Raw genomic sequence first — 230729 nt, 5'->3', positions numbered from 1 at the left:
CACCCCCACCCTCACCTCACCTCACCCCACCTCACCTCACCCCCACCCTCACCTCACCTCACCCCACCTCACCCCACCCCCACCCTCACCTCACCTCACCCCACCTCACCCCACCCCCACCCTCACCTCACCTCACCCCACCTCACCTCACCCCGCCTCACACCTTACCTCACCTCACCTCACCTCACCTCACCTCACCCCCACCCTCACCTCACCTCACCCCACCTCGCCTCACACCTTACCTCACCTCACCTCACCTCACCTCACCCCACCTCACCTCACCCCACCTCACCCCACCCCCACCCTCACCTCACCTCACCCCACCTCACCCCACCTCACCCCCACCTCACCCCCACCCTCACCCCACCTCACCTCACCCCGCCTCACACCTTACCTCACCTCACCTTACCTCACCTCACCTCACCTCACCCCACCTCACCCCACCTCACCTCACCTCACCTCACCTTACCTCACCTCACCCCACCTCACCTCACCTCACCCCGCCTCACCTCACCCCGCCTCACCTCACCTCACCTCACCCCGCCTCACCTCACCCCGCCTCACCCCACCTCACCTCACCCCACCTCACCCCACCTCACCTCACCCCACCTCACCCCTCCTCACCTCATCTCACCTCACCTCACCCCACCTCACCTCACCCCACCTCACCCCACCTCACCTCACCTCACCCCACCTCACCTCACCTCACCTCACCCCACCTCACCTCACCACACCTCACCTCACCCCACCTCACCCCACTTCACCCCACCTCACCCCACCACGCCTCACCCCAACTCGCCTCACCTCACCTCACTCCACCTCACCCCACCTCACCCCACCACGCCTCACCCCAACTCGCCTCACCTCACCTCAGCTCACCCCACCTCACCTCACTCCACCTCACCCCACCTCACCCCACCTCACCCCACCTCACCTCACCTCACCCCACCACACCTCACCCCACCTCACCTCACCTCACCTCACTCCACCTCACCCCACCTCACCTCACCCCACCTCACCCCACCTCACCCCACCTCACCTCACCTCACCCCACCACACCCCACCACACCTCACCTCACCCCACCTCACTCCACCTCACCACACCTCACCCCACCCCACCTCACTCCACCTCACCCCACCTCACCTCACCCCTCACCTCACTCCACCTCACCACACCTCACCTCACCTCACTCCACCTCACCCTCCCCGTACTATCTTCTCAAAGAAGCAGTTTGCATTTTTATAAGAACCTCTCGCCATCTCAGGACATCCCAAAGTGGCTTGGTGTCCACTGGAGCATTTTCTTGAGAGCGAGAGAGAGATAGTGGCGAGAGCTTAAAGAAACGTGACAGGAGAGAGAGAGAGTGGCAATAGGTTAAAGGGACTCGAGAGGAGAGAGAGTGAGAGAGAGGGAGCGAGAGAGCGAGAGCTTAAAGAGACACGAGAGGAGAAGGAGAGAGAGTGTGGCCAGAGGAGAGTGAGAGAGAGCGGCAAAAGCTTAAAGAGACACCAGAGGAGAGATAGAGATCAAGAGCGTGAGATCTTAAGAGCTGCGAGAGGAGAGAGAGAGAGAGCGAGAGCTTAAGGAGACGTGAGAGAGAGTGATAGAGAGTGAGAGAGAGAGAGAGCAGCAAGAGCTTAAAGGGACACAAAAGGAGAGAATGGGAGAGGGAGTGAGAGAGACAGTGTGAGAGAGAGAGAGTTGTGAGAGGTAAAGAGTCGTGAGGGAGAGAGAGAGAGAGAGCGGCAAGAGCTTAAAGAGGCACGAGAGGAGAGAGAGAGAGTGTGTGAGAGAGAGCGAGAGCTTAAAGAGATGTGAGAGGAGAGAGAGCGAGAGCAAGGGATAGAGAGAGAGGCGAAAGCTTTAAGAGACGTGGGAGGAGAGAAAGAGCGAAGGAATGAGAGAGAGAGAGTGGTGAGAGCTTAAAGGGACACGAGAGGGTGAGACAGAAAGAGAGAGTTTGGTGAATCTTAAAGAGAGGAGAGAGTGTGACAAAGAGTGAGAGAGAGCAACGAGAGAATAAAGAGACGCGAGAGGAGAGAGACTGAGAAAGAGAGTGAGAAAGAGAGAGAGTTGCGTGATCTTAAAGAGATACGAGAGATAGAGAGAGAGAGCGGCGAGAGCTAAAAGAGATGTGTGAGGAGAGGGAGGGAGAGAGTCTGTTGAGAGCTTCAAGAGATGTGAGAGAGAGCGAGAGGATGAGAGGTTAAAGAGACACGAGTGGAGAGAGAGAGAGAGAGAGAGATATGCAGCAGCAAGTTCCCCAAAACCACAATGTGATAATCATCAGATCATCTGTTTTACATTCGTGATATTGGTTGAGGAATAAATATTGGCCTCTGGACACCGGGGAGATCTCCCTCTGATCAAGTTCCAAATAGTGGCCTCTGTGACTCTTCACAGTCCATGTGTTATCAGCCCATTGTACACAACCCCAATAGACCCAAACCCCTTCTCCATTCCCTCCCACTGTACACAATCCCAATAGACCCAAACCCCTTCTCCATTCCCTCCCATTGTACACAACCCCAATAGACCCAAACCCCTTCTCCATTCACTCCCATCGTACACAATCCCAATAGACCCAAACCCCTTCCCATTCACTCCCACTGTACACAACCCCAATAGACCCAAACCCCTTCCCCATTCACTCCCATTGTACACAACCCCAATAGACCCAAACCCCTTCCCATTCACTCCCACTGTACACAACCCCAATAGACCCAAACCCCTTCCCGTTCACTCCCATTGTACACAATCCCAATGGGCCCAAACCCCTTCCCGTTCACTCCCATTGTACACAATCCCAATGGACCCAAACTCCTTCCCGTTCACTCCCATTATACACAATCCCAATGGACCCAAACTCCTTCCCATTCACTCCCACTGTACACAACCCCAATAGACCCAATCTCCTTCCCATTCACTCCCATTGTACACAACCCCAATAGACCCAAACCCCTTCCCATTCACTCCCACTGTACACAATCCCAATAGACCCAAACCCCTCTTCATTCATTCCCATTGTACACAACCCCAATAGACCCAAACCCTTCCCCATTCACTCCCACGGTACACAACCCCAATAGACCCAAACTCCTTCCCATTCACTCCCATTGTACACAATCCCAATGGACCCAAACCCCTTCCCGTTCACTCCCATTGTACACAATCCAAATGGACCCAAACCCCTTCCCATTCACTTCCATTGTACACAACCCCAATAGACCCAAACCCTTCCCCATTCACTCCCACTGTACACAACCCCAATAGACCCAAACTCCTTCCCCATTCACTCCCACTATACACAACCCCAAATAGACCCAAACCCCTTCCCATTCACTCCCATTGTACACAATCCCAATAGACCCAAACCCCTTCCCATTCACTCCCACTGTACACAATTCCAATAGACCCAAATCCATCTCCATTCATTCCCATTGTACACAACCCCAATAGACCCAAACCCCTCTCCATTCACTCCCATTGTACACAATTCCAATAGACCCAAACCCTTCCCCATTCACTCCCATTGTACACAATCCCAATAGAACCAAACCCATTCACTCCCACTGTACACAATCCCAATGGACCCAAACCCCTTCCCATTCACTCCCATTGTACACAATCCCAATGGACCCAAACCCCTTCCCCATTCACTCCCATTGACACAATCCCAATGGACCCAAACCCCTTCCCCATTCACTCCCATTGTACACAATCCCAATGGACCCAAACCCCCTCCCATTCTCTCCCATTGTACACAATTCCAATAGACCCAAACCCCTTCCCATTCACTTCCATTGTACACAATCCCAATGGACCCAAACCCCTTCCCATTCCCTCCCACTGTACACAATCCCAATGGACCCAAACCCCTTCCCATTCACTCCCATTGTACACAATCCCAATGGACCCAAACCCCTTCCCATTCACTCCCATTGTACACAATCCCAATGGACCCAAACCCCTTCCCATTCACTCCCATTGTACACAATCCCAATGGACCCAAACCCCTTCCCATTCACACCCATTGTACACAATCCCAATGGACAGAATTCCAATCCAGATTAAATGATTTCCCGATAATGTGATGTTTGGTGCACTGCTCCCTTGTTCTGTTTAACTGGAGGTTAGACCTGTGCAGCAGGCCCAGGAGTTATTTGGAAGTTGAACACATTGTGTGCTTGTTGCTCAGTATTTGATTTGGTGCCTGTTTGTTTGTGGTTGCTGAGTGAGTAACGAAATGGAGTTGAAGGATGATGCTTGAACAATGAATAATTCTTGCCTCTCATTGATCACTGATGACCTGATGCACTCGGCAGGTTGGTAGAATGAGCTGTGTATGTTTGGGAAAAGCTGTTCACTGAAGTATATTTTCAAGATAAGAGGTGTCACCATTTATTGAATGCTCTGTCAGGATGTGTGCCAGGATCAAGTGTCCAGACAATGAGTCACTCGAGGAGAGGGACAGGGAATATCACAAATTACTCATTTCATTCCATCTGAGGCTTTCCCCTTCTTCCAATCTCCACACCTCCCCCACCACTACCTCAGCCCTCACCCACATCCACTGTCCCCGCTCTACCCTCCACCCTCACTACCCCACCTCTCTGACTCCAACAAAAAGCACCCTCTTACCAAAGGGGAGAATTCTCCTTCTCGGGAAGAATAAAGTCAAAAGCTGGAAACATTTAATGTCCATCCGGTGTTTTGGAGTATAATCCACCAATTCTTTTACACAGAGACTTCGTGTGGTCGGGCACTGCTACCTGAAAAGGAGCAGGTTCGGTTGAGTTTTCTATCTGGTATATGCTTGGAAAGGCAACACTTGCAGGGCCATTGGGAGCAGAAAGAGAAGTGGGAGTAATTGGTAAAGGGCTGGCACAGCTAGGGTGGACTGAATGGCCTCCTTCTGTGCTGTATGATTCTATGACTTCCTCAAGTACCTCAAGCTCTCAACTAATTGCTTCAGTCTCGGTTGCTGTCTTGTACGATGAGTCTCTCTCTCTCTCTCCCTCTCTCTCCCTTCTACCTCTTGCCCTGTTTCTCTCTTTTATCTCTGTTCCCATCTATCTCTTCTTTTTCTGTCCCTTTCATCTCTACTTTTTTTCTCTCACACTATATGCAACTATTACCTTTCCTTGTCTCACTGCCCCTCTCTCTCATTCTATGTCTCTCTTCCTCCCTCCTCTCCCTCTCGTTATCTTTCCTTGTCTCCCTGTTTTTCTCTCTCAATATAAAATTATTATATCACAGAAGGAGGCAATTCGGCCCCTCGTGTCTATGCTGGCTCTCTGCAATATTCATCTAGTCCCATTCCCCACCTTTCCATCGTTGCCCTGCAAATTTTTCCTCTTCAGGTCATTATCCTATTCTCCTTTGAAAGACTCGATTGACCCTGTCTCCCCCACACTCTCAGACAGTGCATTCCAGATCCTAACCACTCGATTGGCCCTGTCTCCACCACACTCTCAGACAGTGCATTCCAGATCCTAACCACTTGATTGACCCTGTCTCCACCACACTCTCAGACAGTGCATCCCAGATCCTAACCACTCAATTGACCCTGTCTCCATCACACTCTCAGACAGTGCATTCCAGATCCTAACCACTCGATTGACCCTGTCTCCACCACACTCTCAGACAGTGCATTCCAGATCCTGACCACTCGATTGACCCTGTCTCCACCACACTCTCAGACAGTGCATTCCAGATCCTAACCACTCGATTGACCCTGTCTCCCCCACACTCTCAGACAGTGCATTCCAGATCCTAACCACTCGATTGACCCTGTCTCCCCCACACTCTCAGACAGTGCATTCCAGATCCTAACCACTCGATTGACCCTGTCTCCACCACACTCTCAGACAGTGCATTCCAGATCCTAACCACTAGATTGAGCCTGTCTCCACCACACTCTCATGCAGTGCATTCCAGATCCTAACCACTTGATTGGCCCTGTCTCCACCACACTCTCAGACAGTGCATTCCAGATCCTAACCACTCGATTGACCCTGTCTCCACCACACTCTCAGACAGTGCATCCCAGATCCTAACCACTCAATTGACCCTGTTTCCATCACACTCTCAGACAGTGCATTCCAGATCCTAACCACTCGATTGACCCTGTCTCCACCACACTCTCAGACAGTGCATTCCAGATCCTGACCACTCGATTGACCCTGTCTCCACCACACTCTCAGACAGTGCATTCCAGATCCTAACCACTTGATTGACCCTGTCTCCACCACACTCTCAGACAGTGCATTCCAGGTCCTAACCACTCGATTGACATTATCTCCACCACACTCTCAGACAGTGCATTCCAGATCCTAACCACTCACTGTGTGAAGAAAGTTTCTCCTCATATTACTTTTGCTTCTTTTACTAATTACTATAGATCTGTGCCATCTCGTTCTCAATCCTTTCATGAGCGGGAACAGTTTCTCCCTATGTACTCTGTCCACGCCCCTCATGATTTTGAGCACCACAATCACCTCTCCTCTCAGCCTTCTCTTCCCCAAGGAAAAGAGTCCTAATCTCTCTAACCGATCTTCATAACTGAAGTTCCTCATACCTGGAACCATGCTCCTGAATCGTTTCTGCACTCTCTCCATGGCTTCACATCCTTCCTAAAGTGCGGCTCCCAGAACTGGACATAATACTCCAGCTGAGGCTGAACCTGTGTTTTATACAAGTTCAACATAATCTCCTTGCTCTTGTACTCTATGCCCCTATTAATAAAGCCCAGGATACTGTATGTTTTATTAACTGCGCTCTCAGTCTGTCCTGCCCCCTTCAATGACTTATGCATGTATACACCCATCTCTCTGCTCCTACACCCCCTTTAGAATTGAACCCTTTATCTTATATTATCTCTCCATGTTCTTCCTACCAAAATGAATCACTTCACATTTGTCTGCACTGAACTTCATCTGCCACCTGTCTGCCCACTCCACTAACTTGTCTGTTGTCCTCTGAAGTTCTATACTGTCCCCCCACCCCAACAGTTTACAATGCTTCCAAGTTTTCTATCGCCCGCAAACTTTGAAATTGTTCCCTGTTCACCAAGGCCCAGGTCATTATTGTACATCAGGAATAGCAAGAATCCCAACATTGGACCCCCGGGGTGAGTTAAACCATTTCTTGCTGTTATGGGGATCATGTGACTGTACAGACGAATCAGCCCTAAGCTAGGGGAATCTTAGGGGTGGAGCTTTTTAGCCTTGGTCTTGGAACAAGCAGGTAGTCTCACCAGGAGTCCGTAAATAAAGTTTACTGTTTCTCACAAGAAACCAGCCCTGCACTTCTAGTTTATTGCAATTGGCAAGGAGGGTCAATAGCACCGAGGCAGCGCCTCACCTCGTGACTGTGAATATTCCGATATTTTAAGGGAAGGAAGTAAAGAAGTGTACTCACCAGCAATGTCTCTTTTGGCAGAATTGACCCGTACGACTCATCTGTTGAGGGCTGGAGTCAGTACATTGGACAATTAGGTTTCTATTTTATAGCTAATGGAATAATGGTGGAGGAGAAACAGAAGGCAATTCTCTTAAGTGTCTGTGGGAGCAAAACCTATAAACCTAATCCATAACTCAACAGCTCCGAACCCACCAAATTCCACATCCCTCACCGAGCTATTAGACCTTGTGAAGGGACATTTTCAGCCTAAACCCTCAGTGATGGTGCAAAGATTCAAGTTTAACTCTCGAGTAAGGGCCACGGGTGAGTCGATCACAACGTACACCGTGAAGTTAAATCAGTTAATGGAACGCTGGGATTTCGGTGATGCTTTAAACAACATGTTGCACAATTGTTTGGTTTGCAGCCATTCGGCGCTGTCTGCTTGCGTAGGTTAATATAGACCTGAAGCGCCCCATGGAGATAGCGTTAGCAATGGAGAGCGCTGAGAGGGACTCGCAGGTTCTGCAGAGTGTGCAACACGGCGCCATTCTGCAGCTAGGGGGGAACCTGCCACAGGGCGTGGCACCAAGATCAGGGGGGCCAGCGCCAAGCGGGACACGGTCCCCACCACGAGATAAACAAAGAGAAACGCTGGAAGCAGCTCACCAGTAACCCAGAAGTGAAAGTGTTTACTGTCGTGGGGGAAATCATATCCCCGAAATCTAGATTTAAAGAGGCAGAATGGCACTCCTGCCACAAAACAGGGCACATTGTTAAACAGGACGGAACTCGATCAAGGCAGCCATCCAGACAGCAGGTCACATTAAATGAAGTGCACAATATGGATGAGCCAGGAGTTACTGAGGCTGACGTTTATTCCCTACACAATCCAGGAAAACTTGAACCAATCACTGTTACACTCCAAGTAAATGGAAAACCTCTAATCATGGAGGTTGACACAGGAGCATCGACCACAGTGGTGGGAGAACACAGCTTTAAATACCTCACAGAAGGTACCCAGCCATTGAGTTTGGAGAAAACCGCTGCTCAGTTGAAAACGTATTCAGGAGAAGCGATACAGGCGAAAGGCATCACCCCTGTGCCTGTATCATACAGACAGCCCAGCTGTCAGTAGTTGTAACAGGAGAAGGACCTAGCCTTCTGGGCTGTGATAGGTTGAAGGAAATCGAACTAAACGGGTCTGAAATTTTCAGGTCAGGACAGGAAGAAATCCTGGGTTGACGAGGGAACATGATGGTGTCTTTTGGAATGAGATGAAAGATCCGAAGAAGTTTCACAGGAAGCACAGGTCCCTCAGGTCAGAGTTGGCTCCACGGGAAGATCGTGAAAAGAGGCTAAATGAATGCAGTACCACTCTCTGAACCAACTGAAGAAACAGTTGGAAGGAAAAACCCAACAATGTTCAATGTTCCAAGAGGAAACGGAAAGATACAAACAAGAGACAGAAAGAGCTGAAGAATCAGTTGATGGAGACAGAAGAGGCATTAAAAGGAAAAGCCATTTCCAAGATGCAAATGGGCAGCTCAGCACCCCCCCGAACTGAACCGAGGTAAGATTACATCAGACAGAAATGTGTCCTACTGTGAAATCAAAGTGAAGGATGAGACAAAACCCTGTGGCAAAGAGAAAACAGAAACCAAAGCTGAAAGACCGATAGGTTAGGTATCCAGGACTCCCCTCTACAGCCGAGAGAGGTTACTCACAAACTGAAAAGGGGGCTTACCTAATGTGTTTGGGGTAAAGAAGTTGCATCAATATTTACACGGTTGACCCTTCACCATGGCGTCAGATCACAAACCGCTGTTCAGATTGTTCAGTGAAGATAAGGCAATCCCACCGATAGCCTCTGCTCGAATTCAAAGGTGGGATTGAATTTTGTCGGAACACGAGTACACTTTTATCCACCATCCAGGTGGGTATATAGCAAATGCAGATACCCTCAGTCATCTCCCTTTGCCCGATAGTATTACACACATACCAGTACCTCAAGGGGTAGTACTTGTGTTGAGTTTCTTGGAATCCTCACCAGCACGAGACAGATAAAGAATTGGACAAATCGGGATCTGATTTTAGCAAGAGTCCGTGAACAAGTATTACAAAGGCGGTCATATACACGGGTCTCTGAAGAATTAAAACCATTCCTTGTACATAGATCCAAACTGAGTTGTCAAGATGGTATCTTGTTATGGGGAGCAAGAGTCATTATCCCTGTGCGGGGAAGAGAGCCATTATTGGAAGAACTTCATAGGCGCAACCTGGTATTTCGGAAAAGGAGATGTTCGCAAGTTACATCTGGTGCCCAGGTATAGACAGTGATACAGAAAAAATGGTGAAACACTGTCTCCTGTGTCAGTAACAGCAGAAGTTGCCCATTTCAGCTCCACTGCATCTGTTGGAGTGGCCTGGTCGACTCTGGGTTAGAACACATGTAGACTATGTAGGCCCATTTCTAGGTAGCGTGTTTCTGGTGATTATCAACGCACATTCCAAATGGATGGACCTGTTTGAAGTGAGATCACCCACTTGAGCACTGAAGTCCAAAGATACGAGAGCCTAAATGGGATTAAACACATCAGAACAGCACCGTATCACCCCTCGCCCAATGGGTTAGCAGGAAGAGCAGTTCAAACCTTTAAAACAGGCGTGAAGGAACTAACAGGGGGAACATTAGAAACACCAACTTCAAGATTCCTGTTCAGCTATCGCACAACTCCTCATGCGGCCGCTGGTTTAACACCTTTAGAATTGTTAATGAAGCACTGGCTTTGTACAAGGTTGAGTTTAATATTCCCTAATTTAGAGGGGAAGGTGGAGAGAAACCAGGGGAGTCAGAAAGTGAATCATGGTGTTCACAGTAAAGATCGAGAGTTTGCTGTGGGACAGACAGTTTGTGTACAAACCTTTGCAACTGGTCTTTCCCTTTCGAGGTAATATAGCATGACCATGCCCGAAACATCTCTCCTCTGAAGGTAGCCCACTGCTCAGCTATCGTTTTCCCTGCCAACCTTTGACTCCAATTTATCCGGCCCGGATTCCTGCAGGGCTATGGGCCGGGTGCAGGAAGGCGGGATTAGAAAGGGCACCTGAGTGGTCCTCGGGCTGGCATGGACAAGATGGGCCGAATGGCCTCCTTCCGCGCTGTAACTTTTCTGTGGTTCTATGGATTTGTTCTTACCTCGTTGAAATTGGCTTTCTCCCTCTGTCCCACCTCCCCACCACCCCCCCTTCCCAGTTAATTTTTCTGATTCTGGGCTGCTGACCCAACCAAAAAAATCCCCATCCCTGAAGGATGTTCGTGAACCTAATGAGTCTTTACGACACCTGATGATTTTTTTCATGCTGACCGTTGCTGAAATGAGCTTTACGTTCCAGATTTTATTATATTGAATTTAAATTCCACCCGCTGTTGGGGTGGATTTGAACTCTGGCCTCCAGAGCATTAGCCTGGGATTGCTAGTCCTTTATCACTACACCACCATCACCCCAGACACTAGGGAGCAAGGCGGGTAGGAGGGTAGGATGTCACGTTACGGACTCAAGTCCCACCACACCAGAGGCTTTGACCGCAATATCCAGGCTGACCGCTGCCAGCGCCAGCACTGAGGGAGTACCGCACTGCCGGAGGAGCTGCCTTTTTAAACCAAGTCTGTGTCCTTGGACAGGCATCAAAGGTCCCTGGTTCAGGGTTGGGGGGGTGGGGTTGGGGTTGGGGGGGGCGGGACAAAGTTGCCCCCGATGCCCTGGGACCAATATTTGCCCCTCAATCGACATCATTAAAAATAAACGCGTGGCCGCCCGGCCATGATCGCGCCGCTGTTTGTGGGATCTTGCTGTGCGCAAAATGGCTGCCACGTCTTCCCCGTTAACCACAGGGACCACACTTCAAGAGTTGGATCTTTTCCTTTGCTGTCATCCTTCCCGTTCACCGAGTAAGCGTTTTTTTTCAGGACCGGGGACAGCGACGTTAGATCCGGGGAGATGGCGATGTCCTGGTGACATCACTGGGCGTGTAATCCAGAGGCCCGGGCTAATGCTCTGGGGGGCACGGGTTCAAATCCCAGTTCCAGTCTGGCGGAAATTACATTCGGTTCACACATTGAAAGCAAGACTCTCAGTAACGGTGACCAAGGCAACCATCATCGACTGTTGTAAAAACCCCCACCTGGTTCACTAATGTCCCTTTAGGGAGGGAACTCTGCCCTCCATACCCAGTCTGGCCTACATGTGACTCCAGACCCACAGCCACGCGGTTGACTCTTAATTACCCTCTGAAATGGCCGAGCGAGACACTCAGTTCAAGGGCAGTTAAGGATAGGAAACAAGTGCTGGCCTGACCCATATCACACAAAAGAATAAAAATAAACATGGCCACCTAATGCAAGAAGAGCCAACACACAAATTCTATTCCTTTCCTTTAATACTCAGTTTGGTGAGTCTTCCAATGCCTAAGATTTTTCCCAATTTCAAATGTATCAACTCCTCATGTGCCGTATTTGGTAGCCCTGGAGTTCATATAGCACCGAAGTTGGCTATTCAGCCCATTGTGCCTGGACTAGCTCCTTGAGGCAGCTATCCAGTTGATCACACATCACTCCACCTTCCTCGTTGATCCTTCATAGTCCAGCAAACGTGTTTAATCCCACTCCCCTTACTGTTGAATCCACGTCCAGTTGATTTCGGCATGAAGATGGTTTATGCAGATTAGAAAATTGTTTGCGATGGATTTTGCTGAATGGACCTCACCTCCAGACTTGAATAAAACACCCATCTCGCTGGTACCGGGTCCTGCCCGTTGGCTAGCTCAATGTCGACCTTCCATACCTGGCCCTCAATTCCCATGGCTTTCAGTTGAAACTAGAAGTCTTTCATGAGGAACTTTGTCCAAAGCCTTCTCCTGGCTTGGCTGGTTCTTTCTGCTTGTTGGATCCACAGGCAACCAAACGGGGCTTTTCCCAGCTGCCTGGAAAGAGAGAAGGAGCTTGCATTTTATATGAAGCCTTTCACAGTCTCAGAAGTGCTTTGAAGACAGTTAAGACGCTTTTGAGGTGTGGGCAGTGTTGTAGTTTGGGCTGAAGTTACTGTTTTGTTCAAGACTGAGATTGACGAGTTTGTCGACGCTCCGGGAATCAGGGAGTACGAGGACAGCGAGTCAAGGAGGAGTTGAGGTAGAACATCAGCCCTGATCATATTGAATGGAGGAAGAGTCTTGAAGGGCTGAATGGCCCTCCTCCTGTTTCTGATAGAGAAACAGAAAATGCCGGAAAAAGCTCAGCCGGTCAGGCAGCATCTGTGGAGAGAGAAACAGAGTTGACGTTTCGAGTCCGGTATAGCTCTTCTTCGTCACGACTTCATGTTCTTCTCAGAGGATTGCAGTCGGGGGAGGGGGAGATGTTATTGGCTTGACTTATGACCCCAGGATTGAATTTCTGGCCACTGCTGGTCACCAGGATGTTGGCTCGGTCAAGATGCCCGCTGGGCTCTAACAGATTCCAGCTACTCTAAACGTACACCTGAAAAACAACAAAAAAACAACCCTGCATTTTCGTAGCAGCCTTTTCAGCAAGTCCCGCAGCTGATGAAATGCAGTCACAGCAGGAAACATGGCAGCCAATTTAGCACAGTAAGATCCCATAGATGGCACCTCAGATCACCTTTCGAGTGATGTTGGACGAGGGTATAATATTGGCCCATAGAAAGCGGGGAGAATTACCCCTGCCCTGCTTCCGGTAGAGGCTGTGAGACCTGAGAGGGCAGACGGGGCCTTGATCCAAAGACGCCTGATCCAAAGGACGGCACCACTGACAATGCAACACCCGCCCGGTCCGGGCGTTTAGGAAGTGTCGGCATGGATTACGTGCTCAAGTCTCTGGAGCGGGACTCGAACCTGCAACTTTGCGACTCAGAGGCGTGGGTGTTAGTCACGGGGCCACAGTGAAACAGTGTGCTCCATTGGGTGCACTTCCTGAGATAAATGCGACACACAGACCCACAGGACAGATCTCAGCTTGAAATATTACTCCAATTACCTGCAATCGCTGAGCTCAGCATTTTCTCAGCCCAGCCTGTCACTCAGAGCTCCCAAAACCGACACCTTGGAAAAGATGTTGATTTCTCGTTTCCAGTGAGGGAGTTCAGGATTCACTTCAGCTCAAGGGATTTATTGAGAGTCAAAGATCAGAGATTGACACCATCGCATCAAGAGATAGCAGTTTACTCTCTCCCCATAGCCCAGTATCAATCCCAAACTAATCCCACTGTCCCACTCTCTCTCCCTATAGCCCTGTATCAATCCCAAACTAATCCCACTGCCCCACTCTCTCCCCATAGCCCTGTATCAATCCCCAAACTAATCCCACTGCCCTGCTCTCTCCCCATAGCCCAGTATCAATCCCAAACTAATCCCACTGCCCCGCTCACTCCCCATAGCCCTGTATCAAACCCAAACTAATCCCACTGCCCCACTCTCTCCCCATAGCCCTGTATCAAACCCAAACTAATCCCACTGCCCCACTCTCTCCCCATAGCCCTGTATCAATCCCAAACTAATCCCACTGCCTCGCTCTCTCCCCATCGTCCTGTATCAATCCCAAACTAATCCCACTGTCCCACTCTCTCTCCCCATAGCCCTGTATCAATCCCAAACTAATCCCACTGCCCCTCTCTCTCCCCATAGCCCTGTATCAATCCCAAACTAATCCCACTGCCTCGCTCTCTCCCCATCGTCCTGTATCAATCCCAAACTAATCCCACTGTCCCACTCTTTCTCCCCATAGCCCTGTATCAATCCCAAACTAATCCCACTGCCCTGCTCTCTCCCCATAGCCCTGTATCAATCCCAAACTAATCCCACTGCCCCACTCTCTCCCCATAGCCCTGTATCAATCCCCAAACTAATCCCACTGCCCCCACTCTCTCCCCATAGCCCTGTATCAATCACCAAACTAATCCCACTGCCCCACTCTCTCCCCATAGCCCTGTATCAATCACCAAACTAATCCCACTGCCCCACTCTCTCCCCATAGCCCTGTATCAATCACCAAACTAATCCCACTGCCCCGCTTTCTCCCCATAGCCCTGTATCAATCACCAAACTAATCCCACTGCCCCACTCTCTATCCATAGCCCTGTATCAATCACCAAACTAATCCCACTGCCCTGCTCTCTCCCCATAGCCCTGTATCAATCCCAAACTAATCCCACTGCCCCGCTCTCTCCCCATAGCCCTGTATCAATTCCAAACTAATCCCACTGCCCCGTTCTCTCCCCATAGCCCTGTATCAATCCCAAACTAATCCCACTGCCCCGCTCTCTCCCCATAGCCCTGTAACAATCCCCAAACTAATCCCACTGCCTTGCTCTCTCCCCATAGCCCTGTAACAATCGCAAACTAATCCCAATGCCCCGCTCTCACCCCATAGCCCTGTAACAATCCCAAACTAATCCCACTGCCCCGCTCTCTCTCCCCATAGCCCTATATCAATCCCAAACTAATTCCATTGCCCCGTTCTCTCCCATAAGACCATAAGACATAGGAGCAGAAATTAGGCCATTCGGCCCATCGAGTCTGCTCCGCCATTCAATCATGGCTGATAAGTTTCTCAACCCCATTCTCCCGCCTTCTCCCCGTAACCTTTGATCCCCTTACCAATCAAGAACCTATCTATCTCAGTTTTAAATACACTCAATGATCTGGCCTCCACAGCCTTCCGTGGCAATGAATTCCATAGATTCACCACTCTCTGGCTAAAGAAGTTTCTCCTCATCCCTGTTCTAAAAGGTCTTCCCTTTACTCTGAGGCTGTGCCCTCGGGTCCTAGTCTCTCCAACTAATGGAAACATCATCCCCACATCCACTTTCTCCAGGCCTTTCAGTATTCTGTAAATTTCAATTAGATCCCCCCTCATCCTTCTAAACTCCATCGAGTATAGACCCAGAGTCCTCAAATGTTCCTCATATGTTAAGCCTTTCATTCCTGGGATCATTCTTGTGAACCTCCTCTGGACCCTCTCCAGGGCCAGCACATCCTTCCTGAGATACGGGGCCCAAAATTTCTCAGAATATTCTAAATGTGGTCTGACCAGAGCCTTATAAAGCCTCAGCAGCACATCCCTGCTTTTATATTCTAGTCCTCTCGAAATAAATGCCAACATTGCATTTGTCTTCCTAACTACCGACTCAATCTGCAAGTTAACCTTAAGAGAATCCTGGACTAGGACTCCCAAGTCCCTTTGCACTCCAGATTTCTGAATTCTCTCCCCATTTAGAAAATAGTCCATGCCTCTATTCTTCCTACCAAAGTGCATGACCTCACACTTCGCCACGTTGTATTCCATCTGCCACTTCTTTGCCCATTCTCCTAACCTGTCCAAATCCTTCTGCAGCCTCCCTGCCTCCTCAATACTACCTGTCCCTCCACCTATCTTTGTATGATCTGCAAAATTAGCCAGGATGCCCTCAGTTCCTTCATCTAGATCATTAATGTATAAAGTGAAAAGTTGTGGTCCCAACACTGACCCCTGCAGAACTTCACTAGTCACCGGCCGCCATCCTGAGAAGGACCCCCTTATCCCCACTCTCTGCCTCCTGCCAGACAGCCAATCTTCTATCCATGCTAGTACCTTGCCTCTAACACCATGGGCTCTTATCTTACTGAGCAGCCTCCTGTGCGGCACATTGTCAAAGGCCTTCTGGAAGTCCAAGTAGATAACATCCATTGGCTCTCCTTTGTCTAACCTACTTGTTACCTCCTCAAAGAATTCTAACAGATTTGTCAGGCATGACCTCCCCTTGATGAAACCATGCTGACTTTGCCCGATTTTACCATGCACTTCCAAGTATTCTGAAACCTCATCCTAATAATGGACTCTAAAATCTTACCAACGACCGAGGTCAGGCTAATCGGCCTGTAATTTCCCATCTTTTGCCTCACTCCCTTCTTAAACAGGGGGGTTACATTAGCGATTTTCCAGTCCTCTGGGACCCTCCCTGACTCCAGTGATTCCTGAAAGATCACCACTAACGCCTCCACTATCTCTTCAGCTATCTCCTTCAGAACTCTGGGGTGTAATCCATCTGGTCCAGGTGATTTATCCACCTTCAGACCTTTCAGTTTTCCTAGCACGTTCTCCTTGGTAATGGCCACCATACTCACCTCTGCCCCCCGACTCTCTTGAATTTTGGGGATGTTTCTTGTGACTTCCACTGTGAAGACTGACGCAAAGTACCTATTCAGTTCCTCCGCCATTTCTTCATTCCCCACTACTACTTCTCCAGCGTCATTTTCCAGCGGCCCAATGTCCACTTTTGCCTCTCTCTTACCCTTTATATATCTAAAAAAACTCTTGCAATCTTCTTTTATATTACTGGCTAGTTTACCCTCATATTTAATCTTCTCCCTCCTTATTTCTTTTTTAGTTGTCCTCTGTTGGTCTTTGTAGGCTTCCCAATCCCCTGGTTTCCCACTGCTCTTCGCCGCATTGTATGCTTTCTCTTTAGCTTTTATGCTGTCCCTGACTTCCCTTGTCAGCCATGGTTGCCTCGTCCTCCCTTTAGTATGCTTCTTCTTCCTAGGGATGAATTTTTGCTGTGTCTCCCAAATTACTCCCAGAAACTCCTGCCATTGCTGTTCCACTGTCTTTCCTGCTAGGCTCATCTCCCAGTCAATTCTGGCCAGCTCCTCCCTCATGCCTCTGTAGTTGCCTTTATTCAACTGTAATACCGTTACACCTGATTCCAGCTTTTTCCTCTCAAATTGCAGGGTAAATTCTATCATATTATGATCACTTCCTCCTAAGGGTTCCTTCAACTTATGCTCCCTTATCAAATCTGCCTCATTACACATCACTAAATCTAGAATTGCTTGTTCCCTAGTGGGCTCCAACACAAGCTGCTCCAAAAAGCCATCTCGTAGACATTCCACAAATTCCTTTTCTTGGGATCCACTACCAACCTGATTTTCCCAGTCTACCTGCATGTTGAAATCCCCCATGGTCACTGTAACCTTGCCTTTCTTACATGCCTTTTCTATCTCCTGGTGTACCTTGTGCCCCACATCCTGCCTACTGTTCGGAGGCCTGTACATAAATCCCATTATAACTCCGCATAGCCCTATATCAATCCCAAACTAATCCCACTGCCCTGCTCTCTACCCATAGCCCTGTATCAATCCCAAACTAATCCCACTGCCCCGCTCTCTCTCCCCATAGCCCTGTATCAATCCCAAACTAATCCCATTGCCCCACTCTCTCTCCCCATAGCCCTGTATCAATCCCCAAACTAATCTCACTGCCCCGCTCTGTCTCCATAGCCCTGTATGAATCCCAAACTAATCCCACTGCCCCGCTCTCTCCCCATAGCCCTGTATCAATCCCCAAATTAATCCCACTGCCCCGCTCTCTACCCATAGCCCTGTATCAATCCCAAACTAATCCCACTGCCCCGCTCTCTCTCCCCATAGCCCTGTATCAATCCCAAACTAATCCCATTGCCCCACTCTCTCCCCATAGCCCTGTATCAATCCCAAACTAATACCACTGCCCCGCTCTCTCTCCCCATAGCCCTGTATCAATCCCAAACTAATCCCACTGCCCCGCTCTCTCTCCCCATACCCCTGTATCAATCCCCAAACTAATCCCACTGCCCCACTCTCTCCCCATAGCCCTGTATCAACCCAAACTAATCCCATTGCCCTGCTCTCTCCCCATAGCCCTGTATCAACCCAAACTAATCCCATTGCCCTGCTCTCTCCCCATAGCCCTGTATCAATCCCAAACTAATCCCACTGCCCTGCTCTCTCCCCATAGCCCTGTATCAATCCCAAACTAATCCCACTGCCCAGCTCTCTCCCCATAGCCCTGTATCAATCCCAAACTAATCTCACTGCCCCGCTCTCTCCCCATAGCCCAGTATCAATCCCAAACTAATCCCACTGCCCCGCGCTCTCCCCATAGCCCTGTATCAATCCCAAACTAATCCCACTGCCCTGCTCTCTATCCATAGCCCTGTATCAATCCCAAACTAATCCCAATGCCCCGCTCTCTCCCCATAGCCTTGTATCAATCCCAAACTAATCCCACTGCCCCGCTCTCTACCCATAGCCCTGTATCAATCCCAAACTAATCCCACTGCCCCGCTCTCTCTCCCCATAGCCCTGTATCAATCCCAAACTAATCCCATTGCCCCACTCTCTCTCCCCATAGCCCTGTATCAATCCCCAAACTAATCTCACTGCCCCGCTCTGTCTCCATAGCCCTGTATGAATCCCAAACTAATCCCACTGCCCCGCTCTCTCCCCATAGCCCTGTATCAATCCCCAAATTAATCCCACTGCCCCGCTCTCTACCCATAGCCCTGTATCAATCCCAAACTAATCCCATTGCCCCACTCTCTCTCCCCATAGCCTTGTATCAATCCCAAACTAATCCCACTGCCCCGCTCTCTACCCATAGCCCTGTATCAATCCCAAACTAATCCCACTGCCCCGCTCTCTCTCCCCATAGCCCTGTATCAATCCCAAACTAATCCCATTGCCCCACTCTCTCTCCCCATAGCCCTGTATCAATCCCCAAACTAATCTCACTGCCCCGCTCTGTCTCCATAGCCCTGTATGAATCCCAAACTAATCCCACTGCCCCGCTCTCTCCCCATAGCCCTGTATCAATCCCCAAATTAATCCCACTGCCCCGCTCTCTACCCATAGCCCTGTATCAATCCCAAACTAATCCCACTGCCCCGCTCTCTCTCCCCATAGCCCTGTATCAATCCCAAACTAATCCCATTGCCCCACTCTCTCCCCATAGCCCAGTATCAATCCCAAACTAATCCCACTGCCCCGCTCTTTCCCCATAGCCCTGTATCAATCCCAAACTAATCCCACTGCCCCGCTCTCTCCCCATAGCTCTGTATCAATCCCAAACTAATCCCACTGCCCCGCTCTCCCCCATAGCCCAGTATCAATCCCAAACTAATCCCACTGCCCCGCTCTCTCCCCATAGCCCTGTATCAATCCCCAACTAATTTCACTGGGCCACTGTCTTCTCCTGACCCCATGAAGGATGTCTTCCTTTACTCCCTTAGGGGCAATTTGAAACTGGTGCTCCCACAGGACTGACCCCCCAAATAACAGAAACAATCACAAAAGTGAAGGAGTGTGCCGTGTGTGGATAAAGTGACAGAACATGTCGCTATGCCACAGGTCCGGCCGGCTGAATGCTCTCCCCTCTCTGTGCGGTAATAACTCTGTAACTTAACGACTCCGGGTCTCCCAAAGCGCTTTGCGGCCCACAAAATGCTTTTCGGAGCCTGGTCACTGTTAACGACGGAGGAATGCGCACAGAGGTCAATGCGCATAGCAAGATCCCAGACTCGCTGGCCGACTGACTCCAAGAAGCACGCGCTCTCACTGGGCCACGGATGAAGACAAACAAAATAAACGCTCCCCCGTTCTCTCGATCGGTGTAATTATTTTATGAACTCGATTGAATCTTCATTTAGTTTCCCTGCCCCAGCGCAAACCTCCCCTCCCCTCCTCCAACCCACTGCCCCCACCCTCCCTCGCCGTATTGCAAATCTCCCCTCGCTGCTCATTCAGAGTCGTTCACCGAGAGTGTGGTGAAGATCCTCAAACCCTAATGGATTTGTCGTCTATCCAATTAATGCAGCACGGATTCACCGGAGTGATACTGGGGCTCCAAGGGTTAAAAGACGAGGATGGGTTGCACAGGCTAGGCTCATATTCCCTCGAGTTTATAAAATTAAGAGAAATATTAAGACGTTTCAGATGATTAGAGGATTTGAAAGCCAGAGAGAGACTAGTTGGGGGTGGGGTGGGCGGTGGGGTTGGTGTTGAGGGTCCCCGAATGAGGGGGCAGAACCTTAAAGTTCGAGCCAAGGCCGTTCAGGGGTGATGTCAGGAAGCAATTCCTCACACATTTAGGGGAGGGGAAGTCCGGAACCCTCTCCCACCGCCCACCCCCAACTCCCTAACACCGAAAAGCTGTTGAGGCTGGTGATCGATTGAAAATGTCAAAATGGCGAATGGATAGATTGTTTCTGGGGGAGGGGATTAAGGGTTACAGAACCAAGGCGGGTGGATAGAGCTAAGAGACAGACCGGGCCGTGGGCCGTGACCTCATTGAATGGTGGTACAGGCTCCAGGGTGCTGAATGGCCTCCTCCCGATCTGAGGGAAGCTGTCACCTTCCAGGACCCGCCTGTCGAGAGGGCCTTGCTGCATGAGGGAGGCTCAGGTAGACCACCACTCCTCCCTGTGGAGGGGTGGTGTGGGAGCATCGGGAGTGAGCCCCGATCCTCTGCGCACACGACTTCCATGGGGGCACTGGACAGCGACCGGGGCAGCGGGCAGCAAGGGAGAGGACCCCTCGCTGGCTTTACCCTCCGTCAGCCAGGAGCACGCCGGCTGTTTGCGATCACCCCAGGAGGGGGAGAAAGCAGTTCGGGCCAATACTCCGATTTCCCGGTTTTTGACTGTCTCCCCACCCCCCCCCCAACACCTCCCCACAGCCGCTCCTTCGATTGGTCAACTCAGCCTGGGAGCGGGGAGTGGAAATTTGGGATGGCGCTGGCCTAGTTGACGGTGGCGTAGTGGTAATGTCAGTGGACGAGTAACCCCGAGGCCCGGGCTAATGCTCTGGGGACACGGGTTTCAAATCCCGCCCCGGCGACAGGTGATATTGAAATTGAATTAATAAAACCTGGAATTGAAAGCTAGTCTCAGTTACGGTGACCATAAAACCGCCATCGATTGTTGTAAAAAACCCGGCTGGTTCACCGATGCCCTTTGGGAAATCTGCCGCCCTTACCCGGTCTGGCCTACATGTGACTTCCAGGCCTGACATGGCCAAGCCAGACACTCAGTTCAAGGGCAGTTAGGGATGGGCACTGCCAGCGACGCCCACATCCCGTGAAAGAATTAAAAAATAAACCCGGGCAGAGAGCAAACACCCAGTTAAAAATAAATTCCAAAACGAATCCTTCCTCGGGAGAATGCAGGTGTGGAACTCGCTCCCACAGGGAGTGGTCGAGGCGAATAGTATCGACACATTAAAGAGGGAAGCTGCGATGATTGCACGATGTTCAGCACCTTTCGCGACTCCTCAGATACTGAAGCAGCCCATGTCCAAATGCAGCAAGACCTGGACAATATCCAGGCTTGGGCTGACAAGCGACAAGTAACATTCGCGCCACACAAGTGCCAGGCAATGACCATCTCCAACCAGAGAGAATCCAACCATCACCCCTTGATGTTCAATGGCATTACCATCGCTGAATCCCCCACTATCAACACCCTGGGGGTTATCATTGACTAGAAACTGGACTGGACTAGTCATATAAATACTGTTGCTACAAGAGCAGGTCAGGGGCTGGGAATCCTGCGATGAGTAACTCACCTCCTGACTCCCCAAAGCCTGTCCACCATTGACAAGGCACAAGTCAGGAGTGTGATGGAATACTCTCCACTTGCCTGGATGAGTGCAGCTCCCACAACTTGCCCCCATCCAGGACAAAGCAGCCCCACTTGATTGGCACCCCATCCACAAACATTCACTCCCTCCACCACCGACGCACAGTAGCAGCAGTGTGTGTACCATCTACAAGATGCACTGCAGGAACTCACCAAGGCTCCTTAGACAGCACCTTCCAAACCCACGACCACTACCATTTAGAAGGACAAGGGCAGCAGATAGATGGGAACACCACCAACTGGAAGTTCCCCTCCAAGACACTCACCATCCTGACTTGGAAATATATCGGCCGTTCCTTCACTGTCGCTGGGTCAAAATCCTGGAACTCCCTCCCTAACAGCACTATGGGTGTACCTACACCACATGGACTGCAGCGGTTCAAGAAGGCAGCTCACCACCACCTTCTCAAGGGGGCAATTAGGGATGGGCAATAAATGCTGGGCCCAGCCAGCGAAGCCCACATCCCGTGAATGAAAAAAAAATGATCCTATTCCCCTTTCGAAAGTTCCTATTGCATCTGCTTCCACCGCCCTTTCAGGCAGCGCCTTCCAGATCACAACAACTCCCTGAGGAATAACAATTCTCCCGTCTCCCCCTCTGGTGGTTGTTTTCCTGATTATTTTTGGGCTGTGCCCTTGGGAAAGTGTTTCTATCTTTAAATCTGGAATCAAAATGAGAGACTCTTTAACATCATCATCGTGCTGGAGATCTCCAACAGAAATTGTCATTCTTTTATTATTCATTCACAGGGTGTGGGCATCAGTGACCAGGCCAACACTTATTCCCAATCCCGAGATGTCATTGACAAGGTGGCAATGGCCTTTCCTACATTGTATTTACAGCACTGGAGTCCCCAACATGTTCAATCCAGTTGGTCCGTGCTGGTATTTCTTCCCCACATGAGCCTCCTCCCACCCTCCCCTTCATCTCCCCATAGAACCATAGAACAGTTACAGCACAGAAGGAGGCCATTCGGCCCATCTTGTCCATGCCAGCCCGAGGACACCCCTTTCAGGTGCCCTTTCTAATCCCACCTTCCTGCACCCCGGCCCATAGCCCTGCAGCTTACAGCACTTTAGCTGCAGATCCAGGTACTTTTTTAAAAGAGTTTAGAGTTTCTGCCTCTACCACCAACTTGGCCAGCGACTTCCAGACACTCAATACCCTCTGCGTTAAAAAGTTCTTCCTCATGTCCCCCCTACACCTTCTGCCACTTATCTTGAATCTATGTCCCCCTATCAGCCTATCCTTCTATTCCTTTCTCCCTCATGTGTTTATCCAGCTTCCCCCTTAAATGTATCGATACTATTCACCTCGACCACCCCCTGTGGGAGTGAGTTCCACATTCTCCCCGCTCTCTGGGTAAAGGAGTTTCTCCTGAATTCCCCATTGGGTTTATTAGTGACTCTCTTATACTGATGGCCCCGAGTTCTGGTCTCCCCCCCACAACAAGTGGAAACATCTTCTCTACGTCGACCCCATCGAAACCCCTTCAGAATTTTAAAGACCTCGATCAGGTCACCTCTTGGACCTCTCGCATCGAGAGAAAAGAGGCTCTCACAGCCTGTTCAGCCTTTCCCGAGAGTTATAACCTCTCAGTTCCGACACCGTTATTACGATTTGGTTTTTTTGAACTTGCTCAACTGCCAGTATCGGAGATTAGGATGGTGCGCGGTAAACTCTAAGTGTGGGTTTCGCCAAAGGTGCACCCGATACAGGTTTGACGTACTGAGCTGGATTTCCATCCTCGGGATGGGGAGCAGGAATCGGGAAGTTTCCCAGCTCAGCCCGCCCGCCTGGGGAGACAGAGACAGTGCCCGCGAAGGTGGGATTCTTATCTCGGAGGGGTGGGTGGCGTGCTGGAGTCAGGGCCTAGCACTCCTGGGAAGAGCTCAGAGGCAAGTCACCCCTTGCTGCCGAGGTGGGCTGTTTTTGAACGTTGCGCCTCGGTGCTCTGGGACTTCACCCCAGTTATCATAAAATAAATAAAACAGGCCGTCTCAGCTTCATCCCTCACACCCCCTCACCCCCCACACTCTCCCCATGGCCTCTCTACGCCAACTCCAGTCCCCTTCATACCACCCATGCCAGCCTATGGCACTTTTAATGCCCATCCACCTGGTAAACACTGTATAGAACCAATGAATCTTCTCATGACAATGTCATTTGTGAAAAGGCTTTAATAAACAGACATTCGTTGATGTATAACCTTCTTTAAAAAAAAACTGCTTTTGCTACAGCCCTATAAAAGTGTCAGTCAACCAGAACTTTAAAGTATCAGCGGCAGGAACTGCAAGCACTTGACACCTCTTTATCTTGTGTAAATAAACATTGATCAATTGAGAACATGGACCTAAGAGGAAAAGCTGTCAATCGAACAGGGTTTTCCCCTGGGTGCAGCTGTTTCAACATTCTAATGGATGGCTGGGCTCTCACCCAAGCCTCATTCTGCACGCTTGACTGAGCAGCATGGGGGTGGTGGGCAGAGAGGCATGGCTTGGCATGCGTGGGGCATGGGTAAGACCTTTTGAACTTACCTCTCCAAAAGGCTCCCTCATCCAGACTGTGGTTCACGACACCCTCTGAGGGGCCGCCCTTGAAAAGCTGGTCCGACTGCCACGAAAATTGCGCCGGGGTGAAGGGACGCCTAGGCCCACAATAGAGCCGGCCAGGCCGGGATTGCAGGGCGCGGGCTCGAGACCCGAAGCACCCCCCGGCACCCTGGGTGAAAATTAGCGGTGCCGGGAATGGGGCCGGGAATCCCGGCTGCCATTTTGGAAGTTCCATGGAGTCTCTACGTGCCTGTGAAAATCTAGCCCCATGTCAGCTTTTTCAATTCTCTTCAGAAATGAACTTTGTTTGGTTCTTTTTTATGACTTTATTAAGCTACGTTGCAACTTTAGTGATTTGTTTATCTGTACGATCTGGGACATGTTTGTGAATTTTCATTAAAAGTTTCTGTTGAATTAATAAAACCTTCTTCACCGCCCGTGGATGAGGTTCCATGAACAATACGAAGGCCGCCTGGGCTCTTCGCCCGCCCGACAACCCTAACCATGGACGGGCAGCTCTGACAAGCACTTTAATTCGTTGATTGATGGCCTGAACGGGCCTTTGACAGTTCGGCGGGCGCGCGGCCGACTCCGGTGAAGATCAGAATGACGCGTAGTGACGTTGGGACGCTCGCCCTACATCACCGCGTGTCCATTTTACACGTCAGCGAGCCAAAGGGGAGATTCAGGCCCATGAGTTTAAATGGCACCCTAATAATTTTCCAAAGAGTTAAGCGTCATCCATATTCTTGCTACCAAAATACTGTACCTCATAATTATCTAAATTGCAGCTTGTTTGCCAATGACATGGCCATTCTGCGAGGTTATTATCTTCTTGAACCGCTGCAGTCCATGTGGTGTAGGTACACCCACAGTGCTGTTAGGGTGGGAGTTCCAGGATTTTGACCCAGCGACAGTGAAGGAACGGCCGATATATTTCCAGGTCAGGATGGTGAGTGACTTGGAGGGGAACTTCCAGGTGGTGGTGTTCCCATGTGTCTGCTGCCCTTGACCTTCTAGATGGTAGTGGTCATGAGTTTGGAAGGTGCTGCCGAAGGAGCCTTGGTGAATTCCTGCAGTGCATCTTGTAGATGGTACACACACTGCTGCCATACTCATGGTCTTATATTTATATGGGTCCAAGTTCATCAAACCGCCACATTTAAAAAAATTCATTCTTAAGATATGAGCATCGCTTGGCTGGGCCCAGCATTTATTGCCTATCCCTAATTGCCCCTTGAGAAGGTGGTGGTGAGCTGCCTTCTTGAACCGCTGCAGCCCGTGGTGTAGGTACACCCACAGTGCTGCTTTCTACAGGAGTGTGCTGCGAGAGGGGAGCCTGCCAGGTCATCTCAGTGTCACCCGGAGTCGCATGGAGGCCATAGGCACAGGGTGGCAGATGTCCCTTCCTGGAGGGTGTACGTTAGCCAGATGGGCTTTTACCCAGCTCTTGACCATAATTAATGCTTTTATTCCAAATGGGTTAACTAACTGACTTTAACTCCCCCCCTAGTGGAACTTGAACCCATGCCCTCAGGACATCTATCCAAGCCCTGGGATTACGAGTCCAGTAACAGTTGCCTCATGCTACAATTCCACACGGTGGGGGTAGGGATGGTGGAGCTGCTGTGGTGGGGGGAATGTCAAGATGTCCAAATTAGCTGCGAGTCCTACCACTGGGGACTATGATGTGGAAGGAAGGCACTGGTAAACCATGAGAATGAAGATTGTTACAGTTCATAGACCTTGACTCCCTCGTCAATCAAAAATCTGCCCAACCCAGCCTTGAATATACTCAATGACCCATCCTCTCCTTCTCCCTGTGGAAGAGAATTCCAAAGGTTAACGACCCTTTGGGAGAAGAAATTCCTCCTCATCTGCGTCTGGGAGAGCCCTTATTTTTAAACAGAGCCCCCTGGTTCTACATTTCCCCACAAGGGGAAACATCCTCTCAGCATCCACCCTGTCAAGCCCCCCCCCCCTCAGAATCTCATGTTTCAATAAGGTCACCTCTCATTCCTCTAAATTCCAATGGGTACAGGCCCAACCTTACTCAGCCTTTCCTCACAAGACAAACACACTTCATCTCAGGAATCAGCCTAGTGACCTTTCCCTGAATGGCTTCCAATGCAAGTACGTCCCTCCTTAAGTAAGGAGACCAGAACTGTGAGCAGTACTCCAGGTGTGGCCTCGCCAACGCCCTGTATAGTTGTAACAAGACTTCCCAACTTTTATACTCCGTGTCCTTTGCCAATGAAGGCCAACACTACACTTGTTGTCCTAATTACCTGCTGTACCTGAACGCTGACCTTTTGTGATTCATGCACCAGGACACCCAGACCCCTCCATACCCCAGCATTCTCTCCATTTAAAATAATATTGTGTCTGGTTGGGTGAGAAATGGCCTTGACAACGACTCCCACACCCCCTGAATCAACAGGTGAAGAAAACATTAAGCTCAAGCCATGTTTTATGCATTGAACATTCTTCCTTTTTTCCCTTTTCCCTTTCAGGCTTCTTAAGCACAGGAGATATGGCCGCCAAGGGTAATTATGGCCTGCTCGATCAGATCCAGGCCTTAAGGTGGCTGAGCGAGAACATTGGCTTCTTTGGCGGTGACCCCATGAGAATCACTGTTTTTGGATCGGGTGCGGGTGCTTCCTGTGTCAACCTCCTGATTCTTTCTCACCATTCTGAAGGTAACCGTTGGAGCAATTCAACAAAAGGTATTCAGCCGGCACAAACCATTTGACAATTTTGGTGTCTGCATGCTGCCGTCGTAGCCTCTAAAGGGAAAACTGAACCCTGGTTAAAAACAAAAACAAAATGGCGGCCGAGGTGAGAGTTCACTTACTGCGATGGTCAAGCCTTTGGTGTTCTCTGCGATGCGTTCCTCCACTCACCCCGCCCCGCCCCGCCCACCACCTCGGCCTACATGGCCCAAGAGGCCTACTCCTGTTTGCTCTTCCTGCATATGATATTTACAGTACCAAAGCCAGCTATTCAGCTCCCTGGACAGGGCTGTGAAGAATTGTCTTGAAAGCATCAGAGCTTCACCTTCCCGGGTCAATCTATGGGCAATTGGTGCGGCCACTTTAGTTAGGCTCTGTTGTCGAAGCCCGCGAAGCCCTCACACTCGAACACCAATGTCCTGTTGCCTGGGCGTAGGTGTTTCGAGAGCCTCCATAGGTGTTTTGGTTCTCAATAATTGGAATTGTGAAAATTCCAAACTATCCAATTCAGTGAGCTTCAAGGTCTTTCCACAAGGACCTGGTTTAAAGGCAAGTTCCCATTATCCCCTGAAAGCTTCATCAAATATGTCCCAGCCTCAGTCAGTGAGAGGCTAAACTTCATTGGAATTTGAGACCCTTCTGATCTCAGGAGCCAGTTCAAATATGAAGATGTCATGACATCACGGGTTTAGTGACTGGAATTGTGATGTCATCAGTGTAGCAACAGGAGTTGTCATGTTGTGATGTCATCAGCATAGCAACAGGAATTGCCGCTGTGATGTCATCAATGTAGCAACAGGAGTTGTCCTGCTGTGATGTCATCAGCATAGCAACAAGAATCGTTCTGTTGTGATATCATCAGTGTAGCAACAGGAATCGGTCTATTGTGATGTCATCAGCGTAGCAACAGGAATCGTTCTGTTGTGATGTCATCAGCGTAGCAACAGGAATCATTCTGTTGTGATGTCATCAGCGTAGCAACAGGAATCGTTCTGTTGTGATGTCATCAGCGTAGCAACAGGAATCGTTCTGTTGTGATGTCATCAGCGTAGCAACAGGAATCGTTCTGGTGTGATGTCATCAGTGTAGCAACAGAAGTTGTCATGTTGTGATGTCATCAGCATAGCAACAGGAGTTGTCATGTTGTGATGTCATCAGCGTAGCAACAGGAATTGTCGCTGTGATGTCATCAACGTAGCAACAGGAGTTGTCCTGTTGTGATGTCAAGAGCGTAGCAACAGCAGTGAGGACATCATCAGCTGAGCAGCCATACGCGGGTCCTCTCTGTGTCTGGCTGATATTATCGCCCTCTCCCCCGCCCCCACCCCCACCCCCTGCTCTCCCACTCTTTCAGAGGTTGGCACTCCAAAGGAGCTGGCCCTGTGGTCCTGGGACCTCGCTGTGGAGGCAAAATGCCGCTGTTGCCAAATCCACGGGAGCTGCCATCTTGTCCTGGCTTGACAGCGGGGTTTTGGGGGAACACGGGCGGTACTTGAGTACAGGGCTCAGCGCCAACACCAGGCCTCACCAGGCAACCTGCTCGACCTGCTCCTGACAAGAAAGATGGAGCAGTTTGGCGTGCGGGGCGCTTTGGGAATGAGGGAGTTCTCTGCAGGTCAATAAACAAACCCCATGGAAAAGTTGGGCAGAGAGAGGCCTAGATTCCCTCATAACCTCGGGCCCACCATCCCAGAGGCACATTGGCCATAGCAACAAGTGAACTTTGACCTCGCCCATGACTGTAACTAAGGTTGAGTCACCCTTTAGTTTGACAAGTCATACACATTGGACCACGCGACATATTTTGAGGGAACAACTGATCTTTTTTTTTTGACTACGATCAGACGGCTTAACTTAAAAACAAAAAAAGAAGCTTTTCACCAGCTGTCAGACGATGAGTTGGCTGCTCATTGGATGGACGTTTCTCCCCTTTGGCTTGTGAGAAACGAAAGGTTTTTTTTTCCCTCTTGTGTAAGGTCGGTGGGTGGGGGGATGGGGGGGTCGGGTGGGAGGGTACGAAAAAAAATTGAGGGGGTAGGAGGAGGAAGAAGAGAAAAGGAGAAAGAGAAACCCTCGGACACACCAAAGCCTTCTTGCACTTGTGGTGATGTTTATCAAAGAAATGGGGTGTGGGCAAGCCGGTGACTTTAACTTACCCCCCCCCACAAAACTCAAAACAAAAAAACAAAAAAATCAAGCCAAAAATAATAGAAACCAGCTGCTTTGGGCCATTATGCTGGTGTCTGTGACCCACAAACACGTGTAGTCAGGACTAAATTGCCGTTGGGATTTTAAAAATTGTGTTGATCGGGCAAAATTTTTTAAAAAAAAACCCTCTGGGAATAAAAATATTGCCTGACTATATTCCCTGTCTCGGTCTGTGGATCCAGAGGGTTGGGCAAGGAATCAGGCAATGCTTTTGGGACCTAGAGAGCCGCAGTGAAGGTCTTGCGCGCGATCGCAGAGAGGCCTAAGTTGCAAGCTCGAGGCCTACCCGCTGAGGCCTGAACTTGGACGGGTCGGTGAGCCGAGGTGGGGGGAGGGGATGGAAGTGGGGTCAGAAGTAAGGCAACAATATTCGCCCCACGGTCCAGTCCCTGTAGGGTGACCGACGCCTCCTGGCGGGACATTTTCGTGAGGGGTGGGGGGAGGGGGGGGATGGAGCCTGCAAATAGCCGTCCCCATTCCCAAGTCAAGCCCAGTGCTACCCGCCTGCCCAGGGCGAATGAATCGGCAAAGGGGTTGCGGGGGGGAAACAGAGACCTTCCCTCGCCTCTGGACGGGCGGACTTCCGTGGCCTGAACTCCTCAATCGGCCGGAGTGCGGAGGGGGCTGGGGGCCCGAGAAGCCGGCGGGTGAGGTGACGCGGGAAGGGCCCTCGGGCGAGGAGTCCCGACGTCGCGGCGCTGACCGGCCACGTTTCGTTCCGGCCGGACGGCCGGGCGCACGCCGATAGGCCCATCGAGGGGTCGCGAACGAATTCATTGACGTGATGGTTACGACGATACCCACCCAAACCTCACGGTGGGCGGGCGGGTGGGCGAAATGGCCAAGCGGCCTTGACGTTTTTTTTAACGAAGCCTCATCCACGAGCGGGCCCTTGGGTAAAATGGCGGCGCAGAGCCAATGGCGGGCGGCGGTCAGCTCCGCGACCGGTCCTGTCCTGTCCGCTCTCGCCGAGCCCGCCCGCCGGTAGGAAAATTCAGGGCCAGGCCTCAGACAGACAAACATCTTTCCGCCCATCTCCGTGTAAATTATAACCAGATCAAACATGGTTCACAGGCACTTCCGAGTGAATAAAACGCTGTATCGCCCGGTTCTCTCCTCTCAGAGCGAGAGCCCCCAGCGGGGTCCTGACATCAACATATCGCTCTGTTCGACTCCAGGGTATCTCGGCGGAGTGGGCAAACAAAGACACGGGGAGTGTGTCCGTATTTACAGGGGGGTCCCCGGGGAGTGTGTCAGTATTTACAGGGGGGTCCCCGGGGAGTGTGTCAGTATTTACAGGGGGTCCCCGGGGAGTGTGTCAGTATTTACAGGGGGTCCCCGGGGAGTGTGTCAGTATTTACAGGGGGGTCCCAGGGGAGTGTGTCAGTATTTACAGGGGGATCCCCGGGGAGTGTGTCAGTATTTACAGGGGGATCCCCGGGGAGTGTGTCAGTATTTACAAGGGGTCCCCAGGGAGCATGTCAGTGTTTACAGGGGGTCCCTAAGAATGTGTCTGTAATTACAGGCGGTCCATGGGGATTGGATGTGTATGTACAGTAAGTTCCAGGAGAGCGTTTCAGCATTTACAGGGGGTCCCCAAGGAGTGTGTCAGTATTTACAGGGGGTCCCCGGGGAGTGTGTCAGTATTTACAGGGGGTCCCCGGGGAGTGTGTCAGTATTTACAGGGGGTACACGGGGAGTGTGTCAGTATTTACAGGGGGTCCCTGGGGAGTGTGTCAGTATTTACAGGGGGTCCCCGGGGAGTGTGTCAGTATTTACAGGGGGTCCCCGGGGAGTGTGTCAGTATTTACAGGGGGTTCCCGGGGAGTGTGTCAGTATTTACAGGGGGGTCCCGGGGGGTGTGTCAGTATTTACAGGGGGTCCCCGGGGAGTGTGTCAGTATTTACAGGGGGTCCCCGGGGAGTGTGTCAGTATTTACAGAGGGTCCCCGGGGAGTGTATCAGTATTTACAGGGGGTCTCCGGGGAGTGTGTCAGTATTTACAGGGGGTCCCCGGGGAATGTGTCAGTATTTACAGGGGGTCCCGGGGAGTGTGTCAGTATTTACAGAGGGTCCCAGGGGAGTGTGTCAGTATTTACAGGGGTCCCCGGGGAGTGTGTCAGTATTTACAGAGGGTCCCAGGGGAGTGTGTCAGTATTTACAGGGGGACACGGGGAGTGTGTCAATATTTACAGGGGGACACGGGGAGTGCGTCAGTATTTACAGGGGGACACGGGGAGTGTGTCAGTATTTACAGGGGGTCCCCGGGGAGTGTGTCAGTATTTACAGAGGGTCCCAGGGGAGTGTGTCAGTATTTACAGGGGGACACGGGGAGTGTGTCAGTATTTACCGGGGTTCCCCGGGGAGTGTGTCAGTATTTACAGGGGGCCCCCGGGGAGTGTGTCAGTATTTACAGAGGGTCCCGAGGGAGTGTGTCAATATTTACAGGGGGTCCCCGGGGAGTGTGTCAGTATTTACAGGGGGTTCCCGGGGAGATTGTCTGTAAATACAGGGGGTCCCCGGGGAGAGTGTCAGTATTTACAGGGGTTCACCGGGGAGTGTGTCAGTATTTACTGGGAGTCCCTGGGGAGTGTGTCAGTATTTACAGGGGTTCACCGGGGAGTGTGTCAGTATTTACTGGGAGTCCCTGGGGAGTGTGTCAGTATTTGCAAGGGGTCGGGGGAGTGTGTCAGTATTAACATGTGGTCCTCGGTGTGTGTGTCGGTATTTACAGGGGGTCCCCGGGGAGTGTGTCGGTATTTACAGGGGGTCCCCGGGGAGTGTATCAGTATTTACAGGGCGTCCCTAGGGAGTTTGTCAGTATTTCCGGGGGATTCCCGGGGAGTATGTCAGTATTTACAGGCACCCCAGGGAGTGTGTCAGTATTTACAGTGGTCCCCGGGGAGTGTGTCAGTATTTACAGGGGGTCCCCGGGGAGAGTGTCAGTATTTACAGGGGTTCACCGGGGAGTGTGTCAGTATTTGCAAGGGGTCGGGGGAGTGTGTCAGTATTAACATGTGGTCCTCGGTGTGTGTGTCGGTATTTACAGGGGGTCCCCGGGGAGTGTATCAGTATTAACAGGGCGTCCCTAGGGAGTTTGTCAGTATTTCCGTGGGATTCCCGGGGAGTATGTCAGTATTTACAGGGGGTCCCCGGGGAGTGCGTCAAGTTTTACAGGGTGTTCCCAGGGAGTGTGTCAGTATTTACAAGGGAACCCGGGGTATGTCAGGATTTACAGTGAGTCCCTGGGGAGTTTGTCAGTATTTCCAGAGGATAACGGGGCGTGTGACTGTAATTACAGGCGGTCCCTGTATGTACAGTAAGTACCAGGAGAGTGTGTCAGCCTTTACAGGGGATCCTGGGGAGTGTGTCAGTATTTACAGGGGGTCCCCGGGGAGTGTGTCAGTATTTAGAAGGGGACCCGGGGTGTGTCAGTATTTACAGTGAGTTCCTGGGGTGTTGGTCAGTATTTCCAGGGGATTCCCGGGGAGTGTGTCAGTATTTACATGGGGTTTCCTTTGGGTGGCTGTCAGTATTTAAAGGGGTGTCCCCGAGTGTGTGTCTGTATTTACAGGGGTCCATAGGGAGTGCGTCAGTGTTTACAGGGGTTCCCCGGGGTGTGTGTCAGTATTTACAGGGGGTCACCGGGGAGTGTGTCAGTATTTATAGGGGGTCCCCAGGGAGTATGTCGGTACTTTCAGGGGGTCCCCGGGGGGTGTGTCAGTATTTACAGGGGGTCCCGGGGAGTGTGTCAGTATTTACAGGGGGACACGGGGAGTGTGTCAGTATTTACAGGGTGTCCCGGGGGGTGTGTCAGTATTTACAGGGGGACACGGGGAGTGTGTCAGTATTTACAGGGCGTCCCTAGGGAGTTTGTCAGTATTTCCGGGGGATTCCCGGGGAGTATGTCAGTATTTACAGGGACCCCAGGGAGTGTGTCAGTATTTACAGGGGGTCCCCGGGGAGTGCGTCAAGTTTTACAGGGTGTTCCCAGGGAGTGTGTCGGTATTTACAGGAGGTCCCGGGGAGTGTATCAGTATTTACAAGGGAACCCGGGGTATGTCAGGATTTACAGTGAGTCCCTGGGGAGTTTGTCAGTATTTCCAGAGGATAACGGGGCGTGTGACTGTAATTACAGGCGGTCCCTGTATGTACAGTAAGTACCAGGAGAGTGTGTCAGCCTTTACAGGGGATCCTGGGGAGTGTGTCAGTATTTACAGGGGATCCCCGGGGAGTGTGTCAGTATTTAGAAGGGGACCCGGGGTGTGTCAGTATTTACAGTGAGTTCCTGGGGTGTTGGTCAGTATTTCCAGGGGATTTCCGGGGAGTGTGTCAGTATTTACATGGGGTTTCCTTTGGGTGGCTGTCAGTATTTAAAGGGGTGTCCCCGAGTGTGTGTCTGTATTTACAGGGGTCCATAGGGAGTGCGTCAGTGTTTACAGGGGTTCCCCGGGGTGTGTGTCAGTATTTACAGGGGTTCCCCGGGGAGTCTGTCAGAATTTAAAGGGGGGTGCCCGAGAGTGTTTCTGTATTTACAGGTGACCACGGTCAGTGTGTCAGTGTTTACAAGGGGTCTCCGAGATTGTGTCTGCATTTACAGGGTTTCGCTGGGGACTGTTTCAGTATTTACAGGGGGTACCCGAGAATATACCTGCATTCACAGGGGCCCCGGGGAGTGTGTCAGTATTTACAGGAGGTCGCCGAGAATGTGCCTGTATTTACAGGGTACCCGGAGAGTGTGTTAGTATTTACATGGAGTCCCCGGGGAGTGTGTCGATATTTACAGGGGCATTTGGGGAGAGTGTCAGTATTTATTGGGTGATATTGGAAGTGTGTTTGTATTTACAGGTGGTCCCTGTGTGTACGTCAGTACTTACATGGGGTCCCCGGGGAGTGTGTCAGTACTTACATGGGGTCCCCGGGGAGTGTGTCAGTTTTTACAGGGGGGCCCCCGGGGAGCGTGTCAGTATTTAAAGGGGATACTAGGGCATGTGACTGTAATTACAAGCGGTTCCTGGGGACTCTATCTTTATGTATTCAGTGAATACCAGGAGACAGTGTCAGTATTTACAGTGGGTCCCGGGGGAGTGTGTCAGTATTTACAGGGTGTCCCCGGGGAGTGTGTCAGTATTTACAGGGGGTCCCCGGGGAATGTGTCAGTATTTACAGGGGGTCCCCGGGGAATGTGTCAGTATTTACAGGGGCTCCCCGGGGAATGTGTCAGTATTTACAGGGGGTCCCCGGGGGGTGTGTCAGTATTTACAGGGGGTCCCGGGGATTGTCTCAGTATTTACAGGGTGTCCCCGGGGAGTGTGTCAGTATTTACAGGGTGTCCCCGGGGAGTGTGTCAGTATTTACAGGGGGTCCCCGGGGAGTGTGTCAGTATTTACAGGGGGTCCCCGGGGAGTGTGTCAGTATTTACAGGGGGTCCCCGGGGAATGTGTCCGTATTTACAGGGGGTCCCCGGGGAATGTGTCAGTATTTACAGGGGGACCCCGGGGAATGTGTCCGTATTTACAGGGGGTCCCCGGGGAATGAGTCAGTATTTACAGGGGGACCCCGGGGAGTGTGTCAGTATTTACAGGGGGTCCCCGGGGGGTGTGTCAGTATTTACAGGGGGTCCCCAGGGAGTGTGTCAGTATTTACACGGGGGTCCCCGGGGAGTGTGTCAGTATTTACAGGGGGTCCCCGGGGAGTGTGTCTGTATTTACAGGGGGTCCCCGGGGAGTGTGTCAGTATTTACAGGGGGTCCCCGGGGAGTGTGTCACTATTTACAGGGGGTCCCCGGGGAGTGTGTCAGTATTTACTGGGGGTCCCCGGGGAGTATGTCAGTATTTACAGGGCGGACCCCAGGGAGTGTGTCAGTATTTACAGGGGGTCTCCGGGGAGTGTGTCAGTATTTACAAGGGGTCCCCGCGGAGCGTATCCGTATTTACATCGGGTTTCCTTTGGGAGTCTGTCAGTATTTAAAGGGGGGTCCCCGAGTCTGTGTCTGTATTTCCAGGGGTCCCTGGTGAGTGTGTCAGTATTTCCAGGGAATACCGGAGCGTGTGACTGTAATTACAGGCGGTCCCTGGGGCCTGTATGTGTATGTACAGTGAGTACCAGGAGAGCGTGTCAGCATTTACAGCGGGTCCCCGGGATTGTGTCTGTATTTAGAGGGTGTAACGGAGAGTGTGTCTGTATTTACAGGAGAGTCCCGGGAGAGTGTGTCTGTATTTACTGGGGTGTCCCCGGGGAGTGTGTCGGTATTTACAGGGTGTCCCCGGGGAGTGTGTCAGTATTTACACGGGGTCCTGGGGAGTGTGTTAGTATTTACAGGGGGGTCCCCGGGGAGTGTGTCAGTATTTACAGGGGGTCCCCGGGGATTGTGTAAGTATTTACAGGGGGTCCCCGCGAGTGTGTCAGTATTTACAGGGGGTCCCCAGGGAGTGTGTCAGTATTTACAGGGGTTCCCCGGGAGTGTGTCAGTATTTACAGGGGTGTCCCTATGGAGTTTGTCGGTGTTTACAGGGGTGTCCCCGGGGAGGGTGTCAGTATTTACAATGGGTCCCGTGGAGTGGGTCATTATTTGCAGGGGTTCCCCAGGGAGTGTGTCAGTATTTACAGGGAGTCCCCGGGGAGTGTGTCATAATTTACAGGGGTTCCCCGGGGAGTGTGTCAGTATTTACAGGGGTTCCCCGGGGAGTGTGTCAGTATTTACAGGGAGTCCCCGGTGAGTGTGTCATTATTTACAGGGGTTCCCCGGGGAATGTGTCAGTATTTACAGGGGGTCCCCAGGGAGTGTGTCAGTATTTGCAGGGGTCCCCGGGGAATGTGTCAGTATTTACAGGAGCGCCGGGAGTTTGTCAGTATTTACAGGGGCCCCGGGGAGTGTGTCAGTATTTACAGGGGCCCCGGGGAGTGTGTCAGTATTTACAGGGGGTCCCCGGGGAGTGTGTCAGTATTTACAGTAGGTCCCGGGGAGAGTGTCAGTATTTACAGGGGGTCCCCGGGATGTGAGTTAGTATTTACAGGGGGTCCCCGGAGAGTGTGTCAGTATTTACAGGGGGGTCCCCGGGGAGTGTGTCAGTATTTACAGGGGGGTCCCCGGGGAGTGTGTCAGTATTTACAGGGGGTCCCCGGGGAGTGTGTCAGTATTTACAGGGGGGTCCCCGGGGAGTTTGTCAGTATTTACAGGGGGTCCCCGGGGAGTGTGTCAGTATTTACAGGGGGTTCCCGGGGTATGTGTCAGTATTTTCACGGTATCCCCGGCGAGTGTGTCAGTATTTACAGGGGGTCCGCGGAGAGTGTATCAGTATTTCCAGGGGATCCCCGGGGAGTGTGTCAGTATTTACAGGGGGTCCGCGGAGAGTGTGTCAGTATTTCCAGGGGGTCCCCGGCGAGTGTGTCAGTATTTACAGGGGGTCCGCGGAGAGTGTGTCAGTATTTCCAGGGGGTCCCCGGGGAGTGTGTCCGTATTTACAGGGGTGTCCCCGGGGAGTGTGTCAGTATTTACAGGGGATCCCCGGGGAGTGTGTCAGTATTTACAGGGGGTCCCCGGGGAGTGTGTCCGTATTTACATGGGGTCCCCGGGGAGTGTGTCAGTATTTACAGGGTGTCCTCGGGGAGTGTGTCAGTATTTACAGGGGGTCCCCGGGGATTGTGTCAGTATTTACAGGGGATCCCCGGAGCGTGTGTCAGTATTTACAGGGGGTTCCAGGGGAGTGTGTCAGTATTTATATGGGGTCACCTGGGAGTGTGTCCGTATTTACATGGGGTCCCCGGGGAGTGTGTAACTATTTACATGGGGTCCCCGGGGAGTGTGTCAGTATTTTCACCGTCTCCCCGGGGAGTGCGTCTGTATTTACAGGGGGTCCCCGGGGAGTGTGTCCGTATTTTCATGGGGTCCCCGGGGAGTGTGTCCGTCTTTACAGGGGGTCCCCAGGGAGTGTGTCAGTATTTACAGGGGGTCCCCGGGAGTGTGTCAGTATTTACAGGGGTGTCCCTATGGAGTTTGTCGGTGTTTACAGGGGTGTCCCCGGGGAGGGTGTCAGTATTTACAGGGGGTCCCCAGGGAGTGTGTCATTATTTACAGGGGTTCCCCGGGGAGTGTGTCAGTATTTACAGGGGGTCCCCGGGGAGTGTGTCAGTATTTACAGGGGTTCCCCGGGGAGTGTGTCAGTATTTACAGGGGTTCCCCGGGGAGTGTGTCAGTATTTACAGGGAGTCCCCAGGGAGTGTGTCAGTATTTACAGGGGGATCCCTGGGAGTGTGTCAGTATTTACAGGGGTTCCCCGGGGAGTGTGTCAGTATTTACAGGGGGTCCCCGGGGAGTGTCTCAGTAATTACCAGGGGTCCCAGGGGAGCCTGTCGTTAATTACAGGGGGTCCCCGGGATGTGAGTCAGAATTTACAGGGGGGTGCCGGGGAGTGTGTCAGTATTTACAGGGGGTCGCTGGGGAGTGTGTCAGTATTTACAGGGGGTCCCCGGGGAGTGTGTCAGTATTTACAGGGGGGTCCCCGGGCAGTGTGTCAGTATTTACAGGGGGTCCCCGGGGAGTGTGTCAGTATTTACAGGGGGGTCCCCGGGCAGTGTGTCAGTATTTACAGGGGGTACCCGGGGAGTGTGTCAGTATTTACAGGGGGTCCCCGGGGAATGAGTCAGTATTTACATGCAGTCCCCGGGGAGTGTGTCAGTATTTACAGGGGGTCCCCGGGGAGTGTGTCAGTATTTACAGGGGGTCCCCGGGGAGTGTGTCAGTATTTACAGGGAGTCCCCGGGGAGTGTGTCAGTATTTACAGGGGGTCCCCGGGGAGTGTGTCAGTATTTACAGGGGGTTCCCCGGGCAGTGTGTCAGTATTTACAGGGGGTCCCGGGGAGTGTGTCAGTATTTACAGGGGGGTCCCCGGGCAGTGTGTCAGTATTTACAGGGGGTTCCCCGGGGAGTGTGTCTATATTTACAGTAGGTCCCGGGGAGTGTGTCAGTATTTACAGGGGGTCCCCGGGGATTGTGTCAGTATTTACAGGGGATCCCCGGGGCGTGTGTCAGTATTTACAGGGGATCCCCGGGGAGTGTGTAAGTATTTACAGGGGGGTCCCCGATATTGTGTCACTATTTACATGGGGTCCCCGGGGAGTGTGTCAGTATTTACAAGGGGTCCCCGATATTGTGTCAGTATTTTCACCGTCTCCCCGGGGAGTGCGTCTGTATTTACAGGGGGTCCCCGGTGAGTGTGTCCGTATTTTCATGGGGCCCCCGGGGAGTGTGTCCGTCTTTACAGGGGGTCCACTGGGAGTGTGTCCGTGTTTACAGGGGATCCCCAGGGAGTGTGTCAGTATTTACAGGGGATCCCCGGGGATTGTAACAGTATTTACAGGGGGTCCCCGGGGTATGTGTCAGTATTTTCACGGTCTCCCCGGGGAGTGTGTCAGTATTTACAGGGGGACACGGGGAGTGTGTCAGTATTTACAGGGGGACACGGGGAGTGTGTCAGTATTAACATGTGGTCCTCGGTGTGTGTGTCGGTATTTACAGGGGGTCCCCGGGGAGTGTGTCAGTATTTACAGGGACCCCAGGGAGTGTGTCAGTATTTACAGGGGGTCCCCGTGGAGTGCGTCAAGTTTTACAGGGTGTTCCCAGGGAGTGTGTCGGTATTTACAGGAGGTCCCGGGGAGTGTATCAGTATTTACAAGGGAACCCGGGGTATGTCAGGATTTACAGTGAGTCCCTGGGGAGTTTGTCAGTATTTCCAGAGGATAACGGGGCGTGTGACTGTAATTACAGGCGGTCCCTGTATGTACAGTAAGTACCAGGAGAGTGTGTCAGCCTTTACAGGGGATCCTGGGGAGTGTGTCAGTATTTACAGGGGATCCCCGGGGAGTGTGTCAGTATTTAGAAGGGGACCCGGGGTGTGTCAGTATTTACCGTGAGTTCCTGGGGTGTTGGTCAGTATTTCCAGGGGATTCCCGGGGAGTGTGTCAGTATTTACATGGGGTTTCCTTTGGGTGGCTGTCAGTATTTAAAGGGGTGTCCCCGAGTGTGTGTCTGTATTTACAGGGGTCCATAGGGAGTGCGTCAGTGTTTACAGGGGTTCCCCGGGGTGTGTGTCAGTATTTACAGGGGGTCACCGGGGAGTGTGTCAGTATTTATAGGGGGTCCCCAGGGAGTATGTTGGTACTTTCAGGGGGTCCCCGGGGAGTGTGTCAGTATTTACAGGGGGTCCCCGGGGGGTGTGTCAGTATTTACAGGGTGTCCCGGGGAGTGTGTCAGTATTTACAGGGGGACACGGGGAGTGTGTCAGTATTTACAGGGTGTCCCGGGGGGTGTGTCAGTATTTACAGGGGGACACGGGGAGTGTGTCAGTATTTACAGGGTTTCACCGGGCAGTGTCGGTATTTACAGGGGCATTTGGGGAGTTTGTCAGTATTTACAGTGGATACCCGGGCGTGTGACTGTAATTACAGGCAGTCCCTGGGGAATGTACCTGTATGTACAGTGAGTACCAGGACAGCATGTCAACATTTACAGTGGGTCCCCGGGATTGTGCCTGTAATTAGTGGGGATACCGGGGAACGTGTCAGTATTTGCAGGGGGGTTCCTGGGGAGTGTGTCAGTTTTTACAAGGGGTCGTGGGGAGTGTGTCAGTATTTACAGGGGGACACGGTTAGTGTGTTAGTACTTACAGGGGGACAAAGTGAGTGTGTCAGTATTTACAGAGATTCGCCGGGAGTGTATGAGTTTTTACAGGGGGGCCCCCTGGGAGTCTGTCAGTATTTAAAGGGGGGTCCCCGACAGTGTGTCAGTATTTACAGGGGTCCCCGGGGAGTGTGTCAATGTTTACAGTGGGTCCCTAAGAATGTGTCTGTATTTACAGGGGTCTCCGGGGAGTGTGTCAGTATTTACAGGGGTCCCCGGGGAGCGTGTCAATGTAATTTCAGGGAGTCCCTGGGGCGTGTATCTGTATGTACAGTGAGTACCAGGAGAGCTTGTCAGCATTTACACCGTGTCCCTGGAATTGTGTCTGTATTTAGAGGGGGTATCGGGGAATGTGTCAGTATTTACAGGGGAGTCGCTGGGGAGGTTGTCAGTATTTAGAGGGAGTCCCCGAGAATGTGCCTGTATTTACAGGGTACCCGGGGAGTGTATCAGTATTTACAGGGGGTCCCAGGGGAATGTGTCTGTATTTACACGGAGACATGGGGAGTGTGTCAGTATTTATAGGGGGTCCCCGGGGAGTGTGTCTGTGTTAACAGGGGGACACGGGGAGTGTGTCCGTATTTACAGGGGGTCCTTGGGAGTGTCTCTGTATTTAAGGGGGGACACGGGGAGTGTTTCAGTATTTACATAGGGTCTCTGGGGACTGTGTCCGTATTTACAGGGGCGATCCCAGGAGCGTGTGTCAGTATCTACAGGGGGTCCCCGGGGAGTGTGTCACTATTTACAAGGGGTCGTGGGGAGTGTGTCAGTATTTACAGGGGGTCCCCAGGGAGTGTGTCAGTATTTACAGGGAGTCTCCGGGGAGTGTGTCAGTATTTACATGGGGTCCCCGGGGAGTCTGTCAGAATTTAAAGGGGGGTGCCCGAGAGTGTTTCTGTATTTACAGGTGACCACGGTCAGTGTGTCAGTGTTTACAAGGGGTCTCCGAGATTGTGTCTGCATTTACAGGGTTTCGCTGGGGACTGTTTCAGTATTTACAGGGGGTACCCGAGAATATACCTGCATTCACAGGGGCCCCGGGGAGTGTGTCAGTATTTACAGGAGGTCGCCGAGAATGTGCCTGTATTTACAGGGTACCCGGAGAGTGTGTTAGTATTTACATGGAGTCCCCGGGGAGTGTGTCGATATTTACAGGGGCATTTGGGGAGAATGTCAGTATTTATTGGGTGATAATGGAAGTGTGTTTGTATTTACAGGTGGTCCCTGTGTGTACGTCAGTACTTACATGGGGCCCCCGGGGAGCGTGTCAGTATTTAAAGGGGATACTAGGGCGTGTGACTGTAATTACAAGCGGTTCCTGGGGACTCTATCTTTATGTATTCAGTGAATACCAGGAGACAGTGTCAGTATTTACAGTGGGTCCCGGGGGAGTGTGTCAGTATTTACAGGGGGTCCACGGGGTGTGTGTCAGTATTTACAGTGGGTCCCGGGGGAGTGTGTCAGTATTTACAGGGGGTCCCCGGGGAATGTGTCAGTATTTACAGGGGGTCCCCGGGGAATGTGTCAGTATTTACAGGGGGTCCCCGGGGAGTGTGTCAGTATTTACAGGGGGTCCCCGGGGGGTGTGTCAGTATTTACAGGGGGTCCCCGGGGAGTGTGTCAGTATTTACAGGGGGTCCCCGGGGAGTGTGTCAGTATTTACAGGGGGTCCCTGGGGAGTGTGTCAGTATTTACAGGGGCTCCCCGGGGAGTGTGTCAGTATTTACAGGGGGTCCCCGGGGAGTGTGTCAGTATTTACAGGGGGTCCCCGGGGAGTGTGTCAGTATTTAGTGGGGGTCTCCGGGGAGTGCGTCAGTATTTACAGGGGGTCCCCGGGGAGTATGTCAGTATTTACAGGGCGGACCCCAGGGAGTGTGTCAGTATTTACAGGGGGTCTCCGGGGAGTGTGTCAGTATTTACAAGGGGTCCCCGCGGAGCGTATCCGTATTTACATCGGGTTTCCTTTGGGAGTCTGTCAGTATTTAAAGGGGGGTCCCCGAGTCTGTGTCTGTATTTCCAGGGGTCCCTGGTGAGTGTGTCAGTATTTCCAGGGAATACCGGAGCGTGTGACTGTAATTACAGGCGGTCCCTGGGGCCTGTATGTGTATGTACAGTGAGTACCAGGAGAGCGTGTCAGCATTTACAGCGGGTCCCCGGGATTGTGTCTGTATTTAGAGGGTGTAACGGAGAGTGTGTCTGTATTTACAGGAGAGTCCCGGGAGAGTGTGTCGGTATTTACAGGGTGTCCCCAGGGAGTGTGTCAGTATTTACAGGGGGTCCTGGGGAGTGTGTCAGTATTTACAGGGGGGTCCCCGAGCAGTGTGTCAGTATTTACAGGGAGTCCCCGGGGAGTGTGTCAGTATTTACGGGGGTCCTGGGGAGTGTGTCAGTATTTACAGGGGGTCCCCGGGGATTGTGTAAGTATTTACAGGGGGTCCCCGCGAGTGTGTCAGTATTTACAGGGGGTCCCCGGGGATTGTGTCAGTATTTACAGGGGGTCCCCAGGAAGTGTGTCAGTATTTACAGGGGTTCCCCGGGAGTGTGTCAGTATTTACAGGGGTGTCCCTATGGAGTTTGTCGGTGTTTACAGGGGTGTCCCCGGGGAGGGTGTCAGTATTTACAGGGGGTCCCCGGGGAGTGTGTCAGTATTTACAGGGGTTCCCCGGGGAGTGTGTCAGTATTTACAGGGGTTCCCCGGGGAGTGTGTCAGTATTTACAGGGGTTCCCCGGGGAGTGTGTCAGTATTTACAGGGGTTCCCCGGGGAGTGTGTCAGTATTTACAGGGGGTCCTGGGGAGTGTGTCAGTATTTACAGGGGGTCCCCGGGGATTGTGTAAGTATTTACAGGGGGTCCCCGCGTGTGTGTCAGTATTTACAGGGGGTCCCCGGGGATTGTGTCAGTATTTACAGGGGTTCCCGGGGAGTGTGTAAGTATTTACAGGGCGTCCCCGGGGATTGTGTCAGTATTTACAGGGGGTCCCCAGGGAGTGTGTCAGTATTTACAGGGGTTCCCCGGGAGTGTGTCAGTATTTACAGGGGTGTCCCTATGGAGTTTGTCGGTGTTTACAGGGGTGTCCCCGGGGAGTGTGTCAGTATTTACAAGGGTGTCCCTATGGAGTTTGTCGGTGTTTACAGGGGTGTCCCCGGGGAGGGTGTCAGTATTTACAGGGGGTCCCCGGGGAGTGTGTCAGTATTTACAGGGGGTCCCCGGGGAGTGTGTAAGTATTTACAGGGCGTCCCCGGGGATTGTGTCAGTATTTACAGGGGGTCCCCAGGGAGTGTGTCAGTATTTACAGGGGTTCCCCGGGAGTGTGTCAGTATTTACAGGGGTGTCCCTATGGAGTTTGTCGGTGTTTACAGGGGTGTCCCCGGGGAGGGTGTCAGTATTTACAAGGGTCCCGGGGAGTGTGTGTCATTTTTTACAATGGGTCCCGTGGAGTGGGTCATTATTTACAGGGGTTCCCCAGGGAGTGTGTCAGTATTTACAGGGGGGTCCCGGGGAGTGTGTCAGTATTTACAGGGAGTCCCCGGGGAGTGTGTCAGTATTTACAGGGGGTCCCGGGGAGTGTGTCAGTATTTACAGGGAGTCCCCGGGGAGTGTGTCAGTATTTACAGGGGTTCCCCGGGGAGTGTGTCAGTATTTACAGGATGTCCCCGGGGAGTGTGTCAGTATTTACAGGGGGGTCCCCGGGGAGTGTGTCAGTATTTACAGGGGGTCCCCGGGGAGTGTGTCAGTATTTACAGGGGGTCCCCGGGGAGTGTGTCAGTATTTACAGGGGGTCCCCGGGGAGTGTGTCAGTATTTACAGGGGGTCCCCGGGGAGTGTGTCAGTATTTACAGGGGGTCCCCGGGGAGTGTGTCAGTATTTACAGGGTTTCCCCGGGGAGTGTGTCAGTATTTACAGGGGTTCCCCAGGGAGTGTGTCATTATTTACAGGGGTTCCCCGGGGAGTGTGTCAGTATTTACAGGGGTTCCCCGGGGAGTGTGTCAGTATTTACAGGGAGTCCCCGGGGAGTGTGTCAGTATTTACAGGGAGTCCCCGGGGAGTGTGTCATTATTTACAGGGGGTCCCCGGGGAGTGTGAAGTATTTACAGGGGTTCCCCGGGGAGTGTGTCAGTATTTACAGGGAGTCCCCAGGGAGTGTGTCATTTTTTACAGGGAGTCCCCGGGGAGTGTGTCAGTATTTACAGGGGGTACACGGGGTGTGTGTCAGTATTTACAGGGGTTCCCCGGGGAGTGTGTCAGTATTTACAGGGGTTCCCCGGGGAGTGTGTCATTATTTACAGGGAGTCCCCGGGGAGTGTGTCATTATTTACAGGGGGGTCCCCGGGGAGTGTGTCAGTATGTACAGGGGGTCCCCAGGGAGTGTGTCAGTATTTACAGGGGGGTCCCCGGGGAGTGTGTCAGTATTTACAGGGAGTCCCCGGGGTGTGTGTCAGTATTTACAGGGGGGTCCCCGGGGAGTGTGTCAGTATTTACAGGGGAGTCCCCGGGGAGTGTGTCAGTATTTACAGGGGGTCCCCGGGGAGTGTGTCAATATTTACAGGGGTTTACCGGGGGGTGTGTCAGTACTTACAGGGGAGTCCCCAGAATATGAGTCAGTATTTACAGGGGGTCACCCGGGGGTGTGTCAGTATTTACAGTGTGTCCCCAGGATATGAGTCAGTTTTTACAGGGGGGCCCCCGGGGAGCGTGTCAGTATTTAAAGGGGATACTAGGGCGTGTGACTGTAATTACAAGCGGTTCCTGGGGACTCTATCTTTATGTATTCAGTGAATACCAGGAGACAGTGTCAGTATTTACAGTGGGTCCCGGGGGAGTGTGTCAGTATTTACAGGGTGTCCCCGGGGAGTGTGTCAGTATTTACAGGGGGTCCCCGGGGAATGTGTCAGTATTTACAGGGGGTCCCCGGGGAATGTGTCAGTATTTACAGGGTGTCCCCGGGGAATGTGTCAGTATTTACAGGGGCTCCCCGGGGAATGTGTCAGTATTTACAGGGGCTCCCCGGGGAGTGTGTCAGTATTTACAGGGGGTCCCCGGGGAGTGTGTCCGTATTTACAGGGGGACCCCGGGGAATGAGTCAGTATTTACATGCAGTCCCCGGGGAGTGTGTCAGTATTTACAGGGGGTCCCCGGGGAGTGTGTCAGTATTTACAGGGGGTCACCGGGGGGTGTGTCACTATTTACAGGGGGTCCCCGGGGAGTGTGTCAGTATTTAGTGGGGGTCTCCGGGGAGTGCGTCAGTATTTACAGGGGGTCCCCGGGGAGTATGTCAGTATTTACAGGGCCGACCCCAGGGAGTGTGTCAGTATTTACAGGGGGTCTCCGGGGAGTATGTCAGTATTTACAGGGCGGACCCCAGGGAGTGTGTCAGTATTTACAGGGGGTCTCCGGGGAGTGTGTCAGTATTTACAAGGGGTCCCCGCGGAGCGTATCTGTATTTACATCGGTTTTCCTTTGGGAGTCTGTCAGTATTTAAAGGGGGGTCCCCGAGTCTGTGTCTGTATTTACAGGGGTCCCTGATGAGTGTGTCAGTATTTCCAGGGAATACCGGAGCGTGTGACTGTAATTACAAGCGGTCCCTGGGGCCTGTATGTGTATGTACAGTGAGTACCAGGAGAGCGTGTCAGCATTTACAGCGGGTCCCCGGGATTGTGTCTGTATTTAGAGGGTGTAACGGAGAGTGTGTCTGTATTTACAGGAGAGTCCCGGGAGAGTGTGTCTGTATTTACTGGGGTGTCCCCGGGGAGTGTGTCGGTATTTACAGGGTGTCCCCAGGGAGTGTGTCAGTATTTACAGGGGGTCCTGGGGAGTGTGTCAGTATTTACAGGGGAGTCCCCGAGGAGTGTGTCAGTATTTACAGGGAGTCCCCGGGGAGTGTGTCAGTATTTACAGGGGGTCCTGGGGAGTGTGTCAGTATTTACTGGGGATCCCCAGGATTGTGTCACTACTTACAGGGGTTCCCCAGGATATGAGTCAGTATTTACAGGGGGTCCCCAGGATATGAGTCAGTATTTACAGGGGGTCACCCGGGGGTGTGTCAGTATTTACAGGGGGTCCCCAGAATATGAGTCAGTATTTACAGGGGGTCACCCGGGGGTGTGTCAGTATTTACAGTGTGTCCCCAGGATATGAGTCAGTTTTTACAGGGGGGCCCCCGGGGAGTGTGTCAGTATTTAAAGGGGATACTAGGGCGTGTGACTGTAATTACAAGCGGTTCCTGGGGACTCTATCTTTATGTATTCAGTGAATACCAGGAGACAGTGTCAGTATTTACAGTGGGTCCCGGGGGAGTGTGTCAGTATTTACAGGGTGTCCCCGGGGAGTGTGTCAGTATTTACAGGGGGTCCCCGGGGAGTGTGTCAGTATTTAGAGGGGGTCCCCGGGGAATGTGTCAGTATTTACAGGGGGTACACGGGGAGTGTGTCAGTATTTACAGGGGCTCCCCGGGGAATGTGTCAGTATTTACAGGGGCTCCCCGGGGAGTGTGTCAGTATTTACAGGGGGTCCCCGGGGAATGTGTCAGTATTTACAGGGGCTCCCCGGGGAATGTGTCAGTATTTACAGGGGCTCCCCGGGGAGTGTGTCAGTATTTACAGGGGGTCCCCAGGGAATGTGTCCGTATTTACAGGGGGACCCCGGGGAATGAGTCAGTATTTACAGGGGGTCCCCGGGGAGTGTGTCAGTATTTACAGGGGGTCCCCGGGGGGTGTCTCACTATTTACAGGGGGTCCCCGGGGAGTGTGTCAGTATTTACAGGGGGTCCCCGGGGAGTGTGTCTGTATTTACAGGGGGTCCCCGGGGAGTGTGTCAGTATTTACAGGGGGTCCCCGGGGAGTGTGTCAGTATTTACAGGGGCTCCCCGGGGAGTGTGTCAGTATTTACAGGGGGTCCCCGGGGAGTGTGTCAGTATTTACAGGGGGTCCCCGGGGAGTGTGTCAGTATTTAGTGGGGGTCTCCGGGGAGTGCGTCAGTATTTACAGGGGGTCCCCGGGGAGTATGTCAGTATTTACAGGGCGGACCCCAGGGAGTGTGTCAGTATTTACAGGGGGTCTCCGGGGAGTGTGTCAGTATTTACAAGGGGTCCCCGCGGAGCGTATCCGTATTTACATCGGGTTTCCTTTGGGAGTCTGTCAGTATTTAAAGGGGGGTCCCCGAGTCTGTGTCTGTATTTCCAGGGGTCCCTGGTGAGTGTGTCAGTATTTCCAGGGAATACCGGAGCGTGTGACTGTAATTACAGGCGGTCCCTGGGGCCTGTATGTGTATGTACAGTGAGTACCAGGAGAGCGTGTCAGCATTTACAGCGGATCCCCGGGATTGTGTCTGTATTTAGAGGGTGTAACGGAGAGTGTGTCTGTATTTACAGGAGAGTCCCGGGAGAGTGTGTCTGTACTTACTGGGGTGTCCCCAGGGAGTGTGTCAGTATTTACAGGGGGTCCTGGGGAGTGTGTCAGTATTTACAGGGGGGTCCCCGAGCAGTGTGTCAGTATTTACAGGGAGTCCCCGGGGAGTGTGTCAGTATTTACGGGGGTCCTGGGGAGTGTGTCAGTATTTACAGGGGGTCCCCGGGGATTGTGTAAGTATTTACAGGGGGTCCCCGCGAGTGTGTCAGTATTTACAGGGGGTCCCCGGGGATTGTGTCAGTATTTACAGGGGGTCCCCAGGAAGTGTGTCAGTATTTACAGGGGTTCCCCGGGAGTGTGTCAGTATTTACAGGGGTGTCCCTATGGAGTTTGTCGGTGTTTACAGGGGTGTCCCCGGGGAGGGTGTCAGTATTTACAGGGGGTCCCCGGGGAGTGTGTCAGTATTTACAGGGGTTCCCCGGGGAGTGTGTCAGTATTTACAGGGAGTCCCCAGGGAGTGTGTCATTATTTACAGGGAGTCCCCGGGGAGTGTGTCAGTATTTACAGGGGTTCCCCGGGGAGTGTGTCAGTATTTACAGGGGTTCCCCGGGGAGTGTGTCAGTATTTACAGGGAGTCCCCAGGGAGTGTGTCATTATTTACAGGGAGTCCCCGGGGAGTGTGTCAGTATTTACAGGGGTTCCCCGGGGAGTGTGTCAGTATTTACAGGGGTTCCCCGGGAGTGTGTCAGTATTTACAGGGGTTCCCCGGGAGTGTGTCAGTATTTACAGGGGTGTCCCTATGGAGTTTGTCGGTGTTTACAGGGGTGTCCCCGGGGAGGGTGTCAGTATTTACAAGGGTCCCGGGGAGTGTGTGTCATTTTTTACAATGGGTCCCGTGGAGTGGGTCATTATTTACAGGGGTTCCCCAGGGAGTGTGTCAGTATTTACAGGGAGTCCCCGGGGAGTGTGTCAGTATTTACAGGGGTTCCCCGGGGAGTGTGTCAGTATTTACAGGATGTCCCCAGGGATTGTGTCAGTATTTACAGAGGGGTCCCCGGGGAGTGTGTCAGTATTTACAGGGGGTCCCCGGGGAGTGTGTCAGTATTTACAGGGGGTCCCCGGGGAGTGTGTCAGTATTTACAGGGGGTCCCCGGGGAGTGTGTCAGTATTTACAGGGGGTCCCCGGGGAGTGTGTCAGTATTTACAGGGGGTCCCCGGGGAGTGTGTCAGTATTTACAGGGTTTCCCCGGGGAGTGTGTCAGTATTTACAGGGGTTCCCCAGGGAGTGTGTCATTATTTACAGGGGTTCCCCGGGGAGTGTGTCAGTATTTACAGGGGTTCCCCGGGGAGTGTGTCAGTATTTACAGGGAGTCCCCGGGGAGTGTGTCAGTATTTACAGGGAGTCCCCGGTGAGTGTGTCATTATTTACAGGGGGTCCCCGGGGAGTGTGAAGTATTTACAGGGGTTCCCCGGGGAGTGTGTCAGTATTTACAGGGAGTCCCCAGGGAGTGTGTCATTTTTTACAGGGAGTCCCCGGGGAGTGTGTCAGTATTTACAGGGGGTACACGGGGTGTGTGTCAGTATTTACAGGGGTTCCCCGGGGAGTGTGTCAGTATTTACAGGGGTTCCCCGGGGAGTGTGTCATTATTTACAGGGAGTCCCCGGGGAGTGTGTCATTATTTACAGGGGGGTCCCCGGGGAGTGTGTCAGTATTTACAGGGGGTCCCCAGGGAGTGTGTCAGTATTTACAGGGGGGTCCCCGGGGAGTGTGTCAGTATTTACAGGGAGTCCCCGGGGTGTGTGTCAGTATTTACAGGGGGGTCCCCGGGGAGTGTGTCAGTATTTACAGGGGAGTCCCCGGGGAGTGTGTCAGTATTTACAGGGGGTCCCCGGGGAGTGTGTCAATATTTACACGGGTTTACCGGGGGGTGTGTCAGTATTTACAGTGTGTCCCCAGGATATGAGTCAGTTTTTACAGGGGGGCCCCCGGGGAGCGTGTCAGTATTTAAAGGGGATACTAGGGCGTGTGACTGTAATTACAAGCGGTTCCTGGGGACTCTATCTTTATGTATTCAGTGAATACCAGGAGACAGTGTCAGTATTTACAGTGGGTCCCGGGGGAGTGTGTCAGTATTTACAGGGTGTCCCCGGGGAGTGTGTCAGTATTTACAGGGGGTCCCCGGGGAATGTGTCAGTATTTACAGGGGGTCCCCGGGGAATGTGTCAGTATTTACAGGGTGTCCCCGGGGAATGTGTCAGTATTTACAGGGGCTCCCCGGGGAATGTGTCAGTATTTACAGGGGCTCCCCGGGGAGTGTGTCAGTATTTACAGGGGGTCCCCGGGGAGTGTGTCCGTATTTACAGGGGGACCCCGGGGAATGAGTCAGTATTTACATGCAGTCCCCGGGGAGTGTGTCAGTATTTACAGGGGGTCCCCGGGGAGTGTGTCAGTATTTACAGGGGGTCACCGGGGGGTGTGTCACTATTTACAGGGGGTCCCCGGGGAGTATGTCAGTATTTACAGGGCGGACCCCAGGGAGTGTGTCAGTATTTACAGGGGGTCTCCGGGGAGTATGTCAGTATTTACAGGGCGGACCCCAGGGAGTGTGTCAGTATTTACAGGGGGTCTCCGGGGAGTGTGTCAGTATTTACAAGGGGTCCCCGCGGAGCGTATCTGTATTTACATCGGTTTTCCTTTGGGAGTCTGTCAGTATTTAAAGGGGGGTCCCCGAGTCTGTGTCTGTATTTACAGGGGTCCCTGATGGAGTGTGTCAGTATTTCCAGGGAATACCGGAGCGTGTGACTGTAATTACAAGCGGTCCCTGGGGCCTGTATGTGTATGTACAGTGAGTACCAGGAGAGCGTGTCAGCATTTACAGCGGGTCCCCGGGATTGTGTCTGTATTTAGAGGGTGTAACGGAGAGTGTGTCTGTATTTACAGGAGAGTCCCGGGAGAGTGTGTCTGTATTTACTGGGGTGTCCCCGGGGAGTGTGTCGGTATTTACAGGGTGTCCCCAGGGAGTGTGTCAGTATTTACAGGGGTCCTGGGGAGTGTGTCAGTATTTACAGGGGGGTCCCCGAGGAGTGTGTCAGTATTTACAGGGAGTCCCCGGGGAGTGTGTCAGTATTTACAGGGGGTCCTGGGGAGTGTGTCAGTATTTACTGGGGATCCCCAGGATTGTGTCACTACTTACAGGGGTTCCCCAGGATATGAGTCAGTATTTACAGGGGGTCCCCAGGATATGAGTCAGTATTTACAGGGGGTCACCCGGGGATGTGTCAGTATTTACAGGGGGTCCCCAGAATATGAGTCAGTATTTACAGGGGGTCACCCAGGGGTGTGTCAGTATTTACAGTGTGTCCCCAGGATATGAGTCAGTTTTTACAGGGGGGCCCCCGGGGAGTGTGTCAGTATTTAAAGGGGATACTAGGGCGTGTGACTGTAATTACAAGCGGTTCCTGGGGACTCTATCTTTATGTATTCAGTGAATACCAGGAGACAGTGTCAGTATTTACAGTGGGTCCCGGGGGAGTGTGTCAGTATTTACAGGGTGTCCCCGGGGAGTGTGTCAGTATTTACAGGGGGTCCCCGGGGAGTGTGTCAGTATTTACAGGGGGTCCCCGGGGAATGTGTCAGTATTTACAGGGGGTACACGGGGAGTGTGTCAGTATTTACAGGGGCTCCCCGGGGAATGTGTCAGTATTTACAGGGGCTCCCCGGGGAGTGTGTCAGTATTTACAGGGGGTCCCCGGGGAATGTGTCAGTATTTACAGGGGCTCCCCGGGGAATGTGTCAGTATTTACAGGGGCTCCCCGGGGAGTGTGTCAGTATTTACAGGGGGTCCCCAGGGAATGTGTCCGTATTTACAGGGGGACCCCGGGGAATGAGTCAGTATTTACAGGGGGTCCCCGGGAGTGTGTCAGTATTTACAGGGGGTCCCCGGGGAATGTGTCAGTATTTACAGGGGGTACACGGGGAGTGTGTCAGTATTTACAGGGCTCCCCGGGGAATGTGTCAGTATTTACAGGGGCTCCCCGGGGAGTGTGTCAGTATTTACAGGGGGTCCCCGGGGAATGTGTCAGTATTTACAGGGGCTCCCCGGGAGTGTGTCAGTATTTACAGGGGGTCCCCGGGAGTGTGTCAGTATTTACAGGGGGTCCCCGGGGAGTGTGTCAGTATTTAGTGGGGGTCTCCGGGGAGTGCGTCAGTATTTACAGGGGGGTCCCCGGGGAGTATGTCAGTATTTACAGGGCGGACCCCAGGGAGTGTGTCAGTATTTACAGGGGGTCTCCGGGGAGTGTGTCAGTATTTACAAGGGGTCCCCGCGGAGCGTATCCGTATTTACATCGGGTTTCCTTTGGGAGTCTGTCAGTATTTAAAGGGGGGTCCCCGAGTCTGTGTCTGTATTTCCAGGGGTCCCTGGTGAGTGTGTCAGTATTTCCAGGGAATACCGGAGCGTGTGACTGTAATTACAGGCGGTCCCTGGGGCCTGTATGTGTATGTACAGTGAGTACCAGGAGAGCGTGTCAGCATTTACAGCGGGTCCCCGGGATTGTGTCTGTATTTAGAGGGTGTAACGGAGAGTGTGTCTGTATTTACAGGAGAGTCCCGGGAGAGTGTGTCTGTACTTACTGGGGTGTCCCCGGGGAGTGTGTCGGTATTTACAGGGTGTCCCCAGGGAGTGTGTCAGTATTTACAGGGGGTCCTGGGGAGTGTGTCAGTATTTACAGGGGGTCCCCGGGGATTGTGTAAGTATTTACAGGGGGTCCCCGCGAGTGTGTCAGTATTTACAGGGGGTCCCCGGGGATTGTGTCAGTATTTACAGGGGGTCCCCAGGGAGTGTGTCAGTATTTACAGGGGTTCCGCGGGAGTGTGTCAGTATTTACAGGGGTGTCCCTATGGAGTTTGTCGGTGTTTACAGGGGTGTCCCCGGGGAGGGTGTCAGTATTTACAGGGGTTCCCCGGGGAGTGTGTCAGTATTTACAGGGAGTCGCCGGGGAGTGTGTCAGTATTTACAGGGGTTCCCCGGGGAGTGTGTCAGTATTTACAGGGAGTCCCCGGGGAGTGTGTCATTATTTACAGGGGTTCCCCGGGGAGTGTGTCAGTATTTACAGGGGGTCCCCCGGGGTGTGTGTCAGTATTTGCAGGGGTCCCCGGGGAATGTGTCAGTATTTACAGGAGCGCCGGGAGTTTGTCAGTATTTAAAGGGGCCCCGGGGAGTGTGTCAGTATTTACAGGGGGGTCCCCGGAGAGTTTGTCCGTATTTACAAGGGGGTCCCCGGGGAGTGTGTCAGTATTTACAGGGGGTCCCCGGGGAGTGTGTCAGTATTTACAGGGGTCCCCGGGGAGTGTGTCAGCATTTACAGGGGGTCCCCGGGGAGTGTGTCCGTATTTTCATGGGGTCACCGGGGATTGTGTCAGTATTTACAGGGGGTCCCCGGGGAGTGTGTCAGTATTTACAGGGGGTTCCCGGGGTATGTGTCAGTATTTTCACGGTATCCCCGGCGAGTGTGTCTGTATTTTCAGGGGGTCCGCCGGGGAGTGTGTCAGTATTTACAGGGGGTCCTCGGGGAGTGTGTCAGTATTTACAGGGGGATCCCCGGGGAGTGTGTCAGTATTTACAGGGGGTCCCCGGCGAGTGTGTCAGTATTTACTGGGTGTCCTCGGGGAGTGTGTCAGTATTTACAGGGGGTCCCCGGGGATTGTGTCAGTATTTACAGGGGATCCCCGGGGCGTGTGTCAGTATTTACAGGGGGTTCCAGGGGTGTGAGTCAGTATTTACAGGGGGTCCCCGGGGAGTGTGTTCGTATTTACAGGGGGTCCCCGGGGAGTGTGTCAGTATTTACAAGGGGTCCCCGATATTGTGTAACTATTTACATGGGGTCCCCAGGGAGTGTGTCAGTATTTTCACCGTCTCCTCGGGGAGTGCGTCTGTATTTACAGGGGGTCCCCGGGGAGTGTGTCCGTCTTTACAGGGGGTCCCCGTAGAGTGTGTCCGTATTTTCATGGGGTCCCCGGGGAGTGTGTCAGTATTTACAGGGGGTCTTCGGGCAGTGTGTAAGTATTTACAGGGGGTCCCCGCGAGTGTGTCAGTATTTACAGGGGGTCCCCGGGGAGTGTGTCAGTATTTACAGGGGGTCCCCGGGGAGTGTGTCAGTATTTACAGGGGGTCCCCAGGGAGTGTGTCAGTATTTACAGGGGTTCCCCGGGAGTGTGTCAGTATTTACAGGGGTGTCCTATGGAGTTTGTCGGTGTTTACAGGGGAGTCCCCGGGGAGTGTGTCAGTATTTACAGGGGGGTCCCCGGGGAGTGTGTCAGTATTTACAGGGGGGTCCCCGGGGAGTGTGTCAGTATTTACAGGGGTTTCCCCGGGGAGGGTGTCAGTATTTACAGGGGTCCCGGGGAGTGTGTGTCATTTTTTACAATGGGTCCCGTGGAGTGGGTCATTATTTACAGGGGTTCCCCAGGGAGTGTGTCAGTATTTACAGGGGGGTCCCCGGGGAGTGTGTCAGTATTTACAGGGAGTCCCCAGGGAGTGTGTCATTATTTACAGGGAGTCCCCGGGGAGTGAGTCAGTATTTACAGGGGTTCCCCGGGGAGTGTGTCAGTATCTACAGGGGTTCCCCGGGGAGTGTGTCAGTATTTACAGGGAGTCCCCGGGGAGTGTGTCAGTATTTACAGGGGGGTCCCCGGGGAGTGTGTCAGTATTTACAGGGAGTCCCCGGGGGAGTGTGTCAGTATTTACAGTGGGTCCCCGGGGAGTGTGTCAGTATTTACAGGGTTTCCCCGGGGAGTGTGTCAGTATTTACAGGGGTTCCCCAAGGAGTGTGTCATTATTTACAGGGGTTCCCCGGGGAGTGTGTCAGTATTTACAGGGGGTCCCCGGGGAGTGTGTCAGTATTTACAGGGTTTCCCCGGGGAGTGTGTCAGTATTTACAGGGGTTACCGGGGAGTGTGTCAGTATTTACAGTGGTTCCCCGTGGAGTGTGTCAGTATTTACAGGGAGTCCCCGGGCAGTGTGTCAGTATTTACAGGGAGTCCCCGGGGAGTGTGTCATTATTTACAGGGGTTCCCCGGGGAGTGTGTCAGTATTTACAGGGGGTCCCCGGGGAGTGTGAAGTATTTACAGGGGTTCCCCGGGGAGTGTGTCAGTATATACAGGGGATCCCCCGGGGAGTGTGTCAGTATTTACAGGGGGTCCCCGGGGAGTGTGTCAGTATTTGCAGGGGTCCCCGGGGAGTGTGTCAGTATTTACAGGGAGTCCCCGGGGAGTGTGTCAGTATTTACAGGGGGTCCCCGGGGAATGTGTCAGTATTTACAGGGGGTCCCCGGCGAGTGTGTCAGTATTTACAGGGGTTTACCGGGGGGTGTGTCAGTATTTACAGGGGGATCCCCGGGGAGTGTTTCAGTATTTACAGGGGGTCCCCGGGGAGTGTGTCAGTATTTGCAGGGGTCCCCGGGGAGTGTGTCAGTATTTACAGGGGGTCCCCGGGGAGTGTCTCAATTATTTACAAGGGGTCCCCGGGGAGTGTGTCAGTATTTACAGGGGGTCCCTGGGGAGTGTCTCAGTATTTACAGGGGGTCCCCGCGAGTGTGTCAGTATTTACAGGGGGTCCCCGCGAGTGTGTCAGTATTTACAGGGGGTCCCCGGGGAGTGTGTCAATATTTACAGTGGGGTCCCCGGAGGAGTGTGTCAGTATTTACAGGGGGTCCCCGCGAGTGTGTCAGTATTTACAGGGGGTCCCCGGGGAGTGTGTCAATATTTACAGGGGGGTCCCCGGGGGAGTGTGTCAGTATTTACAGGGGGTCCCCGGGGAGTGTGTCAGTATTTACAGGGGGTCCCCGGGGTGTGTGTCAGTATTTACAGGGGGTCCCCGGGGAGTGTGTCAGTATTTACAGGGGGTCCCCGGGGAGTGTGTCAGTATTTACAGGGGGGTCACCGGGGAGTGTGTCAGTATTTACAGGGGGGTCCCCGGGGAGTGTGTCAGTATTTACAGGGGGTCCCCGGGGAGTGTGTCAGTATTTACAGGGGGGTCCCCGGGGGAGTGTGTCAGTATTTACAGAGGGTCCCCGGGGAGTGTGTTAGTATTTACAGAGGGTCCCCGGGGAGTGTGTCAGTATTTACAGGGGATCCCCTGGATATGAGTCAGTATTTACAGGGTGTCCCCGGGGAGTGTGTCAGTATTTACAGGGGGTCCCCGGGGAGTGTGTCAGTATTTACAGGGGGTCCCCGGGGAGTGTGTCAGTATTTACAGGGGGTCCCTGGGGAGTGTGTCAGTATTTACAGGGGGTCCCGGGGAGTGTGTCAGTATTTACAGGGGGTCCCCGGGGAGTGTGTCAGTATTTACAGGGGGTCCCCGGGTAGTGTGTCAGTATTTACAGGATGTCCCCGGGGAGTGTGTCAGTATTTACAGTATGTCCCCGGGGAGTGTGTCAGTATTTACAGGATGTCCCCGGGGAGTGTGTCAGTATTTACAGGGTGTCCCTGGGGGGTGTGTCAGTATTTACTGGGGTTCCCCAGGATTGTGTCACTATTTACAGTGGTTCCCCGGGGTGTGTGTCAGTATTTACAGGGGGTTCCCGAAGAGTGTTTCAGTATTTACAGGGGCTCCCCACGATATGAGTCAGTATTTACAGGGGGTCACCCGGGGGTGTGTCAGTATTTACAGGGGTTCCCCGGGGAGTGTGTCAGTATTTACAGGGGGGTCCCCGGAGAGTGTGTCAATATTTACAGGGGGGTCCCCGGGGAGTGTGTCAGTATTTACAGGGGGTCCCCGGGGAGTGTGTCAGTATTTACAGGGGGTCCCCGGGGAGTCTGTCAGTATTTACAGGGGGTGACCCGGGGAGTGTGTCAGTATTTACAGGGGGTGTCCCCGGGGAGTGTGTCAGTATTTACAGGGGGTCCCCAGGGAGTGTGTCTGTATTTACATGGGGTCACCTGGGAGTGTGTCAGTATTTACTGGTGTCCTCGGGGAGTGTGTCAGTATTTACAGGGGATCCCCAGGGAGTGTTTCAGTATTTACTGGTGTCCTCGGGGAGTGTGTCAGTATTTACAGGGGATCCCCGGGGAGTGTGTCAGTATTTACAGGGGGTTCCAGGGGAGTGTGTCAGTATTTACAGGGGGTCCCGGGGAGTGTGTCAGTATTTACAGGGGGTCCCGGGGAGTGTGTCAGTATTTACAGGGGGTCCCCGGGGAGTGTGTCAGTATTTACAGGGGTGTCCCCATGGAGTGTGTCAGTATTTACAGTGGGTCCCCAGTGAGTGTGTCAGTATTTACAGGGTGTCCCCGGGGGGTGTGTCAGTATTTACTGGGGATCCCCAGGATTGTGTCACTATTTACAGGGGTTCCCCGGGGTGTGTGTCAGTATTTACATGGGGTTCCCGAAGAGTGTTTCAGTATTTACAGGGGCTCCCCAGGATATGAGTCAGTATTTACAGGGGGTCACCCGGGGGTGTGTCAGTATTTACAGGGGGTCCCCAGAATATGAGTCAGTATTTACAGGGGGTCACCCGGGGGTGTGTCAGTATTTACAGTTGGTCCCCCGGGGAGTGTGTCAGTATTTACAGGGGGTCCCCGGGGAGTGTGTCAGTATTTACAGCGGGTCCCCAGGATATGAGTCAGTATTTACAGGGGGTCACCGGGGAGTGTGTCAGTATTTACAGGGGGTCCCCAGGATATGAGTCAGTATTTACAGGGGGTCCCCAGGGAGTGTGTCAGTATTTACAGGGGGTCCCCAGGGAGTTTGTCAGTATTTACAGGCGGTCCCCAGGATATGAGTCAGTATTTACAGGGGTTCCCCGGGGAGTGTGTCAGTATTTACAGGGAGTCCCCGGGGAGTGTGTCAGTATTTACAGGGGGGTCCCCGGGGAGTGTGTCAGTATTTACAGGGAGTCCCCGGGGGAGTGTGTCAGTATTTACAGGGGGTCCCCGGGGAGTGTGTCAGTATTTACAGGGTTTCCCCGGGGAGTGTGTCAGTATTTACAGGGGTTCCCCAAGGAGTGTGTCATTATTTACAGGGGTTCCCCGGGGAGTGTGTCAGTATTTACAGGGGGTCCCCGGGGAGTGTGTCAGTATTTACAGGGTTTCCCCGGGGAGTGTGTCAGTATTTACAGGGGTTACCGGGGAGTGTGTCAGTATTTACAGTGGTTCCCCGTGGAGTGTGTCAGTATTTACAGGGAGTCCCCGGGCAGTGTGTCAGTATTTACAGGGAGTCCCCGGGGAGTGTGTCATTATTTACAGGGGTTCCCCGGGGAGTGTGTCAGTATTTACAGGGGGTCCCCGGGGAGTGTGAAGTATTTACAGGGGTTCCCCGGGGAGTGTGTCAGTATATACAGGGGGTCCCCCGGGGAGTGTGTCAGTATTTACAGGGGGTCCCCGGGGAGTGTGTCAGTATTTGCAGGGGTCCCCGGGGAGTGTGTCAGTATTTACAGGGAGTCCCCGGGGAGTGTGTCAGTATTTACAGGGGGTCCCCGGGGAATGTGTCAGTATTTACAGGGGGTCCCCGGCGAGTGTGTCAGTATTTACAGGGGTTTACCGGGGGGTGTGTCAGTATTTACAGGGGGATCCCCGGGGAGTGTTTCAGTATTTACAGGGGGTCCCCGGGGAGTGTGTCAGTATTTACAGGGGGTCCCCGGGGAGTGTGTCAGTTTTTACAGGGGGATCCCCGGGGAGTGTGTCAGTATTTACAGGGGGATCCCCGGGGAGTGTGTCAGTGTTTACAGGGGTTCCCCGGGGAGTGTGTCGGTATTTACAGGGGTTCCCCGGGAAGTGTGTCAGTATTTACAGTGGGTCCCCAGTGAGTGTGTTTGTATTTACAGGGGGTCCCCGGGGAGTGTGTCAGTATTTACAGGGGGTCCCCGGGGAGTGTATCAGTATTTACAGGGGGTCCCCAGGGAGTGTGTCAGTATTTACAGGATGTCCCCGCGGAGTGTGTCAGTATTTACAGGGCGTCCCCGGGGAGTGTGTCGTTATTTACAGGGGGTCCCCTGGAGTTTGTCAGTATTTACAGGGGGTCCCCGGGGAGTGTGTCAGTATTTACTGGGGATCCCCAGAATTGTGTCACTATTTACAGGGGTTCCCCGGGGTGTGTGTCAGTATTTACAGGGGGTTCCCGAAGAGTGTTTCAGTATTTACAGGGGCTCCCCAGGATATGAGTCAGTATTTACAGGGGTTCCCCAGGATATGAGTCAGTATTTACAGGGGGTCACCCGGGGGTGTGTCAGTATTTACAGGAGGTCCCCGGAGAGTGTGTCAGTAATTACAGGGGGTCCCCAGGGAGTGTGTCAGTATTTACAGGGGATCCCCGGGGAGTGTGTCAGTATTTACAGGGGGTCTTCGGGCAGTGTGTAAGTATTTACAGGGGGTCCCCGCGAGTGTGTCAGTATTTACAGGGGGTCCCCGGGGATTGTGTCACTATTTACAGGGGGTCCCCAGGGAGTGTGTCAGTATTTACAGGGGTTCCCCGGGAGTGTGTCAGTATTTACAAGGGGTCCTCAGGGAGTGTGTCAGTATTTACAGGGGTGTCCCTATGGAGTTTGTCGGTGTTTACAGGGGTGTCCCCGGGGAGGGTGTCAGTATTTACAGGGGTCCCGGGGAGTGTGTGTCATTTTTTACAATGGGTCCCGTGGAGTGGGTCATTATTTACAGGGGTTCCCCAGGGAGTGTGTCAGTATTTACAGGGAGTCCCCGGGGAGTGTGTCATTATTTACAGGGGTTCCCCGGGGAGTGTGTCAGTATTTACAGGGGTTCCCCGGGGAGTGTGTCAGTATTTACAGGGAGTCCCCGGGGAGTGTGTCAGTATTTACAGGGAGTCCCCGGGGAGTGTGTCAGTATTTACAGGGGGTCCCGGGGAGTGTGTCAGTATTTACAGAGGGTCCCCGGGGAGTGTGTCAGTATTTACAGGGGGTCCCGGGGAGTGTGTCAGTATTTACAGGGGGTCCCCGGGGAGTGTGTCATTATTTACAGGGGTTCCCCGGGGAGTGTGTCAGTATTTGCAGGGGTCCCCGGGGAGTGTGTCAGTATTTACAGGGGGTCCCCGGGGAGTGTCTCAATTATTTACAAGGGGTCCCTGGGGAGTGTGTCAGTATTTACAGGGGCTCCCTGGGGAGTGTCTCAGTATTTACAGGGGGTCCCCGCGAGTGTGTCAGTATTTACAGGGGGTCCCCGCGAGTGTGTCAGTATTTACAGGGGGTCCCCGGGGAGTGTGTCAATATTTACAGGGGGGTCCCCGGGGGAGTGTGTCAGTATTTACAGGGGGTCCCCGGGGAGTGTGTCAGTATTTACAGGGGGTCCCCGGGGTGTGTGTCTGTATTTACAGGGGGGTCCCCGGGGGAGTGTGTCAGTATTTACAGGGGGTCCCCGGGGAGTGTGTCAGTATTTTCAGGGGGTCCCCGGGGAGTGTGTCAGTATTTACAGGGGGTCCCCGGGGAGTGTGTCAGTATTTACAGGGGGGTCACCGGGGAGTGTGTCACTATTTACAGGGGGGTCCCCGGGGAGTGTGTCAGTATTTACAGGGGGTCCCCGGGGAGTGTGTCAGTATTTACAGGGGGGTCCCCGGGGGAGTGTGTCAGTATTTACAGAGGGTCCCCGGGGAGTGTGTCAGTATTTACAGAGGGTCCCCGGGGAGTGTGTCAGTATTTACAGGGGATCCCCTGGATATGAGTCAGTATTTACAGGGTGTCCCCAGGGAGTGTGTCAGTATTTACAGGGGGTCCCTGGGGAGTGTGTCAGTATTTACAGGGGGTCCCGGGGAGTGTGTCAGTATTTACAGGGGGTCCCCTGGGAGTGTGTCAGTATTTACAGGGGTTCCCGGGGAGTGTGTCAGTATTTACAGGATGTCCCCGGGGAGTGTGTCAGTATTTACAGTATTTCCCCGGGGAGTGTGTCAGTAATTACAGGATGTCCCCGGGGAGTGTGTCAGTATTTACAGGGTGTCCCTGGGGGGTGTGTCAGTATTTACTGGGGATCACCAGGAATGTGTCACTATTTACAGTGGTTCCCCGGGGTGTGTGTCAGTATTTACAGGGGGTTCCCGAAGAGTGTTTCAGTATTTACAGGGGCTCCCCACGATATGAGTCAGTATTTACAGGGGGTCACCCGGGGGTGTGTCAGTATTTACAGGGGTTCCCCGGGGAGTGTGTCAGTATTTACAGGGGGGTCCCCGGGGAGTGTGTCAATATTTACAGGGGGGTCCCCGGGGAGTGTGTCAGTATTTACAGGGGGTCCCCGGGGAGTGTGTCAGTATTTACAGGGGGTCCCCGGGGAGTGTGTCAGTATTTACAGGGGGTGACCCGGGGAGTGTGTCAGTATTTACAGGGGGTGTCCCCGGGGAGTGTGTCAGTATTTACAGGGGGTCCCCAGGGAGTGTGTCTGTATTTACATGGGGTCACCTGGGAGTGTGTCAGTATTTACTGGTGTCCTCGGGGAGTGTGTCAGTATTTACAGGGGATCCCCAGGGAGTGTGTCAGTATTTACTGGTGTCCTCGGGGAGTGTGTCAGTATTTACAGGGGATCCCCGGGGCGTGTGTCAGTATTTACAGGGGGTTCCAGGGGAGTGTGTCAGTATTTACAGGGGGTCCCCGGGGAGTGTGTCAGTATTTACAGGGGTGTCCCCATGGAGTGTGTCAGTATTTACAGTGGGTCCCCAGTGAGTGTGTCAGTATTTACAGGGTGTCCCCGGGGAGTGTGTCAGTATTTACTGGGGATCCCCGGGGTGTGTGTCAGTACTTACAGGGGGTTCCCGAAGAGTGTTTCAGTATTTACAGGGGCTCCCCAGGATATGAGTCAGTATTTACAGGGGGTCACCCGGGGGTGTGTCAGTATTTACAGGGGGTCCCCAGAATATGAGTCAGTATTTACAGGGGGTCACCCGGGGGTGTGTCAGTATTTACAGTTGGTCCCCCGGGGAGTGTGTCAGTATTTACAGGGGGTCCCCGGGGAGTGTGTCAGTATTTACAGCGGGTCCCCAGGATATGAGTCAGTATTTACAGGGGGTCACCGGGGAGTGTGTCAGTATTTACAGGGGGTCCCCAGGATATGAGTCAGTATTTACAGCGGGTCCCCAGGGAGTGTGTCAGTATTTACAGGGGGTCCCCAGGGAGTTTGTCAGTATTTACAGGGGGTCCCCAGGATATGAGTCAGTATTTACAGGGGGTCCCCAGGGAGTGTTTCAGTATTTACAGGGGCTCCCCAGGGAGTGTGTCAGTATTTACAGGGGGGTCCCGGGGAGTGTTTCTTTATTTATACGGGGTCCCCGGGGAGTGTGTCAGTATTTACAGGGGGTCCCCGGGGAGTGTGTCAGTATTTACAGGGGGTCCCCGGGGAGTGTGTCAGTATTTACAGGGGGTCCCCGGGGAGTGTGTCAGTATTTACAGGGGGGTCCCGGGGAATGTGTCAGTATTTACAGGGGGTCCCCGGGGAGTGTTTCTTTATTTACACGGGGTCCCCGGGGAGTGTGTCAGTATTTACAGGGGGTCCCCGGGGAGTGTGTCAGTATTTACAGGGGGGTCCCGGGGAGTGTTTCTTTATTTACACGGGGTCCCCGGGGAGTGTGTCAGTATTTACAGGGGGTCCCCGGGGAGTGTGTCAGTATTTACAGGGGGTCCCCGGGGAGTGTGTCAGTATTTACAGGGGGTCCCCGGGGAGTGTGTCAGTATTTACAGGGTGTTCCCGGGGAGTGTGTCAGTATTTACAGGGGGTCCCCGGGGAGTGTGTCAGTATTTACAGGGGGAATCCCCGGGGAGTGTGTCAGTATTTACAGGGGGTCCCCGGGGAGTGTGTCAGTATTTACAGGGGGTCCCCGGGGAGTGTGTCAGTATTTACAGGGGGAATCCCCGGGGAGTGTGTCAGTATTTACAGGGGGACCCCGGGGAGTGTGTCAGTATTTACAGGGGGGGTTCCCGGGGAGTGTGTCAGTATTTACAGGGGGTCCCCGGGGAGTGTGTCAGTATTTACAGGGGGTCCCGGGGGAGTGTGTCAGTATTTACAGATCGTCCCTGGGGAGTGTGTCAGTATTTACAGGGGGTCCCCGGGGAGTGTGTCCGTATTTACAGGGGGTCCCCGGGGAGTGTGTCAATATTTACAGGGGGTCCCCGGGGAGTGTGTCAGAATTTACAGGGGGTTCCCCCTGGAGTGTGTCAGTATTTACAGGGACCCCCGGGGGAATGTGTCAGTATTTACAGGGGGTCCCCGGGGAGTGTGTCAGTATTTACAAGTGGTGCCCAGGGAGTGTGTCAATATTTACAGGGGGTCCCCGTGGAGTGTGTCAGTATTTACAGGGGGTCCCCGGGGAGTGTGTCAGTATTTACAGGGGGGGTTCCCAGGGAGTGTGTCAGTATTTACAGGGGGTCCCCGGGGAGTGTGTCTGTATTTACAGGGGGGGTTCCCGGGGAGTGTGTCAGTATTTACTGGGGGTCCTCGGGGAGCGTGTCAGTATTTACAGGGGGTCCCCGGGGAGTGTGTCAGTATTTACAGGGGGTCCCCGGGGAGTGTGTCATTATTTACGGGGGGTCCTCGGGGAGTGTGTCAGTATTTACAGGGGGTCCCCGGGGAGTGTGTCAGTATTTGCAGGGGGTCCCCGGGGTGTGTGTCAGTATTTGCAGGGGGTCCAGGGGAGTGTGTCTGTATTTATAGGGGGGTCCTTGTAGTGTGTCAGCATTTACAGGGGGTCCCTAGGGAGTGTGTAAGTATTTACAGGTGGTCCCCAGTGAGTATGTCCGTATTTACAGGGTATCCCCGTGAGTTTCTCAATATTTACAGGGGGGTCCCCGGGGAGTGTGTCAGTATTTACAGAGGGTCCCCGGGATATGACTCAGTATTTACAGGGGGTCACCGGGGGGTGTGTCAGTATTTACAGGGGGGGTCCCCAGGATATGTGTCAGTATTTAAAGGGGGTGACCGGCGGGTGTGTCAGTATTTACAGGGGGTCCCCGGGGAGTGTGTCAGTATTTACAGGGGGGTCCCTGGGAATGTGTCAGTATTTACTGGGGATCCCCAGGATTGTGTCAGTATTTACAGGGGGTCCCCAAGATATGAGTCAGTATTTACAGGAGAGTCCCGGGGGAGTGTGATTGTATTTACTGGGGTTCAGCGGGGAGTGTGTCAGTATTTACTGGGGATCCCCGGGATTGTGTCAGTATTTACCGGGGGTCCCCGGGGAGTGTGTCAGTATTTACAGGACGTCCCCGGGGAGTGTGTCAGTATTTACAGGGGGTCCCCGGGGAGTGTGTCAGTATTTACAGGGGGTCCCCTGGGGGTGTGTCAGTAGTTACAGGGGGGTCCCCAGAGAGTGTTTCTTTATTTACAGGGTGTCCCCGGAGAGTGTGTCAGTATTTACAGTGGGGTCCCCAGGATTGGAGTCAATATTTACAGGGGGGTCACCGGGGAGTATGTCAGTATTTACAGTGGGTCCCCAGGATATGAGTCAGTATTTACAGGGGGGTCACCGGGGAGTGTGTCAGTATTTACAGGGGGTCACCGGGGTGTGTGTCAGTATTTACAGTGGGGTCCCCAGGATATGAGTCAGTATTTACAGGGGGGTCACCGGTGAGTGTGTCAGTATTTACAGGGTGTCCCCTGGGAGTGTGTCAGTATTTACAGTGGGGTCCCCAGGATATAAGTCAGTATTTACAGGGGGGTCACCGGGGAGTGTGTCAGTATTTACAGGGGGGTCACCGGGGGGTGTGTCAGTATTTACAGGTGGTCCTCGTTGAGTGTGTCAGTATTTACAGGGGGTCAGCGGGGGGTGTGTCAGTATTTACAGGGGATCCCCGGGGAGTGTGTTAGTATTTACAGGGGGTCACCGGGGAGTGTGTCAGTATTTACTGGGGATCCCCGGGATTGTGTCACTATTTACAGGGGGTCCCCAGTGAGTGTGTCAGTATTTAAAGGGGGTCCCTGGGGAGTGTGTCAGTATTTACAGGGGGTCCCCGGGGAGTGTGTCAATATTGACAGGGGTTCCCGGGGAGTGTGTCCGTATTTACAGGGGGGTCCGTGTGGAGTGTGTCGATGTTTACTGGAGGGACCCTGAGGAGTGTGTCAGCATTTACAGGGGGTCTCGGGGAGTGTGTCAGTATTTACAGGGGGTCCCCGGGTTGTGTGTCAGTATTTACAGTGGGTCTCCGGGGAGTGTGCCAGTATTTACAAGAGTTCTCCGGGGAGTGTGTGAGTATTTACATGGGGTCTCCGGGGAGTGTGTCAGTATTTGCAGGGGGTCTCCGGGGAGTGTGCCAGTATTTACAGGGTGTTCCCGGGGAGTGTGTCAGTATTTACAGGGGGTCCCCGGGGAGTGTGTCAGTATTTACAGGGGGTCCCCGGGGAGTGTGTCAGTATTTACAGGTGGTCCGCAGTGAGTATTTACAGGGTATCCCCGTGAGTTTCTCAATATTTACAGGGGGGTCCCCGGGGAGTGTGTCGTTATTTACAGTGGGTCGCAAGGGAGTGTGTCAGTATTTACAGGAGAGTCCCGGGGAGTGTGTCAGTATTTACAGGGGGTCCCCGGGGAGTGTGTCAGTATTTACAGGGGGTCCCCTGGGGGTGTGTCAGTAGTTACAGGGGGGTCCCCAGAGAGTGTTTCTTTATTTACAGGGTGTCCCCGGAGAGTGTGTCAGTATTTACAGTGGGGTCCCCAGGATTGGAGTCAATATTTACAGGGGGGTCACCGGGGAGTATGTCAGTATTTACAGTGGGTCCCCAGGATATGAGTCAGTATTTACAGGGGGGTCACCGGGGAGTGTGTCAGTATTTACAGGGGGTCACCGGGGTGTGTGTCAGTATTTACAGTGGGGTCCCCAGGATATGAGTCAGTATTTACAGGGGGGTCACCGGTGAGTGTGTCAGTATTTACAGGGTGTCCCCTGGGAGTGTGTCAGTATTTACAGTGGGGTCCCCAGGATATAAGTCAGTATTTACAGGGGGGTCACCGGGGAGTGTGTCAGTATTTACAGGGGGGTCACCGGGGGGTGTGTCAGTATTTACAGGTGGTCCTCGTTGAGTGTGTCAGTATTTACAGGGGGTCAGCGGGGGGTGTGTCAGTATTTACAGGGGATCCCCGGGGAGTGTGTTAGTATTTACAGGGGGTCACCGGGGAGTGTGTCAGTATTTACTGGGGATCCCCGGGATTGTGTCACTATTTACAGGGGGTCCCCAGTGAGTGTGTCAGTATTTAAAGGGGGTCCCTGGGGAGTGTGTCAGTATTTACAGGGGGTCCCCGGGGAGTGTGTCAATATTGACAGGGGTTCCCGGGGAGTGTGTCCGTATTTACAGGGGGGTCCGTGTGGAGTGTGTCGATGTTTACTGGAGGGACCCTGAGGAGTGTGTCAGCATTTACAGGGGGTCTCGGGGAGTGTGTCAGTATTTACAGGGGGTCCCCGGGTTGTGTGTCAGTATTTACAGTGGGTCTCCGGGGAGTGTGCCAGTATTTACAAGAGTTCTCCGGGGAGTGTGTGAGTATTTACATGGGGTCTCCGGGGAGTGTGTCAGTATTTGCAGGGGGTCTCCGGGGAGTGTGCCAGTATTTACAGGGTGTTCCCGGGGAGTGTGTCAGTATTTACAGGGGGTCCCCGGGGAGTGTGTCAGTATTTACAGGGGGTCCCCGGGGAGTGTGTCAGTATTTACAGGTGGTCCGCAGTGAGTATTTACAGGGTATCCCCGTGAGTTTCTCAATATTTACAGGGGGGTCCCCGGGGAGTGTGTCGTTATTTACAGTGGGTCGCAAGGGAGTGTGTCAGTATTTACAGGAGAGTCCCGGGGAGTGTGTCAGTATTTACAGGGGGTCCCCGGGGAGTGTGTTAGTATTTACAGGGGTTCACCGGGGAGTGTGTCTGTATTTACAGGGGGTCCCCGGGGAGTGTGTCTGTATTTACAGGGGGTCCCCGGGAAGTGTGTCAGTATTTACAGGGGGGGTCCTTGGAGTGTGTCATTATTTACAGGGGGTCCCCGGGGAGTGTGTCAGTATTTACAGGGGGGGTCCTTGGAGTGTGTCAGTATTTACAGGGGGTCCCCGGGGAGTGTGTCAGTATTTACAGGGGGGGTCCTTGGAGTGTGTCAGTATTTACAGGGGGTCCCCGGGGAGTGTGTCAGTATTTACAGGGGGTCCCGGGGAGTTTCTCAATATTTACAGGGGGGTCCCCGGGGAGTGTGTCAGTATTTACAGGGGGTCACCGGGGAGTGTGTCAGTATTTACAGGGGGTACACGGGGAGTGTGTCAGTATTTACAGGGGGTACACGGGGAGTGTGTCAGTATTTACAGGGGGTCCCCCGGGGAGTGTGTCAGTATTTACAGGGGGGTCCCTGGGAGTGTGTCAGTATTTACAGGTGGTCCCCAGTGAGTATTTACAGGGTATCCCCGTGAGTTTCTCAATATTTACAGGGGGGTCCCCGGGGAGTGTGTCAGTATTTACAGGGGGTCACCGGGGAGTGTGTCAGTATTTACAGGGGGTGCACGGGGAGTGTGTCAGTATTTACAGGGGGTACCCGGGGAGTGTGTCACTATATACAGGGGGTCCTGGGGAGTGTGTCCCTATTTACAGGGGGTCCTGGGGAGTGTGTCCGTATTTACAGGGGGTCCCTGGGGAGTGTGTCACTTTATACAGGGGGTCCCGGGGAGTGTGTCCATATTTACAGGGGGTCCCTGGGGAGTGTGTCAGAATTTACAGGGGGGTCCCCCTGGAGTGTGTCATTATTTACAGTGACCCCCGGGGGAGTGTGTCAGTATTTACAGGGGGTCCCGGGGAGTGTGTCAGTATTTACAGGGGGGGTTCCCGGGGAGTGTGTCAGTTTTTACAGGGGGTCCTCGGGGAGTGTGTCAGTTTTTACAGGGGGTCCCCGGGGAGGGTGTCAGTATTTACTGGGGGTCCCCGGGGAGTGTTTCTTTATTTACAGGGTGTCCCCGGAGAGTGTGTCAGTATTTACAGTGGGGTCCCCAGGATATGAGTCAGTAGTTACAGGGGGGTCACCGGGGTGTGTGTCAGTATTTACAGTGGGTCCCCAGGATATGAGTCAGTATTTACAGGGGGGTCACCGGGGAGTGTGTCAGTATTTACAGTGGGTCCCCAGGATATGAGTCACTATTTACAGGGGGGTCACCGGGGAGTGTGTCAGTATTTACAGGGGGGTCCCCGGGGAGTGTGTCAGTATTTACAGGGGGTCCCCGGGGAGTGTGTCAGTATTTACAGGGGGTCCCCGGGGAGTGTGTCAGTATTTACAGGGGTCCCTGGGGAGTGTGTCAGTATTTACAGGGGGGTCCCCGGAGAGTGTGTCAGTATTTACAGGGGCTCCCCATGGAGTGTGTCATTATCTACAGGGGGACCCCGGGGAGTGTGTCTGTATTTACAGGAGGTCCCCGGGGAGTGTGTCAGTATTTACAGCGGGTCCCCGGGGAATGTGTCAGTATTTACATGGGTTCCCGGGGAGTGTGTCAGTATTTACAGGGGTTCCCGGGGAGTGTGTCAGTATTTACAGGGGGGTCCCCGGAGAGTGTGTCAGTATTTACAGGGGGTCCCCGGGGGAGTGTGTCAGTATTTACAGGGGGTCCCCGGGGAGTGTGTCAGTATTTACAGGGGGTCCCCGGGGAGTGTGTCAGTATTTACATGGGGTCCCCGGGGAATGTGTCAGTATTTACATGGGTTCCCGGGGAGTGTGTCAGTATTTACAGGGGGGTTCCCGGGGAGTGTGTCAGTGTTTACAGGGGGTCCCCGGGGAGTGTGTCAGTATTTACAGGGGGTCCCCGGGGAGTGTGTCAGTATTTACATGGGGTCCCCGGGGAATGTGTCAGTATTTACAGGGGTTCCCGGGGAGTGTGTCAGTATTTACAGATCGTCCCTGGGGAGTGTGTCAGTATTTACAGGGGGTACACGGGGAGTGTGTCAGTGTTTACAGGGATTCCCCGGGGAGTGTGTCCCTATTTACAGGGGATCCCCGGGGAGTGTGTCACTATATACAGGGGGTCCTGGGGAGTGTGTCCGTATTTACAGGGCGTCCTGGGGAGTGTGTCTGTATTTACAGGGGGTCCTGGGGAGTGTGTCCGTATTTACAGGGGGTCCCCGGGGAGTGTGTCCGTATTTACAGGGTGGTCCCCAGGGAGTGTGTCCCTATTTACAGGGGATCCCCGGGGAGTGTGTCACTATATACAGGGGGTCCTGGGGAGTGTGTCCGTATTTACAGGGGGTCCCTGTGGAGTGTGTCACTTTATACAGGGGGTCCCGGGGAGTGTGTCCATATTTACAGGGGGTCCCTGGGGAGTGTGTCAGAATTTACAGGGGGGTCCCCCTGGAGTGTGTCATTATTTACAGTGACCCCCGGGGGAGTGTGTCAGTTTTTACAGGGGGTCCTCGGGGAGTGTGTCAGTTTTTACAGGGAGTCCCCGGGGAGGGTGTCAATATTTACAGGGGGGTCCCCGGAGAGTGTGTCATTATCTACAGGGGGACCCCGGGGAGTGTGTCAGTATTTACAGGGGGTCCCCGGGGAATGTGTCAGTATTTACATGGGTTCCCGGGGAGTGTGTCAGTATTTACAGGGGTTCCCGGGGAGTGTGTCAGTATTTACAGGGGGTCCCCGGGGAATGTGTCAGTATTTACAGGGGTTCCCGGGGAGTGTGTCAGTATTTACAGATCGTCCCTGGGGAGTGTGTCAGTATTTACAGGGGGTACACGGGGAGTGTGTCCCTATTTACAGGGGATCCCCGGGTAGTGTGTCACTATATACAGGGGGTCCTGGGGAGTGTGTCCTTATTTACAGGGGGTCCTGGGGAGTGTGTCCGTATTTACAGGTGGTCCCCGGGGAGTGTGTCCCTATTTACAGGGGATCCCCGGGGAGTGTGTCACTATATACAGGGGGTCCTGGGGAGTGTGTCCCTATTTACAGGGGGTCCTGGGGAGTGTGTCCGTATTTACAGGGGGTCCCTGGGGAGTGTGTCACTTTATACAGGGGGTCCCGGGGAGTGTGTCCGTATTTACAGGGGGTCCCTGGGGAGTGTGTCAGAATTTACAGGGGGGTCCCCCTGGAGTGTGTCATTATTTACAGTGACCCCCGGGGGAGTGTGTCAGTATTTACAGGGGGTCCCGGGGAGTGTGTCAGTATTTACAGGGGGTCCCCGGGGAGTGTGTCTGTATTTACAGGGGGGGTTCCCGGGGAGTGTGTCAGTTTTTACAGGGGGTCCTCGGGGAGTGTGTCAGTTTTTACAGGGGGTCCCCGGGGAGGGTGTCAGTATTTACTGGGGGTCCCCGGGGAGTGTTTCTTTATTTACAGGGTGTCCCCGGAGAGTGTGTCAGTATTTACAGTGGGGTCCCCAGGATATGAGTCAGTAGTTACAGGGGGGTCACCGGGGTGTGTGTCAGTATTTACAGTGGGTCCCCAGGATATGAGTCAGTATTTACAGGGGGGTCACCGGGGAGTGTGTCAGTATTTACAGTGGGTCCCCAGGATATGAGTCACTATTTACAGGGGGGTCACCGGGGAGTGTGTCAGTATTTACAGGGGTTCCCTGGGAGTGTTTCTGTATTTTCAGGGGGTCCCCGGGAGTTTGTCAGTATTTACAGTGTGTCCCCGGGGAGTGCGTCAATATTTACAGGGGGTCCCCGGGGAGTGTGTCAGTATTTACAGGGGGTCCCCAGGATATGAGTCAGTATTTACAGGGGGTCACCGGGGGGTGTGTCAGTATTTACAGGGGGTCCCCGGGGAGAGTGTCAGTATTTACAGGGGGTCCCCGGGGAGTGTGTCAGTATTTACAGGGGGTCCCCGGGGAGTGTGTCAGTATTTACACGTGGTCTCTGGGTAGTTTGTCAGTATTTATTGGGTGTCCCCGGGGAGTGTGTCAGTATTTACAGGGATTCCCCGGGGAGTGTGTCAGTATTTACAGAGGGTCCCCGGGATATGAGTCAGTATTTACAGGGGGTCTCCGGGGAGTGTGTCAGTATTTACACGGTGTCCCTGTGAAGTTTGTCAGTATTTACATGTGGGTCCGCACGGAGTATGTCATTATTTACAGGGGGGTCCCCGGGGAGTGTGTCGTTATTTACAGTGGGTCCCCAGGGAGTGTGTCAGTATTTATAGGGTGTCCCTGGGGATTGTGTCGGTATTTACAGAGGGTCCCCGGGATATGAGTCAGTATTTACAGGGGGTCACCAGGGAGTATCTCTTTATTTACAGGGGGTCCCCGGGAGTTTGTCAGTATTTACAGGGTGACCCCGGGGAGTGTGTCAGTATTTACAGGGGGTCCCCGGGAGTTTGTCACTATTTACAGGGAGTCCACGAGGAGTGTGTCCGTATTTACAGGGATGTCCCCGAGGAGTGTGTCAGTATTTACAGGGGGTCCCGGGGAGTGTGTCCGTATTTACACGGGGGTCCGCGTGGAGTGTGTCGATATTTACAGGAGGGTCCCCGAGGAGTGTGTCAGTAATTACAGGGGGACCCCGGGGAGTGTGTCAGTATTTACAGGGGGGTCCCCGGGGAGTGTGTCAGTATTTACAGGGGGTCCCAGGGGATTGTGTCAGTATTTACCGGGGGTCCCCGAGGATTGTGTCAGTATTTACAGGGTTTCCCCGGGGAGTGTGTCAGTATTTACAGGGCGTTCCCCGGGGAGTGTGTCAGTATTTACAGGGGGGGTCCTTGGAATGTGTCAGTATTTACAGGGGGTCCCCGGGGAGTGTGTCAGTATTTACAGGGGGTTCCCGGGGAGTGTGTCAGTATTTACAGGGGAGTCCCCGGGGAGTGTGTCAGTATTTACAGGGGGTCCCCGGGGAGTGTGTCAGTATTTACAGGGGGTTCCCGGGGAGTGTGTCAGTATTTACAGGGGGTCCCCGGGGAGTGTGTCAGTATTTACAGGGGGTCCCCGGGGAGTGTGTCAGTATTTACAGGGGGTTCCCGGGGAGTGTGTCAGTATTTACAGGGGGTCCCCGGGGAGTGTGTCAGTATTTACAGGGCGTTCCCCGGGGAGTGTGCCAGTATTTACAGGGCGTCCCCGGGGAGTGTGTCAGTATTTACAGGGGGTCCCCGGGGAGTGTGTCAGTATTTACAGGGGGTCCCCGGGGAGTGTGACAGTATTTACAGGGGGTCTCCGGGGAGTGTCAGTATTTCCAGGGGGTCCCCGGGGAGTGTGTCAGTATTTACCTGGTGTCCCCGGGGAGTGAGTCAGTTTTTACAGGGGGTCCCCGGGGAGTGTGTCAGTATTTACAGGGGGTCCCCGGGGAGTGTGTCAGTATTTACAGGGGGTCCCGGGGAGTGTGTCAGTATTTACAGTGGGTCCCCGGGGAGTGTGTCAGTATTTACAGGGGGTCCCCGGTGAGTGTGTCAGTATTTACCTGGTGTCCCCGGGGAGTGTGTCTGTATTTACAGGGGTCCCCGGGGAGTGTGTCTGTATTTACAGGGGTCCCCGGGGAGTGTGTCAGTATTTACAGGGGTTCCCGTGGAGTGTGTCTATATTTACAGGGGGTCCCCGGGGAGTGTGTCTGTATTTACAGGGGTCCCCGGGGAGTGTGTCTGTATTTACAGGGGTCCCCGGGGAGTGTGTCAGTATTTACAGGGGGTCCCCGGGGAGTGTGTCAGTATTTACAGGGGGTCCCCGGGGAGTGTGTCAGTATTTACAGGGAGTCCCCGGGAGTTTGACAGTATTTACAGGGTGTCCCCGGGAGTGTTTCTGTATTTCCAGGGGGTCCCCGGGAGTTTGTCAGTATTTACAGGTGGTCCCGGAGAGTGCGTCAGTATTTACAGGGGGTCCTCGGGGAGTCTGTCAGTATTTACAGGGGGTCCCCAGGGAATGTGCCAGTATTTACAGGGGGTACCCGGGAGTGTGTCCGTATTTACAGGGGGGTCCCCGGGGAGTGTGTCTGTATTTACAGGTGGTCCACAGGGAGTGTGTCAATATTTACAGGGGGTCCCCGGAGACTGTGTGTCAGTATTTACAGGTTGGCCACGGAGAGTGTGTCTGTATTTACAGGGGTCCCCCGGGGAGTGTGTCTGTATTTACAGGGGGTCCCCAGGGAGTGTGTCAGTATTTACAGGGGGTCCCCGGGGAGTGTGTCAGTATTTACAGGGAGTGCCCGGGAGTTTGTCAGTATTTACAGGGGGGTCCCCGGGGAGTGTGTCAGTATTTACAGGGGGGTCCCCGGGGAGTGTGTCAGTATTTACAGGGGGGTCCCCGGGGAGTGTGTCAGTATTTATAGGGGGGTCCCCGGGGAGTGTGTCAGTATTTATAGGGGGTTCCCCGGGGAGTGTGTCAGTATTTACAGGGGGTCCCCGGGGAGTGTGTCAGTATTTACAGGGGGGTCCCCGGGGAGTGTGTCAGTATTTACAGGTGGTCCCGGAGAGTGCTTCAGTATTTACAGGGGGTCCCGGAGAGTGCGTCAGTATTTAAAGGGGGTCCTCGGGGAGTCTGTCAGTATTTACAGGGGGTCCCCGGGGAGTATGTCAGTATTTAAAGGGGGTACTAGGGATGTGAGTCAGTATTTACAGGGTTCCCCGGGGATTGTGTCAGTATTTACAGCGGGTCCACGGGGTGTGTGTCAGTATTTACAGGGGTGTCCCCGGGGATTGTGTCAGTATTTACAGGGGGTCCACGGGGTGTGTGTCAGTATTTACAGGGGTGTCCCCGGGGATTGTGTCAGTATTTACAGGGGGTCCACGGGGTGTGTGTCAGTATTTACAGGGGGGTTCCCGGGGAATGTGTCAGTATTTACAGTGGGTCCCCAGGATATGTGTCAGTATTTACAGGGGGTCACCGGGGGGGTGTTTCAGTATTTACAGGGGGTCCCCGGGGAGTGTGTCAGTATTTACAGGGGGTCCCCGGGGAGTGTGTCAGTATTTACAGGGGTCCCCGGGGAGTGTGTCTGTATTTACAGGGGGTCCCCGGGGAGTGTGTCAGAATTTACAGGGGGATCCCCATGGAGTGTGTCAGTATTTACAGGGGGTGCCCAGAGATTGTGTCAGTATTTACAGGGGGGTCCCCGGGGAGTGTGTCGCTATTTACAGGGGTCCCCAGGGAGTGTGTCGCTATTTACAGGGGGTCCCCGGGGAGTGTGTCAGTATTTACTGGGGATCCCCGGGGAGTGTGTCAGTATTTACAGGGGTCCCTGGGGAGTGTGTCAGTATTTACAGGGGGTCCGCGGGGAGTGTGTCAGTATTTACAGGGGGGTCCGCGGGGAGTGTGTCAGTATTTACAGGGTGTCCCCGGGGAGTGTGTCAGTATTTACAGTGGGGTCCCCAGGATTGGAGTCAATATTTACAGGGGGGTCACCGGGGAGTGTGTCAGTATTTACAGGGTGTCTCTGGGGAGTGTGTCAGTATTTACAGGGTGTCCCCGGGGAGTGTGTCAGTATTTACAGTGGGGTCCCCAGGATATGAGTCAGTATTTACAGGGGGGTCACCGGGGAGTGTGTCAGTATTTACAGGGGGGTCACCGGGGGGTGTGTCAGTATTTACAGGTGGTCCTCGTTGAGTGTGTCAGTATTTACAGGGGGTCAGCGGGGGGTGTGTCAGTATTTACAGGGGATCCCCAGGGAGTGTGTTAGTATTTACAGGGGGTCACCGGGGAGTGTGTCAGTATTTACTGGGGATCCCCGGGATTGTGTCACTATTTACAGGGGGTCCCCGGGGAGTGTGTCAATATTGACAGGGGTTCCCGGCGAGTGTGTCCGTATTTACAGGGGGGTCCGTGTGGAGTGTGTCGATGTTTACTGGAGGGACCCTGAGGAGTGTGTCAGCATTTACAGGGGGTCCCGGGGAGTGTGTCAGTATTTACAGGGGGTCCTGGGGAGTGTGTCAGTGTTTGCAGGGGGTGCTGGGGAGTGTGTCCGTATTTACAGGGGGTCCCTGGGGAGTGTGTCACTATATACATGGGGTCCAGCGGAGTGTGTCCGTACTTACAGAGGGTCCCCGGGATATGAGTCTGTATTTACAGGGGGTCACCGGCGGGTAGGTCAGTATTTACAGTGGGTCCCCAGGATATGAGTCAGTATTTACAGGGGGGGTTCCCGGGGAGTGTGTCAGTATTTACAGGGGGTCCCCGGGGAGTGTGTCTGTATTTACAGGGGGGGTTCCCGGGGAGTGTGTCAGTATTTACTGGGGGTCCTCGGGGAGTGTGTCAGTATTTACGGGGGGTCCTCGGGGAGTGTGTCAGTATTTACAGGGGGTCTCCGGGGAGTGTGTCAGTATTTACAGGGGGTCCCCGGGGAGTGTGTCAGTATTTGCAGGGGGTCCCCGGGGTGTGTTTCAGTATTTGCAGGGGGTCCAGGGGAGTGTGTCTGTATTTATAGGGGGGGGTCCTTGTAGTGTGTCAGCATTTACAGGGGGTCCCCGGGGAGTGTGTCAGTATTTACAGGTGGTCCCCAGTGATTATGTCAGTATTTACAGTGTGTCCCCGGGGAGTGTGTCAGTATTTACAGAGGGTCCCCGGGATATGACTCAGTATTTACAGGGGGTCACCGGGGGGTGTGTCAGTATTTACAGGGGGGGTCCCCAGGATATGTGTCAGTATTTAAAGGGGGTGACCGGCGGGTGTGTCAGTATTTACAGTGACCCCCGGTGGAGTGTGTCAGTATTTACAGGGGGTCCCCGGGGAGTGTGTCAGTATTTACAGGGGGTCCCCGGGGAGTGTGTCAGTATTTACAAGAGTTCTCCGGGGAGTGTGTGAGTATTTACAGGGGGTCTCCGGGGAGTGTGTGAGTATTTACAGGGGGTCTCCGGGGAGTGTGCCAGTATTTACAGGGTGTTCCCGGGGAGTGTGTCAGTATTTACAGGGGGTCCCCGGGGAGTGTGCCAGTATTTACAGGGGGTCCCCGGGGAAAGTGTGCCAGTATTTACAGGGGGTCCCCGGGGAGTGTGTCAGTATTTACAGGGGGTCCCCGGGGAGTGTGCCAGTATTTACAGCGTATCCCCGGGGAGTGTGTCAGTATGTACAGGGGGTCCCCGGGGAGTGTGCCAGTATTTACAGGGTGTTCCCGGGGAGTGTGCCAGTATTTACAGGGGATCCCCGGGGAGTGTGTCAGTATTTACAGGTGGTCCGCAGTGAGTATTTACAGGGTATCCCCGTGAGTTTCTCAATATTTACAGGGGGGTCCCCGGGGAGTGTGTCGTTATTTACAGTGGGTCGCAAGGGAGTGTGTCAGTATTTACAGGAGAGTCCCGGGGAGTGTGTTAGTATTTACAGGGGTTCACCGGGGAGTGTGTCTGTATTTGCAAGCGGGTCCCGGGGAGTGTGTCAGTATTTACAGGGGGTCCCCGGGGAGTGTGTCAGTATTTACAGGGGGTCCCCGGGGAGTGTGTCAGTATTTACAGGTGGTCCCCAGTGAGTATTTACAGGGTATCCCCGTGAGTTTCTCAATATTTACAGGGGGGTCCCCGGGGAGTGTGTCAGTATTTACAGGGGGTCACCGGGGAGTGTGTCAGTATTTACAGGGGTTAACTGGGGAGTGTGTCAGTATTTGCAGGAGGTCCCCGGGGAGTGTGTCAGTATTTACAGGGGGGTCCTCGGGGAGTGTGTCAGTATTTACAAGAGTTCTCCGGGGAGTGTGTGAGTATTTACAGGGGGTCTCCGGGGAGTGTGTGAGTATTTACAGGGGGTCTCCGGGGAGTGTGCCAGTATTTACAGGGTGTTCCCGGGGAGTGTGTCAGTATTTACAGGGGGTCCCCGGGGAGTGTGCCAGTATTTACAGGGGGTCCCCGGGGAGAGTGTGCCAGTATTTACAGGGGGTCCCCGGGGAGTGTGTCAGTATTTACAGGGGGTCCCCGGGATATGAGTCAGTATTTACAGGGGGGTCCCCGGGGGTGTTTCTTTATTTACAGGGGATCCCCGGGGAGTGTGTCAGTATTTACAGGGCTTCCCCGGGGAGTGTGTCAGTATTTACAGGAGGTCCCCGGGGAGTGTGTCAGTATTTACAGGGGGGTCCTCGGGGAGTGTGTCAGTATTTACAAGAGTTCTCCGGGGAGTGTGTGAGTATTTACAGGGGGTCTCCGGGGAGTGTGTCAGTATTTACAGGGGGGTCCCCGGGGAGTGTGTCAGTATTTACAGGAGGTCCCCGGGGAGTGTGTCAGTATTTACAAGAGTTCTCCGGGGAGTGTGTCAGTATTTACAGGAGGTCCCCGGGGAGTGTGTCAGTATTTACAGGGGGGTCCTCGGGGAGTGTGTCAGTATTTACAAGAGTTCTCCGGGGAGTGTGTGAGTATTTACAGGGGGTCTCCGGGGAGTGTGTGAGTATTTACAGGGGGTCTCCGGGGAGTGTGCCAGTATTTACAGGGTGTTCCCGGGGAGTGTGTCAGTATTTACAGGGGGTCCCCGGGGAGTGTGCCAGTATTTACAGGGGGTCCCCGGGGAAAGTGTGCCAGTATTTACAGGGGGTCCCCGGGGAGTGTGTCAGTATTTACAGGGGGTCCCCGGGGAGTGTGCCAGTATTTACAGGGTATCCCCGGGGAGTGTGTCAGTATGTACAGGGGGTCCCCGGGGAGTGTGCCAGTATTTACAGGGTGTTCCCGGGGAGTGTGCCAGTATTTACAGGGGATCCCCGGGGAGTGTGTCAGTATTTACAGGTGGTCGGCAGTGAGTATTTACAGGGTATCCCCGTGAGTTTCTCAATATTTACAGGGGGGTCCCCGGGGAGTGTGTCGTTATTTACAGTGGGTCGCAAGGGAGTGTGTCAGTATTTACAGGAGAGTCCCGGGGAGTGTGTTAGTATTTACAGGGGTTCACCGGGGAGTGTGTCTGTATTTGCAAGCGGGTCCCGGGGAGTGTGTCAGTATTTACAGGGGGTCTCCGGGGAATGTGTCAGTATTTACAGGTGGTCCCCGGGGAGTGTGTCAGTATTTACAGGGGGTCCCCGGGGAGTGTGTCAGTATTTACAGGTGGTCCCCAGTGAGTATTTACAGGGTATCCCCGTGAGTTTCTCAATATTTACAGTGGGGTCCCCGGGGAGTGTGTCAGTATTTACAGGGGGTCACCGGGGAGTGTGTCAGTATTTACAGGGGTTAACTGGGGAGTGTGTCAGTATTTACAGGGGGTCCCCGGGGAGTGTGTCGGTATTTACAGGGGGGGTCCTTGGAGTGTGTCAGTATTTACAGGGGTCCCCGGGGAGTGTGTCGGTATTTACAGGGGGGGTCCTTGGAGTGTGTCAGTATTTACAGGGGGGTCCCCGGGGAGTGTGTCAGTATTTACAGGTGGTCCCCAGTGAGCATTTACAGGGGGTCCCCGGGGAGTGTGTCAGTATTCACAGGGGGGTCCCCGGGGAGTGTGTCAGTATTTACAGAGGGTCCCCGGGGAGGGTGTCAGTATTTACAGATCGTCCCTGGGGAGTGTGTCAGTATTTACAGGGGGTCCCCGGGGAGTGTGTCAGTATTTACAGGGGGTTCCCGTGGAGTGTGTCAGTAATTACAGGGGGGTCCCCGGGATTGTGTCAGTATTTACAGGGGGTCCCCAGGGAGTGTGTCAGTATTTACAGGGGGTCCCCGGGGAGTGTGTCAGTATTTACAGGGGGGGTTCCCGGGGAGTGTGTCAGTTTTTACAGGGGGTCCTCGGGGAGTGTGTCAGTTTTTACAGGGGGTCCCCGGGGAGGGTGTCAGTATTTACTGGGGGTCCCCGGGGAGTGTGTCAGTATTTACAGGGGCTCCCCGGGGAGTGTGTCAGTATTTACAGGGGCTCCCCGGGGAGTGTTTCAGTATTTACAGGGGGTCCCCGGAGAGTGTGTCAGTATTTACAGGGGCTCCCCGGGGAGTGTGTCAGTATTTACAGGGGCTCCCCGGGGAGTGTGTCTGTATTTACAGGGGCTCCCCGGGGAGTGTGTCTGTATTTACAGGAGGTCCCCGGGGAGTGTGTCAGTATTTACAGGGGGGTCCCCGGGGAGTGTGTCAGTATTTACAGGGGTTCCCGGGGAGTGTGTCAGTATTTACAGGGGGGGTCCCCGGGGAGTGTGTCAGTATTTACAGGGGCTCCTAGGGAGTCTGTCAGTATTTACAGGGGGGTCCCCGGGGAGTGTGTCAGTATTTACAGGGGGTACACGGGGAGTGTGTCAGTGTTTACAGGGGTTCCCCGGGGAGTGTGTCCCTATTTACAGGGGATCCCCGGGGAGTGTGTCCCTATTTACAGGGGGTCCTGGGGAGTGTGTCCGTATTTACAGGGGGTCCCTGGGGAGTGTGTCACTTTATACAGGGGGTCCTGGGGAGTGTGTCCGTATTTACAGGGTGTTCCCGGGGAGTGTGTCAGTTTTTACAGGGGGTCCTCGGGGAGTGTGTCAGTTTTTACAGGGGGTCCCCGGGGAGGGTGTCAGTATTTACGGGGGGTCTCCGGGGAGTGTGTCAGTATTTACAGGGGGTCCCCGAGGAGCGTGTGTCAGTATTTATAAGGGGGTCCCCGGTGAGTGTATCAGTATTTACAGGGGGTCCCCGGGGAGTGTGTCAGTATTTACAAGGGGTCCCCGGGGAGTGTGTCAGTATTTACAGGGGGTCCCCGGGGAGTGTGTCAGTATTTACAGGGGGTCCCCGGGGAGTGTGTCAGTATTTACAGGGGGTCCCCGGGGAGTGTGTCAGTATTTACAGGGGGGTCCCCGGGGAGTGTGTCAGTATTTACAGGGGGTCCCCGGGGAGTGTGTCAGTATTTACAAGGGGTCCCCGGGGAGTGTGTCAGTATTTACAGGGGGGTCCCCGGGGAGTGTGTCAGTATTTGCAGGGGGTCCAGGGGAGCGTGTCTGTATTTATAGGGGGGGGTCCTTGGAGTGTGTCAGCATTTACAGGGGGTCCCCGGGGAGTGTGTCTGTATTTACAGGTGGTCCCCAGTGAGTATGTCAGTATTTACAGGGTATCCCCGTGAGTTTCTCAATATTTACAGGGGGTCCCCGGGGAGTGTGTCAGTATTTACAGAGGGTCCCCGGGATATGACTCAGTATTTACAGGGGGTCACCGGGGGGTGTGTCAGTATTTACAGGGGGGGTCCCCAGGATATGTGTCAGTATTTAAAGGGGGTGACCGGGGGGTGTGTCAGTATTTACAGGGTGTCCCCGGGGAGTGTGTCAGTATTTACAGGGGGTCCCCAAGATATGAGTCAGTATTTACAGGAGAGTCCCGGGGAGTGTGATAGTATTTACAGGGGGTCCCCGGGGAGTGTGTCAGTATTTACAGGTGTTCAGCGGGGAGTGTGTCAGTATTTACAGGACGTCCCCGGGGAGTGTGTCAGTATTTACAGGGGGTCCCGGGGGAGTGTGATAGTATTTACAGGGGGTCCCCGGGGAGTGTGTCAGTATTTACAGGACGTCCCCGGGGAGTGTGTCAGCATTTACAGGGGGGTCCTCGGGGAGTGTGTCAGTAATTACAGGGGGTCCCCTGGGGAATGTGTCAGTATTTACAGAGGGTCCCCGGGAAATGAGTCAGTATTTACATGGGGTCACCGGGGAGTGTGTCAGTATTTACAGGGTGTCCCCGGAGAGTGTGTCAGTATTTACAGTGGGGTCCCCAGGATATGAGTCAGTAGTTACAGGGGGGTCACCGGGGTGTGTGTCAGTATTTACAGTGGGGTCCCCAGGATATGAGTCAATATTTACAGGGGGGTCACTGGGGAGTGTGTCAGTATTTACAGGGGGTCACCCGGGGGTGTGTCAGTATTTACAGGGGGTCCTCGGGGAGTGTGATAGTATTTACAGGGGGTCACCGGGGAGTGTGTCAGTATTTACTGGGGATCCCCGGGATTGTGTCACTATTTACAGGGGGTCCCCAGTGAGTGTGTCAGTATTTAAAGGTGGTCCCCGGGGAGTGTGTCAGTATTTAAAGGTGGTCCCCGGGGAGTGTGTCACTATTTACAGGGGGTCCCCAGTGAGTGTGTCAGTATTTAAAGGGGGTCCCCGGGGAGTGTGTCAGTATTTACAGGGGGTCCCCGGGGAGTGTGTCAATATTGACAGGGGTTCCCGGGGAGTGTGTCCGTATTTACAGGGGGGTCCGTGTGGAGTGTGTCGATGTTTACTGGAGGGACCCTGAGGAGTGTGTCAGCATTTACAGGGGGTCCCCGGGGAGTGTGTCAGTATTTACAGGGTGTTCCCGGGGAGTGTGTCACTATTTACTGCAGGTCCCCGGGGAGTGTGTGTCAGTATTTACAGGGGGTTCCGGGGTGTGTGTCTGTATTTACAAGGGGCCCCGGGGAGTGTGTCAGTATTTACAGGGTATCCCCGTGAGTTTCTCAATATTTACAGGGGTGTCCCCGGGGAGTGTGTCAGTATTTACAGGGGATCCCCGGGGAGTGTGTCAGTATTTACAGGGGATCCCCGGAGAGTGTGTCAGTATTTACAGGGGGTCCCAGGGGATTGTGTCAGTATTTACCGGGGGTCCCCGTGGATTGTGTCAGTATTTACAGGGTTTCCCCGGGGAGTTTGTCAGTATTTACAGGGCGTTCCCCGGGGAGTGTGTCAGTATTTACAGGGTGTCCCCAGGATATGAGTCAGTATTTACAGGGGGTCACCGGGTGGGGTGTGTCAGTATTTACAGGGGGTCCCCGGGAAGCGTGTAAGTATTTACAGGGGGTCCCCGGGGAGTGTGTTAGTATTTACAGGGGTTCACCGGGGAGTGTGTCAGTATTTCCTGGGGATCCCCGGGATTGTGTCACTATTTACAGGGGGTCCCCGGGGAGTGTTTCAGTATTTACAGGGGCTCCCCGGGGAGTGTGTCGGTATTTACAGGTGGTCCCCGGGTGTGTGTCAGTATTTACAGTTGGTCCACCGGGTAGTGTGTCAGTATTTACAGGGGGTCCCCGGGGAGTGTTTCAGTATTTACAGGGGCTCCCCGGGGAGTGTGTCGGTATTTACAGGTGGTCCCCGGGTAGTGTGTCAGTATTTACAGGGGGTCCCCGGGTAGTGTGTCAGTATTTTCAGGGGGTCCCCGGGGAGTGTGTCAGTATTTACAGTTTTTCCCCAGGGAGTGTTTCTGTATTTACAGGGGGGTCCCCGGGGAGTGTGTCAGTATTTACAGGGGGTCCCCGGGTAGTGTGTCAGTATTTTCAGGGGGTCCCCGGGGAGTGTGTCAGTATTTACAGTTTTTCCCCAGGGAGTGTTTCTTTATTTACAGGGGGTCCCCAGGGATTGAGTCAGTATTTACATGGGGGTCACCGGGGGTTTTGTCAGTATTTACAGTGGGTACCCAGGGAGTGTTTCTTTATTTACAGCGGGTCCCCGGGAGTGTGTCAGTATTTACAGGCGGACCCCGGGGAGTGTGTCTGTATTTACAGGGGGTCCCCGGGGAGTGTGTCAGTATTTACAGGGGGTCCCCGGGGAGTGTGTCAGTATTTGCAGGGGGTTTCGGGGTGTGTGTCTGTATTTACAAGGGGGTCCCGGGGATTGTGTCTGTATTTACAGGGGGGGTCCTTGGAGTGTGTCAGTATTTACAGGGGGTCTCCGGGGAGTGTGTCAATATTTACAGGGGGCCCCCGGGGAGAGTGTCAGTATTTACAGGGGGGTCCCTGGGGAGTGTGTCAGTATTTACAGGGGTTAACTGGGGAGTGTGTCAGTATTTACATGGGGTCCCCAGGATATGAGTCAGTATTTACAGGGGGTCACCGGGGAGTGTGTCAGTATTTACAGGGGGTCCCCGTGGAGTGTGTCAGTATTTACAGGGGGTCCCCGGGAGTGTTTCAGTATTTACAGGGGGGTCCCCGGGGAGTGTGTCAGTATTTACAGGGGGTCCCCGGGGAGTGTGTCAGTATTTACAGTTTTTCCCCAGGGAGTGTTTCTGTATTTACGGGGGTCCTCGGGGAGTCTGTCAGTATTTACAGTGGGTCCCCAGGGATTGTGTCAGTATTTACAGAGGGTCCTCGGGATATGAGTCAGTATTTACATGGGGTCACCGGGGGGTGTGTCAGTATTTACAGGGGCTCCCGGGGAGTGTGTCAGTATTTACAGGGGGTCTCCGGGGAGTGTGTCAGTTTTTACAGGGGCTCCCCGGGGAGTGTGTCAGTATTTACAGGGTGTCCCGGGGAGTGTGTCAGTATTTACAGGGGGTCCCCGGGGAGTGTGTCAGTATTTACAGGGGGTCCCCGGGGAGTGTGTCAGTATTTACAGGGGGTCCCCGGGGAGTGTGTCAGTATTTACAGGGGGTCCCCGGGGAGAGTGTCAGTATTTACAGGGTGTCCCCGGGGAGTGTGTCAGTATTTGCAGAGGGTCCCCGGGATATGAGTCAGTATTTACAGGGGGTCACCGGGGGGTGTGTCAGTATTTACAGGGTGTCCCCAGGATATGAGTCAGTATTTACAGGGGGTCACCGGGGAGTGTGTCAGTATTTACAGTGGGTCCCCGGGGAGTGTGTCAGTATTTACAGGGGGTCACCGGGGAGTGTGTCAGTATTTACAGGGGGTCCCGTGGAGTGTGTCTGTATTTACAGGATGTCCCGGGGAGTGTGTCATTATTTACAGGGGGTCCCCAAGGAGTGTGTCAGTATTTACAGGGGGTCCCGGGGTGTGTGTCACTATATACAGGGGGTCCCGGGGAGTGTCTCCGTTTTTACAGAGGGTCCCCGGGGAGTGTGTCAGTATTTACAGGGGGTCCCTGGGGAGTGTGTCAGTATTTACAGGGGGTCCCCGGGGAGTGTGTCAGTATTTAGAGGGGGTCCCCAGGGAGTGTGTCAGTATTTACAGGGGGTCCCCGGGGAGTGTGTCAGTATTTACAGGGGGTCCCCAGGGAGTGTGTCAGTATTTACAGGGGGTCCCCAGGGAGTGTGTCAGTATTTACAGGGGGTTCCCCGGGATATGAGTTAGTATTTACAGGGGGTCCCCGGGGAGTGTGTCAGTATTTACAGGGGGTCCCCGGGGAGTGTGTCTGTATTTTCAGGGTGTCCCTGGGAGTGTGTCAGTATTTACAGAGGGTCCCAGGGAGTGTGTCAGTATTTACAGGATGTCCCGGGGAGTGTGTCAGTATTTACAGGGGGTCCCCCGGGAGTGTGTCAGTATTTACAGGGGGTCCCCGGGGAGTGTGTCAGTATTTACAGGGGGTCCCCGCGGAGTGTGTCACTATTTACAGGGGGTCCCTGCGATTGTGCAGCATTTACATGGGGTCCCCGGGGAGTGTGTCAGTATTTACAGGGGGTCCCGGGGAGTGTGTCTGTATTTACAGGAGATTCCCGCGGAGTGTGTCAGTATTTACAGGTGGTCCCTCGGAATTGTGTCGGTATTTACAGGGGGTTCCCGGGGAGTGTGTCAGTATTTAAAGTGGGTCCTGCGGAGTGTGTCTGTATTTACAGGTGGACCCCGGGGAGTGTGCCAGTATTTACAGGGGGTCCCCGGGGTGTGTGTCAGCATTTACAGGGGGTCCCCGGGGATTGTGTCAGTATTTACAGGGGGTCCCCGGGGATTGTGTCAGCATTTACAGGGGGTCCCCGGGGAGTGTGTCAGTATTTACAGGGGGTCCCCGGGGAGTGTGTCAGTATTTAAAGGGGGTCCCGGGGAGTGTCTCTGTATTTACAGGGGGAGCCCCGGGGGGTGTGTCAGTATTTACAGGGGGTCCACGGGGAGTGTGTCAGTATTTACAGGGGGTCCCTGGGAGTGTGTCAGTATTTACATGGGGTCCCTGGGAGTGTGTCAGTATTTGCAGGGGGTCCCTGCGGAGTGTGTCAGTATTTACAGGTTGTCCACGGGGATTGTGTCAGTATTTACAGGGGGGTCCCCAGGGAGAGTTTCAGTATTTACAGCGACTCCTCGGTGAGTGTGTCAGTATTTACAGGGCATCCCCGGGGAGTGTGTCAGTATTTACAGGGGGTCCCCGGGGAGTGTCAGTAGTTACAGGGGGTCCCCGGGGAGTGTGTCAGTATTTACGGGGGGTCCCCGGGGAGTGTGTCAGTATTTACAGGGGGTCCCCGGGGAGTGTCAGTATTTACAGGGGGTCCCCGGGGAGTGTGTCAGTATTTACAGGGGGTCCACGGGGATTGTGTCAGTATTTACAGGGAGTCCCCGGGGAGTGTGTCAGTATTTACAGGGGGTCCCCGGGGAGTGTGTCAGTATTTACAGGGGGTCCCCTATCAGCCTATCCTTCTATTCCTTTCTCCCTCATGTGTTTATCCAGCTTCCCCACGATACTTTTCACCTCGACCACTCCCTGTGGGGGCGAGTTCCACATTCTCCCCACTCTCTGGATAAAGGAGTTTCTCCTGAATTCCCCGCTGGGAACAAGTGGAGATATATTTCTCCCTCCTCTGTAGTTTTTACCACCCCGGAGTGCGCCTTCTGCCTGCCCCCTCTTTTCTCCAGTGACGCGCCCCCAGCTTTGCGTTTGCCCGCGCCCTGGGAGTGAGACGGGGGGCGGTGGGGGAGGTGAGCGAGTGGAGTGGGGAGCAAAGGTGGAAAAGCATTGCCTGAGGTGCCCAGGAAACGACAGAGATCCGGCCGTCACCCGATTGGCGGTCGTGTTGGTCTAACCGACGGATGGGAATCTACCTCCGAGCGAGCCACTACCTCCCGATTGGACTGGTCTAACTGTTCTTGCATGCACAATCCAAAATTGTCAAAACAATAAAAAAAAAAAGACATAAAGAGAGAGAAAAGCACCAAGGTCCAAATCAGATGTTTCTGAATGTTGAGAGCCTCTTTGATCGTGTGGCTTCCAAGGTAAAACATGCAGCGCGCGTGGTTGGGAGCTGCTTCCACGGTCGCGTTGTCTAACCCTGTTTCTGTTGCAGCGTTGTAAATCTTCTTCTCTTGCTCCTTGCCCCCTGTGTCACTGACCTACGAGGCCAACACCAGGTCCTAACGCCGGTTCAGTACCCGGAGCTGTCAACCCCCCCCAGGAAAGACTTGGAGCCTCCAGGAAATGAAGGGTCCATGTCTCGGCGCTGAAGCGGCCGTTTCGAACGGGGCCAGGAGGAGGTGAAGCCATCGAGCCCTCCGGGAAACGCGCCCTGTCCGAGTTGGCAACCTTCGGGAGATTGAGGGTGGTCCCCCCGGGAGGGCGTTTCCCCCCCCACCCCCCCCCCCCACAAACCCCGATTGGGTTTGAAACCAGGCTCTCCGCGCATAACGCCGGGCGCCCTTCCCCCCCTGTGAAATGTGCGCCGGAGATTCGGGAGGAAAGGAGGAGTTGCGTTTCTGTAGCGCCTTTCACTGCCAATGTCTTACCGTTTTGATTGTTAAGGTTTGTTCATGTCAACGGCGTCGTTCATGTTAAGAGAAACAGGTGGCGGGTATCAATACGTATTTGAGCATGTATAAATGGGGGAGAGCTGGGACACTGGGTTGAGCGGGAGGAGGGCTGTGGGACTGAAAAAGTCAACAAACTCCCTCAATAAAGAAAAGCTCCGTGTCCTGGTTTCCGCAACAACGACTTTTCGCCACCTCTGGACATCGCTTCACGGCAGCTGACGTGCATTTGTTTTTTTCCTTTTGGAACATAGTTAGCTACGGCTGCCGTAATGCAGGAAATGCAGAAGCTAAACTTTTGCACAGCAAGATCCCACAAACGGCCATGTCAGACCGACCGGATCGTCAGTTGTTTCTTTTTTTTTCTCTTTCTGTGTGTGGACGGAAGTGGGCCAAGAGGAGGAGTTCTGATTCCAAAATGTGAGCAAACCTGCCCAAGCTGTTTCCCATGTGCCCAGTGGGTTAACTGGAAGAGGTGAATCAACCCCCATTGCTCAAAGGACGAGGGGAATGGTTGAGATAGGTTTATTTTTAAGTGAGGGTCTGTTGTGATCTCTGGAGCCCGCTGCCAGTGGCGGGCTCAACAGTAACTTCCAAAAGGGGGGGCGCGGATAAACGCCTGAAGGGGAAAGATTTGCAGAGCCATGGGGGAAAAGAGCAGGGAGGAGTGGGAATGGGATTAATTGGATAGTCTCTTTCATAGAGCCAGCACATGCACAATGGGCCAAATGGCCTCCTGCTGTGTTGTAAGATTGGAGGCCAGGACTTTTCGCACCTAACACGTGAAGTGTGGACTTCAGAGACTCAATAACAAGAACAACGAGAGCTGGAAAGATCCAGAATGACTATTAGAATGGGCGTGGAGCGAATAGTTGGCGGCCACATTCACAGCATTTAGGATAGCGATGAAACTGGGAAAAAAATCTACGTCATTGGCTATAATCGGAATTTATTTCATACTGCAGGCTGCACAAATGTGTTCCTCAATTACGATTTCTGTGTGAAAACTGAGCTGGGTGAGATTAGAGAGGTGAATGCATGGCTCAAAGACTGGGTGTGGGAGAAGTGGGTTCCAGTTCATGGGACACTGGCACCAGTACTGGGGAAAGTGGGGGCTATACCATTGGGACGGGTCTACACCTGAACCGTGCTGGGGCTGCGAGCTGCATAACTAGGGAGGTAGAGAGGGTTTTAAACTAAATAATGGGGGCAAGGGATCGAATTTGGGTAGATGTGGTAAACCAAAGAGCGGAGACAAGGCAAGAGAGACAGGTATTAATATGGGAAATGATAAACAGAAGTGACTGGAAGGGGCAGAGAATACAAACCATGAGTAAATCAGCAGATAAGACTAGAGATTACAAAAATATTTAAAAGGACAAAACTAAAGGCTCTGTATCTGAATGCTCGTAGCATTCAAAACTAAGCAGATGAACTGATAGTGCACATAGAAATAAATAAATATGATCTGATAGCCATTACAGAGACATGGCTACAGGATGAAATAGGCTGGGACCTGAATACTGAAGGGTACATGACATTTAAGGAGCACAGGAAGTTAGGAAAAGGTGGAGGGGTAGCTCTGCTAATGATGGTGTTATCACATTAGAGAGGGTGACCTACGTTCAGGAAACCAGGATGTAGAAGGTGGTTTGGGTAGAAATGAAATTCGTAAAGTGGTGTACAAGCCCCCTAACAGTAACCACAAGGTAGGATGGGCTGTCAAGGAAGGAATCATGGGAGCTTGTCAGAAAGATATAGTGATAATCATGGGGGATTTTAATCTACACGTAGACTGGAAAAATCAGATCGGCAAAGGTAGCCTAGATGAGGAGTTCATAGAATATTTTCGGGATCGTTTCTGAGAACAGCACATTCTAGAGCCAACCAGAGAGCAGGCTATACTGATATGGTATTGTGCAATGAAATGGGGTTAATTAATGATGTCATAGCGGAGGCACCCCTTGGTAGCAGCGATCATAACATAATCGAATTTTACATTCAGTTTGAGGGAGGGAATAATAGGGGAAATTATTAGGGCGTGAAAGCAGAGGTAGCTAAAGTGAACTGGCAAATTAGGTTAAGGGATGGAGATGCAGTGGCAACATTTAAGGGGATCTTTCAGATTACATAGAATAGATACATTCCAACAAGGAAGAAAAACCTCCTGGGGAGGACCCTCCGTCCATGGTTGATTAAAACGTTAAAGATAGTACAAAACTGAATGAAAAAGCGTGGGATTGCGCAAAGATGGGTCAGAAGATTGGACAGAATATAAAAAACCAAGGATGACTAAAAGATTGATAAGGAGGGAAAAATAGAGTATGAGAGAAAGCTAGTTAGTAACGTAAAGACTGATAGTAAGAGTTTCTATAGATATTTGAATGAGAAAAGAGTTAAAGTGAGCGTTGGTCCGATAGAAAGTGAGTTTGGGAATTAATAACAGAAAATAAAGGAGATGGCAGATGAATTGAACAGGTATTTTACATCGGTCTTCACTATGGGGGGACACAAGTAACATCCCAAGAATAGCTGTAAATCAGGAAATGGAAGGGAGGGAGGAACTCAGGAAAATGACAATCACCAGGGAAGTGGTACTGAGTAAATTGTTGGGGCTGTGGGCTGACAAGTCCCCGGGTCCGGACGGACTTCATCTTGGGGCCTTAAAAGACGTGACTAGTGAGATAGTTGATGAGTTGGTTTTAATTTTCCAAAATTCTCTAGATTCGGGGAAGGTTCCATTAGCTTAGAAAATAGCAAATGTAACTCCTTTATTCAAAAAGGGAGGGAGACAGAAAGCAGGAAACTATCAGCCAGTTAGTCTCACATCTGTCACAGGGAAAATGTTAGAAGCTCTTATTAAAGATATTAGAGCATCTAAGCTTAGAAAAATTCAAGGCAATCAGGCAGAGTCTACACGGTGTTTTTTAACCAATTTATTGGAGTTATTTGAAGAAGGGTGACGTGTGCTGTGGATAAAGGGGAACCAGTGGATGTACTGTACTTAGATTTCCAGAGGGCATTTGATAAGGTGCCAGATTAAAGGTTATTTTAGAAAATAAAAGCTCATGGTGTAGGGGGTAACATATTGGCATTAATAGATGATTGGTTGGCTAAAAGGAAGCAGAAAGTAGGCATAAATGGGCCTTTTTCTAGTTAGCAGGATGTGATGAGTGGTGTGCCACAGGGATCAGTACTGGGCCCTCAACTTTTTACAGTTTATATAAATGACTTGGATGAAGGGATTGAAGGAATGGTTGGCTAAATTTGCTGACGATACAAAGATAGGCAGGAAAGTAAATGGTGACGAGGATGTAAGGAGGCTACAAAGGGGCATAAATAGGTTAAGTGAGTGGGCAAAGATCTGGCAAATGGAGTATAATGTGGGCAACTGTGAAATTGTCCATTTTGACAGGAAGAATAAAAAAGAAGCTTATTATTGAAATGGTGAGAGATTGCAGAGCTCTGAGATTCAGAGGGATCTGGGTGTCCCAGTGACTTTTTATATTCTTTTACTGGATGTGATGTTCACTGGTAAGGTTAGACAGTCTCTGGTATACACAGCCTGAGGGGTTTTACGCAGTTCCCAGTCCTCCAGTATACTGCAGGGGCAGCGTCTTAGACAGAAAGGCTTTTCCCCCTTTGCACTTTCACAACGGCTGCCCCACGCTTTATGGAGAGAGATTGCAGAACTCTGAGGTACAGAGGGATCTGGGCGTCCTGGTACGTGAATCAGGAAAGGTTAGTATGCAGGTACAGCAGGTGATTAGGAAGGTAAGTGAAATGTTGTCGTTTGTTACGAGGGGAATGGAATATAAGAGTGGGAATGTTTTGCTATAGTTGTACAGGGCCTGGATGAGGCCATATCTAGAGCACTGAGGGCAGTTTTGGTCTCCTTATTTAAGAAAGGACATCGATGCATTAAAAGCAGTTCAGAGAAGGTTCACTTGACTGATAACAAGGGAGTCAAAGGTTATGGTGGGGGGGTAGGTGGCAATGCAGAGCTGAGGCCACAGTCAGGTCAGCCTTGACCTCAGAATGGCAGAGCAGGTTCGAGGGGGTGCAGGAGCAGAGGGACCTGGGGGTATATGTGCATAGGTCATTGAAGGTGGCAGGACAGGATGAGAGAGTGGTTAATAAAGCATACAATATCCTGGGATTTATTAACAAGGGACTAGAGTACAGAGGCAAAGAGGTTATGTTAAACCTGTATCAAACACAGGCTCAGTCTCAGCTGGAGTATTACTTCTACACTTCAGGAAGGATGTGAAGGAGTTGGAGAAAGTGCAGAAAAGATTCACAAGAATGGTTCAGGGGTGAGGAACCTCAGTGAGGTGGATAGATTGGAGAAGCTGGAACTGTTCTCCTTGGGGAAGAGAAGGCTGAGAGGAGATTTCACTGAGGTGTTCAAAATCATGAGGGGTCTGGACAGAGTAGAGAGGGAGAAACTGTTCCCATTGGTGGAAGGATCGAGAACCAGAGCACACAGATTTAAGATGATTGACAAAAGAAGCAATAGAGACATGAGGAGGAACTTTTACACACAGTGAGTGGTTTGGATCTGGAATGCGCTGCCTGAGAGAGTGGTGGAGACAGGGTCAATCTAGTGGTTAGGATCTGGAATGCACTGTCTGAGAGTGTGGTGGAGACAGGGTCAATCGAGTGGTTAGGATCTGGAATGCACTGTCTGGGAGTGTGGTGGAGACAGGGTCAATCTAGTGGTTAGGATCTGGAATGCACTGTCTGAGAGTGTGGTGGAGACAGGGTCAATCGAGTGGTTAGGATCTGGAATGCACTGTCTGGGAGTGTGGTGGAGACAGGGTCAATCGAGTGGTTAGGATCTGGAATGCACTGTCTGAGAGTGTGGTGGAGACAGGGTCAATCTAGTGGTTAGGATCTGGAATGCACTGTCTGGGAGTGTGGTGGAGACAGGGTCAATCGAGTGGTTAGGGTCTGGAATGCACTGTCTGAGAGTGTGGTGGAGACAGGATCAATCGAGTGGTTAGGATCTGGAATGCACTGTCTGAGAGTGTGGTGGAGACAGGGTCAATCGAGTGGTTAGGATCTGGAATGCACTGTCTGAGTGTGGTGGAGACAGGGTCAACTCAAAAGTGAATTGGATTATTATCTGAAAGGGAAAAATGTACAGAGCTATGGTGCTTGGCGCTAGGTGAACCGCTCCTTTGGAGAGCCAGCACAGACATGATGGGCCGAATGGCCTCCTGTGCTGTAACTATTCTGGGGTCTTTTTCCAAACCTGCTTTGCAAAGGCATATTCATGAAGGAGGGGTGGGTGATGGTCTCTTCCCCACTGCAGACGCCTCGAGGGCAGCGAGCGGAGGGGGCGAGACCCCTGGTGTGCAGGGGGTGATCTGACACAGAAGGCCCTTCTCACCAGCAGCCGAGCTGCGTCTTGGTGCTAGTTTGAGGGTTCTAGCAAGGAGGCGTTCTGCCAAGTGACTTTCACAGTCTGTCCGTGAGGGCCCACCGACAGGCCCCACCGACAGGTCTCACCGACAGGTCTCACCGACAGGGCCCACTGACAGGGCCCACAGACAGGTCTCACCGACAGGTCTCACCGACAGGGCCCACCGACAGGTCTCACCGCCAGGCCCCACCGCCAGGCCTCACCGACAGGTCTCACCGACAGGTCTCACCAACAGGGCCTCACCGACAGGTCTCACCGACAGGTCTCACCGACAGGGCCTCACCGACAGGTCTCACCGACAGGGCCCCACCGACAGGTCTCACCAACAGGCCTCACCGACAGGCCTCACTGACAGGTCTCACCGACAGGGCTCACCGACAGGTCTCACCGACAGGTCTCACCGACAGGGCCCACCGACAGGTCTCACCGACAGGTCTCACCGACAGGGCCCACCTACAGGTCTCACCGACAGGTCTCACTGACAGTTCTCACCGCCAGGGCCCACCGACAGGCCCCACCGACAGGGCTCACCAAAAGGTCTCACCGACAGGGCCCACCGACAGGTCTCACCGACAGGTCTCACCGACAGGGCCCACCGACAGGTCTCACCGACAGGTCTCACTGACAGTTCTCACCGCCAGGGCCCACCGACAGGCCCCACCGACAGGGCTCACCGAAAGGTCTCACCGACAGGACCCACCGACAGGCCCCACCGACAGGGCTCACCGAAAGGTCTCACCGACAGGTCTCACCGACAGGGCTCACCGACAGGTCTCACCGACAGGGCCCACCGACAGGTCTCACCGACAGGGCCCACCGCCAGGTCTCACCGACAGGCCTCACCGACAGGGCTCACCGACAGGGCCCACCGACAGGGCCCACCGACAGAGCCCACCGACAGGGCCCACGGACAGGTCTTACCGACAGGGCCCACCGACAGGTCTCACCGACAGGGCCCACCGACAGGTCTTACCGACAGGGCCCACCGACAGGTCTCACCGACAGGGCCCACGGACAGGGCCCACGGACAGGGCCCACGGACAGGTCTCACCGACAGGGCCCACCGACAGGTCTCACTGACAGGTTTCACCACCAGGGCCCACCGCCAGGTCCCACCGACAGGCCCCACCGCCTCTGTTTCCCACAGGGCCTCGAGGGCCTAGCGTGTGGACCGCTGTCTGATAGACTTGTGCTCAAAGCTGTTGTTCACCCTCCAATGTGGCTAGTCTCTGCGGACACTTCCAAATAATCCTTAATGAGTAAAGGGTGCTGAGGTCAACCCTTCAACTCGTGGGATCCTGGCTCCAGTTAAAAGAAGAATTGCCAGTTTTTTTTTGTAAAGAGGATGCCCCTTTAAGAGACAACATTTTGTCTATCGATACACTCACCCCCTTCCCCCAATCCCTGTACCCCGACTCCCCTCTCCGACAGGTTCAGAGACTTTCTGATAAACCACGGATATTAATAATTATTGAAATTCAGCACTCACCCTGCTCAGACAGAGCAAACACCACCAGCTAAACTCCAATTATTAACTCCAAGTGATCAACACCGATATTGTGCATTTAAATAGCAACTTTAACTGAGTATAGCATCCCAAGGGTGTTTCACAGGGCTGCCGGATAAGAAAATTAGACCCCGAGCCGCATGAGGAGATATGAGGGACAAAGCTCGGTCAAAGAGGTCGGTTTTAAGGAGCGTCTTAAAGGAGGAGGGAGAGGTGGATAGGTTTAGGGAGGGAATTCCAGAGCTCAGGGCCCCCAGGGCAGCTGAAGGCCCGGCCGCCAATGGTGGAGCGATGGGGAATCGGGGGGATGCTCAAGAGGCCGGAATTGGAGGAGCGCAGAGATCTCGGAGGGTTGTGGGGGGCTGGAGGTGGTTACAGAGAGAGGGAGGGTTGTGGGGGCTGGAGGTGGTTACAGAGATAGGGAGGGTTGTGGGGGCTGGAGGAGGTTACAGAGAGAGGGAGAGTTGTGGGGGCTGGAGGTGGTTACAGAGATAGGGAGGGTTGTGGGGGCTGGAGGAGGTTACAGAGAGAGGGAGGGTTGTGGGGGCTGGAGGTGGTTACAGAGATAGGGAGGGTTGTGGGGGCTGGAGGAGGTTACAGAGATAGGGAGGGTTCTGGGGGCTGGAGGTGGTTACAGAGATAGGGAGGGTTGTGGGGGCTGGAGGAGGTTACAGAGATAGGGAGGGTTGTAGGGGCTGGAGGAGGTTACAGAGATAGGGAGGGTTGTGGGGGCTGGAGGAGGTTACAGAGATAGGGAGGGTTGTAGGGGCTGGAGGAGGTTACAGAGATAGGGAGGGTTGTGGGGGCTGGAGGAGGTTACAGAGATAGGGAGGGTTGTGGGGGCTGGAGGACGTTACAGAGATAGGGAGGGGGCGAGGCCGTGGGAGGGATTTGAAAACAAGGATGAGAATTTTACAATTAAGCCGCTCCTTGACCGGGAGCCAGTGTGGGTCAGTGAGCACAGGATTAGGGGGAACGGGGCGGTGAGTGTCAGGGTACGGGCAGCAGGGTCACAGCGATGTGGCCTGGATGGGTGTGCGGCGAAGATTTGATGGTTGTGGGGGAAGAGGACTGAATTTAACACCAAACCGGATTAAAGAGCCAACGGGATAACAGCAAGACTGAAAAGTCATGGGTGAGAGGTCAAAGGGTCAAAGAATGAGTTTAAGGGAGAACTAAAGATCATGAGATGAAAAGGAACAAATAGAGTGATTCATGGTTGTAAATTCTCTCAGTTAAAGGTATGTGACACACCAGGAGTGCGTGGGTATTTACAGGGGGTACCCCAGAGAGGGTCAGTATTTACAGGGGGTCCCCGGGGAGTGTGTCAGTATTTACAGGGGGTCCCCGGGGAGTGTGTCAGTATTTACAGGGGGGTCCCCGGGGAGTGTGTCAGTATTTACAGGGGGTCCCCGGGGGGTGTGTCAGTATTTACAGGGGGTCCCCGGGAAGCGTGTCAGTATTTACAGGGGGTCCCCGGGAAGTGTGTCAGTATTTACAGGGGGTCCTCGGGGAGTGTGTCAGTATTTACAGGGTGTCCCCGGGGAGTGTGTCAGTATTTACAGGGGGGTCCCCGGGGAGTGTGTCAGTATTTACAGGGGGGTCCCCGGGGAGTGTGTCAGTATTTACAGGGGGTCCCCGGGGAGTGTGTCAGTATTTACAGGGGGTCCTCGGGGAGTGTGTCAGTATTTACAGGGGGTCCCCGGGGAGTGTGTCAGTATTTACAGGGGGTCCTCGGGGAATGTGTCAGTATTTACAGGGGGTCCTCGGGGAATGTGTCAGTATTTACAGGGGCTCCCCGGGGAGTGTGTCTGTATTTCTATGTTGTTCTTAGGGATTGTGTTGATATTCCACAGTATGAGAGGGGATAGGGGGGAATCCTGGGTGACTCACTGTTGGTCTTCAGGGTTAGAGACCAAAATGTGACAGTGGTGGCAGGCTTCTGATCAATACCAGGCCCGTTATTCCATCGAGAACCAAACTGAACACGGAATGTTCAGATAGAACATGAAAATGGGAATGAGAGGGACGCAGTGTTGGCCTGAGAATGGATTAACAGCAACATTGAAAGGAACTGAAGTCTTTTCCGATCACATTAATCACGGGAATGTACTGACAGGAGTCGGGCTGATTACGGCGCAGCGATCGAGGGCACCCACTGGGACAGTAAATGTGAAATGGCGTCTGTCTTCACGGGAGAAGAGGGTGCTGCCCACGTTCCCGCGTTGGCCACAAATTAGGATCAAAGCCGACCAAGAGGTTCCAGCGCACAGAATGGGAAAGTCCCCTGGTGGAGATGCATTCTGGGATGCTGATGGAACCGAGGCGGAACTAAAGGAGGCTCTGACACGCGTCGTGATGCGGGAGGGGTTCAGGGGGAATTTCTTTTCACCTGGGGGGTTGTTGTGGGCCTGAATGTCACTGCCTGACAGGGAGATAGAGGCAGGAACCCTCATCGTGGTTCCAAAAGCACTTGGGTATGAGGCGCAACCTTTGGGAGCAAGAGCTGGGCAGTGGGATTAGGCCGGATGGCTAATTGTCAGCCAGTACAGGCACAGTGGGCCGAATGGCATCCTTCCCTGCTGTAAATCCCTAGGATTAAAAAGGATTAGAAAGTGACAGGCAGCAGGAATTTGCTAATGGAAACTCTCTTTGATTAACGCCATTTGAGTCGGAGTAATGTGATGGATGTGGTTGATGTTGTGTATATGGACTTTCAAAAGGCATTGGCTAAAGTACCACACGATAGACTTGTTAGCAACGTAAAAGCCCATGGAATTACTGGGGAAGTGGCGGCTCGGATGTAAACGTACAGAGAGTCGTGCTGAACATTAATGGAGGATGGGGTGTATGCAGAGAGATAGGATACAGTGGGTTCCCCAGGGATCGCTCTTATTGATATATATTAATGACCTGGACCTGGGCTGACGGGACACAGTTTGGCAAATAGAATGTTGTTGTTTATTGAGAAGGGAATGGAATATAAAAGTAGGGATGCTTTGCTCCAGTTGTACAGTGTGTTGGTGAGACCACATCTAGGGTCCTGTGTAGAGTTTTGGTCTCTTTGTGTAAAAACGGATATCAATGCATCAGAAGCAGTTCAGAAAAAGTTCACTCACCCGGTACCTGGGGTGGGGGAGTGGGGGGTTGATCTGATGAGGAACGGTTGGACAGGCTGGGCCTGTATCCATTGGAATAATAACAGAAAGTGCTGGAAAAGCTCAGCAGGGATGGCAGTAACTGTGGAGAGAGGAGCAGAGTTAACATTTCAAGACCCGTATGACTCTTCTTCAGAGCTGAAGAGAAGCAGAAATGTGATGGATTTTATACTGTTTAAGAGAGGGTGAAGCAGGTGGAGCGCGATAGAAGGTCAGGGATAGGTAGAGGTTACAGAGAGATTGGCAAAGATGTCATGGACACAGGACAATGTGAGTGTTAATGGTAGTGTTAAAGACTAAAGAAGGTGTTGATAGTGACATAAAGCTAAGTAGAATATGTTAATCACAGAACAAGGTCAGCGCTCTATGAAAGCAAAACATCAGAACAAGTGACAGACGACCCTCTTTGTGGGGAAGGGTGGGCGTTGGGGAGAAAGATAAATACATTTTTTAAAATGAAAAAATAATTGGATTAAAAAAATGGGGTGAAGATGGAAGACAGAGTTCGTGGTCTGAAGTTGTTGAACTCGATATTCAGCCCGGAAGGCTGTAAAGTGCCTAGTCGGAAGATGAGGTGCTGTTCCTCCAGTTTGCGCTGAGCTTCACTGGAACATTGCAGCAGGCCAAGGACAGACATGTGGGCATGAGAGCAGGGTGGCGTGTTGAAATGGCAAGCGACAGGGAGGTCTGGGTCATGCTTGTGGACAGACCAAAGGTGTTCTTTCAGTCTGCATTTGGTCTCTCCAATGTAGAGGAAACTGCATTGGGAGAAACGAATGCAGTAGACTAAATTGAGGGAAGTGCAAGTGAAATGCTGCTTCACTTGAAAGGAGTGTTTGGGCCCTTGGACGGTGAGGAGAGAGGAAGTGAAGGGGCAGGTGTTGCATCTTCTGCGGTTGCATGGGGAGATGCCGTGGGAGGGGGTTGAGGAGTTGGGGGTGATGGAGGAGTGGACCAGGGTGTCCCAGAGGGAACGATCCCTACGGAATTCCGCCAGGGGGGGTGAAGGGAAGATGTGTTTGGTGGTGGCATCATGCTGGAGTTGGCGGGAATGGCGGAGGATGATCATTTGAATGTGGAGGCTGGTGGGGTGAAAAGTGAGGACAAGGGGGACCCTATCATGGTTCTGGGAGGGAGAGGAAGGTGTGAGGGCGGATGTGCAGGAGATGGGCCGGACACGGTTGAGGGCCCTGTCAACCTCTGTGGGCGAGAAACCTCGGTTGAGGAAGAAGGAAGACAGGTCAGAAGCACTGTTTTGAAAAGTGGCATCATCAGAACAGATGTGACGGAGGTGAAGGAACTGAGAGAATGGGATGGAGTCCTTACAGGAAGTGGGGTGTGAGGAGCTGTAGTCAAGGTAGCTGTGGGAGTCAGTGGGTTTGCAATGAATGTTTATGGACAGGCTATCACCAGAAATGGAGACAGAGAGGCCAAGGAAGGGAAGTGTCAGAGATGGACCATGTGAAAATGATGGAGGGGTGGAGATTGGAAGCAAAATTAATAAATTTTTCCAGGTCCCGACGAGAGCATGAAGCAGCACCGAAGTGATCATCGATGTACCGGAGAAACAGTTATGGGAGGGGGCCGGAGTAGGACTGGAACAAGGAATGTTCCACATACCCCATAAAGAGACAGGCATAGCTGGGGCCCATGCGGGTACCCATAGCCACACCTTTTATTTGGAGGAAGTGAGAGGAGTTTAAGGAAAAATTGTTCAGTGAGAGAACAGGTTCGGCCAGGTGGGAGAGAGTGGTGGTGGATGGGGATTGTTTGGGCCTCTGTTCGAGGAAGAAACAGAGAGCCCTTAGACCATCCTGGTGCGGGGTGGAGGTGCAGAGGGATTGGACGTCCATGGTGAAGAGGAGGGGGTTGGGGCTGCGAAATTGGAAATTTTTAAAATGACACAGAGCATCAGAGGAATCACAAATGTGAATCACGACTTTGTCAATCTTTCTTTAGCTCCCAGCTATCCCTGACCTTCTATCTTGCTGCACCTTCTCTTAAACAGTACAAAATCCATCACATTTCTACTTCTTGTTAGCTCTTGAGAGGGGTCATACAGACTCAAAACGTTAACTCTGTTTCTCTATCCTCTGATGCTGCCAAACTTGCTGAGTATTTCCAGCATTTTCTGTTTTTATTTGACATAGATGTCAAGATGGACACAAGACAAAGGGACTGTTAATGATAGTGTTAAAGACTAAGGCAGGTGTTAATAGTGGCATAACTGGAGTTGAATACTGTATTCTTTGGAGTTTAGAAGAGTGAGAGGTGATCTTATTGAAACATATACGATCCTGAGGGGAATTGCCAGGATGGATGCTGAGAGGATGTTTCCCTTTGTGGGAGAGACTAGACACAGTTTAAAAATAAGTGCTCTCCCATTTAAGATGGAGATGAGGAGACATTTTGACCTCTTAGAGGCTCATGACTCTGCGGGACTCTCTTCCCCAGAGAGCGGCGGAGGCAGGGTCACTGAATATTTTTAAGGCCGAGGTGGGTTCTTGACTAACGATCAGAGCAACCATGATATTGTTGAATGGGCGGAGCAGGCTTGAGGGGCCGAATGGCCTCCCCCTGCTCCTGATTCGAATGTCCGTCAGTAATTTCAAGTAATGGCACGAAACTGGGAAATGGAGGAAAATTGTTACAGGTTTCAGAAGGACGTGCAGACAGACTGGTGAAGTGGGCAGACACATGGCAAATACAGATTAATGCAGAGAAGTGAGGTGATGTATTTTGTTTGGAAGAATGAGGAGAGACGAGATGAACTGAAAAGTAAAATTCTAAAAGAACAGAGACTGGGGGTGGGAAGTTGGGGCTGTGTGTACACAAATGGTTGAAAATAGGAGGACAAGTAGCAGAGATTTTTAAGAAAACATATAGAATCCTGGGCTTTTACTGATCAATAAGATAATGCCCAAAGTTACATTAAACTTTTTTGTAACACTCAGTGTAAGAGCCTCAGGGTGAAAGTGAGATGTTTTACCTCACTTACACACTGGGAGTGGGGGCTGGGGGTGTCTGGGGAGGGTTTGTCCTGGCAGTGAGCGTGGGGGCTCTGGGAGACAGCGTGCCTGTTTCCCCAGCCCACAAGAAGTGCTGAAAAATGCGCTCAAATCATCGAGTGACCAGAGCACCAAGGAGGCTATTCAGCCCAACATGTCCATGCTAGCTCACCACAAGAGCAACTCAACTAGTGTCACTTTCCTGTGCTAACCCTGTGGGCCTGCACTTCTTGTTCTCCTGAGATCATTATCCAAATGTCTTTTGAAAGCCTTGATTGACCCTGTCTCCCCCACACTCTCAGACAGTGCATTCCAGACCCCAACCACTCGATTGACCCTGTCTCCACCACACTCTCAGACAGTGCATTCCAGATCCTAACCACTCGATTGACCCTGTCTCCCCCACACTCTCAGACAGTGCATTCCAGACCCCAACCACTCGATTGACCCTGTCTCCACCACACTCTCAGACAGTGCATTCCAGATCCTAACCACTCGATTGACCCTGTCTCCCCCACACTCTCAGACAGTGCATTCCAGATCCTAACCACTCGATTGACCCTGTCTCCACCACACTCTCAGACAGTGCATTCCAGATCCTAACCACTCGATTGACCCTGTCTCCCCCACACTCTCAGACAGTGCATTCCAGACCCTAACCACTCAATTGACCCTGTCTCCCCCACACTCTCAGACAGTGCATTCCAGATCCTAACCACTCGATTGACCCTGTCTCCACCACACTCTCAGTCAGTACATTCCAGATCCTAACCACTCGATTGACCCTGTCTCCACCAACTCTCAGACAGTGCATTCCAGACCCTAAACACTCGATTGACCCTGTCTCCACCACACTCTCAGACAGTGCATTCCAGACCCTAACCACTCGATTGACCCTGTCTCCACCACACTCTCAGACAGTGCATTCCAGACCCTAACCACTCGATTGACCCTGTCTCCACCACACTCTCAGACAGTGCATTGCAGACCCTAACCACTCGATTGACCCTGTCTCCACCACACTCTCAGTCAGTACATTCCAGATCCTAACCACTCGATTGACCCTGTCTCCACCAACTCTCAGACAGTGCATTCCAGACCCTAACCACTCGATTGACCCTGTCTCCACCGCACTCTCAGACAGTGCATTCCAGATCCTAACCACTCGATTGACTCTGTCTCCACCACACTCTCAGGCAGTGCATTCCAGATCCTAACCACTCGATTGACCCTGTCTCCACCACAGTCTCAGACAGTGCATTCCAGATCCTAACCACTCGATTGACCCTGTCTCCCCCACACTCTCAGACAGTGCATTCCAGATCCTAACCACTCGATTGACCCTGTCTCCACCACACTCTCAGACAGTGCATTCCAGATCCTAACCACTCGCTGTGTGAAAAAGTTTCTCCTCATGTCGTCTTGGTTTCTTTTGTCAAACCCCTTAAACCTGTGACCCTCTGGCTCTCAATCCTTCCACCAATGGGAACCGTTTCTCCCTATCTACATTGTCCAGACCCCTCATGATTTTGGACGCCTCTATCAAATCTCCTCTTAACCTTCTCTTCTCCAAGGAGAACAGTCCCAACTTCTCCAATCTATCCATATCATTGAAGTTCCTCATCCCTGGAACCATTCTCGTGAATCTTTTCTGCACTCTGTCTAAAGCATTCACATCCTTTCTAAAATGTGGCACCCAGAACTGGGCACAATACTCCAGTTGGGGTTGAACCAGTGTCTTGTTTTTGCACTCTGTACCTCTGTTCCTGGAGACTAGAATATGGAATGCTTTATAATCCGCCCTCTCAACCTGCCCTTCTACCTTCAATGATTCGTGCGCATATACCCCCAGGCGCCTCTGCTCCTGCACCCCCTTTAGAATCGTACCCCTTATTTTATATTGCCTGTCCCTGTTTTTACTACCAAAATGAATCACTTCACACTCCTCTGCATGAAATCTCATCTGCCATGTGTCTGCCCATTCCACCAACCTGTCTACGTCCTCTTGAAGTTTATCACTATCCTCGTCGCAGTTCGCAACACTTCCAAGTTTTGTGCTGTGTGCAAATTTTAAAAGTGTAAACCGAAGCCTCATTCGTGAACCTATATCAAACGATCTACATCTGGGGAGCCCTACTCTCCGAGAAACAACTGCTCACCACTGCTCTCTGTCATCAAGCCAAGTTTGTATCCCCGCAGCCACCGTCCCTTTTATTCCATGAGCTGTAACTTGGCTCAGAAGCCTGTTATGTGGCACTTTGTTGAAAGCCTTTTGGAAGCCAACGACTGCATGACTCCCACTCCCACCCCCATCAACTCTCTCTGTTGCCTCATGAATAAAACTCCAGCAGGTTGGTTAAACCGCACTAGCCATTAACGAATACATGCCGGCTTTCCTTAAACAATCCACACTTGTCCACGTGCCTGTTAATTTTGTCCCGGATTGTCATTTTGAAAGGCTTTCCCACCCCTGAGGCTAAACCGACTGGCCTGTCATTTCTGGGTTTATCCCGACACTCCTTGTTGAACGAGGATGCAACAGATGCAGTTCTCCACTCCTCTGGCCTATCTAAGGAGGATTAGATGATTACGGCCATTGTCTCTGCGATTTCCACCCTTGCTTCCCTCAGTATCTTCAGAAACATCCCACCCGGTCCTGGCGACTTACCAAGTTTAAGTGCAGACAGCCTCTCTAATACCTCCTCTTTATCGATGTTTAGCTTGCTGTCTCCCTGACCCTTCCCCCACGCCACACTGCGGCTACCAGTTTCCAGAGGCTTGGGAGACCCAGTCAGCAGCAGTTAACTCTACAAAGAAGGTTAACAACAGGGCCTTAAACCCCATTCATTTATTTAAAATGCCAACCTGCCTCCTGGGAAGAGGCTGACTGTTCACTTGTCTCCAAAAAAATCCCAGAATTTGTGGGTTGGTGCCTGATTCCGGAGGTTCATGGATTTTCTTCCCCCATTTAACAACCCACTCTCACTCACCCATGCCAAAATTCGTACCGCTTAACCCAATTCTGGGCCCCACACTTTAAGAAGGATGTCAAGGCTTCCGAAATGGGTGCTGTTAGGAAATAGAGGTAGTTTAAGCAAGTTCTATTGGCATTTGGGAATTAGGAATGAGCTTTAGCTTTAAAGTTTAAGTTTGATTTGTATTTCTGCGTCTGTGTGTTAAGAAAGGTCAAATTGAGTTTTAGTTTCACTCTAAAAAGGTGCCTGCATTTCTAATGAGGGCTTTCACAACTGTTGCAGCTAAGGGAAGCAAACAAGGGTGGAAGAATTGGGCTGTTGCCTAGCAACAGGGGTCCAGCGAAGGCAGGTCCCTCCCACAGACACACACAGGAAAAACTAAAGAAAGTGCAGTTTTAAGTTCAGTTTGAAGCCAAGATCCCAGAGAGACTGGACACTGGGAGAGGGAGCTGCAGATTTCCCAAAAGAACCAAAAGAGTCTCAAGACGAAAGGAGTGAGACAGCAATGGGGGAAAATCTCAAGTAGACCTTCTAGTCAAAGGAAGGACAGGAACCTGGAAAAGCCCCTGTTAAGTGAAGTTAAGAGTGAGGGGCAGAGAGAAAGGCTCCAAGCTTCAGATTTAAAGAGTCAAAAGCTGCAGAAAGTAGATTTAAAGTGAGAACAACTTGCAAGAGGCAAGAAGGTCCAATTAGCTGGCGGGAGGTCTGTAACTCGGCTGTGGGCATGTGACACAGTGGTGTACTGTTGACGACTGAGTCAGTGAGAGGGTGTGTAAGAGAGAGCTTGAATGCATGTAGTGATCCAGGGAAGAGGAAGGTAAACCCTTGCAAAAGGCGTCTGAGAGAAAGTTTCGGTTTGGGAGAAGATTCCAAGGCGAGGTCTTGGAGAGTTGAGATTGGAAACCCTCGTGTGAAAGACGGAGTTTAGTGAGGGTGATTGGCTTGTGGTGTGACAAGCGTCTGGGGGGAGTTGAGAGATCCATAGCATCTGCTTGAGGTGGCATCTGTCACTTGGTTTTGGAGTGCGGTATGACTGAACATAGGTTTACATGGACTGTGTACTTACTGTGAACATTAAAGCATAAGACAGCTTTTGTAACTTGTGTTATCTTTACAAATCTGTATATATCTGTAAAGGTATGGTCGTGGATGAAGGAATATTGTAATATAGTTCATCTTTTCTTGTTTAATAAGTGTTTTATTGTTTTGGTAACAATTCATTAGCTGACTCTGGTGACTCTGCTCAGTAGCCACTCTCCATGTATCTAGACAAACAAATTAAAAGTTAGAATCTATTATGCTGGGTTCCACCCTAGGATCAGGCTTGTCCAGATCATAACAAAGTGGGGGCTCGTCCGGGATTATCGTAACAAAGTGGGGGCTCTTGCGGGATTTGAAACGCAGACAGCGGGTACTTGGACGCGGAATAATAATTGATTCGGGATTATCGTTATAAGGTGGGATTGGAATTCCTCGAACATTGGTGGGACCTGTGAATCCTTTTAACAAGTATGTGGAGGTAAAGAGGTACTGAACATAGGAATCGGAGTTGTTGTGAGGTACATTATGCAAGTTGGAATTCAAAATGGCGTTGGAGGTTGCTAAGGCTTTTTTACAGATGGAAAATGTGACCCTGACTGGTTTACAGAAATTAACCGAGAATAAGATGATGGAATTGGCGGACAAGTTAAGTTAGAATTATCTGAAGGGCAGAGGAAAGCAGAGATAATTGAGATAATAGTGCATTTAAAACTGGAGGGGGTAACAGAGAGACCACGCACTCCAGGGGATGAGTCACAGGTGGAGGTAGTGAGACTTCAGTTACATATGAAGAATCTTGAACTCGAATAGGCAAAGGAACTGAAAAAAAATCGAACTCAAGGCAAAAGAAAAGGAAAAAGAAAGAGAGGGAGAGTTTCGAAGAGATATGGAAATGTGAAAACTCGACCTCCAGAGGGAAACTTTAGCAATGGAGGAAAGAGAGAAGGAATGACAAAGGGAATACCGGCTTCAAAGGCTGGACCTTAAAAAAAAGAGAGACCTCAGATGCTGAGGAAAGTTCTGATGATGAAAGAAAATCTTCAACCTAAAACCCACCAGAGAGATGTTTAAATTTGTGCAGGCTGTTCCAAAGGAAAGGGATGTAGAGGCATTCTTTATTTCATTTGAGAAGGTGGATAGGCAAATGAAGGGGCCAAAAGAAATATGGACATACTTTTGCAGAGTAGGTTGGCAGGTAGAGCAGGTAGGTTTATTGCTTCACCTTCAGAAGAGGTACTGGGTGGATTATGATGCAGTGAATAAGGCTACTTTAAATGCCTATGGGTTAGTCCCTGAGGCAAACAGGCAGACAGTTTGGAATGTAAGGTAACAGCCTGGGCAGACCTATACTGAGTTTGAGAGAGGGTAAAGCAAAGTAATTTTGGCCGTTGGATAAGAGCAATAAAGGTAGAGATGATGAATGAAGCTCTTAGTGAAATAACTCTCTTGGAAGAGTTTAAGGATTCACTTCCCCTTGTAGTTAGAACCCATGTTGAAGACCAGAAGGTTAAAACAGCTGGACAAGCGGCGGAGGTGGCTGACGGTTATGAACTGGTCCATAAATTTAAACCTTTGTTTTCCATCATTCCCATAAACCTGAGAAGGATAGAAGGTGGGAAGGTGAAAGGATGGCAAGTAGCCAGGGAAGAGAAGGGACAGTCTCAGGAAATACCTCCAGAAGGGACGGTGCTGAGGGTGACAGTGGCATTCGGAAGCCTAAATGTTTTCCATTGTAACAAGGTGGGACATGTTAGGGCAGATTGCTGGAGATTACATGGGAGACCTATTGCAGTGGTAGGGGCGCCTAAGGAACCCTCAGGAAAGGTGGCATCAGGAAATAGTTGTTAAAACTGTAGCGGTGGTACAGGTGACACATGTTCCCTCAGAATATACAGGAAACAGGGATGTGGTTCAGGATAGTCCAGAGAATTCTACTTTGATTACTGGTGAAGGAAGTCAGGCTAACAGAGGGTCTGGATGTTTTCTCTCCAAGGGAGAAATGCTCCATTACTCCTCCAACAAAATAGGTAAACAGGTTAAAGTTTTGAGAGATACAGGGGCAGGTGGCTGATGATTCCACTTGTGTTCCAGGTAGTTTTATGAAGGAAAAAGTACTAATAAGGGACATTATTGGAATTTCTGGACCTCTTTCTTTGAGTAAAGTTAATTTACAAAGTCACTTTGTAAATGGAATTGTTGTGGCGAGAATTATTCCTAAATCACCTATTGAAGAGGTAGTAATGATTTGGCTAATGGAGCCAGTAATGTGGCAACGATTATATTGCAGCAGGTGGTTGATCACGTTGACCTCAACCAACTTTAGAAAACTACGGTGGACAAAGAAGAAACACTTATTGTTGATAACAAGAGACTGCAGGGAACCCTGATTAATGTAGAAAATCAAATTCCACAGGCAAAAGAGGAGTTTGCAAATGAAAGAAGAGAATTGATGAGTACAGTTGAGAATCAACCACGGGAAGTAGGACACTTGACTGAGGGCTTGAAATATCTGAATGATAAAGCAAACTTAACAAAGGTCAATCTTCAGTTAAATCTCGATGAGCTCCTTTATGAAATGAAGATGCCTTGAACTGTTGGCAAATCAGAATAATTGGTTGAATGGGAATTAAAAACCAAACGTAATGAACTGTCAGAGCTCCCTCGTGGGAAGAGCAACGAGATCCTCGAACTTCAGTCTGATCTGGAGAAGACGAAGGAGGAGATGTGTGATTATGGGGTGCCTCAGTCCCAAAGTTGCTCCCGTGAATAAAAACTCCTTGCTGACTTGTGGTCCAGTTGAGCAGAGTAACATTACTGGTGTGTCAACCTCAGTCACGGGCAGTACAGGAGTGACTGAAGCGCTTGGCAGAATCGCAAGTCAAGGAGTGCCAATAGAAAGGACTGAAATCGCAAAGCGGCCTGGTTGACAAGCGCTTGCCGACACTAGTGTACAAAATACAGCAGTTGGAATCCAGGCAGGTGGACAGTTTGCAAAAGACCATCCAAAACCTGTAGAGGAGAGGAATGATATGGTTCGTGGTCTATGCAAAAGAATTGAAGGGTCGGAACGAACTGTGAAACTCCACAGGGAGCATATAATTGACGTTGCTCAGAAAGAAGTGGAAAAGACCCTGTTCGAAATAGGATTTGCGAGAAACAACAACATCACAAAAAGTTTAAAGATCAAAACAAGCAGGAGTATGAAACCCTTTTTTTATAAATTCGTTCACGGGACGTGGACATCACTGGTTAGGCCAGCATTTGTTGCCCATCCCTCACTGCCCTTGTTCAGAGGGCATTTAAGAGTCAACCACATGGCTGTGGGTCTGGAGTCACATGTAGGCCAGACCGGGGTAAGGATGGCAGATTTCCTTCCCTAAAGGGCATTAGTGACCCAGATCTTTTTTTCTGTTTGACAATCAGCAGTGGTTTTGTGGTCATCATCAGATTTTTAATTCCAGGTATTTATCGATTCAAATTTCACCATCTGCCGTGGTGGGATTTGAATACTAGTCCAGTGACAATGCCACTGTCTCCCCACGTGAACATAAAAAGCATCTCAATAACATCCTTGAAACGGCAAAAAGAGATTTTCACCAGAGAAGACATGAGATGTTAACTCACAAAAATGCCATTTTGACTTTGCTAAGTCAAAATGAGATATTACCACATGTAAACTTGGAAGCTAATGATTGGCCTCTAGACTTAAATGCAACATTCTTTGCTGAGTTAAAGACTGGGAATAAGAGGAAAATGAAACATAGGAGTTGTGTTATTACAATACTGTGATGTGCAAATTATACTAATCTTGTTAGATTTATTGACTTGGTTTAAGTACATTATTGTAATTGTACGATAATGGGTAATTGTGAAACGAGATGGCAAATATATTTGTATAGTGTGTAATAATCTATTGTTAGAAGTTTATGATGTTAAGTTTGTATGAGGCAGATGTAAGGCCATTGTGAAGAAACCTTCACTGCTGTGAAGCTTACTTTCCTCCAAAGGTTAAGGTGTTAGGAAATAGAGATAGTTTAAGTAAGTTATATTGGTATTTGGGGGTGAGGAATGAGTTTTAGCTTTAATGTTTAAGTTTAATTTGTGTTTCTGCATTTGTGTGTTAAGAAAGGTCAAATGGAGTTTTAGTTTCACTTTAAAAAGGTGCCTGCATTTCTAATGAGGGTTTTTACAACTGTTGCAGCTAAGGGAAGCAAACAAGGGTGGAAGAATTGGGCTGCTGCCTAGCAACAGGGGTCCAGAGAGGCAGCTCCCTCCCACAGACACACACAGGAAAAACTAAAGAAACTGCAGTTTTACGTTCAGTTTGAAGCCAAGACCCCAGAGAGACTGGACACTGGGAGAGGGAGCTGCAGATTTCCTAAAAGAACCAAAAAGCCTCAAGGCGAAAGGAGTGAGACAGAAACAGGGGAACGTCTCAAGCAGACCATCTAGTGTCAAAAGGAGGACAGGAACCTGGAAAAGCTCCTGTTAAGTGAAGTTAAGAGCGAGGGGCAGAGAGAAAGGCTTCAAGCTTCAGATTTAAAGAGACAAAAGCTGCAGAAAGCAGATTTAAAGCGAGAACAGCTCACAAGAGGCAAGAAGGTCCAATTAGTTGAAGGTCTGTAACTCTGCTATGGGCATGTGAAGCAGTGGTACTATTGATGGCTGAGTCGGTGGAAAACAGCTTGAATGCATGTGGTGACCCAGGGGAGAGGAACATTAGAAGGAAAATTCACAACCCTGGAGGAGAACCCTTGCAGAAGGCGTCTGAGAGAAAGTGTTGGTTTTGGAGAAGATTCCAAGGCGAGGTTTTGGAGAGTGGAGATTGGAAACCCTTGTGTGAAGGATGGAGTGTAGTGAGACCGATTGGCTCACAGTGTGATAAGCAGAGAAGGTTAAGAGGGAGATTTAATCGAGGTGTTCAAAATCATGAGGGGTTTGGACAGAGTGAATAAGGAGAAATTGTTTCCAGTGGCGGGAGGGTCGGTAACCAGAGGGACACAGATTGAAGAGAATCGGTAAAGGAACCAGAGGGGGAGACGAGGAGAATTTTATTTTCCACAGCGAGTTGTTGTGATCTGGAAGGCGCTGCCTGAAAGGGCGGTGGAAGCAGATTCAACAGGAACTTTCAAACAGGAATTGGACAAGCTGAGTGAGTGGGCAAATGCATGGCAGATGCAGTATAATGTGGATAAATGTGAGGTTATCCATTTTGGTAGCAAAAACAGGAAGGCAGATTATTATCTGAATGGCTATAAATTGAGAGAGGGGAATGTGCAACGAGACCTGGGTGACCTTGTACACCAGTCGCTGAAGGTAAGCATGCAGGTGCAGCAGGCGGTAAAGAAGGCAAATGGTATGTTGGCCTTCATAGCCAGAGGATTCGAGTACAGGGAACAGGGATATCTTGCTGCAATTGTACAGGGCCTTGGTGAGACCACACCTGGAATATTGTGCACAGTTTTGGTCTCCTTATCTGAGGAAGGATGTTATTGCTATAGAGGGAGTGCAGCGAAGATTTACCCGACTGATTCCTGGGATGGCGGGACTGACATATGAGGAGAGATTGAGTCGATGAGGATTATATTCGCTGGAGTTCAGAAGAATGAGGGGGGATCTCATAGAAACCTATAAAATTCTAACAGGACTAGTCAGGGTAGATGCAGGAAGGATGTTCCCGATGGTGGGGGAGTCCAGAACCAGGGGTCACAGTCTGAGGATATGGGGTAGACCATTTAGGGCTGAGTTGAGGAGAAATTTCTTCACCCAGAGAGTGGTGAGCCTGTGGAATTCGCTACCACAGAAAGTAGTTGAGACCAAAACATTGTATGTTTTCAAGAAGGAGTTAGATATAGCTCTTGGGGCGAAAGGGATCAAAGGATATGGGGAGAAAGCGGGAGCAGACTATTGAGTTGGATGATCAGCCATCATCATAATGAATGGGGGAGCAGGCTCGAAGGGCCGAATGGCCTCCTCCTGCTCCTAGTTTCTATGTAAATACTTGAAGGGGATAAAAGTGCAGAGGCTGTGGGGGAAGAGCAGGAGGGAGTGGGACAGTACAGTTGCTTTTTCAAAGAGCTGGCATAGGCAGGATGGACCGAATAGCCTGGTTTGGTGTTGTACAAGTGTAAATACAAGGAGACCTGGCTGATAACTGAGGCTGAATGTTGTGTGAGTAAATCTAAACAATTTAAAAATATACCCAAGAAGTACAGAAGAATATTGATTGTCTAAGACTGAAATAATCCATCACACTTAACGGTGAAAATTCTCCTCAGCCTCAGGGTACAGCAAAACCAGAGGAATAAAAAGAAAGAGGAGGGAGAGAGGGCAGCAGAGGAGGAGTGGAAATGGGGGAGTAGGGGGGGTGGATCAAAAAAAGAGAGAACTGAGATAGAGGGGAACAGAGAGAGAGAGGGAGAGTGCTATCCCTGTCCTGGGAGTGTTTGATGGGAACAGTGTAGAGGGAGCTTTACTCTGTATCTAACCCCGTGCTGTACCTGTCCTGGGAGTGTTTGATGGGGACAGTGTAGAGGGAGCTTTACTCTGTATCTAACCCCGTGCTGTACCTGCCCTGGGAGTGTTTGATGGGGACAGTGTAGAGGGAGCTTTACTCTGTATCTAACCCCGTGCTGTATCTGTCCTGGGAGTGTTTGATGGGGACAGTGTAGAGGGAGCTTTACTCTGTATCTAACCCCGTGCTGTATCTGTCCTGGGAGTGTTTGATGGGGACAGTGTAGAGGGAGCTTTACTCTGTATCTAACCCCGTGCTGTATCTGTCCTGGGAGTGTTTGATGGGGACAGTGTAGAGGGAGCTTTACTCTGTATCTAACCCCGTGCTGTATCTGTCCTGGGAGTGTTTGATGGGGACAGTGTAGAGGGAGCTTTACTCTGTATCTAACCCCGTGCTGTACCTGTGCTGGGAATTTTTTAAACATTCCTTCATGTGATATGGGCTTCGCTGGCTGGGCCCAGCATTTATTGCCCATCCCTAATTGCCCCTTGAGAAGGTGGTGGTGAGCTGCCTTCTTGAACCGCTGCAGTCCCTGTGGTGTAGGTACACCCACAGTGCTGTTAGGGAGGGAGTTCCAGGATTTTGACCCAGTGACAGTGAAGGAACGGCGATATATTTCCAAGTCAGGATGGTGAGTGACTTGGAGGGGAAATTGCATCTTGAATGTTGACCATATTTCCCATTCTCTGCCTCGCCATCCCCACCTCCATTATAACCTCTCCCAAGATGAAGTTTGAACTAGTCAGGTAGGACTGGCAATGTAACCAGGGTAGATTGTGAATTGCCAGCAATCGGACTCCCTGCAGGCCCAATGCTCAGCTTCCCATGCACAAACTCCTTCACTGAAGGACTGATGATCCCTTCCCTCATTCCTGATATAACCCTTCACATCTCCCTGGAGTTTGAGGACAGTATTGTCGAAATGTGAGTCGGAAGATTAGGAGCGTGAGTCGATAACTCCACTGACTACATTGGAAATCTGGGGTTGAAGACTGGTTCTCTGCACGCCTCATGTATCAGCACATTGAACACCGAACTATGATACACGTTGACGCTCAGAGGCATTGTCCAACATATTCTGTGCCCTGTCACCTCCAACCTCCCCTGACCCCGCGAACTCTCCTGCTATTGGTCACCTCCCCTCAGACACCCACATTCCCTTGGCCAAAAGGAAAGCTTACGAACCGATTGGAGGATTGTTGTCCGTCAGTCAAACAGCCATTCCCCCTCCCCCAGTCTCCAATTATTGAACAATAATAGACACCAAGGCATTGACGGGAACTTTCCTTTGAAAGACCCTGAGCTTTTCTCTTAGGCTTTTTGATCGTAGCTGCGTAGGTTATTCCTCACTTGGTGAAGACTCAAGGCCGAACCCTGGAGGGTTGTCAACCCCTAGGCTCAGGACCTGAAAGAGCTGAGTGAAGAGATAGCCTGGAAGAAGAGTGAGTGAGGGAGGGATTGAGAAAGGGAGTGAGAGAGGGAGTGAGGATGGGAGGGAGTGTGTGCGAGAGTGGGGGATGAGAGGGAGGGAGTGAGTTTGGGAATAGGTGAGGGAGGGGGTGAGAGAGGGAGGGAATGAGTGTGGGACGGGGTGAGTGAGAGGGATACTGAGGGAGTGAGTGAGAAAGGGAGGGAGTAAGTGTGGGAAGGGGTGAGAGAGGGAGGGAGTGAGGGAATGAGTAAGAGAGGGAGGGAGTGAGTGTGGGAAGAGGTGAGAGAGGGAGTGAGTGAGGGAGGGGGTGAGAGATGGAGTGAGAGAGAGGGAGGGAGTGCGAGAGAGAGGAGTGAGTGAGAGACAGAGTGTGAGAGCGTGTGAGTGAGGGAGTGAGTGAGGGAAGGAATGCGTGATTGAGGGAGAGAGTGTGAGTGAGGGAGGAAATGTGTGAGAGAATGTGAGAGAGAGGGAGAGAGAGAGTGAGGGAGGGAGTGTGTAAGTGAGGGAGGGGGTGTGTGAGAGAGGGGGCGTGTGAGAGAGGGAGGGAGTGTGTGAGAGAGTGTGAGAGAGAGAGAGTGAGAGAGAGACAGAGTGAGAGAGAGTGAGAGAGAGAGGGAGACAGAGAGACAGAACAGTAGAGAAAGACGGAGAGAGGGAGAGAGAGAGGCAGTGAGAGAGTGGGAGAGGGAGAGATGTTTAGCCTCTGCGCAAACCTGCCAGGGGTGGTGGACAGAAGCCAAGTTGCTCAGTGGGTAGATGGACTTCCCAGTGAAATATTGAGCCTTGAAAAGCAGGCCAAACCTAGCCAGGGACCAGTTAGGGTATCACAGATGCCTGTGAGGCTCCGAGGCTAGTGAGGAAGCGAGAGAGAGAGAGAGAGAGAGGTAAAACAAAATGAGCTACCTGGGCCAATGGCTGCTCCTAGTTTGAAGCAGTTGTACATCGCTTGTCACCCATGGGGACGGGACAGGGCTCTTGCTGAGATCCTGTCACAGTCAGTAGCCAGTGAGCAGAGAGAGAGAGGACAGTCTTAATGTCGTAGATGTAATTTACCTGGATTTTCAAGGGCCTTTCGCGAGATACTGGATAATAGGCTATTGAATAAGGTCAGAGAACGGGGAGTCGGGGTGACCGAATGGGCTGCTGGCTGGATTCCAGACAGAAAGCAGAGTTTTAGAGTAAAGAGTCATTATTCAGAGTGTCGGAAGGTGGGAAGTGAGTTCCACAGGGATCAGCGCTGGGACCACTGCTGTTCACAATTTATATTAACCACTTGGACTTTGGAATCAAAAACCCAATTTCTAAATTTGTGGATGGCATGAAATTGGGGAGATGGTCAATACTGAGGAGGACTGCAACAAACTACAGGAGGACTTGCCGAATGGGTCAATATTCGGCAAGTAAAGTTCAGCGCAGATAAATGTCAGGTCTGATCGAACGGGGGGTCATTTATGACTTGGAAGGTGTGAATCTCGCTGGGGAAGAGGTACAAAGGGGCCTCGGAGTATGAATCCACCAATCACTAAATGTTGCTCCACACGTTAGGAAGGCTGTAAAAAGAAAACAAGCCAAGCACTGGTCTTTATTTCTAGGGCGATAGAATTGAAAGGTAGGGATGTTGTACTGGGCCTTGTGTCAAGCCTTAGTTAGGCCGCACTGAGAGAAGGGTGCCCCATTCTGGTCTCCCTGTTATGAAACGGATATAGCGGCGCCGGGGAGCGGGTGCAGAGAGGATTTAACACGGATGATCCCAGGAATGTGTGGGTGCACAGATCAGGAAAGGATTGACAGGCTGGGTCTCGTTTCTCTTAAAAACAGAGGCTGAGGGGGGTGACCTAATCGAGGTCTTTACAATTCTGAAAGGTTTTGATCGAGTGGGTACAGAGAGAATGTTTCCTGTTGTGGTGGAGACCAGAACTCAGGGTCATCAATATCAGACCGGTCACTAACAAACCCAATGGGGAATTCAGGAGAAACTCCTTTACCCAGAGAGCGGGGAGAATGTGGAACTCGCTCCCACAGGGAGTGGTCGAGGTGAATAGTATTTAAGGGGGAAGCTGGATAAGCACAGGAGGGAGAAAGGAATAGAAGGATAGGCTGATAGGGGGAGATGGAGGGGGGGGGGTGGGGAGGAGGTTCATGTGGAGCAGGAACACCACAAAGTAGATGGGCCGAATGTTCTGGATATCCTGTGTAATCCAATGTAAATTGACCCACTGGTAAACGCTAGCTAAGCCTCGGTGCATGGAGGGCGGCTTCCCCTCATCTGATTGGGTCAGACTGGAGGCATGTTGCTAAGGAGTTGCTTGCCCTGGTAGCAGAGGGGACTGCAGTGCTCGCCCCACTGAGACAGAAGATGGCTGGTTTGAGTCCCACTCCATGGACTTGCATCCCACAGTCTAGGCTGACACTGCCAGCAGTCGGTACTCAGGGCATGCAGCACTGTCACAGGTGCCACCTTTTGGATGAGGCGTCCACATTTGCGGGCCTGCCGTCTCGGGTGGAGGTGAAAGACCCAACAGCCCGTCTTGGAGGAAGAGCAGTCGGAAGTTCTCCCTGGTCTCCTGGGGCCGATATTTATCCCTCAACCAAAATCAGTACAGCAGATGGCCTGGCGATTGAGGCGTTGCAGTTTGTGGGAGCTCGCTGGGCGCTAATTGGCGGCTAGGTTCCCGCCATTACAGCAGCGGCTGCCCTTCGGAAATACTCGGTAGGCCGCAAAGTGCTGAGGATGTGAAAGGCGTTACAGAAATGCAAAACTTTCCGTGGCCACCAAGTAGATGGACGGGGGTTTGACAGGAAGTTGGCCTTCAGAGCAAGCGAAATGCCAACTGAATCCCGCCTTGACGCTAAGCACCAAAAAGACGTTTTATAAATTGGGGAAATGAAATGGACGCTGAGCACAGGAGAGACGCCATTCGAAGATTTTGCCACGATAACCTTCCAAAGGACGATACCAAAACTGAGAGGTTACGATGATCAGGAGACAACCGAATTGGCTGGACGCTGTTCTCTGGAGAATAGAAGGCTGAGAAGCGATTGTGGTCTTTAAAGCCATGAAAGGGTTTGAAAGGGTAGATATTTCCAGTTCTGGGAGAGTCCAAAACTAGCGGGCCATAAACTCAAGATAATTACTGATAAATCTAGTCGGGGATTCAGGAGAAAATTCTTTACCTCATTCCTTAATGGGATGTGGGCGTTGTTGGCAAGACCACATTTTGTTGCCCATCCCTAATTGCCCTTGAACTGGGTGCCTTGCTCAGCCATTTCAGAGGGCAGTTAAGAGTCAGCCACATGGCTGTGGGTCTGGAGTCACATGGAGACCAGACCGGGTAAGGACAGCAGATTTCCTTCCCTAAGGGGCATTAGTGAACCAGATGGGTTTTTACAACAATCGATGATAGATTCATGGTCACCATTACTGAGACAAGCATTTCAATTCCAGATTTATTCATTAATTGAATTTAAATTCCACCAGCTGCTGTTGGGAGGGGATTCGAACTCCTGCCCCCAGAACGTTAACCTCTGGATTATCACTACACCACCTTCTTTCCTAGGGGGTAAGGAAGCCCCTGCTTAATGGGTAGATTCCTTGTCTCTGAGTTGGAAGGTCATGGGTTCTAGTCCCACTGTAGAGCACATTGTCGCAAGCTGACACTGTCAGTGCAGTACTGAGGGAGTGCTGCACTGTTGGAGGCGCTATCTTTCACATGAGACGTTAAGACAAGGGCCTATCTTCCTTCCATCTCAGGTGGGTCTGAAAGATCCCATGGCCATTGTTCTGAAGTATTGCAGGGGAGCTAATCCCTGGACTCCTGTCCAACATTTATCCCTTAACCATCATCACTAAAGCAGATGATCTTGTCATTATCACATTGGCCTTTGTGGAATCTTGCTGTGCATAAGTGGGCTTCTGTCTTTCCTACATGACAACAGCGATTGGCAAATATGAAGATTTATTGGATTCCTAGTGACACAGGGAAGCTGAACTTGCCATTACCTCGTCCCTGGGATGTCACAGAGCTTCAGGGAGCATTTTATTCATTCACGGAATTTGGGTATCGCTGGCTGGTCCGGCACTTATTGCCCATCCCTAATTGCCCCTTGTAAAGGTGGTGGTGAGCTGCCTTCTTGAACCGCTGCAGTCCATGTGGTGTAGGTACACCCACAGTGCTGTTAGGGAGGGAGTTCCACGATTGTGACCCTGCGACAGTGAAGGAACGGTGATATATTTCCAAGTCAGGATGGTGAGTGACTTGGAGGGGAACTTCCAGGTGGTGATGTTCCCATGTATCCGCTGCCCTTGTCCTTCTAGATTGTAGTGGTCGTGAGTTTGGAAGGTGCTGTCTAAAAAGCCTTGGTGAGTTGCTGCAGTGCATCTTGTAGATGGTACACACACTGCTGCTACTGTGCGTCGGTGGTGGAGGGAGTGAATGTTTGTGGATGTGGTGCCAATCAAGCGGGCTGCTTTGTCCTGGATGGTGTCGAGCTTCTTGAGTGTTGTGGGAGCTGCAGTCATCCAGGCAAGTGGGGAGTATTCCATCACACTCCTGACTTGTGCCTTGTAGATGGTGGACAGGCTTTGGGGAGTCAGGAGGTGAGTTACTCATTGCAGGATTCCCAGCCTCTGACCTGCTCTTGTAGCCACAGTATTTATATGGCTGGTCCAGATCACTTTCTGGTCAATGGTAACCCCCAGGATGTTAATAGTGGGGGTTTCAGTGATGGTAATGTCATTGAATGTCAAGGGGCGATGGTTAGATTCTCTCTTGTTGGAGATGGTCATTGCCTGGCACTTGTGTGGCACAAATGGCCTAGCCATGAATGAATTAAAAAAAAGCAAGGTTTACTAGCAGTAGTAATGGCTGTTGGGAGTAGTGGTGTTTTTTAATTATAGATTAATAAAGTAATTAACATAATGGATGGCAGGGCAGGTAATGTATTGTGGCTGCCGAATGTGGGAGTTCCTGGACGCCGGGGTGGTCCTGGGCACCACGGCTGCAGTAAGTGCCTGCGGCTTGAGGAACTTCAGCTCAGAGTCATTGAGCTGGAGGCCGAGCTGCAGACACTGCAGGGAGGGGGAACGTTTATTTCAGGAGGCAGTCACCTCCCTTAAGTTAGAGAGTCTTCTGATTTGGTCAGGGACAGGAGGGTGTGACCAGCAGTGAGGCAGGAATGGGGACCCAAATGGGAGAACTGGAGGAGTCTCAGCCCTTGCAATTGTCAAACAGGGTTTGAGGTCCTTGCAGCCTGTATGAATGAAAGTGGTGACTGCAAAGTAGATGAGCAGCCTGACCATGGTCCCATCATACAGGAAGCCATTCAAGCAGGGGGGGAGTTAGTAGGAACATGGTGGTGGTTGGGGACAGGATAATTGGGGGGGGGGATAGATGTAGTTCTCTGTGGCGAGACTGGGAGTCCAGACTGCTGTATTGCCTGCCCGGTGGCAGGTTTTGGGACATCTGCTCCGGGCTGCAGAGGAACTTGCAGCTGGAGGGGGAGGACCTAGTTGTCCTGGTCCATGTAGGTACCACCAACATAGGTAGGACTAGGAAAGAGCTGGGCAGCTCGGGGCTAAATTAAGAAAGCAGAACCTCAAAGCTAATAATCTCTGGATTATTACCTGAGCCGGGAGCAAATTGACGTAGGGAAATTCAGTTAAATGCGTGGCTGAAAGATTGGTGTGGGAGAAATGGGTTTTGATTCATGGGGAACCGGTACCAGTACTGGGGAAAGTGGGAGCTGTACCTTTGGGATGGTCTACACCTGAACTGTGCTAGGGCCAGTGCTCTGGTGAGTCTTACAACTAGGGTGGCAGGGAGGGCTTTAAACTAAATAGTGGGGTCAAGGGATCAAGTTTGGGAAGGTGCAGTAAATTAAATATTGGAGACAAGGCAAAAGAGCAAGGTAGGAATAAGGGAAATGGTGATCAGAGTATGGCAGGAAGGAGCAGAGTGTATCAACTTAAGAGTGCACCAGCAGATAAGGCTAGAGGTTACAAAAATGGTTAAAAGACAGAACTAAAGGCTCTGTATCTGAATGCACATAACATTCATAACAAAACAGATGAATTGGCAGCACAAATAGAAACAAATATGTACGATCTGATAGTCATTACAGAGACGTGGCTGCAGGATGACCAAGACTGGGACATGAACGTTCAAGGTAGGACAAGGGAGCTAGGAAAAGGTGGAGGGGTAGCTCTGTTAATTAAGAATGACATTGGTACATTTGAGAGAGATTACCTCAGTTCAGGAAATCAAGATGTAGAATCAGTTTGGGTCGAGATGAGAAATAGTGAAGCTGTGAAGTGATTTGTGGGATTGGTTTATCTGTCCTCTAACAATAACCACACTGTAGGATGGGATATACAGGAAGAAATAATGGGGCTTGTGAGAAAAGTATGGCAATCATCATGGGTGATTTTAATCTACATATAGATTAGATGAATCAGACTCGCAAAACAAGCCTGGAAGGTGAGTTCATAGAGCATTTTCGGGACAGTTTCTTAGAGCGGCATATTCCAGCACCAACTAGAGATCTGGCTATTCTAGATCTGGTAATGTGCAAGGAGACAGGATTAACTCATGACTTCATAGTGAAGGCACACATCAGTAGCAGTGATCATAATATGATTAAATTTCACATTCAGTTTGAGGGAGAGAGGAGTGGATCTAAGACTAGCGTTTTAGACTTAATAAGGGCAATTATGAAGACAGAGCTGGCTGAAGTGAACTGGGGTATTAGGTTAAGGGATAGGTCAGTGGAGATGCAGTAGCAGACATTTAAGGAGATGTTTCAGAATACTCAGAAAAGATACATTCCAGTGAGAAAGAAAGACTCTATGGGAAGGATACACCATCCATGGCTAGCTAAAGACGTTAAAGATAAATTGAAAAATATATATATAATTCCACAAAGATGAGTGGCAAGTCAGAAATTGGACAGAATATAAAGAACAGCAAAGAATGACTAATACGATCAGTAATTAGATTAATAAGATAGTAAGAGTTTCTACAGGTATTTAAAAAGGAAAAGAGTAAGTAAAGTAAGCATTGGCCCTCCAGAGAGTGAGAATGGAGAATTAATAATGGAAAATAAAAAAATGGCAGAATAATTGAACAGATAATTTGCGTCTATAGAGGATACAAATAACGCCCCAGAAATAATTGTGAATCAGGAGGTGAAAGGGAAGGGAGAACTTAAAACAATTACAATCACCAGGGAAAGGGCACTGAGCAAAATTATTAGAACTAAAAGCTGACAAGTCCCCGGGTCCTGATGGACTTCATCCTAAGGTCTTAAAAGAAGCGGTTGCTGAGATAGTAGATGCATTGGTTTTAATTTTCCAAAATTCCCTAGATTCTGGAACGGTCCGATCAGTTTGAAAAATGGTGAATGTGACTCGTCTATTCAAGAAATGAAGCAGAAAGCAGGAAATTACAGGCCCATTAGCTTAACATCGGTCATAGGGAAATTGTTGGAATATATTATTAAGAAGGTTGTCGCGGGGCACTTAGACAATCTCAATGCAATCAGGCAGAGTCAACATGGTTTTGTGAAAGGGAAATCATGTTTGACTAATTTATTGGAGTTCTTCGAGGAAGTAAGAAGCAATGCAAATGAAGGGGAACCTGTGGATGTGCTTCACTTCGGTTTCCAGAAGGCATTTGCCAAGGTGCCACATCAAAGGTTACTCCGCAAAATAAGAGATCATGGGGTAGGGAGTAACGTATTAGTATGGATGGAGGATTGGTTAGCTAAAAGAAAACAGAGAGTAGGCGTAAAGGGGTCTTTTTCCAGTTGACAGCATACGATGAGTGGAGTGCAACAGGGAACAGTGCTATTTGCAGTTTCTATCGATGACTTGGATGAAGGGACCAAAGATATGGTTGCTAAATTTGCAAGTGACACAAAGATAGGTAGGAAAGTAAGTTGTGAAGAGGACATAAGGAGTCTGCAAAGGGTTATAGACAGGTTAAGGGAGTGGACGGCTATTTGGCCGATGGAGAATAATGTGGAAAAATGTGAACTTGTCCAATTTGGTAGGAAGAATAGAAAAGCAGAGTGTTGTTTAAATGGAGAGAGAGATTGCAGAACTCTGTGGTGCAGAGGGATCTGGGGGTCCTGGTATATGAATCACAAAATGTTAGCCTGAGGGTACAGCAAGTGATGAGGAAGGCAAATGGAATGTTGATGTTTATTGCAAGGGGAATGGAATATATAAGTAGGGAAGTGTTACTGCAGCTGTTACAGGGCCTTTGCGTAACCACATCTGGAACACTGCATACAGGTTTGGTCCCCATAGTTGGAAAAGGATATTAATTGTGTTAGAAGCAACTCAGAGAAGCTTCACTTAACTCACTTCTGGGATGACGGGCTTATCCTATGAAGAAAGGTTGAGCAGGTTGGGCCTAAACCCACTGGAGTTTAGAAGAATGAGAGGTGATCTTATTGAAACATATAAGATCCTGAGGGGAGTTGATCAGGTGGATACAGGGAGGGTGTTTCCTCTTGTGGGGGAGACTAGAACTAGGGGACATAGTTTAAAAATAAGAAGTCGCCCTTTTAAGACAGAGATGAGGAGAAACCTTTTCACCCAAATGGATGTTGGGGTGTGGAATTCTCACCCCCAGAGAGCAGTGGAGGCTGGGTCATTGAATATATTCAAGGCTGAGTTAGACACTGTAACTCACTCTCAAGGATCCATTACAACCAATTCTAAGAGATATTATTCAGTGTAACCCACTCCCAGGGATCTATTATTCAATGTAACCCACTCCCAGGGATCTATTATTCAATGTAACCCACTCCCAGGGATCTATTATTCAGTGTAACTCACTCCCAGGGATCTATTATTCATTGTAACTCACTCCTGGAGATATATTATTCAATGTAACTCACTCCCAGTGATCTACAATTCAATGCAACTCACTCCCAGGGATCTATTATTCAGTGTAACTCGCTCCCAGGGATCTATTATTCAGTGTAACTCACTCCCAGGGATCTATTATTCAGTGTAACTCACTCCTGGAGATATATTATTCAATGTAACTCACTCCCAGTGATCTACAATTCAATGCAACTCACTCCCAGGGATCTATTATTCAGTGTAACTCGCTCCTGGGGACCTAGTATTTAATGTAGCTCCCTCCAGGATCTATTCTTCAATGTAACCACCACCCCCCCCCAACCACCCCCAGTCATCTGTTATTCAGTGTAACCCACTCCCAGTGATCTATTATTAAATGTACCTCACTTCCAGGGATCTATTGTTCAGTGTAACCCACTCCCGGGAATCTATTATCCAGTTTGACTCACTCAGAGGGATCTGTTTTTCAGTGTAACTCACTCCCTGTTGTGACACAGTTGGTAAAGCTGAGTTATTTAAAAATCCCAGAGGGAAACTTTAAACAACTGTCATAACCTATATTTTTATTTTTGTCTGTTTGAGATGTAGCTCTAAATTCAGGAATCAGACCACCAGTTCTCGAGAGGTTTTTATATCAAAATACATGAGTCATTTATTAATTTACACAAGTTAAACATATACACGTGGCTACAAACTACCACTATCATAACTTTTAACAAATTCCCAAACTCATCTCCATTAAGGCAACAGCAACCCATAGACTTAACCAGACACCAGGCAAAGCATTTTCACCGTACAAATTCAAAATGAGGTTCCTTTCACTTTGGTTTCTGTGGGGACAGTTGTAGGCTTACAGCTGCTTTGATCTTACATTTGCCTCTGTCCTGCACACACAAAACTACTATCGGTTATACCCAGCACAGCTCACTGAATGTAAATTCTCATTGTATCGCCAGCCCCTTTGAACTCCACCTCTCCTAACAATAAAACCCCTTTCATAGTACCAATTTTATTAGTAACATAAACATATTGCTTGGTCTCTGCTAGCTAGGTGCCAGATTTCACTCCTCTTCTTGAATGCTCTATTCAACAAAATGCAAATGTACCCCTACCTTTCTTACATCACAAAACTAGTACGCATCAAAGCACCCAGACTAGCCGGCTTTAATCCAATTAAGACACACCCACAGACTAAACCTCTATTTTAAAAGAAAAATAATTTCCAATAATATTATATACATGAACATCTTCATGACATCCCCCTCCCTATTGAAAAATGAACCGTCATAATCCTAAAAAAATGGCTTCATTTTTTTTAATAACCCACCTCACAGTATCTCCTATACTTATTACACTATTACATTACAAGATACACGCATGAACATAACAATATATATCACAAGTCCTTGGTATCAACAGAAATCACTCCAGTTCAGCGTCCAGGGTTTTTAAAAAAATGTCCAATTTTCCTTTAAGCTTCAAACTCTTGATAACGCACCTGTGAACAGATTTTCTCTTCCCGCAACATGTATAATCTGTAGATTAATTGGTTGTAATAATAGATTCCCTCTGAAAAGCCTTGTACTTTTGTCTCGAAATTTGTCCAAAAACTGCAAAGGATTGTGGTCTGTATAAACAATTGTTTCTGATGAATTGTTTACAGCATAAATTTCAAAACGCTGCAATGCTAACACCAAACCCAAAGTCTCTTTTCGATCATTGAATATCTTCTCTGTTGTACATTCAGCTTCTGTGAAAAAAACCCCATCAATTTCAGTGTCATTTTCGTGTAACTGTACAACACCAAGGCCCATACTGCTTGGCATAATTGGGTCTTGCCAAAACTGGTGTTGTAGTTAATACAGTTTTCAAACTATTGAATGACTTCTGACACTCCAATGTCAATTAAAACTTCTTGTTCTTTTTTAATAGTTCAGTCAATGGAGCAACCACTTGGCTAAAATTTGGTATAAATTTCTGGTAAAACCCAATCACGCTGAGAAATCTCAAAGCTTCTCGTTTTGTTGTAGGCCACAATAGCCTTGACTTTCGCATCTGTCTGAGCCACCTCACCATGTCCAATGGTCTGGCCGAGATACATCACTTACGCTTTTGCAAATTCGCTTTTAGCCAAGTTCACCACCAAATTAGCTTCTTGTAGTTGAGTAAAGAATTCTTCCAGATGCTGTAAATGCTCCCCCCACATCTGACTGAAAACGATTAGATCATCAACATAAACAGCACAATTGCTTAGACCCGTAATTACTTTGTTTGTCAGTCTTTGAAATGTTGCAGATGCATTCTTCATACCAAACAGCATTAAACTGATATAGTCCACTTGGCGTTATGAAAGCTGATATATCCTTTGCTCTCTCTCCAACAACGTTTCCTGCCAACATCCTTTTAGCAAGTCAATCTTTGTGATAAATTTCGATTGTCCCACTTTCTCAATGCAATCCTCCAACCGTGGTAAGGGATATGAATCCACTTTTGACACTGCATTCACCTTTCGATAGTCCACACACAGTCTTTGTGTTCCACCCGGTTTCGGTACCAGTACAATAGACGAACTCCAGTTACTGCAACTAAACTCAATGATATAATTTTGAAGCATAAAATCAATTTCTTTTTGTACTGGTGATAACTTAGCTGGATTTAATCTATAAGGATGTTGCCTTATTGAAGATGATATTTCTATACATACATCATGTATAGCTAAATATGGATTTCCCAACTTATTTCTACAAATAGGTTTGTGTGACTGCGATAGCTTTTCCAAATCACTTTGACACTTGCTTGGAAGGTAACTCAATATTTCATTTAAATTTTCAAGCACTCCCTCATTATCCAATTTGATTAGAGGAAAATCAATTTCAGGGTCCTACACTCCTACCTCTTTCTCATCATCCACCATCACTAACACCTCTTTTTGTTCCTCTTCCCTGTCAAAGTACTTTTGAAGCATATTTACATGATACACCCTCTGCTTCCTTCTTCTATCTGGAGTATTTATTAAATAATTTACTTCACTCAATTTCTTTTCAATCCTATAAGGTCCACTAAATCTTGCTAAATCCCACTAAATGAATCACCTAGTACTGGTAACAAAACTAGTACTTTCTGTCTAGAAACAAAACTGTGAGTTTTAGCTTTCTTATCTGCTTTCACTTTCATCACTTGCCGTAATATCTTTAAATTTCTCCTAGCCAACTCACATGCTCTGTACAATCTTTCGCTGAAATTTGATACATAATCCAGGAGAGTAGTTTCTGAATTTTGACCCACCAATTTCTCATGCATCAATTTCAGTGGTCCCCTTACCTCATGACCATAACCTAATTCAAAAGGACTAAAGCCAGTCAATGCATTAGGAGAGCCCCCAACAGCAAAGAACAAGAAGGGAATTCCTGTATCTCAATCCTGTGCATAATCCTGACTGTACGCTCTCGTCATAGCTTTTAAAAGTTTGATGCCATCTTTCCAAAGCTCCTTGTAACTCCAGATGATAAGCTTTTGACTTAAACTGTTTTATCCCCAAACTGTTCATTATCTCCTTAAACAGCTGTGACATGAAATTTGAATCCTGACCTGATTGTATTTCTTTAGGTAAAACCATACCTTGTACAAAATTTAATTAACTCCTCCACAATCTTCTTAGTGATAATATTTCTTAAAGGTGTCGCTTCAGGAAACCTGGTAGGCACATCCATTATTGTCAGTAAATACTGATTTCCACTTTCAGTCTTAGGGAGGGGTCCTACACAGTCAATCATGACCCTGGTAAAAGGTTTCAAATGCTGGTATTGGGATTAAAGGTGTCAGTTTAATCAATGCTTGTGGTTTTCCTGTTATTTGATGTGCATAACAGGTTGTACAAAATTTGACTACATCCCTATGGAATCCTGGCCAAAAAAACACCTCTGTATCTTCTCCTGGGTTTTCCTAATTCCTAAATGTTCCCCCTTCCCCACCCCGCCCATTGGAATTTCACAAGCAATCCCCAGAATCTCATTTCTATTCCCTAATGGGATAACGATCCGATGCACCTCACTCCAGCTTTCATTTTGCTGACACATGATCCGGCCACCACTTTCTCATTAAAATATCTCCTCGAAGACAATAACATCCTGGAATTCATTTTGCTTCTGTTTCTGAACGAGCTTTCTGATGTAACTGTTTTAATGGCAAATCATTTTTTATGTAACCCCGCTAACTTCTTTGAGTTAAACATACCAGCTGAATTTTCCTGCATCCCTCCCCCCTGAACAATGTTATCCAACACAGTGCCGGCTAATTGGGTTTCAACACCTTCCTCTTGCCTTTGAACTGCCTGTTTATCTTGTTTATCTTGTAACGAGATCAAAGGATCATAGGGAAGAACAACACAATAAGGAAAAAAATCCAGCATGTTCCTTCTGTAACACTCCGTTGAAATCATTTCTACAGGCTGCTCAACTACCTTAGGCATCACCCCCATTTGCAATCCAGCTATATCATTACCCAGAATAAGTTGAACCCCTGAAATGGGCAATTTTCCCACCACTCCAACCATAACTTCACCTGTCTTCCATTTGCTCTTTAAATTTACCTTCCACAATGGAATAGACTCTGCATCTCCATGAACCCCACTTATTACCTTCTCCTGCAATATTCGCTTTGAACAACAACTAGCACTATCCCACAACATTTAAGGATTGACTAGCCCCTGTGTCTCTTAAAATTTTAACACCTTTACCGACTTCACCCATGTACACATGGAAAAACTTTCCCTTCACACACAAAGTCTTTAAACATTTCTGCACCATGCTCCCCAGAATTCTCTTGAGTAAACTGTGAACACATTCCCACTTCTTTACCTATCATTGATTCTCCCTGTTTCACCTGTACACAAACCATTTGTTTCTCCTGTGCCTGAACCTCAAAACCCACCATACTTTTACTTCCAGTACCCCAACAATTCCAACAGATTTTTCCTGCAATCTCCAACACACTGACTTTGTCTGCCCCACTTTATTACAATGAAGACTCCCCAATTTTGGAATGTCACTTCTACCTTCTGCACCTTCCTTTTTATTCTGGGAAAAAAAACTTCCTGGGAACTTCCTGCTACTCCTTCTCTTCCCTGACTACCTGCCTGCCTTTCACCCTCCCACTTTTTATCCTCTTCCAATTTGAAAGGATGATGGAAAAAAGGTTTAGCTCTATGAACTGACTCATAATCATCAGCTTATCTCTGCTGCTTGTCTTACAGAATCAACCATCTGTTCCTCCACATGAGTTCTCACTACCGAAGGGATCGAATCTTTAAATTCTTCCAAAAGATTTACTTCCCTAAGAACTGCATAGGTTGTTTCTATTTTTAATGCCCGTATCCACCGGTCGAAATTACTTTGTTTTACTCTCTCAAACTCAATATAAGTTTGCCCAGGCTGTTTTCTTATATTCCTAACTTTCTGCCTGTATGCATCAGGGAACAAACTCATATACGCTCAAAATAGCCTTTTTCACCACATCATAATTCACCAACATTTCTTCTGATGGCGAAACATATACCTCATGTGCCTACCTAACAACTTAGACTGTAATAATAACGTCCGGTTTTCCTGTGGCCATTTCATCTGTTTAGCTAGCTTCTCAGATGAAATAAAGAATGCTTCAATATCTTTTTCCTCAAACTGTGGAAGAGCGTGTACAAATTTAAACATCTCCCCACTGGGTTCTACTCAGGAGATAAGTCCTCCCTCACCTACTGGCGTCTCTTTTTTAACTGCCAACATTTTCAGTTGGAATTCTCTCTCTCTTTTTCTCTTTGCTCCTCTATGTTCACAATTTCTCATTCCATTTTAAAAGCCGTTTCTCTGTCCTTTGCTTCTAGTTTGAGTTTTTTCAGTTCCTTTGCTTGTTCAAATTCAAGCGTCTCCATTTGTAACTGAAGTCTCACTCCCTCCAGCTGTGACTCACTAGTGTCAGGTTTCACTTTCAACTGTAGATGCTGTGCTACACTTTTAACTATATCTGATTTCCTAGCACACTCAGGTAACCCCAATTTTAACTTATCTGCCAACTCTGTTAACTTACTTTTAGTTATTTTTTCCAACCCAATCAGAGTTATCTCTTGTACTCCCGGACAAGTCTTAGCAATTGCCAAAGCTTTCTTGCAGTCTCACCACATCTAAACGACCTCACCAACTCTTGAATTCAAAGTGCTTCTCGTACTCGTAACCTTAAGATTCACCAATTGCTAACCAATCAAGGAATTAGAAATATTTTTATCCCGCTAGAGCCCCCAATTGTTATGACCAAGCAGTTGGCAAAGCTGAGTTATTTAAAAATCCCAGAGGGAAACTTTAAACAACTGTCACAACCTATATTTTCAAGTGGTATGTTTGAGATGCAGCTCTAAATTCAGGAATTAGACCACCGGTTCTCGAGAGGTTTCTAATATCAAACTACACAAGACATTTATTAATTTACACAAGTTAAATATATACCAATGGCTACAAATTAACACCATCATAACTATTAACAAATTCCCAAACTAATCTCCATTAAGGCAATAACAAACCCACTGACTTAACCAGACACCAGGCAAAGCATTTTCACCTTACAAATTCAGAATTAGGTTCCTTTCACTTCGGTTTCTGTGGGGACAGTTGTAGGCTTACAGCTGCTTTGATCTTACATTTGCCTCTGCCCTGCACACACAAAACTGCTATCGGTTATACCCAGCACATCTCATTGAATGTAAATTCTCATTGCATCACCAGCCCCTTTGAACTCCACCTCTCCTAACAATAAAACCCCTTTCATAGTACCAACTTTATTAGTGATATAAACATTGCTTGGTCTCTGCTAGATAGGTGCCAGATTTCACTCCCCTTCTTGAATGCTGTATTCAACAAAATGCAAATACACTCTCTTACATCGCAAAACTAGTACACATCAGAGCACCCAGACTAGCCGGCTTTAATCCAGTTAAGACATGCCCACAGACTAAACCTCTATTTTAAAAGAAAAATAATTTCCAATAATATTACATACATTAACAGCTCCATGACACTCCCAGGATCTATTATTCAATGTAACACATTCTCAGGAATCTATTATTGAAAGTAACTCACTCCGAAGGATTCCAGGAAACAAATAATGCTGAAGATTGATTGATTTTACGAGATGATGCTGAGGTTGCTGAGTGTCAGAACGATGGTGTTAATTTTGTCACTGCTTGTTTCCCGAGGCAGCTCTCTAATCAATCAGAGTGCAACTGGGAGAAGGATCCCAACACCGCGGCTCCCATTCTCCACCTCACATTCCTTGCGGCCGTCAGCTGAGCTTTCACATCCCCCTTTCCCGCGGCCCTCCCATTCCGAAGACACTGTACCCCAGAACCAAGGCCGGTTCATGTCAACGTTACAGCTCCCATGACAAAAAAATAATCTATTCCTCAACCAACATTACTAAAACCGACAATCTGGCTATTCAACTCATTGCTGGTTTGTGGGATCTTGCTGTGCGCACGTTGCCACGTTTCTCTCAGTGCCGGAGAGACGACACCTTAAAGGTACTTCATTCACTGTGAGACATCCCTAGATGATGAATGGTGCTATAGGAAAACACTTCCTTCCTTCCTACTTCATTGGCCGTAAACCTCCCAAAAGCAGATTTAAAAGGCGCTAGATTAATGCGTTTTTTTTCAAATGACCATCGCAAAATAAAACATTGACGGCTGCTAAACTGCTCCTTGGACCCCCCCCACGTTTAAAACTCGGCTTCTGGTTGGACACCCTGCTGCCTGGGTCTCCCAAATGGGGCACAAAGTCCCGTTCCCCCATCGCCTGTAGTGCTCGCTGACCCACACTGGCTCCCAGTCCCGCTGAGGTGAACAGGACTTAATGTTGCTCTGTCATTACACCCTCCCCGCCACTGGAGGCCCTGTAGGCAGAGACCAGCGTGTGGTTTTTATTTTTGTTTGACGCAGCGAGTTGTTGTTGTGGATCTGCAAGGCGCTGCCTGAAAAGGGCGGTGGAAGCAGATTCAATAGGAACTTTCTAAAAGGGGGGGGAATTGGAATGGGAGTTCTTGTAAAGGAAAGAAATCAGCTGGTCCGGCCTACACGTAACTCCGGGCCCACGGCAACATGGCCGACTCTTAACTGCCCCTCTGAAGCCGCCCAGCCAGCCGCTCAGTTCAAGGGCACTTAGGGATGGTCAACAAAATGCTGGTCTTGCCAGTGACACCCCTGTCCCCTGAAAGAGTGAAAAAAGGGCAATCACAGGGCAATGGGGAAAGAGCAGGGCTAACGATCCTTTTCAAAGAAGCAGTACCGGCAGGAGGGGCCGAATGGCCTTCTCCGCTGTCTGACTATAGCACGTCCCTTTGACACGAGTACAAAATTGCAGACTCTGGACATCAGAAACAGAAATAGAAGCTGCTGGGCATAGTCAGCAGGTCAGGCGTCATCGGGAGAGGGAAAGGGCATTGACGTTTCAGGTAGAGATGACCCTCAATCCGGAACGTTCACTCTTCTTCCTCTCTCCACAGACGCGGCCGGACCCGCGGAGTTGTTCCAGCGCTGTCTGTTTTTATTTCAGTTCTCCAGCCTCTGCATGTATTTTACTTTTATTCTCAAACACAAACTTGACCCAAAAGATATTAGGGACCAAAGCTCGGTCAAAGAGGTCGGTTTTAAGGAGGAGAGAGGGAGGCAGAGAGGGGTTTTAGGGAGGGAATCCCGGAGCTCAGGGCCCCACCAGGCAGCTGAAGGCACGGCCGCCCGATGGCGGAACGATGGGGAATCGGCGGGGGGATGCTCGAGAGGCCGGAATTGGAGGAGCGCAGAGATCTCGGAGGAGGTCACAGAGATAGGGAGGGGGGTGAGGCCACGATTTGGAAACAAGGGTGAGGATTTTAAAATCAAGACGTTGCTTGACCACTGGGAGCCAGTGTGGGTCAGCGGGCACAGGGGGTGATAGGGGAACGGGACTGGGTGTGAGTTAGGACACGGGGGCAGCAGAGTTTACAGAGGGTAGAACGTGGGAGAGCAGAGAGGAATAGTTGAGTTAAAGGTAACCAAGGGCTGAATGAGGATTGCTGAGGAACTCACTGCCTGGCTTTGTGGATAAAGGAGTGATTTATTCCTGCACCATCTTCAGAAAAAAACAGGCCGAGTGTGTTGTCCGGGCGGGGGGGTGGTGTTTGTTGGGGTTGGAAATTGGGACCAATATATACTCTCGAGATGTTGGCTCTGTCCTTGCTCTCACTGGGAATCAACCAGGTTGGCAACTCTGATTGGACGCATTCCTGGAGGTCACAACCCCTGACCTCCGGCCGACCCGCCCCCTCCCCTCCAGACGGCGATGCCATTGGCCATCCAGCATGGCCATCCCCTTTGGTGAACCAACCATCTGCTGAAGCCAAGTGGAAAGCGAATAGACCCTTCCCTGATTGGATGCTCCTTGACTTAGGGGTCAAATGGCCATTTTACTTTTCCCACCATCTCCAATAGAACAAAGAACAAAGAAAAGTCCAGCACAGGAACAGGCCCTTCGGCCCTCCAAGCCTGCGCCCATCATATTGCCCGTCAACTAAAACATTTTGCACTTCCGGGGTCCGTATCCCTCTATTCCCATCCTATTCATGTATTTGTCAAGCTGCCTCTTAAACACCACTATTGTACCTGCTTCTTCTGGCAGCGAATTCCAGACACTCACTACCCTCTGTGTAAAAAACTTGCCCTGCACATCTCCTCTAAAGTTTTCTCCTCTCACCTTAAATCTATGTCCCCTAGTAATTGACTCTTCCACCCTGGGAAAAAGCTTCTGACTATCCACTGTGTCCATGCCACTCATCATTTTGTAAACTTCTATCAAGTCGCCCCTCAATCTCCTCTAACCGCTCTAGTGAGAACAATCGGAGTTTCTCCAACCTCTCCTCATAGCTAGTAACCTCCAGACCAGGCAGCATCCTGGTAAACCTCCTCTGCACCCTCTCCAACGCCTCCATATCCTTCTGGTAATGCGGCGGCCAGAATTGCACGCAATATTCCAAGTTTTACTCTTACAGAGGGAGATACCAACAGGATAGCGATCAGGAGCAATTAACTTGTTGCAGAGATAAGAATAAGAGGTTGATTCAGATCAAGGTTCCAACCAAAGTTACAGACCAGCCATTCCTTTTGTTATTCTCACCCAGCAACGTTTTAACTGGTCTGTTGGCCATTTATTTCAGCCAAGAGCCTCCCCAGTGACGTTGTTATCTCCGAGTCTTCCCTCTCACCCCCACCCGCGACTCTCTGCTGGTTAACAATATAATTACATAGATTTCTCTGAAACACCTTCTCCCCCCACCAAAGTGACCCACAGGAATTTCATCGGGACACCTCCGTCTCACCGGCACAGGACCCACCTGACAACATCCATTTTTGTTTTAGAGGGAGCCACACGTGTGAAGGAGGGTGGGGGTTCTGTAAAGAAAGAGAGAACTTGCATTTCTATAGCGCCTGCCATGGCCCCAGGATGCCTCAAAGTGCTCTACGTCCGACGGAGTACTTTTTGACGAGCAGTCACCATTGTAATTCTAGGGAATGGGACAACCGTTTTGCGCACAGCATGATCCCGCAAATAGCAAGGTGATCATGACCAGCTAATCTGTTTTTGTTGATGTTGATTGAGGGGAACTGTCTGCACCAGGACACCGCAGGGGACATCTCTGGCTACTCTACGAAATAGAGGCCTGGGTGGGTTCCTTTACACCCACTTGCAGTGCAGCACTCCCTCAGTACTGACCCTCCGGCAGTGCAGCACTCCCTCAGTAATGACCCTCCGGCAGTGCAGCACTCCCTCAGCATTGACCTTCCGACAGTGCAGCACTCCCTCAGTACTGACCGTCCGACAGTGCAGCACTCCCTCAGTACTGACCCTCCGGCAGTGCAGCACTCCCTCAATACTGACCCTCCGGCAGTGCAGCACTCCCCCAGCATTGACCCTCCGACAGTGCAGCACTCCCTCAGTACTGACCCTCCGGCAGTGCAGCACTCCCTCAGTACTGACCCTCCGACAGTGCAGCACTCCCCCAGCATTGACCCTCCGACAGTGCAGCACTCCCTCAGTACTGACCCTCCGACAGTGCAGCACTCCCTCAGCACTAACCATCCAACAGTGCAGCAATCCCTCAGTACTGACCCTCCGACAGTGCAGCACTCCCTCAGTACTGACCCTCTGACAGTGCAGCACTCCCTCAGTACTGACCCTCCGACAGTGCAGCACTCCCTCAGTACTGACCCTCCGACAGTGCAGCACTCCCTCAGTACTGACCCTCTGACAGTGCAGTGCTAACTCAGTACTGACCCTCCGACAGTGCAGCACTCCCTCAGTACTGACCCTCTGACAGTGCAGCACTCCCTCAGTACTGACCCTCTGACAGTGCAGCACTCCCTCAGTACTGACCCTCTGACAGTGCAGCACTCCCTCAGTACTGACCCTCTGACAGTGCAGTGCTAACTCAGTACTGACCCTCTGACAGTGCAGCACTCCCTCAGTACTGACCCTCTGACAGTGCAGCGCTCCCTCAGTACTGACCCTCCGACAGTGCGGAGCTCCCTCTACTGACCCTCCCACAGTGCAGCACTCCCTTAGTACTGACCCTCCGACATTGCAGCACTCCCTCAGTACTGACCCTCTGACAGTGCAGCACTCCCTCAGTACTGACCCTCTGACAGTGCAGCACTCCCTCAGTACTGACCCTCCCACAGTGCATCACTCCCTCAGTACTGACCCTCCAACAGTGCAGCACTCCCTCAGTACTGACCCTCTGACTGTGCAGCGCTGACTCAGTACTGACCCTCCGACAGTGTGGCACTCCCTCAGTACTGACCCTTTGAGAGTGCGGCATTCCTTCAGTGCTGGTCCTCTGACAGTGCAGCACTCCCTCAGTACTGACCCTCGGACAGTGCAACACTCTCTCAGTACTGACCCTCGGACAGTGCAACACTCTCTCAGTACTGACCCTCGGACAGTGCCGTACTCCCTCAGTACTGACCCTCAGACAGTGCAACACTCTCTCAGTACTGACCCTCGGACAGTGCAGCACTCTCTCAGTACTGACCCTCTGACATGCAGCACTCCCTCAGTACTAACCCTCTGACAGTGCAGCACTCCCTCAGCACTAACCATCCAACAGTGCAGCACTCCCTCAGTACTGACCCTCTGACAGTGCAGTGCTAACTCAGTACTGACCCTCCGACAGTGCAGCACTCCCTCAGTACTGACCCTCTGACAGTGCAGCACTCCCTCAGTACTGACCCTCTGACAGTGCAGCACTCCCTCAGTACTGACCCTCCGACAGTGCAGCACTCCCTCAGTACTGACCCTCTGACAGTGCAGTGCTAACTCAGTACTGACCCTCTGACAGTGCAGCACTCCCTCAGTACTGACCCTCTGACAGTGCAGCGCTCCCTCAGTACTGACCCTCCGACAGTGCGGAGCTCCCTCTACTGACCCTCCCACAGTGCAGCACTCCCTTAGTACTGACCCTCCGACATTGCAGCACTCCCTCAGTACTGACCCTCTGACAGTGCAGCACTCCCTCAGTACTGACCCTCTGACAGTGCAGCACTCCCTCAGTACTGACCCTCCCACAGTGCATCACTCCCTCAGTACTGACCCTCCAACAGTGCAGCACTCCCTCAGTACTGACCCTCTGACTGTGCAGCGCTGACTCAGTACTGACCCTCCGACAGTGTGGCACTCCCTCAGTACTGACCCTTTGAGAGTGCGGCATTCCTTCAGTGCTGGTCCTCTGACAGTGCAGCACTCCCTCAGTACTGACCTTCGGACAGTGCAACACTCTCTCAGTACTGACCCTCGGACAGTGCAACACTCTCTCAGTACTGACCCTCGGACAGTACGGCACTCCCTCATTACTGACCCTCGGACCGTGCAACACTCTCTCAGTACTGACCCTCGGACAGTGCAGCACTCTCTCAGTACTGACCCTCTGACATGCAGCACTCCCTCAGTACTGACCCTCTGACAGTGCAGTGCTAACTCAGTACTGACCCTCCGACAGTGCAGCACTCCCTCAGTGCTGACCCTCCGACAGTGCAGCACTCCCTCAGTACTGACCCTCTGACAGTGCAGCACTCCCTCAGTACTGACCCTCCGACAGTGCAGCACTCCCTCAGTACTGACCCTCTGACAGTGCAGCGCTCCCTCAGTACTGACCCTCCGACAATGCCGCACTTGCACTGGGAGTGTCAGCCTGTATTTTTTGCTCAGGTTTCTAGAGTGGGACTTGAGCCCATGACCTCCCTGTCTCAGACACGAGACTTCTACCAACCGGGCTGTGTTCCAGAAACTTCTAAAACATAATGTCATGTGACTACAAGGCATGCCCACCCCTGTAGCAATCCTAGGTGGCAGGAGACCCCGGGCCTACAGCTGGGCAGCGTAGAGTCCATCTCCAGGGCTATCTGGGCAGGAGAGGCGGGTAGCTGGTAAGCGCAGCCCTCTACCCAGCCCTTGTCGACCTTGGGTAGATCACACGATCCACACCCTCCATTTCCACTTGCACCATTGGTAGCAGCTTTCTCTTCCCGAATGGACAGTGAGCCAACACTGCAGTACCTGATTGGGTGGTTTCCCAATCAACCTGCCTTGTCTCCAATGTCCAACACTGGTAAATGGAAGTGTCCACAGAGCAATGCTCCTCCAAGGTTTTTGTTTATTGCCGGTAGCAGGGTCCTGGGGATAACTCTTTAATCCCTGGAGACTCCAGCACAACCCTTGAAGAATGGTGATCCCCATGGCCAACCGTGGGGCAGACCCATGGGAGTGCCCTTTGACCTGCACCACCAACTCCCTTGCTCTGAACTTTGAGGGCCGACGATCAGGAATGCGGGACTGAAGCCAAGCCAGAAATTGGGGGGAGCAGCTCCTACCACTCCCCCTCTGATAACTCAATAGGGGCATTAGACACCCAAGGAGGTTTGGACTGCAAGAGCATCCCCACTGTCAGGAAGGAATTAATCGTCAGATTAGACCATCATTCCAATCTCCAAGGGGGAGATTTGTTCAAAACGATGAGGCGGTTTGGATAGAGTGGATAAGGAGAAACTGTTTCCAGTGTCGGGAGGGTCGGTAACCAGAGGGACACAGATTGAAAAGAATCGGTAAAGGAACCAGAGGGGGAGATGAGGAGAATTTGTTATTCCCACAGGGAGTTGTTGTGATCTGGAAGGCGCTGCCCGAAAGGGCGATGGAAGCAGATTCAACAGGAACTTTCAAAAGGGGGGGAATTGGAGAAATAGTTGAAGGGGAAAAATTTGCAGGGATATGGGGAAAGAACAGGGGGGGGGGGAGTGGGATAGTATCCAAAGAGCCAGCACAGGAGAGATGGGCTGAATGGCCTCCTTCTGCGCTGTAAGATTCTGAGTACGCATCGACGTGCATGATAAAGAGAAGGGGAGAGAGACCGGGAAATGGTCGACCAAATGAATTGGGTCTGGTTCTGGACAGTGTTTACAAAATGTGTGGTGTCGCATCTGACACAATTGTGCGTAATGGGAGTGAAATAGTGACAAAAGTAGCCCCCATGCCTGAGGTTTTCCTTCTCTCCTCTCTGCAGGACTTTTCCAGAGAGCCATTGCCCAGAGTGGCACTGCCATATCAAGCTGGTCTGTCAACTACCAACCTGCCAAGTACACCCGCATCCTGGCCAAGAAGGTGGGCTGCAACTTTGCCGAGACGGTGGATGTGGTGGACTGCCTGCGGAAGAAGTCCTACCGCGAGCTGGTCGACCAGGACATCCAGCCCACCCGCTACCACATCGCCTTCGGGCCGGTCGTCGACGGCGACGTCCTGCCCGACGACCCCGAGATCCTGATGGAGCAGGGCGAGTTCCTCAACTACGACATCCTGCTGGGGGTCAACCAAGGGGAGGGCTTCAAGTTCGTGGAGTCGCTGGTGGACAACGAGGACGGCATCTCGGCCAGCTACTTCGACTTCGCCGTGTCCAACTTCGTCGACAACCTCTACGGCTACCCGGAGGGCAAGGACATCCTGCGGGAGACTATCAAGTTCATGTACACCGATTGGGCCGACCGCGACAACGGCGAGATGCGCCGCAAGACCCTGCTGGCCCTCTTCACCGACCACCAGTGGGTGGCGCCCGCCATTGCCACCGCCCGCCTGCACGCTGAGTACCAGTCGCCCACCTACTTCTACACCTTCTACCATCACTGCCAGAGCGAGATGAAGGCCGTGTGGGCCGACGCCGCCCACGGCGACGAGATCCCCTACGTGTTCGGCATCCCCATGATCGGCGTCACCGAGCTCTTCCCCTGCAACTTCTCCAAGAACGACGTGATGCTCAGCGCTGTCGTCATGACCTACTGGACCAACTTCGCCAAGACAGGGTAAGTCGGCTATCATCCCCCCTCTCCTACATATCATTCAAAGGATATGTTTTTTTTAATGATATACATATCCGAGGCGAATTCATACACTTTTACATCGATTTCAAAGCTTAGAGATGTTGATGCCCAAAACCGCCCTGGCACAAGAAGGCACCAAGTTGGCACACAGGTGCTGCAATCAACGAGGTAGCCATGGTGCCCTTTGGCGCGAGGGGAGTGGAGTATAAGAATAAAGAAATTTCGCTCCAGTTGTGCAGGGCACTGGTGGGACCCCACATCTGGAATCCTGGGCCCAGCTTTGGCCCTCCACGTTTTAGGAAGGATATCCTTGTGTTGGTGGTGGTACAGCTCACTGGGTGGGTCCCTGGGCTGAGGGGGTTGCCCCTATGATGAGATGAGGGGGTTGCCCCTATGATGAGATGAGGGGGGTTGCCGCTATGATGAGATGAGGGGGTTGCCCCTATGCTGAGATGAGGGGGTTGCCCCTATGATGAGATGAGGGGGTTGCCCCTATGATAAGATGAGGGGGTTGTCCCTATGATGAGATGAGGGGGTTGTCCCTATGCTGAGATGAGGGTGTTGCCCCTATGATGAGATGAGGGGGTTGTCCCTATGATGAGATGAGGGGGTTGCCCCTATGATGAGATGAGGGGGTTGTCCCTATGATGAGATGAGGGGGTTGCCCCTATGATGAGATGAGGGGGTTGTCCCTATGATGAGATGAGGGGGTTGTCCCTATGATGAGATGAGGGGGTTGTCCCTATGATGAGATGAGGGGGTTGCCCCTATGATGAGATGAGGGGGTTGTCCCTATGATGAGATGAGGGGGTTGCCGCTATGATGAGATGAGGGGGTTGTCCCTATGATGAGATGAGGGGTTGTCCCTATGATGAGATGAGGGGGTTGCCCCTATGATGAGATGAGGGTGTTGCCCCTATGATGAGATGAGGGGGTTGCCCCTATGATGAGATGAGGGGGTTGCCCCTATGATGAGATGAGGGTGTTGCCCCTATGATGAGATGAGGGGGTTGTCCCTATGATGAGATGAGGGGGTTGCCCCTATGATGAGATGAGGGGGTTGTCCCTATGATGAGATGAGGGGGTTGTCCCTATGATGAGATGAGGGGGTTGCCCCTATGATGAGATGAGGGGGTTGTCCCTATGATGAGATGAGGGGGTTGTCCCTATGATGAGAGGCTGAGCAAATTGGGTTTATGTTCTCCGGAGGTTCGGTGAATGAGAGGTGATCGTTCAGGATTCTGAAGGGGTTTGACAGGGGGGACGCTGAGAGATTGTCCCCCACCCCCGGGCTGGGGAGTTTAGAACACGGGGAACAGTCTCAGGATAAGGGGCCGATCCTTTAGGGACTGAGATGGGGAGAAATTTCTTCACTCAAAGGGTTGTGAATCTCTGGAATTCTCTACCCCAGAGGGATTGTGGATGCTCCATCGCTGAATAGATTTAAGGCTGGGGTAGACAGATTTTTGGTCTCTCAAGGGGGGGGCGAGCGGGAAAGAGTTGAAGCCCAAGATCGGCCATGACCTTGTTGAATGGTGGAGCAGGCTCGATGGGCCGAATGGCCTACTCCTGCTTCTATTTCTAGTGTTTCTTGTGCACAGCACCTTTCAGTACCTCGGGATGTCAGACAAGAATTCACAGCCAGTGCAGTGCTTTCCTGAAGTGTAGCTGCTGAGTTAATGTGGGCAATTTGCGCACAGCAAGATCCCACAGCCGCCGATGAGATAACGACCCAGGTCATCTTTGTTTTAGTATTGGTTGGGGGCTGAATGTTGGGCCGGGCCTGCGGGGGAGAACTCCACCCTGCCCTCCTTCACAACAGTGGCCGCGGGATCTCGGACATCCATCGGAGAGGGCGTGGAGGGCCTCGGTTTAAGGCCTCATCTGAAAGGTGGGCGCCTCAGACAGTGCGGCACTCCTTCGACGCGGCGCTTTAAATGGCAGCCGGGCTGATGGGCTCGGGTTGCCGCAGTGGGGGTTGAACCCACGACCTGGGAATGTGCATCACTGGTTACCCCTGTTCAAAGCCGGGGGTCTTTGTCTACCTAGAGAGACTGAAGAGGTTGGAGATGTTCTCCCTGGATTAGACTGGGAAGACTGAAGCCATTCTCCTCGGTTCCCCCACTCCAACTCCCGTCCCATACCTACCGACTCCGTAACCCTCCCTGGCCGCTCTCAGAGGCTGGACCTTGGTCTCACCTTTGACCCCAAGATGGCCGTCCGAACACACATCTGCCCCATCACTGAGGCCGCCCATTTCCACCCCCTTAACATCGCCCGACTCCACCCCTGTCTCAGCTCATCCGCTGCGGAAACCCTCATTCCTGCCTCCGTCACCACCCCCCTCCACCCAGACTCAACTATTCCAACACACTCCCGGGCTGACCTCCCACACTCTACCCTCCGTAAACTCAAGGTCATCCAAATCTCTACTGCCCATGCCCTAACTCATGCCAAGTCGTACTCAACTAACACTCCCCACAACCGCTACCCCCAGGCGTCTGCACTCCGCCAATTCTAAGCTCCATCGGTCCACCATTGGCGGCCGTGCCTTCAGCTGCCTGGGGGTCCTAAGCTCTGGAATTCCCTCCCTAAACCTCTCCCGCCTCTCTGTCCTCCTTAAAGATGCCCCTTCAAACTGGCTTCTTTGACCGAGCGTTTGGTCCAGCCCCTGATATCTCGCTATGGGGCTCGGTGTCAAACGTTAGCACCTTGGGACTTTTAATGATGTTAAAGGTGCTATATAAATATAAGTATGAGAGAAGGTTAAGGGGGAGATTTAATCGAGGCGTTCAAAATCCTGAGGACTTTGGATAGAGTGGATAAGGAGAAACAGTTTCCAGTGGTGGGAGGGTCGGTAACCAGAGGGACACAGATTGAAGAGAAACGGGAAATGGACCAGAGGGGGAGATGGGGAGAATTATTTTCCCACAGGGAGTTGTTGTGATCTGGAAGGCGCTGCCGGAAAGGGCGGCGGGAGCAGATTCAACAGGAACTTTCAAAAGGGAACGGAATAAGTACTAGAACGGGAAAATTTGGAGGGGCTATGGGGAGAGAGCACATGTGAGAGTAATGGGATAGCTCTTTCAAAGGGCCGGCACTAGGCACGATGGACGGAATGGCCTCCTCCTGCGCTGCACGATGAGCGCGGGGAGAGTGGCATTGGCGCTGGCTGGGGAGCGGCACAGTGCCCGGAGTGGATGCCCCCCTCAGTGGAAGAGACGGCATTCGAGATGAAGCAGCAATGGGGCGGTGTGAAGAGTCAGAACAGAGGCAACCGTTAAACAGGGATTTGGTTAACCAAAGGGGGGGGGGTGGTTACCTTTGGAATTTGGAAGTAGGACGGACAGTCGGATGGAGTTTTCTTGACCCGGAAGGAAACGCATTCCCTGGATGTGGGCGTCGCTGGCTAGGCTGGCACTCATTGCCCCCCACCCTCCCCAAGACGTCAACACTGGGGCCTGCTGCTTGAATCGGTTTTGATTATAACCGAGTTTCTCACAAGAATCACCTCAGAGGCTCAGGAAAGACTCAACCAGGAAGGATGTTTCCCCCTGCCTCTGTTGGGAGGGGTTGGGGGGGGCGTCTAGAACCAGGGGACACAGCCTCAAGAACCAGGGGTCGGCCATTTTGGACTGAGATGAGGAGAAATGTCTTCACTCAGAGGCTGGCGAACCTTTGGAATTCTCTACTCCCAGGAGGCTGTGGAGGCTCAGTCATAACGTTCAAGACTGAGATGGAGAGATTTCTACACGTTAAAAACTTCGAGGGATGCGGGGAAAGTGCGGGGAAATAACATTGAGGTAGAAGATCGGCCGTGATCTGATTGAATGGCGGAGCAGGCTTGAGGGGCCGAATGGCCTTACCCCTGCTCCTACGTAGGATGTGGGATTGGAGCCACGCATAGGCCCAGACTGAGTAAGGAGGGCAAGATTTCCTTCCCTAAAGGGATATTAGTGAACCAGATGGGTTTTTACAGCAAATCGAATGTCTCGATGGCCAATTTGCTGATGCCAAGTGATCTCAGGTTCCCAAACTGCAATGGTGGGATTTGAATTCAGGTTCCTCTGGACTATTAGCCTGGGCGCCAAGCCACCGTATGGCCATCCTCTGTTGTATAGGGGGGGCAGAGTGGACAGTGCGTTGGGATGAAGAGACAATCGGATGTATTCCCGGAGAGTGAGACATGGAGGCTCTGGCGCTAAGAGGAAAGGGTTAGAGGCCTGTTCTTGCCAGAGAAGCCTCTCTCAATTTACTTCACTATCCACGACCCAAAGTCCAACAGCGGCAACCAACGTTTGGACCAGGCTCGGTGTCCAGCTTGGTTCCTGGACTAAGAACGGAAAATGCTGGGAACACTCGGTGGGCAGAACTTTTTGCCCCCACCCCACACCCCCCCCTCCACCGTTGGCGCTGGGCGTCATGGTGGGCGTGAGCGGACAATATGGCGGGAAGGCCAAAAATCGGCTCCACGCTGTGGTCGAAACGGTTGGTGGTCACCCGCTCCCCACGTCAGTCGTGGTGCCGCACGTTTCACACCCCCCCACCCACCACACGTTGGGGACGCCGCTGGTTATACATCTCATCGGCCGATCGTCTCGCCCGGAGCCACCCGCCCGGTCTGGGTCACCCAGGCACAGCTGTGAGGCGTGCACCTGGCCAGCTGCCCTTCGAGGGGGGACTCGGAGGTGAGATGGGCTGTAACACTGAGCAGCGCTTTGCCTGTCGGCCTCTCAGGCCGAGGTGCCCCCCGCCATTCAGGCCAGTGGCTTGTTCCTGGCTGGTTGTCGGTGCGGGTACCAGGGGCAGGGGCTGCCCTCCGGCTGGGGTGAGCTGGCGGGGGTGGCGGAGGGTGAAAGGGAGTGCGGTCCGATGGTCATGGACAAGCACGTTCGGGGTAGGGGAGAGGGAAGCAGCCTCGCGTTAGGGACACCCTGTATAAAGTGACCATTCCTCTGCAGCTGAGACAGTTCAGGCTCAGCCATTTGGAGTCGGGTCTCTAGCTTCTCTGCCCACTCAAGCAACGCAGAGGCCTGAAATTGCCACCAGACGCTCCTGAACCTTTCACCCCTCAGCACAGACTGCAAACCAATGAGCGTTTCAGTGGACTGCAGAACAGTTAGACGACTGGACAAGTCGTACAATCTCCTTGCTAACCCCATGGGGCAGTCACTGGTGGAGGTGCTCACAGCCCCTTTGCAATGTCAGCATCCCGGTTTGGACCCGTCTCCCCCATGGTTCAAGCTAACAGGGCAGCCTTGCAGTGCGGGTTAGGAGAATGCCTGTGCCTGAGCTGAGAGCACAGCCTGCAGTCCAATGGGCAAAGCTGCTGCCAATCGGTCAGGCGGAGTGGGGCAGAGGAGGGTGGGATTTCAGACAGCCATGCAGCACACTAAACTCTGAACATTCTCCGGGATGCATTAAGAGGCCTTCAGACTGGAACAGAAGAGGTTCTTAGTACATCCACGCTAACCCACGTGTCCCTCTCTTTCATCCTGCAGGAGGAGTACATCAGGATCATGGAGCCTGGTGACCGAGCTGTGTGCCTGATGGCTTACAGGGAGCGGAGACGATGGAGGAGAGAGTGACTGAGGCTCCTGGCTGCACAGAGGCGGGAGCAGTAACCTCAGGAAGAAGGGGTGACTGGGGCTCCCACACACACTGCCCAAGAGACACAGTGAGCCTTTGCAGGTTGGCACCTAGCGACACCCAGGGTCTATAGACACCGCCTGTCATTCCTGCAGGTGACCGAGAACCAGTGTTGCTGAATGTCCAGGGAACTGGCCGGTCACATCAGGCCAGCTGCTGCAGGGACATGGAGGGCATCCACTGCCAGTGGCTGTGAAAGTGACAGTGGTGCTCAATTCCTACCCCTGTGGCTCCTTTCAGGGCTCCACAGGCGATATCTGTGGGATATCACAAGCCTCCACCCACAAATGCACCCATGAGGTCACGGATGCCATCTTCACGAGGGCCACTTCACTTTGTGCATTTTGCCTGGGACCAGGAAAGCCAGGATCCCACAGCGCTGGGATTTGCCCAGGTCTCAGGTTTCCCACAGCGCTGGGATTTGCCCAGGTCTCAGGTTTCCCACAGGTGCAGGGTGCACTCCCGTGGTGCTCAGATCTCCATCACTGCACAGGGTCAACTATATCAACCACAAGGGATTCCACTCACTGAATGTGCAGCTGGTGTGCGACCACCACAAACACATCCTGCAGGTCTGCACACGGTTTCCAGGGAGTGTCCATCACTCCCACATTCTCAGTCGGTCACAGATCCCTGACGTCTTCCAGGGTCCACAGAGGCTGCAGGGTTGGCTCCTCGGGGACAAGGGCTACCCACAGAGGCCGTGGCTGATGCCACCCGTGCGACAGCCTCAGACTGCAGCAGAGCGACGCTATAATGAGGCTCAGGCTGCAACTCGCACCTTGGTGGAGCAGACCATCGGGTTGTTGGAGATGTGGTTCCGGTGCCTGGACCGGTCTGGTGGAGCCCTGCAATACAGTCCACAGAGGGTGTCACGTGTCATTGTCATCGTCTGCTGCGCCCTTTACAACCTGGCACTCCAACGGGGAGAGGAGCTGGCTGAGGAGGAGATGGAGGAGCTGGAGGTCTCCTCCGATGAGGAGGATGTCGATCGTGATGAGGGTGAGGGGGTCCTCGGAGGAGAGGATGATGGGATGAGGCCCTCGCACTGGCCAAACGAGGCAGGCGCTCGGGAGGCCCTCAGCAGTTTCTAGGTTCATGGAGGGTGGTGATGTCAACATGCAGTGAGGAGACACCATAGATCCTCACATCACATCTGTGAATGTTTGACTCCAGTCTGGCTGATGGCAGCGCACATACCCCCTGTGAGAATGCTTCTGTCGTGGAGACGCAGCGGGTGCCCATAGTCCCGACATTCCAGGAGGGTGATGGTGATGTGCAGTGGGGACACTCCATGGATCCCCATGTGGATTATGTGAATGTCTGACTCCTGTCTGGCCGAGGGTATCTCGCTTGTGCTCTGTGATCAGGGTCACATCATGGAGACGCAGTAGGGAAACTCTAACTTCTCCTGACCCTGTGGCATCCTTTGTGAGCTGAGCACTTCAGGACCCGCACTGTCACTGGACACAGACACTGATGAGATGGGAGGGCAGCCACACCTCAAGGTGCTGAGAGCACACAGAGAGAGAATAAGGGAACTCTGTGCCTCCGGCCCAGGACATTCTGTCGAGGTGCAGGAATGTCTGATGTGTCCAGTGACAGTGAAGCTGGGAAGGCTGCACAAAGCACATGGAGGTGGCCCTGGACTGAGGCACCTGCCTCTATCTTGTGAAGGAACCAAGGTTTCACTTCAGACAAAGAACAAAGAACAAAGAAAAGTCCAGCACAGGAACAGGCCCTTCGGCCCTCCAAGCCTGCGCCCATCATATTGCCCGTCAACTAAAACATTTTGCACTTCCGGGGTCCGTATCCCTCTATTCCCATCCTATTCATGTATTTGTCAAGCTGCCTCTTAAACACCACTATCGTACCTGCTTCCACCACCTCCTCTGGCAGCGAATTCCAGACACTCACTACCCTCTGCGTAAAAAACTTGCCCCGCACATCTCCTCTATAGTTTTCTCCTCTCACCTTAAATCTATGTCCCCTAGTAATTGACTCTTCCACCCTGGGAAAAATCTTCTGACTATCTACTCTGTCCATGTCACTCATAGTTTTGTAAACTTCTATCAAGTCGCCCCTCAATCTCCGTCGCTCTAGTGAGAACAATCCGAGTTTCTCCAACCTCTCCTCATAGCTAATAACCTCCCAGACCAGGCAGCATCCTGGTAAACCTCCTCTGCACCCTCTCCAACGCCTCCATATCCTTCTGGTAATGTGGTGACCAGAATTGCACGCAATATTCCAAGTGTGGCCTAACCAAGGTTCTATACACCTGCAGCATGACTTCCCAGCTTTTATACTCAATACCCAATATACTCAATACTGACACGAACACCGCTCACCTGAACAAGGAGCCATAGACGGGGAGACATTGTTGGGTGTTTATTAAAATAGTGAACATTATGTACAAGTGATTAACACTCATGCCCAGGCTGTACAATTACATCTTCTTAATAGAGGTGTCAGCTGTGGCTCAGTTCATAGCACCCTCGTGTTTGAATCAGAGGGTTGTGGGTTCATGTCCCACTCCCGGAAACCAAGAACTGTGAATGTACTCGAAAGAGTTACATGCGATCTGTTGATAACTCGAAAGAGTTACATCTTCTTAATTTTCCTAACCCTGCCGCTGTGTCTTGGTGCTCCCTGGACATCCACAGCAGAGGTGGAGACAGCCGGCTGACTGTGACTCCCTGTCCGTGATGACCTTGGCGGGCGCCCTCTGTAGGGCCGAGACTTGGAGGACCCCGGCCTGCTTTCGGGGTCCTGCTGTGTGGCAGTGACACCCTCCTTGGCCTGTGGAGCTGGAGCTGCTGGGGTCACAGGAAGAGGGGATTTGGATGGGCCGGTCACTCCCGGAGTCACCTGGATGGATGGACCCGGGGGGTGAACCTGCTGATCCTCCTCCCTATGGGTGCCCGAGGGCCCCAGGCTGACCCCTTGAGGAGAAGGGGAAGCTGGAGTGAGATCGAGCTGCCTGGCTCCCCTCTTGTGTTGACACAGTTGGAGACCAACTATGGCGGTCAGCGATGGAGTTAAGCCCGCACAGCATTGTGGGAAAGATGTCCTGGACCAAGGTCTCCATGGCGACCGCCATCCTGCCGGTGTTGCCCTCGGTGCGTTGGTATGTCGGCGCTATCACCTCAGACTGAAAGCAGACAGACTCCTCCATCATGCCTCGCAATCTGAGGAGTGCAGCGGACATCCCTTCCTGATGTGTCCGTGATTGTCTTTCCAGCTCCAGCAACTGATTGAGGACCGAGTCCAGAGGCTCCTCATCTGGCTCGGACTCAGCAGATCCCCCGCCTCCAGCAGCCCTCCGAGTGCCGCCGGCCTCGGGTGTCCCTGCCTCCGCGTGCGCTGTGCTGAGCGAGGCTGCTCCACCGAGGAGTGTGTGTCTGGGGGGAGGGTGTGAGGGGCCTTCAGTGGTGCTGCCCTCAGGAGGTGCTGCCCTCGCCTGAGGTGCTGTTGGCGCTGGGGCCGGAGTCGAGGCAGCCTGAGGGTGACGTGTCAGACGTGTCTGGGAGGGAATGTGGAGATCACTAGTGCACGGCCGCTGTGTACACAGAGCCGTGGACTCACAGCGGAGTTGCCAGAGGGATGATCTGGTGCAGGATCCTCAGTTGGATGCTTGGCACCGACCTGGCCATTGCTGCAGGAACTGCCCACACCCTCTCCGGCCAGCTCTAACGTGTGGCCTTCGAAGGGAGCGAGGAGCTTGATGTCCGGCACTCCACCCCTGGGTCTGGGATCTCTCCCGGTGGCTGTGCGCGATCTTGTCCTGCGTAAAGATAGATGGAGAGAGTGAGAGAAAGGTGCATGTCAGGCCAGATGAGAAGGATGGCAGGTGTGTGTGTGTGTGTGTGTGTGTGTGTGTGCGTGTGTGCGTGTATGTGTGTGCGTGTATGTGTGCGCGTGTGTGTGTGCATGCGTGTGCATGTGTGTGTGTGTGTTTGTGTGTGTGTGTGTGTGCGTGTATGTGTGTGTACGTGTGTGTGTGTGTGCGTGCGTGTGTGTGTGTGACAGTGTGTGTGTGTGTGACAGTGTGTGTGTGTGTGCGTGTGTGTGTGTGCGTGTGTGTGTACGTGTGCGTGTGTGTGTGCGTGTGTGCGTGCGTGTGTGTGTGTGCGTGTGTGCGCGTGTGTGTGTGCATGCGTGTGTGTGTGACTGTGTGTGTGTGCGTGTGCGTGTGTGTGCGTGTGTGTGTGCGTGCGTGTGTGTGTGTGTGTGTGTGTGCGTGTGTGTGTGCGTGTGTGTGTGTGTGACAGTGTGTGTGTGTGTGTGCGTGTGTGTGTGTGTGACAGTGTGTGTGTGTGTGTGCGCGTGTGTGTGTGTGCATGTGTGTGTGTGTGACAGTGTGTGTGCGTGTGTGCGTGTGTGTGTGTGTGTGACAGTGTGTGTGCGTGTGTGTGTGTGTGTGTGTGTGACAGTGTGTGTGTGTGTGTGTGTGTGTGTGTGCGTGTGCGTGTGCTGAGTGGAGCCATGGACTGGATGAGGAGGCAGCCTCCAGAGGAGATGAGGCCGGATGGAGATGTGAGGGTGTGTGTGTGAGAATGGGTGGTGATGTCCCTTGATCTGACAGTGAGTGAGATGCCAGTGGATGTGTGATGGGTTTGTGAGTGGGTGAGTTGAGAGTGATGAGATGGCTGCCTTACCCTGTCTGCACGGATAAGATCATCCATCCTCTATCTTCATTGGATGGCCATCCTCTTGTGGGCAGGGTTGGCACTGGCCAGCGCCTCCCAGACTAGCGAGGTTGCTGCTCATCCTGCTGGCAGAGAGGGGAGGTAGAGGACTTTGCGGTGAGGGCCTCCACGGCATTTAAAAGGCGCTCGAGGGACGTGTCACTGAATCGGGGAAGCGCTACAGTCTTTTTGCCTCTCGAAACCGTGTCTCCTGTGCAGCAGGAGTGGGCTGGAAGCGCTGAGAGGGGTCAGCGCGCGGCTGCACTTTAAATATGGTGGCCGGCGTGACGAGGCGGAGAGAATGAAGGGGGGTGAATGAGAACCCGCCTGCCATGGGAACGCCGTGTTTCCCGGGAACGCATGATTAACGAGGCGCGAACGGGGCGATACCGAGTGAGAATCCAACATGGCGGCCGGCGGGTAAAACCGTCCGCCAACGCGCCCAGTGAAAACCTGGGGCGATTCGGCCCAGCGGGTCTGTAGAGGCAGAGACAGAGCTAACGTTTCGAGCCCGTATGACTCTTCCTCAGGGCCCCTTGGTTTCCGGAACCTTCTCTGGTGGGAGCGTCCCGCGGTGTCCTCCATGACGATGAGGTGACTGCCCACCAAGTTGCTTCGGTTGGAGGGATCCTTGCCCTGGGCACCAGGAAAACCTAACCCACCACTCCCCCACCCAACCCACTAACCCCCCCCACACCCCCCACCCCCCCCCCCGCCCCCCCAAACCAACTTCCTCCTCCACCCGCCTCCTCCTCCCCCACCTCTCGCCTTTCGCGGGGCCTTGGGATCTGTTCCATCCACTGGGCAGGCCCTAGGTTCAACAACCGAAGGGCACGGCTCCTCTGACAGTGCGGCACGCCCTCAGTACTGGGCCACGAGCGTCGGCCTGGACTTTTCCAACCCCCCAGCCGGGCCTGCACTCTAGGCCTGTTGGGCGGGGAGAGGCGCCGAGCTCCAAGACTTGGGAATAAATCCGGACTCTTTCGGCTCTGGGATTCCCTCCCTCACCCTCTACGCCTCTCTCCTTCACCCTTAAAGAGACCCTCAAAGCCTCCCTTGTTGAGCTAACGTTTGGCCCCCCGGTCCTATTGCGCGGCTCAGCGTTAAACCTCGCTCGATAATCCTCCCGAGGTGTTTTTGTGCTAAAGGACGAGATCTAAAAGCCAATTGTTTGACTGATTTATTTTCTGATCCTCTTGCAGAGACCCCAACAAGCCAGTCCCCCAGGACACCAAATTCATCCACACCAAACCCAACCGCTTCGAGGAGGTGGCCTGGACCAAGTTCAACTCCAAGGAGAAGCCCTATCTCCACATCGGCCTAAAGCCAAGGATCAGGGAGCACTACCGAGCCAACAAGGTGGCCTTCTGGCTGGAGCTGGTGCCGCACCTGCACAACCTCCACGACATCTTGCAGTACACCTCCACCACCACCAAGATCCCGCCCGAGGACCCCTTCATGACCAAACGGGCCCACGGCAAAGGCTGGACTGTCACCACCAAGCGGCCCTTCATCACCGCGCCCCCCGAGCAGGAGCACACCGAGGAGCCGCCCAACTACGCCCGGCTACCCGAGGACTCGCGGGACTACTCGACCGAGCTCAGCGTCACAGTGGCCGTGGGGGCCTCCCTGCTCTTCCTCAACATCCTGGCCTTCGCCGCCCTCTACTACAAGCGCGACAAGCGCCACGAGCTCCACCGCCGGCTCAGCCCCCAGCGCAACACCACCAACGACCTGGCCCACGCCCAGGAGGAGGAGATCATGTCCCTGCAGATCAAGCACAGCGAGCACGAGGCCCACGACCTAGAGCCCCTCCGGCCCCACGAGATCCTCCGCCCGGCCTGCCCGCCGGACTACACCCTGGCCCTCAGGAGGGCGCCCGACGACGTCCCCCTCATGACCCCCAACACCATCACCATGATCCCCAGCACCATCAGCGGGATGCAGCCCCTGCACTCGTTCAACACCTACCAAACGGGGCACAACAACACGCTGCCCCACCCGCACTCGACCACCAGGGTATAGTCGGGGACCTCGACGGAGGCTCGGCGCCCCTCCCCACCCTCCTCCCCCCCCCCAAAACGCCATGCCGCGAAGGAAAGACATCGTGGTGGGGGGTGGGTGGGGAGGGCGCGTGGCCGCGCGCGCTGGATCGGAGCTCGAATGATTCGACAAAGCCTTTCCTTTTGGAAAAACGAACACGCCGACGAGCGGAAAATTTGCTGAATCTAATTCGATATTTTTCACAAAAATCTTACCCCCTCCCTCCCTCCACCTCCCTCCACCTCCCACCTTGTAATGTAAACTCTATTTCAAGGACACATTTTTGGGGGAAGATGATCTTCTTCCCTTCTCCCACCTTCCCCCCCACCACAACCCTCCCACACCCCCCTCCCTCCCCTCCCACACCCCTTGACCTCCATCTGTCTCTGAGGAATCTTCAAGTCAGTAAAACCAGTGCCAAGGAAATTTAGGCTTCGGCCTACCCGCAATCCAATAAATTATGATTTAAACCTAGGAACGAGTACCAAAAAAAACCAACAATGATTCATTTTTATAAAAAAACAAAGACGTGGTTGTTTGGAGGATTGCATGGTATTTAAGATAACTTGAACCTATGATCCTTTTTTGCGTTGAATTTTCCTGCGGACGATTGGTTCGACAATGTTAACTTAGCGTCAATGACTCAAAAGACTGAGCTATTTTGTACAGCACTTCGACTTTAATTTGTGTTTCGTTTGAAGGTGTGACCGGAGCGGAGCGTCAAGAGGGGGACGTAAGACCCGACCCGCCGACACAAAAATCGAGTGGTGGGGGTGGGGGGGAGGGAATCGTGTGAAACGTTTTTGAAGACGGTTGCCCTCGGAAACCTGGGGCGACACCTCAACGGGACCAAGCGGGGTTTATTCCCGCCCGAACTCCAGCCACTGAGAGCAGGCCTGAAAACGTGGCCAGAGATGACTTTTCACCGTGGAAAGCTTACGCTTTACGGAAGATCAATACCGCGACGTGTGTCTTGAGCCCACCGAGGCGTGGGAGAGACGCTTTCGGACAAGGCACGAAAGCAAGAACTTGGACCTCGTCGATCCGGCCTCTGGAGCTGGGCCGGGAGCCGGGGGTGGGGGGTCGGGGGGTGGGGGGGGGGGACACGAAACTAAAATGGCGTCAACTCGAGTTGACATCCTTGTTCGTAAAGTCACGCGGCCTGACTGAAGGAAAGGGAACACGTGTTCCTCCCCACCACCCACCCCCCTCCACACCCCACCTCGCCCCCATCCTGTAACCCTCACCCCCCCCCCACCGTTAACACCGCCAACATTTGCGGAACAGAAGGACCCACACAGAGAGAGAGAGAGACGCACGAGGGAAAAATAACGGACTTTTAGCTTCTTTTGTAACATATTCGCCTCGGGCGCCGAACCTCGACCAGAGGCCCACCCTATTCTTCCTCTCTCTCTCGGCGGGAGCGCGAAGGGGTGTGGGGGGTCGGGGGGGTGCGAATGGATTTGAGAGAGAGAGAGAGGAAGGGAGACGCGGTCGCCCAGAGCAGACGGGAGCGCCGATCGAGGAGAGGCCTCGGTCCGGGGGGGACTGGCCGCGATCCTGGTTGCTAGGAGGCCCGAAACGCGCCGTGGAGAGGTGGAACCACTTGTCTTAGGCCCGTGCCTGACTTTAGGCCTGGCGGGCGCTCCGAGTGACTCCCGCCGCGATCCCCTTTGTACATCACCCACAGGCCCGAACGCCGAGCGAACGTGGTTTAACTTTTGATACAAAACTTTAGAAAAAAAAATAATAACTGAGTGACCGACAAAAACTTCCCCAGAGGGTCAGCAGCGTTTTATCCGGGAGAGAGGGGGAAAAAAATAAAAGAAAGAGAGATGGACGAAATGTTTATTTGAACGGATGTGCCGTGGGTTTCGTTTTGACTCACTATTGGCTGATTAGTGGAGGCCATCGAGGGCACTTGGGAGAGGTCAAAGGTGACTCTTTTGTGACAATGCATAGCCTCTAACCATATAACTGTGTCTTGCATCACCGCCCAATCCTCTCGGCAAGGATCAAGGGAGGGAAACAAAACAAATAAAGAACATTGCTAGGTTTCGTGGACAATATTTTGTACATTACTTCCTCGTGGTCGCCATCTTGGACTCATGACCTGCCTTTCAGGCAATTTATTTCCCCACTTGGTCACGCGGAAGCTCACAGCGGGCGCCAACCGCTCCCCACCCCCACCCCCACTCCCACCCCCCACCCCCACCCAGACCCACCCCCAACCCCACTCCCACCCCCAACCTCAGCCCCACCCACCCCACCCCCAACCCCACCCCACCCCCAACCCCACCCCACCCCCAACCTCACCCCCACCCACCCCACCCCCACCCCCACCCCATCCCCACCCCCAGCCTCACCCCACACCCACCCCCAGCCTCACCCCACACCCACCCCCACCCCCAACCAGCTCCACTCCACCCCCACCCCCAATACCAACCCTACCACCCCCACCCCCACCCAGCCCTACCACCCCACCCCAGTCCCACACCCACCCTCACCACCACCCCCACCACCACCCCCAACCTAGCCCCACCACCACCCCACACCCACCCCCGAGACCCCAACGCACCCCCAGCCCCACCCAGCCCCACCCCCAGCCCCACCCCACCCCCATCCCCACCCCCAACCCCACTCCCACCCCCACCCCCACCACCACCACACACCCACCCCCACCCCCAACCCCACACCCAACCCCACCCCACCCCCAAGACCCCCACCCCCACCCCCCGATACCCCACCCCCACACCCACCCCACCCCCAACCCCACACCCAACCCCATCCCACCCACACCCCCCACCCCCACTCCCACTCCCACTCCCACCCCCACCCCCAACCCCAACCCCACCCTCAACCCCATCCCTAATCCCATCCCCACCCACATGCCACCCCCACCCCACCCCCAACCCCACCGCCAAACCCACCCCCCGAGACCCCACACCACCCCACTCTAGCCGCACCCCCACCCCCACCCCACCCCACCCCCAAACCCCCCCCCCCCCCCCACCCCCGAGACCCCACCCATCAAGGTCCAGCTGAGCAACCTCCGTGTTGGGAAAGTTGAAAATCGTGTCAGTTTTTTCTCTTTGTCGTTAGCGGGTGAGGTTTGTGACTGCCCCGTTTTCTAGAACGGGACAAGATGGTGTTTATCCCGGGTTTGCTGGTCAGGGACTCACTCACCCGTTTGTAAAAAATAGAAAACAAATAATAATAAAAATATAAAAATGGAAAGCGCTGGGCCCCGGTTTGGAGGCCGCGCCTGTTCGGGCTGAACACGGGATTGAGCTCACGTGGGATGGGTCACGTTTCTCCACCTCCCCCTGCCCCCTGCCCGCTACCCCGCCCCCCCCAATACCATCCCCACCCCCTCCCCCAATCCCACCCCCACCCCCTCCCCCAATACCACCCCCACCCCCTCCCCCAATCCCACCCCCAACCCCTCCACCAATACCACCCCTACCACCCCCACCCCGAATACCACCCACTCCCCCTCCCCCAATACCACCCCCACCCCCTCCCCCAATCCCACCCCCACCCCCTCCCCCAATCCCACCCCCACCCCCTCCCCCAATACCACACCCACCCCCTCCCCCAATCCCACCCCCACCCCCTCCCCCAATACCACCCCCACCCCCTCCCCCAATCCCACCCCCACCCCCCTCCCCCAATACCACACCCACCCCCTCCCCCAATACCACACCCACCCCCTCCCCCAATACCACCCCTACCACCCCCACCCCGAATCCCACCCCCACCCCCTCCCCCAATACCACCCCCAACCCCTCCACCAATACCATCCCCACCCCCTCCCCCAATACCACCCACTCCCCCTCCCCCAATACCACCCCCAACCCCTCCCCCTCTAACACCCCCACCCCCACCCCCAATCCTACCCCCACCCCCTCCCCCAACACCATCCCCACCCCCTCCCCCAATACCACCCACTCCCCCTCCCCCAATACCACCCCCAACCCCTCCCCCTCTAACACCCCCACCCCCACCCCCAATCCCACCCCCACCCCCTCCCCCAATACCACCCCCACCCCCTCCCCCAATACCATCCCCACCCCCTCCCCCAATACCACCCCCACCCCTCCCCCAATCCCACCCCCACCCCCTCCCCCAATACCACCCCTACCACCCCCACCCCCTCCCCAATACCATCCCCACCCCCTCCCCCAATACCACCCACTCCCCCTCCCCCAATACCACCCCCACCCCCTCCCCCTCTAACACCCCCACCCCCACCCCCAATACCACCCCTACCACCACCCCCAATACCATCCCCACCCCCTCCCCCAATACCACCCCCACCCCCTCCCCCAATACCATCCCCACCCCCTCCCCCAATACCACCCACTCCCCCTCCCCCAATACCACCCCCACCCCTTCCCCCAATACCACCCCTACCCTCACCCCCAATACCACCCCTACCACCACCCCTCCTCCAATACCACCCACCCCCACCCACACCTCCAATACCACCCCTACCAACCCCACCCCCAATACCACCCCTACCACCCCCACCACCCCCACCCCCAATACCACCCCTACCACCCCCCCCTCCCCCAATACCACCCCTACCACCCCCACCCTCAATACCACCCCTACCACCCCCTCCCCAATACCACCTCCACCCCCACCCCCTCCCCCAATACCTCCCCTACCACCCACAGCCCCTCCCCCAATACCACCCCTACCAGCCCCACCCCCACCTCCAATAACACCCCTACCACCCCCACCCCCTCCCCCAATACCACACCTACCAGCCCCACCCCCACCTCCAATACCACCCCTACCACCCCCTCCCCCAATACCACCCCTACCAGCCCCACCCCCTCCCCAAATACCACCCCCACCTCCAATACCACCCCTACCACCCCCACCTCCAATACCACCCCCGTCACCCCCACCCCCAAAACCACCCCCAACCCCACCTCCAATACCACCCCTACCACCCCCTCCCCCAATACCTCCCCTACCACCCACAGCCCCTCCCCCAATACCACCCCTACCAGCCCCACCCCCACCTCCAATAACACCCCTACCACCCCCACCCCCTCCCCCAATACCACCCCTACCAGCCCCACGCCCACCTCCAATACCACCCCTACCACCCCCTCCCCCAATACCACCCCTACCAGCCCCACCCCCTCCCCCAATACCATCCCCACTCCCACCTCCAATACCACCCCTACCACCCCCACCTCCAATACCACCCCTGCCACCCCCACCCCCAAAACCACCCCCACCCCACCCCCACCTCCAATACCACCCCTACCACCCCCACCTCCAATACCACCCCCGCCACCCCCACCCCCAAAACCACCCCCACCCCCTCCCCCAATACCACCCCCACCCCCACCCCCACCTCCAATACCACCCCTACCACCCCCACCTCCAATACCACCCCCGCCACCCCCACCTCCAATACCACCCCCACCCCCTCCGCTGTCAGAGTCAAACATTCTCATTTCAGTCGGACTCAATGGCAAAAAAAACCCCAGTTTCATTCTCGCCGGCTATTGGACCGGGTAGCTTCACTATAACTCGATCCAGAGGCCTTGGCGTTCGGCGCTGGACGTTTGACCCCAAATTATAGGACGATTCTTGCTCAGGAGGAGGCCATTCAGCCCATCGTGCCTCTGACTGGCGACCTCATCGCCCTGACTCCCTGCTTTTTTTACCGGAAAGGGGGCTGCCCTCTTTTTACTTGTTGTTTTTTCGAGTGGGGTCTCTCTTCAGAGGGTTGTTGGGGCGGGGGTGGGGGGGGTCGACAGGAAATGCCTCTCGGAGATTTGGGGGTGGGGGTGGTTTCACCCACCTGACTCTTCCCTCCTCGTACCCCCCCCAAAATACCGGCGTTTCTTGCAGTTTGGGGCGGAGGGGGTTTTTTGTGACAGGGAAACAATAGACTCGGTGAAAGAGCGGCCGTGGTCATTTCCCTTCCTCGGAGGGGAGGGGGACAGCTGATTGGCCGGCGGTTGACCTCTGAGGGACCTGTGCGTTCGGAGTGGTTGCCCGGAAAGCGCCGAACTTTGTTCACATAGAATAATAAAGTATTTTAAAACGGTTTGACCTTTACCTGGCCTGGTTCGTTGCAGTCAGCCAATGGCTTGTGATGGGAGACGGGGAACGGAAAGCCCAAGAATTCCATTGGTGAATGTGTGTTTCCCATTGGGGACCCTGATGAGGAAAGGCCTGGTCCACTGGTTCTCTGTTACTTAGACTTACCCACAAGCTCCTCCCCCCCAACACATTTTCAGCATCTTCCATGAGCCTTAGGACACCTTCAAACAAAACTTCCTACTCTTCACACAAACCCCTTTTCTATTAGGAACAAATCGCCCCTTGACGTTCAACAGCATCACCATCGCTGAATCCCCCCCACTATCAACCTCCTGGGGGTTACCATTGACCAGAAACTGAACTGGGACCAGCCATATAAATACTGTGGCTACAAGGGCAGGTCAGAGGCTGGGAATCCTGCAGAGACTAACTCACCTCCTGACTCCCCAAAGCCTGTCCACCCAGCGACAGTGAAGGAACGGCCGATATATTTTCAAGTCAGGATGGTGAGTGACTTGGAGAGGAACTTCCAGGTGGTGGTGTTCCCATGTGTCTGCTGCCCTTGTCCTTCTAGATGGTCAAGGCACAAGTCAGGAGTGTAATGGAATCATCCCCACTTGCCTGGATGAGTGCAGCTCCCACAACACTCAAGAAGTTCGACACCATCCAGGACAAAGCAGCCGCTTGATTGGCACCACATCCACAAACATTCACTCCCTCCACCACCAACACACAGTGTCAGCAGTGTGTGTACCATCTACAAGATGCACTGCAGGAACTCACCAAGGCTCCTTAGACAGCACCTTCCAAACCCACGACCACTACCATCTAGAAGGACAAGGGCAGCAGACACATGGGAACCCTCCAAGTCACTCACCATCCTGACTTGGCCATGTGTCTGCTGCCCTTGTCCTTCTAGATGGTAGATGTCGCTGGAGTGGGTCAAAATCCTGGAACTCCCTCCCTAACAGCGCTGTGGGTGTACCTACACCACATGGACTGCAGCGGTTCAAGAAGGCAGCTCACCACCACCTTCTCAAGGGGCAATTAGGGATGGGCAATAAATGCTGGGCCCAGCCAGCGACGCCCGCATCCCGAGAATGGATAAATCAAAAACAAAATGCTGCAGATGTGAAATACGAAGCAAAAATGTTGATAATCCTCAGCAGAGCAAGGAATGGAGGGAAAGAGGGTTAACATTTCGGTCCGTGTGATATTTCATCAGAATGTGTCTGTTAGGTTGCTGCTCAGGAATGCTGCTGTACTCAGCACCAATACTGGAAATAACACGAAAGAAAGGAAGACTTGCATTTGTGTAGCGCCTTTCATGACCACTGGACGCTTTGGAACCGACGTTTGGAAGTGTGGTCGCTGTCGTAATGTAGGAAACGCAGCAGACAATTGGCGCACAGCAAGCTCCCACAAACAGCAATGTGATAGTGACCAGGTCGCCGGTTTTTTTGTGATGTTGATTGAGATAGTGGCGAGGGTACCAGGGTGAACCACTCCTCTTCAAAGCAGCTGCTCGGGGGGTGGGGTGATCAGCCTCTATTTCGGGCCTCACTCGAACGCTGCGTGTCCGACAGGGCAGCACTCCCTTGGCACTGCGCGGGAGTGTCAGTGCCGGTTTGTGGGGGGGTTTTTTTGTGCTCAAGCCCTAGGGCGGGTCTTGCACCCGGAATCATGAGACCCAGGGAGAGCCAAGCGCTGCTGCCAACTGAGATACAGTCCCAATCACGAGGGGAACATCCCTCACTTACAGAGCACTTGTCCACCTCCCGTGTGGACTGGCGTGGGCACTGCCCACTGTCCTCAAGGAGGGTAGCAGCCAGAGTTCCTGGCTCAGTGATGGGGCATCGGTTCCCAGTGCAGGATGTGCCTCTCTCGGACCCCTCCAGCTAGATAGAGGGTTGAAACCAGCTGTGTAAATATTCGGACAGGGTGAAAGGGGGAAGCTGTTCCCATTGGCGAAAGGATCGACAACCAGAGGGCACAGATTAAAGGTAATTGCTTAACGAAGCAAGAGTGATGTGAGTAAATAAGACTTGCTCACCCAGCGAGTGGTTAGGATCTGGAATGCGCTGTCTGAGAGTGTGGTGGAGACAGGGTCAATCGAGGGGTTAGGATCTGGAATGCATTGTCTGAGAGTGTGGGGGAGACAGGGTCAATCGAGGGGTTAGGATCTGGAATGCACTGTCTGAGAGTGTGGGGGAGACAGGGTCAATTGAGTGGTTAGGATCTGGAATGCACTGCCTGAGAGTGTGGTGGAGACAGGGTCAATCGAGTGGTTAGGGTCTGGAATGCACTGTCTGAGAGTGTGGTGGAAATAGGGTCAATCGAGTGGTTAGGGACTGGAATGAACTGACTGAGAGTGTGATGGAGACAAGGTCAATCGAGTGGTTAGGATCTGGAATACACTGTCTGAGATTGTGGTGGAGACAGGGTCAATCGAGTGGTTAGGGTCTGGAATGCGGTGTCTGAGATTGTGGTGGAGACAGGGTCAATCGAGTGGTTAGGTTCTGGAATGCACTGTCTGAGAGTGTGGAGGAGACAGGGTCAATCGAGTGGTTAGTGTCTGTAATGCACTGTCTGAGAGTGTGGTGGAGATGGGGTCAATCGAGTGGTTAGGATCTGGAATGCACTGTCTGAGAGTGTGGGGGAGACAGGGTCAATCGAGTGGTTAGGGTCTGGAATGCACTGTCTGAGATTGTGGTGGAGACAGGGTCAATCGAGTGGTTAGGTTCCGGAATGCACTGTCTGAGAGTGTGGAGGAGACAGGGTCAATCGAGTGGTTAGTGTCTGTAATGCACTGTCTGAGAGTGTGGTGGAGATGGGGTCAATCGAGTGGTTAGGATCTGGAATGCACTGTCTGAGAGTGTGGGGGAGACAGGGTCAATCGAGTGGTTAGGGTCTGGAATGCACTGTCTGAGATTGTGGTGGAGACAGGGTCAATAGAGTGGTAAGGTTCTGGAATGAACTGTCTGAGAGTGTGGTGGAGACAGGGTCAATCGAGTGGTTAGGATCTGGAATGCACTGAGAGTGTGGTGGAGACAGGGTCAATCGAGTGGTTGGGATCTGGAATGCACTGTCTGAGAGTGTGGTGGAGAAAGGGTTAATCGAGTGGTTAGGGTCTGGAATGAACTGACTGAGAGTGTGGTGGAGAAAGGGTCAATCGAGTGGGTAGGATATGGAATGAACTAACTGAGAGAGTGGTGGAGACAGTGTCAATCGAGTGGTTAGGATCTGGAATGCAGTCACGGAGAGTGCGGTGTAGACAGGGTCAATCGCGTGCTTAGAATCTGGAATGCACTGAGAGTGTGGTGGAGACAGGGTCAATCGAGTGGTTAGGATCTGGAATGCACTGTCTGAGAGTGTGGGGGAGACAGGGTCAATCGAGTGGTTAGGATCTGGAATGCACTGTCTGAGAGTGTGGGGGAGACAGGGTCAATCGAGTGGTTAGGATCCTGAATGCATTGTCTGAGAGTGTGGGGGAGACAGGGTCAATCGAGTGGTTAGGATCTGGAATGCACTGTCTGAGAGTGTGGTGGAGACAGGGTCAATCGAGTGGTTAGGGTCTGGAATGCACTGCCTGAGAGTGCGGTGGAGACAGGGTCAATCGAGTTGTTAGGATCTCTAATGCACTGTCTGAGAGTGTGGTTGGAGACAGGGTCAATCGAGTGGTTAGGGTCTGGAATGAACTGTCTGAGAGTGTGGAGGAGAAAGGGTCGATCGAGTGGTTAAGATCTGGAATGCACTGTCTGAGAGTGTGGTGGAGACAGGGTCAATCGAGTGGTTAGGATCTGGAATGAACTGTCTGAGAGTGTGGTGGAGACAGGGTCAACCGAGTGGTTAGGATCTGGAATGCACTGTCTGAGAGTGTGGTGGAGACAGGGTCAATCGCGTGGTTAGGATCTGGAATGCACTCACGGAGAGTGTGGTGGAGACAGGGTCAATCGAGTGGTTAGGATCTGGAATGAACTGACTGAGAGTGTGATGGAGACAAGGTCAATCGAGTGGTTAGGATCTGGAATGCACTGTCTGAGAGTTTGTTGTAGACATGGTCAATCGAGTGGTTAGGATCTGAAATACACTGAGAGTGTGGTGGAGACAAGGTCAATCGAGTGGTTAGGATCTGGAATGCACTGTCTGAGAGTGTGGTGGAGACAGGGTCAATCGAGTGGTTAGGATCTGTAATGCACTGTCTGAGAGTGTGGTGGAGATAGGGTCAATCGAGTTGTTAGGATCTGGAATGCACTGTCTGAGAGTGTGGTGGAGACAAGGTCAATCGAGTGGTTTGGTTCTGGAATGCACTGTCTGAGAATGTGTTGGAGACAGTGTCAATCGAGTGGTTAGGATCTGGAATGCACTGTCTGAGAATGTGTTGGAGACAGTGTCAATCGAGTGGTTAGGATCTGGAATGCACTGTCTGAGAGTGTGGTGGAGACAGTGTCAATCGAGTGGTTAGGATCTGGAATGCACTGTCTGAGAGTGTGGTGGAGACAGGGACAATCGAGTGGTTAGGATCTGGAATGAACTGACTGAGAGTGTGGTGGAGACAGGGTCAATCGAGTGGTTTGGTTCTGGAATGCACTGTCTGAGAGTATGGGGCAGACAGGGTCAATCGAGTGGTTAGAGTCTGGAATGCACTTTCTGAGATTGTGGTTGAGACAGGGTCAATCGAGTGGTTAGGATCTGGAATGCACTGTCTGAGAGTGTGGGGGAGACAGGGTCAATCGAGTGGTTAGGGTCTGAAATGCACTTCTGCTATTGTGGTGGAGACAGGGTCAATCGAGTGGTTAGGTTCTGGAAGGCACTGTCTGAGAGTATGGTGGTGACATGGTCAATCGAGTGGTTAGGGTCTGGAATGCACTGTCTGTGAGTGTAGCAGAGACAGTGTCAATCGAATGGTTAGGTTCTGGAATGCACTGAGAGTGTGTTGGAGACAGGGTCAATCGAGTGGTTAGGATCTGGAATGAACTGACTGAGAGTGTGGTGGAGACAGGGTCAATCGAGTGGTTAGGTTCTGGAATGCACTGTCTGAGTTTGTGGTGGAGACATGGTCAATCAACTGGTTAGGGTCTGGAATGCACTGTCTGAGAGTGTGTTGGAGACAGTGTCAATCGAGTGGTTAGGATCTGGAATGCACTGTCTGAGAGTGTGGTGGAGACAGGGTCAGTCGAGTGGTTAGGATCTGGAATGCATTGTCTGAGAGTGTGGTGGAGTAAGGGTCAATCGAGTGGTTAGGATCTGGAATGCATTGTCTGAGAGTGTGGTGGAGACTGGGTCAATCGAGTGGTTAGGATCTGGAATGCATTGTCTGAGAGTGTGGGGGAGACAGGATCAATCGAGTTATTAGGATCTGGAATGCACTTTCTGAGAGTGTGGTGGAGATTGGGTCAATCGAGTTATTAGGATCTGGAATGCACTGTCTGAGGGTGTGGTGGAGACAGGGTCAATCGAGTGGTTAGGATCTGGAATGCATTGCCTGAGAGTGTGGTGGAGACAGGGTCAATCGAGTGGTTAGGGTCTGGAATGCACTGTCTGAGAGTGTGGTGGAGACAGGGTCAATCGAGTTGTTAGGGTCTGGAATGCACTGTCTGAGAGTGTGATGTAGACAGGGTCAATCGAGTGGTTAGGATCTGGAATGCACTGTCTGAGAGTATGGGGGAGACAGGGTCAATCGAGTGGTTAGGGTCTGGAATGAACTGATGAGAGTGTGTTGGAGACAGGGTCAATCGAGTGGTTCGGTTCTGGAATGCACTGTCTGAGATTGTGGTGGAGACATGTTCAATCAACTGGTTAGGGTCTGGAATGCACTGTCTGAGAGTGTGTTGGAGACAGTGTCAATCGAGTGGTTAGGATCTGGAATGCACTGTCTGAGAGTGTGGTGGAGACAGGGTCAATCGAGTGGTTAGGTTCTGGAATGCACTGTCTGAGAGTGTGGTGGAGACAGGGTCAATCGAGTGGTTAGGATCTGGAATGCACTGTCTGAGAGTGTAGTGGAGACAGGGTCAATCGAGTTATTAGGATCTGGAATGCACTGTCTGAGACTGTGGTGGAGACAGGATCAATCGAGTTATTAGGATCTGGAATGCACTGTCTGAGAGTGTGGTGGAGACAGGGTCAATCGAGTGGTTAGGGTCTGGAATGAACTGTCTGAGAGTGTGGTGGAGACAGGGTCAATCGAGTGGTTAGGGTCTGGAATGCACTGTCTGAGAGTGTGGTGGAGACAGGGTCAATCGAGTGGTTAGGATCTGGAATGCACTGTCTGAGAATATGAGGGAGACAGGGTCAATCGAGTGGTTAGGGTCTGGAACGCACATTCTGAGATTGTGGTGGAGACAGGGTCAATCGAGTGGTTAGGATCTGGAATGCACTGTCTGAGAGTGTGGGGGAGACAGGGTCAATCGAATGGTTAGGGTCTGAAATGCACTGTCTGCTATTGTGGTGGAGACAGGGTCAATCGAGTGGTTAGGTTCTGGAAGGCACTGTCTGAGAGTATGGTGGAGACATGGTCAATCGAGTGGTTAGGGTCTGGAATGCACTGTCTGTGAGTGTAGCAGAGACAGGGTCAATCGAATGGTTAGGATCTGGAATGCACTGAGAGTGTGTTGGAGACAGGGTCAATCGAGTGGTTAGGATCTGGAATGAACTGACAGAGAGTGTGGTGGAGACAGGGTCAATCGAGTGGTTTGGTTCTGGAATGCACTGCCTGAGAGTATGGGGGAGACAGGGTCAATCGAGTGGTTAGGGTCTGGAATGCACTTTCTGATATTTTGGTGGAGACAGGGTCAATCGAGTGGTTAGGATCTGGAATGCACTTTCTGAGAGTGTGGGGGAGACAGGGTCAATCGAGTGGTTAGGGTCTGAAATGCACTGTCTGAGAGTGTGGTGGAGACAGTGTCAATCGAGTCGTTAGGTTATGGAATGCACTGTCTGAGAGTGTGGTGGAGACTGGGTCAATTGAGTGGTTAGGATCTGGAATACATTGTCTGAGATTGTGGTGGAGACAGGGTCAAACGAGTGGTTAGTGTCTGGAATGCACTGTCTGAGAGTGTGGTGGAGACAGGGTCATTCGAGTGGTTAGGATCTGGAATGCATTGTCTGAGAGTGTGGGGGAGACAGGGTCAATTGAGTGGTTAGGATCCGGAATGCACTGTCTGAGAGTGTGGTGGAGACAGGGTCAATCGAGTGGTTAGGATCTGGAATGCACTGTCTGAGAGTGTGGTGGAGACAGGGTCAATCGAGAGATTAGGGTCTGAAATTCACTGTCTGAGAGTGTGGTGGAGACAGGGTCAATCGAGTGGTTAGGATCTGGAATGCACTGTCTGACAGTGTGGTGGAGACAGGGTCAATCGAGTGGTTAGGGTCTGGAATGCACTGTCTGAGAGTGTGTTGGAGACAGGGTCAATCGAGTGGTTTGGATCTGGAATGATCTAACTGAGAGTGTGATGGAGACAAGGTCAATCGAGTGGTTAGGATCTGGAATCCACTCTCTGAGAGTGTGGGGGAGACAAGGTCAATCGAGTGGTTAGGATCTGGAATGCACTGTCTGAGAGTTTGTTGTAGACAGGGTCAATCGAGTGGTTAGGATCTGAAATACACTGAGAGTGTGGTGGAGACAAGGTCAATCGAGTGGTTAGGGTCTGTAATGCACTGTCAGAGAGTGTGGTGGAGATAGGGTCAATCGATTGGTTAGGATCTGGAATACACTATCTGAGAGTGTGTGGAGACAGGGTCAATCGAGTGGTTAGGTTCTGGAATGCACTGAGTGTGGTGGAGACAGGGTCAATCGAGTTGTTAGGATCTGGAATTCACTGTCTGAGAGTGTGGTGGGGGCAGGGTCAATCGAGTGGTTTGGTTCTGGAATGCACTGTCTGAGAATGTGTTGGAGACAGGGTCAATCGAGTGGTTAACATCTGGAATGCACTGTCTGAGAGTGTGGTGGAGACAGGTCAATCGAGTGGTTAGGATCTGGAATGCACTCACTGAGAGTGTGGTTGAGACAGGGTCAATCGAGTGGTTAGGATCTGGAATGCACTGTCTGAGAGTGTGCTGGAGATATGGTCAATCGAGTGGTTAGGTTCTGGAATGCACTGTCTGAGAGTGTGGGGTAGACAGGGTCAATTGAGTGGTTAGGATCTGGAATGCACTGTCTGAGAGTGTGGTGGAGACCGGGTCAATCGAGTGGTTAAGTTCTGGAATTCACTCACTGAGAGTGTGGGGGAGACAAGGTCAATCGAGTGGTTAGGGTCTGGAATGCACTGTCTGACAGTGTGCTGGCGACAGGGTCAATCGAGTGGTTAGGATCTGAAATACACTGAGAGTGTAGTGGAGACAAGTTCAATCGAGTGGTTAGGGTATGTAATGCACTGTCTGAGAGTGTGGTGGAGATAGGGTCAATCGAGTGGTTAGGATCTGGAATGCACTGTCTGAGAGTGTGGTGGGGACAGGGTCAATCGAGTGGTTTGGTTCTGGAATGCACTGTCTGAGAATGTGTTGGAGACAGGGTCAATCGAGTGGTTAAGATCTGGAATGCACTGTCTGAGAGTGTGGTTGAGACAGGTCAATCGAGTGATTAGGATGTGGAATGCACTCACTGAGAGAATGGTGGAGACATGGTCAATCGAGTGGTTAGGGTCCGGAATGCACTGTCTGTGAGTGTAACAGAGACAGGGTCAATCGAATGGTTAGGATCTGGAATGAACTGAGAGTGTGTTGGAGACATGGTCAATCGAGTGGTTAGGATCTGGAATGAACTGACTGAGATTGTGGTGGAGACAGGGTCAATCGAGTGGTTAGGATCTGGAATGAACTGACTGAGAGTGTGGCGGAGACAGGGTCAATCGAGTGGTTTGGTTCTGGAATGCACTGTCTGGGATTGTGGTGGAGACATGGTCAATCAACTGGTTAGGGTCTGGAATGCACTGTCTGAGAGTGTGTTGGAGACAGTGTCAATCGAGTGGTTAGGATCTGGAATGCACTGTCTGAGAGTGTGGCGGAGACAGGGTCAATCGAGTGGTTTGGTTCTGGAATGCACTGTCTGAGAGTGTGGTGAGCCAGGGTCAATCGACTGGTTAGGATCTGGAATGCATTGTCTGAGAGTGTTCTGGAGACAGGGTCAATCGAGTGGATAGGATCTGGAATGCATTGTCTGAGAGTGTGGTGGAGACTGGGTCAATCGAGTGGTTAGTATCTGGAATGCATTGTCTGAGAGTGTGGAGGAGACAGGATCAATCGAGTTATTAGGATCTGGAATGCACTTTCTGAGAGTGTGGTGGAGACAGGGTCAATCGAGTTATTAGGATCTGGAATGCACTGTCTGAGAGTGTGGTGGAGACAGGGTCAATCGAGTGGTTAGGGTCTGGAATGCACTGTCTGAGAGTGTGTTGTAGACAGGGTCAATCGAGTGGTTAGGATCTGGAATGCACTGTCTGAGAGTATGGGGGAGACAGGGTCAATCGAGTGGTTAGGGTCTGAAATGCACTGTCTGCTATTGTGGTGGAGACAGGGTCAATCGAATGGTTAGGTTCTGGAAGGCACTGTCTGAGAGTGTGGTGGAGACATAGTCAATCGAGTGGTTAGGGTCTGGAATGCACTGTCTGAGAGTGTAGCAGAGACAGGGTCAATCGAATGGTTAGGATCTGGCATGCACTGAGAGTGTCTTGGAGACAGGGTCAATCGAGTGGTTAGGATCTGGAATGCACTGTCTGAGATTGTGGGGGAGACAGGGTCAATCGAGTGGTTAGGGTCTGGAATGCACTGTCTGAGAGTGTGGTGGAGACAGGGTGAATCGAGTGGTTAGGTTCTGGAATGCACTGTCTGAGAGTGTGGTGGAGACAGGGTCAATCGAGTGGTTAGGGTCTGTAATGCACTGTCTGAGAGAGTGGTGGAGATATGGTCAATCGAGTCGTTAGGTTCTGGAATGCACTGTCTGAGAGTGTGGGGTAGACAGGGTCAATTGAGTGGTTAGGATCTGGAATGCACTGTCTGAGAGTGTGGTGGAGACCGGGTCAATCGAGTGGTTAAGTTCTGGAATGCACTGTCTGAGAGTGTGGGGGAGACAAGGTCAATCGAGTGGTTAGGGTCTGGAATGCACTGTCTGACAGTGTGCTGGCGACAGGGTCAATCGAGTGGTTAGGATCTGAAATACACTGAGAGTGTAGAGGAGACAAGTTCAATCGAGTGGTTAGGGTTTGTAATGCACTGTCTGAGAGTGTGGTGGAGATAGGGTCAATCGAGTGTTTAGGATCTGGAATGCACTGTCTGAGAGTGTGGGGGAGACAGGGTCAATCGAGTGGTTAGGGTCTGAAATGCACTGTCTGAGAGTGTGGTGGAGACAGTGTCAATCGAGTCGTTAGGTTATGGAATGCACTGTCTGAGAGTGTGGTGGAGACAGGGTCAATCGAGTGGTTTGGATCTGGAATGCATTGTCTGAGAGTGTGGGGGAGACAGGGTCAATTGAGTGGTTAGGATCCGGAATGCACTGTCTGAGAGTGTGGTGGAGACAGGGTCAATCGAGTGGTTAGGATCTGGAATGCACTGTCTGAGAGTGTGGTGGAGATAGGGTCAATCGAGAGATTAGGGTCTGAAATGCACTGTCTGAGAGTGTGGTGGAGACAGGGTCAATCGAGTGGTTAGGATTTAGGAATGCACTGTCTGAGAGTGTGGTGGAGACAGGGTCAATTGAGTGGTTAGGATTTAGGAATGCACTGTCTGAGAGTGTGGTGGAGACAGGGTCAATCGAGTCGTTAGGGTCTGGAATGCACTGTCTGAGAGTGTGGTGGAGACAGGGTCAATCGAGTGGTGAGGATCTGGAACGATCTAACTGAGAGTGTGATGGAGACAAGGTCAATCGAGTGGTTAGGATCTGGAATCCACTCTCTGAGAGTGTGGTGGAGACAGGTCAATCGAGTGGTTAGGATCCGGAATCCACTCTCTGAGAGTGTGGGGGAGACAAGGTCAATCGAGTGGTTAGGATCTGGAATGCACTGTCTGAGAGTTTGTTGTAGACAGGGTCAATCGAGTGGTTATGATCTGATATACACTGAGAGTGTGGTGGAGACAAGGTCAATCGAGTGGTTAGGGTCTGTAATGCACTGTCTGAGAGTGTGGTGGAGATAGGGTCAATCGATTGGTTAGGATCTGGAATACACTATCTGAGAGTGTGTGGAGACAGGGTCAATCGAGTGGTTAGGTTCTGGAATGCACTGAGAGTGTGGTGGAGACAGGGTCAATCGAGTTGTTAGGATCTGTAATGCACTGTCTGAGAGTGTGGTGGGGACAGGGTCAATCGAGTGGTTTGGTTCTGGAATGCACTGTCTGAGAATGTGTTGGAGACAGGGTCAATCGAGTGGTTAAGATCTGGAATGCACTCACTGAGAGTGTGGTTGAGACAGGGTCAATCGAATGGTTAGGATCTGGAATTCACTGAGAGTGTGTTGGAGACAGGGTCAATCGAGTGGTTAGGATCTGGAATGAACTGACTGAGATTGTGGTGGAGACAGTGTCAATCGAGTGGTTAGGATCTGGAATGAACTGACTGAGAGTGTGTTGGAGACAGGGTCAATCGAGTGGTTCGGTTCTGGAATGCACTGTCTGAGATTGTGGTGGAGACATGGTCAATCAACTGGTTAGGGTCTGGAATGCACTGTCTGAGAGTGTGTTGGAGACAGTGTCAATCGAGTGGTTAGGATCTGGAATGCACTGTCTGAGAGTGTGGTGGAGACAGGGTCAATCGAGTGGTTAGGTTCTGGAATGCACTGTCTGAGAGTGTGGTGGGAACAGGGTCAATCGAGTGGTTAGGATCTGGAATGCATTGTCTGAGAGTGTTCTGTAGACAGGGTCAATCGAGTGGATAGGATCTGGAATGCATTTTCTGAGAGTGTGGTGGAGACAGGGTCAATCGAGTGGTTCGGATCCGGAATGCATTGTCTGAGAGTGTGGTGGAGACAGGATCAATCGAGTTATTAGGATCTGGAATGCACTGTCTGAGACTGTGGTGGAGACAGGATCAATCGAGTTATTAGGATCTGGAATGCACTGTCTGAGAGTGTGGTGGAGACAGGGTCAATCTAGTGGTTAGGGTCTGGAATGCACTGTCTGAGAGTGTGGTGGAGACAGGGTCAATCGAGTGGTTAGGGTCTGGAATGCACTGTCTGAGAGTGTGTTGTAGACAGGGTCAATCGAGTGGTTAGGATCTGGAATGCACTGTCTGAGAATATGAGGGAGACAGGGTCAATCGAGTGGTTAGGGTCTGGAACGCACATTCTGAGATTGTGGTGGAGACAGGGTCAATCGAGTGGTTAGGGTCTGAAATGCACTGCCTGCTATTGTGGTGGAGAAAGGGTCAATCGAGTGGTTAGGTTCTGGAAGGCACTGTCTGAGAGTGTGGTGGAGACAGGGTCAATCGAGTGGTTAGGGTCTGGAATGCACTGTCTGTGAGTGTAGCAGAGACAGGGTCAATCGAATGGTTAGGATCTGGAATGCACTGAGAGTGTGTTGGAGACAGGGTCAATCGAGTGGTTAGGATCTGGAATGAACTGACAGAGAGTGTGGTGGAGACAGGGTCAATCGAGTGGTTAGGGTCTGGAATGCACTTTCTGATATTTTGGTGGAGACAGGGTCAATCGAGTGGTTAGGATCTGGAATGCACTGTCTGAGAGTGTGGGGGAGACAGGGTCAATCGAGTGGTTAGGGTCTGAAATGCACTGTCTGAGAGTGTGGTGGAGACAGTGTCAATCGGGTCGTTTGGTTATGGAATGCACTGTCTGAGAGTGTGGTGGAGACTGGGTCAATTGAGTGGTTAGGATCTGGAATGCATTGTCTGAGATTGTGGTGGAGACAGGGTCAATCGAGTGGTTAGTGTCTGGAATGCACTGTCTGAGAGTGTGGTGGAGACAGGGTCAATCGAGTGGTTAGGATCTGGAATCCACTCTCTGAGAGTGTGGGGGAGACAAGGTCAATCGAGTGGTTAGGATCTGGAATGCACTGTCTGAGAGTTTGTTGTAGACAGGGTCAATCGAGTGGTTAGGATCTGAAATACACTGAGAGTGTGGTGGAGACAAGGTCAATCGAGTGGTTAGGATCTGGAATGCACTGTCTGAGAGTGTGGTGGAGACAGGGTCAATCGAGTGGTTAGGGTCTGGAATGCACTGTCTGAGAGTGTGTTGGAGACAGGGTCAATCGAGTGGTTAGTGTCTGGAATGCACTGTCTGAGAGTGTGGTGGAGACAGGGTCAATCGAGTGGTTAGGATCTGGAATGCATTGTCTGAGAGTGTGGGGGAGACAGGGTCAATTGAGTGGTTAGGATCCGGAATGCACTGTCTGAGAGTGTGGTGGAGACAGGGTCAATCGAGAGATTAGGGTCTGAAATGCACTGTCTGAGAGTGTGGTGGAGACAGGGTCAATCGAGTGGTTAGGATCTGGAATGCACTGTCTGAGAGTGTGGTGGAGACAGGGTCAATCGAGTGGTTAGGGTCTGGAATGCACTGTCTGAGAGTGTGTTGGAGACAGGGTCAATCGAGTGGTTAGGATCTGGAATGATCTAACTGAGAGTGTGATGGAGACAAGGTCAATCGAGTGGTTAGGATCTGGAATCCACTCTCTGAGAGTGTGGGGGAGACAAGGTCAATCGAGTGGTTAGGATCTGGAATGCACTGTCTGAGAGTTTGTTGTAGACAGGGTCAATCGAGTGGTTAGGATCTGAAATACACTGAGAGTGTGGTGGAGACAAGGTCAATCGAGTGGGTAGGGTCTGTAATGCACTGTCAGAGAGTGTGGTGGAGATAGGGTCAATCGATTGGTAAGGATCTGGAATACACTATCTGAGAGTGTGTGGAGACAGGGTCAATCGAGTGGTTAGGTTCTGGAATGCACTGAGAGTGTGGTGGAGACAGGGTCAATCGAGTTGTTAGGATCTGGAATGCACTGTCTGAGAGTGTGGTGGGGACAGGGTCAATCGAGTGGCTTGGTTCTGGAATGCACTGTCTGAGAATGTGTTGGAGACAGGGTCAATCGAGTGGTTAAGATCTGGAATGCACTGTCTGAGAGTGTGGTGGAGACAGGTCAATCGAGTGGTTAGGATCTGGAATGCACTCACTGAGAGTGTGGTTGAGACAGGGTCAATCGAGTGGTTAGGATCTGGAATGCACTGTCTGAGAGTGTGGTGGAGACAGGGTCAATCGAGTGGTTTGGATCTGGAATGCACTGTCTGAGATTGTGGGGGAGACAGGGTCAATCGAGTGGTTAGGGTCTGGAATGCACTGTCTGAGATTGTGGTGGAGACAGGGTGAATCGAGTGGTTAGGTTCTGGAATGCACTGTCTGAGAGTGTGGTGGAGACAGGGTCAAACGAGTGGTTAGGGTCTGGAATGCACTGTCTGAGAGTGTGTTGGAGATATGGTCAATCGAGTGGTTAGGTTCTGGAATGCACTGTCTGAGAGTGTGGGGTAGACAGGGTCAATTGAGTGGTTCGGATCTGGAATGCATTGTCTGAGAGTGTTCTGGAGACAGGGTCAATCGAGTGGATAGGATCTGGAATGCATTGTCTGAGAGTGTGGTGGAGACTGGGTCAATCGAGTGGTTAGTATCTGGAATGCATTGTCTGAGACTGTGGAGGAGACAGGATCAATCGAGTTATTAGGATCTGGAATGCACTTTCTGAGAGTGTGGTGGAGACAGGGTCAATCGAGTTATTAGGATCTGGAATGCACTGTCTGAGATTGTGGTGGAGACAGGATCAATCGAGTTATTAGGATCTGGAATGCACTGTCTGAGAGTGTGGTGGAGACAGGGTCAATCGAGTGGTTAGGGTCTGGCATTCACTGTCTGAGAGTGTGGTGGAGACAGGGTCATTCGAGTGGTTAGGGTCTGGAATGCACTGTTTGAGAGTGTGTTGTAGACAGGGTCAATCGAGTGGTTAGGATCTGGAATGCACTGTCTGAGAGTATGGGGGAGACAGGGTCAATCGAGTGGTTAGGGTCTGAAATGCACTGTCTGCTATTGTGGTGGAGACAGGGTCAATCGAATGGTTAGGTTCTGGAAGGCACTGTCTGAGAGTGTGGTGGAGACATAGTCAATCGAGTGGTTAGCGTCTGGAATGCACTGTCTGAGAGTGTAGCAGAGACAGGGTCAATCGAATGGTTAGGATCTGGAATGCACTGAGAGTGTTTTGGAGACAGGTCAATCGAGTGGTTAGGATCTGGAATGCACTGTCTGAGATTGTGGGGGAGACAGGGTCAATCGAGTGGTTAGCGTCTGGAATGCACTGTCTGAGAGTGTGGTGGAGACAGGGTGAATCAAGTGGTTAGGTTCTGGAATGCACTGTCTGAGAGTGTGGTGGAGACAGGGTCAATCGAGTTGTTAGGGTCTGTAATGCACTGTCTGAGAGAGTGGTGGGGATATGGTCAATCGAGTGGTTTGGTTCTGGAATGCACTGTCTGAGAGTGTGGGGTAGACAGGGTCAATTGAGTGGTTAGGATCTGGAATGCACTGTCTGAGAGTGTGGTGGAGACCGGGTCAATCGAGTGGTTAAGTTCTGGAATGCACTGTCTGAGAGTGTGTGGGAGACAAGGTCAATCGAGTGGTTAGGGTCTGGAATGCACTGTCTGACAGTGTGCTAGCGACAGGGTCAATCGAGTGGTTAGGATCTGAAATACACTGAGAGTGTAGTGGAGACAAGTTCAATCGAGTGGTTAGGGTTTGTAATGCACTGTCTGAGAGTGTGGGGGAGACAGGGTCAATCGAGTGGTTAGGGTCTGAAATGCACTGTCTGAAAGTGTGGTGGAGACAGTGTCAATCGAGTCGTTAGGTTATGGAATGCACTGTCTGAGAGTGTGGTGGAGACATGGTCAATCGAGTGGTTAGGATCTGGAATGCATTGTCTGAGAGTGTGGGGGAGACAGGGTCAATTGAGTGGTTAGGATCCGGAATGCACTGTCTGTGAGTGTGGTGGAGACAGGGTCAATCGAGTGGTTAGGGTCTGGAATGCACTGTCTGAGAGTGTGTTGGAGACAGGGTCAATCGAGTGGTGAGGATCTGGAACGATCTAACTGAGAGTGTGATGGAGACAAGGTCAATCGAGTGGTTAGGATCTGGAATGCACTGTCTGAGAGTGTGGTGGAGACAGGGTCAATCGAGTGGTTAGGTTCTGGAATGCACTGAGAGTGTGGTGGAGACAGGGTCAATCGAGTTGTTAGGATCTGGAATGCACTGTCTGAGAGTGTTGTGGGCACAGGGTCAATCGAGTGGTATTGGTTCTGGAATGCACTGTCTGAGAGTGTGGTGGAGACAGGTCAATCGAGTGGTTAGGGTCTGGAATGCACTGTCTGACAGTGTTCTGGCGACAGGGTCAATTGAGTGGTTAGGATCTGAAATACACTGAGAGTGTAGTGGAGACAAGTTCAATCGAGTGGTTAGGGTTTGTAATGCACTGTCTGAGAGTGTGGTGGAGATAGGGTCAATCGAGTGGTTAGGATCTGGAATGCACTGTCTGAGAGTGTGGTGGGGACAGGGTCAATCGACTGGTTTGGTTCTGGAATGCACTGTCTGAGAATGTGTTGGAGACAGGGTCAATCGAGTGGTTAAGATCTGGAATGCACTGTCTGAGAGTGTGGTGGAGACAGGTCAATCGAGTGATTAGGATGTGGAATGCACTCACTGAGAGAATGGTGGAGACATGGTCAATCGAGTGGTTAGGGTCTGGAATGCACTGTCTGTGAGTGTAGCAGAGAAAGGGTCAATCGAATGGTTAGGATCTGGAATGAACTGAGAGTGTGTTGGAGACATGGTCAATCGAGTGGTTAGGATCTGGAATGAACTGACTGAGATTGTGGTGGAGACAGGGTCAATCGAGTGGTTAGGATCTGGAATGCACTGTCTGAGAGTGTGGTGGAGACAGGGTCAATCGAGTGGTTCGGTTCTGGAATGCACTGTCTGAGATTGTGGTGGAGACATGGTCAATCAACTGGTTAGGGTCTGGAATGCACTGTCTGAGAGTGTGTTGGAGACAGTGTCAATCGAGTGGTTAGGATCTGGAATGCACTGTCTGAGAGTGTGGTGGAGACAGGGTCAATCGAGTGGTTAGGTTCTGGAATGCACTGTCTGAGAGTGTGGTGGACCAGGGTCAATCGAGTGGTTAGGATCTGGAATGCATTGTCTGAGAGTGTTCTGGAGACAGGGTCAATCGAGTGGTTAGGATCTGGAATGCATTGTCTGAGAGTGTGGTGGAGACTGGGTCAATCGAGTGGTTAGTATCTGGAATGCATTGTCTGAGAGTGTGGTGTAGACAGGATCAATCGAGTTATTAGGATCTGGAATGCACGTTCTGAGAGTGTGGTGGAGACAGGGTCAATCGAGTTATTAGGATCTGGAATGCACTGTCTGAGACTGTGGTGGAGACAGGATCAATCGAGTTATTAGGATCTGGAATGCACTGTCTGAGAGTGTGGTGGAGACAGGGTCAATCGAGTGGTTAGGGTCTGGCATGCACTGTCTGAGAGTGTGGTGGAGACAGGGTCAATCGAGTGGTTAGGGTCTGGAATGCACTGTCTGAGAGTGTGTTGTAGGCAGGGTCAATCGAGTGGTTAGGATCTGGAATGCACTGTCTGAGAGTATGGGGGAGACAGGGTCAATCGAGTGGTTAGGGTCTGAGATGCACTGTCTGCTATTGTGTTGGAGACAGGGTCAATCGAGTGGTTAGGTTCCGGAAGGCACTGTCTGAGAGTGTGGTGGAGACATGGTCAATCGAGTGGTTAGGGTCTGGAATGCACTGTCTGAGAGTGTAGCAGAGACAGGGTCAATCGAATGGTTAGGATCTGGAATGCACTGAGAGTGTGTTGGAGACAGGGTCAATCGAGTGGTTAGGATCTGGAATGCACTGTCTGAGATTGTCGGGGAGACAGGGTCAATCGAGTGGTTAGGGTCTGGAATGCACTGTCTGAGAGTGTGGTGGAGACAGGGTGAATCGAGTGGTTAGGTTCTGGAATGCACTGTCTGAGAGTGTGGTGGAGACAGGGTCAATCGAGTGGTTAGGATCTGAAATACACTGAGAGTGTAGTGGAGACAAGTTCAATCGAGTGGTTAGGGTTTGTAATGCACTGTCTGAGAGTGTGGTTGAGATAGGGTCAATCGAGTGGTTAGGATCGGGAATGCACTGTCTGAGAGTGTGGTGGGGACAGGGTCAATCGAGTGGTTTGGTTCTGGAATGCACTGTCTGAGAATGTGTTGGAGACAGGGTCAATCGAGTGGTTAAGATCTGGAATGCACTGTCTGAGAGTGTGGTAGAGACAGGTCAATCGAGTGATTAGGATGTGGAATGCACTCACTGAGAGTATGGTGGAGACATGGTCAATCGAGTGGTTAGGGTCTGGAATGCACTGTCTGTGAGTGTAGCAGAGACAGGTTCAATCGAATGGTTAGGATCTGGAATGAACTGAGAGTGTGTTGGAGACAGGGTGAATCGAGTGGTTAGGATCTGGAATGAACTGACTGAGATTGTGGTGGAGACAGGGTCAATCGAGTGGTTAGGATCTGGAATGAACTGACTGAGAGTGTGGTGGAGACAGGGTCAATCGAGTGGTTCGGTTCTGGAATGCACTGTCTGAGATTGTGGTGGAGACATGGTCAATCAACTGGTTAGGGTCTGGAATGCACTGTCTGAGAGTGTGTTGGAGACAGTGTCAATCGAGTGGTTAAGATCTGGAATGCACTGTCTGAGAGTGTGGTGGAGACAGGGTCAATCGCGTGGTTAGGTTCTGGAATGCACTGTCTGAGAGTGTGGTGGAGCCAGGGTCAATCGAGTGGTTAGGATCTGGAATGCATTGTCTGAGAGTGTTCTGGAGACAGGGTCAATCGAGTGGATAGGATCTGGAATGCATTGTCTGAGAGTGTGGTGGAGACAGGATCAATCGAGATATTAGGATCTGGAATGCACTTTCTGAGAGTGTGGTGGAGACAGGGTCAATCGAGTTATTAGGATCTGGAATGCACTGTCTGAGAGTGTGGGGGAGACAGGGTCAATCGAGTGGTTCGGGTCTGGAATGCACTGCCTGAGAGTGTGGGGGTGACAGGGTCAATCGAGTGTTTAGGGTCTGGAATGCACTCCCTGAGATTGTGGGGGAGACAGGGTCAATCGAGTGGTTCGGGTCTGGAATGCACTGTCTGAGAGTGTGGTGGAGACAGGGTCAATCGAGTGGTTAGGGTCTGGAATGCACTGTCTGAGAGTGTGTTGTAGACAGGGTCAATCGAGTGGTTAGGATCTGGAATGCACTGAGAGTGTGTTGGAGACAGGGTCAATCGAGTGGTTAGGATCTGGAATGAACTGACTAAGAGTGTGGTGGAGACAGGGTCAATCGCGTGGTTAGGTTCTGGAATGCACTGTCTGAGATTGTGGTGGAGACATGGTCAATCGAGTGGTTAGGATGTGGAATGCACTCACTGAGAGAATGGTGGAGACATGGTCAATCGAGTGGTTAGGGTCTGGAATGCACTGTCTGTGAGTGTAGCAGAGAAAGGGTCAATCGAATGGTTAGGATCTGGAATGACCTGAGAGTGTGGTGGAGACAGGGTCAATCGAGTGGTTAGGATCTGGAATGAACTGACTGAGAGTGTGGTGGAGACAGGGTCAATCGAGTGGTTCGGTTCTGGAATGCACTGTCTGAGATTGTGGTGGAGACATGGTCAATCAACTGGTTAGGGTCTGGAATGCACTGTCTGAGAGTGTGTTGGAGACAGTGTCAATCGAGTGGTTAAGATCTGGAATGCACTGTCTGAGAGTGTGGTGGAGACAGGGTCAATCGCGTGGTTAGGTTCTGGAATGCACTGTCTGAGAGTGTGGTGGAGCCAGGGTCAATCGAGTGGTTAGGATCTGGAATGCATTGTCTGAGAGTGTTCTGGAGACAGGGTCAATCGAGTGGATAGGATCCGGAATGCATTGTCTGAGAGTGTGGTGGAGACAGGGTCAATCGAGTGGTTAGGATCTGGAATGCACTGTCTGAGAGTGTGGTGGAGACAGGGTCAATCGAGAGATTAGGGTCTGAAATGCACTGTCTGAGAGTGTGGTGGAGACAGGGTCAATCGAGTGGTTAGGATCTGGAATGCACTGTCTGAGAGTGTGGTGGAGACAGGGTCAATCGAGTGGTTAGGGTCTGGAATGCACTGTCTGAGAGTGTGGTGGAGAGAGGGTCAATCGAGTGGTTAGGTTCTGGAATGCACTGTCTGAGAGTGTGGTGGAGACAGGGTCAATCGAGTGGTTAGGATCTGGAATGATCTAACTGAGAGTGTGATGGAGACAAGGTCAATCGAGTGGTTAGGATCTGGAATCCACTCTCTGAGAGTGTGGGGGAGACAAGGTCAATCGAGTGGTTAGGATCTGGAATGCACTGTCTGAGAGTTTGTTGTTGACAGGGCCAATCGAGTGGTTAGGATCTGGAATGCACTGCCTGAGAGTGTGGTGGAGACAGGGTCAATCGAGTGGTTAGGGTCTGTAATGCACTGTCTGAGAGTGTGGTGGAGACAAGGTCAATCGAGTGGTTAGGGTCTGGAATGCACTGTCTGAGAGTGTGGTGGAGACAAGGTCAATCGAGTGGTTAGGGTCTGGAATGCACTGTCTGAGAGTGTGGTGGAGATAAGGTCAATCGATTGGTTAGGATCTGGAATACACTATCTGAGAGTGTGTGGAGACAGGGTCAATCGAGATTTTAGGTTCTGGAATGCACTGAGAGTGTGGTGGAGACAGGGTCAATCGAGTTGTTAGGATCTGGAATGCACTGTCTGAGAGTGTGGTGGGGACAGGGTCAATCGAGTGGTTTGGTTCTGGAATGCACTGTCTGAGAATGTGTTGGAGACAGTGTCAATCGAGTGGTTAAGATCTGGAATGCACTGTCTGAGAGTGTGGTGGAGACAGGTCAATCGAGTGGTTAGGATCTGGAATGCACTCACTGAGAGTGTGGTTGAGACAGGGTCAATCGAGTCGTTAGGATCTGGAATGCACTGTCTGAGAGTGTGGTGGAGACAGGGTCAATCGAGTGGTTAGGATCTGCAATGCACTGTCTAAGATTGTGGGGGAGACAGGGTCAATCGAGTGGTTAGGGTCTGGAATGCACTGTCTGAGAGTGTGGTGGAGACAGGGTGAATCGAGTGGTTAGGTTCTGGAATGCACTGTCTGAGAGTGTGGTGGAGATATGGTCAATCGAGTGGTTAATTTCTGGAATGCACTGTCTGAGAGTGTAGTGGAGACAAGTTCAATCGATTGGTTAGGGTTTGTAATGCACTGTCTGAGAGTGTGGTGGAGATAGGGTCAATCGAGTGGTTAGGATCTGGAATGCACTGTCTGAGAGTGTGGTGGGGACAGGGTCAATCGAGTGGTTTGGTTCTGGAATGCACTGTCTGAGAATGTGTTGGAGACAGGGTCAATCGAGTGGTTAAGATCTGGAATGCACTGTCTGAGAGTGTGGTGGAGACAGGTCAATCGAGTGATTAGGATGTGGAATGCACTCACTGAGAGTCTGGTTGAGACAGGGTCAATCGAGTGGTTAGGATCTGGAATGAACTGTCTGAGAGTGTGATGGAGACAAGGTCAATCGAGTGGTTAGGATCTGGAATGAACTGACTGAGAGTTTAATGGAGACAAGGTCAATCGAGTGGTTAGGATCTGGAATGCACTGTCTGAGATTGAGGTGGAGACAGGGTCAATCGAGTGGGTTAGGGTCTGGAATGCGCTGTCTGAGATTGTGGTGGAGACTGGGTCAATCGAGTGATTAGGATCTGGAATGCACTGTCTGAGAGTGTGGTGGAGACCGGTTCACTCGAGTGGTTAGGGTCTGGAATGCACTGTCTGAGAGTGAGGTGGAGACAGGGTCAATCGAGTGGTTAGGATCTGGAATGCACTGTCTGAGAGTGTGGGGGAGACAAGGTCAATCGAGTGGTTAGGGTCTGGAATGCACTGTCTGAGACTGTGGTGGAGACAGGGTGAATCGAGTTGTTAGGATCTGGAATGCACTGTCTGAGAGTGTGGTGGAGACAGGGTCAATCGAGTGGTTTGTTTCTGGAATGCACTGTCTGAGAATGTGTTGGAGACAGTGTCAATCGAGTGGTTCGGATCTGGAATGCACTGTCTGAGAGTGTGGGGGCGACAGGGTCAATCGAGTGGTTAGGATCTGGAATGCACTGTCTGAGAGTGTGGTGGAGACAGGGTCAATCAAGTGGTTACGTTCTGGATTGCACTGTCTGAGAGTGTGGTGGAGACTGGGTCAATCGAGTGGTTAGGATCTGGAATGCACTGCCTGAGAGTGTGGTGGAGACAGGATCAATCGAGTTATTAGGATCTGGAATGCACTGTCTGAGAGTGTGGTGGAGACTGGGTCAATCGAGTGGTTAGGATCTGGAATGCACTGTCTGAGAGTGTGGTGGAGACAGGGTCAATCGAGTGGTTAGGATCTGGAATGCACTGTCTGAGTGTGTGGGGGAGACAGGTTAAATCGAGTTGTTAGGGTCTGAAATGCACTGTCTGCTATTGTGGTGGAGACAGGGCCAATCGAGTGGTTAGGTTCTGGAAGGCACTGTCTGAGAGTATGGTGGAGACATGGCCAATCGAGTGGTTAGAGTCTCGAATGCACTGTCTGTGAGTGTAGCAGCGACAGGGTCAATCGAATGGTTAGGATCTGGAATGCAATGAGAGTGTGGTGGAGACAGGGTCAATCGAGTGGTTAGGTTCTGGAATGCACTGTCTGAGATTGTGGTGGAGACATGGTCAATCAACTGGTTAGGGTCTGGAATGCACTGTCTGAGAGTGTGTTGGAGACAGTGTCAATCGAGTGGTTAGGATCTGGAATGCACTGTCTGAGAGTGTGGTGGAGACAGGGTCAATCGAGTGGTTAGGTTCTGGAATGCACTGTCTGAGAGTGTGGTGGAGACAGGGTCAATCGAGTGGTTAGGATCTAGAATGCATTGTCTGAGAGTGTGGTGGAGACAGGGTCAATCGAGTGGTTAGGATCTGGAATGCATTTTCTGAGAGTGTGGTGGAGACTGGGTCAATCGAGTGGTTAGGATCTGGAATGCATTGTCTGAGACTGTGGTGGAGACAGGATCAATCGAGTTATTAGGATCTTGAATGCACTTTCTGAGAGTGTGGTGGAGACAGGGTCAATCGAGTTATTAGGATCTGGAATGCACTGTCTGAGACTGTGGTGGAGACAGGATCAATCGAGTTATTAGGATCTGGAATGCACTGTCTGAGAGTGTGGTGGAGACAGGGTCAATGTAGTGGTTAGGGTCTGGAATGCACTGTCTGAGAGTGTGGTGGAGACAGGGTCAATCGAGTGGTTAGGGTCTGGAATGCACTGTCTGAGAGTGTGTTGTGGACAGGGTCAATCGAGTGGTTAGGATCTGGAATGCACTGTCTGAGAGTATGGGGGAGACAGGGTCAATCGAGTGGTTAGGGTCTGGAATGCACATTCTGAGATTGTGGTGGAGACAGGGTCAATCGAGTGGTTAGGATCTGGAATGCACTGTCTGAGAGTGTGGGGGAGACAGGGTCAATCGAGTGGTTAGGGTCTGAAATGCACTGTCTGCTATTGTGGTGGAGACAGGGTCAATCGAGTGGTTAGGTTCTGGAAGGCACTGTCTGAGAGTATAGTGGAGACATCGTCAATCGAGTGGTTAGGGTCTGGAATGCACTGTCTGTGACTGTAGCAGAGACAGGGTCAATCGAATGGTTAGGATCTGGAATGCACTGAGAGTGTGTTGGAGGCAGGGTCAATTGAGTGGTTAGGATCTGGAATGAATTGACTGAGAGTATGGGGGAGACAGGGTCAATCGAGTGGTTAGGGTCTGGAATGCACTTTCTGAGATTTTGGTGGAGACAGGGTCAATCGAGTGGTTAGGATCTGGAATGCACTGTCTGAGAGTGTGGGGGAGACAGGGTCAATCGAGTGTTTAGGGCCTGAAATGCACTGTCTGCTATTGTGGTGGAGACAGGGTCAATCAAGTGGTTAGGTTCTGGAAGGCACTGTCTGAGAGTGTGGTGGAGACAGGGTCAATCGAGTGGTTAGGATCTGGAATGCACTGTCTGGGAGTGTGGTGGAGACATGGTCAATCGAGTGGTTAGGGTCTGGAATGCACTGTCTGAGAGTGTAGCAGAGACAGGGTCAATCGAATGGTTAGGATCTGGAATGCACTGAGAGTGTGTTGGAGACAGGGTCAATCGAGTGGTTAGGATCTGGAATGAACTGACTGAGAGTGTGGTGGAGACAGGGTCAATCGAGTGGTTAGGATCTGGAATGCACTGTCTGAGATTGTGGTGGAGACATGGTCAATCAACTGGTTAGGATCTGGAATGCACTGTCTGAGAGTGTGGTGAAGACAGGGTCAATCGAGTGGTTAGGATCTGGAATGCACTGCCTGAGAGTGTGGTGGAGACAGGATCAATCGAGTGGTTAGGATCTGGAATGCACTGTCTGAGAGTGTGGTGGAGACAGGATCAATCGAGTGGTTAGGATCTGGAATGCACTGTCTGAGAGTGTGGTGGAGACAGGGTCAATCGAGTCCTTCCCTAGCACCAGGGCCTTGCCACTGGGGGTTAATATTGGCCAATAAATCCCCCCTGCACACCTTTGAAGTATTGTACACTGACCCGTGGGAGTACAAAGGGCCTCCTTTTAATATCTCATCTGAGCAACGGCACCTCTGACCCTGAGGCACTCCCTCACTACCGCACAGGGAGTGTCGGCCTAGGTTTTGCGCTCAGGACCCTGGCGTGGGTTTCGAACCTTGGGGGGCGGCCGGGGTGGGGGGTGGGGCAGAGTTTCTTTAGCTCGGCCGGTGGGCCCGACCCCATCGGACCCGAAACCGCGGAAGATGACGTCGGGTGATGCCCCGATGTCGTCCCCGCGCCCGCGCGATATTTCACTCGGCAGGGGGCAAGAGCAGGATGCGCGCCCGCCGACAATGAAGAGGCCAATTGGTGCGACTGAAGGTGCAATTGTCTCCGATTATTTGTGGTCCGGTTGAAATCGGCCAGGCGGGCGTTACATTGTTCACAAAACCTCACCCAAGGGCGGGATGAGGTTTCCATTATTAAAGGAACTTCCTATGGGCAGCGTTTCTATCATGTCTGTGGTCAGGTGGCCGATTGCGATGTGTAGACATTTCTTTTCCTGATTTTGAAAACTTTATTTAATCCCCACCAAGTCTTCAGCTCCCTCAAGGCAGCTGCCCTCTGCCTCCAGGGGGCATTCATTCCCCGCTCTCCCCTCCCCTCCCCCACGCCCCCAGCAGCCGCCGATTGGCCAACCGGCCAATCGCAAGCCTGCCAATCGCGCCCGCCCCAGGGCTCAGCGGGGACAGTGCCAGCCCCCGACTGCCAAGTTCTCCTTCTGGAAGGTTCCAGGAATCAAGGCACCCCCTCCCCGCCCTCCCACCCACCCCCACTGGCAACGGGGAGGTTGACCTCAGCGAGTCTCCTTTGATGGAAAAGGAAACATGAAGGAGTTTGGCACTGGGTCAAAACTCTACCGCGGATGGCTGGTACCAGGTCGTTGGCACCTCATTGCTGCCCTCCAAGATGGCACCCTTGTGGATGTAGCCATCGCCCTGTCTCATTGCCATGACACCCACTTCGTACAGGGTTCCAGGTTAAAACCCAGCCTGTGGAAAAAAAAAATCAGGAATCCTATCTTTAAAAAAAACACTTTCTCATGACACCTCCCGAAAAGCTGTTGAGACCGGGGCCCGATTAAAGGTGTCAAAACTGAGACTGATGGATTCTTTTTTTGTCGAGTGAGGGGATTAGGGTTACGGAGCCAAGGTGGGTAGGTGGAGATAAGATACAGATCAGCCCATGATCCAGTTGAATAGCAGAGCCGGCTTGAGGGGCTGAATGGCCTCCTCCAGTTACTCTGATGCAAACACTTGTCGTGTTTTCGGCTCTGATGCTTTATTCAGCTGCCCCAAGCTTTGGAACTCCCCCCGCCCCGCTTCACCCAACATAAACCTCCCCGCCTCCCTCTCTCTCTCTCTCCCGCCCGCCCTCCTCCTTTAAGGGGGCTCCTTAAAACCGACCTCTTCTGACTGAACGTCTCCCCATGTGGCTCGGGGCCAAACCTCATTCGATCATCGCTCCTGTGCAGCCCCTTGGGGGTGACTTACGACGCTGTAGGTGCTGCTGTGGAGTTGGGGGGAGAGGGGATTAAAAGGTGCGGGTCTTCATTCTTACCCCCCCCACCCCCCCAGACAGTTTTAAACGCTGAGCGTTGTCCAACCGATAGCTTTGGTTGAAAGAGAAACCGAGGAGGGTTTCATCTCTGCACTTTTTCCTCTTTTATGGATAGGACCTATTAAATTCACCCACCCACCCACCTCAGCATTGAACCATCTTTCGAACACTTGCAGTAAGGTCAGTGCAGACCCATAAGCCGGTAACAAGGGGGTACAGACTCTTAGTCAGCTCCATTTGCAATGGTTTGACATCCCGACCGCACCTCACAATGTCAACAGAGCCTTGATCGTCTCACTCTGACCGCCCGACACCTCTTATTCCCCCCTTTCTCAGACTTCCCCCCCCTCGGTCGGGCAGCTCCCTCACCCTTTCCTGCCCCACTCCAGCGTCCGGAGGGTGGGAATTCAGGCCGACACTCCCCCCAAGTGCCAGTTATTGAGAGCGTGCCGCACTGCCGGAGGTGCCGCTTTCTGGGTGAACCGTGCGGCTAGGAAATGTCCCGTGGATGTCAGGAGAGAGGGTGGGGGAAGCTCTCCCTGCCCTCGGTGTCTCGTGCCCGTGTTTCAGTCAGCACCTTCAACAATAGCGGGTGGCCTGGTCATTATCACATGGCTGTTTGTGGGATCTTGCTGTGCGCCCGTTCACTGCCGCACTTCCCGCATTCACAACAGTGACGGCAACTTGAAGAATTGCTTGTCTGGCTATAAAATGCATAAAGTGTGAGGCGGTGAAAATTGCTCAAGAAATGGCTTTTCAATGTGAAGGGGGTTTGTAGTAGGCAAGTGTCTCCCCGCCTCCCTGGTTGTCTGTTAGGTCTCAGTCGTCAGCATTAGAAGACTACTCGACTAAATGGTGCATCACAACTGGGCCAGATCCGTCCTCACGTCGATGCAGAGGGATGCAGAGCCTGAGCGTTACAGCAGGGCTGGTGATGATACAGGGAAGAGCTCTTTCCAGCCAAAATAAATCAAACTCGCACACTTTCTAGTAGAGTCATTGGATCAAAGAGAACAGAGACACATTGCTATAAATCTCCGTTTGTTCTCCTGAATCTTTGTGTGTGTGTGTGTCTTTGTGCGTGTGTGTGTGAACATTTCTGTGTGTGTATGTGTGTATTTTTGTGTGTGTATTTCTGTGTGTATGTGTGTGTGTATTTTGTGTGTATATTTCTGTGTGTGTGTGTATGGTTGCATTTCTGTGTGTGAGAGTGTGTATTTGTGTGTGTATTTCTGTGTGTGTATGCATTTGTGTGTGTGTATTCATGTGTGTGTGCGTATTTTGTGTGTATATGTCTGTGTGTGTGTACGGTTGCATTTCTGTGTGTGTGTATTTCTGTGTGTGTATTTCTATGTGTATTTCTGTGTGTGTATTTCTCTGTGTATATTTGCATTTCTGTGTGTTTGTATTTGTGTGTGTATTTGTATGTGTGTATTTGTGTGTGTGTGTATATTTCTGTGTGTGTCTATTTCTGTGTATGTGTGTATTTATGTGTGCACATACGTTTGCCCTTCTGTATATGTGTGTATGTTTGCATATCTGTGTGTGTGTGTTTCTGTTTAGTATGTGTGTGTGTGCATGCTTGCATTTCTGTGTGTGTTTGCGTCTCTGTGTGTGTATTTTTATGTATGTGTGTATGTTTTCATTTCTGTTTGTATTTCTGTGTGTGTGTGTGTGTGCGTATTTTGTGTGTATATTTCTGTGCGTGTGTATGGTTGAATTTCTGCATATGTGTGTGTGTATTTCTGTGTGTATTTCTCTGTCTGTGTGTGCATTTCTGTATGTGTATATTTCTGTGTGTGTATATTTGCATTTCTGTGTGTGTGTATTTGTGTGTGTGTGGATTTGTGTGTTTGCATATCTCTGCGTTTGTTTATTCCTCTGTGTGTTTGTATTTGTGTGAGTATTTGTTTGTGTGTATTTGTGTGTGTGTATCTCTGTGTGTGTGTGTATTTATGTGTGCACATATGTTTGCACTTCTGTATATGCGTGTATGTTTGCATATCTGTGTGTGTGTATTTCTGTTTAGTATGTGTGTATGTTTGTATTTGTGTGTGTGTTTGCATTTCTGTGTGTGTATTTTTATGTATGTGTGTATGTTTTCATTTCTGTTTGTATTTCTGTGTGTGTGTACTTCTGTGTGTGGGCATGTGTCTGTGTGTGTGCATTTATAGGTGTGTATTTCTGTGTGTGTGTATGTTCCTGTGTGTGTATTTCTGTGTGTTTGCATATTTGCATTTCTGTGTGTGTTTGCATAACTGTGTGTGTATATCTGTATATCTATTTCTGTGTGTGTCTATTTCTCTGTGTGTGTGTGTATTTATGTGTGTGTGTGTATTTGTGTGTGCATATGTTTGCACTTCTGTGTGTGTATGTTTACATATCTGTGGGTGTGTATTTCTGTTTAGTATTTGTGTGTGTGTTTGTGTATGTTTGCATTTGTGTGTGTATATTTCTGTGTGTGTGTATATATATATATATATACCGTGTGTGTGTGTTTGAGTTTCTGTGTGTTGAGTATTTTTATGTATGTGCGTATTTCTCTGTGTGTGTGTATTTCTGTGTGTGTATGTTTGTATTTCTGTGTGTGTGTATTTCTGTGTGTGTGTATTTCTGTGTGTGTCTATTTCCATCTGTGTATGTTTGTATTTTTGTATAAGTGTATTTCTGTCTGTGTATATGTGTGTGTGTATGTATTTATGTGTCTGTGTGTGTGTTTGCATTTGAGTGTGTGTGTATTTCTGTGTGTATTTCTGTGTGTGTGTATTTCTGTGTGTGTGCTTATTCCTGTGTGAGTAATTGTTTGCATTATTGTGTGTGTGCATGTTTGCATATCTGTGTGTGTATTTCTCTGTGTGTGTTTCTGTGCCTGTGTGTGTGTTTGCATTTCTGTGTATGCGTACTTATGTGTGTGTGTGTATGTTTGCAATTCGGTGTGTGCGTGTATTTACTTCTAAGTGCATACGTTTGCATTACTGTGTGTGTATTTGTGTGTGTGTGTGCGAGTGTATATTTCTGCGTGTGTATGTTTGCATTTCTATTTGTGGGTATTTCTGTGTGTATACATTCGTGTGTGTATGTGTGCATTTCTGTGTGTGCATGTTGGCATATCTGTGTGTGTGTGTGAATCTGTGTCTGTGTGAGAATTTCTGTGTATGTGTGTATATCAGTGTGTGTGTGTATAACTGTGTGTGTGTGTATTTCTGCATGTGTGTGCATATGTGTGCACATGTTTGCATTTCTGTGTGTGTATTTCTGTGGTGCATGTATTTCTGTGTGTGTGCATTCCTGTGTGTGTGTACTTCTGTGTGTATATTTCTGTATGTATTTCTGTGTGTGTGTGTGAATTTCTGTGTATGTGTGTATATCTGTTTGCGTGTGGTGTGTGTGTATTTCTGTGTGTTTGTCTGTGTATTTCTCTGTGTGTGTGTATGTACTGTGTGTGTGTGTATTTCCACCTGTGTATGTTTGAATTTCTGTATGAGTGTATTTCTGTGTTTGTGTATGTGTTAGTATTTCTGTGTGTGTGTATTTCTGTGGGTGTATGTGTGTGTGTATTTCTGTGTGTGTATTTGTGTGTGCATATGTGTGTGAGTGCGTATTTATGCGTGCGTATGTTTGCCTTTCTGTGTGTACATGTTGGCATTTCTGTGCGTGTGTATCTGTGTGTGTGTGAGAATTTCTGTGTATGTGTGTATATCTATGTGTTTGTGTACAACTGTGTGTATGTGTGCATTCCTGTGTGTGTGTACTTCTGTGTGTGTATATTTCTGTGTGTGCGTATCTGTGTGTGTGTGTATTTATGCATGTGTGTGTGAATTTCTGTGTATGCATGTATATATGTTTGTGTGTGGTGTGTGTGTATATATATGCATGTGTGCATATGTGTGTATTTCTGTGTGTGTGTGCGGTGTGTATGTGTGTGTTTGTGCATTTTGTGTGTGTGTGTACATTTGCATTCCTCAGTGTGTGTATGTTTGCATTTTTGTGTGTGTGTATTTCTGAGTGTGTGTATGTTTGCATTTCTGTGTGTGTGTGTATTTCCATCTGTGTATGTTTGCATTTCTGTATGAGTGTATTTCTGTCATTGTACATGTGTGTGTGTATGTATTTCTGTGTGCGTGTGTGTGTGTTAGTATTTCTGTGTGTATGTATTTCTGTGGATGTATGTGTGTGTGTATTCCTGTGTGTGTGTTTTTGTGCCTGCTTGTGTGTTTACATTTCTTTGTGTGTGTGTGTTTCTGCCTCAGTGTGTGTATTTCTCTGCATGTGTTTGCATATCTGTGTGTGTGTATACATTTCTGTCTGTATGTTTGCATTTCTGTGTGTGCATGTTGGCATATCTGTGTGTGTGTGCATTTCTGTGCATGTATATCTGTGTGTGTGTGCATGTGTGTATGTTTGCATTTCTGTGTGTGTGTGTATTTCTGTGGTGCGTGTATTTCTGTGTGTGTGTATCTGTGTGTGTATTTATGCGTGTGTGTGTGAATTTCTGTGTACGTGTGTATATCTGTTTGTGTGTGGTGTGTGTGTATATAAATGCATGTGTGCGTATGTAGTGTATTTCTCTGTGTGTGGTGTGTGTCTGTGTATTTCTGTGTGTGTGTATGTTTGCATTTGTGTGTGTGTGTATTTCTGTGTGTGTATATGTATTTCTGTGTGTGTATGTATGTACTTCTGTGTATGTATATTTCTGTGTGTGTGTATGTTTGCATTTCTATCTGTGTATATTTCTGTGGGTGTATTTGTGTGTGTGTTTCTGTGTCTGTGTGTGGCTCTCCCTCCGTGTGTGTATTTCTCTGCATGTGTTTGTATATCTGTGTGCGTGTGTGCATTTCTGTGTGTGTATATCTGTTTGTGTGAGAGAATTTCTGTGAATGTCTGTATATCTGTGTGTGTGTATAACTGTGTGTGTGTATTTCTATGTGTGCGTGTGTTTCTCCCACCGTGTGTGTATTTCTCTACATGTGTTTGTATATCTGTGTGTGTGTGTGCATTTTTGTGTGTATGTTTGCATTTATGTGTGTGCGTGTTGGCATATCCACGTGTGTGTGCATTTCTGTGTGTGTATCTATTTGTGTGAATCTGTGTGTGTGCATGTATTTCTGTGTGTTTGTGTGTGAGTGCATGAATGTGTGTGAGAATTTGCATGTGTGTGTATATGTGTGTATGTGTGTGTATTTCTGTGTGTGCGTGTGCATCTGTGTGTCTGTGTATCAGTGTGTGTTTGTGTGTGTATTTCTGCGTGTATGTGGTGTGTGCATATTTCTGTGTGTGTATGTACTTCTGTGTATGTGTATTTCTGTGTGTGTCTATTTCCGTCTGTGTATGTTTGTATTTCTGTATAAGTGTATTTCTGTCTGTGTATATGTGTGTGTATGTATTTATGTGTCTGTGTGTGTGTTTGCATTTCTGAGTGTGTGTGTATTTCTGTCTCTGTGTGTGTATTTCTCTGCATGTGTTTGTATATCTGTGTGTGTGTTTGCATTTCTGTGTGTGTGTATTTCTGGGTGTGTGTGTATTTCTGCGTGTGTATATTTCTGTGTGTGTATCTGTGTGCGTGTGTGCATTTCTGTGTGTATGTTTGCATTTCTGTGTGTGCATGTTAGCATATCTGAGTATGTGTATACATTTCTGTGTGTCTGCTTGTATTTCTGTGTGTGTTGGCATATCCACGTGTGTGTGCATTTCTGTGTGTGTATATCTGTTTGTGTGAGAGAATTTCTGTGAATATCTGTATATCTGTGTGTGTATATAACTGTGTGTGTGTATTTCTGTGTGTGTATGGTGTGCGTGTGTATTTCTGTGTGCTTATGGTGTGTGTATATTTCTATATGTGTGTGTGTTTGCATTTCTGTGTGTGTGTGTATTTCTGTGCTGCGTGTATTTCTGTATGTGTACATTTATGTGTGTGTGTGTATTTATGCATGCGTGTGAATTTCTGTGTACATGTGTATATCTCTGTGTGTATATAAATTCATGTGTGTGTCTGTGTATTGCTGTGTGTGTATGTTTGCATTTCTGTGTGTGTGTATTTCCATCTGTGTATGTTTGCATTTCTGTATGAGTGTATTTCTGTCTGTGTATATGTGTGTGTGTGCATTTCTGTGTGTTTGTGTTAGTATTTCTGCGTGTGTGTATTTCTGTGGGTGTGTGTTTCTGTGTCTGTGTTTGCATTTCTGTGTGTGTGTTTCTCCCTCTGTGTGTATTTCTCTGCATGTGTTTGTATATCTGTGTGTGTGCATGTATTTCTGTGTGTTTGTGTGTGAGTACATGAATGTGTGTGAGAATTTGCATGTGTGTGTATATACATGTGTGTGTATGTGTGTGTATTTCTGTGTGTGCATGTGCATCTGTGTGTCTGTGTATCAGTATGTGCTTGTGTGTGTATTTCTGCGTGTGTGTGGTGTGTGCATATTTCTGTGTGTGTATGTACTTCTGTGTATGTGTATTTCTGTGTGTGTGTATGTTTGCATTTCTGTGCGTGTCTATTTCCGTCTGTGTATGTTTGTATTTCTGCATAAGTGTATATGTGTATGTGTATGTATTTATGTGTCTGTGTGTATGTTTGCATTTCTGAGTGTGTGTGTATTTCTGTCTCTGTGTGTGTGTATTTCTCTGCATGTGTTTGTATATCTGTGTGTGTTTGCATTTCTGTGTGTGTGTATTTCTGGGTGTGTGTGTACTTCTGCGTGTGTATATTTCTGTGTGTGTATATCTGTGTGTGCGTGTGTATATCTGTGTGTGAATCTGTGTATGTGCATGTATTTCTGTGTGTATATCTGTGTGTTTGTGTGTGAATGCATGAATGTGTGTGAGAATTTCAGTGTATATGTTTATATCTGTGTGTATATATCTGTGTGTGTGTATTTCTGTGGATGTGTGTGTGTATTTCTGTGCATGTGTATTTCTGTGTGTGTGTGTATTTCTGTGTGTGCGTATCTGTGTGCATGTGGTGTGTGTGCGCATTTGTATTTTTCTGTGGGTGTTTGTCTTTCTGTGCGTGTGTGTGTGTTTCTGTTTGTGTATTTGTCTGTGTGTGTGTTCCTGTGTGTGTGTATATTCCTGTCTTTGTGTGTGTGTGTATGTGTGTTTATATTTCTGCGTGTGTTTCTGATTTGTGTATATTTGTGTGTTTTTCTGTTTCTCTGTGTGTATTTCTGTGTGTGTTTGTGTGTGTGTGATTGTATTTCTGTGTGTGTGTGTGTGTGCTTGTATTTCTCTGTGTGTGTATTTCTGTCTGTGTGCACATTTCTCTGAATGTGTTTGTATTTCTGTGTATGTGTATGTCTGTGTGTGTCTATTTCTCTGTCTGTGTGTATGTATTTGTGCATATGTGTGTATTTGCATGTGTGTGTGTGTATAAATGCATGTGTGTGTATGTGTGTGTTTTTCTGTGAGTGTGTATGTTTTTAGTGTGTGTGTATATGTGTGTGTATGTGTGTATTTCTGTGTATGTGTGTACATCTGTGTGTGTGGTGTGTGTGTGTGAATTTCTGTGTGTGTGTTTATTTCTGTGTGTGCATGTGTATGTGTGCATATTTGCATTTCTGTGTATGTATTGTTGTGTGCATTTCTGTGTTTGTGTACTTCTGTGTGTATGTTTCTCTGTATGTGTATCTGTGTGTGTGTTTATTTATGTGTGTGTGTGTATTTGCATGTGTGTGTATATATATATATATATATATATATGCATGTGTGCGTATGTGTGGGTGTTTCTGTGTGTGTGTGTGTGAATTTCTGCGTATTTGTGTATGTCTGCTTGTGTGTGTGTGTATTTACTTCTGAGTGTGTACATTTGCATATCTGTGTGTATATTTCTGTGTATGTGTATTTGTGGTTTATATTTCTTTGTGTGTCTGTGTGTATGTTTGCAGTTCTCTGCGTGTATTTCTGAGGGTGTACTTCTGTGTGTGTATTTGTGTGTGTCTGTGCGTGCTTGTGCATATTTCTGCATGTGTATGTTTGCATCTCTGTGTGTGTGTATTTCTGCATGTATTTGTGTGTGTGTGTGCATATTTCTGTGTATGTATGTTTGCATTTCTGTGTGTACATGTTTGCATATCTGTGTGTGTGCATTTCTGTGTGTGTATTTGTTTGTGAGAGAATTTCTGTGTATATGTGTATGTCTGTGTATGTCTGTATATCTGTGTGTGTGTATTTCTGTGTGTGCGTATCTGTGTGCATGTGGTGTGTGTGCGCATTTGTATTTTTCTGTGGGTGTTTGTCTTTCTGTGCGTGTGTGTGTGTTTCTGTTTGTGTATTTGTCTGTGTGTGTGTTCCTGTGTGTGTGTATATATTCCTGTCTTTGTGTGTGTGTGTATGTGTGTGTTTATATTTCTGCGTGTGTTTCTGATTTGTGTATTTTTGTGTGTGTGTTTTTCTGTTTCTCTGTGTGTGTATTTCTGTGTGTGTTTCTGTGTGTGTTTCTGTGTCTGTGTATTTGTGCATATGTGTGTATTTGCATGTGTGTATGTGTGTGTTTTTCTGTGTGTGTGTGTATATTTTTAGTGTGTGTGTATATGTCTGTGTATGTGTGTGTATTTCTGTGTATGTGTGAATTTCCGTGTGTGTGTGTGTGTGTTTATTTCTGTGTGTGCATGTGTATGTGTGCATGTTTGCATTTCTGTGTGTGTATTGTTGTGTGCATTTCTGTGTATGTGTACTTCTGTGTGTGTATATTTCTCTGTATGTGTATCTGTGTGTGTGTTTATTTATGTGTGTGTGTATATATATATATGCATGTGTGTGTATGTGTGGGTATTTCTGTGTGTGCGTGTGAATTTCTGCATATTTGTGTATATCTGCTCATGTGTGTGTGTGTTTACTTCTGAGTGTGTACATTTGCATTTCTGTGAGTGTGTATTTCTGTGTGTAATTGTTTGCATTACTGTGTGTATATTTCTGTGTGTGTGTGTTTCTGTGTGTGTGTGTGCAAGTGTGTATTTCTGCGTGTGTATGTTTCCATTTCTATTTGTGGGTATTTCTGTGTGTATACATTCGTGTGTGTATGTGTGCATCTCTGTGTGTGTGTGCAAATCTGTGTCTGTGTGAGAATTTCTGTGAATGTGTGTATATCTGTGTGTGTGTGTATAACTGTGTGTGTGTATTTCTGCATGTGTATGTGTATGTGTGCGCATGTTTGCATTTCTGTGTGTGTATTTCTGTGGTGCGTGTATTTCTGTGTGTGTGCATTCCTGTGTGTGTACTTCTGTGTGTATATTTCTGTGTGTATTTCTGTGTGTGTGTGTGAATTTCTGTGTATGCATGTATATATGTTTATGTGTGGTGTGTGTGTATATATATGCATGTGTGCATATGTGTGTATTTCTGTGTGTGTGTGCGGTGTGTATGTGTGTGTGTGTGTTTGTGTATTTGTGTGTGTGTGTACGTTTGCATTCCTGAGTGTGTGTATGTTTGCATTTTTGTGTGTGTGTGTATTTCCATCTGTGTATGTTTGCATTTCTGTATGAGTGTATTTCTGTCTGTGTACATGTGTGTGTGTATGTATTTCTGTGTGTATGTATTTCTGTGGATGTATGTGTGTGTGTGTATTCCTGTGTGTGTGTTTCTGTGCCTGCTTGTGTGTTTACATTTCTTTGTGTGTGTGTGTTTCTGCCTCAGTGTGTGTATTTCTCTGCATGTGTTTGCATATCTGTGTGTGTATACATTTCTGTCTGTATGTTTGCATTTCTGTGTGTGCATGTTGGCATATCTGTGTGTGTGTGCATTTCTGTGCATGTATATCTGTGTGTGTGTGCATGTGTGTATGTTTGCATTTCTGTGTGTGTGTGTATTTCTGTGGTGCATGTATTTCTGTGTGTGTGCATTTCTGTGTGTGTGTATCTGTGTGTGTATTTATGCGTGTGTGTGTGAATTTCTGTGTACGTGTGTACATCTGTTTGTGTGTGGTGTGTGTGTATATAAATGCATGTGTGCGTATGTAGTGTATTTCTCTGTGTGTGGTGTGTGTCTGTGTATTTCTGTGTGTGTGTATGTTTGCATTTGTGTGTGTGTGTATTTCTGTGTGTGTATATGTACTTCTGTGTATATATATTTCTGTGTGTGTGTATGTTTGCATTTCTGTCTGTGTATATTTCTGTGGGTGTATTTGTGTGTGTGTTTCTGTGTCTGTGTGTGTTTCTCCCTCCGTGTGTGTATTTCTCTGCATGTGTTTGTATATCTGTGTGCGTGTTTGCATTTCTGTGTGTATGTTTGCATTTCTGTGTGTGCATGTTAGCATATCCACGTGTATGTGCATTTCTGTGTGTGTATATCTGTTTGTGTGAGAGAATTTCTGTGAATGTCTGTATATCTCTGTGTGTGTATAACTGTGTGTGTGTATTTCTGTGTGTGTGCTGATTTCTGTGTGTGTAATTGTTTGCATTACTGTGTGTGTGCATGTTTGCATATATGTGTGTGTATTTCTGTGTGTGTGCGTATTTCTGCGTGTGTATGTTTGTATTTCCGTGTGCGTGTGTATTTCTGTGTGTGTATGTTAGCATTTTTGTGTGTACATGTTTGCATATCCGCGTGTGTGTATTGTTGTGTGCATTTCTGTCTGTGTGTACTTCTGTGTTTGTATATTTCTCTGTTTGTGTATCTGTGTGTGTTTATTTATGTGTGTCTGTTTTTGCATGTGTGTGTGTATATATATATATATGCATGTGTGCGTATGTGTGGGTAATTCTGTATGTGTGTGTTTGCGAATTTCTGCGTATGTGTGTATATCTGCTTATGTGTGTGTGTGTGTGTGTGTGTATTTACTTCTGAGTGTGCACATTTGCATTTCTGTGTGGGTGTATTTCTGTGTGTGTAATTGTTTGCATTACTATGTGTGTGCATGCTTGCATATCTGTGTGTGTATTTCTCTGTGTGTGCATATTTCTGTGTGTGTATGTTTGCATTGCTGTGTGTACATGTTTGCATATCTGTGTGTGTGCATTTCTGTGTGTGTATCTGTTTGTGAGAGAATTTCCGTGTATGTGTGTATGTCTGTGTGTGTCTGTATATTTGTGTGTGTATTTCTGTGTGTGTATGGTGTGTGTGTGTGTATTTCTGTGTGTGTGAGTGTTTGTGTATGTTTGCATTTCTGTGTGTGTGTGAGCATGTGTTTATTTCTATGTGTGTGTGTATGTTTGCATTCTGTGTGTGTGTATTTCTGCATGTGCATATTTGCATTTCTGTGTGTGTGTACTTCTGTGTGTGTGTATTTGTGTGTGTGTGTCTGTATATATGTGTGTGTGTGTATGTGTGTATGTATGCATGTGTGCATATGTGCATATGTGTGTGTATTTCTGCGTGGGCGTGTGAATTTCTATGTATGTGTGTACATCTGTTTGTGTGTGTGTGTATTTATTTCTGAGTGCATACATTTGCATTTCTGTGTGTGTGCTTATTTCTGTGTGTGTAATTGTTTGCATTACTGTGTGTGTGCATGTTTGCATTTATGTGTATGTATATGTTTGCATTTATGTGTGTGTATTTCTGTGCGTGCACGACGTTATTTATTTGTGTGTGTGTGTATTTCTGTGTTTTTATGTTTGCATTTCTGTGTGTGTATGTCTGTGTGTGTATTTGTGTGTGTGTGCATGTGCGTATTTCTGCATGTGTATGTTTGTATATCTGTGTGTGTGTTTATTTCTGTGTGTGTATTTGTGTGTATACATTTCTGTGTGTGTATGTTAGCATTTCTGTGTGTGCATGTTTGCATATCTGTGTGTGTTAATTTCTGTGTGTGTCTCTGTGTGTGTGTGATTGAGAATTCCTGTGTATGTGTGTAGGTCTGTGTGTGTGTATTTCTGTGTGTGTGCGTGCATGTGTGTATACGTTTGCATTTCTGTGTGTGTATGTTTGCATTTCTGTGTGTGTATTTCTGTGGTGTGTGTATATCTGTTTGTGTGTGATGTGTATTTATATTTCTGTGTGTGTGTGTTTGCATTTCTGTGGTGTGTGTATATCTGTTTGTGTGTGTATCTGTGTGTATTTCTGTGTGTGCATGTGAATTTCTGTGAATGTGTGCATATCTGTTTGCGTGTGGTGTGTATTTATATTTTTGTGTGTGTGTGTTTGCATTTCTGTGTGTGTATATTTCTGTGTTTGTGTGTGTGTGTACTTCTGTGTACGTGTATTTCTGTGTGTGTATGTTTGCATTTCTATGTGTGTGTGTATTTCCGTCTGCGTATGCTTGCATTCCTGTATGAGTGTATTTCTGTCTGTGTATATGTGTGTATGTATGTATTTCTGTGAGTGTGTGTTAGTATTTCTGTGGGTGCATTTGTGTGTGTGTTTCTGTGTCTGTGTTTCTGTGTCTGTGTGTGTGTTTGCATTTCTGTGTGTGTTTGTATTTGTCTGTATGTGTTTGTGTATCTGTGTGTGTGTGTGTGTGTGTGTGCATGCGTGTGTGCATTTCTGTGCATGTGCATTTCTGTGTGTGTGTATATTTCTGCGTGTATATCTGTGTGTGCATGTATTTATGTGTGTATGCATGTGTGTGTATGTTTGTTTATTTCTGTGTGTGTGCATATATTTCTGTGTGTGTATCTGTTTGTGTGTGTGTACGTTTGTGTGTGAGAATTTCTGTGTACATGTGTATATCATGTGTATATCTGTGTGTGTGTATTTCTGTGTGTGTCTGTGGTGTGTGCATATTTATGTGTGTCTGTGCATGTATTTCAGTGTGTGTGTGTGTATGTACTTCTGCGTATGTGTATTTAGGTGTGTGTGCATGTTTGCATTTCTGTGTGTGTGTATTTTCATCTGTGTATGTTTGCATTTCTGTATGAGTATATTTCTGTCTGTGTATATGTGAGTGTATTTCTGTCTGTGTGTGTGTGTGTTAGTATTTCTGTGTCTGAGTGTATTTCTGTGGGTGTGTGTGTGTTTATATTTCTGTGTGTGTGTTTCTGTGTCTGTGTGCTTCTGTGTGTGTGTGTGTATTTCTCTGCATATGTTTGTATATCTGTGTGTGTGTTTGTGTGTGTGTGTGCATTTCTGTGTGTGTTTTCTTTGTGTGTGTGTGTTTTTGCATGTGGGTGCGTGTATTTCTGTGTGTATGTGTGTGTGTGTCTGTGTGCATGTGTGTGTGAGAATTTCAGTGTATGTGTATATATCTGTGAGTGTGTGTGTGTGTATATCCATGTGTGTGTGTGTATTTCTGTGTGTGTGTATTTATGTGTGTGTGTGTATTTGCGTGTGTGTGCTTGTATTTCTGAGTGTATCTGCAGATGTGCATCTGTGTGCGTGTGTGTGTGTGAGAATTTCAGTGTATGTGTGTATACCTGTGTGCGTGTGTGTGTGTGAGAATTTCAGTGTATGTGTGTATACCTGTGTGCGTGTGTGTGTGTGAGAATTTCAGTGTATGTGTGTATACCTGTGTGCGTGTGTGTGTGTGAGAATTTCAGTGCATGTGTGTATACCTGTGTGCGTGTGTGTGTGTGAGAATTTCAGTGTATGTGTGTATACCTGTGTGTGTGTGTGTGTGTGTGAGAATTTCAGTGTATGTGTGTATACCTGTGTGCATGTGTGTGTGTGAGAATTTCAGTGTATGTGTGTATACCTGTGTGCGTGTGTGTGTGTCAGAATTTCAGTGTATGTGTGTATACCTGTGTGCGTGTGTGAGAATTTCAGTGTATGTGTGTATACCTGTGTGCGTGTGTGTGTGTGAGAATTTCAATGTGTGTGTGTATACCTGTGTGCGTGTGTGAGAATTTCAGTGTATGTGTGTATACCTGTGTGTGTGTGTGAGAATTTCAGTGTATGTGTGTATACCTGTGTGTGTGTGTGAGAATTTCAGTGTATGTGTGTATACCTGTGTGTGTGTGTGAGAATTTCAGTGTACGTGTGTATACCTGTGTGCGTGTGTGTGTGTGAGAATTTCAGTGTATGTGTGTATACCTGTGTGCGTGTGTGTGTGTGAGAATTTCAGTGTATGTGTGTATACCTGTGTGCGTGTGTGAGAATTTCAGTGTATGTGTGTATACCTGTGTGCGTGTGTGAGAATTTCAGTGTATGTGTGTATACCTGTGTGTGTGTGTGAGAATTTCAGTGTATGTGTGTATACCTGTGTGTGTGTGTGAGAATTTCAGTGTATGTGTATATATCTGTGAGTGTGTGTGTGTGTATATCCATGTGTGTGTGTGTATTTCTGTGTGTGTGTATTTATGTGTGTGTGTGTATTTGCGTGTGTGTGCTTGTATTTCTGAGTGTATCTGCAGATGTGCATCTGTGTGCGTGTGTGTGTGTGAGAATTTCAGTGCATGTGTGTATACCTGTGTGTGTGTGTGAGAATTTCAGTGTATGTGTGTATACCTGTGTGTGTGTGTGAGAATTTCATTGTATGTGTGTATACCTGTGTGCGTGTGTGTGTGTGAGAATTTCAGTGTATGTGTGTATACCTGTGTGTGTGTGTGTGAGAATTTCAGTGTGTGTGTGTATACCTGTGTGCGTGTGTGTGTGTGAGAATTTCAGTGTGTGTGTTTATACCTGTGTGCGTGTGTGTGTGTGGGAATTTCAGTGTGTGTGTGTATACCTGTGTGCGTGTGTGTGTGTGAGAATTTCAGTGTGTGTGTGTATACCTGTGTGCGTGTGTGAGAATTTCAGTGTATGTGTGTATACCTTTGTGTGTGTGTGAGAATTTCATTGTGTTTGTGTATACCTGTGTGCGTGTGTGTGTGTCCCAGGGATGAAAGGCTTAACATATGAGGAATGTTTGAGGACTCTGGGTCTATATTCGATGGAGTTTAGAAGGATGAGGGGGGATCTGATTGAAACCTACAGAATACTGAAAGGCCTGGATAGAGTGGACGTGGGGAAGATGTTTCCATTAGTAGGAGAGACTAGGACCCGAGGGCACAGCCTCAGAGTAAAGGGAAGACCTTTTAGAACAGAGATGAGGAGAAACTTCTTTAGCCAGAGACTGGTGAATCTATGGAATTCATTGCCACAGAAGGCAGTGGTCATTGAGTGTATTTAAGACCGAGATAGATAGGTTCTTGATTGGTAAGGCGATCAAAGGTTACGGGGAGAAGGCGGGAGAATGGGGTTGAGAAACTTATCAGCCATGATTGAATGGCGGAGCAGACTCGATGGGCCAAATGGCCTAATTTCTGCTCCTATGTCTTATGGTCATATAGTCTTATGTGTGTAAGTTTGCATTTATGTGTGTGTGTGTATTTCTGTCTGTGTATGTTTGCATTTCTGCATGATTGTATTTCTGTCTGTGTATATGTCTATGTATGTGTGTGTATGCATTTCTGTGTGTGTGTGTATTAGTATTTCTCTGTGTGTTAGTATTTCTGTGGGTATTTTTGTGTGTATGTGTTAGTATTTCAGCGTGTGTATATTTGTGTGTGTGTGTGTGTATTTCTGTGTGTATGTATTTCTGTGTGTGTGAGTGTGTGTGTATTTCTGTGTATGTATTTATGTGTGTATTTCTGCGTGTGTGTATTTCTGTGTGTGTGTATTTCTATGTGTGTGTGTATTTGTGTGTGTGTGCAAGTATTTATGTGTGTGTGTATCTGCAGGTGTGTGTCTGTGTGTGTGTGTGTGAGAATTTCAGTGTGCATGTGTGTATTTCTGTGTGTATTTCTTTGTATGTGTACTTCTGTGTGTGTGTGTATTTCTGTGTGTGTATTTCTGTGTATGTGTGTGTGTGTGCGTATGTGTATTTCTGAGTGTGTGTATTTCTATGTGTGCGTCTGTGTGTTTATTTCTCTCTGTGTGTACTTCTGTGTGTGGTGTGTGTATGTCTGTGTGTGTGTATTTCTGGGTGTGTGCATTTCTGTGTGTGTGTATTTCTGCTTGTGTCTGTGTGTGTGTGTATTTCTGCGTGTGTGTATTTCTGTCCGTGTTTCTGTATGTGTGTATTTCTCTCTGTGTGTATTTCTAGGTGTGTGAATTTCTGTGTGTGTGTATTTATGTGTGTGTGTATTTGTGTGTGTGTGTATGTGTGTGTGTGTATTTCTGTGTGTCAGTATTTCTGCGTGTTTGTTTATATCTATGTGTGTGTATTTCTGAGAGTGTCTGGGGTGTGTGCATATTTATGTGTGCGGCTGTGCATGTATTTCAGTGTGTGTGTATTTCTATGTGTGTGCACTTCTGTGTATGCGTGTATTTGCATGTGTGTGCATGTATTTATGTGTATCTGCAGGTGTGTGTCTGTGTGCATGTGTGAGAATTTCAGTGTATGTGTGTATTTCTGTGTGTGTGTGTGCGCGTGTTTATTACTATGTGTGTGGAGTGCGTGTGTGTGTATGTTTGTATTTCTATCTGTGTGTATTTATGTGTGTGTGTGTATCTGTGTGTGTATATTTATATATATGCATGTGTGCGATGTGTGTGTATTGCTGTGTGTGCATGTGCATTTTTGTGTGTGTATCTATGTGCGTGTGTGTCTGTGTATGTGCGAATTTCTGTGTTTGTGTGTATATCTGTTTGTGTGGTGTGTGTGTGTATTTCTGTGTGTGTGTGTACATTTGCATTTCTGTGTGTGTGTATTTCTGTCTGTGTATATGTCTGTGCATGTGTGTATATATGCATTTCTGAGTGTGTGTGTGTTAGTATTTCTCTGTGTGTGTATTTCTGTGTGTGTGTGTTTCTGGATGTGTGTATTTCTGTGTGTGTGAGTTTCTGGGTGTGTGTATTTCTGTGTGTGTGTGTTTCCGGGTGTGTGTATTTCTGTGTGTGTGTGTGTGTGTTTCTGGGTGTGTGTATTTCTGTGTGTGTGTGTTTCTGGGTGTGTGTATTTCTGTGTGTGTGTGTATTTCTGTCTGTGTGTGTGTTTCTGGGTGTGTGTATTTATGGGTGTGTGTATTTCTGGGTGTGTGTATTTCTGAGTGTGTGTGTGTATTTCTGTGTGTGTGTATTTCTGTGTGTGTGTGTGTTTCTGGGTGTGTGTATTTCTGAGTGTGTGTGGGTATTTCTGTGTGTGTGTATATCTGTGTGTGTGTGTGTTTCTGGGTGTGTGTATTTCTGGGTGTGTGTGTTTCTGCGTGTGTGTGTTTCTGGGTGTGTGTATTTCTGGGTGTGTGTGTTTCTGGGTGTGTGTATTTCTGGGTGTGTGTATTTCTGGGTGTGTGTGTTTCTGTGTGTGTGTGTTTCTGTGTGTGTGTTTCTGTGTGTGTGTGTGTTTCTATGTGTGTGTATTTCTGTGTGTGTGTGTTTCTGTGTGTGTGTGTGTTTCTGTGTGTGTGTATTTCTGTGTGTGTGTGTGTTTCTGGGTTTGTGTGTTTCTGTGTGTGTGTGTTTCTGTGTGTGTGTGTGTTTCTGTGTGTGTGTGTTTCTGTCTGTGTGTGTGTTTCTGTGTGTGTGTGTTTCTGTGTGTGTGTGTGTTTCTATGTGTGTGTATTTCTGTGTGTGTGTGTTTCTGTGTGTGTGTGTGTTTCTGTGTGTGTATTTCTGTGTGTGTGTGTTTCTGGGTTTGTGTGTTTCTGTGTGTGTGTTTCTGTGTGTGTGTGTTTCTGTGTGTGTGTGTTTCTGTGTGTGTGTGTGTGTTTCTGTGTGTGTGTGTGTTTCTGTGTGTGTGTGTTTCTGTGTGTGTGTGTTTCTGTGTGTGTGTGTGTTTTTGTGTGTATTTCTGTGTGTGTGTGTTTCTGTGTGTGTGTATTTCTGTGTGTGTGTGTGTTTCTGGGTGTGTGTGTGTTTCTGTGTGTGTGTGTTTCTGTGTGTGTGTGTGTTTCTGTGTGTGTGCATTTCTATGTGTGTGTGTTTCTGTGTGTGTGTGTGTTTCTGTGTGTGTGTATTTCTGTGTGTGTGTGTGTTTCTGGGTGTGTGTGTTTCTGTGTGTGTGTATTTCTGTGTGTGTGTGTGTTTCTATGTGTGTGTATTTCTGTGTGTGTGTGTTTCTGGGTGTGTGTATTTCTGTGTGTGTGTGTTTCTGGGTGTGTGTATTTCTGTGTGTGTGTGTTTCTGGGTGTGTGTATTTCTGTGTGTGTGTGTTTGAGCAATTAGGAAGGTAAGCAGCATGTTGGCCTTTATTGAAAGGGGATTGCAGAACAAGAATAAAGAAAACTAGCTCCAGTTGTACAGGGTTTTGGTGAGACCACATCTGGAATCCTGTACACTGTTTTGGTCTCCATATTTAAGAAAGGATTTACTTGTATTTGGAGGTGGTACAGCAAAGGTTCATTGGATTGGTCCCTGGGCTGAGGGGGTTGCCCTATGATGAGAGGCTGAGTAAATTGGGTTCATATTCTCTGGAGTTTAGAACAATGAGAGGTGATCTCATTGAAACATTCAAGCTTCTGAAGGTGTTTGACAGGGTGGACGCTGAGAGATTGTTCCCCCCTGGGCTGGGGAATTTAGAACACGGGGAACAGTCTCAGGATAAGGGGCCAATCATTTAGGGACTGAGATGGGGAGAAATTTCTTCACTCAAAGGGTTGTGAATCTCTGGAATTCTCTACCCCAGAGGGTTGTGGAATCTTCATCGTTCGATATATTTAAAGCTGGGATAGACAGATTTTTTGTCCCTCCTGGAATTGAGTGACATCGGGAATGGGTGGGAAAGTGATGTTGAAGTCCAAGATCAACCATGATGAAACTGAACAGGGGTCAACCTGCCGAATGGTCTAATCCTGATTCTATTGTGTTCAGATGTGAGTGGAGCCCAGTAAAGAACAGCAGTATCAACTCCAGTGCAGGAGAGACACACACGGACCATACAGGAGCTGACACTGAGACACACGCGGACCATACAGGAGCTGACACTGAGACACACACGGACCATACAGGAGCTGACACTGAGACACACGCGGAACATACATGAGTTGACACTGAGACACACACGGAACATACATGAGATGAAAATGAGACACACACGGACAGTACAGGAGCTGACTGTCAGACAGATACACAGACCATACTGGAGCTGACACTGAGACAAACACAGACTGTACAGGAGCTGACACTGAGACACACACATGGACTGTACAGGAGCTGATACTGAGATGCACACACGGACCACACAGGAGTTTACACTGAGACACACATATTGACCGTACAGGAGATGAAAATGAGACACACACGGACAGTACAGGAGCTGATAGTCAGACAGACACACAGACCATACTGGAGCTGATGCTGAGACAAACACAGACTGTACAGGAGCTGACACTGAGAAATGTACATGGACCGTACAGGAGCTGGTACTGAGACACATCCAAGGACTGTACAGGAGCTGACACGGAGACATACGTGGACCAGACAGGAGCTGACACTGAGGTACGAGCATGGACCATACAGGTGTTGACAGTGAGACACACACACAGATGATACCGGTGCTGACACTGAGACACACACAGACCGTGCAGGAGCCAAAAACGACAGACACACTCGGGCCGTAGAAGAGCTGAGACTGAGAAAACACACGGACTGTACAGGACCTGACACTAAGACACACAACAGACAGTATAGGAGCTGAAACTGAGACACACACACAAACTGTACAGGAGCTGACACTGAGAAATACACACAGGCCGGACAGGAGCTGACAATGAGACACACACACGGACAGTATGTGACCTGACATTCAGACACACACACATGCACTGTACAGAGGCTGACACAGACAGACACACACGGAAGGTACAGGAGCCGACAATGAGACACACACATGGACTGTACAGGAACTGATGCTGAGAGACACACACAGAAGGTACAGGAACTGACAATGAGACACACACACAGACTGTATGTGACCTGACATTCAGACACACACACATGCACTGTACAGAGGCTGACACAGACAGACACACACGGAAGGTACAGGAGCCGACAATGAGACACACACATGGACTGTACAGGAACTGATGCTGAGAGACACACACGGAAGGTACAGGAACTGACAATGAGACACACACACAGACTGTATGTGACCTGACATTCAGACACACACACATGCACTGTACAGAGGCTGACACAGACAGACACACACGGAAGGTACAGGAGCCGACAATGAGACACACACATGGACTGTACAGGAACTGATGCTGAGAGACACACAGACGGAAGGTACAGGAACTGACACTGAGACACACACACAGACCATACAGAGGCTGACTCAGAGACACAAACACACGGACTATAGAGAAGCTGACACTGAGACACACAAACGGAAAATACAGGAGCTGAAACTGTGACACACACACGAACCATACAGGAACTGACACTGAGAGACACACACGGGCTGTACAGGAGCTGAATCTGAGACACACACACACACACGGAAGGTACAGTAGATGACACTAAGACACACACACTGACCGTACAGGAGCTGACACTGAGACACACACACTGACCGTACAGGAGCTGACACTGAGACACACACACTGACCGTACAGGAGCTGACACTGAGACAAACGCATGGACTGTACAGGAGCTCAATTTGAGACACACACACGGAAGGTACAGTAGATGACACTAAGACACACATACTGGCCGTACAGGATCTGACACTGAGACACACACAGGGGCCACACAGGAGCTGACACTGACACACACACACTGACCATACAGGAGCTGACACTGAGACACACAAACAGACTATACAGGAGCTGAAACTGTGACACACACACAAACCGTACAGGAACTGACACAGAGATACAGACACTGACCATACAGGAGCTGACACTGAGAAACACACACAGACTGTACATGTCCTGACATTCAGACACACACATGCACTGTACAGGAGCTGACACTGAGAAACACACGGACAGGACAGGAGCTGATACTGAGATACACACACGGACCACACAGGAGTTTACACTGAGACACACCTATTGACCATACAGGAGATGAAAATGAGACACACACAGGGAACATACAGGAGCTGACAGTCAGACAGACACACAGACCATACTGGAGCTGACACTGAGACAAACACAGACTGTACAGGAGCTGACACTGAGAAATGTACATGGACCGTACAGGAGCTGGTACTGAGACACACACATGGAAGGTACAGGAGCTGACACGGAGACATACGTGGACCAGACAGGAGCTGACACTGAGGTACGAGCATGGACCATACAGGTGTTGACAGTGAGACACACACACAGATGATACCGGTGCTGACACTGAGACACACACAGACTGAACAGGAGCTGAAAACGACAGACACACTCGGGCCGTAGAAGAGCTGAGACTGAGAAAACACACGGACTGTACAGGACCTGACACTAAGACACACAACAGACAGTATAGGAGCTGAAACTGAGACACACACACAAACTGTACAGGAGCTGACACTGAGAAATACACACAGGCCAGACAGGAGCTGACAATGAGACACACACACGGACAGTACAGGAGCTGACACTGAGACACACACACAGACTGTATGTGACCTGACATTCAGACACACACATGCACTGTACAGGGGCTGACACAGAGACACACACGGAAGGTACAGGAGCCGACAATGAGACACACACATGGACTGTACAGGAACTGATGCTGAGAGACACACAGACGGAAGGTACAGGAACTGACACTGAGACACACACACAGACCATACAGAGGCTGACTCGGAGACACAAACACACGGACTATAGAGAAGCTGACACTGAGACACACAAACGGATAATACAGGAGCTGAAACTGTGACACACACACGAACCATACAGGAACTGACACTGAGAGACACACACGGGCTGTACAGGAGCTGAATTTGAGACACACACACACGCACGGAAGGTACAGTAGATGACACTAAGACACACACACTGACCGTACAGGAGCTGACACTGAGACAAACACATGGACTGTACAGGAACTGACACTGAAATACACACACAAACCGTACAGGAACTGACACTGAGATACACACACGGACCATACAGGGCCTGACACTGAGACGGACATGGACCATGCGGGAGTTTACACAGAGACACAGACACTGACCATACAGGAGCTGACACTGAGACACACACACAGACTGTACATATCCTGACATTCAGACACACACATGCACTGTACAGGGGCTGACACTGAGACACACACACGGAAGGTACTGGAGCCGACAATGAGACACACACACGGAAGGTACTGGAGCCGACAATGAGACACACACACGGACTGTACAGGAACTGACACTGAGAGACACACACGGACTGTACAGGAGCCGACACTGAGACACACACACCCACTGCACAGAGGCTGAATTTGAGACACACACACATGGAAGGTACAGGACCTGACACTAAGACACACAAATGACCGTACAGGGACTCACACTGAGACAAATACATGGACTGTACGGGAACTGATTCTGAGGCACATACACTGACCATGCAGGAACTGACAGTGAGACAGATACACGGGCCATACAGAAGCTGACTCTGCGACACACACACGGACTGTGCAGGAGCTGAAACTGAGACAGACACGCGGACTGTACAGGGGCTGACACTGAGATACACACTGAACGTACAGGAACTGACACTGAGGCAAACCCACAGACCGTACTGGAGCTGACACAGAGACAGACATAGGAACCGTACAGGAGCTGACAGTGAAACACACACACAGACCGTACAGGCGCTGACACTTAGACACATAGACGGACTGTACAGGAGCTGACACTGAGACACACACACGGACTGTACAGGAGCTGACATTGAGACACACACACGGACTGTACAGGAGCTGACACTGAGACACACACACGGACTGTGCAGGAGCCGACACTGAGACGCACACACGGACTGTGCAGGAGCCGACACTGAGACGCACACACGGACTGTACAGGAGCTGACACTGAGACACACACACGGACTGTACAGGAGCCGACACTGAGACACACACACGGACCATACAGGAGCTGACACTGAGACACACACACGGACCGTACAGGAGCTGACACTGAGACACACACACGGACTGTACAGGAGCTGACACTGAGACACATAGACGGACTGTGCAGGAGCCGACACTGAGACACACACACGGACTGTGCAGGAGCCGACACTGAGACACACACACGGACTGTACAGGAGCTGACACTGAGACACATAGACGGACTGTGCAGGAGCCGACACTGAGACACACACACGGACTGTGCAGGAGCCGACACTGAGACACACACACGGACTGTACAGGAGCCGACACTGAGACACACACACGGACTGTACAGGAGCCGACACTGAGACACACACACGGACTGTACAGGAGCTGACACTGAGACACACACACGGACTGTACAGGAGCCGACACTGAGACACACACACGGACTGTACAGGAGCTGACACTGAGACACACACAGATGGACCGTACATGAGCAGACACTGAGACACACACACGGACTGTACAGGAGCTGACACTGAGACACACACACGGACCATACAGGAGCTGACACTGAGACACACACACGGTCTGTACAGGAGCTGACACTGAGACACACACACGGACTGTACAGGAGCTGACACTGAGACACACACACGGACTGTACAGGAGCTGACACTGAGACACACACAGATGGACCGTACATGAGCAGACACTGAGACACACACACGGACTGTACAGGAGCTGACACTGAGACACACACACGGACCGTACAGGAGCTGACACTGAGACACACACACACGAACTGTACAGAAGCTGACACTGAGACACACATACAGACAGTACAGGAGCTGATATTGAGACACACACACGGACTTTACAGAAGCTGACACTGAGACACACACACAGACAGTACAGGAGCTGATACTGAGACACACACACGGACTGTACAGGAGCTGACACTGAGACACACACATGGACTGTAGAGGAGCTGATACTGAGACACACACACGGACTGTACAGGAGCTGATACTGAGACACACACACGGTCTGTACAGGAGCTGACACTGAGACACACACACGGACTGTACAGGAGCTGACACTGAGACACACACACGGACTGTAGAGGAGCTGATACTGAGACACACACACGGACTGTACAGGAGCTGAAACTGAGACACACACACGGACTGTAGAGGAGCTGATACTGAGACTCACGCACGGACTGTACAGGAGCTGACACTGAGACACACACACGGACTGTACAGGAGCTGATACTGAGACACACACATGGACTGTAGAGGAGCTGATACTGAGACACACACACGGTCTGTGCAGGGATTCTGCCCCTTCAGCCTTCTCGTTATGGGTTTATTTTTATCTTATTAACAATTACCTCCCTGGGCTCTGTATCTGAAATCCCTTTACACAACCAGATATATCAACCTGACTTCCAAATTGTCAGCTGATGTCTAACCTCACCTGTTTTTTGATCATTCTGTGGAATCTGCAGTGCAATAACCTCCAGCTCCAGCATCTCCGTCTGTAGCTACAGGGCCCAGGGCGGAATGGAACGGGGATTGTCCCTGTCTGTTAGACACAGAGTAAATCTCCCTCTACACTGTCCCCATCAAACACTCCCAGGACAGGTACAGCACGGGATTAGATACAGAGTAAAGCTCCCTCTACACTGTCCCCATCAAACACTCCCAGGACAGGTACAGCGCGGGGTTAGATACAGAGTAAAGCTCCCTCTACACTGTCCCCATCAAACACTCCCAGGACAGGTACAGCACGGGGTTAGATACAGAGTAAAGCTCCCTCTGCACTGTCCCCATCAAACACTCCCAGGACAGGTACAGCACGGGGTTAGATACAGAGTAAAGCTCGCTCTACACTGTCCCCATCAAACACTCCCAGGACAGGTACAGCACGGGGTTAGATACAGAGTAAGTATCACTCCCTCAGTACTGAACAGAGACTGTCAGCCATGATTATGCGGTCAAGTGTCTGGATTGTGAGTTGAACCCACAATGTTTGACTCGGGTGAGAGTGCGGCCGGTAGTGCCCACCAGGACACCATCATTCGCTGGGGTTTACATGTCACAGTTGACCCTGGGAACGTGAGCAGAGGGAGCTCCAGCCCAGTGCCTCACACTGGGGACGAGATCCCGCCCTCTACCATCGCCATTTCAGCAAGGTGGGTAAAGCCCGCTGATCAAGCCCCTTACTAACAGGACGATAAAGACCCTCCTGCAGGTACAGAGCTTGGGTTTCACTGAGAAAAGGGACCTGTCGAAGCTTTTTACCTTGGACTCATCAGGACACCTTTCCGGAATACCAATAGGCGGGAGAGCAACAATTTGTCCCCCTTAAATTGGAATTCCGGAGAAGTGTCCTGATTAGCGCGACATGGGAAGATGCTTCCGATGGGAATGTCCGGGTAATTAATCCGATGGAGGGAGAACTTCGAATGGAGTTTTTTCCTGACGCCAGAACGTTTGGGCTCTTGTCGCGATCCTGCGTCTCCGATGAGAATTCCTGTTTTCTGGACAATTGGCCTGTATCGAACGTTACCACAGGGGAGACTATCCTCTTTGTCCGGAGAGCAATGGGGATGTGGAACTCGCTAACCAGACGGAGGTGGTTGAGATGAATAGTATAGATCCACTTACAACAACAACTTGCATTTATGTATCACCTTCGACTCACACCGATATAAGCCCCCTTAATGCGATGAAACATCCCACAGCGGCATAAAACCAAACTTATTGCTGAGCGCCGTACTGAGCTGAGCTGTTAGGGCAGAAGGTTAAAGGTTTGGTGGGTAGGGCTCTAAGGAGGAGGAGAGAGAGAGAGAGAGAGAGGCGGAGAGGTTTAGGGAGTGAATTCCAGAGCTCAGGGCTTCCCCAGGCAGCTGAAGGCACGGCCGCCCAATGGTGGAGCGATGGGAATCGTGGGATGGTCAAGAGGCTAGAATTGGAGGAGTGGCAGAGATCTCGGAGGGTGGTAGGGGAGGTTACAGAGAGAGGGAGGGAGGGAGGGGAGACGAGGACATGGAGGGATTTGAAAAAGGAGGGCAAGAATTTTACAATGGAGGTGTTGCCAGACAAGAAGCCAATGTAGGTCAAGTTAAGCTGGATAAATATGAAAGCAGTAGAAGTTCTGCTGATAGGATTTGGTGAGAGAGAGAGGGAGAGAGAGTGGGAGGAGGATCAAGCGATGCATAAAATCCAGAATGAACTGAATTCGGAGCTACAGACAACTCAGTGTAATACTCTGTAATACCATGTCAAAAATCTTGCTGAGGGCTGTTTTTAGAGATTTAATTACCTAATTCTGGAGATAGAGGAGAAGTCACAGTGAGCGCTGAATTTCGCTGCCAGTGTTTCAGGATTAATCTCGGGATTAAATCTCAAGAGACGTCAAAGCATTAACAGGGCGGTGCAGATCAATTCTCATCATGACGCCGAATTGTCCGCGATTATTGAGGGTTTTTGTTTTATCAGCAACGTCCCGGGAGATAACAGCAAAAGGCACTTTCTCGAGAGGAGAGTTCGACCCGGGCATCTCAAGAGTTCCAGCTGTTTTCTTCCATTTTGTGACCGGCTGGTCATAAGACAGGAAGGCTCTGCCCTCCTCCGCTTTTGACCCGTGGATTACCTGAGCCCGAAGGCCAGGGTGCCAAAGTCGCACTGCGAGAATCCAGGGCAGCCCTCCAAGCGCAGCGGCGAGGGAGTGCTGCCTTGCCAGAGGCACTGCCTTTCGGGGCGAGGTTTTGGGGGGGGTGGGGGGGAGTGAAAGGTTTTGAAGGAGAGCAAGGCGGGAGGGGGTGGGGGAACTCCTGGATACGGGGTCAATATTCAGGGCTCAGCCAGGCAAAAACAGGTCTTCCCATTGCTGGGTGTGGGAGCTTGCTGTGCACACATTGGGCTGCTGAGTTTCCTACTTTCCCATGATGATAAAACGGTAAAAAAAACTGGGAAATAAGAGCACTTGTCCGAACTGGTCTTGTATACCATAAAATGGAACACCAGTAAATCTGGGAAACGAGAGTAGTGGGTCTGATCTGGTCTTTTCCTATTGGGTTACTGCAATGACTACACTCCAAAGTACCTCATTGGCTGTAAAGAACTCAAGGATGTCCCCTGGCCAATGTCATGTGTATTAGCAACAGAGAAGGATCAACCAATAGATAACTGTCAGCTCTGTAATCTCCATCTTATGAACTAGTGGGGTCATCTTAAAAACAATCTTCTTCGCGGGTTTCACATTCTGTAGATCCAAATCGAACTGGGTTCTCCGACTTCTGTGGAGGAATCTTTGGGATTGTAGCAAAAATCTCAGAGTTATAGATAACCAAACACTTTTGTTTGTCCAGCCCAGGAGGGTACAAGGCGTGGGAGATATAAATAGGATCGAAGGATGGGTTGCATGAGTCAGTGTGGGGAATATACCAGAGCCACATCCTGGATCCCGGATTTGGGATGGGAATCACTGCACTGGGAGGGAGAGGAATGGACTGACCGTGTTGTATAAAATAGGGAACAGGCTGGTGGGAATCGACAGGAATGATACCTGGTGCCCCCTCTCTCCCGGCAATGACAAACCACAGGGCAGCCCTTCCCCATAAACTACAAAGATCATTTGCTTCCAAGACTGTGTATCAACAACCTTTCTTCCCAAGGACAATCCCACAATGGAACGAGCTGCCAAAGGGAATGGTCACAGCCCCATTGCTGGAAATCTTCCATAAGACCATAAGACCATAAGACATAGGAGCAGAAATTAGGCCATTCGGCCCATTGAGTCTGCTCCGCCATTCAATCATGGCTGATAAGTTTCTCAACCCCATTCTCCCGCCTTCTCCCCGTAACCTTTGATCCCCTTACCAATCAAGAACCTATCTATCTCGGTCTTAAGTACACTCAATGACCTGGCCTCCACAGCCTTCTGTGGCAATGAATTCCGTAGATAATCAGAGCCATTTTTAGAATATTTCCATTTAAACTTTTCATTACCAGGTCGCCCATCTCAGCAGGTCGTGCCTGGTTTAGTTAGCGCTGCCCACAGGATTGCTGGGCAGAATGTGGGTGTTAATCTGCGATGCCGACACACTCAAAAGCAGAAGCTCGTGAATCACAGGCTCTTAACGGCACAGGAGGGGGCCATTCGGCCCATCCTGCCTGCACCGGGCTCTCCAAAGGAGCGTCAAGGTGCTCGAGCGACGCGAGGTCACCTTTGGCTGCCCGTGTCTACACGCTCTGGGGTTTCTCACAGCTCTGGGGAAGGACTGGATCGCTCCCTGCAAGGAGCCAACATGGGCGCAATGGGACGTGCTCTGGGCTGTGCTGCAGAGGTCGGGGGGGTTCTATCCCAGGATACAAGGCCAGGGCTGCGGAGAGGCTCAGCAATGCCGGGCGCGTATCGCGTGAGCTGCGGAACAATTCCTGAGTTGGTTTCCGCAAGGGCTACTCTTATTTCTGATGCTAGCCCTGAGCTCCTGCCTGTTCCCTGGGCAGCAATGCCTTTGTGAGGATGGGGGATTATCAATCTCCCCTGTCTAAGGTGCACCACAGACCCTCATATTTCAAAACCTATTTACAAGAGGCTCTACGCTTCTTCTATTGACTTGTTATCCTTGAGTAGAGACAAGGCAGTGCCACTTAATTACATCTTTTCCCAGCACCATTTTTATGGAGGGTTTCTGTCTCCTTCTGAGTCGATGGGCCTTCTTTTCTCCAGCCTCAACGTCAATCTCTAGCATCAACTCCGAAGCCCTTTCCCTGGTCAGCGCTCCCGCCCTCCGAAAACTTGGGTCCATCCAGGAGTCCGCCGCCCCACCCAGCCCCTATACACCCACCAGCAGCCGCACGCGCACCCACCTCTCTCCCTCTCCCTCTCCCACTCCCCCACCCCCTCACCCGTGCTCTCTGACCTACGCTGGACCAGCATTGCCTCCATTTCGAAATTCCCATCCAAATCCTTCCACTCCCTCCTCATGCCTGTAACCCTCCCCCCGGGCCCATCACTCTCGGAGATCTCTGCGCACCACCGATTCTGGCCACGTGTGCGTTATCCTGACTTCTGTCGCTCCATCGGCTGGTTAAGCTCTAGGTTTAGTTAAAATTCATTCTTGGGATGTGGGCATCACTGGAACTTATTGCCCATCGCCAATTGCCCCTTGAGAAGGTGGGGGTGAGCTGCCTTCTTGAGCCGCTGCAGTCCGTGTGGTGTTGGTACACCCACAGTGCTGTTAGGGAGGGAGTTCCAGGATTTTGACCCAGCGACAGTGAAGGAACAGCCGATATGTTTCCAAGTCAGGATGGTGAGTGAATTGGAGGGGAACTTGCAGGTGGTGATGCTCCCATGTGTCTGCTGCCCTTGTCCTTCTAGATGGTAGTGGTTGTGGGTTTGGAAGGTGCTGTCTAAGGAGCCTTGGTGAGTTGCTGCAGTGCATCTTGTCGATGGTAAACACACTGCTGCTACTGTGCGTCGGTGGTGGAGGGAGCGAATATTTGTGGATGGGGTGCCAATCAAGTGGGGCTGCTTTGTCCTGGACGGTGTCGAGCTTCTTGAGTGTTGTGGGAGCTGCACTCATCCAGGCAAGTGAAGAGTATTCCATCACACTCCTGACTAAACGGAGATGGGACGAGTAATCCAGAGGCCCTGACTAATTCCCTAAGGTCATGGGTTCAAAACCCACCATGGTAGCTGGTGGGGTTTAAATTCAATCAATAAAATCTTAACTTACAAACTAGTCATTACCAATTGCTGTTAAAAACCCATCTGGTTCACTAATGCCCCTTTAGGGAGGGAAATCTGCCCTCCTTACCCGGTCTGGCCTACATGTGACTCCAGACCCACAGCCATGTGGTTGACTGCCCCCTCTTAACTGCCCCCTCTGAAATGGTCAAGTCAGCCCCTCAGTACAAGGGCAACTAGGGATGGGCAATAAATGCTGGCCCAGCCAGCGACACCCACATCCCGTGAAAGAATAAATTTTTAAAATGCTTGCGTCTTGCAGATAGCGGACAGGATTTGGGAAGTTTTGGTAAGTTTATTTGACACAGAGTTCATGAAGGAATATAAGAACTCGATGTATTATCACAGAACTCAGAGTCGCGGACAATTCCGGGCTCCACGGTTCTGGGAAGATGTAAAGGCCACCGAGGGGGCGGAGAGGAGGTTCCACCAGGACTTTAGCAGAGATGAGGGGGGGTCTCAGATACGAGGAGGGATGGGGAAAGTTGGGATGGTTCTCCTTGGAACAGAGAAGGTGAGGAGGTGATCCGATCGAGGTTTAAGATGAGGAGAGGTGGTTTTGATAGAGAGAGAGAGAGAGAGAGAGAGAGGGAGACGATTCCCTCCGGAGAGTGGGTCCACATTACACTTCATTAAGCATAAGGCACTCTGAGATGAGACTGTGAAGGGCGCTATATAAATGCAGGCCTTTCTTTCAATAACCAGAGGCCAGAGATTTAAAATCATCGACAAGAGACCTAGAGGTGAAACGAGGGGACATGTTTTGTCACTCAGGGACTTGTTGGGACCCGGAATGTTCTCCCTGAGAAGATGGTGGACGCTGATTCCATCGATAGTTTACAAAGGGGACTGGGCAGTTCCCCGACGGTGAGGAACTCACAGGGATACGGACAGGAGCTGGACAAATAAAGCTGAGCTCGGAGACTGAGACTCCCTTCACAGGGGGCTGAATGGTCTCGTACTGCGCTGTAAGAATCGATGGTGCGATATTGAGGGAGAAGATTGTTGAGTTATTTGTTTAAATTGCACCCCACCTCTGAAGGAAGGGCAGATGTACAGATTATAGCATGGGGGGGGGCAACTGGGGGATTGTGGAGTGGGTAGAGGTGGTGGGGGGGCAGGTGGGGGTAATGGGGAGTGGGTAGAGGTGGTGGGGGGGGGCAGGTCGGGGAATGGGGGGTGGGTAGAGGTGGTGGGGGGGCAGGTGGGGGATTGGGGGGTGGGTAGAGGTGGTGGGGGGGTAGGTGGGGGATTGGGGGGTGGGTAGAGGTAACGGGGGGGGCAGGTGGGGGAATGGGGGGTGGGTAGAGGTGGTGGGGGGGGCAGGTGGGGGATTGGGGAGTGGGTAGAGGTGGTGGGGGGGCAGGTGGGGGATTGGGGGGTGGGTAGAGGTGGTGGGGGGGTAGGTGGGGGATTGGGGGGTGGGTAGAGGTAACGGGGGGGCAGGTGGGGGATTGGGGAGTGGGTAGAGGTGGTGGGGGGGCAGGTGGGGGAATGGGGGGTGGGTAGAGGTGGTGGGGGGGCAGGTGGGGGATTGGGGAGTGGGTAGAGGTGGTGGGGGGGCAGGTGGGGGATTGGGGGGTGGGTAGAGGTGGTGGGGGGGCAGGTGGTGTTGAATGGGGAGTGGGTAGAGGTGGTGGGGGGGGTAGGTGGGGGATTGGGGAGTGGGTAGAGGTGGTGGGGGGGGTAGGTGGGGGATTGGGGTGTGGGTAGAGGTGGTGGGGGGGTAGGTGGGGGATTGGGGGGTGGGTAGAGGTGGTGGGGGGGGCAGGTGGGGGATTGGGGGGTGGGTAGAGGTGGTGGGGGGGGCAGGTGGGGGATTGGGGGGTGGGTAGAGGTGGTGGGGGGGTAGGTGGGGGATTGGGGGGTGGGTAGAGGTGGTGGGGGGGGCAGGTGGGGGATTGGGGGGTGGGTAGAGGTGGTGGGGGGGGCAGGTGGGGGATTGGAGGGTGGGTAGAGGTAACAGGGGGGGGCAGGTGGGGGAATGGGGGGGTGGGTAGAGGTAACGGGGGGGGGCAGGTGGGGGAATGGGGGGTGGGTAGAGGTGGTGGGGGGGTAGGTGGGGGATTGGGGGGTGGGTAGAGGTGGTGGGGGGGGCAGGTGGGGGAATGGGGGGTGGGTAGAGGTAACAGGGGGGGGGCAGGTGGGGGAATGGGTCCAGTTGGTGATGGGGGATTCCTGTTTCAGTCGAATTCCTCTTCCAATAAAGATGGGCCGAGATGTAAAATCCAAGACACTCGGAGCAACAGGCAACGTGTGACTGTGAGCTCCTGTACTCCCGATGTACAATAGGATGTGGTGACGTGTACCCTCTCTGTCCGACACTGTCAAACCTAGAAAACTAGAACCCACTGACGCCCCTGGGGATTGTTATCACCTCCTGTTGAGTTTGCTGACTCAATCTTACTGACATTGGATACAGTATTCGATATCATTTATTCATTCACAGGTTGTGGGCGTCGCTGGCTGGGCCAGCGTCTGTCCCCCGTCCCTAATTGCCCCTTGAGCTGAGTGGTCCGGCTCGGCCCGTTTCAGAGGGGGGTGCCGGTTAAGAGTGGACCGCACGGCCGTGTGGGCCTGGAGTCACATGTAGGCCAGACCGGGTAAGACGGGTTTCTACAACCATCCACCATGGTTTCAGGGTCACCATCGCTGAGAGTCGCTTTCTATTCCAGATTTTATTCAACGCTTTGTTATTAATTGATTGGATTTAAACTCCCCCAGCTGCTGTGTTGGGATTTGAACCTGTATCCCCCACCTCCCTAGAGAATTAACCTGGGCCTCTTGCACTGTGAGTCTTGTGGTGCTCACACGACACTGCCTGGTGCCTGACCGTGTCCAAGAATACCCCTGCTGACGGGCAGTAAGGGAACGCAGTACAATAACCCCACATTCCCGGCTGCCCGGCTCCCCTATAATAATACAATGCTGACTGGGTCTCAACTACGCCTCATCGGCCGTAGAGCACTTCGGAGCGACCTGAGGCCGTGAAGGGCGCTATAGAGATGCAGGGCTCTTTTTTTTAAAGCGACTGCACGGGCTCAGGTACCTCAAAGCTCAGCTGACAGGGGGCAGTCAGTCCCGCACATGCGGACCCCAGCAAGGGAGCAATTGAGGTGGGCGTGTTTCCTCTGGGGAGGCTGAACTGGGATAAGTTAGGGCTGTTATGCAGCTAAGTGGGGAGTTTATAGCCACTGCTATAATTATGAAATCTGCTCTGACACATTCTGGTTCATGTGTACGAGGGAGTGTGTGTGTGTGTGTGTGTGTTTAGTCACGATGTAAACCACACTCCTTTATTCTGCGGGAATTGTGTTGGCCCAGCACTGTGACTCCCATCCAACGCCCAATACAGGGAGGACGCCAGGTGAGACGAGTGCCCTCGCCCGATTCCTGAAGGGTCCACACCCGCTGTTTCGGAGGCTCTTCCACCACCCCCCCTTCGCTGCGCTGAGCTCGAGAGGTCTGGCGTCGCCCGCTCCAGCTTCCGGGGTTTGTCCCCTCTCTCCTTTAGTTTTTGTTTTTTTGGCCTCACGAAGTTTCCCCTCGAGCCCCCCCCCTGGTGTGAGGGGATTGGAGCGGGATCGTCGTCACAATGCCCAACCCTCCGGCCAACGTGGTCTGGGTCAGCGGGCGGTCCGGGAAGCTGGACTGAAAACAAACAGTGGGGGGAAAAGCGGAAAGTAAGGGTCCTGCTGCGAACTGGCTTTCCTTTTTCCTCTCTCCCCCTCCTCTCCTGGAAAGCCAACCCCCCCCCAGGTTAATCTGCCTCAAATAAAAACAGAAAGCGCTGGAGAGACTCAGCAAGTCTGACAGCGTCTGTGGAGTTAACGTTTCGGGTGTGTGTGTGACTGCCCGTCAATCTGCCTGTCAGGGAAATGACACTAAACCTACAATAAGCCTTAGCTAGGCCGCACTGACAGAAGGGTGCCCCATTCTGGTCCCCATGTTATAAAACGGATATAGCGGCGCCGGGAGGAGGGTACAGAGAGGATTTACACGGCTGATCCCAGGAGCGTTGTGGGTGTACAGATCAGGAAAGGATTGACAGGCTGGGTCTCGTTCCTCTTAAAAACAGAGGCTGAGGGGGTGACCTAATCGAGGCCTTTACAATTCTGAAAGGTTTTGATCGAGTGGGTACAGAGAGAATGTTTCCTCTTGTGGAGGGAGACCAGAACTCAGGACCATCAATATCAGACCGGTCACTAATAAACCCAGTGGGGAATTCAGGAGAAACTCCTTTACCCAGAGAGCGGGGAGAATGTGGAACTCGCTCCCACAGGGAGTGGTTGAAACAAATAGTCTAGATACAAAGAGACATGCTGTCAAAGTTTTTCCCCTTGCACTCATCAGGACAGACTCACAAGAATTCCAAATGTCGAAGGGAACGGTTCTGTTCTATTAGTATCGATGCATTTAAGGGGTTGCTGGATCAACACATGAGGGAAAAAGGGAATAGAGGGCTACGATGGTAGGTTTCGATGAGGAAAGGTGGGAGGAGGCTCGAGTGGAGCGGAAACACCAGCATAGACTGGTTGGGCCAAATGGCCTGTTTCTGTGCCGTATAACATATCCTATGTAATGTGACATTTACAGTCTACGTGCTTTCCAAACCTTAGCTTCATACCATCTTGCTTGTGGCTTGTCCAACCAACTTGGCCAATTTGGACATCAGTTCCCAACGCTTCAGCTCAGTCACTTAATGAAAACCACAAGTCACTATTTAACAGCGTCATCAATTACTCATGACAAATTGGGTTTCTAAAGAAGAAAAATGGAGGCTCGGTATTAAAAGCATCTCTTACAAGGGCCATTCACAGATATAACGCAATTAACAAGGCCCATAAAGCCTCCCGACAGAGGTTTTAGAGTTTGTGAATAATGATTTACCAAGCGAGTGGCGTTTCAGTATCCCGGTCTGTTCTCAGCACGCTGCTATTGTCTTTATACCTTTCTCAATGTTTAGGGAAAAACATGATTAGTCATCCTAAACTTGAGCAGGAACATTCACCACAGTAAGTGCTATCAAGATTATTAAATGCTTTATTCATGAATGGATAATCATCAGCAACAGATCTAATAATACTGCCAATTGCAGAAGGCGATTTGAGCAGAGGACCAAAACAGATTGCTCCTTGTCTTCTCAGGTTGCCTGCTCCCATCTGTCTGTTCTCCATTTCAGACCCTTTATGGGGTGTCCAGTTCCCGGAAAGGGAGTCTCCTTCCCTTGTCATTTCATCGGTTGGTGCGTTATCCAATGGCGTGACCTCGGTCTGCCTGTTTCCTATTCTCCTCGGCAACAGGCCCTTCAGAAGAGACCTGCTGCTGTGCCTTGGCCAAAGAGTTCGCCGACTCGCTCAATAATGGTGCACCGAGAGGAGGCCATTCAGCCCATCGGGCCTCCCTGCCTGTTTGACACGGATGTCCAACTCGTGCTACCTTTCCCCACCCCCACACACAGCCCTACAACTTCTTCACCTTCAGTATTCCTCCAGTTCCCCCCTTTTGAAAGTTCCTGTTGAATCTGATCCCACCGCCCTTTCAGGCAGCGCCTTCCAGATCACAACAACTCGCTGTGGGAAAATAAAATTCTCCTCATCTCCCCCTCTGGTTCCTTCCCCGATTCTCTTCAATCTGTGTCCCTCTGGTTACCGACCCTCCCACCACTGGAAACGGATTCTCCCTATTGACCCTATCAAAAGGCCTCGTGATTTTAAACATTCCGATTCAATCTCCTCTTCACCTCCTCCCTCGAATGAAACCAATCCCAGGTTCTTAGCCCAAACCCATCACAATTCATCCAATAAAAGCCAGTCAATCCCAAATCTTCACCTCGGGCTCATTTGTTCCAAGAGTATTGCTTTCAGTTCTTGAAGTAGTTAATATACACACAGGGAAGGTAACTTGTGTCATGCCGTATTGGGTAAATTGGATTAAAAGCTTTTATGAAACACATAAGCGTGAGCTGTGGTCTGTTCTCCATTTCAGATTATTATGTGCTCAATTCTCCTGAAGGGAACAATGAATTTATAATCAAGTCTAAGGTAGCAGTGTCAGTACTGAGGGAGTGCTGCACTGTCAGAGGGTCAGTGCTGAGGGAGTGCCGCACTGTCGGAGGGTCAGTGCTGAGGGAGTGCCGCACTGTAGAAGGGTCAGTGCTGAGGGAGTGCCGCACTGTCCGAGGCTCAGTACTGAGGGAGTGCTGCACTGTCAGAGGGTCAGAACTGAGGGAGCGCTGCACTGTCAGAGGGTCAGGACTGAGGGAGTGCTGCTCTGTCAGAGGGTCAGTACTGAGGAAGTGCTGCACTGTCGGAGGGTCAGTAATGAGGGAGTGCTGCACTGTCAGAGGGTCAGTACTGAGGGAGTGCTGCACTGTGAGAGCGTGAGTACTGAGGGAGTGCTTCACTGTCAGAGGGTCAGTACTGAGGGAGTGCTGCACAGTCAGAGGGTCAGTACTAAGTGAGGGCTGCATTGTCAGAGGGTCAGTACTGAGGGAGTGTGTACAGTCGGAGGGTCAGTACTGAGGGAGTGCTGCACTGTCAGAGGGTCAGCACTGTGGGAGCGCTGCACTGCCTGAGAGACAGTACTGAGGGAATGCCACACTGCCAGGTGGTCAGTACTGAGGGAGTGATGCACTGTCAGAGGGTCAGAACTGAGGGAGTGCTGCACTGTCAGAGGGTCAGTACTGAGGGAGTGCTGCACTGTCAGATGGTCAGTACTGAGGGAGCCCTCCCCCGACGGAGGGACTGTACTGAGGGGTTGCTCCATTGTTGGAGGTCCAGCGCTGAGGGAGTGCTGCCCTTTCGGAGGATCCGGGCTGAGGGATTGTGCACTGTCAGAGGGTCAGTTCTGAGGGAGTGCTGCACTGTCAGAGGGTCAGTGCTGAGGGATTGAACACTATTGGAGGTACTCTGATAGTGCTGCACTGTCAGAAGGTCATTAGTGAGGGAGTGCTGCACTGTTGGAGGATCAGTTCTGAGGGGGTGCACATACTGGGGTTCAGTACTGAGGGAGTGCTGCACTGTCAGCGGGTCAGTGGGGAGTGAGAGCTGCACTGTCGGGGGGTCAAAACTGAGGGACTTCTGCACTGAGATGGTAGGAACTGAAGGAGTGCTGACAGGTAAAGAAGGTCAGTACTGAGAGAATGTGCACTGTTGGAGGGTGAGTTCTGAGGGAGTGCTGCAGTGTCAGAGGTTCAGTAATGAGGCAGTGCTGCAGTGTCAGAGGGTAAGAACTGAGGGAATGCTGCACAGTTAGAGGGTCGATACTGAGAGAGCGCTGCACTATTGAGAGGTCAGTACAGAGGGAGTGCTGCACTGTCACAGGGTCAGTACTGAGGAAGTGCTGCACTGTCAGAGGGTCAGTACTGAGGGAGTGCTGCATTGTCAGAGGGTCAGTATTGAAGGAGTGCTGCACTGTCAGAGGGTCAGTACTGAGGGAGTGCTGCACTGTCACAGGGTCAGTACTGAGGGAGTGGTGCATTGTCAGAGGGTCAGTATTGAAGGAGTGTTGTACTGCTGGAGGTTCAGTCCTGATGGAGAGCCAAACTGTCAGAGGCTTAGTACTGAGGGAGTGCTGCACTGTCAGAGGGTCAGTACTGAGGGAGTGCTGCACTGTGAGAGCGTGAGTACTGAGGGAGTGCTTCACTGTCAGAGGGTCAGTACTGAGGGAGTGCTGCACAGTCAGAGGGTCAGTACTAAGTGAGGGCTGCACTGTCGGTGGGTCAGTACTGAGGTAATGTTGCACTGTCAGAGGGTCAGTACTGAGGGAGTGCTGCACTGTCACAGGGTCAGTACTGAGGGAGTGCTGCACTGTCGGAGGGTCAGTACTGAGGGAGTGGTGCATTGTCAGAGGGTCAGTATTGAAGGAGTGTTGTACTGCTGGAGGTTCAGTCCTGATGGAGAGCCAAACTGTCAGAGGTTTAGTACTGAGGGAGTGCTGCACTGTCAGAGGGTCAGTACTGAGGGAGTGCTGCACTGTGAGAGCGTGAGTACTGAGGGAGTGCTTCACTGTCAGAGGGTCAGTACTAAGTGAGGGCTGCACTGTCGGTGGGTCAGTACTGAGGTAATGTTGCACTGTCAGAGGGTCAGTACTGAGGGAGTGCTGCACTGTCGGAGGGTCAGTACTGAGGGAGTGCTGCAGTGTCACATAGTCAGTAATGAGGGAAGGGATGCACAGGTCGGAGGGTCAGTTTTGGGGGAGTGCTGCACTGTCAGAGGGCCAGTTTTGGGGGAGTGCTGCACTGTCAGATGTTCAGTGCTGAGGGATTGTGCACTATTGGAGGTTCAGTACTGCGATAGTGCTGCACTCTCAGAAGGTCATTAGTGAGGGAGTGCTGCACTGTTGGAGGATCAGTTCTGAGGGTGTTCTGCACTGTCAGAGGGTCAGTACTGAGGGAGTGCTGCACTGTCGGAGGGTCAGTACTGAGGGAGCGCCGCACTGTCAGAGGGTCAGTACTGAGGGAGTGCCGCACTGTCAGAGGGTCAGTACTGAGGGAGTGCTGCACTGTCAGAGGGTCAGCACTGAGGCCGTGTGTTTATTGCCCATTTTTCAGAGGGCATTTTTGAGATTGCTGTGGGTCTGGTGTCACATGTAGTCTGGGCCCGGTCAGGCCCACGGATTTTATTTTCCCCTCTGAAGGGCATTATTGTACCTGATGGATTACAACAATCAGCATTGGTTTTGTGGTTGCAGATTAACCTCAGTTTTGAATTCAGATTTCACAATCAGCCACGGTGGGATTTGAACCCAGGACCTCAGAGCCGGGATACTCACCCAGTGATAATGCGACTATGCCACAGATGATCCACTGAAGCACGCAGACTGTTTTTCCTGGTATTGCTGTCAGACAGAGCTGCCCATTAGTCTGCCATTTACACCCACTCAGGACAAATGCTTTGGTTCTTTACTACAACCATTAACACCCCCTTTACCTTTCATTCCGAGGCATCTTTGTTATTTAATCTCTCTGGTCCTCTACCCTACCCCAGACCTTCCCTTTTCTTCTTTCTCCCCCCCTCGCCTCTTTTGACAGTATAAAGCCCATCACATTTCCACCCTCCCTCACTTCATTTTAACTCAACATTAAATCTGTCTCGCCCTCCGTAGAGGCTGCCAGACCTGCTGAGTATTTCCAGCATCTGTTTTGATATCTGAAAAAGTTATGCCTGGTTATTGAGATGTGCTCTGGTGTTTAACAGAGTACTAAATCACAACTGCTTTTGAACAACCTCTCTGGTCCTGAAAAACATTTTTTTTTTAATCAGCATAATACCATTTTTTTCATTCTGATAAAAATCCTATAGATTTTAATGTCATAACTTTTTTAAAGTTTATTTATGAAATTTCTGCTTCTACTCTGCCCCTCCCAATCTTTATTTCACCCTCTATAAAGTTATAAAAACTGCAGGATAAACGGTGCATGTTACTTCCTGGTTTGCTGTCTGTGAGGAAACTGCAGTGTGATTGGAAGCCTACCCTGAATGGTGGTAACACTGGAGTTGGGCATCCTTGACTTGGTGCCAGGTTCAAATTAACATCAAGAAAGCTAAAATGCATGCGGCAGACATCGGCAGATCCTATTGGGCGGGGTTCTTTGAGGTCAGCAGCGAGTGCCCCTTCTTCACCGTCGACCGAAAGATCCAGGTATTTATCCCTCAGTCAACGTAATTAAAACAGATGATCTGGTCATTTTTCACATTGCTGTTTGTGGGATCTTTCTGTGCACACATTGCCTGCCACTTTTCCCAGCTTACGACAGTGTCCACGCTTCATGAAATGCTTCATCGGCTTTGGAGCGCTTTGGAGTGCCCCGAGGTCATGAAAGGCGCTATAACAATGCAAGTCTTCCTTAATATTAGTTTGGTTGACTCTCCATTTTCATGCACTATAGTCTTCAGGTTCATTTTAATTCCCCAGTTCTTTGGGCTCACCCATTGTTCTCCGTCCAGACTCACTAATAATGGCAATGAGTTAAACATTAATATCGCGATCATAAGCTTCCTCAGACATTACAAAGTGCTTGAAATGCAAGCGTTACGATCAGTCCCTGGATGAAGTCCCCCAATTTGTTAACTCCCCGGGGTCGTTAGGGTCCCGGGTGAGGGGGAATGAGTTGGCTCCCCTCCTTTACCCAACCCCCTCAATTGGCCCCAGCAAGGTTTAACTGAAAAGGGATCCCCTCCCACGTGGATACCTTTTCCCAGTCCGAATGTATTTATGTTTTAGAAGGAGCCAGTTTAACCAATTTAACCAATTTAACCAGGCTTCCTTGAGTCAAAGAAAGAGTAAGTTTATTAGTTACTAAAAACCCGAGATACATACACACAGATCAGAAATGAGAAGTTTAGAGTCCAAATAAAAGCCTTAAAAAAGATATACGAATCAGTCTTTGGCTTGTCTGTGAGGCAATAGATGGCAACATGTTGCGGCCGTTAAGTTGGGTGAGTCCGTTGGAGCTGACTTTGGCAGTTTAGCAGTTGATTTGGAGTCACTTGGTTCTGCAGGGTAGCTGAAGAGGCTGTCTTGTTTCTTTTTCGATTGTGGCTTTGCTGAGCCTTGCCTCAAGCAATAGGGAGAGAGAGACTTCGCCTGCTGCTGCAGGGGCGACTAGTTGGTCTTCTTCTTGTGCTGTCACTCTCACAGCACAGCAGCACACACTGCACTGCTCTGCCGCTAGCTTTTTAACCCATTTTTACCCTGTGAATTCCTGTAAGCATGTCTTATGCCCAGAGTCTATTTTATTTAATCTCTGACCATTTTACATATCCTGAGATATGAATCAACAGGGGATGGATGTTAGACGACTGCTGAGTCACGGTAATCAGTCTTTTGTCTCCACAACCACAGGAGATTAAAGTTCAGTCTTTTTCATCTTTCCTATCTCCCTTTCAAGTGTCTCTGCTCGGAAGAGGGCCGTGACACCTTTTCAGGTGTGACATTCCATGTTCTCTCAGGACAGGTCTGTCAGTATAATCCACACAAGAACTTTCCAGAACGTGGTCACTTTACATTATCAGCCAGTGTCCTTGCTTGTATTTCTTTTGGAAAAACCCAGGTCTTCCTTAAAAAAGTTCAACATGCCTGTAAGTAATGCATGGCTGTAATCAGCTTTTGTGACAATGTAACAGGGCAAGGGGGGAAAGGTAAGGGAGTAGCTCGATCAGTAGCACTGGCACAAGGGGCAGAGTGGCCTCCTATATGACTCCGTAGTCCCTTTTCCAAGATTAGAAGCATCGGGGTCAATTTTCTGCTGAGCTGGTCAATGGGCGAATTGATGGGATGGGTCTTAACACGCACTTAACACCCCCCACCAACCCAATTTTACTGTCCACCGAAGTGATCCCCCATCCCATAGGATCCAAACTGGGTGAGTGAGGTTCAGATCAGCCAGCATGGGACCATGGAGGGTTACAGCGCAAATTCTTCACCCAATTGCGTATTTCCAAGGGGTTTTTGAGTGCGCCTGTCTGTGGCCATCATTGTTTCAGTATCCAGTCCTTTGCATTGTTACCGTCTCTCCCTTAGACAGCCGCGGGTACTGATGGGTCTCGGGGGATGATAGGAAACGTCTCTCTCTTCACACTCCCGCCGAGGGTGGGTTGCTGATTTCTCACCTTCACCTCGGAGTGGGGCCTTGCGTTTCTCAGCCGCTTGCTCTGTCTCTGTTCAAATTGCAACAGTCCCAGTCGGCTGAAGGTTGGAAAATCATATTTTCAAAAATAAACGGGAATAGCCTCACAGCAACCCTTAATACCCTTCATCAGCTATAGTCTTTCAGTCTCGATTTTGACATTTTTAGTTGACCCCTCTGCCTCGACAGCTTTTTCGGGGTGGGGAGAGTCCCAAATTTCCACTGCCCTTTGGGTGAAGTGCTTCCTGACATCATCCCTGAATGGTCTGGCTCGGGTTTTAAGGTTCTGCTCCCTTGCCCTGGACTGTTGAGGCCCTTAGCCGGACACTTAAGGGCCACTTAGGAGCCTCGTTTCATCACCATTGCATTCCGGCTGTGTTCCACCATGGCAAGGGCAGCTTCTGCTTGAAGAACACCCCTTCTGCCCTTTCGAACGCCCCCCCGCCAACCCCCACCCACCTGACTGGGCCCAGCCAGCCATCCCATTTGCCCCTCCGCATTGGCCTCCAGTGCTGCTTGCAGTCCCGGAGGTGGCCACCGCTCCTGGTGGCGCTGCGCGGGCTGAAGGCCTCTGATTGGCCAGCAGCACCGGGCCATTAGGGGGGTCTTCCTGCTTAAAGGTACAGCCCTGCGGCAGGCTGGTAAGGGCCTGGCCAGGGTTCAATCCCATTGAGGCTCCTTCAAATGACGAGGCAGTAGGGTAGAGAGGGCCAACTCCCCGGCTGTTAATCTCACCCCAGGGAAGCGGCACATGGGATGAGCTGTCGGCAAGTTTCAAAGTCTGTAGGCGTGTTTTTGTAGGGCAGTGACCCTCCCTCCCCTTCCCCAAACCCACTTCAGTAGGTTAAAGCTCAAAGGGCTGCCTGACAGATTCCTGTTCCTGTGTCGTCGGGTCTCAGATACTTCCAAAGCACATCGTTCTTCAGTCTGACTCCTCGCTCGCGCTTTAGGGAGGATGAGAGTGTGCGGAGGAGATTTAACCAGAATGGATCCAGGGATGAGGGATTTTAGCTCCAAGGTTAGGGTTGGGGAAGCTGGGGTTGTTCTCCTTGGAGCAAAAGGAGGTTGAGGGGAGATTTGATCGAGGGGTACGAGATGATGACAGGGTTAGATAAGGTAGACAAAGAAAAGCTGTTCCCAAGGACTCAGGGACACAGTTTTAAGGTTTTGGGCACTGGGGGGGATGTGAGGAGGAACTTGTTTACGCAGCGAGTTGTGATGACCTGGAACTCGCTAGTCCTGAGGGAGGTGGGAGCGGAGACGATGAATGATTTCAAAAGTGGAATTGGACGGGGACTTGAGGGAAATAAACTTGCCGGGATACAGGGATAGAGCGGGGGAATGGGACTGGCTGGATTGGTGTACAGAGGGGCTAGCATGGACTCGATGGGCTGAATGGCCTCCTTCTCTGATGGGATGATTCCACGATGATACAGCTAATGTTGAATTCTGCCTTCCCTGCAGTTTACATGTCTCCATATAAGCACTGTTCAATTTTCAAGTCAAGTTCATTTCCTGACTCCCCGCTCTGAGCCCTCCGCACAGTCGTCAGCCTGGGCCACACCACTCAAATGAGCTCATCCATCCCCGTGGGATCCTGCTGTGCGTCAATTGGCTGCCACATTTCTTACGTTACCTCAGTGGCCACGCTTCAAGGACTCCCCCCGTTGGTCTGTGAAGTGCTTGGGGGCGGGAGCGCGGGGTTGGGGGTGGGGTGGGGGGTTGGGGGTCAGAGCGGCGGGGGGTGGGGGTCCTGACGTGGTGAAAGGCGCAATAGAAATGCAAGGGTCTTCCTTCCTTTCCCGACTCCATCCTGCCCCGATGCCACCAAAGCAGAAGGTCATTGTAGCAAGGGCAGGCCAATCGGCCCATCTTCGCCCCCGACAGAGACAGGCCCCCAAAGTCCCTATCCCACTTCTTTGTCCAATTCTTCTCTCCTCTGGTGGCTCCAATCCCTGGCCTGGATTTGACGATCTAGCGCGTTTCGTTTTAGTCCATGGCCACTCACGTCAGGGTAATCTTCTCCTAAACGCTTCCCTCCACGTTAAGACAGTAGATTAATGCCACCCATTAGCACCTAATTTGGTAATTGTTCATCTAATGGAGTCAACCTAACACCACATTACTCACTGGCTTCACAGCTCCAGTCAGCGGAATGGACGATCAGCTCAAGCATATCTTGGTTCAACCCTTTATTGAATAAAAGAGCTGGAAATTCGAACAGAAGTGCCCGGGGTAAAGGAAAAACACTCAGGCGGACTGGCAGTGCCCCGGGAGAGAGAAAGAGAATCAACATTTCAGGCCGGTGACCTTTCATCAGAGCTCAATGTGCGCCGCAGGTTGGGACTGTAAGGGAATTTACCCAATTTATCTTAAACCTTACTGGGGAATTAAAACTGTTCCGTGTTATTAGTGTGTAAAAATGTTCAGCGTTATTACTGTGTAAAAATATTCAGTGTTATTACTGTGTAAAACTGTTCAGCGTTATTACTGTGTAAAAATGTTCAGTATTATTACTGTATAAAAATATTCAGTGTTATTACTGTGTAAAACTGTTCAGCGTTATTACTGTGTAAAAATGTTCAGTGTTATTACTGTGTAAAACTGTTCAGTGTTATTACTGTGTAAAAATGTTCAGTATTATTACTGTATAAAAATGTTCAGTGTTATTACTGTGTAAAAATGTTCAGTGTTATTACTGCGTAAAAATGTTCAGTGTTATTACTGTATAAAAATGTTCAGCGTTATTACTGTGTAAAACTGTTCAGTGTTATTACTATGTAAAAATGTTCAGTGTTATTACTGTATGAAAATGTTCAGTGTTATTACTGTGTAAAACTGTTCAGCGTTATTACTGTATGAAAATGTTCAGTGTTATTACTGTGTAAAACTGTTCAGCGTTATTACTGTGTAAAAATGTTCAGCGTTATTACTGTGTAAAACTGTTCAGCGTTATTACTGTGTAAAAATGTTCAGCGTTATTACTGTGCAAAAATGTTCAGTGTTATTACTGTATAAAAATGTTCAGCGTTATTACTGTATAAAACTGTTCAGTGTTATTACTGTATAAAAATGTTCAGCGTTATTACTGTGTAAAAATGTTCAGCGTTATTACTGTATAAAAATGTTCAGTGTTATTACTGTGTAAAACTGTTCAGTGTTATTACTGTGTAAAAATGTTCAGTGTTATTACTATATAAAAATGTTCAGTGTTATTACTGTGTAAAAATGTTCAGCGTTATTACTGTGTAAAAATGTTCAGCGTTATTACTGTGTAAAACTGTTCAGCGTTATTACTGTGTAAAAATGTTCAGCGTTGTTACTGTATAAAAATGTTCAACGTTGTTACTGTGTAAAAATGTTCAGCGTTATTGCTGTGTAAAAATATTCAGCGTTATTACTGTGTAAAAATGTTCAGCGTTATTACTGTATAAAACTGTTCAGCGTTATTACTGTATAAAAACGTTCAGCGTTATTACTGTGTAAAAATGTTCAGCGTTATTACTGTGTAAAAATGTTCAGTGTTATTACTATATAAAAATGTTCAGTGTTATTACTGTGTAAAACTGTTCAGCGTTATTACTGTGTAAAAATGTTCAGCGTTATTACTGTGTAAAAATGTTAAGCGTTATTACTGTATAAAAATGTTCAGTGTTATTACTGTGTAAAACTGTTCAGTGTTATTACTGTGTAAAAATGTTCAGTGTTATTACTATATAAAAATGTTCAGTGTTATTACTGTGTAAAACTGTTCAGCGTTATTACTGTGTAAAAATGTTCAGAGTTATTACTGTGTAAAAATGTTCAGCGTTATTACTGTGTAAAAATGTTCAGCGTTATTACTGTATAAAAATGTTCAGTGTTATTACTGTGTAAAAATGTTCAGCGTTATTACTGTGTAAAAATGTTCAGCGTTATTACTGTGTAAAAATGTTCAGCGTTATTACTGTGTAAAAATGTTCAGCGTTGTTACTGTATAAAAATGTTCAGCGTTATTACTGTGTAAAAATGTTCAGGGTTATTACTGTGTAAAAATGTTCAGCGTTATTACTGTGTAAAAATGTTCAGCGTTATTACTGTGTAAAAATGTTCAGTGTTATTACTGTATAAAACTGTTCAGCGTTATTACTGTGTAAAAATGTTCAGTGTTATTACTGTGTAAAAATGTTCAGCGCTATTACTATGTAAAAATGTTCAGTGTTATTACTGTGTAAAAATGTTCAGTGTTATTACTGTGTAAAAATGTTCAGCGCTATTACTATGTAAAAATGTTCAGTGTTATTACTGTGTAAAAATGTTCAGTGTTATTACTATGGAAACATTGGCTCTGGCTCTGTTAAGAGACATCAGCTCGGAACTTTAACTCTGCTTCTCTCTTCAGAGGTGCATCTGGGCCTCCTGAGTATTTCCAGCACCTTTCCGGGTTTTTTTTTGTTCCAGATTTCCAGCATTTTGTTCTCGGGTTTCTTTTTCATTAACTCCACAGCGAACCTGAGGGTTCGAAAGATACCCGGACACCAGCTGCTTGGCACAAGTGGCATCTTAATGATGTGGCGGTGGCCAAGTACCTCCCAGCTGTAAGTGCCTTCATCCTCTCTACCGCGGGTCCTCTCCTGGCTAAAGAGTCCGACGTGGGATCGACATGGACGCCAACAGGGCATGGAAGTTCATGTTGTTGTTGTCGGTGTTCGGGGGAGAACCTTCTGCAGCTACGCCACCTCTGGGCACGTCGGGCATTGCGAGTTTGGCCCGGATGGTCCTCGAAACAGACTGAGCCAAATTTCAGCGCTTGCCTTCACTGGAGGGGGCCGGTCAGCTGCAGCTTTGTCCCAAGAGAGGGGGCCTGCAATGCAAGAGGTTTGGAGGTTTCGGGTGAAGCAGCATTTCACTTGCACTTCACTCAATTTAGTCTACTGCATTCGCTGCTCCCAGTGCGGTCTCCTCTACATCGGAGAGATCAATCGCAGACTGGGTGACCGCTTTGCGAAACACCTTCGGTCTGTCCGCAAGCATCACCCAGACCTCCCTGTCGCTTGCCATTTTAACACTCCACCCTGCTCTCATGCCCACATGTCCGTCCTTGGCCTGCTGCATTGTTCCAGTGAAGCTCAACGCAAACTGGAGGAACAGCACCTCATCTTCCGACTGGGCACTTTACAGCCTTCCGGACTGAATATTGAGTTCAACAACTTCAGACCATGACCGTTCTCCTCCATTTTGATCTTTTTAAAAACAATTTTCCCAACCCCCTCCTCCCATAGGGCTGATCTGTGATGTGTTCCTATGTTTTGTTTTCAGAGAGCACTGACCCTTGTTCTGCTGTTAACACATTCTGCTATCTTACCTTGACGCCGCTATTAGCACCTTCTTTAGTCTTTAACGCTATCATTAGCATTCCCCTTGTATTGTGTCCATGGCATCTTTGTCAAATCCCTCCTAACCCTGACCTTCTCTTTTTCCCCACCTGCTCTACTCCCTCTTAAACAGCATAAAACCCATCACATTTCTACCCTGCTTTAGCTCTGAAGAAGAGTCATACGGACTCGAAATGTTAACTCCATTTCTCTCTCCGCAGGTGCTGCCAGACCTGCTGAGTTTTTCCAGCATTTTCTGTGTTTATTTCAGAAGTTTGTGAGGCCTCTTTGTTAAGATGTACTTGTAACGTTTGGGGAAAGCGAACCAGAGCTTTGACATGATGTGTTTAGCAGACCCAGGGTCCTGAGTCATACCGCAGGGTGGTAAGGACAAGGGCCTGGTGGAGCTTAGACTTCAGTTCAAGGCCACGCCGCTTCCCGACACGATCATGGGAGTTGGTCGGAGGCAGAACTTGCTCTGGGGTTGCGAGCACCGGTGTCCTCTCAATCACCGCAACCCTATGGAGCACACTACCAGGTTGGGAATTCTTTTGCAACCTTAAGACAGGTGCCATCAATGGTGACGTCTGGTGCTTCCTGGTCTGTGCATGGTGCGAACTGAACCACGACCTCAGCCTCAGAGACGCTGGTTCGGAGTTGCAACACCTTTAGCGGCGCCCGAGAATTTGTTTACCATCATCTGTACATCTCCCTTGTTGGAAACAGCTGGGACACAGTCGACCGTGTACGCATAATCTCTGGTTGCTGCCTCTGTGGTGTTGGTGGAAGGTACCCAGTCTGGAGAGATTGAAGAGCTCTCCCGAACAGAAGTGGATGATTGTCTTTTTTTTTGAAAAATATACTTTGTTCATAAAATATCTGGAAGAACAAAACATTTCTAAATCGCCATCACACAAAGTGCAATCAGATTCAACTTTTACACATGGATCATGAGGTGCTTCAATGCAATCAATGAATATTGCAGTCATTTCAATCTAGTCATTACAGACAATCAGACAGTGGGATTGGAGTTATCAACATACATCATGTTGCACTCTGAGGTGCTTCAGTACAATTATAATACAATTAGTATTCACTGCAGACATTCATTCTGAGCTGTACAGCCCGAGGGGTCTATACAGTTCCCAGCCCCTCAGTGCACTGTGGCTGAAAGGTTTTAGACAGCGACCCTTCCCCATTGCACCTCGGCAGGGGCTGCCCCAAGCTTTAGTGTGTCCCTCAGCACGTAGTCCTGGACCTTGGAATGTGCCAGTCTGCAACACTCGGTCGGGGACAGGAGTGGATGTTGAGCATTTCACTGACGGCTCCCTCGAACGCTGAAGCAAAAACAAGGGATTGGAGAGCTGTGGAGCTACAACACACCCTTGCTTTACACTGCTAGTTACTGCAAAGGCATCGACTATCTCGCCACAGGCACAAACGCCAATCCATCATGGGGCTCCATGTGAACAAGGAGCAGGAGTAGGCCATTCAGCCCCTCGAGCCTGCCCTGTCATTCAATAAGATCATGGCTGACCTGATAACCTCTAATCTGCATCCCGCCTCCCTCCGATAACCTCTCACCCCCTTGCTTACCAAGAATCTAACCACCTCTGCCTTAAAAATATTCAAACTCTGCTTCCATATCCTTTTGAGGAAGAGAGTTCCAAATACTCACAACCCTCTGAGTGAATAAATTTCTCCTCATCTCTGTCTTAAATGGGCGACCCCTTATTTTTAAACAGTGACCCCCTAGTTCTAGATTCCCCCACAGGAGGAAACATCCTCTCCACATCCACCCTGTCAAGACCCCTCAGGATCTTACATGTTTCAATCAAGTCACCTCTCACTCTTCTAAACTCCAGTGGATACAAGTTTAACCTGTCCAGCCTGTCCTCATAAGACAACCCACCCATTCCAGGTATTAGTCTAGTAAACCTTCTCTGAGCTGCTTCCAACACATTTACATCCTTCCTTAAATAAGGTGACCAATAGTATACACAGGACTGTAGATGTGGTCTCATTAGTTCCCAGTATAACTGAAGTATAACCTCCTAACTATTGTACTCAATTCCCCTCACAATAAATGATAACATTCTATTAGCTTTCCTAATTACCTGCTGTACCTGCACACTAACCTTTTGTGATTCATGCACTAGGACACCCAGATCCCTCTGCATTTCAGAGCTCTGCAATCTCTGCAATCATTTAGATCATATGCTTCTCTTTTATTCTTTCTGCCAAATCGGACAATTTCACACTTTCCCACAATATACTCCATTTGCCAGAGCTTTCCCCACTCACTTACCCTATCTATTTCTGTTTGTAGCCTCCTTATGTCCTCTTCACAACTTACTTTCCGACCAACCTTTGCGTCATCAGCAAATTTGGCAACCATCCCATCCATCCCTTCATCCGAGTCATTTATATAAACTGTAAACAGTTGAGGTCCCAGTGCTGATCCCTGTAGCACACCACTCGTTACATCCTGCCAGCCAGAAAATGACCCATTTATGCCAACTCTCTGCTTCCAGTTAGCTAGCCAATCCCCTCTCCATGCCAATGTGTTACTCATTATACCCCGAACTTTCATTTTCCACAATAACCTTTGATGTGGCACTTTATTTCAAATGCCTTCTGGAAATCTAAGTACAGTACATCCACCAGTTCCCCTTTATCCACAGCACATGTCACTTCCTCCGTGAACTCCGCTAAGTGGGTTAAACACGATTTCCCTTTCACAGAGCCGGGGTTTTGACAAAAGTCTTTGGGTGTCCGAGGTTGGAGAGCAGGTGCCCAAAGACCAGGTCAACCCACACTGTCCAAGGTTTTAGTCAGGTCGACAAACAGCATAGGTAGATGCACTCTACACCTCTCTGGTACCTGTCTTGCTGTGGACACCATATTGGCTGTCCCACGTTTATCCCTAACAATGCCACATGGCTCTGTGAGGATGCTTGGCCCAGACAACATTCCAGCAGAGGTTTGGAAGTGTGAGAGGACAGAATCTGGTATAACCTTACAACCGTCTTCAAGCACGTCTGGGATCAGGAGAAAGTTCCACAGGGACCTGAAGAATAGTTGGCCTCTAGAAGCAGGAAGGATCCAAAAATATACGTGGCAGCTTCTGAGGGACCCAAATCACAGGGACAATCCTTACAGGGATCCTATTAAACCGTCTGCTGGACTGGCCCATAGAGGATGGCATAATAATCATTACTGTAATGTTCCTCAATCTCTCATTCTTGCAGGTACTAAATTCTTCTTGGAGATTTTGAAAGTTTCATGTTTTTTTACATTTAATTCTGACTTTGTCCTTTCTGTCTCTGTCCCTCAGTCCAATCTCTTTGGGCAGGATATTGGTGTCAGTTTGGGAGTGGGGAGAGAGGCAAAGAGGTGCGGAATTCCCAAGGTGCCAATTCCGTGACACAGTCCCAATCCCCCTCCCATGTTCCTGAAGACTATGTTGGGGGCAAAATGGTGAACTGCCTGCAAGTGCCGGGAGGCTTGTTAACGCAATTAAGAGGCCAATTAAGGTAATTGATCTGAGGCTTCAAATTCTCACCTCCCCCAAAACCCCACCTCCCCCAAAACCCCCACCTCCCCCAAAACCCCCACCTCCCCCAACACCCCCACCTCCCCCAACTCCCCCACCTCCCCCAAAATCCCCAGCTCCCCCAACACCCCCACCTCCCCCAAAACCCCCACCTCCCCCAACACCCCCACCTCCCCCACCTCCCCCAACTCCCCCACCTCCCCCAAAACCCCCAGCTCCCCCAACACCCCCACCTCCCCCAAAACCCCCACCTCCCCCAACACCCCCACCTCACCCAACACCCCCACCTCCCCCAACACTCCCACCTCCACCAACACCCCCACCTCCCCAAACTCCCCCACCTCCCCCAACACCCCCACCTCCCCCTACAGCCCCCCCCCCACACCCCACCTCCCCCAACACCCCCACCTCCCCCAACACACCCACCTCCCCAACACCCCCACCTCCCCCAACACCCCCACCTCCCCCAACACCCCCACCTCCCCCAACATCCCCTCCTCCCCCAACACCCCCTCCTCCCCAACACCCCCACCTCCCCCAAAACACCCACCTCCCCCAACACCCCCTCCTCCTCCAACACCCCCTCCTCCCCAAAACACCCACCTCCCCCAAAACACCCACCTCCCCCAAAACACCCACCTCCCCCAACACCCCCACCTCCCCCAACACCCCCACCTCCCCCAAAACACCCACCTCCCCCAACACCCCTTCCTCCCCCAAAACACCCACTTCCCCCAACACCCCCACCTCACCCAAAACCCCCACCTCCCCCAACACCCCCACCTCCCCCAAAACACCCACCTCCCCCAAAACCCCCACCTCCACCAACACCCACACCTCCCCCAACACCCCCACCTCCCCCAAAATCTCCACCTGCCCCAACACCCCCACCTCCCCCAACACCCCCACCTCCCCCAACACCCCCACCTCCCCCAAAACCCCACCTCCACACACACACACCCCCACCTCCCCCAAAATCTCCACCTCCCCCAACACCCCCACCTGCCCCAACACCCCCACCTCCCCCAACACCCCCACCTCCCCCAAAACCCCCACCTCCCCCAACACCCCCACCTCCCCCAACAGCCCCACCTCCCCCAAAACCCCACCTCC

At 50.8% G+C, this 230729-nt stretch overlaps 1 protein-coding gene across 1 annotated transcript; it reads left to right on the top strand.

Moving 5' to 3' along the window:
• Positions 1-24424: 24424 nt before the first annotated feature.
• On the top strand, positions 24425-147223 carry LOC144671719 (neuroligin-4, X-linked-like). Its single transcript, XM_078533731.1, has 5 exons — positions 24425-24428; positions 26977-27168; positions 125459-125467; positions 134054-134843; positions 146401-147223. The coding sequence occupies exons 1-5, from the start codon at positions 24425-24427 to the stop codon at positions 147221-147223; spliced, it is 1818 nt and encodes a 605-aa protein (XP_078389857.1).
• The last annotated feature ends 83506 nt before the right edge of the window (positions 147224-230729 follow it).

This window comes from Cetorhinus maximus, chromosome 34 (assembly GCF_964194155.1).
Source record: "Cetorhinus maximus chromosome 34, sCetMax3.hap1.1, whole genome shotgun sequence".
NCBI classification, from domain to species: domain Eukaryota; kingdom Metazoa; phylum Chordata; class Chondrichthyes; order Lamniformes; family Cetorhinidae; genus Cetorhinus; species Cetorhinus maximus.
Note: the sequence above shows the minus strand (reverse complement) of the source record. Positions and strands in the feature narration are given on the sequence as shown.

Excerpts from the sequence above, each read along its gene's own strand:
- LOC144671719 (XM_078533731.1), top strand. Across the intron at positions 134,844-146,400 it reads ACCAACTTCGCCAAGACAGG|AGACCCCAACAAGCCAGTCC; the intron begins GTAAGTCGGCTA and ends ATCCTCTTGCAG.